We start from the raw sequence: 288358 nt of genomic DNA, 5'->3' as shown, positions 1-288358 counted from the left end.
GAAAATTTTACCCAAGAGGTCCCCATCATCATTTAACCATACAGGAAAGCTGCATGCCCTCGGGAAAAATTACGGCTGTAGTTTTCCCTTGCTTTCTGCCGTTCGCAGTACCAGCACAGCAATGCCGTTTTTGTTAGTGTTACAAGGCCAGATCAGTTAATCATCCAGACTGTTGCCGCTGCAACTACTGAAAAGGCTGCTGCCGCTCTTCAGGAACCACACGTTTGTCTGGCCTCTCAACAGATACCCCTCAGTTGTGGTTGCACCTACGGTACGGCCATCTGAATCGCAGAGGCACCCAAGCCTCCCCACCAACGGCAAGGTCCATGGTTCATGGTGGGGGGGGGGGGGGGGGGGAGGGCACAGCACTCCACTCCCGTCAGAGTATCGCTTTCGTGTCGTATTCTCTCGAATCTTCCAGTCTTCGATATATAGCATTTGAATCCACCTGTTTTCGACTAGTAATGCATGTCCCCCACCAAGTCACAGATCCTTGCTAATTCTATCGATATCTCATCACGTTCGGACAGCACTGTTCCATTAGTTAGAAGGCTGTCGAATCCTCCACCCCTCACTGACTAGGTAGCGAGCTATCATATCAAGATAAATAGCACACTAATGTACTGGAGGGAATTCACAACCTTGCATAATACACACGGGCAGCACAAAGAAATTCAGAAGCATAACGCCTAACAATTCATCGACATCGAATGACTACCTATAAATATCCCCCCCTGTACATATCCAAACCTCCGTTATTGTATTGCTATGGTTACTACCTTAGAAATACGACAGTGCAATGGCGCCAGTGTGTTCGTTGACAGCAAAGCGTCTCTTTCTCTCTCTCTCTCTGTCTCTTCGTTATTTTTATGACATCCAACGGAGCAAAACTACAAACTATAAAGACTTCGCTAACGTCACCTGATAGAGAACTCAATCAGAAATTACCACGTCTCTCTCTTCCGATATATCGAAAACAAATACTGTCTGCGTGTTGACATCGTGCATGTCTGGTGATCCCATTAAACTACCATACATTTTGTTATTCTGCCACCACTTGACGTATGTGTCAGGCGCTAAGAATAAATTAACGGATTTTGATCCATCGGCTCTCACAGAAAGCTGGACACCGCGTAATATAAGGTAAGCTGCTCCCATGACACACAGGATTGTTGAAATAAAAGACAGAGGCGGTGTTTCTTATTGACAAAAATGTGGAAGACGTCGCAACATATGGAACCTGGAAGAGCATGCAGTACTGTGGAGCGTTGCCAAAGAGCTATACGGAGGTGATGACCTCTACATTTAAACTCATGTTTCACTGTGAAGGGGTAGCAGATGTCTCGGTGTTCCGTTTTCTGAGACCAAGAGCATTGATCCACATATCGGCGGTGCTTATTGCACCCAGATGTATCATCATTGTTTCGGCGTCCGCGGTGTTAGTCATCATGACCTCCAAGTCTTTACGCAATGCGTCTTTCGTATCTTTTGGCTCACAGTGCATAACCGCTTGTGCAACAAGCAGGTATTCTGTATGACTTAAACCTATAGAGCACGAATAATATGCACCATCAGTTGTCAGTCGTACCGGTGGAAGAATGGAATCATTTTCATATAACCAGGCGAGCATGTAAGTACACTCATTGATCCACATTTTTGCCGTATATACCTCAGTTTTACGCGTTTTCCATCAACTTTCGTAATTTCACAAAGTTTTCCGTAATGTAAACGCATTTTACCCGCATACTACAGTTCCAATTTACCACTCTCGACGACTTGTCACGTCAACAGAACGTCTAATTGCGTCGATCTCGTGATGCTCTCGTCCAACGACATTGCAGCATTGCCGATACATACGGAAAAATAGCACAGTTCCGCTAGGTATTGACAGCTTTACTATATTTACGAGCAATTTTAGAATACGTGGCTGGAAGTGAGGTCATGGTCTCATTGGCAGAATTGACAAAAAATCGACAAAATTACAAACGTTGACGGAACATTCTTATAAATTGAGGGAAAATACGACAAAATGGCCGGCCGCGGTGGTCTAGTGGTTCTAGGCGCGCAGTCCGGAACCGCGGGACTGCTACGGTCGCAGGTTCGAATCCTGCCTCGGGCATGGATGGGTGTGATGTCCTTAGGTTAGTTAGGTTTAAGTAGTTCTAAGTTCTAGGGGACTGATGACCACAGAAGTTAAGTCCCTAAGTGCTCAGAGCCATTTGAACCATTTTTGAACGACAAAATGCAGGAAAATTGAGGGAGTACACAGATGTATGCTTGGTGCAGGAAAATTCTTGTACGTGGAACCGAGTGTGTGACAGCAAGAGGAATACGAGTAAAAGTCGACATAGAAGGACTGGGAACCAAAGAATCAGCATTTTTTCGTGGACAGTAATAAGGAGGCCGGAATAGATCGTTTAACGCGGATGACCACCAAACGTAGAGTATTAAATTTGTATATGTCGGTCAGAAGCTCAGGTGTGATGCCAAAGTTATCGGCAACTACCTTACAGATTTTTGTATAATGGTGAGACACGGAACTGTGATAAACTTTGTGTCCTCCTTTGCTGAAGAGCACTGTATTTCCAGCCTGAGGCTGCAATATACAGCTACCGAATATGTCACATGTTTGACGCTGTGGAAGACTGTTCACGTGTTTTAAACTCTAACAAACGGTATTTACAATATGGTGCTCTGTACTCTCTACCAATCACAACCATGCGGAGTTAGCTAGCAAATACCTTACACAGCAATTTGAGCATGGTCTTTAACAACATTCTACAGTAAGTCTACTGAGGTAATAGGAATACATGCAAATTGACTGAGATCTTATATACTTTCCGGGAAAAGAGAACCATCTGCCTCTAAATTGACATGGATCTGCATTAAAGGATGGTAGAAGGTAGATGGAGTAATCGCTTGAGAGGGGTTGTAGCGGGGTATGATTTAATGATAGATTGATGATGCATTCTAGAGAGAGAGGGAGATGTTGTAGTAGGTTATTTATCGTACATTTAACCATTTTTTCCTTTGTTCTTTCGGGCTGTAACAGTTGTGCGGTATAACCTGCGTTCGACTCGTACATAACTGCCTATTGTGTGTGCGACTTAGAGTCTGTCTATCGTAATCGTTAACAGAAAACCTCCCTATGCAACAGTCACCAGAGAACATCCAACGCATGAAAGATGAATCGTGTTCATCAGACCGATGGAAAATCTATTTCTGCACCCTTCTCTAGACGAACGAAAATGTATGCGAAGCATTCCATTTCCCTGCCTCATCTTGGACATAAATCGAGTCTTCAGTTTCATAACTGCAGTGACTGTAAGTCAGCGACAGGTGTCCGTGAAGTACTTCAATCCATGTGTGTACAATTGCTTGGCAGATGTTGTATGTGGAAGAGACTGTATTCTGTTGATAGAATTAGTGCACCATGGCGTGTAATTTCACTTGTCAAATACGCTGCTATGCATTTGTCTATTTTCTCATAAGATGTCGTTGTTTCACATATGATTCCATTGCTGACGAACATTTCATACGACTGATGTGAGCATAGCATAGTTTCCAGACTATAATCGGCTGTGAACAAAAATGGTTCAAATGGCTCTGAGCACTATGAGACGTAATTTCTGAGGTCTTCAGTCCCCTAGAACTTAGAACTACTTAAACCTAACTAACCTAATGACATCACACACATCCATGCCCGAGGCAGGATTCGAACCTGCGACCGTAGTGGTCGCGCAGCTTCAGACTGTAGTGGCTAGAACCGCTCGGCCACTCCGGTCGGCGGATGTGAACAGTGAGTGCTATACACCCCAGGAAAACTGTATAATGCATGTATCACAAAGAATCTATATTTTTTTCCTTTGGTGTAGAAGGTAGTAGTTTATCATCTTAAAGTTTCTCGCCAGAGTGAGTGCGATAGGAAACTTGCAGGGTGAATCTATGTTTGATGTTGGAAATATGTTTCCTCCATTGGAGTATTAACAGAATTGCATTGCAAGCAACTAATATTTTGGAGCCCACACTGCTTGAACATTATAGCGTGCTTAAATACGTGTAGCCTTTAGGGGATGTGTTAATACTCCATGATCATTTCTCTCTTTCCAGTACGTTCTTGGTATGGAATCCAAACACTACAGCAATACTGTAGAATTGATAGACGTGACTTACGCAAAATGTTTCAAACTCCTTCTGTCTGGAGCCCTATCAATCATAAACCATACGTTTTTTCTTCTTCTTAAATGTCAGTTATATCAGCACAATACTCTCAAATATATTAGGCTCATATCTGCTATACACCAATAAGGAGTCCTAGCCTCCTCAGCATGCACGCATGTAGAGATATCGTGTGTAGCTGGATGGGTGACGTAAGGATGGTGGTTCAAACCCACGTCTGGTCATCCTGATTTAGACTTCCCGTGATATCCCTATATTGCTTCAGAAGGCAAATGTTGGGATGGTTCCTTTCAAAGGGCACAGCCAGTTTCCTTCCCCATCCTTTCCCCCTAATCCGATGGGACGTATGACACACTGTTTAGTCCCCCCCCCCCCCCCCCCAAATTAACCAACCAACATGAGTAAGACTGGTACCGAACAGTCTTCACAGAATGGCTATTACGGAATTTGAATGAGAATACCGGTCTATACCGCTTGTATCAGTTGGTTGTGTCGGTGTGGAACAAGTGTTATATTCTTTCCGAAAGCAAAATATCGATTAGATTGATTGCATGAAACTCAGTTCATTCTGTACCTTCACGAGATGTCGAATGTAGTGTGTAAAGTGCTCTACCACTTCTGGTCGGTTCCAATGAAATCGGAGACAATGTTGCTGGCGAGGTTGGTTAAGGACAAAGGAACAGTTGCAAGATGCATAGAGAGACCATCTACTGTTTTGCTCAGGATCCACACATGCGAGAATACTTTGTGACTGCCATCCACATAGGGAGAGATGGGTAATCGTAACAAAGTCCTATCGAATTTATGAAGTGTTTCGGCTAAGAACATAGTTTTTGCACCTCGTCTCTGTTGATGGCTGTTTCCTACACTACGAAACAGCATTTCTGTTATGTGTTGTAGGCAGTGTAACAAGGTTTGCGGTATGTCCACATGTATATAGCACTCACAAAGTAATGGGTGGGGTGATTTAGCAATGATACATAAATTGAGAATGATGCTGCAGTGTCATTAGCCGATAGCATAACAAGATGAACGCCGTGAGACGTTTTGTTGACGTGACAAGTCATTGAGAATGGTGGTTTGGAACTAGAGTAATTGGGCAAAATGCGTTTAAATTGCAGAAAACCTGGTGATATTACGAAAATTGATGGGAAATATTTAAAATTGAGGTAAATATGTAAAAAATGTGGATCAATTAGGGTATTTACATGCTCGCCTGGGTGTATGAAAATCATTCCCTTCCTCCACCAGTAAGAGTGACAACTGACGGCCCGTAATATCTGTGCTCTATGGGTTTAAGTCATGCAGAATACTCACTTGTTCTACACGCAGTTATGTATTGTACACCCTATGATATGGAAGCGTGCTAACTACCACCAAGATCACCAAAACAGTGATGATATACATGGGTGCAATATTCAATGGGAATCAGTGCTCTTGATACCTTTGAAAACTGAACACTGAATCATTTACTACGCCGTCAACGTGGAACATGAGTTTAAACGTAGAGGTCATCACCTTCAGAGAGCTGTTTGGAAACGCTCCACAATGCTGTAAACTCTTCCAGTTGCCATATGTTGCAATCTCTTACACATTTTTGTCAATAAGAAACACCATCTCTGTCTTTTATTTCAACCATCTTGTGTGTTGTGGGAGCAGTTTACCTTACACCAAGTGACGTCCAGCTTTCTGTGAGAGCTGCTGGATCAAAACGTGTCAATGTCGGCTTAGCACCTGACACAGACCTCAAAGTCATGTTAGGAATCGAAATGTATGGTGGCGTACAAAGCTGTAATCATATACTGCTTTGATATGTTACAGAAAAAAAACTGCTTATGAAAGAAATACACAGGAACCCCTCTCTCTTGTGATTGCAATATGTGGAATATGGTTTTCCTACAGTATAGGGGAGAAAATTTTATGGACCAGTACGTGTATATTTAATGGGATCACCACGTATGCATGATAACAACACACTGACAGTATTTGTTTTCAAAATATCTGAAGAGAGAGATGTGGTAAAATCTTATTGAGTTCTCTACCAGGTGGCATTAGTGAAGTTTTCATTATTTGTAATCCTACTCCGTTGGATGTTATTAAAAATAACGATGAGAGAGAGAGAGAAAGAGAGAGAGAGAGAGAGAGAGAGAGAGAAACTGTGCTGTCAATGAAGGCTCTGAGTCCATTACACTGTCGTATTTTTAGAATGGTAAACACATTAATACGATAAAGGATATAAGAACATATACATTAGGATATTTGTGGACAGTCTTTCTATATTAATGAACTGTATGTGTAATGCTTCTGATTTCTTTATGCAGTCCTTGTATACTCTGCATGGTTATGAATTTCTTCCTGTGCGTTAGTGTCATATTTTTCTTGATGTGACAGCTCCCTGCCTAGTCAGTGACGGGTAACGAAGTAGACAGCCTTCTTTCTACCTAATGGAACAGTGTTGTCCGAACGTGATGGGATTTCGAGAGAATTAGCAGGGATCTGTGACTTGGCGAGGTAGATTTATTATGCATGGAAATCAGGTGGATTCAAATCTTATACATCGAAGACTGGAAGTCTCGTGAGGATACGGCAGGGAAGCGGTACTCTGACGAGAAGGTATTTGAGAGGTAAGCTCTATACAGTTTCTTCTATGAGCTGTGGGTGAACATATTACAACCTCTCACATACATCTCGCGAAATGACTGTGATGAGAATATTAGTGGATAATATGAAGAATTTTACCGAGATACAATCAGCAGTAGAAGTTCTGTCTTCTGTATTCTCGATAAATAAGAGACAGCATTCTTCTGTAAGTTTTGTGTACCAATAAATGGATGGATTGATATCTTAATAGGTAAACTACACTTAGAAGGTACCCTGTACCACTCCTAGTCATTTCCTTTCCTTTTCCTCTCGAAAATAGAGCGAGGGAAAAAGATTTTTTATTTGCCTAAATACGTGCGCTAATTTCTCGTATATTGTCTTCGTGACGCTTAAGCGAAATGTATGTTGGTGGCAAGAGAAACCATCTGCAGTCAGCTTCATGTAACGGTTCTCTAAATTTTATCAACAGTATTCCTCGAAAGGAACGTAGCCTTCCCTCCAGGGATTAACATTTGAGCTACCGACTGCAGGAAAAAAATTACTTGCCGTGCAACGTCACTCTCATGATAAATATAATTAAATAGTCACTCAAATGGATAGCGATAATGTACCGCCAGGCAGGTGAAAGCAATGGCTAGAATACCAAAGATGATTCGCTGACAGGAGCGGTAATCGGGTGCTTTTCCGTTGGAGTGAGATCTTTTTATGAAATTTTAAGAGATTTAGCATGTGACGAAGCATTTGGTTACTTTAAAAGAATTCGAAAGTGAGGAAGCATCCTGTGACAGGGGCAAGCATTCCTTTAGCAAATCATCATGATCCAAGGATGAGATTAATATTCTAGTCCTGTGATGCAGGACGTAGCAGATATTAAGCTGATAAGAACAGATATATTTTTACTTAATGAGAGCATACTTAGAGGAAATATACCCTACGCCATACTGTTGTACATGATTTTCAGAACAAATAGCGATACTTCAGTGATGTGAAAACGCGTTTATCCTCTGATTGCGTCCGTCTTCGAAAATAGCTCGTATAAGAGGGAGGAATCTAAATTTCGTGTGAGAAATTCTAGGTGTTTGTGTAACAACATCCCTGTCTCGGAATGGGTGAAGTAGATTTTTTAAACTGGGTAGACTCGATGCTGAGGGTGGAATTGCAGTTAGAAATATACATCCAAGCTGCAACTGCTTGTCTCTCAATGTCTGGCGACACTCGAGGCGCCCTCCAGTTGGGTGAATAGCGAACTACTACTCAATATGTGTTTGGTTGTTTCTGTGAGCATGTGGATTGTGGGCAATGCATGGGGGTGGTTGCTTGTGTTATCACACATCTCTGCATACAATATCCCCAATATATGGTGAGTGTTTTTGAAGTTTACTTCATAGACTTTCTTTCGTCTGTCTATACATGTGGGGATGGACTACATCACTCTTTGTGATGTGATCACCAATCAGTAGTTCCCAGCAGTGGCGCTTGGGGCGCTGGGGTTACTTGCTAGTTGTTCATGGACCTGGGCACAAGACTACCAGAAACTGTGGGAAGCGGACGTGTTGTCCCAGCAAAGAGCACTGAGGTAGTTATTTTCCTAGCACCATGCATCTGCTCGGAGCTGTTAGTGATTGCATGTTTTATAGAGTCTACTTGTGATATATTGTTAGGCGGAGCATTTCGCGATCTTTGTGGAATGTTGTGGTCTATATTAGCGAAGTATTTTTGTGGTATGTTATTCCCACTGCCAATCTGTAGCACTATAACCAGAGTTGGACACCACAGCTGTCGTCTGTGTCAGCAGAAATCCAGGGCTTGCTACCACCACTTACCTGTCAGCACAACTGAGCAAAGCGTCACCGTCACTTGGCGCTTTATTCGGGGAGTAGCACGACTTTCGGTCTGCATGTCACATGAGCCAGCCCTGTGTGCGGGCCTCTCTCCCAGCCTGTGTGTACAGGCTTACGAGAAGCGGTTGGAGTGGTTGTGGTTCCTGGTACTTCTGCCCTGTGGTCAGTGCAAAGACATAAATGGAAGGTTCTTTTCACTGGTTATGGGTTGGTGGAGGAGTGTGCTTCTGTTCTCAATTGTCAGTGCATACAAGATCTCAGTTGTGGTGGAAATTTCATTATTTCATTTGCAGAATGTTTGTGTGTCATTCCTGGAAACTGTAAAACCATTAATTTGGTAGGGTAGTCCAGATGGACTATTTCCTGCCATTTTTGAAATCGCAGTTCTGCAGCTCTCTCTTTGTTGCCAGCATTAGCCAACAGAAACACAGTATTTTGAGGAGGAATGGAAACATCTGCCTGAATGTTTGAGGATGTTGGTTCACAAGCGAACAGGAAGCAGCCACTTTAGAGGGAGAGAGAGAGAGAGAGAGAGAGAGAGAGAGAGAGAGAGAGACAGAGACAGAGAGAGAGAGAGAGAGAGAGAGAGAGAGAGAGAGACAGGATGTGAGTCTAGAATTTCCCACTCGACAGAATGCCGCCACATGGTACTTTTTCCAGTGCCACGAGATCAAAGGAATCTGACAGACCATCTGTGTTAGGTGGTATTTAGTATCATAATCTGTAATTATAAAATTTGGTGCTTTTTGACCTTTACAGCGGCGAGTGGATGACAGACATAAGCGTAGGCGAACCAAACCAGTGGCTAATTTACTCCACTTCATTCTGTTCCTCAGTGCTTATAGTTAACATGTCATGGAAAGTGGGGGTGGACGTGAGCTCTAGCCAGGTGGGGGGGGGGGCTGTCTACTGCAAACTGGTTAAATAAAAAATCTGCATCAATAGATTATTATTAATGACACTGATTTGAATTTTGTGTAATGGGATCTTTCCTCTCCAGCAAAGACAGCATTTTTCCTGCTGATTTCGAGATGGGTGAAGGGAGGGCAGAGTGGGAGAGGAAGAGGGTAGAGCTAGGGGATTTCCCAGATGGGGTTAATTAATCGATCAATTTAATTAATCTGTGAATTAATTTGATATCAAAATTGTGTTGTATCAGTGAATTGGAGGGAGTCTGGGGATATCTCAGAGAGGTGGGGTATGAGGAAGGGGAGGAGAAGGGGTCAGGGTTTCTCAGAAGGACAAGTTATTCTCAGAGTGTTATAAATGAACCTCCAGAGCGTCATAAATTAGTTAATAGAACAATAGGTTTGTCCCTGATTGTACGCTTACCCCTGCATGTATGCAAGCCACACAAACACAATACACCAGGACCTTCTTGGCCCTACTACTCTGAAGTGGTGTTCAAGCAGTGTCTTCTCCTGATGCTGTCTACTCGATGTGTAGCCAAAGCAAGTAGCAGGAGGCAGCCAAAATCAGTCATAAGAAATTTATGTGCCACTTCAAAGCTACAAGACTCAGGCATGCACGTAGCTGTCTGAGTGCAGAGGGAATACCCTCAATGTGACCCCTGTTTATGTTTCATGACTTTGCTTTGTGTTGTTTTTACTTCATGTTCAGATCTCATGTCAAATGAAATACAAACAGATTCCTGTGATGGGTAGCTATCACCTTCCATATAGCCATGGAAGACTAAAATAATATGTTCTACGTTTGTGTTCTGATTTTATTTTATTTCTACTTTATTTGCAGATCGAGAATCCTGCAGAACATTGAGTTAATTTTTGTCAGTTTGCTGCATAAACTTGATTTTTATTAATCAACTAAAAGGAACTGTTCTTTTCTGTTGAGAGAACGTATTTATCTCAAATAAAGTGTTCTATTGCAAAAATTGACACAATGTCCTTGGAGAAAATTTGTAATCATCAAATGCAAAGAAAAAAACATTCCATACAAGTACTATTGGCTAGATGTTTAGTTTCAACTGTTCACTGAATTTCAAGTGTACATTTTCATTTTCTTCTATGTATGGCAGTAACAGAGCATGTATTATGATTCCTTTTTACGACATAAAGTAAGATCTGTTAATGCTACGTGTAATGACATAAGTAAACGCTCGCTTGAAGGTGACTAAAAGGCGAATTTCGTCATTAGTGCAGAATAAAATACTTTATTTATTTCAAATATGTTGATAGGTGTACCAGAAGAAATGGTTTCTTTTACAAATCTGTCTTCCCAAAGATGATATTTTTCGAACACAAGACATATTTTGACACCTGTCTTATACCTTCTCTAGGTTTAGCATTATTTCTTAAGTTGTGTTGGTTACATATTAAAGTTAGATAATTTCATTCAATGGTAATTTATAGACTGGAAGCATACCATGTCTTATCAATGTAATTCACTTAATATTTTGTGAAAAATTATGCATACCCTTATGAACCTCACTTTTATCTTGGTTTTGGTAATACACAACAATAAAAGATTGAAAAACTTTAGATCACACATTGTAAAAGTTATTTCGATACTGTTGTTGCTCTGCATAATTGGCTGATATTACTTAGGAATGTTGAAAATTTGATGAGGTAGCAGATTACTGTCAACATTACAACAGTGTTATGGCACGAAAATATACATATCTGTTACACTCAGCTTAATTGAGCTACCCAGAGATGTGGCTGGTCTCAATGTTTGGCTACATTTTTCGTAAACTCAATTTTTAAAGCTGAAATAAAATATAAAGAAAACAATTCAGGTAGGTATTGCGGTGAAATTTAAAAAATATTTATAATTTGAACAAGTAGTTTATTTCTATCTTTCCACGAATAGTCTTCAGTATATTCAGCAAACACTTAAAATTCAGTCTGAGGGGCTCTAAAGTAAGGGCAGCCGTTAATAACTGATGCTACAACACTTCACTATAAAATTCATATTTCGCGAATACAGCGCTCGAAAGTCTGTTCACAATACAGAAAATATGCTCTTGTCTGCTGTCCTAAACCACTATACTACGCTCCACTTGATAGCTTTCGAACGTCGCTACATATATACTCGTCCCCGAATGTGGCTACCTACACAGTATTACCCCCAGATGGGCGGCACGTCCGTCTCTTAGCGTCGCTCAAACCCCACTCCCCTCTCATCAAAGATGGTCGCCCTATCCACCCTCGAAACGAATGCGTAACTCAAAACAATGTTTGACAAAAATTATGAATATTCTAAAATTAAACATAAAAACATATATGATATATTGTAAAATATGGAAATTGCCCGACAGTAACAATTTAAAGTCCAGTTTTTGTATGTGCCACCGTTTTTACACAAATACTGTTCTTGTGGCATGATTTGACTTTTCCCAGATTTTTGATACTAAACAAAAATAAACAAATAAAAATACATACTTAATTACTCATCTACCTCTTTAAACTTTATAATGCTGCCGCTAGTTTCGTCTCTTTAAATTTATTTATTACCATAAACACAGTTTCTCTCTGCCGAATCCCATTTTGCGACCTCTCATTCAAAAATAGTGGCTATGCTAAATCAGCTATGATTGCTCGCTGCAGCTCTACTAGCCGCATCAGTGGACACTTTGTTCATATTAATTGGTCAAAGCATAGCCACGATATTAGCTTTTGAACTTCCATAATTTTACAAGTTTTAAGACAATAATAACTTTTAAACTATTATATATTTTTGTGGCGCGTCTAGATAATTTAGCCTTACATATTTTTCTGTGCCTGAGTGCCAACTCGCACCTCCGTGTCACTCTTAGTTTTGTTTTTATCAACTTTTCTCTGGCTTATAAATTTCTCCAAGAGCACAGATTCGGCCATACCTGCCCCTGCCAAGAGCTCAGGTTTTTCCAAGGCCGCGTAGACACTAGCCGCTCGCCACATGGCTCGCCACGGCCCCTTAGCAACCGCAAGCCACGTGTTCTGCGGCGGGAAACGGCCGCACTAATCTCCCCCCACCCCCCACCCCAAAATCTTGTATTGTCACAATTACCCCCAGTTGCTACTCTATAAACGCAGTGCATGGTGTCGCAAGTAGCACCAAATCCAATCTACTCCCTAAGAAACGAAATAATACACAAAAATAAACTCTACATACGATAGCAGAAAAATCTCAATGAACGAGTCCTTATATTATCTTATGCGGTAGCACTTCCTACCCTAAGTTAACTAAACTTACGCTAAATACATTTATTCATCAGCATTTCTGTAAAGCTGACATGCCTGTCCAACGGTTATGAGTTACAAAACGAACGAATCAAAGATGAACCAGCAATTTTTCTTAAAGTCCTCTAAATATTGTCCTTTTTCTTTTTCTTCAATCTTTTTGTTTCAATGCACTCTATTTCTTAGTAGAAATTACACAGCACGTACAGTAAGCACTACACCTTTTGTTGTCTTCTGTGGTGCGCCTCTGACCTGCATCAGTCCTGCAGTTCGGACCTCAGGCGAAGTTCCTCACGTTCTCCTGCCAGTCAGCTAACCCGATTCTACCAGGAACAAACAAAATTCACCCAATCAATTTCGTATCAGCAAAGGTGTCTGGGTAACAAGAACCGGTCGTATATAAACCCATCCCCTCTGCTATCCAGACCTGACATAGTTAAAGCCAAATTTCAGGGCGAAACCTGACACAAACATACAGAGATGGTATTGTTATCAATAAGTACATGTTGGCTACAGAATTTTCTTTGATCGCAACAATTTGTTCCATTCAAGAACAGAAACGCCCCAAATCGTTGCAACTGTACAACATTGAGACAAAGTTTCTCTAACCAAAGTGAAACTAAGAAAATATGTTACCAGAATAGTACCCGAGAATTTGTTATATGCTGGGTTCCGTGATAGGTTCCAGCAACAACCGTGTCTCTAGTTTTAACCCAAGCAATAATGTAACTGCTGCTCAGTCACCAATGAAAATTACAGCACTGCAAACTGAATAAAATCAAATACATAAAATAACCCATGGCACAACATAATCCACAGATCAGCCTATATACCCCTGAAACTAAGTAATCGCCGGCCGCGGTGGTCTAGCGGTTCTAGGCGCGCAGTCCGGAACCGCGCGACTGCTACGGCCGCCGGTTCGAATCCTGCCTCGGGCATGGATGTGTGTGATGTCCTTAGGTTAGTTAGGTTTAAGTAGTTCTAAGTTCTAGGGGACTGATGACCACAGTAGTTAAGTCCCATAGTGCTCAGAGCCATTTTGAACTAAGTAATCCTAAACCTATAAACAAAAATAAAAACAAATTATATATCCCCTAAAATCTAAATATTTCTTCAATGAATACAAGAACATACTACATGTACACCATTCAATTCATATTCTCATCAGTCAATCCCATGCTGAACTGTCTCCACCCCCACACACAAAAAAAAAAAAATGGTGTGTGACCAAATGACAATCACCACTCGTGAAAAATTTAATCAATATTCATATCATTATAAACAATAAAAACATGCCACTCAATGTCCCTCTCTCACATTCACATCCTATCATGTACATATAAGTGCCGTACAGTGACTGCAACTGTTGTAGCCTGTATCACTAGTCATTGAGAGAATTAGCTGTGTCAACCAACTGTTCCATAACTTCAAGTACCACTATACTTTTACCAAGATAAACATGAAAACCACTAAGCTGTCCAGAAAATTCTGAAAACAAAACACATATGTAAATAGTATAAAAAAAGGAGTCCCTTGCAAAAAAACATTAGCTAACATACACATGATAAATTATCCTCTAACTGCCTCCTTCTCAGCCAGTGCTATAGGGTATTGCCTGACCTTAATGGGTTCATCTGGATTCACTTTGAGTGAATACTCAAAATCAGTCACCTTCACTGGATTTTCAGAAAACATATTTGTTTCTACTCAATAATTGATATAATTCTGCCTTCTCATCCTCACAAATCCCCTTTGTACCATTTACTTTCCTTCTTATCTGTTTCTCAACTTCCATCTCATCCATTAAGCACTGTCCTACATGCAAACTAGCCACCAATTCTTCATCATTGAGTGCATTTTTTAATTTAACCCTTTTTCTTCCCTCAAAAGTATTCAGTTCTACCATCTGGCCCTTATAATCTTCATATGACTCATATTTACTCAGGAAATCAGTCCCCAATACCAGGTTCATACTTAAATTTGGGACCACCAATAATGAGTGACTAAATACTTCGTCTCCAATGTTTACGTCTAGAACTACCATCTTTCTCACTGGTTTACTGAAAGTTCCTGTAGCACTTTTAATTCTCACCCCTGTGACTGGAAATTTCACTGTTTTCCTGTTCTTAATATGATCATAAAAGTGCTCTGCCTCCCCAGACACAGAACTTCCAGTATGCACCAAAGCAGTTTCACAGACCCCTGCCACACTAACAGCTATTATCTGTTACACCTTTTCAATAAAATCATGCTTAAATTCTGTTTCAGACAACAAGTCCTCCTCTATCTCATGTATGCAATCTTTAGTCATGGTGCACACCCGCTCTTCACTAAAAGATTCGATATCCTTATCCTCTGAAAATATTAAATCAAAGGACTTTAATTCCAGAGTTTCCTACACTCAACCCCCCTAGCTTCCTAGCAACTCTATATTTTTCTTCCTCCCAGGTCTTTGGTATCAACTGCTGGTGCAACTTTGCAAAATTGACTCACTCATCATCATCAAATCACACTCCTCTTTCCCCATCCATTCATTAGTTAGCTCCTCATGCATGGCTATCCGTTGTTCATCATTTTACGCTATGAAATTTTGTATTTCATCAAGATCCTCACCTTCCTCACTAATTTTATCATTATTCACAATACTATTATCACCTATACCATCTTTTTCCATCGTAAATACACATTCTTCATCCAATGATTCAACATCTTTATGCCCATTAACTATTTCCTTGTAAGCATGTTTGAACACCTCACTTTCCCTACACAAATCCCTGATTTGCCCGGCATAATCATGCTTGCTAATCTTCCAATTATCAGGTGGCCACTTCTGAAACCATTTTGCCCTGGCTACCCGATCATCAAAATCAAAATCACTCTCTGCCTTATCCTCCCATGCTCCTTGGAAAAATGTGTCTGCCCAGCTTCTTCAGTAATATCATTAGCAACAGACATAAACTTACTTGAATCAACAGAATTCCCACAGTTTCAACCACAATATTAACACCTGCAGCTCCCTTCTGCACATTAAAAACTTCACCAACAACTACTGCTCATTCATCGGTTACAGAAACTATAGCTTGTTCACTGGTACATTACATATCATTACTAGAGTGAGTGCCTCCACATTCATTAACAACACATTCTGCAGCCTTGTGCTGCATATCAACATCATTACCCACGATAACATCTGGTACTGTTTAACGTCACACTGCTGCAGCGTATACCTCCTTGTATATCTCTATTTGCAACAACATTAGAATCGGGCACTGTGGCCTCCACATAATTTATACTTCTTACGACCGGTGAAAGTTCCATTGCATTCAACACATTGCTATTTCTGCTGCCATTCTCATACACACTCTCAACATCACAGCACACATTTCCCACAGGTTGCACAGCTGATTCATGCTCATTATTCAACATAATTGCCAAGCCAATACTATTTGCTTCATTATGCCCCCACATTTTGATCCCTTTTATTTCCTATTATTTTTATTTCTAAAGGTCCTCCTCTTATCATGATGGTTAAACCAGCGCCGGCCGCGGTGGTCTCGCGGTTCTAGGCACGCAGTCCGGACCCGCGCGACTGGTACAGTCGCAGGTTCGAATCCTGTCTCGGGCATGGATGTGTGTGATGTCCTTCGGTTAGTTAGGCTTAAGTAGTTTTGGAAGTTCTAGGGGGCTGATGACCACAGTTTTTAAGTCCCATAGTGCTCAGAACCATTTGAACCATTTTTTTTAAACCAGCCTCCAAACATCTCATCATTACCCATAATGGCCTCCATTCCACAACTCCTTTCTTCCCTCATTTGTTTATTTTTATCATGATTAACAAACACCTGTTAGTTTGCCTGTAATTCTTATTCCATACTTTCTCTTCCCTTGTTCCACTGCTTTTGCTTTCATTAAAATAAATCCCATTATTTTGCCTAAATCTACTAGAACATCTACTATTATTTCTCCCACAATTCTTTTCCCATTTCATGATCCTATTTCCTGCATGATTTATTGTCCGAAATTGGGCCCTGTTTGGAACAAATTTCAGTTTAAAGAATTTTGTCCCTGTGGTCCCCTTGCATTAATTTCTCCTCTCCCATCTCTCTGTTCTTGCATTGGCATTTGATCACTCCTGTTTCCTTTTCCCCATGCACCTCCCTGGTACCTGACATCATCATTAAATCTTTGCCTGTTATCCCTCCAAGTTTTATTTTGAATTCTATCTCTCTTTTCTCTCCTATTATCATTCTGATTCTTTGATCACAGTATTTCTTCTGTGTCCACTATTTCTCTGATTATTCCCTGAATTATTACTCTCTGAGTTTGGCTTGTAGCACATTACTTGGTCCATCCTCTCAGTAAAATCCAAGAAATTTTCTACAGAATCGGTTGGACACTGTATCAGTTCTCACTGTACATTTTTGGGTAACATTCTCCTGAGACTAGAAATTTGTCAAAATTCCCAATGGCTCATCCGAATCTACCAACTTTCTTAATTTCTCCTGACAAAATTCTCTCATAGTTTGCCTACCTCCTCTGTAAACTGGCCCATTCACAAAATCATTCTGTAATCTACATTGTTTTACTTGACTCCAATACCTATTTAGAAACATATGTTCAAATAGACTATATGATTTAAATTGTTCACTACATTGATTTGCCCATGTCTGAGCAGAACCCTCCAACAATCTTTTTACCAGTTTAATTTTGCTGTTGTCATTAATACCATCAATAAAACAATCCTTGCCTGCTGCCAGAAAATCTATGGCATGGTACTTGCTTTCCCCTGAAAAAGTCTTACCACTGGGTACTTGTACCAAAAGCCATCCCATACTTCCATACTTCCATTAGCTCCACATAATTCTACATTACTTAATCTACTGTTAACTTTGTCAATTTCTACATTACTCTTTACAGTAACAGTAGCCACATTTTCAATTTCCTTTCTTAGGTCACTAGCTGTGCCTGCCAGTTGACATAGCAATAAAGTTCTGGTTTTATCACAACTGGCAATAATCTTCTGATCCACATCAATCAGAGCTTGCCTTGACTCATCATTCCTCGTGTCACACAACTGCCTGCCTGAATCAATTCTACCCTTTAATTCAACAGCAACTGCATCAATCTTAGCATTCAAATTTCGTTCTACCTCCTCAAATTTTCCTGATAAATTCCCCAATTTATCATTTAATTCTTTGGTTTCTGCCCACACACAACTTTTCATATCCCCCATATCATTTTTAATTCAGTCCTGAAATCCCCTATATCAGTTTTTAATTCAATATTGAATGCCCCCTCATCAGTTTTTAACTCAGTTCTAAATTCCCCCATTTGGCTCATTAATGATCTAAGCATAGCGACTACATTAGCTTTTGCTTCTTTTCCCTGTCCATGTGGGCTCTGAGGCTCACCCCAACTCCCTGTAGACTCAACATCACTAGCTGACTTCTTTATCATCATCTCGCTAAATTCTGACTTCATAGCTAAACTGACTGTAAAATAGAGAACTGAGAAATTGATGCGCCTGCTGCCAACACTTAGTTTTGTTGAGACTGCTGCTGTGTGACGATTGCTGCCTGATGCTGTAGGCTGTCGTGTGGTGTGACTTGGAACAGCTTGCAAGTTGGCTATGGAAATGGCCCTAGCTCCGAAGTGTAGCTTGGAATGGCTTGCAAGTTGGCTATGGAAACGGCCCCAGCTCCGAAGTGCGGCGGCAAAGTCGGCGCGACGATGTTTGGGGGCCAGCGGCGATTCAGCTCCCGCTTTGGTGGTCGACATCGGACACAGCGTACTGCTTGGCGATCGGGAACGTGTTTCTCCCAGTGTTCTTCACTTTCAACCGCAATCCTGCACTGCCTACCGAGCCTGTTCCGTTAAGATGATCCCGGACGGTAAACCATATATTGTAGTTGAATAGTTTGGCTCGAGCCCCCACGTGATATGGTACGAAAATATACATATCTGTTACACTCAGCTTAATTGAGTGGCCCAGAGATGTGGCTGGTCTCGATGTTTGGCTACGTTTTTCGTCGTAGGGTGCCAGCCTACACCTGTTGTAAACTCAGTTTTTAAAGCAGAAATAAAATACAAAAAAAAAAAAACAATGCAGGCAGGTATTAAGATGAAACTTAAAAAATATAGAGTCACTCATGTTGATTTATAATTTGAGCAAGCAGTTTATTTCTATCGGCAAGCCGATTTCCATGATTTATCGATGCAGCTCTACTAGCCACATCCGTAGACACTTTGTTCTATTAATCGGCCAAAGCATTGCCAAGATATTAGCTTCTGAACTTACATAAATTTACAATTTTTAAGACAGCAATAACTTTTAAACTATTATATATTTTTGTGGCGGGTTTAGATAATTTAGCTTTACATATTTTTCGGTGCATGAGTGCCAACTCGTGCCCCGTGTCACTGTTAGTTTGGTTTTATCAACTTTTCTCTGGAATATAAATTTCTCCAAGCGCACAGACCCGGCCATACGCGCCACTGCGCCAAGTGCTTGGGTTTTTCTAAGGCTGTCTAGAGACTAGCCGCTCGTCACGTCCCCGTTGCAACCGCCAGCCACGTGCTCTGCTGCGGGAAACTGCCACTCTAATCTCCCCCCACAGCTTGTACAGTCAAACTTTAAACTATGTAGAACCACTTTTCCTAAAATGTGGCATCTAACAAGTAAGTCTACCCAAGGGATGGACTTCGCTTTTGATCGAATTTGAATATGTTGTAGTGTAGAATAAAATAAGAGACACTTACGTTTTATACATTCCCACACCGCTGTTAAGCGAGTGAAACACCCTTTTGAAAAAAAACTGAGTTTCATATTTCTGAGTGATACTGCACAAACGGTAACAGATATAAAAAATCTTCAAATAGAAGTTGTATGCTTACACTATAATGGTGATAAATTATAATGCTGTACTCACAACTGACAAAAAAGTTGTTTTTTTTCGAAATCCCCTCCCTCACTATTTCCTTTTTTTCGTTCTGACATTTGACTAACAGCAAAAAATATAGCATTGTTAATACCAAATCCAATCACATATGATGAATTGGTATTCCAAAGACACATTTTTTAGAAGTAAGCTAGAAAAATCTTTATACTGCTTATGTGTGTCTGATGTGTGTCTGCATCAGTGCCAGTTGGAGGAGCTTATGGGCACTCAATGCCACGGTTATCAGCGATGATGCCGGTTGTCATGTTGGGTTGTTTTAATAAGTCTTATCCAGATAAATATATCGTAAATGTATATTCCACATATATATTAGGTATTTCCAAATATATGTATTAGATAAACTTCAAATTGCCATGGACAAATCAGTACTGATACATGTTGTGGATGTAAAGATGTGTGCTTTACAAGTGAGGGGTGATAGTAATTCATCACAACATTTGTGCCAGACTTCTGCCAAATGGATTCATAATGTTAAAGTAAGACACCAGGTTGTTTCAAGGACTATCAATAAATTCATAACACAAGTGCAAACTGTGAATAAAGAGGAATTGAGTGGAAAAGCTTACCAATTCACAGAGACTCTGAAATCAAAAACTGTACTGACTAGAGAGGCTAATGTGTATAATTCTGACTAGTCAAGCTTAAATTTGGAAATGCATGCAGGATGAACAAAGCATTCAGAGGAACATCAAAAGCTGAAATTCTAGTAAAATCCATGAATTCCTTAATACAGAGTTATATGATACAGTCCATTATATCTGTAAGTGGAAATTTAATGTCCCCTTTGCTCATAGTTTTGGAAGAAAAAATGGCACATTTCGAACAAAAGTTGAAACATTTTTGTGCCTTGCACATAATATCTTTGTGTTCACTTCTGTGTCTGGTGAACTGAGACCAGAGCTCGTAAGGATATGGTTTGAACAAGTTTATATGCCTAATATGAATGAAAAATATGTCTTGTGTTTAGTTTCATGGACCAAGGAAAAGGTAAAAATCTTTAGCGCCATTCATATACATGGGAAAGAGTTGATTAATTTAATGATTCCTGCTTGAACGACCAGAATGATTTAGGCATTAGACAGTTATATATTTCGGTTGCGGAAAAATTTCTTGAAATATTTTTCAGATGTAATTATGTTATATAATTACGATGTTAACTTGCATTTAAGAAATAATATTCTAAAAATTCGGTCCCTCATTCCCAATCAGTTCCCCTCTCCCAGATTCGTCAGCCTCCTTAAGTATGCATGGTACAAGAATGGTTACACTAACACCTAAACGTGGGACACTTGCTCGCTTCTACTTTAAAAATTGTGATCCTGTTTGTGACTCCTGTCATTAAAATGAAATTGTGTGATGTGTGCACAAAGACAAAATGCATTCGACATTTTTTTCACCTGAATAATTCTGCGCTTCCTCATTATTGTAAAGCCTTACAATAACGATACTACAGTAATGTACAAACGATTTAAAATGTAACATAATTAAATTGGAAAAGGTTACAGCTTGAAAACAAAAAGAGAAAAATATATTAAATGTAAAAAGAGAAAATAATATAAAGATATGTTATATGTGTTAAAATTAAAAAAGAAAAAATATGTAGAACTGTACAATATGTAGAATATACATTTATACACACATCAAAAAAAGTTTTGCATCATCTAGGGCTCTAGGTACTGAGAGTTCCGGAACCTGTACAGAAAATTTGAAGAGAGATCAACATAAGCATTATTTCCACTCTTTTTATTGCTCATGAAAACCACACATTGCATGTTGTACCACCATACAGCGAGGCCTTCAGACATGATGGTCCAGATTGCTGTACACACCAGTACCACTAATACGCAGTAGCACGTCCTCTGGCATTGATGCATGCCTGTGTTCGTCACGGGATACTATCCACAAGTTCATCCGGATTGTGCCACTCCTCAACGACGATAAGACGTACATTCCTCAGAGTGGTTAGTGGGTCACGTCGTCCATAAACAGCCCTTTCAATCTATGTGAGGCATGTTCGATAGGGTTTGTATCTGGAGAACATGCTGGCCACTCTAGTCAAGCGATTTCGTTATGCTGAAGGACGTCATTCACAAGATGTGCACGATGAGGGCGCGAATTGTCGTCCATGAAGACGAATGCCTCGCCAATATGCTGCCAATATGGTTTCACTATTAGTCGGAGGATGGCGTTCATGTATTGTACAGCCATTGCGGTTCCTTTTATGACCACCAGCTGTGTTCGTCGGCCCCACATAACTGCACCCCAAAGCAGCAGCGAACTTCCAGCTTGCTGCACTCACTGGACAGTGTGTCTAAGGCGTTCACACGCCTCTCACGATTGTCTGGTTGAAGGCATATGCGACACTCATCGGTGAAGAGAACGTGATGCCAATCCTGAGCGGTCCATTCATGTTGTTGGGTCCATTTGTACCGCACTGCACAGTGTCGTGGTTGCAAAGGTGGACCTTGCCATGGATGTCAGGAGTGAAGTTGCGGATCATGCATCCTATTGCACACAGTTTAAGTAGTAACACGACGTCCTGTGGCTGCAAGAAAAGTATTATTCAACATGCTGGTGTTGGTATCAGGCTTCCTTGGAGACATTATCCATATGTCGCGGTCATCCACTGCAGTAGTAGGCCTTGGGTGGCCTGAGCGAGGCATGTCATCGACAGTTCCTGTCTCTCTGTATCTCCCCCATGTCCAAACAACAGCGCTTTGGCTCACTCCGAGACGCCTGGACACTTTCCTTGTTGAGAGCCCTTATTGGCACAAAGTAACAATGGGGACACGATAGAACCGCAGTGTTGACCGCTTAGGCATGGTTGAACTACAGACAACACGAGCTGTGTACCTCGTTCCTGGTGGAATGACCGGAATTGATCGGCTGTCGCACCCCCTACGACTAATAGGCGCTGCTCATGCATGTTTGTTTAGACCTTTGGACAGCTTTAGTGACATCTCTGAACAGTCAAAGGGTCTGTGTCTGTTATACAATATCCACAATCAACGTCTAACTTCAGGAGTTCTGGGAACCGAGGTGATGCAAAACTTTTTTTGATCTGTGTAATATATTTACTTTGGAAAGATCTTCTTAACAATCCAGCATGACAAGTGGGATTGAAGCTAATACATATCAGGAATGCATGCAGTGATATAAAGAGAGTGCTAGCCTATTTCTGAGAAATGCTTCTTCAGAATACCACTTCAGCATACGTGATTGAATTTGGTATTAAGAATGCTCTACATTTTTCCATTAGTCAGTAGATAAAAAGTACCAGCTCTGACCCACTTGGCTCAGCCCTGGATCATGCCAGGACCGACTCAAGTTAGGACCGGTACTTTTTATCTACTACACTCCCAATTTTATGTCAAAATTCATTTATTTTCATTTTAAAAACGCCTATTTTACTATAAATTACTTAGAAAATTTATGAAAATGAATGTTTCTTTCTTATCAAGTTCACCTCTTATAAAATTAATAATTTTTTCATAAAAAAGGCGAACATAACAAAATAAATTTATTATTCTTTTATAAAAGGTGCAAGTATGAAAAAAATTTAATTCTTTCTCACAAAGAATAATTCATATTAACAATTTCAGCATCTTTTATTAGTTAACCAGGCAGTCAGAATTAATTTAAATAAAAAATTCGTTCTCAAAATGTCCATAAACCTCTTTTGCTATGTGAAGGAACCTGGAGCTTTTTTTCTTGGTGTGTTACTCTCTTTACTTCTTTCCACCCTTTGGGTTTTTTTGAAGTTCGTGTAGAAGTCCAGGTAGCTGTCCTTTTTTGTATCTGGTCCCGTTATCTTTAATTGAGCGGACAGAGCTCGAACAGCAGTGACTTTATGATTGATGATTCCCATTGCTAAGCCATTCCCATGGCCAGCCCACACCTGGCCTTGGGCACTCCAAGAGCAAATGTTTTTGATCACCGTTTGTATATATAGTTGGAATCCGAATGACAAAGTACATTTTAAAAATGTTATTTTCATCTGTTTATTTTGGGAGTAAGTAAATTATTTTCTTCACATTGTCGTATTTAATTCGAAGGGATGAAATTCAAATAACATGCAATGTTCCTTTACAATACTCAAAATAACATTTTAAAAGAAAGTTGTATGTTAAAAACGAAATATATTCCCGTACCATTGTAAATGGCAATTGCTTCAGCGCCATCTCTGAACGAAGTTATGAACTGCTTAGTGAACGACGCAGAATGTGTAAGCAAGACAGAACAAACAGGGAAAGCCAGCACATGGCCTTATCTCATTTTTCCTGATGCCAGCACTGTCGGCAATGTTGTGCTGGATCAGTATTATATTATCTAGAGGCGATATGCTGCCGGATAAATACAAACTGTAAATTCCCAGAGCTGTCAGTTGCCTGAGAAGACTCACACAGGCAAGACCTACACTGTTTTTTATGGATGCATGGGGAACAAACGTCGATCTCATGCAAATATTACCTGATTTCGAAAATTCAAAATGCTAACGTTATCTACATAACAACAGCTGTTTATAAAAATTATATTCTAATTGACATATCAAATTGTTTCCGTTTGTATTTCGTCTATCTTTCTGAAAATACTTCAAAAGGAAATGTAAACATGAAGTTAACACTTCTATAACTTTTTCAAATTTTTTATTTATGTATATAGTTAAAAATTTTCAGTAAGTGTTCTGTGCTGTGCATCGTAAGTTAAATTTTTCTTACCATACATTATTACATATGCTACAGTATCTGAAAGAATTTTTTCATTAAAAGCTGTTTTCTGTGAAGTTACGACATTCTTTCTATGAGTCATGTTAACCATATAGATCGGATAATTTGAACTGAAATAATATGGAGTTATGTCAGTGTCCGATCAGAGGAGCGTAATTCGTTTAAAACAGAGAAATGCATCATATGCTTTGAGAAATTTATTTGGACGATTAATATTCCACATATCCTGTGGGAATATTTCGTTTCTTCCATTTTCCAAGTATGTATTCTGCAGATTAATGTGGTGAAATAAAGGAGAGTCAAGTAACTATTTTTACGATTTGTCAGAAAAGTAACAAATACGAAATATGGTATATCAAATTCTGCAGAGTTATAGTAATTTGTGGTATCAAAATCAACATTTTTGGATGTTTGGATTTTTTCAGAAAATTTTCTCGTTGTTCTAACTCGTAATTTGGTTCATATTTAACAATTGGTACACGAATTTTCGTCGATTCTATTACAGTTTTTCCTTCTTTAAGAAATGGATCTTTAATTTCAACTCCAGCATCATTATAATCAGGTCATCTATGAATAGCATCTCCGGTACTGGAAGACCTAGTAAAAACTGCAGTTAAATCTCATTCCCACTAAATTTCTTTATAATCTTTAAAAAAAAATCCGCCACGTTCTCCAAGTGGATGAAGTGCCTAGTTTTCCTTACTCCTTATTTTTCCATTATTAAGAATATGTCCTACCAAGCTTATTTTAAAAGTTACAGATGAAGTCAAATACACACACCAAAAATTTTTTTGCAACAGCCTGGTTCTCAGAACTCCTGAAGACAGACGTTGACTGTGGATATTGTATCACAGACACAGCCCCTTTGACTGTTCAGAGATGTCACTAAACCCGCCCAAAAATGTAAATAACCATGCATGGGCAGCGCCTATTAGATAGAGGGGGTCCGACAGCCGACCAGTTCCAGTCATTCCGCCAGGAAGGAGGTACACAGCTTGTGTTGTCTGTTGTTCATCTACATCTACATCTACATGATTACTCTGCAATTCACATTTAAGTGCTTGGCAGAGGGTTCATCGAATCACAATCATACTACACTCCTGGAAATGGAAAAAAGAACACATTGACAACGGTGTGTCAGACCCACCATACTTGCTCCGGACACTGCGAGAGGGCTGTACAAGCAATGATCACACGCACGGCACAGCGGACACACCAGGAACCGCGGTGTTGGCCGTCGAATGGCGCTAGCTGCGCAGCATTTGTGCACCGCCGCCGTCAGTGTCAGCCAGTTTGCCGTGGCATACGGAGCTCCATCGCAGTCTTTAACACTGGTAGCATGCTGCGACAGCGTGGACGTGAACCGTATGTGCAGTTGACGGACTTTGAGCGAGGGCATATAGTGGGCATGCGGGAGGCCAGGTGGACATACCGCCGAATTGCTCAACACGTGGGGCGTGAGGTCTCCACAGTACATCGATGTTGTCGCCAGTGGTCGGCGGAAGGTGCACGTGCCCGTCAACCTGGGACCGGACCGCAGCGACGCACGGGTGCACGCCAAGACCGTAGGATCCTACGCAGTGCCGTAGGGGACCGCACCGCAACTTCCCAGCAAATTAGGGACACTGTTGCTCCTGGGGTATCGGCGAGGACCATTCGCAACCGTCTCCATGAAGCTGGGCTACGGTCCCGCACACCGTTAGGCCGTCTTCCGCTCACGCCCCAACATCGTGCAGCCCGCCTACAGTGGTGTCGCGACAGGCGTGAATGGAGGGACGAATGGAGACGTGTCGTCTTCGGCGATGAGAGTCGCTTCTGCCTTGGTGCCAATGATGGTCGTATGCCTGTTTGGCGCCGTGCAGGTGAGCGCCACAATCAGGACTGCATACGACCGAGGCACACAGGGCCAACACCCGGCATCATGGTGTGGGGAGCGATCTCCTACACTGGCCGTACACCACTGGTGATCGTCGAGGGGACACTGAATAGTGCACGGTACATCCAAACCGTCATCGAACCCATCGTTCTACCATTCCTAGACCGGCAAGGGAACTTGCTGTTCCAACAGGACAATGCACGTCCGCATGTATCCCGTGCCACCCAACGTGCTCTAGAAGGTGTAAGTCAACTACCCTGGCCAGCAAGATCTCCGGATCTGTCCCCCATTGAGCATGTTTGGGACTGGATGAAGCGTCCTCTCACGCGGTCTGCACGTCCAGCACGAACGCTGGTCCAACTGAGGCGCCAGGTGGAAATGGCATGGCAAGTCGTTCCACAGGACTACATCCAGCATCTCTACGATCGTCTCCATGGGAGAATAGCAGCCTGCATTGCTGCGAAAGGTGGATATACACTGTACTAGTGCCGACATTGTGCATGCTCTGTTGCCTGTGTCTATGTGCCTGTGGTTCTGTGAGTGTGATCATGTGATGTATCTGACCCCAGGAATGTGTCAATAAAGTTTCCCCTTCCTGGGAGAATGAATTCACGGTGTTCTTATTTCAATTTCCAGGAGTGTATCTCCCTACCATTCCACTCCCGAACAGCACCCGGGAAAAACGAACACTTAAACATTTCTGTTCGAGCTCTCATTTCTCTTAGTTTATTTGATGATCATTCCTACCTATGTAGGTTGAACGCAACAAAATATTTTCGCATTCGGAAGAGAAAGTTGGTGACTGAAGTTTCGTAAATAGATCTCGCCGTGACGAAAAACGTCTTCGCTTTAATCACTTCCATCCCAACTCGCGTATCATATCTGCCACACTCTCTCCCCTATTACGTGATAATACAAAACGAGCTGCCCCTTTTTGCACCCTTTCGATGTCCTCCGTCAATCCCACCTGGTAAGGATCCCACACCGCGCAGCAATATTCTACAGAGGACTAACGAGTGTAGTGTAAGCTGTCTCTTTAGTGGACTTGTTGCATCTTCTAAGTGTCCTGCCAATGAAACGCAACCTTTGGCTGGCCTTCCCCACAATATTATCTATGTGGTCTTTCCAACTGAAGTTGTTCGTAATTTTAACACCCAAGTACTTCGTTGAATTGACAGCCTTGAGAATTGTACTATTTATCGAGTAATCGAATTCCAACGGATTTCTTTTGGAACTCATGTGGATCAACTCATACTTTTCATTATTTAGCGTCAACTTCCACCTGCCACACCATACAGCAATCTTTTCTAAATCGCTTTGCAACTGATACTGGTCTTCAGAAACCTTACTGGACGGTAAATTACAGCATCATCTGCGAACAACCTAAGAGAACTGCTCAGATTGTCACCCAGGTCATTTATATAGATCAGGAACAGCAGAGGTCCCAGGACGCTTCCCTGGGGAACACCTGATATCACTTCAGTTTTACTCGATGATTTGCCGCCTATTACTACGAACTGCGACCTTCCTGACAGGAAATCACGAATCCAGTCGCACAACTGAGACGATACCCCATAGGGTATATAGACCATTAGAAGTTGCTTGTGAGGAACGGTGTCAAAATCTTTCCGGAAATCTAGAAATACGGAATCAACTTGAGATCACCTGTCGATAGCGGCCATTACTTCGTGCGAATAGAGAGCTCTAGCTGCGTTGCACAAGAACGATGTTTTCTGAAACCATGCTGATTACGTATCAATAGATCGTTCCCTTCGAGGTGATTCATAATGTTTTATTACAGTATATGCTCCAAAACCCTACTGCAAACCGACGTCAATGATATAGGTCTGTAGTTCGATGGATTACTCCTACTACCCTTCTTAAACACTGGTGCGACCTGCGCAATTTTCCAATCTGTAGGTACAGATCTATCGGTGAGCGAGCGGTTGTATATGGTTGCTAAGTAGGGAGCTATTGTATCAGCGTAATCTGAAGGGAACCTAATCGGTATACAATCTGGACCTGAAGACTTGCCCGTATCAAGCGATTTGAGTTACTTCTTAACCCCTGAGGTATCTACTTCTAAGAAATTCATGCTAGCAGCTGTTCATGTTTCAAATTCTGGAATATTCCATTCGTCTTCCCTGGAGAAGGAATTTCGGAAAACTGCGTTCAATAACTCCGCTTTGGCGACACAGTCGTCGGTAACAGTACCATCAGCACTGCGCAGCGAAGGTATTGACTGCGTCTTGCCGCTTGTGTACTTTACATACGACCAGAATTTCTTCGGATTTTCTACCAAATTTCGAGACAATGTTTCGTTGTGGAACCTATTAAAGGCACGCATTGAAGTCCGTGCCAAATTTCGCCCGTCTGTAAATTTTAGCCAATCTTCGGGATTTCGCGTTCTTCTGAACTTCGCATGCTTTTTCCGTTGCCTCTGCAACAGCGTTCGGACCTGTTTTGTGTACCATGGGGGATCGGTTCCATCTCTTACCAATTTATGAGGTATGAATCTCTCAATTGCTGTTGCTACTATATCTTTGAATTTGAGCCACATCTCGTCTACATTTGCACAGTCAGTTCGGAAGGAATGGAGATTGTCTCTTGGGAAGGCTTCTAGTGACACTTTATCCGCTTTTTTAAATAAAATTATTTTGTGTTTGTTTCTGGTGGATTTGGAAGAAACGGTATTGAACCTAGCTACAGCGACCTTGTGATCACTAATCCCTGTATCAGTCATGATGCTCTCTATTAGCTCTGAATTCTTTGTGGCTAAGAGGTCAAGTGTGTTTTCGCAACCCTCTACAATTCGCGTGGGTTCGTGGACTAACTGCTCGAAATAATTTTCGGAGAAAGCATTTAGGATAATCTCGGAAGATGTTTTCTGCCTATCACCGGTTCTGAACAAGTATTTTTGCCAACGTATCGAGGGAAGGTTGAAGTCCCCACCAACTATAACCGTATGAGTGGGGTATTTATTTGTTACGAGACTCAAATTTTCTCTGAACTGTTTAGCAACTATATCATCGGAGTCTGGGGGTCGGTAGAAGGAGCCAATTATTAACTTAGTTCGGCTGTTAAGTATAACCTCCACCCATACCAATTCGCAAGGAGTATCTACTTCGACTTCACTACAAGATAAACCACTACTGACAGACACAAACACTCCACCACCAATTCTCCCTAATCTATCTTTCCTGAACACCGTCTGAGATGGTTGATGGTGATGGTTTGTGTTTAACGTCCCGTCGACAACGAGGTCATTAGAGACGGAGCGCAAGCTCGGGTTAGGGAAGGATTAGGAAGGAAATCGGCCGTGCCCTTTCAAAGGAACCATCCCGGCATTTGCCTGAAACGATTTAGGGAAATCACGGAAAACCTAAATCAGGATGGCTGGAGACGGGATTGAACCGTCGTCCTCCCGAATGCGAGTCCAGTGTGCTAACCACTGCGCCACCTCGCTCGGTCCACCGTCTGAGACTTCGTAAAAATTTCTGCAGAACTTATTTCAGGCTTTAGCCAGCTTTCTGTACCTATAACGATTTCAGCTTCTGTGCTTTCTATTAACGCTTGAAGCTCAGGGACTTTCCCAGCACAACTACAACAATTTACAACTACAGTTCCGACTGTTCCTTGATCCAAGCACGTCCTGTATTTGCCATGCACCCTTTGAGATTGCAGCCCACCCCGTACTTTCCCGAGGCCTTCTAACCTAAAAAAAACCGCCCAGTCCACGCCACACAGCCTCCGCCACCCGTGTAGCCGCCAGCTGACCTAGACAGTCAACACCGTGTTTCGATTGTGTCTGCATTGTTGCTTTGTACCAGGAAGAAATCTCAGCAAGGGAAGTGTCCATGCATCTCAGAGTGAACCAAAGCAGTGTTGTTCAGACATGGAGGCGATACAGAGAGACAGGAACTGTCGATGGCATGCCTCACGCAGGCTGCCCAAGGGCAGCTACTACAGTGGATAACTGCTATCTACGAATTATGGCCCAGAGGAACCCCGACAGCAACACCACCATGTTGAATAATGTTTTTCGTGCAGCTACAGGACGTAGTGTTACGACTCAAACTGTGTGCATTGGCTGCATGATTCGCAACTTCACTCCCGACGTCTATGGCGAGGTCCATCCATCCTTGCAACCACGACACCATGCAGCGCGGTACAGATAGGCCCAACAACACGCCGAATGGACTGCTCAGAACTGGCATCATGTTCTCTTCACAGATGAGTTTCGCAGATGCCTTCAAAACAGACAATTGTTGGAGACTTGTCTGGAGGCAACCCTTAGACACACTGCCCACCGAGTGCAGCAAGGTGGAGGTTCCCTGCTGTTTTGCAGTGGCATTATGTGGAGCCGACATACGCTGCAGGTACTCACTGAGGGTGCCGTAATGGGTGTACAATATGTGAATACCATCCTCCAACTGATAGTGCAACCATTTCGGCAGCATAATGGTGAGGCATTCGTCTTCATGGACGACAATTCGCGTCCCCATCGTGCAAATCTTGTGAATGACTTCCTTCAGGGTAACGACATCGCTCGACTAGAGTGGCCAGCTTCTTCTCCAGACATGAACCCTATCGAACATGCCTGATACAGATTGAAAAGGGTTGTTTATGGACGACGTGACGAAGCAACCACTCTGAGGGATCTATGCCTAATCGTCGTTGAGGAGTGGGACAATCTGGACCAACAGTGCCTTGATGAACTTGTCGATAATATGCCATGACGAACACAGGCATTTATCAATGTAAGGGGATGTGCTGCTGGGTATTATAGGTACTGGTGTGTACAACCATCACCTCTGAAGGTCTCACTGTATGGTGGTACAACATGCAATGTGTGGTTTTAATGAGCAATAAAAAGAGCAGAAATGATGTTTATGTTGATCTCTGTTCCAATTTTTTGTACAGGTTCCGAAACTCTCGGAACTGGGGTGACGCAATACTTTCTTGATGTGTGTATAAAACAGCTGTTGATGGAATGAAAGGATAAGGCTGTTCCATTCTAGATAGAATATTAATTCCTTTCTTTATGGCCACAAAATCAGGCAGTTTTGCCACATAGTTACCGATTAATTTGTTACTGAATTTCCTGTGATATGTTGTATAAATTGTATCTAATCCATCATGATTAGCTATAACAATTCTAAACCTCATGTATAATTGTGTGTGATTTGGATGAAACCATGCATCACCAATATTTATTTCAGTCTCTGTATCCTTGTGTGGGTGCATTTAAATCATTTTTCCTTTTATCATTCACAGGAAATGACTAGAACTGTTAACCCTTAATTTTGTTTGTGATTTATTAAGGATGAAATTTATTAAGGCATTTTTAAAACAACTATTACATAAGCACCATTAAATTAAATCAGGCTGTCAATTTCATTGGTTATAGTAATTTGTAAAACTTGAAGAGGATCGAAAATAGAAATATCTAGTGAATAATATGGTCCAAGAATTATTGCTCCACCAAATTCTGCATTTGGTTTAAATGAAACAACAGTATTAGTTCCTCTATGAAAATGATCAGAAAGCTTACAAACATTGTATAAGATAGATTAAAACGTATATTAATTAATTCAAATCGAATAATTTTAGAAACATCTTTACCAGCAGAATGAGATTTTCACTCTGCAGCGGAGTGTGCACTGATATGAAACTTCCTGCCAGGAAGTTCCATCTTTACCAGCAGTCTTTTTATTGGCTTTAGCAGTTTGTCTACTAAATCCAAGCATACAATTTTATATCAGTTTCAATAATAATTCTATTTAAAATTTCATCTACTGTGATGTGATATTCGGATTTTTGGAATGAATAAATTTTCCTAAACTTTTTATACTATATTCACACACTGGTGGTGGTGGTGGTGGTTAGTGTTTAACGTCCCGTCAACAATGAGGTCATTAGAGACAGAGCTCATGCTCGGGTTAGGGAAGGATGGGGAAGGAAATCGGCTGTGCCCTTTCAAAGGAACCATCCCGGCATTTGCCTGAAGCGATTTAGGGAAATCACCAAAAACCTAAATCAGGATGGCTGGAGACGGGATTGAACCGTCGTCCTCCCGAATGCGAGTCCAGTGAGTCACACACTGGAATTTCTGTCATTTCTTCATTGCAGTAAGTCTTATTATATTTCAATGAATATTTTGAGTTAAAAAGTTGTATGAAAACCAAATAATGTAACATTCTTAAAAGTTCTCTTATTGGGATAGTTAATATTTTTTAAGAACAGATAATGTATCATTCAACTGAAATAGACAAGCCATTTATACTAATAAAAATTTATTTAAATAGATGGCAGATTTGGAGAATGCCAGAAAAGAAATCAAAAAATACCCATGGTAAACTTTTTCCAAATTCTGTTCGATATTTAACAACTGGACCAAGTGGTTGTGGAAACACTACACTAATGATTCATAATTATATTCTACCTCCAAGATGTTTGAATTCGAATAGAATTAAACATTTGTATGTTTAGTCCAAAAGTTTAGACAACCAAAATAATCAGAAATTATAAAAAGTTGTAAAAAACTAAAAATAAACATAGCAAAAAATTGCTACATTTATTGAAAAGAATGATGATAATATTCCATTAGATCAAAGTACAGGTAATTCAGTAGTAGTATTTAATGACTTCATTCACTAAAATCAGGATATTGTCAGAGAATATTTTACTATAGGAAAACATAAATGAATAGATTGCTTATATTTAGCTAAAACTTACTCAAAAATACAGAAACAATTAGAGAAAATTAATTAATTTTTAAAATATTTTCAGACAAGATGACACAAATTTAAACCACATATATCATGAGTTTGTTGGAGGTTTTTTTTATAGAAGTAGCTGATACCAGGATTAACCCAGAATCTTGTATAGGTGAACATTCTCAGCTGTTTCACTGAAAGAATTTCATTTGATTTTGTATATGATGTATTATATTTCACGCTAAAATGTATAAAATGAAATTAAGTTGTCACAATCGATACAGCTAAAATTATTCGTCCCGTATAAATATTTGAAATTATGAAATACCTGCCATATTCAAAATTCATGTTATTTGCACAATCTAATGCTAATTTTTAAATTTATTTCTGGAATCATTTATGAAATAATGTTATATATAGTTGATGATTCTTCTTTTGTCAAGAATGTTTGTAAACTCTTTTGCTTTGTACACTATTTGAAATATTGTTAGTACCGCAGAATGTAAGCTGTAGGGCCTCTGATGGAGGCAGATATATTTTTTTATGATAGACACTAACAACGTAATTTTAAATATGAATTAAAAATTATAAAGATGGTGTGATATTGAAAAATGTAACAAAGAATAAAATTCTAGAATAATAAAGGCAAATCTTCATCAGTTATTTAGTCATCAGGAACCCACAACATTAAGTCAAAGATGTACCTCTAGATGCAACAACTGCATCCAACAATGGAGATAAGTAAAAAGTTGTTCTTTTATATATCTTACTCCTCTCAATACTTTTAAAATTTGTGCAAACACTTATAATTCTAACAGTCATACGTGGGAGGATAAGATTACATCCTGATCAAAAATTTGATAATTTTAAAGAAATGTGTAGTACATGTTGCAATAATCAATTTCATAACAAGATAAATATCAAACATAAACATTAAACTTAACATAAACACTAAACAAGAATGTTAAATATCAACATTAGATGTCAAAATGTTTAATTACAGGTTTTTTATCACTAGTACATGTTTGCAAAATACGACTCAGAAGTTGTTAAAAAAGCTAAACGAAATAGACAGAAAGAGAAGAATTGAAAGAACAATTCAAGCTTTGGAAAAAAAAACAACCAAGAACAGAATATGATGGCTCTGAGCACCATGGGACTTAACATCTTAGGTCATCAGTCCCCTAGAACTTAGAACTACCCAAACCCAACCAACCCAAGGATAACACACACACCCATGCCTGAGGCAGGACTCGAAGCTGCAACTGCAGCAGTCCTGTGGTTCTGGACTGCAGTGCTCAGAACAGAATATGAAAAATATAAAAAAAGATCAACTAGTTATTGATGCTATTGATCAAGTAAAACACGGAATCAAAGGATTAGGTGATAATGTGTTAAAAGTTATTGAAGAAAACAGAGAAGTTGAAAAACAAATGATTCCCTATCGTCATTATACAGAAGATTTTGGAGATATACCAGAAAATAAATCTTATTAAAGTACGCAATGTGATTATACATTAAGAAGCATCAGATCTACGAGATGTATTGGAGAAGTATGAAGAAGAGACTAAAAGTGAAAACAAGTCAGGCACTGTCAAAAATGGATAGTAATGCTAAAACACTAAATTTAGTGAAAGAATGTTACAGCATATTAATCATAGTAAAGATTAAGTTTTGGATTGACACCTATTTTTTAAAATATGTTGGTAAATTACTAGTTGAATTCACTGGAGATAAATTAGTTATTGGTGAAAGGATGTAGTAAGGACCAGATGGGTTAATGAATCTTTTAACTGAAAAACAGACTATTATGGATGATATGGGTCAAATATTTAGTGGTGTTGAGTTATCTAAGTATGCAAATATATTTTATCAATTAGCAGCTTTATACTTTGAGAGTAACCCAATAACACAAATCGAGTAGTGGTAATAAATACAATATATGTGGCAAAAATTTGTTAATTATTTCCCAAACGTAAAACGAACTATACATTCTTCAGATTATTCACAAATAAATTCACCCAAGAGAAAAGCTAAAAGTTTAATAAAGAAATATTCAGAAAAACATCTAATATGTTTCAATGAATGATGTTTGTCAGTTAATTGACAGATTAACAGTTATCAGTGGTGAAGGTATAGCTGGAAATAAAAATCATATTGAAATAGTTGGAATAACAAAAATGGCTCTGAGCACTATGGGACTTAACTTCTGAGGTCATCAGTCCCCTACAACTTAGAACTACCTAAACCTAAATAACCTAAGGACATTACACACATCCTTGCCCTAGGCAGGATTCGAACCTGCGACCGTAGCCGTCTCACAGTTACAGACTGCAGTGCCTAGAACCACTCAGCTGTCCGGCAGAGTGGAATAACACTAATGTTCACAGATACATTCTGTGTCTACATGATCAACAATCCAAATGGTACACCTTATTTCATAAGGTTTTTGGAAAATTCACCACATACGTTTTTGGAAATCAGCAAGATGTAACTGACAGATTAACAGTTATTTATGAAGCACAAATTGCTGACATAAAAAATTATTTCAGTGAAAAAGGAAGAATAACAAAAATTGTGACAAATAAATTCAAGAACTTCATTATCAACAAACCAACAGGCACACAATATTTTATTAGAATTTCAAATAATCTTGAAAAAGTGAAAAATATGGAAAAGGAATAGTATGTGTACCCCAAAACTATCCTGCCACGCAAACATTTGGGGTTTCACTCGTGTGGTATGAGATAATCCCAAGGGGGTGGGGGTCCACTGGTAGCCGGACCACACAATAAGCCTGGGTTCAGTGTGGGGGAGTGGGTGGGTGCACTGCTGTGACCTGTTGTGGTGTTGTGAGCTACTGAGGGCTACAGCGGCACAAAGCCTCTCCGTTTTTTGGAGGTCCCTGGTTTAATACACAATACACAATGCAATACAAAAATGTTCAACATTAATGCTTGAGGTAGTTAATGTATTGAAAGGTACATCAGAAAAATAAAAAAATGTTACTTTTTCACAAATCTAACAAATTTTTTCTATATAAATGGAGGAGGTTCAACAACAACCAAAGCACTCTCGTGCCAAATCCAAATTTTGTAAATACTGTAAGACTGAGAAATCAACTGACAATATTACTTCACAGAAATATACAGAAGATAAACGAATATCTTGTAAAAAATTACAACTGTAAACGAATTCCTTGTGTATGTGGAAAAAATATTTCTAAATATTATAAAAACCATTTACGAATTTAGAGTGAAGAGTATTCTAAAATATTATTCTCGATGAACAATGATGAATACCAGAAATTGATTCATCTACAAAGACATGTGACGGTTGTCAAGAGAGTACTGCCTCACATAAAGATAAGGATAATAATAAACGTAAAAAAGTGAAAAATAAGAAAAACTCATATAATAGTTAATATTTAAATATCGATTAAATAATGATTTTATTTAGTTGACATTTTGAAGTAGTTTTTTTCAGCTCTATTAAATTTTATTTCCTATAAAGGCCAAATAGAGTATTTTACGGTTGTTCAAGATCATGATTATTGTAAAAGAAAGAATTTATGAGGTTATACTAAATTACATAAAGCTGATCTCATTATATTTATTAATAGATGTTATCTAACTCGAGGTGGATGTGTATGGAAACAATTACAGTATTATAAAATTGGGAGTGATTGTGAAATTTCTCTAAATAAAGAAACTAAACCACTGAAAGAAATATTTTTATTCTCTACTGATGTGTTTGTGAAACAAAAAACTAGAACTAATGATGAATTATTATTTACTTTTTATACTGATCTTATAAATCAAGAGACAGAAGAACAGTTCATGTTTGTCTAGTTGATAATGCATTTTCTACCAGATTACAAACTATAAATTTTGAAAATAATATAAACTGAGTTGAACCTAATAATTTCTTGACTTCAAACTAACAATTATGAAAATTGTAAAAGATAATCTAAGAATACATCATGGATTGAAAGTAACTTTTAACCTTTTTTGTGAGTACAAAATTCAGACAAATAGAAATGTTATGGAATTACATTTCCAGACAGAAAACTACAGGATCAAAAATGAAAGAGATGTAACTAAAAATTAATATTGGTAAAGAAAATATTTTATCAAGAATTTGTGATTTTCAATCATGTGGATCACATGGACATTAAACAGAATTACTGGATTACTGCTAGCAATTAATAGATATGTTCCACTGAAAGGATCCTCTTACACTGAATTACAGGATAAAATAATAAATAAAATGTATGTATTTATGAAACAAACGAAGCTCAAATATGTTTTCTGTGGGCTATAAAATCTGCATTTTATCCTGTAGTTAAGAAGTTAGAAAGAGTTACAAAATATAAAAACATTGGTCTTGATCTTGACCAGATACTTGAAAAATTTCAATTTCCTGTAGAAGTTGATCATATTCCAAAAACTGATAGTAGAATTGATGCATCTACCAATGTCCATTCTTTTGATGAAATATATCAAATGCATGCGCTAAAAATTACAAAATGTTTCAGAGAGAAGCATATAAATCTTCTTTATTTCGAGGACGGAAGAATTCACATTATTGCCATATAAAAATTTATATAAGCATGTTTGGAGTCAAATTACTAAACACCAAAATGAAAAATTTTTTTCTAATTTATGTTTACTCCATTTCACCAGTAGAGAAAAAATAGATAATTAACAAACTATTAAAAGTAGAAATTCCAAACAAATGTTCATATGTTCGTTTTAAACATATCTATGTACACAAAATGTTCCATTTGTCATTTATGCCAATTTTGAAAGTTAGCTACTGGAGATGGACAACTGTTATGCAAATCCAGAAAAGTCATATACAATGAAATATCAAAGACATGAAACAAGTGGATTATGTTGTTATATTAAATATGTAAATGGTCACTATAAGGATCCTGTAGCTTACAGAGGACCAAATTGTCATAAGAAATTTATTAAATATATTAAAAAAGAGGTTGAAGATATTTGAATAATTTATTTTGAAATTGAAGGAATGAAACCATTAATTCCTGAAAAATCAAGACATAATAAATCTTAAGTTTGTACAATGCGCTGACAGTCAACACCATGATCATATAACTGGAAAATTTATCCATCCACTTTGTAGTAAATGTAATTTATGTATGAAACAAGTTTTGTACCAATTTATATACATAATTTATCAGTATATAATTCACATCTAGTACTGAAAGAACTTGTGTATGATGAAAAAGAAATGGACTTCATGCCAAATAATGAAGACAGATATATTAGTTTTGGTAAGAGAACAGAAGTCTGTAAATGAGATTTACTGACATTTAAATTTACTGATTCTTCACTTGCAAAATTTTTATCAGATCTGAAGAGAGATCAAATAAAAAAGATTAGAATTTTTTTCTCAGAAGAGTTATTTAATTTAGTGATCAGAAAAGGTGCATATACATATGATTACATGAATTACTGGAAGAAATTTGAAGAGAAACAATTGCCAGCAAAAGAAGAATTTTATTATAAACTGAATGACTGTGAAATAAATGATGGAAATTATAAATATGCAAAAATAATTTGGAAAAGTTAACAAAAAATATAATGTATTCCAAAACTGTCTGATGAATTTCAAAATTTTAGAAAAACTTGTATAAAAGTATATGATCTTGATTCATCTTGATATTTTACTACATCAAAATTATCTTGGAATGCAATGTTGATAGTGACTAAACAACCACTTGATTTATTACATGGTTGTGATACGATTTTAAAGGTTGAAAGGGGGTTAAAAGGACGGATTTGACAGTGTTGTTGAAGATATTTTAAAGCAAACAGTAAGTATACGACAGATTATGTTAGTAAAAAGATATAAAATTATCTAGCATACTTAGATGTGAAAAATTTATATGGTCATGCTATGAGTCAATGTTTACCATATGCTTTATTTTAATGGGATGAATCAAACAGTTTTGAATGTAAAACAATAAGTGAAATATCAGATACTGTTAAAATTGGATATTTTTTTGAAATAGATTTAGAATACCCAAAAGATTATGTGATTTACACAAAGATTTGCCATTAGCTTCTGAAAATAAAATTGTATCAGGAACTAAAGTATGCAAGTTGTTTACTACTCTGAATGACAGTCATAATTATGTAGCTCACAACAGAAACTTTCAACAGTGTCCGTCTCTTGGAATGAAAATAACAAAAATACTTAGAGTTTTCAAATTTAAACTATCGGATTGGCTGAAGAAGTAAACACATTTTAGTAAAGAAATGAGAACTAAAGGCAAAACTTATTTTGATACAGATTTGTATAAATTGATGAATAACACAGGCCAACGAAAAATTTTTTCAAAAAACTTTTTTTACTCTTTTTGCTCATCTTCATTGATTTTTATGAGCTTAATCTAAATCTAGCCTTAGTTTTTTTGTATCACCTGTAGTTTTCGAGCATTATGCTTTTTATTATATAGTATAAAAATCCTATGCTATACATTAAATAGGGAAATTAATGAAATGCTTTGTTACAACATAAGCATGGTCTGTATTTACAGTAAGCTACTTAAAACAATGATATGTGTTAATGGAGGTTTCACTTGTCAGCTGGAATTGGTTTGTATTTTCTCTCTCTTTTTTCTTTGAAGCTTCTTGTGTAGCTTTTTCTATGATGAGTCGCTTGATGAACTTCTCGGTGAAGAGACCAACAGTAGCCCCCCCCCTCCCCATCATGTTGGTGTTCCAGCGGCCTTGGTATCGTTTTTCCATCACTTTAATGTCCTGGTGAAAACGCTCTCCTTGTTCCTCACTAACATCTCCCATATAGTCTGAGAATTAATCAGGGTAACTGTTCAAAAAGTGAACTTTCAGGCTCATTAAACATCCAAAAGTTTTAAACTTCTTTAAAGTTGTAGGTATAATAGGACATATTTTGTATATTTTTAATGTCCTAAGAACTTTGTATCGACTTGCTTGAATGATACCCATGCTTCTTTCTCATTTAAGGTCACTGTGGATTCAAAGTTAACAAACATCAATTTTCTAATGTCAGGTCCGACAAACACGGCTTCTTTTAGTTTAGCTTCTGAAACTTTTAGCAGAGATACTTAAAACATTGTCAATCCTTAGGCAAAGCCTTTGCAAACTGTTCCATTAGGCCTAACTTTATTTGTGGAGGTGGTAGGAGTAGGTTTTTTGGATCTACAAGTTTTTTGCATAGAATGTTCTTCTCACCAGGTTTTAAAGACTCCCTAACAGGCCAGTTCTTTATGCATTAGTGTTGATCCCTAGCTCTACTGACCCATTCACACAATAAACATGGAAATTTGGTAAAGCCACCTTGTTGACCAAGGAGCATGCATGTTACTTTTAGATTGCCACATATCATCCAACCATGAGCAGAATAGGCTATTTTATAAGCACTATTTATAGGTTTTCATAGCTTCCTTTCATAAGTACAGGATGTCCAAAGATATGGATCCACACATGTTACCATTGTGTAATAAAACAGCCTTTAAACTTGTTTTGGATGAATCAATAAATAGCCTCCAATCTTCCTTATCATATTCAATACAAAAGTCATTCATCAGAATGGGAATGTCTGAGCAGTACACTAAATCACCTCCTTATTGAAAAAACTTGGTAAATTGCTGCTCTCTCTTTCTATACATGTAAACAGGATGTTACAAAAAGATACAGCCAAACTTTCAGAAAACATTCCTCACACACAAATAAAGAAAAGATGTTATGTGGACATGTGTGCGGAAAAGCTTCATTTATATGCTAGAGCTCATTTTAGTTTCGTCAGCATGTACTTTACTTCCTCGATTCACCGCCAGTTGGCCCAATTGAAGGAAGGTAATGTTGACTTCGGTGCTTGTGTTGACATGCGACTCATTGCTCTAAGTACTAGCATCAGGCACATCAGTACGTAGCATAAACAGTTTAGTGTTCATCAGGAACGTGGTTTTGCAGACAGTGCAATGTTTACAAATGCGGAGTTGGCAGATACCCACTTGATGTATGGATTACCACGGGGCAATAGCCGTGGCGCGGTACACTTGTACCGAGACAGATTTCCAGAACGAAGGTGTCCCGACAGGAAGACGTTCGAAGCAATTGATCGGCGTTTTAGGGACCACGGAACATTCCAGCCTATGACTCGCGACTGTGGAAGACCTAGAACGACGAGGACACCTGCAATGGACGAGGCAATTCTTCGTGCAGTTGACGATAACCCTAATGTCAGCGTCCGAGAAGTTGCTGCTGTACAAGGTAACGTCGACCACGTCACTGTATGGAGAGTGCTACGGGAGAACCAGCTGTTTCCGTACCATGTCCAGCGTGCGCAGGCACTACCAGCAGCTGATTGGCCTCCACGGGTACATTTCTGCGAATGGTTCATCCAACAATGTGTCAATCCTCATTTCAGTGCAAATGTTTCTTTACGGATGAGGCTTCATTCCAACGTGATCCAATTGTAAATTTTCACAATCAACATGTGTGGGCTGACGAGAATCCGCACGCAATTGTGCAATCACGTCATCAACACAGATTTTCTGTAAACGTTTGGGCAGGCATTATTGGTGATGTCTTGATTGGGCCCCATGTTCTTCCACCTACGCTCAATGGAGCACATTATCATGATTTCATACGGAATACTCTACCTGTGCTGCTACAACATGTGCCTTTACAAGTACGACACAACATGTGGTTCATGCACGATGGAGCTCCTGCACATTTCAGTCGAAGTGTTCGTATGCTTCTCAACAACAGATTCGGTGACCGATGGATTGGTAGAGGCGGACCAATTCCACGGCCTCCACGCTCTCCTGCCCTCAACCCTCTTGACTTTCATTTATGGGGGAATTTGAAAGCTCTTGTCTACACAACCCCGGCACCAAATGCAGAGACTCTTCGTGCTCGTATTGTGGGCGGCTGTGATACAATACGCCATTCTCCAGGGCTGCATCAGCGCATCAGGGATTCCATGCGACAGAGGATGGATGCATGTATCTTCGCTAACGGAGGACATTTTGAACATTTCCTGTAACAAAGTGTTTGAAGTCACGCTGGTACGTTCTGATGCTGTGTGTTTCCATTCCATGATTAACGTGATTTGAAGAGAAGTAATAAAATGAGCTCTAACATGGAAAGTAAGCGATTCCGGACACATGTCCACATAACATATTTTCTGTCTTTGTGTGTGAGGTATGTTTCCTGAAAGTTTGGCCGTACCTTTTTGTAACACCCTGTATAGTGGTTCCAACTGTCAGTAAGTTCTTTTAATTTCATTTAATCTAGAGCCAAGCAATTCTGTTTTTTCTTTTGTTGAGCCTAGATCCCTAACCAAATCGTTAAGCTCGGTCTGAGTAAACAATTTGGGATCCAGACTTTCTGTATTATAGTGGAATTCATCATCGTCTGGTATATCTAAATCATATTGTATATCAGAAAATACTTCTGTTGGAATAGAATTTAAATCATCTGGTGGTTCAGAAACTGGCAAATCTACACCATTCCCTACTGGTTGGATGGCGGATGGAAGGTTAGGGTAGCTTATTGCTTTCTGTGTTTCGAATTATGACCAGTAATATCAACACTACAAAAGTAGCAATCACTGGAATGATTTCTTGGCTCCCTCCCTACCATAGGAACAGCAAATCTAAAGACTTTTTTCTCCTTTTTGGACCATTTTCTCAGATGTTCAACACTCATATAACATACCTTAGGTGGCTCCCAAGATTTATCTTTATCACCAAGTTTGTATCCAAAGTGTGATAGATAAACCTTTTTCACAAAGTCTTTACTGTTTCTTTGGTGTTTTTTAATCACAAATTCACCACAAAAACTGCCAGCAGGATTTACACAACCATGATTAGACACTGCACTGGGCACATGTACAGGAAATGGGAAAGTTGGACCCTTTTTGCCAGCAAATGTTTTTCAGCAGTACTACCAACGTCATCTGTATTCATTACACCTCCTTCTTAAATAATTTTAACTATAAAAAAACTTTCAAATTCTTTAAAAAATCGCTTAATTTAGTAAATTTAACTGTAAAATGTGAAGAAATGGTGGGTGATATAGTTTTTTAAGTATCATTTTTGGATTTCCCGCCCTAAAAAACGTAAGAATAACGTATTTTCAGCAAAAAAGTTTTTCCTTCGTTAGCCTGTGTAATTCAGTGTTTGGAAAAAAGATTGAAAATATAAGAAACAGGTAGATATAAAATTAGTGTGAGATGGAGATAAATGTGATATAAACTTGTAGCTAAACCAAACTTTAAAGGAAGAACTATATTTAATGAAAATCTTTTTTGCTATTCATAAGAATAAAAAAAACTTGTGTTCCATAAACCTATCTATGTTGGTATGAGTATACTTAATTTAAATAAATAACTGATGTATGATTTTCACTTAATGTAACCGAAATATGGAGAAAACGTCGAGTTGTGTTATCAAGACATGGTCATTTACGTGTAGAATATAAAAACTGAAATTTTTATGAAGACATGGAAACCATGATTGATAAATTGGATACTAACGATTATCCTGAAAATAATATGTATGGCGCTCCACAAGTAAACAAAAATGTTCAGGAAAATGAAAGATGAATGTGATAGAAAAGTAACAGTAGAATTTTGTGCTTTGAGAGCAAACTTTTTTGCTTATAAAGTTGTTGATAAAATATAGAAAAAGTTGAAAGGAGTTAAGAAATGTATTGTTAAAAGTAAATAAAAGCTTAGGCGATTATAAAGGTTGTTTGTTTAACAATAGGGAACAGTACAGAAAAATTAATATGATTTTAAGCAAAAACATGAAATACAAATAGTTGAAATACATATGAAAGAGTTTAGTCCTCATGATGATGAAAGATATGTTTTGGAAAATAAAGCGGATACATTACCATACAGTCATTATCAATGACACACAGCGAGAAAAGTTTTGCATCACCCCGGTTCCCAGAACTCCTGAAGATAGACGTTCACTGTGGATATTGTACTTCGGACACAGTCCCTTTGACTGTTCAGAGATGTCACTAAACCTGCCCAAAGATGTAAGCAACCATGCATGAGCAGCGACTATTAGGTGGAGAAGGTCTGACAGTCGGTCAATACTAGTCATTCCACCAGGAAGGAGGTACACGGCTCGTGTTGCCTGTAGTTCAACCATGCCTAGATAGTAAATACCATGGTTCGACCTCATCCGCATTGCTACTTTGTGCCAGGAATGCCTATGAACAAGGGAAGTGTCCAGGTGTCTCGGAGTGAACCAAAGCTATGTTGTTCGGATATGGAGGAGATACAGAAAGATAGGAACTGTTGATGACATGCCTCGCTCAGGCCGCCCAAGGACTAATTGCAGTGGATGACCGTTACCTATGGATTATGGCTCGAAAGAACCCCGACAGCAACACCAACATATTGAATCATGCTTTTCATGCAGCCACAGGACGTCCTGTAAAGACGCAAACTGCGCGCAATATGCTGCATGATGCACGACTTCACGCCCAACGTCCATGGCTAGGTCCACCTTTGCAACCACGACGCCATGCAGCGCGGTACCGATGGGCCCAACAACATGCCAAATGGACTGCTCAGGATTGTCATCACGTTCTCTTCACCAACGAGTGTCGCATATATTTTCAACCAGAGAATTGTCGGAGATGTGTCTGGATGCTACCCGGTCAGGCTGAACTTCTTAGACACACTGTTCAGCGAGTGCAGCAAGGTGGAGGTTCCTTGCTGTTTTGGAGTGGCATTATGTGGAGCCGGCATACACTGCTGGTGGTCATTGAAGGTGCCATAATGGCTGTACAATACGTGAATACCATCCTCCAACTGACAAGGCAACCATTTTGGCAACATAATGGAGAGGCATTCGTCTTCATGGACGACAATTCACGCCTCCATTGTGCACATCTTGTGAATGACTTCATTCAGACAAGCGACATTGCTCGACTAGAGTGGCCAGCATGTTCTCCAGACATGAACGCTGTCTAACATGCCTGGTATAGATTGAAAAGGGCTGTTTACAGATGAGGTGACCCACCAACCACTTTGAGGGATCTATGCTGAATTTCCTTTGAGAAGTGGAACAATCTGGACCAATAGTGCGTTGATGATCTAGTGGACAGTAGGGCACGATAAATGAATATATGCATCAATGCAATAGGACGTGCTACTGAGTATTAGAGGTACCGGAGTATACAGCAATCTGGACCACTATCTCTGAACGTCTCGCTGTATGGTCGTACAACATGCAATGTGTGGTTTTCATGAGCAATAAGAAGAGTGGAACTAATATTTATGTTGATCTCTATTTCAGTTTTTCTGGAACTCTCAGAACTGAGGTGATTCAAAACTTGTTTTGATGTGTGTGTAAAAAAATCAAATAAAATTTTTGCTATGTAAATTGAGAGACTTATCAGGAAGCTCAACAACGCAAGTGTCGCGAAAGTGATTAAAAAATAAACCACATTAGAGAGAAATATTTTATGTATTATTAGTGGATGTGAATATTTAAATACTAGATATGGAGAAAAAATTTGTATGAAACTTAATAATGAGTTTAAGGTTATTTTACTAGACAGATATAATTTCATTACAAACTGGGATTTCCAATTAGTTGAGAAAGAACACATGAAACTGAAACTTACAGGAATGAAAAAACTTGGAAATAATAAATTTCATGATATGGAATTCACTGTGTCAAAATTTTTTTAAAATTTTATTTTTCCTATAAAATTTTATAATCTTTGAATGGACAATACCAAACAACTGAAGCAGTGTGGTGACTGTCTACAGAAAAAGAATATTAATGAATTGTATGAAGCTAAATATAGATGGATACTGTTGGATTTGTAAGGAATGTGTATCCTAGTACCAGAAAATTACAGTTACATATAAATGTGATAGAATTGTGGGTAAAAAAAGACCACTAAAAACGGATGTATAATCGACAGTTCGTAAAAATCTTATGGCTGATCAAGAAGGAAGAATTAGAAAAATTTTGGGTCAGGAAAAGGACAGTTTTTATTTATTTACTTAAATTTACCTTTTAACTGAAATGGAGAGCCATTTATTTTTTTTATATGAATTTTTATTTATGGGAATGATTTAAATATTTTATTATGTGCACTTTTATTAAAAAATATTAAATTTATTTTTTTACATTCATCTTTCATAAGAAAAAAATAATTATTTTATAATACGTGATGTGATAAAGTAAAAATTATTTTTTGTTCATTTTCCAAGTAATTTATACTAAAACAGAATTTCTTATATTAAAATAACTGAATTTGGAGCTAAAATGGGACTATACCACATAAAAAGTACCAGTCCTCATTAACTTGGGTCAGTCCTGGTTTGAGCCAAGTAAGCCAGTACCAGTGGTTTTTTTCTACTTTAATCAAATGTAGAAATGAAAAACAATATAATGGGGGTGGGGGGAATTTCGAAAAATATGACTTTTTCGACAAATCTAAATGCACCATTATAACATTAAAATCCATAGGATTTTTATATGAAGTGTTTTTCAATATCTCCTACTGATTTTATAGCATTCCTGATAACAATTAACCTCTTGTTTTTAATGGCTGTTTCAACCTCTTAACGGTCTTATGGGCATATATAAGAAAAGGTATCTTCTGTTGCTGTACACTACGACATGTTCAAAGCTGATCAAAATCCAAGTGTATCCCTTGGGTAGGTTTACTTTTACAAACAAGTATTAAGAGTAATTTAGTGCACACCACCAGATGAGACCGGAGACTGACGCTACAGTGTGTCTGATCTACTAGCGTCACACATGTTGTATTTGCTGTCTCGATCTGGCTTAGAGACTGTTCTCACTGAGAAAAGAGGAATTAACAGTATAAACCCTACAGATACGTCTAGAAGAACTCTGTTCCAGTATTCACATATTTCACATCTTAACAGTGCCTATATACTAAGCTCATGTGAGTGTTTAAAGTAACAACATGCTCATAGTACAAGAGATAAAATGAATCATGTTCGTACAACAGAAATCTTGTTTCCATAGAAATAGTTTTTTCCTCAAAGAATTCAAATATAAAACTTTCCAACATAAAATACAAAGTCCATTTTAACTGAGAATCTTAAGGGCATAATGCTTGATAACTGTTTCTACATTGTTTCTTTTTTTTACACATTATATCAAAAAATACACTACTGGCCATTAATATTGCTACAACACGAAGATGACGTGCTACAGACGCGAAATTTACACGACAGAAAGAAGATGCTGTGACATGCAAATGATTAGCTTTTCAGAGCATTCTCACAAGGTTGGCGCCGGTGGCGACACCTACAACGTGCTGACATGAGGAATGTTTCCAACCGATTTCTCATACACAAACAGCAGTTGACCGGCGTTGCCTGGTGAAACGTTGTCGTGTTGCCTCGTGTAAGGAGGAGAAATGCGTACCATCATGTTTCCGACTTTGATAAAGTCGGTTTGTAGCCTATCGCGATTGCGGTTTATCGTATTGCGACATTGCTGCTCGCGTTGGTCGAAATCCAATAACTGATAGCAGAACATGGAATCGGTGGGTCCAGGAGGGTAATAGGAACGTAGTGCTGGATCCCAACGGCCTCGTATCACTAGCAGTCGAGATGACAGACATCTTATCTGCGTGGCTGTAACGGATTGTGCAGCCACGTCTCGATCCCTGAGTCAACAGATGGGGACGTGTGCAAGACAACCATCTGCACGAACAGTTCGACGACGTTTGCAGCAGCATGGACTATCAGCTCAGAGACCATGGCTGCGGTTACCCTTGACACTGCATCACAGACAGGAGCGCTACTTCGGAAATGCTGTGCGCCGACTGTAACACCACGTTCTAACTCAATCTTTATAACTTGCCATTGTTGCAGCAGTAACCGATCTAGAAACTGCACCAGACACTTGTCTTATATAGGCGGGTGACGACCGCAGCGCCGTTCAGAAAAGTAAGAGAAATAACAATAGGCAACATTGTTCTGACCTGCTATACGGTTCATTTGTGAAAAGGTGTCATGACTGATCAGAACCACGCTAAAACATCTTTACTGCAGGTGCACAGCTCCATGTTTATTGTGATCGTCTGACACCTTTTCGTAGCACATATTCTGTGTTTCTTGGTTTCGCCACCTGTAGCACTAGTTGGAAACAGAAAGCTTCCTTCGAAGCCATAATCGTTTTCAAAATTTCGAAGCTGAAGTGCTGCATTTAGTAGTTAACGTATTATAATTTGGTACTAAGAAAATATCATGCTTGTGTACTGAGTATAGTGTATTGAACCAGGGGCCTAGAAACGAAGGAGAGGCTTCGTCTCGCCGTAGCCTTCAGTGGTTCACAACCCCACAACAGGCCACAGCAGTCCACCCACCCCACCGCCGCCGCCCCATACCGACCCCAGGGTTTTAAGAAAGTATCACGCTAAATGACACTGACACTTAAAATGTCTATCAAAATCACATCTTTTTGGTGTGTCATAATTTAGCAGAAGTTGGAAATACTGCTTCAGTGTATAAACATACTACATAAAACTTATCTCCGTTTGCTGTTCCAAATAGTGCTACATTTTAAGTCTTGAGGCCTACTGCCATGAATAATAGTTATGAAATACCTACAGAAATCGAGTACAACAGTTTGAACAGGTCAGAAGAATGTTCGAAAATTCATTTTACTCCTATTGTTATTTCTCTCTTCGTGCTTTGCTTTGCTGAATCGTTTTCTGAAAAGGTATGCAGATCTTAATGTACACAATAGGTGTATTAAGATATGACAGATGTCATGGTAGATAGCAATTGTTCAGTGTGATGATAAATTCATATACACATGGAGCAAACAAGATTTCACATAATTATGTAAAAGGCAACAAACTGTTATATCCATTTCACATTCCCCCTCTCTGAATAGCAAATAAAAACATTGACAGAGGTTGTATTTCCAAAAGAAATTTATTCACAAAGATTTTTCGTGATTCATTATCCCTTTTAGTCTTGTATGTGAATAAATTTACCTTTTAAAAGCAATTATCAAGCAAAACCGCTTTCAGATTTTCGTTAAACAAGAAAAAGACAATGTATCTAATTTTTGTTGACAAGTTGTACATTTGTTTCCTTGCTGAAAAGGACTATCTTCATAAAGGAATAACTTTCTCTTATATTAAGACAGATTCATTTTATGCTTTTTACTTTACTATGGGAATTCAATTTACTGCTCTTATTCCGAACAGGCATGTTCTCAATATGTAGACACTGCCAAGATTGGAAATATGCGAATACTGGAGAACTCTTCTACATATGTTTGTTGGCTTTGTAGTGATCTTTGCTCTCTTTTTTCTTTTCTAAGTGAGGTGGTGGTGATGATAGAACACTGTATGCTGAAAATCCGTAATTTACCAAAGAATGATGATCTGTACATTTAAGACGTAATCGATTCAAATTAAGAAACAACTTAAGGTATAAAGAAGGTATCACACAGGTGTCGAAATATGTCTTGTAGGTACTCTACTGTCTAATTTCGGTTACTGAGTCGCTTTCAAGTAAACATGTCTGTGTGTTCGTACATATAGCACTAACAGATCATACATTGTACTCGTATGATACAAAAACAAAGAAACGAAGCAGAGCCGGCCGGTGTGGCCGAGCGGTTCTAGGCGCTACAGTCTGGAACCGCGCAACCGCTATGGTCACAGGTTCGAATCCTGCCTCGGGCATGGATGTGTGTGATGTCCTTAGGTTAGTTAGACTTAAGTAGTTCTAAGTTCTAGGGGACTGATGACCTCAGAAGTTAAATCCCATAGTGTTCTGAACCATTTGAACCATAACCAAGCAGAATAAACATCTGCACAGCACGGATGAGAAACAGAAATTTCACAATATATATGTGGACAGGCCAAAATATATGAAGTAACGATTACATATGCACCAGCAAGAGAACGTGGTATGTAGACACCAGTACGACATTACTGCACATAAAAAAAACAAAGTATGTACTGGAACAATTTTTAAATATTTCCAGCAACGATACATGAACGTTTATTCCTGAAAACATTTTAAGAATAGGAAAGCAAGACGAGGGCTATATGTACAACACAGATGAAGTAACGCATAAAAAATAAGCTGAAAACTGCTAAAGAAGAGGATGATGCTACATCAGGTAAGTGAATATGACAGTGTACAACAGCAGAAATTCTGGTGGCAATAATGGAAATAAATGTTCTCTTGAGATGATGTACAGATTGTGTCAACATAAGCATATCGCTACTCATTAATATGAATTGAAACGGCGAAGTGGTTTGTGCTGTAATGATTTATGATACACTGATAGGCTAGGAATTGTCCTGCCAAAGAGGTTTTGCTAAATGGAGAGTTACGGTTATTAGGCGACAGAAAAGTCAGCAAATTGTCTACATAGAAAGAGAAAGGTGAAGTATACTTATCAGGCGACAGAAAAGAACTGCATGGTGAGGAAAAGCGTCAAGTGTAAAGAACGTTTCATCGAATTGCAAGGACGGCAATACGCCAATAGTATTTGTATAGCAGTATGACTTCTTATGACAAATAATTGGTCAATTTTGAATAACGACGATGGGACAAAAGTGAATAAGAATGTAAGTTCTTTAATGGACGGCAATGCGCCGATAGGAGCTTAAGAGCGGTATAAAATTTCTGATTGACAAACTCGGCTGGGAGATAACGGAGTGCTGTAGAGCATTCTTGCAGAGATGACATGTCGTTTGTTAAAAAAATACTGTCAGCATAAAGGTGCAGAATAACGCTACCTTGAAAATCTTTACTATTTAAAGAATAAAGATATATGGTTATACACGAATTTACTGAGGGTAACAATCAGTTTTTTCTAATCACTAAATAAGAAAGTCTATGATCAGATAAAAATGGCTCTGAGCACTATGGGACTTAACAGCTATGGTCATCAGTCCCCTAGAACTTAGAACTACTTAAACCTAACTAACCTAAGGGCAGCACACAACACCCAGCCATCACGTATGATCAGATAAATTAATAAGCTGCGAATGAAAAAAAATATAAAACAAATTCAACTTTTGGAGAACAATAAGAAATTATAAGTACATTGGAATTGTATGGCTCTTGAGAGATGATACAGTAAATTTTATAAAAAATTGGGTAAAACTTACTTCCAAAATTGATAGTTGTCTGCAAGGACATCCCAATTTTTGGAAATCTCAGAAGGAGGGGGATGTGTAATATTTCTGGCTTTACAGCCATCGAGGCACTTCGGAGATCGGATAGCGCCTAACTCGAATGGCGCGCCAAGTGATTCGGCTGTTAAGATCAAACCTGGTTCGGCAGTCTCAGAGGACATAGTGTGTGGCGCGGTCGATATCACTTAAGGAATCAATTGTCAATCTCTAGTTATTTGTATGTGTAATTGAAAACAATTTATAGTAACTACGCAAATACACCGCTCATAGCTTTGTTTTTATGAAAGTGTGAAGATTATTAATTATATGGGATTCATAAAGTTGAATATAATGGTGCAGTTTCTCGTATTCTGCTAATAAAAAGTGAGTGGCATCCTGTATAAATAAGCTAGCTGAAGATTTAACTATGTATTTATGCAATATCAGCTCCTCGCTAAAAGGCAAAAAGGTGCAATCTTAGTACAAATGGAAACGGTGACCATTTGTGGTAACAAAGAGGTGATATGAAGGAGAGAGGTATGTATCTCCCTCTATCCCTTTTTCAACTCTTCTGAAATTCCAATTGTAGTTTACTGAGGATATTTTTATTGCTCAGGTGCGATATTATTCTAGAATACATTGCCCTCTGAAAATTTTTGGAAAATGTCTGCAGTGAAACAGGTGGGTAATTATTGACATCTCTCCTATCATCTTCCTTGAAGAGTGGCTTAACAACATATTTGTATCTTTTGAAAAATGCTTTGAGTTAGTTCTGCATTACAAATTATACGCAAGATAGGGCTTATTGTACGGGAACAAATATTTAGTACCCTATTGAGAACACCATCAAAAGCAGATGAGATTTTATTTTTGACAGAGTATACGATTTTCTTAATTTCAGAAGGAAAAGTTACTGATACATGCACATGACAATTTTATGAGAGTTTGTTTTCGACGTACTGCTATGACTTTTCTCTGTTTCTCTCTATACTTCCTACCACACTGCGTAACAAATCAATGGCACAGTTTTTTGAAACCTCGTAATTGTCTTCCATTGTGACGCATAAGATTGAGGCTCAGAGGTGCCTGCAACATTCCTCTGTAATGGTGCAAAAGCAAGGCGCCCTGCGACGTCGTCCTTGGGTTCGGTGACACTTCAGACAGCAAGGTGTCGATACACATAAAAAAAAGACGAGATCATTCTAGTTCATATGAATTGTAAGGTGGGTTAATAGCGTCATATTGGAACCAAATTTCACTCAGCTCTGCCCAACGCCGTTTTGGCGGTTTCACACGACGAAAATGTCATCACGCCCCCTCTTAGCCACATTTCACCCCTTCATTTGACGCCTTGCTATGGAAGTCAGAACCAAGACGCTTTCTTATGGGCGGTCGAAGAAAACATTTCAGACAACTCTGCCACTCACAATCGACACGAAAATGCATCAGGAAGTACACTACTGGCCATTAAAATTGCTACACCACGAAGATGACGTGCTACAGTCGCGAAATTTAACCGACAGAGGGACGATGCTGTGATATGCAAATGATTAGCTTTTCAGAGCATTCACCCAAGGTTGGCGCCAGTGACGAACCCTACAACGTGCTGACATGAGGAAAGTTTCCAACCGATTTCTCATACACAAACAGCAGTTGACCGGCGTTGCCTGGTGAAACGTTGTTGTGATGCCTCGTGTAAGGAGGAGAAATGCGTGCCATCACGTTTCCGACTTTGATAAAGGTCGGATTGTAGTCTATCGAGATTGCGGTTTATCGTATCGCGACGCTCGCGTTAGTCGAGATCCAATGACTGTTAGTAGAATATGGAATCGGTGGGTTCAGGAGGGTAATACAGAACGCAGTGCTGGATCCCAGCGGCCTCGTATCACTAGCAGTCGAATGTCAGGCATCTTATCCGCATGGCTACAACGGAACGTGCAGCCACGTGTCGATCCCTGAGTCAACAGATGGGGCCGTTTGCAAAACAAGAACCATCTGTACGAACAATTCGACGACGTTCGCAGCAGCATGGACTATCAGCTCAGAGACCATGGCTGCGGTTACCCTTGATGCTGCATCACAGACAGGAGCGCCTGCGATGGTGTACTCTACGACAAAACTGGGTGCACGAAAGGCAAAACGTCATTTTTTCGGATGAATCCAGGTTCTGTTTACAGCATGATGATGGTCGCATCCGTGTTTGGCGACATCGCGGTGAACGCACATTGGAAGTGTGTATTCGTCATCGCCATGCTGGCGTATCACCCAGCTTGATGGTATAGGGTGCCACTGGTTACACGTCTCGGACACCTCTTGTTCGCATTGACGGCACTTTGAACAGTGGACGTTACATTTCGAATGTGTTACGAGCCGTGGCTCTACCCTTCATTCGATCCCTGCGAAACCCTACATTTCAGCAGGATAATGCACGTTCGCATGTTGCAGGTCGTGTACGGGCCTTTCTGGATACAGAAAATGTTCGACTGCTGCCCTGGCCAGCACGTTCTCCAGATCCCTCACCAACTGAAAACGTCTGGTCAATGGTGGCCGAGCAACTGGCTCGTCACAATACTCTTGATGAACTGTGGTATCGTGTTGAAGCTACATGGGCAGGTGTACCTGTAAACGCCATCCAAGCTCTGTTGGACTCAATGCCCAGGCGTATCAAGGCCGTTATTACGGCCAGTGGTGGTTGTTCTGGGTACTGATTTCTCAGGATCTATGCTCCCAAATTACGTGAAAATGTAATTAGATGTCAGTTCTAGTATAATATATTTGTCCAATGAATACCCGTTTATCATCTTCATTTCTTATTTGTGTAGCAATTTTGGCTGGCTCTGGGCACTATGAGACTTAACAGCTAAGGTCATCAGTCCCCCAGAACTTAGAACTACTTAAACCTAACAAACCTAAGGACATCACAAACATCTATGCCCGAGGCAGGATTCGAACCTGCGACCGTAGCGGCCGCGCGGTTTCAGACTGAAGCGCCTAGAACCGCTTGGCCACACCGGCCGGCGTGTAGCAATTTTAATGGCCAGTAATCTAGCATAAAAGGTGTCAATGACACCACTCCTCCTCTAGAAGCGTTCATCTTGACACAGTTCACGCTAGGAAACGATAATTTGCAATACGATGTACAACAGGAAGACGTTCTTGACAAATTTTGCTACTGATGGCAACACACGGACGATTCAACCATTTTCTAAAGAGATCGTGTGGCTGCAACTCCACTGAACATGATCTGTGGGTGGGGATCACTAAGTATATTTGTACCGGGACATTTTTAAAGTACCAACAAAGGTGCTCGAGTGGCACCAAGGGTATTAACGAACTGGGGTAGAGGGGGGGGGGGGCGTCTTTGAGGTACTCTGCTATTTCATTCACATGTGTGTCAATGTTGCACCCTCTATGCACACGCACAAGAGGGCGCGACAAAAGAGGAATGAAAATGCATACACCCCCTTTGATTTCAATCATGTTCTAATTTCGTCGATGGATTTTGAACAGTACCTAGTGGTTCCACCCTATATATCAAAGCAATACTTGTCACACTGCATTCCAAAGGGGAGCGAGCTTACGTTCAGTGTGGTTGCAGTCCCGTGATTTCCTTAGAAAATAGTTTAATAGTCCGGGGAGGTATTGGAGGGAGATTCCAGCAGTGGCAAAATTTTTCAAGAACGTTGTTCTGTTGTACTTTGCACTGCAAACTTTCGTTTTCGAGAGCAAAATGTGTGAAAACTAATGTCCCTAGTGATGGGGTGGTTCCATTGACACCTTTTATGCCACATCTTGAGGCCTTCTCGTGTCCGTTCTGAGCGGCGGTGCGTTCAAAATGTTTTCCTCTGTCACCCATCACAAACTCGCGCTATTTAAACGCTATGCGTCGCGGTTCTGACTCCCATCGCAGAGGCGTCAAGCGAAGGGTTGAAGTGTGGAGAAGAGGGAGTGTGACTTTCCCATCGTGTGGCACATCCACAGTGGCGTTGGGCGAAACTGTGGTGACATAAACTAATCTTACAGTTCACATGCACATCTGAACTCCGGCCTTTCAAATACATGTATGGACACGTTGTCTGATGCTTCGCTGATGCCGAAGGTGACGTGCAGGGCGCCACGCTTTTACACCATTACAAAGGAAGGTTGTAGGCACCTTTCACCCAAATTTCAAACTTCTGCGTCGTAATGGAAGACAGTTATGGGATTTAAAAACAGTGATCCTTTAATTGTTATATGCAGAAAATATTTAAGAAATGATTATTAAATACATTTCATTTGCTGCCTGTGACTCATTTATAATCCTTCCATACAGTTCAGTAGTGACGATATCCTGTTCTGTAGCATGTTGTCATGTCTCTCGTTTTACTACACTCCATATAGCCTTAAGTCTGTCGTTGGAGTTGCTGATTTCTGACATGTGCACATTCCTTGATATTTAATAACTTTTGTTAGTAGGTTCGAACAGTTTTTTGAAGTGCGGAACTACTGCAGGGTCGAAATTACAATGAAATGAACACCCTTAGCTGCTTACAGGCGTTGACATACGTCAAAAGGGACAGATGAAAATGTGTGCCCCGACCGGGACTCGAACCCGGGATCTCCTGCTTACATGGCAGACGCTCTATCCATCTGAGCCACCGAGAACACAGAGGATAGCGCGACTGCAGGGATTTATCTCTGGCACGCCTCCCGCGAAACCCACATTCTCAAAGTATTGTCCCGCACTACATTCGTAGACATGTCCGAAAGAACAGATACCATCTTAGTATACTGCAGGGTCTTTACTTGATCTTGCCAACTGATACAATTGCTTTTTACCTTCACAAGATACTTTAATCCCTCTAGTGATCCATGTTTCTTCTTTTTACACGACTGTTTAATGACCTTTCTGATTAGCTTATGTAGAGCCGTTCGTTTTCAGATGAAGTTATGAATTTATCATGGAATAAATCGAATTTTATGTCATCATTTGGTTCATTATAAATCTCATCCCAGGTCATCTCTAAAACTATTCTTAAAACGTTTATCCTGGAATCAATTATTCTAACTGATTTCCACTCAGGAGTATCCTTACTGTAATGCACTCTGTCATTTATCCTAACTAACTGTGCATCATGATTAGAGAGAGCATTCGATATTGGGTAAAGTTATTTTCTTGCTTTGAACTTCATTAAAGGAAACATCGGTTAGGTCCTTACTACTGTTTTATCCACCCATGGTGGAACGTAATTTCTGAGATCAAATCCTGCGATCCAAATAAGGTTTCCAGACCTTACTTCTGTCAGAATACCTTAGAATAGAAAACATACATTCATGTCACCACAGACTTAACTGATTGCTGCTGCCTGACATAGCATGGTAAGAAATCCAGACTCCTCGTAAACAGTTCAAAATTTCTAAGTGGAGATCTGTATACAGTTATATTTGGAAGAACTATTTTTTAGTATCAATTCTTAAGCATACACATAGACATGCTGATCACTACAAAACCTACTTGTCTTGTGTTCTGTCTTAATTTACCTTTCCCCATATTAGTTCTGCACTAGTAAGATGCTGGCCTGTATCTTTTATACATATATAGCTTACCCAACTATATGTTTATGTCGTGCTCAGATAGCTACAAGACTTCCGTCTTTTCAGAGCTCTCTAAATTTGTCAAAACTCTTCTACCTTGTTACTCAATTCTCTAATTTTCTGGTGAAATAAACTAACCTTATTTTTCTGTGCATTCTTAGCACACCACAATTAGGGTTCCAGGAGTGTTACTCGAATCAACATGCCATTTGCGCATTCACCCACGTACTATTAAAAGCTGCAAATAATAAAATATCGCCAGTTGGTTTTCTTGTAAGCTTTCGAAGGCATTTTATTGCTTAGGTCACATTACTATCTGCGAAAAACTGAGGTTTTGTGAAAATGATTGCTTTACACACAGCAGGTTTGAATTAGAATTAACAAACAGAACGCTGAAAGCGTTTTTGAATAATTAATCATTGTTTGAATGAGGCAGAAACGGCAAAACGAATCTCACAGGGTTCAATTTTGGGTCCTTTCCACTCCTACTCCCTATGTATGCGAATTACGTTCCAATTAACAGTCAAGAAGCAGAAATGTTACTTTCTGCAGACGATACTAGTGTTATAATAAATCTCATTAGAGAGAAAGCAACATAATGAGTTGTTCTCTGAAAGTTGACTATCCGTAATGTTTGAGGAAACACACTAATTCTCTTCAATAGTCATAGCAACAATTGATATAGGACATGAATGTTGCTCAATGGATAGGGTAGAATGCTTCAAATTTTTGTGTGTACATATTGATGAAAACCTGAAGTGGAGAAAGCGTATTACTGAGCTTCTCAAACAAATAGGTTCAGCTACTTTTGTTGATCATATAATTGCTGTTCTTTGAAACAAATGAATCGACATTCTGTCGTATTCTGCATATTTCCACTCGGTAATTTCTCATGAAGTAGCTTTCAGGGATAACTCATCACCTAGAAAGATTATGCAATCAGTACAATGTACTGATTGCAAAAAAAGAGACTGTGTCCACCCACAGCCATATGGATACCTCTTCAAGGAGGTATTTTAACTGCACCATCGCAATACGTATATTCGCTAACGAAATTCGTCGTAAGTAATCTATCACAATTTGAGAAGAATAGTGCTATCCATATTTATAACAATAGAGGAAAAATTACAGTTATTGCCCGTTATTAATGCTTCTAGTGGTTCAGAAAGAAGTTCAATATGCAGCAACAAAAAAAATTAGATTATTTGCCAAATACCATAAAATTTTTGACTGGTAGCAAAGCAAGTTTTAAATCTAACCTGAAATTATTTCTGTTGGTAAATTCTTATTCCACTGACAAATTTCTTTTTAACAATTGGTATTCTGTAATAAAACTAACTATTAAGCATAATAGCACGTGTAGGACTAGAAAATGCTGTCTTAATTAGTGTTAACAATGATGTATCACGTCATTATATATAGCTATAAACTCTTGTTCCACATCATTTCGGTAAGAGAATCGTTCAAATGATCCATGGGACATGTAAATATCTAACACAAACGTTTGTGGTACTGGTACTACTACTACTACTACTACTACTACTACTACTACTGACAGCACGACGGTTGTTTGCAGCTATGTTACCTTGTTAAATTTGTTGCGTTCCACACACCCTACGTTGTTAAATACTGTTTGAAGGCACTTTCCAGTGCCACAAAAGAAAGTATGTAGTTTTATTTTAAAATAATAAAGGCGTCGTAACTCGGCACTTGTAAGGATTGAAAATAGATCATGTGCATCACAAAATTTGCCACATTGCCCGCCATACCTTAGCTAAAACCGCACCTTCTTGTATTTACGTGTTCTGGATCCTGATTTTCACCCAGTTTTGGCAAAATTCCTCTAGATCTGAAGAATTTACTCAGTAATTTCACGTTTATTAGTTATATGGTCGATGAACTGCTGCAATGCTTCAGTGCCACGTGACTCAGTGTCTCGTCAAAACGACCGAAGAAGGGAAACTGTGTAAGAGAAGCTGAGTTCCACACGCGCTTAACACGTTACAAGAGAAATCTTCCATGACTGCAGCCGCAATGTAGCCATGGAAATACAGCCAGACATTTAGAATCGTTCAAGTCATAATTACTCAGAGCCGCAGCTAATAGTGCTGACATACGTAAGTGTAGTGGCACTTAAGCCAATGGTGGTCGGTCAGAATACTGTCAGTGCAAGTAAATTAATAGTAAGTTTTTAAACTGAAGCAGGAGAAGTGTTTTTGCAGTAGCTGTTGTTGTTGTTGTTGTTGTTGGTCGTCACTTCCGGATTCTCACACTTTATGTTAATTTCCAGCAATAAATTCCACAAGGCACCGCAGTATCTCATGAAGTTTGAACATGTGCCAATGTTGATAGTCACCTGTCAAATGGTGACATTAACCTTAGTTGTCGTCTATCCGCTGCTTACCTAGGTCACCAGCGCTAGATTCCCCCATTGTACCTAGTGCTGGAATGTAGAGGTTGGTGGTCTTCTTCTACCACCACCACCGCCGCCGCCGCCGCAAAAACAAATTTCGTTGAAAGCTCAATATTTTTGTCAAATTTGAGGGTATATTATACAAGAATATGTTAACTGAGTATTTAATTCCGATTTCACAGCTTTTATTACTTTTTTGACTGTACAGTAACCGCCACAACCTTTCTGAAGCACTGTAACAACATGCGTAAGAATATAAAATCGTAATTAATTATCTTGTTTAAAAGTTGACAAAACAACAAATTAAGTATTTAGTGACACACAATCTATATATGTTTTGTTTATGCTTCAGTGAGAGACTGATTATACCTAGTAGTATCAGCGAGCTGTTATTATCTAATCATTTGCACAGTGTCACATTCGTCAGCGTCAGCAGCAATTCCAGCTCGTTTTCGTACCACTACCATGGCAGCAACTGCATTATGCAGGGACCACCGATGTCCAAGCACAAAATGTGCCACACCACCAGTTGGGTAGAAAGCGCCAGCAGTGACTGAGGCCAGTATGAGTTTCCTCTTCGATTTCCAGGACTGGTCGTCTGTAGCCTCAACGCTGCTCCATAATGTTCCGTTTTTATTGCTGTGATGCTCCCCACTGTATCATCTATATGCATCAGCAGCTTTGTGTGCATCAGTTGTGCAACATGTATCATTGTAATCCTAGGAATTGTGGATGTCTGTACCACGCCTAGAGAGTCGTCACTGTCTAGGTCAACAACTCTGATTTTTATGATGTGCACTAACAGACTGAGCACGATGGAGGTTGCAGTACGGATAGTCACTGTGAAAGTCATGTTGTCAACTGTTAAGTCGACCAAGGTGGTGGTGATCACACCTGTTGTTAGCAAGTCTACAGTTGTGGTCGCCGTCAGTCACGCAGCCTCTGTCGCCATAATCTTAGTTGTAGTCACTGTTACTGTACACTGTCAACGTAATCACAGCTGACGCAGCGGTACATAAGGTCGCAGTCATGCACACGTTTTTTGCTGTCGGGATGAGGTCGCAGTAGTCTTTGCACTGTCCACAGAGGTGTTGTAAATAATAGCAGTCACCGTGACAAACGCAGACACACACACTGTTTGCTGTGAGGTCACCCCAACTATGGTCAAGTTCAAAGTCCACTTGAGTGTGCCAGTGATCCTTATCAGTCAGTCTATGGAGTCTGCAGAGGGCTGGGCACAGATGTGTTCAAAGCAGCAGTCTCTTTCATTTGAGACACAGATACATTCAGCATTTGATCAAAACACTGGCTGACCACTGTCACGTTCACACTAACAGTTACTAACACCCAACTGGCTGTCAGGTTGACCACTGCCGTACGTGCAGTCGCTATCGAGCTTGAGCTGTCCCAGTTGGCTGCCGGACTGGCCGTGCTCGCATTCCCAGGCACAGTTGCGATCGTGGTCACGGCTGCGCTCGCTCTGTCGGCAATCTGGCTACCACCGCGGGGCTCACAGCCGTATCTAACTGTCTAGGTCAACTACTCTGATTTTGATGACATGCAGTAACAGACTGACCGCGATGGAGGTTGCAGTACGGATAGTTACTTTCAGAGTCATGCTGTTCAGTGTTAAGTCGAGCAGGGTGGTGGTGACCACACCTGTTGTGTCTCATCAGCTGGCTATCTTGATAATGGTCACTGTCCGTCAGCCGGTTGTCAGGCTGATCACAGTTCTGTTGGCTGCTGATGCGGCCAGTGTTGCGTAGCACAAGGCCCCCCTTTTGGACCTGCAGAGTATGGTCACCGACGCTCAGTGGGCAGTTGGCAGTTCACTGTTGCGTTCGTGGTCACGTTCGCTTTGACGAACCAACGTCGAAGTTGTGGTAATGGTCCTGTTGGCACATTAACTTAGCTTGGCCACATGACTGACCTCCCTCTCGATGGTCAGTGGCTATCCAGCTGCGCTGCTGTGACCGACCGTGTTGCTTGCTTGGGTGCTGGAAACTGTGACAACAGACTGCTACTGGACTGGGCCTATGTTGGATGAAACACAGTCTGATGTCTGCAGTCAGCCGGAAGTTACTGACCGCTGTCGGGTACACAACCGTCGTGTCGATTGTTGTCATCAAATAGTTTATTTGATAACCATCGAGAAAGGGTGCTAATTCCAGACGCCAGGATTACCGAATTATACACTGCGGAAAAGAACAACATATTCAGTACCAATGTGAATCACTGAAACCTTAACTGCTAAAATAATAAAATTTGTCGACTGTATTTCACTGCTTTGATAAACTTTACAATTTATTTTATATAGCACGGTAAGCACTGTTTGAATTTGTATTTAATGTGTTATGGGTTTCGGGCAAAGACCATTGTTCAGCACAGCTTTGGTTAATAGCAGGAGTTACATATAAATGCCGAACGACCAAAATGTCTGAAACGTAAAAATTTGGTCGCACATTAAAGACAAATTTAAACAGTTTACAGTCTTGTATAGCGTCATTTCTAATAACAAAATAATGTAACCCTCACTGTTACAGTTAACATTCTTCTTTGTATGAAACCTCTTATTTTAATCTTAAATACAATTAACTGAAGTTTGAAATCTGGAAAATTAGGAGTTCAATGAGCGAAATTAAGAAATTTTAGCCTCGTACAAATATGTCATTTGTGCAGCTACTTTCCAATTTGTCAGTAATGAAATATTTCTTTGCTTCCTCTTCTAACTGAATTGCATCTACATGATCTGGATTGCCACGATGTTGTACCGTATGGCTATGATTAAACTTTCGCTACTTGAGAGGGCTCGTATGAAAACAAGTGATCACACGACAATAAAACTTTGTGGAAACATTTGTAAGGACATGCCAAAGATAAATACCGAATAAATCATCAAAGAAAACATTTTAATTCCCACAGAAGAGGGCAACATTTGTTAACTGCGTGCCATGTTTACGTTTCAGGTTATAAGCATTGCTCAACGTGACGACCATCTGCATCCACGACAGCCTGGAACCGCACTAGAGATTCCTTTTGACAATCGTTAGCAGGACTTTTCCAGCGGAGGACCATGAAAAGATCAGCTGTCGTGACACAGCTCGTGCACTGCTTGGAGATCGCACATTGCGTCCAGCGTTGCCAACTATGGCAAAAGAAACTTCAACAATATTTGTGGCTCAATTGGCCGTCGGACTCTCCCAGTAGCAATTTCATGATCACCAATTAATTCGAACTTCCGAATCGTGTTCTTCAGCCCTTGCAGGAAGCGGACATCTCCGTATTCCTTTAATGCGTCAATACTTGCCCTGCTCACCCATGTTGACTGTCTGCGACTGTAATAGCTCACTGATGCTCGAGTTTCAACCCTACGTCGCCACACCAGTATCTGCGCGTAACGGCAATTCATGACACTAACACTACTAACAACGCAAAGCCTGCTGTACACAGTCTGATCATCATTCCCATAAATTTGGTTAGCCATCGGTAAATAGTTTTCCTCTTACAATGTCTCAAACAGCGAAAATTTATAGACACCCTGTGAATTTCAATATTATGTTGATCTTTCCTTTCATGATGGAGCACAGACTTAACTGTAGCAAATGTATGCCTCTGCGTAAATGCTATGTGATAACCACTGTATCATGTGTCATAGCAGCAATGAGTTATCACGTTAAAACATTGTCTATTAAACTAAGCTGTGAAAGAAAACTATAACCTCCAATTTTTTTTTTTCAAAAATTGTGGCATAATTAGTTCGAGAAAGTACATATTTATCCTGTGCGCTGTAGTGCTGTCCTGGTGATTGTAAGAGCACAGCGGATTGGTCTGATGAAGTTTATCGACATTCGTGAATAAAGGGAACTAGGTATTCGCTCATACACAATTCTGTTGCGAGATGACGATTGAGTAATCAATGCATTCAGAAAAAAAATTCTGAAAATATTGCAGAGAGAAAATATGAGACTGTTACCACGGACATCTTCAGTACCTTAATTTCAACATTGTAAGCACTAATTGCTTTACAGCCACAGAAACAGCCCAGCTGCAAAAAAATTATTTTATTCAGATTTCTGTACCGTTCTTCTTAAGAGGAAACACTTACCAATTCCACAAATAGCTAAATTGAACCTGGAAGTGCTGTACTCGCGTCCGAAAGTGATTACCAGACCTAACTGATACATTATAATGTAGGTTTGCATCAGATACCAGAAGGGCACCAACCTCACGTTTTCCTGAAAAAAATAAAAATCTTTCAATTACATCAGTGGTTACAGTTTTCTTTAGTAGCTTATGAATCAATCACCACAAAGGGTGTCACAAACGTGAAGTACCGAAATGATGCAGTTGCCTGTGAACCCTAAACTTTAAACTTTGAGATGAAGAGCTAAGGGCCGTAAATGATTATCCAATTTGTTACTTATATAATTTACGCGTTACAGGAACCGTTACCCGCAACGGCCGCCCGTGTGAATGTTTACATTACAACGACGCATAAAATTTTGCTGCTCTCTGTTAAATATTCCTGTCGTCAACTGTACTGTGAGACAGCCAGCTCGTATCCTACGAACCAATTCGTCTTAGTTTCAAAGATTCTCCCGCAAGACCCAACACAATTTCATTAACTTCTGCTGTGCGAACGGTTCTTTGTTGAGAACCATGATCAGCTCTCTGAGGCTTTTGCGACCCTATTTCTCACGAGTTTTAATCCTCCGCGATAAATTTATTCAAATTTTGATGCTAACTGCAATACTTGGCTCTCGACCTGACGCTGCACCATATATTGTGCTATACAGGGTGTTACAAAAAGGTACGGCCAAACTTTCAGGAAACATTCCTCACACACAAATAAAGAAAAGATGTTATGTGGACATGTGTCCGGGAACGCTTAATTTCCATGTTAGAGCTCATTTTAGTTTCGTCAGTATGTACCGTACTTCCTCGATTCACCGCCAGTTGGCCCAATTGAAGGAAGGTAATGTTGACTTCGGTGCTTGTGTTGACATGCGACTCATTGCTCTACAGTACTAGCATCAAGCACATCAGTACGTAGCATCAACAGGTTAGTGTTCATCACGAACGTGGTTTTGCAGTCAGTGCAATGTTTACAAATGCGGAGTTGGCAGATGCCCATTTGATGTATGGATTACCACGGGGCAATTGCCGTGGCGCGGTACGTTTGTATCGAGACAGATTTCCAGAACGAAGGTGTCCCCGACAGGAAGACGTTCGAAGCAATTGATCGGCGTCTTAGGGAGCACGGAACATTCCAGCCTTCTGACTCGCGACTGGGGAAGGCCTAGAACGACGAGGACACCTGCAATGGACGAGGCAATTCTGCGTGCAGTTGACGATAACCCTAATGTCAGCGTCCGAGAAGTTGCTGCTGTACAAGGTAACGTCGACCACGTCACTGTATGGAGTGCTACGGGAGAACCAGTTGTTTCCGTACCATGTACAGCGTGTGCAGGCACTATCAGCAGCTGATTGACCTCCACGGGTACACTTCTGAGAATGGTTCATCCAACAATGTGTCAATCCTCATTTCAGTGCAAATGTTTTCTTTACGGATGAGCCTTCATTCCAACGTGATCAAATTGTAAATTTTCACAATCAACATGTGTGGGCTGACGAGAATCCGCACGCAATTGTGCAATCACGTCATCAACACAGATTTTCTGTAAACGTTTGGGCAGGCACTGTTGGTGATGTCATGATTGTGCCCCATGTCCTTCCACCTACGCTCAATGGAGCATGTTATCATGATTTCATACGGGATACTCTACCTGTGCTGCTAGAACATGTGCCTTTACAAGTACGACACAACATGTGGTTCATGCACGATGGAGCTCCTGCTCATTTCAGTCGAAGTGTTCGTACGCTTCTCAACAACAGATTCGGTGACCGATGGATTGGTAGAGGCGGACCAATTCCATGGCCTCCACGCTCTCCTGACCTCAACCCTCTTGACTTTCATTTATGGGGGCATTTGAAAGCTCTTGTCTCCGCAACCCCGGTACCAAATGTAGAGACTCTTCGTGCTCGTATTGTGGACGGCTGTGATACAATACGCCATTCTCCGGGGCTGCATCAGTGCATCAGGGATTCCATGCGACGGAGGGTGGATGCATGTATCCTCGCTAACGGAGGACATTTTGAACATTTTCTGTAACAAAGTGTTCGAAGTCACGCTGGTACGTTCTGTTGCTGTGTGTTTCCATTCCATGATTAACGTGATTTGAAGAGAAGTAATAAAATGAGCGCTAACATGGAAAGTAAGCGTTTCCGGACACATGTCCACATAACATATTTTCTTTCTTTGTGTGTGAAGAATGTTTCCTGAAAGTATGGCCGTACCTTTTTGTAACACCCTGTATACAACTACGTACAAGACTGAAGATACTAATGAAAGTTTTTGTGAAAGCCGGGATTCGAATCTGGGTCTCCGCATCATTAGCCAGATGCGCTAAGTGCTACGCCACCCTGGTACAGTGGCTTGGCACGACTGCACAGACTACCCTAGAATGCCTCCCTTTTCAGTCCAAATTTTCATTTATGCTTCGGCCCACTTGGTATTTCCCAAGTTTTATTTCATTAAATGTGTGTCTGCAAGTTCCTGTAAAGATTCATGCTCCATCTTCGACAGTCAGTCATGACCCATAAACGGTGGCGAACGCGACTGTGGACACACAAAAAATGACTTAGTGTTGTCACTTCAAGAGAGAGAAAGTAGTGTCGACGTGACAAGCAGTTGTTTGCTTTGAAACAGACACTTTTTGACCACGTGCCTCACGCGCTACGCGCATTCTGCATCTAGACAAATACTCCGAAAGTCACTGTATAGTGCGTGGCGGAGGGTTTATCATACTGAAATTATCACTATGAGTGAGGAAAAAATGATTAGACATGCACGTGTGCGCACCCCAATCTCTTCTAATGATACGTGGGATACATGTTTGTGGTAGCATAGCGTTTGCTCAGTTGGCTTCGATTACAGGTTCGCTAAAATCACACAACAGGGTTTCACGAGACTTACATTTCTTCCTTTCAAAGATTCCCACTTAAGTTCCCACGAGCATTTCTATAACACCTTCGTGTGGCCTAAACCTGTCTGTTATGATACTATCAGTGCGTCTCTGAATCTGTTCGATGTCTTGTCAAGCTTACTTGTTAACAATTCTAAACGTTGGAACAATATTTGTGTATAATTGGACGCATTAGCAACTTGTACATCACACTGACGGAAAACAACTAAAGATAACTAATGTAGAGTAATGAAGTTTCGGAAATACATTTGTCTCGGTAACATAGTTAGGTGATTAACATTGCAAGAACACAGGGTAATGTAAGAAAGAGATAAGCCATTGCCCATGCGAAATGCTGGTACATTAATAACCGGTGTAGCCGCCAGAATGTTGAAACCAAGAACGCAAACGTGCATGCATTGTGTTAGGTGCCGGATGTCAGTTTGTGGGATGGAGTTACATGCCTGTTGCACTTGATCAGTTAATACAGGGACGGTTAATGCTAGTTGTTGATGACGTTGCAGATGCCGTCCGATGATGTCCCACATGTGTTTCATTGGAGACAAGAAAATGGCTCTGAGCGCTATGGGACTTAACTGCTGAGGTCATCAGTCCCCTAGAACTTAGAGCTACTTAAACCTAACTAACCTAGGGACATCACACACATCCATGCCCGAGGCAGGATTCGAACCTGCGACCGTAGCGGTCGCGCGGTTCCAACTGTAGCGCCTAGAACCGCTCGGCACCCCGGCAGGCAGATTGGAGACTGATATGGTGATTGGGCAGACCAGGGCGTCATGTCGACACTCTGTAGAGCATGTTGGGTTACAACACTAGTAAGTGGGCGAGTGCTATCGTGTTGGAAACACCCCCTGGAATGCTGTTCATTAATAGCAGCGCATTTCGAATCACCAGACTGACGTAGAAATTTGCCGTCAGGGTGCATAAGATAACCACGAGAGTGGTTCCGCTATCTGACGAAACCACACCACATATCACAATTCCGGTGTGTGTGGTTGCAGAACCTCAACTGGCCACCCCCTAACCAACATACGGCCATCACAGGCACCAAGACAGAACCAGCTTTCATCATAAAACACAACAGCCCTGCAACCTCCATTCGCAAATGGCGTTGTTTGGGGTCAGGAACGAACGCAACAAGGCGACAGGCTCGGGGCTGCCATTGAAGTAACCGATTTGTAACAGTTCTTTGTGTTGCTGTAGTGGTAACTACCGTTCGAATTGCTGCTGCTGATACAATACTATGGGCCAGAGCCATACTTCGACCCAGATGGTCTTCGCTCTCAGTGGCCACGTGGCCGTCTGGATCCCGGCCTTCTTGCGACCGTTCAATCCCGTAATCACAGCTGCCAACAATCATATACAGTGGCTTCATCCCTGCCAAGTCTTTCTACAGTATCGCAGAAGATACATCTAGCTTCTCGTAGCCCTATTAGAACGACCTTATTCAAGTTCAGTGACGTGTAGATAATGGCTTCTTTGTCGCCTTAAAGGCTTTCCCGACTACCAACTCACCACGTCTTATCTCTAAGGTAACTGACGCTCACGACCGTTACAGCGTGTATTTCAAGAAAACCTGATTTGCATCCTCATAGTGGCGCGACTGGCGCGGAATTTTAATAGTCATCATCGTTCCGATACAGAAACAGGCCTACCACCTTTGGTTTATATCTCACAACTCCTCCTTGGTGTTGACTTTTTTCCCTTCTCTTCGTCAGCGTATTTCCTTTAAGACGGACCACTCATTACCAGAACCCTATCAACAAATTTAAGTCCTCCATTCGCCTTTCCTAATACTGATTTAACGTGATCACCCCATTTCATAACGCTTCTTAGCATTACCCCTAAATACACACAACAACAAAAGTTTTGCATCACCTCAGCTCCAAGAGTTCCGGAACCTGTACAGAAAATTGGAATAGAGATAAACATAAACATCATTTCCGCTCTTTTTATTGGTCATGAAAACCACACTTTGCATGTTGTACCACCATACAGTGAGACTTACAGAAGTGGTGGTCCAGATTGCTGTACACACCAGTACCTCTAATACCCAGCAGCACGTCCTCTTGCATTGATGCACGCCTTTATTCGTCGTGACATATTGTCCACAAGTTCATCAAGGCACTGTTCGTCCAGATTATCCAACTCCTCAACAGCAATTCGGCGTAGATCCCTCAGAGTGGTCGGTGGGTCACGACGTCCATAAACAGCCCTTTTCAGTCTATTCCAGGCATGTTCGATACGGTTCATGTCTGGAGAACATGCTGGCCACTCTAGTCGAGCGATGTAGTTATCCTGAATGAGGTCATTCGCAAGATGTGCACGACTGGGGGCGCAAATTGTCGTCCATGAAGACGAATGCCCGCCAATATGCTGCCGATGTGGTTGCACTATCGTTTTTTTTTTTTTTTTTTTTTTTTGTGGTTTTAGGGCGCACAACTTCAATGGTCATTAGCGCCCTGACTACTCTAAGAATACACCGCGAGGCACAAGTTGACCACAACAACTAAAAGGGAAAACACGATAAAAGACAGACTGACAGGCATAGGATTAAAAAACAGCATCATCAAATGTCCTTAGCGAGGTTTGTCAAATTGATAAAACGAAGAACACGAGCAGCTGCTCGTGGGTCATCCGCTAAAATGGCATCGAAAGTATTTGGCAGGTTAAGATCGAGGCGCAGTGTGTTAAGATCTGGACAGGACATTAAAATGTGTCTAACCGTCAGCAAGTGCCCACATGGGCAGAACGGCGCCGGCGCAGCCGTCAGCAGATGGCGATGGCTGAACCGGCAGTGTCCAATTCTTAACCGGGCTAAAACGACCTCCTCCCGCCGAGAAGGAGGACGTCCAAGCCACGGGAAGAGGTTTTAAGGCCCGAAGCTTGTTGTCGGTAAGTGCAGCCCAATCGGCATGCCACAGAGATAAGATGCGCCGACAAATCACCCTGCTAAAATCGGACGAAGGGACGCAACAAAAAGCTGTCCGAGGCTGGAGGACCGCAGCCTTGGCCGCGGCATCTGCAGCTTCGTTCCCAGGGATACCGACATGGCCAGGAACCCACATAAAGCTAACTGGAGAACCGACGTCCACCAGCTGCTGAAGAGAGCGTTGGATCCGGTGTACGAAAGGGTGAACCGGGTACGGATCACTGAGGCTCTGGATGGCGCTCAGGGAATCTGAGCAGATGACATAAGCAGAATGTCGGTGGCGGCAGATGTAAAGAACAGCCTGGTAGAGGGCAAAGAGCTCAGCTGTGAAGACAGAACAATGGCCATGGAGCCGGTATTTGAAACTTTGTGCCTCGACAATAAAGGAACACCCGACCCCGTCATTGGTCTTAGAGCCATCTGTATAAATGAAAGTCATGTCGATGAACTTCGAACGAAGTTCCAAAAAACGGGAGTGGTAGACCGAACCGGGGGTGACCTCTTTTGGGAGCGAGCTGAGGTCAAGGTGAACGCGGACCTGAGCCTGGAGCCAAGGTGGCGTGCGGCTCTCGCCCACTCGAAAGGTTGCAGGGAGTGAAAAATTAAGGTGTTGAAGGAGGCGACGAAAGCGATCTCCAGGGGGTAGCAGGGCAGAGACATACAACCCGTATTGACGGTCAAGAGAGTCGTCAAAAAAGGAACGATAAGACGGATGGTCGGGCATTGACAGTAGCCGACAGGCATACCGACAAAGCAGTATATCGCGCCGGTAGGTGAGTGGCAATTCGCCAGCGTCAGCATGAAGACTCTCTACGGGACTGGTATAAAATGCTCCGATCGCAAGTCGTAAACCCCGATGTTGTATGGAGTTGAGGCGGCGTAAGATGGATGGCCGTGCAGAGGAGTATACGAAGCTCCCATAATCCAGCTTGGAGCGGACGATCGACCGATAGAGACGAAGTAGGACGGTTCGATCCGCTCCCCACGACAGACCACTGAGAACACGGAGGACATTTAAAGAACGGGTACAACGGGCGGCCAAATATGACACATGTGGAGACCAGCAAAGTTTCCTGTCAAATGTAAGGCCTAAAAATTTGGTTGTCTCCACGATTGGGAGAGCAACGGGACCGAGTCGTAAGGACGGTGGGAGAAACTCTTTGTAGCGCCAGAAGTTAATACAGACCGTCTTCTCGGCAGAAAAACGGAAGCCATTGGCGACACTCCAGGAGTAAAGACGGTCAAGAGAACGCTGAAGACAGCGCTCCAGGACATGTGTACACTGCGCGCTGCAATAGATGGTAAAATCGTCCACGAAAAGGGAGCCTGATACATCAGCTGGGAGGCAATCCATTATTGGATTGATCGCGATGGCGAAGAGAGCGACGCTCAAGACTGAGCCCTGTGGCACCCCATTCTCCTGGCGAAAGGTGACGGACAGGACAGAACCCACACGTACCCTGAACTGTCGATCCATTAAAAAGGAACGAATAAAAAGAGGGAGGCGACCGTGAAGGCCCCATGTATGCATGGTGCGGAGAATGCCCGCCCTCCAACAGGTGTCGTAAGCCTTCTCCAAATCAAAGAACACAGCCGCGGTCGGGCGCTTCCGCAAGAAGTTATTCATAATGAAGGTCGACAAGGTAACCAGATGGTCAACAGCAGAGCGGCGCCTACGAAATCCACATTGTACATTGGTAAGTAGGCGTCGAGACTCGAGCAGCCAAACCAATCGAGAGTTAACCATTCGCTCCATCACTTTACAGACACAGCTGGTAAGCGAGATGGGTCGATAACTGGAAGGCAAGTGCTTGTCCTTCCCCGGCTTAGGAATCGGGACAACAATAGACTCGCGCCAGCATGCGGGAACATGTCCCTCAATCCAGATGCGATTGTAAGTACGAAGAAGGAAACCTTTACCCGCAGGAGAAAGGTTCTTCAGCATCTGAATATGAATAGAATCAGGCCCTGGAGCGGAGGACCGTGATCGGCCAAGTGCGTTTTCGAGTTCCCGCATGGTGAATGGGGCATTATAACTTTCACGATTCGAGGAGCGGAAGTCAGGTGGCCTAGCCTCCTCTGCCTGTTTGCGGGGGAGGAAGGCAGGGTGGTAATGAGCGGAGCTCGAAACCTCTGCGAAAAAGCGGCCGAAGGCATTGGAGACAGCCTCAGGGGCTACAAGGACGTCATTCGCGACCTTCAAGCCAGAAACCGGTGAGTGGACCTTAGTGCCAGATAGCCGGCGCAGGCTACCCCAGACAACAGAAGAAGGAGTAAAATTGTTGAAGGTGCTTGTGAAAGCAGCCCAGCTGGCTTTCTTGCTTTCTTTAATAATACGACGACACTGTGCACGTAATCGTTTATAATTGATACAATTCGCCACTGTAGGGTGGCGTTTAAAGGTGCGTAAAGCACGTCGACGAGCACGTAAAGCGTCTCTACATGCCACGGTCCACCAGGGGACCGGTACGCGACGTGGAGAAGAAGGAGGGTGAGGGATGGAATATTCAGCAGCAGCGAGAATGACTTCCGTGAGGTGTGCGACCTGACGATCGCAGCTTGTAAAGGGTTGATCCTGAAAGGTCGCCCTGGAAGAGAAGAGCCCCCAGTCTGCCTTGGAGATGGTCCAATTAGAGAAGCACGGAGAGGGGGTATGCTGCAGGAGATGGATAACACACGGGAAGTGGTCGCTCGAATATGTATCAGAAAGTGCATACCACTCAAACCGGCGTGCAAGTTGGGGAGTACATATAGAGAGGTCTAAATGGGAATAGGTGTGAGATGTGTCCGAAAGAAAAGTAGGGGCGCCAGTATTGAGGCAGACAAGATCGAGCTGGTTGAAAAGGTCTGCTAACAATGAGCCCCTCGGGCAGGATGCTGGAGAGCCCCAAAGGGGATGGTGGGCATTGAAGTCTCCAGTTAACAAAAATGGTGCAGGTAGCTGAGCAATAAGTTGCATCACGTCTGCCCTGGTAACGGCAGATGACGATGGAGTGTAAACGGTACAAAAGGAAAACGTAAAAGTGGGGAGAGTAATGCGGATGGCAACTGCCTGCAGGCCGGTGTGCAACGTGATGGGATCGTAGTAAATATCATCCCGGACCAGCAACATAACCCCTCCATGAGCTGGGATACCTACCACAGGGGGTAGGTCAAAACGCACAGAGGTGTAGTGTGCCAAGGCAATTTGATCGCATGGGCGTAGCTTCGTTTCCTGGAGCGCTACGACGAGCGGACGGTGCAAGCGGAGCAGCAACTTCAAGTCCTCTCGGTTGGAGCGAATGCTGCGAATATTCCAGTGAATAAGTGCCATCGTAAGAAAAGGAAGATGAGAGAAGTGGTCACCTCGAAGGCCGCTTAGGGCCTGGCTTCGAGCGAGCACTGCCGCCGCTATCAGTAGGCGGACAGTCATCGTCCATGTGGTCTATAGGGTCATCGGCCATCTCGGGAGGATGGCCGGGAGGGGGAGTTTCCTCCGCCAGTGAACGGCCAGATGTACGGCTACCAGCGGTGCGGCCAGGCGAAACAGATGACGGCCTGGGGCGGCAACCGCTGGGTGGCGCAGGAGAAGGAATGCGCCGTGGCGGAGAAGGAGAACTGTGCTTCCTATGCGCCTTTTTGGAAGGACGTGTAGTGGAAGTACCGGTCGAAGGCTGGGAGGTCGAGGTACGGAGGAAGTCTGCACGGGATGGTTCCTTCTTGAAGGCCCGTGCATCTGACTTCGATGTCTTCGTCTTAGCAGAAGCTGAGGAAGGTGCTCGTGTCTGTGGGGTGATGGGAGGAAGAGGAGACGTCGACCGCGCGATCTTAGCACTGGCCGAACGGACGACCGTGGTGCTGAAGGTCAGATCGCATGTCTGGGTTGCTACCTCCCGGGTAGTCCGAGGAGAGGCGAGGACAGTACTGTATTTCCCCGCTGGGAGCAGCGTGGGCTTCCTACTAGCCAATAGCTTGCGAGCAGCCGAGGTGGACACTTTCTCTTTGACCCGAATTTCTTGGATACAGCGTTCTTCCTTATAGACAGGACAGTCGCGGGAGGATGCGGCATGGTCACCCTGACAGTTCACACAACGAGGAGACGGAGGTGGACAGTCACCCTCGTGGGCATCCCTGCCACAAGTGACACATTTAGCCGCATTGGAACAAGACTGTCTAGTGTGATTGAAACGCTGACACTGGTAGCAGCGCGTAGGTGTCGGGACATAGGGGCGAACGGAAATAACCTCGTAGCCCGCCTTGATGCGCGATGGCAGCTTAACACTATCGAAGGTCAAGAAAATTGTCCGGGTCGGTACAAGGTCATTGTTGTCCTTTTTCATGACCCTATGGACAGCCGTCACGCCCTGCTCAGCGAGGAATGATTGAAGCTCCTCATCAGTCAATCCGTCGAGGGAGCTAGTATAGACTACACCACGAGACGAGTTCAAAGTTCGGTGGGCCTCCACCCGGACAGGGAACGTGTACAGGAGGGTGGCCCGAAGCAGTTTTTGTGCCTTAAAGGCACTCTCAGTTTCTAGTAATAAGGTGCCGTTTCGCAACCTGGTACAAGATTTGACAGATCCGGCTATGGCATCTACGCCCTTCTGAATAACGAAAGGGTTGACAGAGGAAAAATCCTTTCCGTCCTCAGATCGAGAAACTACGAGGAACTGTGGGGCAGGCGGTAGTACTTTTGTCACTGTTGGCTGGTCACGTTTCCGTTTTTGAGTCGAAGTCGAAAGAGATGGAGTAGAATCCATTGCGGAGGAATCCCCCATGATTGCCAGCGTCTCCGATGGCGCGCTCCTTCCTTGTGGGGACCCTCTCAGAGGGCACTCCCGCCTTAGGTGAATGTTTACACCTCAGGTCACACCTCCCGAGAAACAGACGGAGGGACCAATCGACATGGTCAGAAGGTATCAGCTCAGGCAATCACCCCTCCCCGGGCCTGGCCTTTACCAGGGGGTACGCGCGTGCCTTACATGTCTACCCAGGGCGGGGAATTACGCGTTACCCCGTCACCGGCTACGCGTGCGAACGCGTGGGTTGGCCTTCAGGCACGCACAGGGAGGAAGGAAGAAGAGGAAAAAGAAGAGAGAGAGGGAGAAAGAGGACAGACTGTCTCAAACGCCGAGGCGGAGACCAGAGAAGGCAAGGAGAAGAAGGTAATGAGAAGGCAAGGAGAAGAAGGCAAGGAGAAGGCAAGGAAAAAAGGCTAGGAGAAGGCAAGGAGAAAAAGGCAATGAGAAGGCAAGGAGAAAAAGGCAATGAGAAGGCAAGGAGAAAAAGGCAATGAGAAGGCAAGGAGAAAAAGGCAATGAGAAGGCAAGGAGAAAAAGGCAATGAGAAGGCAAGGAGAAAAAGGCAATGAGAAGGCAAGGAGAAAAAGGCAATGAGAAGGCAAGGAGAAGTCAAGGGAAAGAGTAAGGAAGACAGTGAGGTCGAGAAGAGCAAGGAAAGGAACCAACAAAGGGAAGGAAGAAACGAGAAGTGAAAAACCAAAAAGACCACGATTATAGGTCGTGGAACCGTCCGTCTCCGGACGCAGGCGCTAACTACCCCCGTGAGGGGGATGGACTCCTTTTAGTCGCCTCTTACGACAGGCAGGAATACCGCGGGCCTATTCTAATCCCCGGACCCGCAGGGGGGGTTGCACTATCGGTCGGAGGATGGCATTTACGTATCGTACAGCCATTACGGCGCCTTCCATGACCACTAGAAGCGTACATCGACCCCACATAAAGCCACCGCAAAACAGCAGGGAACCTCCACCTTGCTGCACTCGCTGGACAGTGTGTCTAAGGAGTTCAGCCTGACCAGGTTGCATCCAGACAAGTCTCCGACGATTGTCTGGTTAAAGGCATTTGCGACACTCAGCGGTGAAGAGAACGTGATACCAATCCTGAGCGGTCCATTCGGCATGTTGTTGGGTCCATCTGTACCGCGCTGCATCGTGTCGTGGTTGCAAAGCTGGACCTCGCCATGGGCGTCGGGAGTGAAGTTGAGCATCGTGCAGCCTATTGCGCACAGTGAGTCGTAACACGACGTCCTGTGGCTGCACGAAAAGAATTATTCAATATGGTGGCGTTGCTGTTAGGTTTCCCCCGAGCCATAATCCGTAGGCGGCGGTCATCCACGGCAGTAGTAGCCGTTTGGCGGCCTGAGCGAGGCATGTCATCGACAGTTCCTGACTCTCTGTCTCTCCTCCATGTCCGAACAACGTCACTTTGGTTCACTCCGAAACGCCGGGACACTTCCCTTGTTGAGAGCCCTTCCGGGCACAAAGTAACAATGCGGACACGATCAAACTTCGGTGTTGACCGTCTAGGCACGGTTGAACTACAGACAACACGAGCCGTGTACCTAATTCCTGGTGAAATGACTGGGACTGATCGGCAGTCTGACCCCCTCCGTCTAATAGGCGCTGCTCGTGCATGGTTGTTTACATCTTTGGGCGGGTTTAGTGACGTCTCTGAACATTCGAAGGGACTGTGTCTGAGATACAATATCCACAGTCAACGTCTATCCTCCGGTGTTCTGGGAACCGGGACGATGCAAAACTTTTCATGATGTGTATATTTATCTGATGTGATGTGCTGAAGATGTTCGCCACTGTTATCTGTGTTACTTATATTACCTTGCATTTATCCGCATAAGACCTCGTATCACCTAAAACATTCACTTCCGACATTCGGCTCCTCATTCTCGAAATACTCAAATTAGTGCGCTCTCTGGTCAATATACGAGTGGGTGTAGTTACCCACGCCGTCCCACGCTTAAGTCCGCGCGACAAGATTGACCGTATCAGAGGACGATAGTTGTTATAGGTTTCCTGCGGTACGGATAACAGATGTGTCACAGTGTGGGAGTGAGATGGCGTGACAATTGGCAAAGTACTCCAAAGTTTGAGTATGAGCGGCAGTGTATCTGTGGGCAAAATGTATAAATTGCACACATTAAACGTGCAGTTCTGGTAGTGTATGCACCAGATGCCATGTCGTGTCGTGTCCAGTCGCAGGGAAATGGTGATAACATTTGACCGAAACCGCACATACGTGGTTAACGCTGATCAGGAAGGAAGGCCATCGACATCGTCCACAGACTACCGTCCCCAGGCAATCGGTGAAGTGATTCGCAGCAACTGCAGATTTTTCCGAGATGGGGACATACATAAAAATCCGCTGATGGGCCAGGGAGTCATTCGAGAACCGCTTTATAGATTGTTAAAACGTTCTGACCATTATTTACAAAGACACTTCCACTATGCTGAAAAACAGTGTCATCCCACTCTGTCAGTTTGAAACGTAGTGCAGATTTCAATAAAATTTACTGGGTCTATATAATGTTTAACTTACTTTTTGAAGTCCACTCGTAAATTTAAATGTAAAAGCTTGGGAAAACCAGTACAACAGCCTCATTCTTACGCAATTCTTAGCTTTCGTAACTGTGCAAAATTATTACCTGGAATCGCGCCTCTTGCAGGTAAAAACACGCAATAATGTAAAACACGCAGTGTATCTGGGTCATCACAGCGGTAAGGTATCCTGAAACATGAACAATCGGAAAAATGTTAAGCATGGCATCAAATGATACACAGCAATATGACACTTAAAAATTTAAGAACAGAACTTTCCACAAAAGTCTTTGTCTCTTAGGGCAATGAACAGCAGTCAACGTGTCATTAAAAATTCTTAATTGCCGAGCAGTCCCCGGCCGTCGTCACAGTTGTACTTACATACAATCGGCCTTTCAGCCGTGAAGTTATTTGTGATTAGACTACGGAAGGAAATGCTTTCATTCTGCGTCCGCTTCAATTTGGCCACTGCCGACGCCCGTACCATATTTAGCCGCGAGCCATCATCTATACGGAGGACGTTACTTAGTATTTTAATTTTTATGAAATATTTAAGACTGTGTCTCAGAATCCTCTAGTCCCTCTGACGACCGCGGTTGAATGTTGCTGTCGTTTTTAGTCCCAAGACTGGTTTGATGCAGCTCTCCATGCTAACCCATAATTACAACAACCTACATTCAATTGAATCAACTTCTGCATTCGAGCCATGGACTTCCTCTGCAATTTTTATCCTCCAGCTTTACCAGATTTAGGACACCTTGATGCCTCAGGATGTGTCTGATCAATCGATACCTTCTTTTAATCAAGTTGTGCCATAAATTTCCTTTTTCCCAGTTCCATTAAGTATATCAGTAGTTATTTAATCGACCTGTCTAACATTCAGCATTGTTCTGTAGCACCACTTTCCAGAAGCTTCCACTCTCGCCCTGTTTGAACTGTTTATCATATACGTATCACTCGTGTACGAGGGTGTACTCCAGACAAAAAGCTTCAGAAAAGACATTTTAGTGTTTAACGTTTTATCCAATGTTAAAAAACTACTCTCTTTCAGAAATGCTTTTCTGCTATTGTCAGTCTACAATTTATATACTATCTACTTCTACCATCATTAGTTATTTTGCTGCTCAAGTAGCAGAACTCGTCTATTTTTAGTGTCATTTCCTAATCTAATTTCTTCGCCGTCGCCTGATAACGATAATCCATTACCTTTTACTTTTGTTGGTTTTCGTCTTATAACCTCCTTTCCAGACCTTGTCCAGTCCGTTTGACTGCTCTTCCAGTTTCTTTTCCGTCTCTGGCAGAATTACAATGGCATCAGCGAACCTAAAAGTCTCTTCTCCTTGACGTGAATGCCCTTCCCAAATTTTCTCCTGGGCTTCCTTCACGGTATCTAAAGGGTATTCATCGATGTCTGACTTCGGAACTTCTGTTTTACTTCCACCTCTGCTCTACGTGGGGCCAAAGATTTTTGAAATTAATCTTTATCACTCCAAGACTACATGTTACCACAAAAGCTGATTAGTTCAAATCTCTCACTGGATTATATATGAGAATTTATGTGACCTCTTTCTACGGCAGCCCACATCAATATTCTTCCACCATATTGCATTAATCGGTATTTAAGATTATTATTATTATTATTATTATTATTTTTTTTTTTTTTTTTTTACACGAGTGACCTTTCTGGTCAAAATAACTCGTGGATTGGTTTCTTGCTTGATTTGTGGGAGGGGACCGAACAAGGTGGTCGTCAGTCCTATGATCTAGGACGGAAAATTCTAGGGAGAAACAACAAATAGCACAGTCCAGTTGTAGTGAAGGGATAACGTGCAAACAAAAAAGGAAAAGGGACGCCAGGGCAGGAGGAAGAGGAAAGAATAGGAGGGGGTTGATGATGTTTGGTTTGTGGGGCGGCCAGCTGGGTGGTCATCAGCGCCTATACAAAGCCTCAGTTTTTTTTCACAGTCCAATTTTTTACACCCAAGCTAGTCACTGTCACAAATGATGATGATGATGATGATGATGATGATGATGACGATGACAATACAGATACCCAGTCCCCAGGCGGAGAATATCCCAACTCAGGCGGGAATCGCACCCAGGACCCCATGATCCAGAGGCAGCAACGCTAGGCACTATAGGAAGGGTGGGTGGAAATTGGGAGAGCAGGGGTGTCCAAGAAACGCTACATGTGGTGGGGCACCAGCATCGTCACGGGTCCGTCTCGACATCCACAACAGCCATTACCATGATACAATGGAGACAACACCAGGGAGGAAGACATCTGTGGTCATCAGTCCCCCAGAACTTAGAACTACTTAAACCTAACTAACCTAAGGACATCACACACATCCATGCCCGAGGCAGGATTCGAACCTGCGACCGTAGCGGTCACGCGGTTCCAAACTGAAGCGCTTAGAACCGCACGGCCACACCGGCCGGCGCAACGAGGATGTTAAAACACACACAGTAGACAGTATAAAAGGGTAGTCCAAATCTAAAAACTTGGAAAACAGGGATAAAAGAGCGGTCTTGGCAAGGGGAAGTGGTTATGGGTCCCAGGCTGAGAAAACGAAGAGAGGCGCCAACCACAACCACCCTGCCCCTGCTCCAGGAGTAAAGCAAACCCTTTTATCTGAAAATAAAAACCACTTTCAAGGAGAAAACTGAAGACCAATCCTACCGTTCGTGAATCATCTGCCAATATTAAATTTAAAAAATCTGGAAGACGATACTTAGAACGAAGGGTAAAAGAAGGGGACATTCCACTAATATATGGGATATCGTCAATCTGGATCTACAACCACATTGTTGGGGGTGGTTCGTTATGCAAGAGGAAACAATGAGCGAGCCTGGTATGACCAATGCACAGACGGCATAAGACTGTGAACCCCTTCCTTTAGGAGCAGAAAGAAGGGCGCTAAACTGCAGTAGCCTTCATGAGTGTGCCGAGCTTATTACTGAGAGCAGTAGTGAACTAGAGGTCAAATGGTTCAAATGGCTCTGAGCACTATGCGACTTAACTTCTGAGGTCATCAGTCGCCTAGAACTTAGAACTAATTAAACCTAACTAACCTAAGGACATCACACACATCCATGCCCGAAGCAGGATTCGAACCTGCGACCATAGCGGTCGCTCGGTTCCAGACTGTAGAGCCTAGAACCGTACGGCCTCTCCGGCCGGCGAACTAGAGATCATTTCACTTTTGGGCAAAGAAAGATTTGATGGCGATCTGCATATCTATAGCTGTAATCCCAAAAGGCAATGGGAGATAAGTATCCGCCTCTCTAGCCAGACGGTCAGCCAGTGGATTCCCTGAGATTTCCATTTGACTTGTGACCCAGATATAAGCAAATTAGCAGACGACACGGCCAAGGGCAGAGAGAAGGTCATGGATAGAAGAGATCAAGTGGAGACGACAATAGCATTGGTCGATAGCCTGCAGGTTGCTCATTGAGTTGGTAAAAATTAAAACACAGTGGAGGGAGGCCTGATAAAACAAAAATGGAGGGCTCTGTGAATGGCTAGGAGATCTGCTGTGAACACACTAGAAGATCCTGGCAATAAATGGTGTTTTAAGCCAGTAGGAGAAGTGAAAGCATATCCTGCCTTATCTACAGTCTTAGAACCAACAGTGTACAAGACGGTGGCAGCCTGGAATTGTGCAAGGATGTCACCTACAATATGCCAGATAAACCATAGGGGTGACAGAGACCATAGGACCCTGGAATGAGTCAGTCCGAATCTGTGGTCTAGGCACCATCCATGGCGGGGTGTGGGAGGAAATACACGGGGTACATTCCAGGGAGTGGAGATGGAGATCTGGACACAAGGAAGTGAGATGCGTTCCAACTGACAATCCCACCCATGGGCAGTTACCAGGAGGGAGACATGTCTCATTTGCAAAGAGAACAGGGTACTGGGGATGGCCAGGGAATTTGGCGAACGGCGATTGCGTAGGAAACCAGGAGTTCGCTCCATCGTATTTGCAGATGGGGAATCCTCGCTTCTGCAAGGAGACTGTCAACAGGACTAGTGCAAAAGGCACTGACAGCCACAATGGTGAACAGTGTCATGTATTTGCGGAGTGGAAGGAGCCACTGAGCTCTAAAACTGATTACCATAATCTAGTTTGGACAAGACCACAACACCGTAAAGATGGAGAAGAGTGATACGTTCTGCACTCCAAGATGTGTGGCCAGCAGGCAGAGAGTTTTAAGCTTCTGGATACATGTAGTGTTTAGGTGGCGAATATGGGGCATCTACGTCAGCTTTTTATCAACAATAAGGCCCAAGAAATGGAACTGCACTACAACACCGAGGAGCTGGTGGCTTAAATAAAGTTCCTGATTGGAGTATACTGTGGGTCGATGAAAAAACTGAAGAGCCCGCGTTTTGGAGGGAGAAAACTGGAAGCCATTGGAGATGACTCATGCAGAGGCCCATCAGATGGCGCCTTGGAGCCGGTACTCAGCAGATGATACTGAGTGGGAGCTGCACCAGATGCAAAAATTTGTCGACATACATCATCAAGGTAAACACAGTCCCAATAGAGGTTTACAAGCCCATTGATGGCTATGAGGAAGAGTGTGACACTTAAGGCTTCCAGCCTGAGAGACGCTGGGGAGAGGGGTTCAAGGGAAGAGGGGTGGGGGAACCCCATCACCGGTGGGTGCAAAAGAAGGCAGCACTACAGCTGGTGAGGGGGAGTGGCTCATGGAGGGGACGTCGTGGGAGTTAAAGGGGAGGTGGAAGGGAGAGGGGGATGGGAGTAGGGTAAGAAAGAGATAGGATGGGGAAAGGATGTAACAGAGGCAGAAGTTGAAGGAAGTGACACTTTGATTCTCTCATACTTTTTGCAAGCCTCAGCATAAGACAGGCGATCTAGGGACTTTTACTCATGGACCCTCTTTTATCTCCTGTAAGCTGAGCAAACTGGCGAATGATGGGAGTGGCAGTCATGACACCTGACACCCAGGTGGCAGAACACAGGGGCTTTGCTCATGGAGTGGGTGTCCACAATCACCACCCAGAGGGTTTACTGTACAGCAGGAAGATGTGCCCAAAACACAAGCACTAAAAACACCTCAAGGGTGGTGGGATGTACAGCTTCACATCACATATGTAGCACATAACCTTGACCTTCTCTGGCAGGGTATCCCCTTCAAAAGCGAGAATGAAGACGTTGGTATCGTTGCAGTTGTCTTTGTAACCCTTCTGCATGCATCAAACAAATGAACCCCATGTTGGTTCAGATTAGCCCAGGGTTCCTCATCAGTTTCCTGGACCATATTCAGAGATTGGTGAGAGGTAATAGACACTGGGACATTGCTAAGACGATCAGAAGAATAAAGAGCTGCAGATTGGGTGGCAGAAGCAGTTTTCATCAAAAGGGAGCCCAACCGCATATTGCTGAGAGACTCCACCAAACTTGTCCTCTATATTCGCCACAAAAAAAACTATGTATTTGTGGCAGTGAATGTGTCCCTATCCATCCTATTACAGACGAGGTAGTGAGGAAAGTGTTTCAGTCCAAGATGGCGAGCCTCACCCTCCTCCCATGGTGTAGCCAGAGAAGGGAAGGCTGCTGGGTCATACAAAGCAGCATTCAATGATACCTCACCATTCAAATAGACAGCCATTTTAGAATGGCTCGATTTTTGCAGCTTTATATGGTTTTCATGCGAAGCATCCGCCCTGATACCACCCAATCCGATGAGGCCCACCCCCCATGGGCACCACCCAACCACAGCAAGGAACACCTAGCACAGTGGCCATTGCTGTGAGTTTCGATGCTCCAGGAAGGCAAGCAACCACTCCTTTGTATACGTGGGGAGGGAACAGCTCCGGCATCAGGAGTGTGATCCCCAAGTTATCAGGGGGCTCAGCAAGATGGGTACATAACAGCCCTACCACAAGGGCTGGCTACATATGGTGGTGACACAACAGGGTGCAGGGGGAGTACGGCAGGGGAGAGGGGAAGGAAGGGGGGGGGGGGGAAAGCAAGGAGGAGAGGATCCACGACGTAGAGCCAGGTAGGGAATTCTTCCCCAATCGGCTGACACTAAAAACAGAAAATTTAGAAGTGGATGTAAAACCTCTAGCGAGGAGGTAAATGCCAAAAACAGTGAATGTGACCAGGCAGAAGGAACAAAACTGCAAGCAATATAGGGAATCAGGTGGACATCCAGGTCGATATAAATTATGAAACCAAGAGAGGGGAAGGAGGAGGCAATGGGGAAGGAGCAAGGATAGGGAGGGAGGGGTAGGGTTTAGGAAATGCAGCCAGGGAAGGAGGAATTGGCTGCAACAGCTTGGTTACTCATGTGCGGCATGCATGAACTCACAAAAGAACCTGATCGCCCTGGGTGGCAAAATATGGATCACTGTGATAGGAGCCCTGCAACTACGAACCAGGAGGTGGCGGCTCATTGAGGAGTAAAAAACCATGGGTTAGTCTAATATGACCAATACAAAGATAACATCAGATGGCAGATTCCTACCGGCAAAGACAGAGGGAGGAACGCCACATGGTGGGAGTCTCCTTGATGGCACGTAGTTTATTAGACAGGGGGTAGACTCCCAAGAATCAGCCCATGATTGAGCAAAAAGAGATTTGGAAAACATGGGCTAAGTAAACGCCGCCTCCCCCAGCGTGATGATCAGCAAGTTCATTACCAGGGATAATTACATGGCCAGGAATCCAAAGGAATCAATCGAACAAGCAGCATCAATAAGGTCAGTGAGAAGGTCGTGGATGGTAGAGACCAAATAGTGGCGATAAAACTCCGAGCGATAGCCTGAAGGCCACTCATTGAGTCGGTACATAACAAAACTCAAATGGGTGAGGACTGTTTAATGAAGCAAAGGGCCACCAATTTCGTAGTAAACACCCCACAGATGGCATGCAAGAGATGGTGTTCCATTCCAACTCAAGACATGAAGGCATCATGATCGGCGGATTTTGAGCTGTCGGTGTAAAAAGCAATGGCATCCTGAAACTCCTGTAAGAGCATTCCAAACAATGGAACAACATTGGAGCAATGGAGGCTTTTCGACGCCAATAGGAACCCATCCAAAGTCGTAGCCAAGGACCTAACCAAAGGGGGGGGGGGGGATTCCAGAGAGAATGTGGGGAGGAAGACAATGAGTGAAATGGAAGTCCTGGCAGAAAGAAGTATGGTGAAGCCCGACTGATAAACCCATCCAATGGTGGGCAGCGGGTGGGAGACAGCCTGAAGCTGTGAAAAGAATGAAATAGGAGCGGTGAGCAAGGGAAGAGCGGATAGTAATGACATGGATGTGCCAAATCGAAAGGGGAGGGATCCCAGCAACAACCAGAAGACTTTCGACAGGGTTAGGCAAAAGGCACTAGTGGCCAAGTGGATACCACGATGGTGGACTGGGTCCAAGAGCAGCAGCATAGGAGGGGCAGCTAATCCATAAACTTGACAACCATAGTCCAGACGAGACAACTAATGCCCAGTAAAGACAGAGAAGGATCAAATGATCCACTCCAAGAGGTGTGGGCAAGGAAGCGAAGAACATTGAGTTTATGAGAACAGCCATATGATGGATATGGGGCAATCAAGTAAGCTTGTTGTCAGAAATAAGACCCAAGAAACAGAACTGGGGGACCACAGTCGGACGTTAGACGTCGAGGTAGAGCTCTGGATGAGGATGGACCATAGTATGGAAACAGAAATGGACCATCCTCGGCTTAAGGGGAGAGAATTGAGAACCATGCTAGAGTGTCCATATGAAAGCACCTAGAATGGCACCCTAGAGCTGCCGTTCCGCAGCAGCCACCAAGTAGGAACTAATCCGAATACAGAAATCATTTACGTACAGAGCAGAGGTTATCAGCAGTATGGCCGAGCCTCCAAGTTCATTAATAGCGATGAGAGAAAGAAGGACATTTAATATGGAGTCCTGTCAAATGCTATTCTCTAGGGTCTGCAGAGAGCTGAGAACAGTGCCAATCGAGATTCTAACTGACCAGTGGGACAGGAACAGGCGAATAAAATTTGGGAGGGGGGCCCCAAAGATCCCACTCACGAAGTGGAAGGAGGATGTGATAGCACCAAGTTGTGTCATAGACCTTAGGAATATCAAAGAAACTGCGACAAGATGGTGGCGCTGATAAAAGGACTGCCAAACAGCTGTTTCCAATCGAACAGATGATTGATCAGAGACCATCTCTCCAAAAAGCTGCACTGGTAAGTCGATAAATGGTCCTGAGATTCAAGGACCCAAATGAACTGACAAGCCACCAAACATTCCAGTAACTTGCAGGGAACATTGGTCAGGCTGACTGGCCAGTAATTATCAAGGGATGATAACAGATCCTTGGCATGCTTAAGAGCAGGAACCACAATACTGTCTCTTCATTGAGAGGTGAAAATGCCATTGAAACAAATAATGTTAAACAGCTGGAGGAGATATTAGATTTGTGGAGGATTGATGTGTTGAAGCAATTGGTTATGGATGGAATCAGGGCCAGGAGCTGAATCGTGAGAGCAGAGGGCCAGAAGAAGCTCCCACTCAGTGAAAGGTGCATTGTAGGATTACACTTGACAACAGGTAAAACAAGTGGGAAGCTTCAGCCTGCTGTTTCTGGAAGAGGAAGGCAGCTGGATACGATGCTGATGCTATCACAAAATGGGTCATGGCGTGTTTTGCGAAAATTGATGCATCTGTACAAAGGCCACTTGGAAGGACAACGCCCAAAATGGAAGACTGCCCCTGACAGTCTGTGAATGTATTGAGTGTAGCCCACACCCATGACGAAAGGGACAGAAGAACCTAGAGGAGACAAAGCTTTGGTTGGTTCTTGGGGGTTAAAGGGACCAGACTGCTATGGTCATCGGTCCCTTTTTCCAAAAAACTAAAATCACCCACAGAGAATAAAAAAAACGAACAACAGAAAAGACGGCAGACGACACAGGACAAGACAGACTCAGACAGAGATCAGACAAAATAAATTAAAACCACACAGTGTGTGACAGTGGTTGGCTGACCACAGAGAAAAAAAGGAAAAGCCAACCACCGAGAAACATATTAAAAACTCAGTCTAAAATCGTAGGCCAAAGGCCAGAATAAAAAAAAATAAAAAAAAAATAAAAACTCAGATTAAGTGATAAAAACCTCCTGCCCGAATAAAACACAAAACTAAGTCCACAATGGCAGAGTCATCTGTTAAAAGGGCAGGGAGCGTATCAGGCAGCACAAATGTCTGCCTGAGCACAGTTAAAAGTGGACAGGACAACAAAATGTGGACCACCATCAAGACCGCCCCACAACGACAAAGAGGCAGGTCCTCACAACGCAGTAAATGACTATGCGTCAGCCGGGTGTGGCCAATGCGAGGCCAACAAAGGACAACTGAGTCTCTGTGAGTGGCTCGCATGGAAGACCACCACACAGTCGTCGTCTCCTTGATAGCTCCGAGTTTATTGGGCGTGGTCAGATCGCGCCATTCAGTGTCCCAAAGGTCGAATACTTTGCAGCGTAAGAGTGCCCGCAAATCAGTCGCCGGGAGGCCAATGGCCAGAGATGGTTTACTGGTGGCCTCTTTCGCCAGGCGGTCTACGTGTTCATTGCTGGGTATCCCAACATGACCTGGGGTCCACATAAAGACCACAGATCGGCCGCAATGGGCAAGAGTATGCAGGGACTCCTGGATAGCCATCACTAGACGAGAACAAGGGAAACACTGGTCGATAGCTAGTAAACCGCGCAGGGAGTCGCTACAGATAACGAAGGACTCACCTGAGCAGGAGCAGGTGTACTCTAGGGCACGAAAGATGGCGACCAGCTCAGCAGTGTAAACGCTTCAGCCAGCCGGCAATGAATGTTGTTCGTAGTGGTCCCCTAGAATCAGAGCATAACCGACATGATCAGCAACCATCGACCCGCAGTGTAAAACACGCCAGAGCCCTGATACGTGGCTAGGATGGAATAAAAGCGGCGGCGGAAGGCCTCCGGAGGGACTGAGTCCTTTGGGCTCTGTGCCAATTCGAGCCGAAGGCAAGGGCGAGCCGCACACAACGGGGGTGTATGCAGAGGGGCCCAGAAAGGAGGTGGAACAGGGAAAATCCCAAGCCCAGAGAGAAGCTCTCCGACACGGACAGCGATCGTACAACCCGACCGGGGCCGACGTTCTGGGAGATGGACGACTGTGTGCGGGAACAGGAGACAATAATTGGGATGCCTGGGCAAGCTACAAACATGCGCAACATAAGCGGCCAGTAAATGTTGGCGCTGTAACCGCAGTGGAGGGACACCTGCCTCCACAAGTATGCTGTCCACAGGGCTGAAGGCACCAGTGGCAAGTCGTATCCCGCCATGTAGGATTGGGTGCAGCACCCGCAACGCAGATGGTGATGCTGAGCCATAAGCCAGGCTCCCATAATCCAGACGGGACTGGATTACCGCCTGGTAGAGCCGTAAGAGGGTAGATCGGTCGGCGCCCCAGCTGGTGTGGCTCAAGCATCGCAGAGCATTTTGATGCCGCCAACACATCTGTTTAAGCTGCCAAATATGAGGCAGCCGAGTCAACTGGGCATCAAAAACCACACCCAAAAACGTATGTGACTTCACCACAGCAAGAAGATCGCCGTCAAGGTAAAGCCGCAGCTCCGGATGAACTGTGCGTCGCCGGCAGAAATGCATAACGCTGGTCTTGGCAGCCGAAAACTGGAAGCCATGCGCTACAGCCCAAGACTGCACCCTGCAGCTGACTTTCAGCAGCTGCAATGCCAGTGGAGCTATAGTAAAGGTAGAAGTCGTCAGCATATAAGGAAGCCGAGACAGTCGTTCCTACCGCCGCAGCGAGTCCATTAATTGCAATTAAAACAGGCAGAAACTTAAAACAGATCCCTGTGGCACCCCGTTCTCCTGAACTCGGGACGAACTATGGGAGGCTGCAACTTGCACGCAGAAGGTACGATGCGACAGAAAATTTCGGATGAAAATCGGCAGTGGACCCCGAAGACCCCAACCATGAAGCGTAGAGAGGATGTGATGACGCCATGTATTATCGTATGCCTTCCGCATGTCGAAAAAGACAGCGATGAGGTGCTGACGGAGGGGCAAAGGCCGTTCGGACGGCTGACTCCAGGCTCACCAGATTGTCGGCGGCAGAGCGGCCTTTACAGAACCCACCCTGACGGAGCCAGGAGGCCCTGAGACTCGAGTACCTAACTCAATCGCCGGCTCACCATCCGTTCGAGCAACTTGCAAAGAATGTTGGTGAGGCTAATGGGGCGGTAGCTGTCCAGGGTTCTTGCCAGGTTTCAAAACGGGGATGACAATGCTTATCCACCATTGCGACGGAAACTCACACTCGACCCAGAGACGATTGTAAAGGTTGAGGAGGTGTCGCTTACAGTCCATTGAAAGGTGTTTCAGCATCTGACAGTGGATGCGATCTGGCCCAGGAGCGGTATCAGGACAAGAGGCTAGGGCACTGAAATTCCCACTCACTGAAGGGAACATTCTAGGATTCAGGATGGTGGGTGCGAAATGAAAGGCTCCGACGTTCCATCCGCTCTTTAGTGGAGCAGAAGGCCAGTGGGTAATTGGAAGAAGCGGAACTCAGAGCAAAATGCTCTGCCAAGTGGTTTGCAATTACGTCGGAGTCAGTAGAAACTGCTCCATTCAGTGAGAGCGCAGGGATGCTGACAGGGGTCCGATAGCCATAGAGGCATCTAATCTTGGCCCAGACCTGCGATGGGGAGATTTGGAGGCCGATGGTGGAGACATACTGCTCCCAGCACTCCTGCTTGCATTGGCAGATAAGGCGGCGGGCCCTCGCATGTAGCCGTTTGAAGGTGATGAGGTGTTCTATGGAGGGATGTCGCTTGTGTCGCTGGAGCGCCCTCCAGCGATCTTTAATCGCCTCAGCGATCTCAGGCGACCACCAGGGCACAGTCCTGCACTGAGGGGACCCAGAAGAACAGGGAATGGCAGATTCTGCGGCAGTAACGATGCCGGTGGTGACAGAGTGCACCACCGCATCAATGTCATCATTAGAGAGAGGCTCAATAGCGGCAGTGGAGGAGAACAAGTCCCAGTCAGTCTTATTCATAGCCCACCTGCAAGGGCGCCCAGAACACTGACGCTGTGGCAGTTACAGAAAGATCGGAAAGTGGTCACTACCACACAGGTCGTCATGCACTCTCCATTGGACAGACGGTAAGAGGCTAGGGCTGCAGATCGAAAGGTCGATGGTGGAGTACGTGCCATGCGCCACACTGAAATGTGTGAAGGCACCATCATTTAAAATGGAAAGATCGAGCTGTGCCAATACATGCTCAATGGTGGCGCCTCGACCTGTTGCCACTGACCCACCGCACAGAGGGTTATGGGCGTTGAAGTCGCCCAGTAACAGGAAAGGCGGCGGCAATTACGCTATCAGCGCAGCCAGGACATGCTGCGGGACATCACCATCCGGTGGAAGGTAAAGACTGCAGACGGTAACAGCCTGTGGCGTCCACACCCGAACAGCGACAGCCTCTGAAGGTGTTTGTAGAGGGACAGACTCGCTGTGAAGAGAGTGAAGGACATAGATGCAGACGCCACCAGACACCCTTTCATAAGCTGCCCGGTTCTTATAGTAACCCCCACAGCCACAGAGGGCGGGGGTTCGCATAGCTGGAAACCAAGTTTCCTGAAGAGCAATGTAGAAGAAAGGGTCAAGGATGATAAGCTGTCGGAGCTCAGCTAGATGGTGGAAGAAATCGCTACAGTTCCACTGGAGGATGACATTGTCCATGGCTGAGAAAGGCGTGAAGGGACTGGGGAGGCAGATTACGCCGCTGGGTCACCTGCTGCCACCGATTGAGCACCTGTGCTAATGCTATCCATGGTGTCTGAGGGCTGGCGAGATCAAGGCCCTCAGCAGACGCCAGGATCTCGACCTCATCCTCAGACGCAGAGCTCGAAGGGTGCGGTGGGGTTGGTGGCACTGCAAGTTCTTTGGCCTTATAGGTCTTTCTCTTGGACTTCTCTCGCTGAACCTTGGGTTTCACCAGCCAGGAGGGCTTCACCGATTCAGTCTCCGGGACGGAGGAGGATCGCGAAGCCCTACGACCAGCTGATTGTGGCCACTTACGCCACTGTCGGTCGTCAGCATTCCCACTTGTGGAAACCTGGGAAGGGAGGGACCCAAGGGACCCCTTGCAAGCGTGAGAAGCCGAAGAAGTTGGACACTTCTCTGGCTTAGAAGCGGGGATGGATGTCCCCAATGTGTGTGGTGGTTGGGGCGAGGGGGGGGGGGGGGCCGGTTGCTCCCGAGGTAGGTGGCGCAGGAGCAACAAGGGGGATAGTGCCCCCCATGGGCAAGGGGGCACGTGGAGTTGTACGGCTCTGTGATGTGGCTGGAAGATGCTGAACTGATGGGGCTAACACTGTTGTCGTTGCAGCAGCATAGGAGGAAGTCATTCCTACCACATGTAGTCGTTCATATTTCCGCTTGGCCTCAGTATAGGTCAGTCAAAAAAGGGTTCAAATGGCTCTGAGCACTATGGGACTCAACATCTCAGGTCATAAGTCCCCTAGAACTTAGAACTACTTAAAACTAGCTAACCTAAGGACATCACACACACCCATGCCCGAGGCAGGATTCGAACCTGCGACCGTAGCAGCCTCGCGGTTCCTGACTGCAGCGCCAGAACTGCACGGCCACCGCGGACGGCATAGGTCAGTCAGTCCAGGGTCTAACATTCCATGATTTTGGGCTCTTTCTGTAAGATCCTGCAGTCTGGTAAGCAAGGTGAATGGTGTTCTCCGCAGTTGACACAGATAGGAGGTGGAGCACATGGAGTATCGGGATGTGATGGGCGTCCGCAATCTCGACATGTGAGGCTGGAAGTGCAGCGGGAAGACATGTGGCTGAACTTCCAGCACTTAAAGCACCGCATCGGGGGAGGGATATAGGGTTTGACGCCACATCGGTATACCATCACCTTGACCTTCTCTGGTAATGTATCACCTTCGAAGGCCAAGATGAGGGCACTGGTAGTTACCTGATTGTCCCTCGGACCCCGATGAACGCGCCGGACAAAATGGCGCGCAGCTCGTCATAAAACTGCAAAAGCAGGTCCCTATGGAAAATAATACCCTGTAGCATATTTAAACTCTTATGTGGTGTGATGGTAACGTTAACATCCCTTGTCACAAGCAAGTAACCTGCGTGACTGGGCAGAGGATGCCGTTTTTATCAAAACTGATCCAGAGCATATTTTGGACAAGCCCTCCACCTCCACAAACTTGTCCTCTAAATGCTCTACAAAGAACTGAGGCTTCACGGATACAAAGGATTCCCCATCAGCTCTGGTACAGACAAGATACCAGGGCGAATACGTCTCACTGTCATTCAGTGCCTTTTGTTCCTCCTATGGTGTGGCCATGGATGGGAACGATTTGGGGTCATAAACGTTAGCTTTAAAATGAGCCCTTGAATGCTTAGAGACTGCTGGTAGCTGGCCACGAGCAAGAGAAGATGTGCCACGCTTCACTGCATGTCATCCACCCTGATGCCACTTACTCTGACCAAGGGCCCTCCCCATGGGCGCCACCCAGCCACAGCAAGGGCCACCTGGCAGGATGGCCATTGCCGGGATTCCTGATGCCCCAGGGTGATGGGCATCTACTCCTTGGGGAGTAAACGGCGCAGGCATCAGCAGTGCGATCCCTGTGTTGTCAGGGGGCTACAACCAACAGGGTACATGGTGGCCCCTCCACAATGGACTGGTTACCGTGCTGGATTTTAGGTGCAATGAAGTCCATGGTCGTCGCCTGCACAAAAAGCAACACTGCGCAGTGCACAATGGAAATTGCACCCAGGAATGCATCCTCACTCAAGAGATGGAGAATGAGTGGGATGGCAATGCGACGACGGTAAAGCTAGCTAGAGGTCTCAATGCACGATGGACAAAATGCACCGTCGAAGGCGCCCTTCCCCAATCGGCTTGCTCTTCGGAAGAGTTTTCAGATGGAGGCCAAACCCAACAGGGGACCATCACATAAGGCTGAAACGTTTGAGACTCCTTTTAGTCGCCTCGTACGACAGGCAGGAATACTGCGGGCCTATTCTAACCCCCGAACCCGCAGGGGGTAGACAAAGCTTTCCAACACACCCATTTGCTTTGATCAAGTAACCAGCTTTGACACGAAGATGTTTCAAGGTAACAACGCTGGCAGATGTTGAAAATGTTCAAATGTGTGTGAATTTCTAAGGGACCAAACTGCCACCTCTGGCAAGCATGAGGGGCCATGCAATCCATGACATTGCACCTCAAATGGTGCAGTCACTCCATCATGCAGCAACACTGGCAGAGGACGGGTGCCACTTGCAAAGCACGATGACAATCACGGATAATGGTGCAATGACCATGCTACTCCACAGAACTGACCGATGGAGAATGGAGCTGGTCAAGTGGGGGATGGCAATGCCAGCAGTGTTGATTAACTTATCAATCAGATAATGGACGACTTCAATACAATATGACAAAGAAGGTGGTACATGAATTGAGGGGTTTATAGAATCCAACGAGCACTACTGAAAGCCCAATGGGGTAACCTGGTCATCAGAAGGTTGGAAGAGAACAACAGAATCAACGGAAAGTGGTCACTATCACAGAGGTCAGCGAATGGCGACCAGTGTAAGGAACGAAGGAGGGGAGGGGAAGAGAGCGAAAGATCAGTGGAAGAGAATGTGCCATGTGACACTACAATGAGTAGCAGAACCATCATTAAGAAGGAACAGTTCGTGGTCCACAGCAATCTGACCAATGATGAGCCCGCAATTAGACGATGAACCATTGCCCCACAAACGATGATGGGCATTAAAATCCACAAGAAGGATGAGAGGAGTGAATTACTGAAGGAGGGCAGTTATGGTGGTACATGTAGGTGGCCTGTCAGGTGAAAGGCAGAGATTGCAAATCGTGACCACAGAATCCAAATGGACCTGAACTTCAAGTGCTTCCAGTGGAGGTATGAAGTGGGATCCATATAATAACATCCATATGTATCAACCTTGTAGGTGCCCCGGTGGTTCCGGTCGCTTATGGTGGACTGGAAGCCGAGCGCTGACCTCTCCAATTGTCAGGAGAGTACAATGTGGCCCACGTAACACAGGCTGACCGAGCTTGGTGATATGAACAACCTTCCCTGAGTCCTCGCTGACTCGGAGCAATGACACCAGCTCCGGGCCACACCAGTCTTGCTAGCGCAGTGCCACGTGCTGTGACGTAGCGGTGGAATGCCCTTTACTTTGGCCGCGCGTGGCTGGCGGCGCCCGGCTGGCCGGCCTGCTCGGCGGCGGACAGCAGGCCGCTGCACGTAGGAGGCTCCGGGTTGGAGTGCCGACGCTGTCGGCATGAGAAGCGTTCTCGTAGTGCAGAGTGTATTCTATCCCACCCCGTATTCTTCCCTGCTCCTCCTGGTGGCTCGTCCGCGGTGGACGGGCGGAACGGGCTGCAGTCCCCAAGCGTCGTCGCCTCACCCAGTTGTGACAGCGGATGCACAGGGCCTAGGCCCCACACGATCTTGATGACGGCTCACTGATGTGGTCAGCATTGGCGGCGAGCGAGTCTGCCACGATGTCTGCTAATCCTGGGTTGAAGATTGACAGCAGCAGCAGAGAGGACCAGAGCTGGTACTGTCCCCTCACGTCTGCTGCTGGATGGGCCGCCCTTACTGCAACATCTCCTTAATAAAGATTAACATGTCGATCACCGAGCTGAGCGCTATGCAGCGTCCCAGTACACATCTAACTGCAAGTCTAACTGCGAGTGCCTTGTTGCTATCAAAGCTGGCATATTTAAAGGAAGCACGAGTGACATCATGCTCATTTGTAATGAACGCATTTGTTCCACTTATACTGCTGATTTATCTGCCCCTTAGGTGTTCTTGTGACACAGTTACGTGTTGTTACGGCAGACTTACGCGAAGTTATGAAATGCAGTACAGGTGACGCTATACCTGTTTTACACTCTACGAAAGTCTCCGTCTAACACAAACCCTCTTGCTAAGCAATTCTCTCTCGCCTGTTGTGTGTAACCAGGCCACTGCCCCTGTGTAACGACACATTCCGATACATGTGCAATCCTCTTACCTCTTGGCTAACCTACTGCTTCTGGCTCTCGGGATAGGCAACGAAACTTTGACAATATTCCACGTTTCCAACTCTCTATTATTCCGCGACACTACAACCTGCAGACGCCACTGGAAGCTCTAAAAGGGCCGAGCCGGTTGCGACAAAGCACAGAACCACAAAGGTCAGGTGAATGAGGACCAGTAAAATGGGATTCCTGGAGAAAGACAAGTGGCCAAGTAAAAGACAATAAGGGATTTCTACTCCAGGTGTTGACAGTAGCAGCCATTGCAGTTCCACTGAATAAAAATGTAGTGGGTATCCAATGGGAGGCAAACTGGCTGGAGCCAATCTCACCGGCGGGGCACCATCCATCACCAATGAGGGTGGGGTGACCTCCACAAGTAAGATGTCAGACTCAGGTTGCAAGGGGGCAGATAGCGCCTCCAGAGGCCTTGCCCTGTGATTCATGTTCCTCTCCCTCTCACTATCCCTCAGGGTGAGGAGGGCAGGGCACAGTGGGAGAGCAGGTTTCTGCAAGATCCAGAACAAACGAGAGCAGGTGACCTCAGGGCACACGAAGTGTATGTCCCATCTGGTAGCAGACCTCCAGCCTGAGAGATTCTTGGGGGAGGGGTCCCAGAAGGGAGGCCCATTAGCGGTGGACACAGAAGATGGGGGGCACTTCTTCAGCTAGGGAGGTGGAGCAGCACCCAGAGATTGTGGAAACTGCACGGGAATGGGAGAGGAGAGGGGTTATGGTACTGGGATAAGGAAGAGGGAGAAGAGAAAAAGGACATAACAGAGGCAAAAGAAGTCATTTATACAGGATGAAGTGGGTCATATGTTTGATGAGCCTCAGTGTAAGATAACTGATCGAGGGACTTACACTCCTGCATCTTCTTTTCTTTCTTATAAGCTGGGAAATCTGGTGAGCATAGAGAATAACTGTCATGACATCATATATGGGTTGCAGAATGCAGGGGTTCCTCTCATGGAATAGGCATCCACAGGGCACCACATAGAGGATCTGCCATTCATCAGGAAGACGTGCCTGAAACACTAACACCAAAAGCAGCTTATCAGTAGTGGGACATGTTGCTTCATGGAACACTGATAACATACAATTTTACCTTCTCTTGGAGGGTATCTTCCTCGAAAGCCAGAATAAAGGCGTCAGTATCAGTGCAGTTGTCCTTACCTTCCTGCACTTGTCAAATGAAATGAGACTTCGTCATTCCAGATTGGCCTGGAGTTCTCCATCAGTTTGAAGGATGATGTCCCTATGAAAAATGACTCCCTGGACCATATCCAAGGATTGGTGAGGTGTAGTGGACACCGCGACGTCACCAAGACAATAACAAGCATAAAGAGCTCCAGAAGGAGCACTGATCAACAGGGAACGCATCTTACAGAGGGACTCCACTTCAGCAGACTGGTCTTCGATATTTTCCACAAAAAATAACTGCTTTGTGGCGGTGAATGTGTCTCCATCTGTCCTAGTACAGACAAGGTAGTGGGAGAAGTGTTTCATCCCAAACCAGCGAGCCTAGCCTTCTTCCCAGGGAATAGCCAGAGAAGGAAAGGCCACAGGGTCATAAGATGCCACATTCAATGATTCGTTGCCACTCAAAGAGACGGCCATAGAAGAACGACCAGATTTTTAGGGCTTGATATACTTCGTGTACAAGGCGTCTGCCCCGATACCACCCACTACGATCAGAGGTTCTCCCCATGGACGCCACCCAGCCACAGCAAGAACTGTCTATCAAGGCAGATGTTAGCATGAGTTCCGATGCTGACACAGCAGCCGTTGCTGGGAGATTCAATGCTCCAGGAAGACAAGCAACCACTCATAGGCATACATGGCGAGGCAACAGCTCAGGTATCAGAAGTGTGATACTGTGTTGTCAGGGGTCAGTCAGATGGGCTCATAACAGCCCCACCACATGGACTGGCTACACATTCTGGTGACCTAGCGGGGCAGAGGAGGTTACAGTGGGGGAGGAAGTGGGGGGAGTAATCCACGTCATAGACGCTAGGGAGAGCGTTCTCTCTCAAACACCTCACACTACAGACAGAAAATTTTAAAGTGAGGGTGAGTCTCCAAAGAGGGGGCGTGGGGGGGGGGGGGGGGCGCAAAAGGATGAAAGAGAAAAAGTAAGGAGAACAAGACCACAAGAAATACAGGAAATCAGGTGGATAGGCAGGTCGACTTAAGTAGGAACACAGAGAGGGGAAGGAGCAGCAGTGGGGAACGAACAAGGATGGGGAGGGAGGGGCATAGGGAAGGAAATGCAGCCTGGGAAGGAACAATGGGCTGCAATAGCTTGGAGCACAGTATGCGTCAGGCAGGAACTCATGAAAGAACCGTGCCCCCCTGGGAGATATATCCTCATGGAGGGTGCGCATCATGCGCCTGTGTGTCAGTCAGTCGCCAATTACATCACGACTGGGCCAGCAATGTCAATAACCAACAGACTGTGGTGAGTGAAGAATTATGAAGTCCGAAGTATACTGTGCACGCGCAGAAATGGAGGACGTTGGTGTCGTCTGCTAACATCGGCCGTTAACCAATTCTTGTCCCCTTTCACTCATTTTATAATAATAGTGACTTCTTAATCGTTATTTTATTTCAAAATAGTTTTTGTTGATTGTGTTCCACACCTCTGAAAAATTGTAACCGGTCGTACAATCAAAGATACATTATACAGTAGCTTCCCATGTTACAATATGTGGTTTCTACACTTTATGTTATAGTTTATTCTGTTTTTGTGTCATAATGTGAATTGTTCCAGAGAACTTTTGTATATCTTGGGGACAACACTCACAGGAAATATTCACACATCTGAAAGCAAAATAACATTTAAGTTCTACGATACCTGGGCAAAGGAAAATCCAGCACTGTGCAATATACAGTAACAGGTAAGAACATTTTAAGGAAAATTTAGCAGCGAAAAAGTCAGCTCTACTGAACGAGAAAAATTGTTTTAGATGCTATTTGGCACGTAGTAGAAATGAGCTAGTAATGCCTATTAAACACTGTTTTATGTATTTTGTATAATAATAATAAATTCCATCTATTGCCTTCATGTCATTTTTAATGTTCCCTTGTACGTTTCGAAGACACAGCATCATCAGCGCTTTTCTTTTTTCATGTAAGAACCTCCACTGCGATAGTAACACGTCAGAAACGCGTATCTTCATTCTGTTGCTACAGAGACGGCAGACGGTATTTACTTTTGTTTTCTATTTAACTGTCCAGATATGCAGGAAGCAGCCATGGTGGCTACCATGAAAACTGTTTTCATGTATTTATTTCCTCAAGCAAATAAATGTCTTGTAATATTTAGACATTTTGCCAATTCTTCGAATCGTCAGAAATGTGGAGGATTTACTACACACTCTAACAACCCTACCACAACAAAGGTCAGAATTTAATAACGATTGTGGTGTTGCTCACGCTGCTAAATACTGCATTTTCGGGCAACAACAGACACATTATGTGGCAGGTGTCATTAGAGCACAGTTAATAAAGTCATTTCATGTAATAATCAAAAAACTAGGCACTCATCTTTGTGTGTTTCCCACGCTGGTCTCGTCGTAAAATCATGGCTCAGTAGTTGAAAATCTAGGTGGTTATGATTCCAAGCTCGGATGCAAAGAGGCCTAGGTTTTATTCTGCTATATTCAAAAGTTTTGTAGATGCGCTTCACAAACCATTCTTGAAGGTTACAGTTCTATTGAAAACACCTTCCTCACATTTTATAAGCCAACTACAAAATGCATCTTCCCAATATGACGTCTAAGACTTGACCTTTTCAAGGTCCGACTCTCTAACAACTCAACAACTAACTAACCAATAATCGCTTACGCACCCAAAAATCAGAGTTACAAGTACGTCAAAGATCATAGTGATAAAAGAAAGAATACACATAAGAATAATATCATTGCAATATAAACATATCGATGTATCACAAATGAAATCAAATCTGAATGTTGTCTCAGAAACATGTCAACTATTTTGCAGAAACACAGTAGAAAATTACTGGTATCGAGAGGTTCAGGTGAGCTGCCGTAATGGTTACGTAATTCAAGTACCATTACAACACCTACGTGAAGAACTTTCACTTCATATTTTATTTTGGTTACTAGTAAATTGTAGTAGCATGAATACTTCCGTAGTGATGTTACTTTACTGGAACTATTGAAAGAACAACAGTCCCTCATAACCTCATTTTCACAACTCGCAAGAGACAGCCATGGCAGTAATCCACATCATAGACGCTGACATGCCGCATTGTCATCCATAAAAATTCCATAGTTGTTTGAGAACATGAAGTCCATGAATGGCAGCAGATGGTCTCCAAGAAGTCGATAATAACCATTTCCAGTCAATGATCGGTTCATTCGGTCTAGAAGACCCAGCCCACACGATTATGGAGCCACCACCAACTTGAACAGTGCCTTGTTGACAACTTGGATCTATGGCTTCGTTCTATCTGTGCCACACTCAAACCCTACCATCAGGTCTTACCAACAGAAATCAGGACTCATGTGACCAGGCCACGGTTTTCCAGTCATCTAGTATCCAACCGATATGGTCATGAGCCCAGGAGAGGTGCTGCAGGCCATGCTGTGCTGTTAGCTAAGGAATTCGCGTCAGTCTTCTGATGCCATAGCCCATTAACACAACATTTCACCGCAGTGTCCTAACGGATACATTCGTTGTACGTCCCGCACAAATTTCTGTGGTTATTTCGCACAGTGCTGCTTGTTTGTTAGCACTGACAACTCTAGGCTAACGCCGCTGGCCTCGGTTGTTGAGTGAAAGCCGTAGGCCACGGCGTTGTCCGTGGTGAGAGTTAATGCCTGAAATCTGGTATTCTTAGCACTTTGACACTGTGGATCTCGGAATATCGAATTCCCTAACGATTTTCGAAATGGCATGACCCACACGTCTAGCTACAAATACCATTCAGCATTCAGAGTCGGTTAAGTCCCGTCGTGCGGCCATAGTCGCGTCGGAAACCTTTTCACATGAATCATCTGAGTACAATTGACAGCTCCGCCAGTGCACTGCCCTTTTGTACTGTGTGTACGCGATACCACCGCCATCTGCATAGGTGCATATCGCTATCCCATAACTTTTGTTACATCAGTGTGTACTTCTATGGCGGTACATCCCTTAAGAGTATAATCAGTGAGCACTATACAGTGACAGTCCCGAATAAAACACAGCGTTACCCTGCCCGGTAATGATTGTTTTCGCCTTATACGGTGATGGTGAATCCATTTTTCCTCTACTGTTTCTGCTCCTTTCTCAGGATCATAGACATACATCCAACACCGACGATTGGTTTGAAGACCATTCTAGACGATTCCTGCAAATGATTTGGCCACCCAGATCGCCCTACGTGAATCTCATGGAACGCAATCGAGAAGTGAGTTCGCGCACAAAATCCTGCACCGGCAACACTTTCGCAATCATGGACGGCCACAGAGGCAGCATGGCTCATTATTTCTGCAGGGCTCTTCTAGCGACTTGAGTCTCTGCCATAGAGTCGCTACACTACGCCGGGCAGGAGGTGGTCCGACACGATATTAGAAGGTATCCAATGACTTTTGTCCCCTAAGTGCACTATCGAATGCTCTTGAGTTAATGGGAGGTTTTCAAGACGAAGCGTTGTGGGTAGCTGTCGTAGGTCAAAATTGCAAGACATGGTCACACATGCTGCATTCGGCTGTCAAATTTGGGTTCACCTGGTATTCTACTGACATGGCACCTAGTGATTTCGTCATACATTACGACTGAGAGCTTCAAAGAAGTGATTCACTCGAGCGTTGCTAGCCGGTAACCTTGGCGAAAGTGGCATATTTCCGACCACATCTAGCAGATAGAGACGAACAGCACCCACTTGCAATTTCTTCGGATTAAGAAACAATTGCTTTGTAGGGATTTCCAGAATGACGAAGAAGTAAATATTCCTTAACTGGAACCAAGAACTACACTCCTGGAAATTGAAATAAGAACACCGTGAATTCATTGTCCCAGGAAGGGGAAACTTTATTGACACATTCCTGGGGTCAGATACATCACATGATCACACTGACAGAACCACAGGCACATAGACACAGGCAAAAGAGCATACACAATGTCGGCACTAGTACAGTGTATATCCACCTTTCGCAGCAATGCAGGCTGCTATTCTCCCATGGAGACGATCGTAGAGATGCTGGATGTAGTCCTGTGGAACGGCTTGCCATGCCATTTCCACCTGGCGCCTCAGTTGCACCAGCGTTCGTGCTGGACGTGCAGGCCGCGTGAGACGACGCATCCAGTCCCAAACATGCTCAATGGGGGACAGATCCGGAGATCTTGCTGGCCAGGGTAGTTGACTTACACTTTCTAGAGCACGTTGGGTGGCACGGGATACATGCGGACGTGCATTGTCCTGTTGGAACAGCAAGTTCCCTTGCCGGTCTAGGAATGGTAGAACGATGGGTTCGATGACGGTTTGGATGTACCGTGCACTATTCAGTGTACCCTCGACGATCACCAGTGGTGTACGGCCAGTGTAGGAGATCGCTCCCCACACCATGATGCCGGGTGTTGGCCCTGTGTGCCTCGGTCGTATGTAGTCCTGATTGTGGCGCTCACCTGCACGGCGCCAAACACGCATACGACCATCATTGGCACCAAGGCAGAAGCGACTCTCATCGCTGAAGACGACACGTCTCCATTCGTCCCTCCATTCACGCCTGTCGCGACACCACTGGAGGCGGGCTGCACGATGTTGGGGCGTGAGCGGAAGACGGCCTAACGGTGTGCGGGACCGTAGCCCAGCTTCATGGAGACGGTTGCGAATGGTCCTCGCCGATACCCCAGGAGCAACAGTGTCCCTAATTTGCTGGGAAGTGGCGGTGCGATCCCCTACGGCACTGCGTAGGATCCTACGGTCTTGGCGTGCATCCGTGCGTCGCTGCGGTCCGGTCCCAGGTCGACGGGCACGTGCACCTTCCGCCGACCACTGGCGACAACATCGATGTACTGTGGAGACCTCACGCCCCACGTGTTGAGCAATTCGGCGGTACGTCCACCCGGCCTCCCGCATGCCCACTATACGCCCTCGCTCAAAGTCCGTAAACTGCACTTACGGTTCACGTCCACGCTGTCGCGGCATGCTACCAGTGTTAAAGACTGCGATGGAGCTCCGTAGGCCACGGCAAACTGGCTGACACTGACGGCGGCGGTGCACAAATGCTGCGCAGCTAGCGCCATTCGACGGCCAACACCGCGGTTCCTGGTGTGTCCGCTGTGCCGTGCGTGTGATCATTGCTTGTACAGCCCTCTCGCAGTGTCAGGAGCAAGTATGGTGGGTCTGACACACCGGTGTCAATGTGTTCCTTTTTCCATTTCCAGGAGTGTATTAATATGAGTCACTTGGAGTTGGAACGCCCTATCCCGTTAACGTTAAATTTATTGTCTTGGCTTCCCTGTGTTTCAGGAACCACTGTAGCCATTGACATGAAACTTTTACAGGACATTGAACTGTATGTTCTGAGTCTACTGAACTACAATAATTGCATTTCAGCCACTACTTTCGGAAATAATTTTTTTTAATACATGGTTAAAATTGTGTACTTTTTGTACGTTATCCTAAATAATTTTAATTATACATAACATTATGTTGTTCTTTTAGTTCAGTAGACTCAGGATATGTATGTTATTACTGCCTGAAAATCTGAATACTTGACTAAGTGGTTTATGAGGTTTAGGGAAAAATGAGAAAGAAAATGTAAATTTTCGGGAACGGCTTCTAAAGTTTCAAAAGACTGTAACTCAGTATATGCGTAAGTTTTTATTTTTAGTCACTCAGAAGTACCCAGCACCATACTGTATACCATCCCCTTGATCTTTTCCCAAGTTTTTTCTTCTTTCTTGATTCCTGAGTGGCCAACTGTGGTGCGTTCCCTGCTTTATCAATGCGAACCTTGTCCATCCGTTCAAGTTCTCTGACGCAGTTTGCTCCATGATTCATTCCCATATGCTGTAGCACTTTCACCCTATCAATGTTATCATTAAAAGCAATAACAGCATCACTGACCCCCCCCCCCCCCAATTTAGTGTCTTCATTCCAACAAAAACATTGTGTGAGCGAGTCCATATAAGATTATTGAACGACTCATTGGGATTTTGAGTCTGACCATGCAGGCACTTCTTCAGTAATGCAGGATTTGCCAGGTCTCCGTAACTACGTTTTATGATATCCATGACTGCTGCTGGGATGGAATGTTTACGGCTGTATGAACTGTTTGAGTACTGGGCATTGAGGTAATTGTACCATGCATCAGGTCCAGGAGGGCAATGGTGGTGTATTGGTCTTTCATCAGTTGGCATTCAGTGGGAGAAGGTAGCCCATACTGCCTGCTTCATTTTCAACAAATCCTCAGTATTATGTCTAATGGCCATCCCATAATATTGCTGTAGTTCAATCATTTTGTCTGTCAGCCTGCCTCTTATGGTTTTACCATCAGAAAGTTTCTTGTGTCTCAAACTTTGTTTCAACTTCCTCAACCTGGTGCCCACCCTCTTCTGGACATGACCAATACAAACACGTAATTTAACCTTTGTAACAAATCCACAGCCTTCTATACAAAAATTGCCTATTTTATTAGATCTTGAAGTAATGCACTTAGAATTTTAACATTTTCAACTAGTGTAGATTATATTTTAAAAAATAAAATACTACCCATGTGAGTTTATAAGTGATATATACATCATTTTATTCGTAAAATTGCAAATTTTATAATGAGAAAAATTCCGAAAATGTGAAAAAAAATTTCCCGTTCTAACTCCCCTTAGATCACTTAACAAAGGCAAGGCCTCGTGTCCAGGCTGCACGAGTCAACTTCCTTTCAGCTGATACAACAACTCCATATTTGCAATCATGTACAATGACGCGCTCGTCGAATGATCCACAACTGACGACTGGAAAGCTGTACAAGTCACAACAGTACCAAAGAAAGGAAACAGAAGTAATTCGATGAATTACAGACCCATATCACTAACGTCGATTTGCAGTAATATTTTGGAACAAATACTGTGTTTGAACATTATGAATTACTGCGAAGAAAACCATTTATTGTCAAAGGGTTAGCACAGATTCAGAAAATATCGTTGTTGGGAAACACAACTATCTCTTTTTCTCACCAAATCACGGGTGCTATGGACAGGGGACGTCAAATTGATACCATGTTTTTAAATTTTCAGAAGGCTTTTGACACCGTTTCTCTCAAGCGAATTGTAATCAAATTGCGTGTCTGTTGAGCATCGCCTGAGTTGTGCTACTGGATTCACGAGTTCATGTCAGCAAGGTCACAGTTCATACTAATTGATGGATTATCAACGTGTAAAATAGACATAATAACTGGCTTTCTCCAAGGAAGCGTTGTAAGCCTCTGGTGTTCCTGATCTATATAAACTATTTAGGAGACAGACTGAGCAGCCTTCTTAGATTGTTTGCAAACGATGCTGTCATTTACTGACATGTCGTAAGATGTGTAAGGCGGCAGCTTGAATGAAAATTTCGCACCTTACATGAGATTTTATACATGTTAACAAGTTGATGGATATGTCACATGACATACTTTGGTGATAGCAAATGCGCCTTCCAAAATGCACAATAGATAATGCCAAAAAGGATGACTCTCAATTCGACAGTATTAACACACTGAACCCAAATCCTACATGTCAATGAGCAAAAGGTGAAAACCGCTGCGCAGTAACGGCCCGCATACAACGAAAGGCTTCTAACAAGGGTCGGTGAACTGCAGTGAGAGGGACAACGAACGTGCCATACGATGCATCGAGGGGAGCAGGTACCGGCCCAGAGTTGCCTGTTACGGGGAAGTTCTTTAGAAAACTGTGTTGGGGAATTTCAAAATGTTCAAATGTGTGTGAAATCTTATGGAACTTAACTGCTATCAGTCCCTAAGCTTACACACTACTTAACGTAAATTATCCTAAGGACAAACACACACACACACCGAGCGAGGTGGCGCAGTTGTAGCACACTGGACTCGCATTCGGGAGGACGACGGTTCAATCCCGTCTCCAGCCATCCTGATTTAGGTTTTCCGTGATTTCCCTAAATCGTTTCAGGCAAATGCCGGGATGGTTCCTTTGAAAGGGCACGGCCGATTTCCTTGCCAATCCTTCCCTAATCCGAGCTTGCGCTCCGTCTCTAATGACCTCGTTGACGGGACGTTAAAACACTAACCTAACCTAATAACCTAACACACACACACACACACACACACACACACACACACATGCCCGAGAGAGGACTCTAACCTCCGCCGGGACCAGCCGCACTGGGGAATTTCCAGGTGGAGGCAAACAGACCAGAAACCCAGTTACTGATCACGTAAAAGGTCTGTGGCGTTCTCATGATGTACTTGTGTAATTTGCAGGCGCCAGGAGCTGACACAAAATGTCCTATTGGCTGAAATAAACTCGGAAGGTGTAGAAGTGGCGATATTTCGAAGCATTTTAAAGGTAAGCCCTTTGCGATTGGTAGGGGTAGTTTCCACGAGATGAAAGGAACGCTCCCATTGGTCTGAAAAAGGGCGAAAGAACACAGGTGGGGGACAGTTTGCTACGAACGACAGAATACCGAAAACTTTGGGGACTCTCCTCTGAACCAGCGTCAAGTGTAGAACAGAGCGCATCACGCTCTTTACGACGCCAAAAGAGGAATTTTGTGTGAACACTGCTCTGTCATAGAATACGGGTCCACTCCTAACCCCAGTAACTTATTCTAATGACACTAACACACTAACAGGGTGTTTTTGCTGATGTCTGACGAATGTGAAAAGGAGTGGAGTGTCAGAGATTATGAAAATTAATTGCAAAATGTTTAAGACAAGATGTCTGTATGGTGCAAAAAGTGGCAATTAACTCTAAATCACGAAAACTGTCTAGTCTCCACATTAGTACTAAAAGAAATCCGCTAAATTTCGACCACACGACAAATCACTTAAATCTACACACTAAATATTTAGTTGAATTTACAGCTTGTAAAGTTACGAATGACTTCAGTTGCAACAGACACATAGATAATGTTGTGTGTAAAGCAAACCAAAGACTGCGATTTACTGGTTGAACACTCAGAAAGTGCAACAGGTCGACTCAAGAGTGCTTACACCACGCTTGTCTGCCCACATTTGGAGCATTGCTGTGTCGTGTGGCAGCCGCATCAGATGGGACTGGCGGAAGATATTGTAAAAGTTCAAAGAAGGGCAGCTCGTTTTGTGTTATCGATAAATCCGAGAGTGTCACGGACATGATGCGTGAATTGGGGCAGCAATCATTGAAACGAAAGCGTTTTTCCTCGCCAAGGATCTTCTCGTGAAATTTCAATCACCAAATTTCTTCTCCGATTGCGAAAATATTTTGTTGGCACCCACCTACATTGGGAGAAATTAACATCATAATAAAATAAGAGAAATTAGAGCTCGCACACGAAGATTTAAGTGCTTGTTTTTCTCAGGTGCCCTCCGACATTGGAACAGTAGATACCTTGGTGTCAGTTCGATGAATCATCTACCAGGCACTTAAATGTGGACTGTATACTAATGATGTAGATGTATATGTAGAGGTGATTTTTAATGTGAAACATTTCCTGGACAGCAAAAGTGCACAGTTCTACAACCAGGGTCTCTACAGTAAACGCCGGCTGTGCGTTTCTAGGCGCTACAGTCTGGAACCGAGGGACCGCTACGGTCGCAGGTTCGAATCCTGCCTCGGGTATGGATGTGTGTGATGTCCTTAGGTTAGTTAGGTTTAATTAGTTCTAAGTTCTAGGCGACTGATGACTTCAGAAGTTAAGTCGCATAGTGCTCAGAGCCATTTGAACCATTTTGGATCTACAGTAAACCATCGTTCGGAAATATGTCGCATTGGAGGGTGAATATATAGAGAATGACTAACAACGTGATCAGCAAATTTCGTGGCCGCAGATTGATTCAGTTGAGGAGGTGTTTAAAAAAATTGTGACTACCCCTCGTATTTTTGATTCCCTTACGCCTATGCCTCTTCAAATGCTGAAGCGGCCTCGAAACAAATTAGCCCAGCGGTCCGGCACATCATAGTAGCGATCCTGGGATGTAGCCCAGTCCATATGTAAACCGAAGTTATTCTGGTGGGATTGAGAGAACACTATGGAGATATCATTTGGACGAGGAAATTAGAGGATTACATGCTAACCGGTAACCGTGGCGAAAAAGGCATGTCAGCGACCACATTTAAAAAATAAAGGAAGAACACCCACACCTGACTGCCAGTGAGTTCCCTTTTGGGAATTGGGAACCCCAACCAGATGTATTCGTTCTCTCTGTAGAGGTCCTCAGACAGGGAGAGTATGAAGATCGCAGCGGTGTGAAGTACACATTCATCATATTCAACATTTTTCCGAAGCATATTAATTTGTGTACCCTCAGGACCATGACGTCCATACTTCTAGTGACTAGCCACGGACCGTACCTTAGCTGTTTGTACAGAAAAGGAGGATGGACGGAAGATTCACATATGGTGCAGATAGGACACCAGAGAACATAAATTTCAAGAGCAACGATTTGGACAATTTCATAGACGATGAAAAACTTCACTCGAGAGATATTAGTGTATTGTACAACTATCATGTGGAATGGAATTTTATTTGGTTCTAGTTTTGGTGGTAGGGGAGTTCTCCGAAATGGAACTCTACCTGTACTAACGAAACAGACCCGTGGGTAGCTACGACGGTCGGCGTTGGCGGACACCAGCAAAGACAAAAGCTCCGTCTCAGTCGTGTATCCAGATGAACAGGAGTTACATTTGCATTATTTAGCTGATGTTTATATTTTGTATAATGTGGGAAATTATAGGCTATGATATCATTATGAGCTATATTTTCATTGACGACATGGGGTTAGTATAATTCCAACTACACCCAACTAGTGGAACCCAACCCTGTCCCGTGGTACTAAATGTAATTAAAATTTAGTAGCCCCCAAAATCTGAAAAAAGGATGTTTACGCGTAATCTGTCAACTGAAGGTCTTAGGGGCATCGGAATGGTAACTCCAGGGTGTGCTGCTCAACTAGTTGCCTAGAAACATCACCCGTTACCGTATACGGTGATCTGACTCATTCTTACCGCAGATTAATTTTAAGACAGATAATACTGGTGGCGGGATTACATCAGGGGCAGATTTTGTTTTGTTGTTAGCTTTGTTGTGTTTCTCAGTAGTTATCTACTTTTTACAAAAATGAAAAGTGAAAATCTCAGTCTGGAAATATCCCTTAAGCTGTCGCTAAGCCATGTCTCCGCAATATCCGTTCTTCCAGGAGTGCTAGTTCTGCAAGATTCGCAGAAGAGCTTCTGTGAATTTGGAAAGGTAGGAGACGAGGTACTGGCAGAATTGAAGCTGTGAGGACGGGTCGTGAGTCGTCCTTGGGTAGTTCGGATGGTAGAGCACATGCTCGCGAAAGGCAAAGGTCTCGAGTTTGATTCTCAGTCCGGCACACAGTTTTAATCTGCCAGGAAGTTTCGTATCAGCACACACTCCGCTGCAAAGTGAAAATCTCATTCTGGAGGTTTCCACACACCACATGCGTTAGCCTCTAGATGGTCGGTCAATGCATACCGAACTACATCTACATACCTACTCCGCAATCCACCATACGGTGCGTGGCGGAGGGCACCTCGTACCACAACTAGAATCTTCTCTCCCTGTTCCAAACAGAGCGAAGAAAAAATGACTGCCTATATGCCTCTGTACGAGCACTAATCTCTCTTATCTTTGTGGTCTTTCCGCGAAATATAAGTTGGCGGCAGTAAAATTGTACTGCAGTCAGCCTTAAATGCTGACTCTCTACATTTCCTCAGTAGCGATTCACGAAAAGAACGCCTCCTCTCCTCCAGACACACCCACCCGAGTTCCTGAAGCATTTCCGTAACACTCGCGTGATGATCAAACCTACCAGTAACAAACCTAGCAGCCCACCTCTGAATTGATTCTATGTCCTCCCTCAATCCGACCTGATAGGGATCCCAAACGCTCGAGCAGTACTCAAGAATAGGTCGTATTAGTGTTTTATAAGCCGTCTCCTTTACAGATGAACCACATCTTCCCAACATTGTACCAATGAACCGAAGACGACTATCCGCCTTCCCCCCCAACTGCCATTACATGCTTGACCCACTTCATATCGCTCTGCAATGCTACGCCCAGATATTTAATCGACGTGACTGTGTCAAGCGCTACACTACTAATGGAGTATTCAAACATTATGGGATTCTTTTTCCTATTCATCTGCATTAATTTACATTTATCTATATTTAGAGTTAGCTACCATTCTTTACACCAATCACAAATCCTGTCCAAGTCATCTTGTATCCTCCTACAGTCACTCAACGACGACATTTTCCCGTACACCAAAGCGTCATCAGCAAACAGCCGCACATTGCTATCCACCCCAGCCAAAAGATCATTTATGTAGATAGAAAACAACAGCGGACCTACCACACTTCCCTGGGGCACTCCAGATGATACCCTCACCTCCGATGAACACTCACCATCGAGGACAACGTACTGGGTTCTATTACTTAAGAAGTCTTCAAGCCACTCACGTATTTTGGAACCAATCCCATATGCTCGTACCTTAGTTAGGAGTCTGCAGTGGGGAACCGAGTCAAACGCTTTCCGGAAGTCAAGGAATATGGTATCCGTCTGATACCCTTCATCCATGGTTCGCAAGATATCACGTGAAAAAAGGGCGAGTTGCGTTTCGCAGGAGCGATGCTTTCTAAAGCCGTGCTGATGCATGGGCAGCAACTTCTCTATCTCAGGGAAATTCATTATATTCGAACTGACAATATGTTCGAGAATCCTGCAACAAACCGATGTTAAGGATATTGGTCTGTAATTTTGAGGATACGTCCTCCTACCCTTCTTATATATAGGCGTCACCTGCGCTTTTTTCCAGTCGCTCAGGACTTTACGTTGGGCAAGAGATTCGCGATAAGTGTAAGCTAAGTAAGGAGCCAAGGCAGTAGAGTACTCTCTCTAAAAACGAATTGGAATCCCATCAGGACCTGGCGATTTATTTATTTTCAACCCATTCAGCTGCTTCACAACCCCAGGGATGTCTGTCACTATGTCCTCCACACGGTAATCTGCACGAGACTCGAACGGCGGTATGTTTGTACGATCTTCCTGCGCGAAAGATTTCTCAAATGCTAAATTTAGATTTTCAGCTTTCGTTTTGCTGTCTTCCGTTGCCAGGCCGGACTGATCGATGGAAGCCTTCGACCGGCTTACCGATTTTACGTAAGACCAGAATTCCCTTGGGTTTTCAGCAAGATCTTTTGCTAAGGTACGACGGTGGCAGTGGTTGTATACTTAGCTCATCACTCTTTTTACAGCAGCACGAATCTCTACAAACTTTTGCCTGTCCTCATTCTCCCGATCTTCCTTGTACCGCGAGTGCAACTGTCTTTGCTTCCTGAGCATTCTCCGAATTGCGCTGTTAAACCACGGTGTGTCTTTTCCGTCCGTAACCCAATTTTTTGGCGCATACTTGTCCAATGCGTGATTTACAGTGTGTTTAAAATTTGCCCACAATTCTTCCACGTCCATCGTACCGGAAGTAAATGAAGTCGATTCATTTACTGAGTGGGATGCTAACAACTGCTTATCTGCTCTTTCTAGTAAGAATACTTTCCTAGCCGTCTTGACCGACTTTTTAACTTTCGTAACCATAGTCGTAATGACAACATCATGATCACTAATCCCTGTCTCAACACTGACACCGTCGATGAGGTCTGGTCTGTTCGTGGCTACCAGATCTAAAATATTTCCATAACGCGTTAGCTGTCGATTTAGCTGCTCGAGACAGTTTTCGGATAATGTGTTCAAAAGTAATTCACTCGACGGCTTGTCTGTACCACCTGTAATGAATCCATAGACATCCCAGTCTATACTAGGTACGTTTCAGTCGCCTCCGACTAATATAGCATGGTCCGGGTGTAGACTCCCTTTGAATGATTCTAGAACTGTCACGGTGGAACCTGGTGGCCGGTAATAACACCCAACAATTAACTTTATTTCTCCTACTAAATAAATAAATGAATAAATAAATAAATAATTAACCTGTCCCAAGTAGGAACAATAGGCTTTTATGTCCAAGGGATCGGTAGTCACCGAGAGACTACACAATGGGCCACAGTTTATTTCTCAAAGATGAGTGTTCAACATGGGTAGCGTGCACAGCACAGTGCTGCACACTGAAAAAGTATATCAATCGACCATGAGCCCCTTCACAAGCATCTAGGATCTATCACATCCATAAACACAGTGAAGATTGTTTGGAAACGTCTTGCACTGTTTACAATACCTGTTTACGGGATGTCCATCCAACGAGATGATAAACGCCGAACACTTAATGCCACCAGGAAGAAGCTACAAATTTATCACTACTCCAAGTAGTCTTGCAGAGAATTTGAAGTAAGTAGAGTAAGCAGAAATAATTACATGACCGCCAGGCAAAAATATGAGCCTATAAATTGGAGATTTGTGGTAGTGCGCTGTCATAATGATTGGACATCATCTCAAAGAATAGCGCAACATTTTTCTTCCTGTACAGTGGACGTCCTGAAAGTTGACTTCTGTATTACCACGTCATTAGGAATAAATATTATATTATTACTTTCCACCCATTAGTTATGTTTTAATAATGCATCGTCGTAATTTGATTTACAACTGGGAGAAATTCTTCCGATTAGGAGTTCAAAGAAATGTTTAGTTGTTGTGAGAGACAAGATCTCTAAGCATGAAATTGGGTGCAAACATATACGAATGTTGCTTGTAATCTTTACTAGGGACTATGGCACCTTTAACTTTGGTGCAGTGTTCCTTAGAACTTAAATCTTCAAGAACTTATTTCTAGCTAATTGAGTGACATGAGATTTTGGCACTGTTTATTCTACATCTACATCGATACTCCGCAAGCCACCCAACGGTGTGTGGCGGAGGGCACTTTACGTGCCACTGTCATTACCTCCCTTTCCTGTTCCAGTCGCGTATGGTTCGCGGGAAGAACGACTGTCTGAAAGCCTCCGTGCGCGCTCTAATCTCTCTAATTTTACATTCATGATCTCCTCGGGAGGTATAAGTAGGGGGAAGCAATATATTCGATACCTCATCCAGAAACGCACCCTCTCGAAACCTGGCGAGCAAGCTACACCGCGATGCAGAGCGCCTCTCTTGCAGAGTCTGCCACTTGAGTTTATTAAACATCTCCGTAACGCTATCACGGTTACCAAATAACCCGGTGACGAAACGCGCCGCTCTTCTTTGGATCTTCTCTATCTCCTCCGTCAACCCGACCTGGTACGGATCCCACACTGATGAGCAATACTCAAGTATAGGTCAAACGAGTGTTTTGTAAGCCACCTCCTTTGTTGATGGACTACATTTTCTAAGCACTCTCCCAATGAATATCAACCTGGTACCCGCCTTACCAACAATTAATTTTATATGATCATTCCACTTCAAATCGTTCCGTACGCACACTCCCAGATATTTTACAGAAGTAACTGCTACCAGTGTTTGTCCCGCTATCATATAATCATACAATAAAGGATCCTTCTTTCTATGTATTCGCAATACATTACATTTGTCTATGTTAAGGGTCAGTTGCCACTCCCTGCACCAAGTGCCTATCCGCTGCAGATCTTCCTGTATTTCGCTACAATTTTCTAGTGCTGCAACTTCTCTGTATACTACAGCATCATCCGCGAAAAGCCGCATGGAACTTCTGACACTATCTACTAGGTCATTTATATATATTGTGAAAAGCAATGGTCCCATAACACTCCCCTGTGGCACGCCAGAGGTTACTTTAACGTCTGTAGACGTCTCTCCATTGATAACAACATGCTGTGTTCTGTTTGCTAAAAACTCTTCAATCCAGCCACACAGCTGGTCTGATATTCCGTAGGCTCTTACTTTGTTTATCAGGCGACAGTGCGGAACTGTATCGAACGCCTTCCGGAAGTCAAGAAAAATAGCATCTACCTGGGAGCCTGTATCTAATATTTTCTGGGTCTCATGAACAAATAAGGCGAGTTGGGTCTCACACGATCGCTGTTTCCGGAATCCATGTTGATTCCTACATAGTAGATTCTGGGTTTCCAGAAATGACATGATACGCGAGCAAAAAACATGTTCTAAAATTCTACAAGAGATCGACGTAAGAGATATAGGTCTATAGTTTTGCGCATCTGCTCGACGACCCTTCTTGAAGACTGGGACTATCTGTGCTCTTTTCCAATCATTTGGAACCCTCCGTTCCTCTAGAGACTTGCGGTACACGGCTGTTAGAAGGGGGGCAAGTTCTTTCGCGTACTCCGTGTAGAATCGAATTGGTATCCCGTCAGGTCCAGTGGACTTTCCTCTATTGAGTGATTCCAGTTGCTTTTCTATTCCTTGGACACTTATTTCGATGTCAGCCATTTTTTCGTTTGTGCGAGGATTTAGAGAAGGAACTGCAGTGACGTCTTCCTCTGTGAAACAGCTTTGGAAAAAGGTGTTTAGTATTTCAGCTTTACGCGTGTCATCATCTGTTTCAATGCCATCATCATCCCGTAGTGCCTGGATATGCTGTTTCGAGCCACTTACTGATTTAACGTAAGACCAGAACTTCCTAGGATTTTCTGTCAAGTCGGTACATAGAATTTTACTTTCGAATTCAATGAACGCTTCACGCATAGCCCTCCTTACGCTAACTTTGACATCGTTTAGCTTCTGTTTGTCTGAGAGGTTTTGGCTGCGTTTAAACTTGGAGTGGAGCTCTCTTTGCTTTCGCAGTAGTTTCCTAACTTTGTTGTTGTACCACGGTGGATTTTTCCCGTCCCTCACAGTTTTACTCGGCACGTACCTGTCTAAAACGCATTTTACGATTGCCTTGAACTTTTTCCATAAACACTCAACATTGTCAGTGTCGGAACAGAAATTTTCGTTTTGATCTGTTAGGTAGTCTGAAATCTGCCTTCTATTACTCTTGCTAAACAGATAAACCTTCCTCCCTTTTTTTATATTCCTATTAACTTCCATATTCAGGGATGCTGCAACGGCCTTATGATCACTGATTCCCTGTTCTGTACATACAGAGTCGAAAAGTTCGGGTCTGTTTGTTATCAGTAGGTCCAAGATGTTATCTCCACGAGTCGGTTCTCTGTTTAATTGCTCGAGGTAATTTTCGGATAGTGCACTCAGTATAATGTCACTCGATGCTCTGTCCCTACCACCCGTCCTAAACATCTGAGTGTCCCAGTCTATATCTGGTAAATTGAAATCTCCACCTAAGACTATAATATGCTGAGAAAATTTATGTGAAATGTATTCCAAATTTTCTCTCAGTTGTTCTGCCACTAATGCTGCTGAGTCGGGAGGTCGGTAAAAGGAGCCAATTATTAACCTAGTTCGGTTGTTTAGTGTAACCTCCACCCATAATAATTCACAGGAACTATCCGCTTCTACTTCACTACAGGATAAACTACTACTAACAGCGACGAACACTCCACCACCGGTTGCATGCAATCTATCCTTTCTAAACACCGTCTGTACCTTTGTAAAAATTTCGGCAGAATTTATCTCTGGCTTCAGCCAGCTTTCTGTACCTATAACGATTTCAGCTTCGGTGCTTTCTATCAGCGCTTGAAGTTCTGGTACTTTGCCAACGCAGCTTCGACAGTTGACAATTACAATACCGATTGCTGCTTGGTCCCCGCATGTCCTGACTTTGCCCCGCACCCGTTGAGGCTGTTGCCCTTTCTGTACTTGCCCAAGGCCATCTAACCTAAAAAACCGCCCAGCCCACGCCACACAACCCCTGCTACCCGTGTAGCCGCTTGTTGCGTGTAGTGGACTCCTGACCTATCCAGCGGAACGCGAAACCCCACCACCCTATGGCGCAAGTCGAGGAATCTGCAGCCCACACGGTCGCAGAACCGTCTCAGCCTCTGATTCAGACCCTCCACTCGGCTCTGTACCAAAGGTCCGCAGTCAGTCCTGTCGACGATGCTGCAGATGGTGAGCTCTGCTTTCATCCCGCTAGCGAGACTGGCAGTCTTCACCAAATCAGATAGCCGCCGGAAGCCAGAGAGGATTTCCTCCGATCCATAGCGACACACATCATTGGTGCCGACATGAGCGACCACCTGCAGATGGGTGCACCCTGTACCCTTCATGGCATCCGGAAGGACCCTTTCCACACCTGGAATGACTCCCCCCGGTATGCACACGGAGTGCACATTGGTTTTCTTCCCCTCTCTTGCTGCCATTTCCCTAAGGGGCCCCATTACGCGCCTGACGTTGGAGCTCCCAACTACCAGTAAGCCCACCCTCTGCGACTGCCCGGATCTTGCAGACTGAGGGGCAATCTCTGGAACAGGACAAGCAGCCATGTCAGGTCGAAGATCAGTATCAGCCTGAGACAGAGCCTGAAACCGGTTCGTCAGACAAACTGGAGAGGCTTTCCGTTCAGCCCTCCGGAATGTCTTTCGCCCCCTGCCACACCTTGAAACGACCTCCCACTCTACCACAGGTGAGGGATCAGCCTCAATGCGGGCAGTATCCCGGGCAACCACAGTCGTAGTCCGGTCAGGGGATGCGTGGGACGAGCTGGCCGTCCCCGACAAACCCCCATCCGGACCCCCACAGTGATGCCCATTGGCAACAGCCTCAAGCTGTGTGACCGAAGCCAACACTGCCTGAAGCTGTCTCTGTGGCAAAAGGCGAGGACCAGCTGCAGTTTTCATAAAACCCTGATGGTACGTTATATTTCGGATGATGAGCCGTGTAAAAGTGGAGATGACTATTTCGAGTGAGAAACTGAGAACATACAGTCGCACTCTTTACTAAGTAATTAAAATCTGAGGTTGGTCACTACATGAAAAATTTAAAGATCTGTGGTTCTGTTAAATAAAAGGGAGAACATGTTTCCCAATAAACTGGCCTATGCCCCAATGTCTCAAGATATAAAACGCTATCTTCTAAAATGTGGCGCACTTAAAAATGGACACCATGACCAGAACATGTTTGAGGATTCTCTCGCCAGCACATTGTCACAGGTCTTTTGCTATTCGGAGTCAAATGTGGACGACTCTCTCCGAGTTGCTGAAAGATAATTTGATCTGGCCAAGTAACTGAGTTAACGAGGCGCAGCCTATTACAGAATGTTATCAAAAGTATCCAAACACCTGGCTGAAAATGAGTTACAAGTTCGTGGTGTCCTCCCTAGGTAATGCTGGAACTCAATAAGGTGTTGGCACACACTTAGCCTTGATGACAGCTTCCACTCTCGCAGGCATACGTTCAATCAGGTGCTGGAAGTTTTCTTGTGGAATGGCAACCCATTCGTCACAGAGTGCTGCACTAAGGAGTAGTATCAATGAACGTCGGTGTGACCTGGCACGGAGTCTGCGTCCAAAAACATCCCAAAGTTGTTCTATAAGATTGAGGTCGTGACTCTGTGCAAGACAGTCCATTACAGGGATGTTATTGTCGTGTAATCACTCCGCCACAGGCCGTGCTTTAGGAAAATGTGCTCAACATTGTTGAAAGATACAATCGAAATCCCCAAATTGCCATTCAACAGTCAGAAGTACGAAGGTGCTTAAAACATCAATGTAGGCCTGTGCTGTGACAGTGCCACGCAAAACAAAAAGGGGTGCAAGCTCTCTCCATGAAAAACATGACCGCAACATAACACCATCGCCTCCGAATTTTTTGTTGGCACTACACACGCTGGCAGATGACGTTCACGGGGCATTCACCATATCCACACCCTGCCATCGAATCGCCACATTGTGTACCGTGATTCGTCACTCCACACAACGGTTTTCTACTGTTCATTCATCCAATGTGTATGTGCCTTACACCAAACGAGGCGTCGTGTAGCATTTACCGGCGTGATGTATGACTTATGAGGAGCCGTTCGACTATGAAATCCAAGTTTTCTCACTTCCCGCCTTACTACATCGACACGGTTCGTGGTGATATATTGCCGGGTTGGGGATCTGTTTCACGCTCTAATATTAAAGCTCCTGTCCTCAGTAAGAGAGTACTGTAATTGAGGAAGAGTCTTTCCATATTTTACGATATGTGGGGCACGTTCCAGGATTTAATTATCGGTGCAATATGGTGATCTGCACAAAATACAATCATAATGCTCTATTCACAAGACATCAATTGTGCCAGAATGTAGGAGCATCTACAAACTGATTCGAACAAGATGGAGACAATGTGTGTATGGAAAGTTATGAGAAAGCAGGTGTTCAAAGACAAGTTGAAGCATAACATCCATCTCTGGCAGGGATGCCGTCACTCATCCGCTGCTGTGGCATTAACACATCTCCAGTCCTGTAGCTGAAGGATACCGAAAATTCCGGGCATTTCTTCTCTTCTGTAAGACAGTGCTTCGAATTCTGTTTGCGTAATTGTTCTGATTTCCCCGTCTGTGTTTAGAGAGTGCTCTCTTTCCAAACAACAAGAATGCGTTTATGATTAATGGCGTTTTCGCGAGCATGCAGAGGCTTTTAGCTGCGAGAATGTTTGCGTATGTTGAAAGCAGGAAGGGTAACACGTGATGGACGGGCTGCCACGTTATTCTGCGCTATTTCCGTAAATATGTACTGTTAGGGCAAGAGCTTCCGTGCATACAAGCCGAGACATCACGAAAATTCCTACAAAAGTGCATGTTAAGAATTTCTGGGACACTATGCAACTTGCGAGATTTCGCTATAGATACCGAGATTCGTTCCAGAACCACAGCCATCAAGAGTAGACATTACTTGTACATCGATCGGTGTCGGACTGTAGCAGCAATCTTAATATTTAATTGTAGTTACAATGGTAAATATGTTCCTGGCTTTGAATATTCTTGTGAGTCTTATATGTATTTGATGATCTGTAGATCACTTTTGCAGTGTTTAACTGTCAGTGCAATTTAGCGATCTGTGCAAAATAATTTTAACGCTGAAAGTCTCGTCTGGGGAAAACAATGGCGAAAGGATCGCTAGGAACAATGCACCCTGTGCTATTCTGGAAACCATTGGAACATCTCACTCGGTGCTGGACCATACCACAGCTCCACAGCTATGCGTCATTGCATATAGGACCAGCGTGAGGGCGGCTTGGAGCTCTGTGCTGTCAGTATAACACTTGAAGAATTCTAACTGTATAGACGAAAACAGAACCTACTTTCACCTGCAGCAGTGTGATAGTGATAGCTCGTGCTGGCGGCTGGGGCGGCGGCGATGGGCGTCGAGTGGCGGGATGTGTTTTTTATTAGCAATCTTTTGTTTAAACTATATTCCATCGATTTCACCAACCAATAAGATGCTGCGAATTAAGAATGTGAAGAATACGGATTTAATTAATTTGCATAACTTTTTTATATCAGTGTGGCTCTAGCAGTACAGCAGTTAATGCGGGAGGGGGAGGGAGTGCATGAGTGGGTGACATTGAGCAGAACAGCAGGTTATGTGCAGAACACTACATTAATTTGCATAATTTTCATGTAAATCGCAGTACAATAATTTAAGGGGGTGGGTGACAGGAGAATGCGTCACAAATGGCATTGAAAAGCATGTGAAATTAGAAACGTTTACCAGAAAATGGTGAGAGGACATAACTGATTACCTAATTTGGTATCAAAGGCAGTACGATAGCTTAAGGAAATGGGGGTGACGGAGAACCAGTTAATGGGACAGTATGTGCATCATTAACTGATGTCACAGCCGCCATTTTGGATGAAGTCGTGAACGTTAGGACACACTAGCACACCAGCATGGGTTGGTAAGGCGACGTTTTGGTCAGTTGAGGATCGTGGTGGAGACTTTACCTATTTGATTTCAAGTGCAGGTGGGCATGGCAGTTGTGAAAATCACAAAATTTGAATTTCCCACCTGGGAGGGGGGCGTGGCAGTGGGGGGGAGGGGGGTCGTGGCACTTTCCCACCAGACAGGTTAATTAATTGATCAATTTAATTAAGTAGTCAATCAAATTGATAAGAGTGAGAAGGGCCTATTCCAATAACTCAGACCTGAAAGTGTACCTGTAGCAGCGAGGGAGGAGGGGGTTGGGGGATGGAGAGGGGTAGGGGGAACAATAGATTAAGTGTCTATCAGTCAAAACAAAATGGGGGTGACATGGAAAAGTACTTAACAGAACAATAGGTTAAGTACTTGTCAATCAAAGTAGAACAATGGGATTGCCTGTGAGTGCATGCCTGCTCCTGATTTAGGCAACCCACACTAACAAAATGGCCTGACACCCCTGTTCCTCTACTACTTCTGTAGACTGAGATGTACAGCAAGTCAGCTAGTCACCGAGAGGGTATCTGAGGAGGGAATTTATTTATGCAGTTCAGCGGATCATACCCTGTAGGTCTGCATCTTATGAATCAAAATGTCCACTGTGACAAAGGATTTAATGAAGATGGACAACGGTAGCTGTTCATACGGGATAATCCAATCCTTTACGACCTGTATCATACACATGCCATTAGTGTATGATGAAATGAATACTTGAGGATAAGGGACTAATGGTAGCAAATGAATATTAATTTTGCCACTGACAAAAAACTTACTCCAGATAGCAACAACTTAATTGGTAATTGCAGGGTAATCATATAGATGCAGAAACTCATGGTAGTTGTTCAATGTGACTACCGCTAGACTTAATGCAGCAAAAGAACTGAAATGCATGTTCAAAACCCTTTGCACCCAATGCTTTCACGTGTTGGTTGTAACAGGGATGTAACGGCTGATCCACCATTATTTTCTTCACTGTATTCTTCATAGTGGGTATTTCGCGAGCAGCCTAACGGGTTCTTTTGATGAACCTTTTTCCACATGATCCAAACAATCTTATCAAAATTACTGTGTGAACAAGAAACAACGCAGTTTCTCGAAAATTTCTATCCTTGGCGATAAACGTTTGCCATCTGGGATGACTCGTATTCCGAAACTTTTCTCTGTGTATTCGTTAGGCTTTCTGGACGTGTCCCATAATCGACAATCACTCACTAAATGTAAACACTAGCAATTCCATCGTGGGCACATCTCAGATGATTGTGCATGGTTCATAAAGATAGCATACCAACACTAATGCGGCAGGCAGTTATTTCTTATACAATAAACAGTTTACAAACACGCACCTCTCACGTAGTGTTCATTTAACACCTTTTACCACCTGAATTTTTCATCCTGACCATTATGTTCCTTATTTCCAAATACTGAGTTAAGTGTCCTTTATCCTCTGTGTAATTTTGACTTTAGGGATTTGGGAAACCCTCTAGAACTACATCTCTTTGTAAATTAATCTCTTCGTTACTTTTTAAGTCACATCATAACACTTAATGAAGAATTCTGGGAGCGAAAATGGGACATTCTCGTGTGCTGTCACGCAATATTTGCCGCAAACTGCCTTTCCGTTACAGGCAAGGAAGCCGGTCACTCGCGCGTGACCCCACAACGGGTCAGCTACGTATAGCCACGCCAGCATTAACGTACTCATGCAAAAATACAAGTTGTCATAAAGGCGGCAGGCTCCATTGCGGTTCGCATATGTTCCATCTTCATCCGATTCTTTTTGCGGTTTATTTTAGTGTAATTTTCGTAACAGCCGTCCATAGCCCTCTGTAATAAAAGACTAAGTTCTTATCGAAGAAATATGAGACGTCATTCGATATCCACAAAGAACTGCAGAGGGAAAATGACAAGCGACCAGACAGAAAGAAAAAAAAATATGGTTAGGGACTTTGTATTGTAATTATTTCATATCATCATCATCATCATCATCATCATCATCTAGAAGTGCAAGTGGCCGAAGTGGCATCAATAGACTTGCACCAATGGGCCAAACAACTCCAGACTGGTATCCCGGCTGATTATACCATACGACCATTTCATTTCAGTTAATGATAGCCTGATAATGGACGTCTTGTCTTATAGGAAGTACGATTTTCAAATTGAACTGGGTATTCCCTCAACTTTTAGAATTTAAGAAGCCATCCTGCTTGTTTAACCGGTCGTCTCTCAAGCAGCACTTCATTTCTAAATCATTCTGCAGGATGTAAGTTTGTAGTGACAGATTCTAAAGTTTCCAGAATGAAATTTTGTCACTGCAGCGGAGTGTATGCTGATATCAAACTTCCTGGCAGATTAAAAAGTGCGTGCTGGATCGAGACTCGAACTCAGAACCTTTGAAAGGCAAAGGTCCCGAGTTCGAGTTTCGATCCGGCACACAGTTTTAATCTGCCAGGAATTTTCAGATTCTAAAGTGTTCTGAATACAGGCAAGTCACCTATCACTTTTAATCCCAATAATATTTGTTGATACAGATGTTTCATGTTTGCTGGTTTTGACATTTTCAATTTTTTTCTGTAGAGGAATAGCCTATCGAGCAATATTAGGTGTTAATTGTCCTCGTAACTTCGATGATTTTCGGTTGCAAGCAGTGATGCGTATTCAGTAGACGCAAAGGTAATCACTGCATAAACTGGAAAAAACTGAAAAGCTAAATGGAAGGAAGTTTCATAGCATTTCTAACATGGGGTGCAAAATACGATATTGCACAATATTTTCGGATTAGTGCCACCGATTGTTATGATTCTCGGCGAAATTATTAAGTTCGCCCTCACTGCGCGTTACGTTTCAAGCAATTATAGATGTACTCTAAACGGGCTGTATAAGCGGCCACGGGAAGCTTGGGTACCTACTACGCCTCGCGATCAGCATCAGGTCCAGCAGTGATGCAACTGACGACCTTGGAGTGACGTTAACAGAACTAAAAGGCGAAATTTATTACCTGGTGCTACGGAAAATGTACTCATGGTTAATGCGAATGACTGATTCCACACGTAGCACATAGTTTCATGTTACCTCAACGCCATAAACAGCTTCAAAAGCTTATTACAACTCTTTCATACGATACCACTGTTGGTGGAAAGGTAAGCATCCAAGCTCGTTGCGTATCGTACCCTAGAACGGCGAAATGTGGAAATCAAGCAGAGCGGCATCAGAGTAAATGTGGGAGTTTGCTACACAACTTTGATACAAGCAATTTCGAACAGGAAAACAACATAATATAACTAGATAGATCTAAAATAGAATCATGTAACTAGAAATCTTGCATACGGCATTTTTATAGACAACTTTACCACAGTAAACTCTTACGTCATCCTATTGACTATGACGAAAAGATGAGTAATCGTTAGAACATTCTTCCGTGTCCATAGGAGTGAAAGACTAATACAAAAAGGCTCCACTGATTTTGTTTCCAACATGCACATAAATAAAATAATACAGGGGAAATGAGAATCGAATTTTGTGTCAGTTATGTTGGATTAAACAACTTTGTGATCTTATTTACTCCCAAGTCTACTCGCTTCACTATTTACAGTTGTTGGTGAAGTCCAAGAGAGGTTTCTAAAATTCATCAACGAGCTGTGAGTTGCGATGGAGCTGCAGTTATGGCTGTACATTTGAGTAGATTGCAATCAAGAGTGACAAACGTTTTCTACTGAAGCATTCGGTTACTGTTTTGCCCATCGGCTGAACTGAGAGCTATTGCAAGCAGTGTCGAAGATGACAATACTTTCCTCACTTGGACCGTCCTGCTACAGTTTTTTGAGTAAAACAAAAAAACGTTGACTGTAGACGAGGAGTCAAAGAAATGAGCTGTAGAGCTCTGTACCTCGTTTGGGGAGAACCCATTGCAGTAACTTTTATCACTGTTCAAGAAGATGGTAGATTTAAGTGAGAAGTTGGGCAACGAAGCCTACACTGCTGCACTTGCATTTGGAACAACCATGCAAGATGTTGGTTTCAATTTCGTTCTACATACTTTTGCATATATCTTCTCACTAACGTCTTATTTGTATATTGTAAGCTGGAGCTTAGGATATTGGCTAATGTGTAACAATAATTAATGGTTTCGAAAAAAATGTTGAAGAAACAAGTATCATTTGTGAATGTATGCTTTGCCGGCGTATACAGCTGGCGAAGAGTTCTCGGGCTTCCAGCCGGGTGGCGATGTCTTCAAACTGCGACGTTTCGACGAGTGACATACTCATCATCTTCGCCAGAAGATACTCATCATCTTCGCCAGAAGATACTCATCATCTTCGCCAGAAGATGATGAGTATGTCACTCGTCGAAACGTCGCAGTTTGAAGACATCGCCACCCGGCTGGAAGCCCGAGAACTCTTCGCCAAGTATCATTTGTTTGAAAGAATATGAACTAGTAATTAAACGTCCTAGGCATGATGGTGCAGTCAGTTTGGAAACAAAATTTAGAAGAATCTGCTGTAAAATGTTGGATAAAGTTACGGGCAGCTGAAGGTTCAGTTTTACATCCTGGTTACAACGAATTCGACAATATGGAGTATGACACCTCATTACATATATGAATTTCGTACATAAAAATGACATTTTATTCGTTCGTAACTGCTTATCGTAACGATCATGTTAGTCACGCCACTGTCTCCAAGACTCTTTACATTAACTATTTCCATCATACGAGGTCGATCCCGACAGAGTCGTGCTTTTCCTGCACAAGTACAAATTATATGATGTGTGAAAATGAGAAGAAACTCCTATTAGGTCACATTGGTCAGTACAAGACGTGTGGAGGGTGCAGACGATGTGGTATGGTAAGGATGAATCGGAAAACACGTCAGTGGCCTATTGTTGGTAGTACGATTATAAACTGCAGTGCACGAGAACTCTGCGAAGGGTGGGAAAAGATGAAACACCTTTACACGTCACAGGCTGGTCAGAAACGGACTTGCCGTTTTTGACACACAAATAAACCCCTTCCACATTCCGCCAAGACAACGAAGCTCTTGTCTTAACGGGACCACAAACCTGCTCTACACCTGAACTATCCAAGCGCGCGAATTCTCTGAGAATTAGCGTCCTCTCTTATAGGAGTCTGAATGACCGCCACAGTAATAGTCCGGACAGTGGCCAGAATATGCTATCTTGAATAAGAGCAAGGGAACGTTCATAGCGTCATAAGCTCACTCACTTCGCGAAGAAGTAGCCAAGGAGGCAGAAGTTTGCTTTTGGTCAGGTGTGGTGATTGGGAAGATATGGGTCAGGTCGCTACATGATATAATTGAGTACTAGCCTACTCTCTATAGCGAGTGCAACGATTATAATCCCTGAGGCTGGCAGAATGAACCCACAGTTACAAGCATGCCTGTGTAGTGTACTCATTTCTTGGGTTGGTTCAGTTGATACTAAGTTCAGACCGAGTCTGGCAGGAACCATTTAGAGTTGCCTGACTGTAACGTGTTTCGTTTCTAGGAACTTTCTTCTGGCTCAGTCCGTTGCTTTACCGAAGCCAAAACAAAGCAAGATCTACGAAGTGGAGCAGTGGCTAACGAAACAAAATGTGTCCAGCTACCCAGTAGGCCCCCATTATGTTAACGACTCTTCAGCCTGAACAGACATTCACCGCATCGGCAAATAGCACAGTTCGAGATTAAGTTTTTAATAAAAGTTCAAATCACACTCCAAATCTTGGTGATTAAGTCAAGATCCCTGTTCACACGACGATCAACCACGATGGTCACTGAAGTGAGGACAATTACAGAAGCCTGCCAGCTCTTAACAGTCCCCAACTCAAGAAACGTTGGTTCGCCAAACCTAAACTCAGCCAATGCACACTGACCTCCGTGAAGTCCTTTACATCTGGGATGTCACACGGGGCAAGTCTCTCTTATTGCTCGCCAATGACGACGCAGCGGTCGTTACCCTTAGAATTTGAGGCGGAAGCGTATCGACAGATGATGGAAATACTTTACCCCATGGGCGGCTCCACACTTCCCCCACTGCCACAGCGGCTGAGTGGTAGGATGAACAACTACGAACACATTGTACTTAGATGGCATGCAGTCACTTCACTTCATACAACTTTCATATTTCCCAACAACACAGATCACAAAGGGGACAAATTTTCAGTATTAGTTAATTATTTTTGGCGCACTGGAGACAATTTTCATCTGGTACAAATTGTCGACATATGGACAGACGCAGACAATTTCACAGATTTTCTCACTCAGGCTGCCATGTAATCACAACTTATTTAATTTCATAATCGGAAAAAGGACTTCCACACATGTATTAATCGAAATATTGCACCATGTTTGCAGCCTCGTTATAAAGATATGGAAACTGCACCTGACGAAAACAATGTAGATGTCCTTGACAGTTTTAAGGTAAAAGGATTTGTCTTTAAACAGGAGTTACTTTGCAGATCAATCAGTTACATCTGTATGTGCACAGGGTGCTTTCAATTGAAACAGCAAACCGTCTCGAAAACAGCTCGAATACAGATGTAAAATTGACAATATCATCAAAACGTTTAAAAAATCTATTCTTGATATTCTTTCAAGGCCACAATCAGTTCTTTAGCTCTCGAATTTTAATTCCATTCAATGAACTTGTGGAACTAGGCTGCTTTTGTTTGAATTTGTCAATTCCACAATGTGATTTTCTTTTTAAATGCATATCAATCAAATCACAAAGAAGTTGTTTCTCACCTTAGTAAGTCTTACTGTGCGCAGTGGGAAGTCATGTTCGCTTAAAATGCGAGGTTTGCAATGTATTTCAGACATTCTAATTTTAGATCCTACACTATTTTTTCTTCATAAATTCAGCGATAGCAGCGTTTAAATCGTTGGGGGCGCCGAGACGAAATAAGTGCTGGATCATTGTAAGAGCTACTAAGGCAAGCGAGTGTGACAGGGCTTACCCCAGATCGCTGCTACCGGCGCCACATCGTCATAACACGAATGTATTTAACACACACTATGTGACCGAAAGTATCTGGACACCTGGCTGAAAATGATTTACAAGTACGTGACGTTCTTCATCGGAAATGCTGGAATTATATATGATGTTGGGCCACCCTCAGCCTTCATGACAGCTTCCACTCTCGCAGGCGTATGTTCAATCAGGTGCTGGAATGTACCTTCGGGAATGGCAGCCCATTCTTCACGGAGTGCCGCACTGAGGAGAGGTATCGATATCGGTCGGTTATGCCTGGCACGAAGTCGGCGTTCCAGAACATTCCAAAGACGTTCTACAGAATTCAGGTCAGGACTCTGTGCAAGCCGATCCATTACAGGGATGATATTGTCGTGTAACTACTCCGCCACATGCCGTGCATTATGAAAAGGTGCTCGGTCGTGTTGAAAAATGCAATCGCAATCGCCATCGCCATCGCCCAATTCCTCTTCAACAGTGGGAAGCAAGAAGGTGCTTAAAACATCAATCTAGGCCTGTGCTGTGGTAGTGCCACGCAAAATGACAAGGGGTGCAAGCCCCCTCCATGAAAAACACGACCACAACATAACACCACCGCCTCCGAATTTTTTGTTGGCACTACACACGCTGGTAGATGACGTTCACCGGGCATTCGCCGTACCCATACCCTGCCATCGGATCTCCACATTGTGTACAATGATTCGTCACTCCACAGAACGTTTTTCCACTCTTCAATAAGCCAATGTTTACACTCCTTACACCAAGCGAGGTATCGTTTGGCATTCACCAGTGTGATGGGTGGCTTACGAACAGCCGCTCGACCATGAGATCCAAGTTTTCTCATCTCCGGCCTAACTGTCATAGTACTTGCAGTGGATCCTGATGCTGTTTGGAATTCCTGTGTGATGGTCTGGATACATGTCTGCCTATTAAGGAAGCAGCACAATGTACCTAATATGAAAAATTTATGTTTTTAGAGGTGTCCGGGTACTTTTGATCACATAATGCACAAAGGATTGCCCCATAATCTAAAACTGAAATTAAAAATTAAAATAACTTTTCCAAACTTCTTCAGTGTATGCTTCAGTATATTTTGAAGTCCCAGAATGATCAAATGAATATGTGAGGCACAATACACAATCTTAAGAAAAAAATAAGTGGCATTAAATAATAAAACCAGAAAGCCATAAACTGGTCAGAATAAGTAAAAGTATGTCGCAATTAAAAGTTACCAGTCTCAACTTGATCAAAGAGATATATTGATCAAGATCGGCGAATAACTGAAGGCGCTAAATATTAGACTCAGAAAGATGAAAATTCGTATGTAACTGCAGTTACATGTAAAATCCTTTTATCTATGACACCAATAAGTTACCTCTATTAGCTTTCAAGTTCTTTACTAAAAACTAAATTTGGAACAAGAACTTATTTATGATAGAGTAAGTATCATTTGTATTTGCAACAGGTAGTTCTAATTACAGCAATAGATTACAACAATGCAGCTGTACCAAGTTTCAAAACCGTATTGTAAGTAAGAATGAATACAAGGAATCAGAGAGGCAGCTCTAGGCGCTCCAGTCCGGAGCCGCGCTGCTGCTACGGTCGCAGGTTCGAATCCTGCTTCGGGCATGGGTGAGTGTGATGTCCTTAGGTTAGTTAGGTTTAAGTAGTTCTAAGTTCTAGGGGACTGATGACCACAGCAGTTGAGTCCCATAGTGCTCAGAGCCATTTGAACCATTTTTAGAGGCAGCTCAGATGTCATGTTGTTCTGTCGGTTCCTTTCTAAAAATTCTAGCCGGCAAGGTTCAAATGCAGTCAGTCAATGCAGACGCAAGTACTAGCGGCCACGAGCGGATACTACGAAAGGCTCTACAGGCAGGCAATCGAAATCGCTAAACACCCAAATAATTTCAACCGAAAGGAGGAGGGCGTCAAATTAAACGGTATATGGATGCCGGTGTTAAAGATGTGTACCACCCGTCCACTACTGGGTGATGGCAACGGCGATCGACGGCGACGGACAGCGGCCAATTGCACTGACGTTTTCAAAACACGTGACGTCACGCCGCGGCGCGGGGGCGCGCGGACACTGAATTTAACGGCAGTCAGTAGCGAGCCAGTGTGTGTGTTGGACCTTCCATCAAGCTACGGACCCCCTTGAAGCTGTCTTCCGCAGTCGGAGACGAAACGTTGGGAATCACCACAGAATTCATCAACCGACCACGGCATAACAGCCCGGATAATTATAATGGACATGGTTATGAAATTGCAGTGGTGTAGCCGATGTATTTATATGAGTGATTGCTTTGTGTATTTTGCTAGTTTCTGCTCGTTCTATAAAGAATTTTCTTAAATTTTCTACCTGTCCATAATGTAGGTTTTTTATGTCGATAAATCCCCTTCCTCCTTCCTTTCTGTTTAATGTGAATCTTTCAGTTGCTGAATGTATGTGATGTATTCTGTATTTGTGGCATTGTGATCTTGTAAGTGTATTGAGTGCCTCTAGGTCTGCGTTACTCCATTTCACTACTCCAAATGAGTAGGTCAATATTATTATAGCATAAGTATTTATAGCTTTTGTCTTGTTTCTTGCTGTCAATTCTGTTTTCAATATTTTTGTTAGTCTTTGTCTATATTTTTCTTTTAGTTCTTCTTTAATATTTGTATTATCTATTCCTATTTTTTGTCTGTATCCTAGATATTTATAGGCATCTGTTTTTTCCATCGCTTCTATGCAGTCGCTGTGGTTATCCAATATGTAATCTTCTTGTTTAGTGTGTTTTCCCTTGACTATGCTATTTTTATTACATTTGTCTGTTCCAAAAGCCATATTTATATCATTGCTGAATACTTCTGTTATCTTTAGTAATTGGTTGAGTTGTTGATTTGTTGCTGCCAGTAGTTTTAGATCATCCATGTATAGCAAATGTGTGATTTTGTGTGGGTATGTTCCAGTAATATTGTATCCATAATTTGTATTATTTAGCAGGTTGGATAGTGGGTTCAGAGCAAGACAGAACCAGAAAGGACTTAGTGAGTCTCCTTGGTGTATTCCACGCTTAATCTGCATTGGCTGTGATGTGATATTAATTGAATTGGTTTGGATGTTAAGTGTGGTTTTCCAATTTTTCATTACTATGTTTAGGAACTGTATCAATTTAGGATATACTTTGTATATTTCCAATATTTGTGGTAACCATGAGTGGGGTAAAATATCAAAAGCTTTTTGGTAATCAATGTATGCATAGTGTAGCGACCTTTGTTTAGTTTTAGCTTGATATGTCACCTCTGCATCTATTATCAGTTGCTCTTTACATCCTCGTGCTCCTTTGCAACAGCCTTTTTGTTCTTCAATTATAATTTTGTTCTGTGTTGTATGTGTCATTAATTTCTGTGTAATGACTGAAGTTAGTATTTTGTATATTGTTGGTAGCCATGTTATGGGCGATATTTAGCTGGGTTTGCTGTGTCTGCTTGATCTTTAGGTTTCAGATAAGTTATTCCATGTGTAAGTGTATCAGGGAATGCGTATGGGTCTGCAATGTAACTGTTAAATAATTTAGTTAGATGTGAATGTGTTGAGGTGAACTTCTTTAGCCAAAAATTTGCTATTTTATCTTTTCCAGGGGCTTTCCAGTTGTGAGTAGAATTAATTGCTTGGGTGACTTCACGTTGCAAAATTATCACTTCAGGCATTTGTGGTATCATCTTGCATGTATCTGTTTCTGCTTGTATCCACCGTGCATGCCTGTTATGTTGTACCGGGTTTGACCATATGTTGCTCCAGAAGTGTCCCATGTCTGTTATGTTTGGTGGGTTGTCTATTTTAATGTGTGTGTTATCTATTGTCTGGTAAAATTTCTTTTGGTTTGTGTCGAATGTTTGGTTTTGTTTCCTTCTATTTTCACTTTTTTTGTATCTTCTAAGTCTTTTGGGCAATGCTTGTAATTTCTGCTTCTTTTCATCTAATTGCTCAATCACATCTTGTTGTGAGATTTTACCTAACCTTTTTCGTTTTTTTTCTGACATTTCATTTCTTATAAATTGTGTTAGCTGTCCGATGTCTTTTCTCAGTTTTTCTATTCTGATCTGTAGCCTGTGTTGCCATGCTGGTTTTGTGGGTTTCTTCTGTGTGTTGGTTGGTTCTGATCTCTGCCTAGTGTGTATATTTAGTGTAGTGAGTGCTCCTATATAAAAAACTAGTTTTAACTCTTCCATAGTTGTGTTTTCATTTATTTTGTTGTGTATGATTGTGTTGATAGTTTTTATTGCTGTTTCGGCTTGTGGGTTATTTGGCAGTCTATGCAAGAATGGTGTAATGTCTGTATTTGTGTCTTTGTATTCTATATATGTCAGCTGAAATTTTTCTTCTGCTGACATATATAGAATACAATATACATAGAATACAATAATTATTTCTTCTTTTTCTTCTGCTGACATATATAGAATATAATATATATAGAATACAATAATAATAATAATTATTATTATACTTGTGTCATGTTTTATGAATGTGTGACAAAGTTGAGATAAAAAAATAAAACAGACATGAAAACTAACTTGTGGGATTATTTATTGGAAACCATGTTGGATGGCCCAGGATCCCAACTGGGGACCAGACACTGTCCGTGTCAACTCCCAGCTTCACACTTGTCTCCAGCAATACCAGACCAGATCCAAGCTGAAACAGTCGTAATTCGAGATTAGCCATGAAAAGTATGAATAACCCCTTCTTGGTAGAACACCAATATGTAACATCGTTCTGTTACATCTTTTTGATGCAGTACAGGATATAAAATCAGAAATTAATCGTTCAGAAATATTGCGGTAGTCTATGTTCATTTTAAGTATTTCGCCCGATCTTCGACATACTGATGCTTTACATGAATGGTTTGCTCAAGTTAAAATGAAGTATAAGGCGGAAAGATTTTGCCACCATGCATTTAATATTCGGTAAATTCTTTTCGATTTATATTTACATTCGATCACTACTTACGATGCACAGTCCGATTATTAATCATTTCATTGGCTGATACTGGCTAGCACCACGTACTAAATTTCTGTAGTAGGGCATGTCAGAGAGTTGAGAACTGAGAGAAAAGGTGACGTGGACAATGCGTTCCTCAGAAGCCGATATCGGCTAAAGAGCGGCTGGAAAATAGTTGTGTGCTGCAGGGGAGGATGTAAACTGCCCTGAGATAGAGGGGAGCGGGGAGGTGGCGGTTTACAACGTCGCAGAAGCCCTGTAACGCGGACAGTGCGGGTGGCATGTTGCACTCTGGCGGATCGAAAAAAATTTCAAAGATAGCTTACTTGGGGGAAGAGCGTAGGGGGCAGGTCAAGGCGAAGAGAAACCCTTTTCAGTGCGAAGGTATCCTCGGGGTCACAAACGATTGTTGCGAGCTGACCTCCGAAGAATCTTATCACGAGGAGCGCCAGGGCGTGTTTCCCACAAACATTTATTAGAGAAAACAAATTTAAAAACTATGACATTTCAACATCGACGGTACAGTTTTCCATTGCAGAACCACAAAATCACTTCAGAATGGCGTATAAGGCTGAAACTAGCAACATCGATAAACCGCCTCTGACGCCACTTAAGCTATCTACACTATGTGATCAAAAGTATCCGGACACCTGCCTGAAAATGACTTACAAGTACGTGGAGCCCTCCATCGGTAATGCTGAAATTCAATACGGTGTTGGCCCACCCTTAACCTTGATGACAGCTTCTACTCTCGTAGGCATACGTTCAATCAGGTGCTGGAGGGTTTCTTCGGGAGTGACAGCCCATTTTTCACAGAGTGCTGCACTGAGGAGAGGTATCGATGTCACTCGGTGAGGCCTGGCACGAAGGCGTTCCAAAACGTCCCAAAGGCGTTCTGTAGGATTCAGGTCAGGATTATGTGCAGGCCAGTCCATTACAGGGATGTTATTGTCGAGTAATCACTCCGCCACAGGCGGTGTATTAGAACAGGTGCTCTATCGTGTTGAAAGATGCAGTCGCCATCCCCGAATTGCTGTTCAACAGTGGGAAGCAAGAAGGTGCTTAAGACATCAATGTAGGCCTGAGCTGTGATAATGCCACGCAAAACGACAAGGGGTGCAAGACCCCTCCATGAAAAACAAGACCACAACATAACACCTTCGCCTCCGAATTTTACTGTTGGCACTACACACGCTGGCAGATGACATTCACCGGGCATTCGCCATACCCACACCCCGCCATTGGATCGCCACATTGTGTACCGTGATTCGTCACTCCACACAACGTTTTTTCCACTCTTCAATGGTCCAATGTTTACGCTCCTTACACCAAGCGAGGCATCGTTTGGCATTTACCGACATGATGTGTGTCTTACGAGCAGCCGCTCGACCACGAAATCCTAGTTTTCTCACCTCCCGCCTAACTGTCTTAGTACTTGCAGTGGATCCTGATGCAATTTCGAATTCCTGTTTGATGGTCTGGATAGATGGCTGCCTATTACACATTACGACCCTCTTCAACTGTCGGCAGTCTCTGTTAGTCAACAGACTGGGTCGGCCTGTACACTTTTGTGCTGTACGTGTTCCTTCACGTTTCCACCTCACTATCACATCGTAAACAGTGGACCTAGGGATGTTTAGGAATGTGGAAATCTCACGTACAGACGTATGACAAGTGGCACCCAATCACCTGGCCTCGTTCGAAGTCCACGAGTTCCGAGGAGCGCTCGATTCTGCTTTCTCACGATGTCTAATGACTACTGAGGTCGCTGATATGGAGTACCTGGCAATAGGTTTCAGCACAATGCACCTAATATGAAAAACTTATGTTTTTAGAGGTGTCCGGATACTTTTGATCACATAACGTACACCCTCCGAATACAGAGTCCATACAGCTCCAGCCACCGCTTTCTTTGTACGGCGTCTTTCCAATTGTTAATAACTCAACTAACTGAAACGAATGGTTTGTGGTTGTTTTGTTTTGTTTTGTTTTAGGGCGCAAAAACAACGAGGGTCATACGCGCCTACGTCGGAACTGTAGAAGACGAAGAGATGAGTGACTCGCCATCAACGGAAGAGATGACCGCAAAAAACAGGGACGTGAGGAATGATCTATAAAATACGTCATAGAAAACGGAGGTCATGAACTAAAAATTAAATAGCCTTCGCCATATTGCTACGACGGATAACAAGTAAAACGCGGTCTACAGCACGCGCGTCGTTCGTTAAAACGGCCGGTAACTCAGACGGCCAACACAAACAAGAACGTAAGTGGTTAAAAAAACGGCATTCCGTTAGGAAATGGAGGACCATCAAAGGTTCAGCGCAATGAGTACAAACTGTGGGGGGTCGCAACTTAACAAATGGCGATGGCTAAAAAGACAGTGCCCTATGCGCAACCTAGCTGAAATGATCTCACGGCGAGAAGGCTGACAGGAGGTCGTTCAGGCCGATGGGAGAGGCTTAACAAACCGGAGTTTGTTCCCATGAAGGGAGGGCCAGAGGCGATGCCGAAGTGACACCATCTGCTGACAGACGGCAACGCAGGTATCATCGGACGGAATATAAGAACTAGCGGACTGAGATACGAGGACTGCAGCCTTGGCAGCAGCGTCAGTGGACCCGTTTCCTGTCGGACCAGCATGCCCAGGAACCCACATGAACATCACAGTCGATCCATCAAGAGTGAGATACTGACAGCTTTCCTGGACACGTTGCACGGAGACATGGACGGTGTACAGCATACAGAGGCTTTGAAGGACACAGAGTGTAAGCAGTTGATGCAACGGGAAAGCCTGTGATACGGGACGAAGAGCTCTGCTGTAAATACTGAGGCGTTTCCCGGAAGCCGATACCTATAAACTTCGGTGCCAATGACGAAGGCACACCGGACTCCACGGTCACCCAGAGAGCCATCAGTGTACACAGAAGAAATGAATGGAACCAATGAACATGAACCTGGAATGTAACGAGTATATTAACATTTCATCAGCTGTGATTCCGTTCATTTTATTTCATGCGTCTCTATGGCAGGATAAGTCATGGTCCTCCACTAGATCTGTTCTCCCAGCTGTGGCATCCCATCTAACCTGTGGGAGGACTCTTATTGTAGTGTTGCAAACAGGTAGAACCATAAGTGAAAATGAAAATTTGTGTCTAGTATAAAGGCGCACTTAGAATTCCTAATGGTTAAGACGACTACTTCTGATAAGAATGAGATCTTTTTCTAAACCCGGTCTGGCACAAATTTTCACGCTATTGTTAAGAGTAGCTTCGATATGCCACACACAACAACAAGCGCTTGTAAATATGCACAGAAGGTACAACCAAGTCACTGACACTACGTTGATGTATGTGGCTTTTCCCTTAGCCGTAGATGTTTATACGAGGAGGTTAAAAATCTAAGCCAACAGGCTTCGCGTTACTTATTACTGCAGCAGGTATGCAGCAGAGGTCATGACGACGAACCTTTAGCTGTTTTAATATTTAGGTTCTAACAGAACACAATTCCTCGAAATATTTGCATCAACGCTTCAACGCCAGCGACAGCCGCAGTGTATGGCCTTCCGTGATCCGGAACCGTCCACGCCCGCGCGAGGTCCGCTGTACACGGTAGTAACGTGACAGCGAACGGCCGCACTACACGAGACTAGATGCGAAGCTATACAAAGAAAACATTTTCTGTCCTCCCGAATCCGGACGTTTCATTGGTACTTCGTTTTAAATGATAAATTACTACTTTTCACATGAAGTATAGAATTACTTTAACCGAACAAGACGGCTGTACATGGTTACATCTCCATTTTGGAGAGGGACATCCTGCAATGCTCAATAACAAAAGCTACTCATCTATATCTGAGGGCTGACAGTTTTTTGCTACGTAATTGGTTTTCAGTTATGTCTCTCATATGCGTCACTACGTTATTGCTCGTCCTATTGTAGCTGTGACTTTATTTTGCATATTATTATTTCATTTTATTAACAGTAAGTCCAGAAACAAAACAAAAATTGACATAAATAGGAAGGGAATGATTGAATAATTTATTTTTCACCTATTACATTATTCAAAATCCATGATCAGAAAATGAGTAACCAAATGAATGAAATGTAACTTTGATTGGCTCCGTTGCATTGTGTAACTTCACGTCGATACTACTGAACAGCCTCAAACTTTTGTTTTGTCTCGCGGAGAAAACACTTTCGTTAGTTGTCCACATGAAACGTCTCGTTCTTGAATGATTAACAATCATTGTAACTTGGAAACTCTTTTGTTGGTCTTTCTTTGCGTAAAAAAAACAGTATGGGATGTTGGGTCTTCCTTAACGGAGAACACTTGTGTTTAATTTCTTCTCCAAATTAGTTTCAACAAAAATATCGCCATCATCAGTATGTACTCTACTTTCTAGAACGTTACAAAACATCACATGTGTACTATTTGATTCTATTGTGTGAATAGTTTTATAATACCTCTTTTGCTTTTGGGCTGAGTCACTTTTGTTGCCGTTTTTTGGCACACGGCATGTCATCTGGAGCAGTATGAGGGACTTATGAGGATATATGAACTTACGTCAGTGTTACGCTGCAGTTGTGTTGTAGATAAAAGTTCTGGGGGGGCATTGGGTTGTGAGCTAACCTGAAAGCTAATGTGCACTCGGTATGTGTGCCGAGGGGGAGGGGGAGAGTGGGTGGATGGATGGATGGATGGATGGATGGATGGATGGATGGATGGATGGATGGATGGGGAAATGGGGGCTCATCCGAGATGAGGAGGCGGCCTTGACTGCGGCTATCGAGCGTATAGGGTGCAGTAGCCTGCAAGCTGTGGCTCACGTCGTCACCAACGATACCTGTTGCATAAGTTCTGAGGCCATCCTCAGTTCTTACAGCCGACTATCGGAGGTGTGAAGAGTGCTGGTCTCGCGCGCGGGGTGCTAGCAGAGCTCGCAATTTGCAGCATCGTTCACAAAGTTGATCGGGAACCTTTCGTTTGGAGCCGAGTGGAGGGACTCACCCAGAGTCTCTGTTGTCTCTGTGACGGTATTGGCTGCAGATTTCTGGACCTGCGTTATCAGGTGGGAGTTTGTAGGACTCCTTGATAGGTCAGCGGTGCACTACACAAAGGAAGCAGCTACTATGGTGTACTTGTGGAGTACACATGTTTTTTTTTTAGGTTAAGTGTGAGTTTGAGGTATTCTCATAAAAACTCGCCACTCGATACGCATATAAGAAAATCAGACTTCGTTCAGAGTAAAGACAGTTCGACTGTAAGAATTCTATCAGTAAATTGTAGAAGTATTCGTAACTAAGTTCTCGAATTTACTGCCCTCCGGGAAAGTTCTCAGTCTCAAATTATTCTTGGGACAGGGCTGGCTATAACCAGAAGTAGAAAGCTCTGAGATATCTAGTGGGTCTTGGAATGTTTATCGAAAAGACATATTAGACGCTGTAGGAGGAGGAGTGTTCATTGCAGTCGACAAAAATAGTTTCTCTACTGAGATTGAAATTGAGTGTGCTACTGAAGTTATCTGGTTGTGCATAACAGGTCTGCGTGAAGCCAGGTTAATTGTTGGATGTTTTTACCGACCATACCTGGCGCTATGGACGAGCGGTTTTAGGCGCTTCAGTCCGGAACCGCGCTGCTGCCACGGCCGCAGGTTCGAATCCTGCCTCGGGCATGGATGTGTGCGATATCCTTGGGTTAGTTATGTTTAAGTAGTTCTAAGTTCTAGGGGACTGATGACCTCAGATGTTAAGTCCCATAGTGCTCAGCGCCATTTGAACCATTACCGACCACCCGACTCCGCTGTGACAGAGTCATTCAAAAGAAGTCTATGGTCAGTTGTGCATAAATACCCAGATCATCCAATACTAATTGGTGGTGACTAACCTACCGAGCATACACTGGGACGTGTATGGATTCATTGCAGCGTGTACATACAAACAATCTTTTGAAGTACATCTGAACACGTTTTCCGAAAATAGTCTTGGGCAACTAGTTCGGCAGACCACATGCAATGGACGTATCCTGGGTCTTGTAGCTACAAACAGGTCGGACCTTATCGATGATGTCAGTATAGGCCTAGAGACGGGGATTAGTGATCACGATATCATAGCGGCTATGGTTACAAAAGTTAATAAGTCAGTCAATAGTGATAGGCTAGTATTTCTGCTAGAAAGAGCAGATAAGCACTTGTTAGAATCTCACTTAGACAATGAACTGCAATGATCCAGTTCCAGAATGGTGGACATAGATAAATTATGGGCAAAGTTTAATCATATTGTAAATCCTACTCTGGACAAGTATATGCCTAGTATGTGGATTAAGGATGGAAAAGACCAACCGTGGTTTAATAACGAAGTTCGGAAAATGATGAGGAACTAAAAGTTGTTGCACTCTCGGTTCAAAATAGCACCCGAAAACGACGACGGTCGAGGATTAGCAAAAATTCGTGCGTCTGTGGAAAGATCTATGCGTGAAGCATAAAACAGCTACCAATATCATACCACGGCTATAGATCTAGAGGAGAAACCGAAAAAATTCTTGTCCTATGTAAAATCGCTAAGCGGGTCTAAGGCTTCCATCCAGTCACTCGTTTATCAGTGTGGTTTGGCAGCAGAAGATATCAAAATGAAAATCGAAGTTTTAATTTCCACGTTGATTTTTTTTTTTTTTTTTTTTTTGTGGGGTTTAAGGGCGCTCAACTACTGAGGTCATTAGCGCCCAGTCACAGTTATTAGAGCACATGGAATCTAGTAAAACTCAAGGGGAGGGGGGGACACCAGAAAGGCTTGACAAAGATGCAGATAAAATAAGTAAAAAAGTTAGATGTCTTCGGACAAGCCAGTCAAAGTTATAAAACGCAGAACACGAGCAGCTGCTCGAGCGTCATCAGCTAAAATATCCGGTAAAGTAGATGGCAGGGACAGGACAACACGAGATTGACTAAAGCGGGGACACGACAATAAAACATGGCGCACTGTTAATGCCTGACCACAAGGGCACTGCGGGGCTGGGTCACCGGAGAGCAGGTAGCCGTGGCTAAACTGGCAATGCCCAATCCGCAACCTGGTCAGAAGGACCTCCTCTCGCCGAGATGGTCGGGAGGAGTTCGTCCAAGCAGTTGGGAACGGTTTTACTGCCCGGAGCTTGTTTCCTTGGAGGGATGATCATCCCACCACAACGACACAAGCCTCTTATAAACATCCCCACGAACGTCAGATGACGGGACACAATGGGAGGCTGGCCGAGGCAGGAGGACTGCAGCCTTGGCTGCAGCATCTGCAGCCTCATTCCCAGGCACTCCTACATGTCCAGGAACCCACAGAAAGCTGACAGGAGAACCATTATCAGCGAAAGACTGGAGGGACTGCTGTATCCGTTGAATCAAGGGATCGACCAGATAGGGAGCTCCAAGGCTCTGAAGAGCACTGAGTGAGTCAGAACAGAGTACATACGATGAATGGCGGTGGTGGCGGGCATACTGAACGGCCTGATGGAGAGCAAAAAGCTCGGCCGTAAAGCTGGAACATTGGTCGAGGAGCCGGTATTTAAAGGTGGAGGCCCCGACGACAAAGGCACAGCCGACACCATCGTCAGTTTTGGAGCCATCGGTGTAAATAAAGGTGTGACCGGCAAGTCGAGCACGAAGTTCGACAAACCGTGAGCAATACACTGCAGCCGGAGTACCCTCCTTCGGGAGTGAGCTGAGGTCGAGATAAATATGAACCAGAGCCTGGAGCCAAGGTGGTGTCGGGCTCTCACCCTCTCTGAAGGTGGTAGGGAGGGCAAAATCCAATTGTCGAAGCAGGCGACGGAAGCGGACTCCGGGGGGCAGCAGGGCAGACACATACAACCTGTACTGACGGTCGAGAGAATCGGCGAAGAAGGACTGGTAAGAGGGGTGGTCGGGCATAGACAACAGCCAGCAGGCATACCAACACAGCAGTACGTCGCGCCGGTAGGTCAATGGTAATTCGGCAGCTTCAGCATAAAGACTCTACAGGACTAGTGTAGAAGGCTCCGGTCGCAAGACTTAACCCCCGATGGTGGATGGACTTGAGACGGCATAAGAGGGATGGCCGAGCAGACGAGTAGACGAAGCTCCCATAATCCAGCTTCGATCGGACTATGGACCGATACAAGCGAAGCAGGACAGTGCGATCCACTCCCCAAGATGAACCACTAAGAACTCTGAGGACATTAAGGGAATGTGTACAACGGGCCGCCAAATAAGAGACATGCGGAGACCAACATAGTTTCCTGTCCAACGTGAGCCCTAGAAACTTATTTGTTTCCACAAATGGGAGAACAATGGGACCGAGATGTAAGGATGGCGGAAGGGACGCTTTATATCGCCAAAAGTTGATACAAACCGTCTTCTCTTCAGAGAACCGGAAGCCATTTGCCACACTCCATGAGTATAGGCTGTCTAGACAACGCTGAAGGCAGCGCTCCAGGAGGCATATTCTCTGGGCACTGCAGTAGATCGCGAAGTCATCGACAAAGAGAGAGCCTGAGACATTAGGTGGAATGCAATCCATAATTGGATTGATCGCATGGCAAAAAGGGCTACGCTCAAGACGGAGCCCTGAGACACTCCGCTCTCCTGGAGGAAGACGTCGGACAATACGGAACCCACACGTACTCTAAACGTTTGATCCGTTAAAAAGGAATCAATAAAAAGGGGCAGGCGACCGCGTAGGCCCCACCTGTGCATAGTGCGGAGGATACCTCCTCTCCAACAGGTATCATAAGCCTTCTCCAAATCGAAGAACACAGCTACCGTTTGGCGCCTTCGCAAAAAGTTGTTCATGATGAATGTCCACAAGGTCACAAGGTGGTCAACAGCGGAGCGGCGGCGACGAAAGCCGCATTGGACATTGGTAAGTAGCCGTCGAGATTCAAGAATCCAAACTAACCGAGCATGAACCATGCGCTCCATCACCTTACAGACACAGCTTGTAAGAGAAATGGGGTGGTAACTAGAAGGAAGGTGTCTATCCTTCCCGGGTTTGGGTATAGGAAAAACGACAGCGTCACGCAAACGCATGGGGACCTGACCTTCGGTCCAGACACGATTGTAGGTACGAAGACAGAAGCTTTTGCCCGCCAGAGAAAGGTGTGCCAGCATCTGAACGTGAATGGCATCTGGCCCCGGAGCAGAGGACCGGGACAGAGCAAGCGCATGTTCGAGTTCCCGCATAGTAAAGGGGGCATTATAAGTTTCCAGGTTCAGCGAGTGGAAGGAAGGTCGCCGAGCCTCTTCTGCCTCTTTCCTGGGAATTTTTGGTTGGGTTTAAGGGCGCTCAACTGCTGAGGTCATTAGCGCCCAGTCACTGTTGTTAGAGCACATGGAATCTGTTAAAACTCAAGGGGATGGGGGGACACCAGAAGGACCTGACAAAGATGCAGATAAAATAAGTAAAAAGGTTAAATGTCTTTGGACAAGCCAGTTAAAGTTATAAAACGCAGAATACGAGCAGCTGCTCGAGCGTCATCAGCTAAAACATCCGGTAAAGTAGATGGCAGGGACAGAACAACACGAAATTGACTAAAACGGGGACACGACAATAAAACATGGCGCACTGTTAATGCCTGACCACAAGGGCACTGCGGGGCGGGGTCACCGGAGAGCAGGTAGCCGTGGCTAAACCGGCAATGCCCAATCCGCAACCTGGTCAGAAGGACCTCCTCGCGCCGAGATGGTCGGGAGGATGTTGTCCAAGCAGTTGGGAGTGGTTTTACAGCCCGGAGCTTGTTTCCTTGGAGGGATGACCAAGCATCCCACCACAACGACACAAGCCTCTTACGTACATCCCCACGAACGTCAGATGACGGGACACAGTGGGAAGCTGGCCAAGGCTGGAGGACTGCAGCCTTGGCTGCAGCATCCGCAGCCTCATTCCCAAGCACTCCTACATGTCCGGGAACCCACAGAAAGCTGACAGAACCACCATTATCAGCGAAAGAATGGAGGGACTGCTGCATCCGTTGAATCAAGGGATGGACCGGATAGGGAGCTCCAAGGCTCTGAAGAGCACTGAGTGAGTCAGAGCAGAGTACGTACGATGAATGGCGGTGGCGGCGGGCATACTGAACGGCCTGATGGAGAGCAAAAAGCTCGGCCGTAAAGCTCGAACATTGGTCGAGGAGCCGGTATTTAAAGGTGGCGGCCCCGACGACAAAGGCACAGCCGACACCATCGTCAGTTTTGGAGCCATCGGTGTAAATAAAGCTGTGACCGGCAAGGCGAGCACGAAGTTCGACAAACCGTGAGCAATACACTGCAGCCGGAGTACCCTCCTTCAGGAGTGAGCTGAGGTCGAGGGAGGGCAAAATCCAATTGTCGAAGCAGGCGACGGAAGCGGACTCCGGGGGGCAGCAGGGCAGACACATACAACCTGTACTGACGGTCGAGAGAATTGGCGAAGAAGGACTTGTAAGAGGGGTGGTCGGGCATAGACGACAGCCGGCAGGCATACCGACACAGCAGTACGTCGCGCCAGTAGGTCAATGGTAACTCTGCAGCTTCAGCATAAAGACTCTCGACAGGACTAGTGTAGAAGGCTCCGGTCGCAAGACGTATCCCCCGATGGTGGATGGAGTTGAGCCGGCGTAAGAGGGATGGCCGAGCTGACGAGTAGACGAAGCTCCCATAATCCAGCTTCGACCGGACTATGGACCGATACAAGCGAAGCAGGACAGTGCGATCCGCTCCCCAAGATGTACCGCTAAGAACTCTGAGAACATTAAGGGAACGTGTACAATGGGCCGCCAAATAAGAGACTTGTGGAGACCAACACAGTTTCCTGTCCAACGTGAGCCCTAGAAACGTAGTTGTGTCCACAAGTGGGAGAACAACAGGACCGAGATGTAAGGATGGCGGAAGGTACGCTTTATATCGCCAAAAGTTGATACAAACTGTCTTCTCTTCAGAGAACTGGAAGCCATTTGCCACTCTCCATGAGTAGAGGATGTCTAGACAATGCTGAAGGCAGCGCTCCAGGAGGCATGTTCGCTGGGCACTGCAGTAGATCGCGAAGTCATCGACAAAGAGAGAGCCTGAGACATTAGGTGGAATGCAATCCATAATTGGATTGATCGCATGGCAAAAAGGGCTACGCTCAAGACGGAGCCCTGAGGCACTCCGTTCTCCTGGAGGAAGACGTCGGACAATACAGAACCCACACGTACCCTAAACTTTCGATCCGTTAAAAAGGAATCAATAAAAAGGGGCAGGCGACCGCGTAGGCCCCACCTGTGCATAGTGTGGAGGATACCCCCTCTCCAACAGGTATCATAAGCCTTCTCCAAGTCGAAGAACACGGCTACCGTTTGGCGCCTTCGCAAAAAGTTGTTCATGATGAATGTCGACAAGGTCACAAGGTGGTCAACAGCGGAGCGGCGGCGACGAAAGCCGCATTGGACATTAGTAAGTAGTCGTCGAGATTCAAGAATCCAGACTAACCGAGCATTAACCATGCGCTCCATCACCTTACAGACACAGCTTTTAAGAGAAATGGGGCGGTAACTAGAAGGAAGGTGTCTATCCTTCGCGGGTTTGGGTATAGGAACAACAACGGCGTCACGCCAACGCCTGGGGACTTGACCTTCGGTCCAGACACGATTGTAGGTACGAAGACGGAAGCTTTTGCCCGCCGGAGAAAGGTGTGCCAGCATCTGAACGTGAATGGCATCTGGCCCCGGAGCAGAGGACCGGGACAGTGCAAGCGCACGTTCGAGTTCCCGCATAGTAAAGGGGGCATTATAAGTTTCCAGATTCAGCGATTGGAAGGAAGGTCCTCGAGCCTCTTCTGCCTCTTTCCTGGGAAGGAAGGCAGGGTGGTAATGAGTGGAGCTTGAAATCGTCGCGAAAAACCGGCCGAAGGCGTTGGAGACAGCCACAGGATCAACAAGGACCTCATTACCTGAGGTCCGGCCAGGTACCGACGAGTCGGCCTTAATGCCCGACAGCCGGCGCAGGCCACCCCATACGACAGAAGAGGTAGTAAAACTGTTAAAGGAGCTGGTGAGAGAAGCCCAACAAGCTTTTTTGCTGTCTTTGATGACTCTACGGCATTGCGCTCGGAGTCGTTTGTATCCAATACAATTCGCCAACGTAGGATGGCGGCGAAAGGTGCGTAAAGCACGTCGTCGAGCACGGATAGCGTCTCTACAAGCCTCGTTCCACCAGGGGACGGAAACGCGACGTGAAGAAGAGGTAGTATGAGGAATGGAACGTTCGGCAGCATTGACAACAGCCGTGAGGTATTCGACCTGACCGTCACAACTGAGAAAATCGTGGTCCGGAAAGGTCGCCAGGGAGGAGTAAAGTCCCCAGTCAGCTTTCGGTATGTTCCAGCTCGAAGGACGTGGGGATGGGGTGTGGTGCAGGAGACGAACGACACAGGGGAAGTGGTCGCTCGAATAGGTGTCAGAAAGGACATACCACTCGAACCGACGGGCAAGAGTGGTAGAACAGATCGAGAGGTCCAAATGGGAGTAGGTATGAGTAGAGTCCGACAGGAAAGTCGGGGCGCCAGTATTGAGGCAGACAAGATAGAGATGGTTGAAGACATCCGCCAAGAGTGAGCATCTTTGACAGGATGCAGGAGAGCCCCAAAGGGGATGATGGGCATTGAAGTCGCCAAACAATAAAAACGGCGGGGGAAGCTGAAGAATCAGGTGCATCATGTCAGCCCGACTAACTTCAGATGACGATGGAGTGTAGATGGTACAAACTGAAAAAGTAAAAGCAGAAAGAGTAATACGGACAGCTATTGCTTGGAGTGGGGTGGTCAATGGGATGGGTTGGTAATAGACATCGTCCCGAACGAGCAACATGACCCCACCATGAGCTGGGATACCATCCACAGGTTTTTTTTTTTTTGTGGTTTTAGGGCGCACAACTTCAACGGTCATTAGCGCCCAGACTACATTAGGAATGCACCGCAAGGCACAAGTGTAAAACAGCAACTAAAAGGGAAAACACGATAAAAGATCGACAGGCAGAGGATTAAAAAACTGCATAATTAAATGTCCTTAGACAGGTTGGTCAATTTGATAAAATGAAGAACGCGAGCAGCTGCTCCTGGGTCATCCGCTAAAATGGCATCGAGAGTACATGGCAGGCCAAGATCAATACTTGAGTATTGCTCATCAGTGTGGGATCCGTACCAGGTCGGGTTGACGGAGGAGATAGAGAAGATCCAAAGAAGAGCGGCGCGTTCCGTCACAGGGTTATTTGGTAAGCGTGATAGCGTTATGGAGATGTTTAACAAACTCAAGTGGCAGACTCTGCAAGAGAGGCGCTCTGCATCGCGGTGTAGCTTACTGTCCAGGTTTCGAGAGGGTGCGTTTCTGGATGAGCTATCGAATATATTGCTTCCCCCTACTTATACCTCCCGAGGAGATCGCGAATGTAAAATTAGAGAGATTCGAGCGCGCACGGAGGCTTTCCGGCAGTCGCTCTTCCCGCAAACCATACGCGACTGGAACAGCAAAGGGAAGTAATGACAGTGGCACTTAACGTGCCCTTCGCCACACACCATTGGGTGGCTTGCGGAGTATAAATGCAGATGTAGTAGTGGAGTAAAATCCGGACAGGACATTAAAATGTGGTGGACCGTCAGCAAGTGCCCACATGGGCAGAACGGCGCCGGCGCAGCCGTCAGCAGATGGCGATGGCTGAACCGGCAGTGTCCAATTCGTAACCGGGTCAAAACTACATCATCCCGCCGAGAGGGGCGTGAGGAGGACGTCCAAGCCGCGGGAAGAGGTTTCAAGTCCCGAAGCTTGTTGTCCGTAAGTGCAGCCCAATCGGCATGCCACAGCGATAAAATGCGCCGACAAATGACCCTGCTACAATCTGATGAAGGGACACAACAAGAAGCTGTCTGAGGCTGAAGGACCGCAGCCTTGGCCGCGGCATCTGTAGCTTCGTTCCCAGGGATACCGACATGGCCAGTGTGGTGTCACCGCCAGACACCACACTTGCTAGGTGGTAGCTTTAAATCGGCCGCGGTCCATTTAGTACATGTCGGACCCGCGTGTCGCCACTGTCAGGGATCGCAGACTGAGCGCCACCACAAGGCAGGTCTCGAGATACGGAATAGCACTCGCCCCAGTTGTATGACGACTTTGCTAGCGACTACACTGACGAAGCCTTTCTCTCATTTGCCGAGAGACAGTTAGAATAGCCTTCAGCTAAGTCAATGGCTACGACCTAGCAAGGCGCCATTAACCATTTTAAGATAGAGTCTCACTTGTATCATCAAGGCATGCTGTATACAAATGATGGATTAAAAGTTAAGTATTATAGCAGCTACGTACTTTTCTTGCTACCATTCATTACATATCCTATTTCAGACCTCTCCCTAGCCTACGTGAGATTAACGCGTGCCTTTTGGCTACTTCAGTGTGGCGTAGCTGTCTTGTTATGCCACAACAGCCAGGAACCCACATAAAGCTAACCGGAGAACCGTCGTCCACCAGCTGCTGAAGACAGCGTTGGATCCGGTGCACAAAAGGGTGAACCGGATACGGATCACTGAGGCTCTGGATGGCGCTCAGGGAATCAGAGCAGATGACATAAGCAGAATGTCGGTGGCGGCAGATGTGAAGAACAGCCTGGTAGAGGGCAAAGAGCTCAGCTGTGAAGACCGAACAATGGCCATGGAGCCGGTATTTGAAACCTTATGCCCCGACAATAAAAGAACAGCCGACCCCGTCATTGGTCTTAGAGCCATCTGTATAAATGAAGGTCATATTAATGAACTTGGAACGAAGTTCGACAAAACGGGAGCGGTATACCGAACCAGGGGTAACCTCCTTTGGGAGCGAGCTGAGGTCAAGGTGAACGCGAACCTGAGCCTGGAGCCAAGGTGGCGTGTGGCTCTGGCCAACTCTAAAGGTTGCAGGGAGTGAAAAATCAAGGTGTTGGAGGCGACGAAAGCGAACTCAAGGGGGAAGTAGGGCAGAGACATACAACCCGTATTGACCATCGAGGGAGTCGTCAAAAAAGGAACGATAAGACGGGTGGTCGGGCATTGACAGTAGCCGACAGGCATACCGACAAAGCAGGAGTATACGAAGCTCCCATAATCCAGCTTGGAACGGACGATCGACCGATATGGGCGAAGTAGGACGGTTCGATCCGCTCCCCACGACATACCACTGAGAACACGGAGGACATTTAGAGAACGGGTACAACGGGCAGCCAAATAAGACACATGTGGAGACCAGCTAAGTTTCCTGTCAAATGTAAGACCTAAAAATTTTGTTGTCTCCATGAATGGGAGAGCAATGGGACCGAGTCGTAAGGACGGTGGGAGAAACTCTTGGTAGCGCCAGAAGTTAATACAGACCGTCTTCTCGGCAGAAAAACGGAAGCCATTGGCGACACTCCAGGAGTAAAGATGGTCAAGAGAACGCTGAAGACAGCGCTCCAGGAAACATGTACACTGCGCGCTGCAATAGCGAAAAGGGAGCCTGATACATCAGCTGGGGGGCAATCCATTATTGGATTGATCGCTATGGCGAAGAGAGCGACGCTCAAAACTGAGCCCTGTGGCACCCCATTCTCCTGGCGAAAGGTGTCAGACAGGACAGAACCGACACATGCCCTGAACTGTCGATCCATTAAAAAGGAACGAATAAAAAGAGGGAGGCGGCCGCGAAGGCCCCATGTATGCATGGTGCGGAGAATGCCCGCCCTCCAACAGGTGTTGTAAGTCTTCTCCAAATCAAAGAACACAGCCACGGTTGGGCGCTTCCGCAAGACGTTATTCATAATGAAGGTTGATAAGGTAACCAGATGGTCAACAGCAGAGCGGCGCCTACGAAATCCACATTGTACATTGGTAACTAGGCGCCGAGATTCGAGCAGCCAAACCAAACGAGATTGAACCATGCGCTCCATCACCTTACAGACACAGCTGGTAAGCGAGATGGGTCGATAACTGGAAGGCAAGTGCTTGTCCTTCCCCGGCTTAGGAATCGGGACAACAATAGACTCGCGCCAGCATGCGGGAACGTGTCCCTCAATCCAGATGCGATTATAAGTACGAAAAAGGAAACCTTTACCCGCAGCATCTGAATATGAATAGAATCAGGCCCAGGAGCGGAGGACCGTGACTGGGCAAGTGCATTTTCGAGTTCCCGCATGGTGAAAGGGGCATTATAACTTTCACGATTCGAGGAGCGGAAGTTAGGTGGCCTAGCCTCCTCTGCCCGTTTTCGGGGGAGGAAGGCAGGGTGGTAATGAGCGGAGCTCGAAACCTCTGCGAAAAAGCGGCCGAAGGCATTGGAGATATCCTCAGGGGCCACAAGGACGTCATTCGCGACCTTCAAGCCAGAAACTGGTGAGTGGACCTTAGTGCCAGACAGACGGCGCAGGCTACCCCAGATAACAGAAGAAGGAGTAAAACTGTTGAAGGTGCTTGTGAAAGCAGCCCAGCTGGCTTTCTTGCTTTCTTTAATAATACGACGGCACTGCGCACGTAATCGTTTATAATTGATACAATTCGCTACTGTACGGTGGCGTTTAAAGGTGCGTAAAGCACGTCGACAAGCACGTAAAGCGTCTCTACATGCTGCGGTCCACCAGGGGACCGGTACGCGACGTGGAGAAGAAGTGGTGTGAGGGATGGAATATTCAGCAGCAGTGAGAATGACTTCCGTGAGGTGTGCGACCTGACTATCGCAGCTTGTGAAGGTTTGATGCTGAAAGGTCGCCCTGGAAGAGAAGAGCCCCCATTCGGCTTTGGAGATGTTCCAACTAGCTGAGCACGGAGAGGGGGTATGATGCAGGAGAGGGATGACACACGGGAAGCGGTCGCTCGAATATGTATCAGAAAGGGCATACCACTCAAACCGGCGTGCAAGTTGGGTAGTACATATAGAGAGGTCTAAATGGGAATAGGTGAGAGATGTGTCCGAAAGAAAAGTAGGGGCGCCAGTATTGAGGCAGACAAGATTGAGCTGGTTGAAAAGGTCTGCTAACAGGGAGTCCCTCGGGCAGGATGCTGGAGAGCCCCAAAGGGGATGGTGGGCATTGAAGTCTCCAGTTAACAAAAATGGTGCAGGTAGCTGAGCAATAAGTTGAATCATGTCTGCCCTGGTAACGGCAGACGACGATGGAGTGTAAACAGTACAAATAGAAAATGTAAAAGTGGGGAGAGTAATTCTGACGGCAACTGCCTGCAGTCCAGTGTGCAATGTGATGAGATCGTAGTAAATATCATCCCGGACCAGCAACATAACCCCTCCATGAGCCGGAATACCTACCACAGGGGGTAGGTCAAAATGCACAGAGGTGTAGTGTGCCAAGGCAATGTGATCGCATGGGCGGAGCTTCGTTTCCTGGAGGGCTACGACGAGCGGACAGTGCAAGCGGAGCAGCAACTTCAAGTCCTCTCAGTTGGAGCGAATGCTGCGAATATTCCAGTGAATTAGTGCCATCGTGAGAAGAAAAGGAAGAGGAATGAAGGGGTCACCTCGAAGGCCGCTTAGGGCCTGGCTTCGAGCGAGTACTGCCGCCGCTATCAGTAGGCGGACAGTCATCGTCCATCGGTTCTATAGGTTCATCGGCCATCTCGTCAAGATGGCCGGGAGGAGGAGCTTCCTCCGCCGGTGAACGGCCAGATGTTCGGCTACCAGCGGTGCGGCTAGGCGAAACGGATGACGGCCTGGGGCGGCAACCGCTGGATCGCGCAGGAGAAGGAGAACTGTGCTTCCTATGAGCCTTCTTGGAAGGTCTTTTAGTGGAAGTACTGGTCGACGGCTGGGAGTGCGAGGTACGTAAGAAGTCTGCACGGGACGGTTCCTTCTTGAACGCCCATGTATCTGACTTCTGGGTCTTCATCTTAGCAGAAGCTGATGAAGAGGCTGGTGTCTGTGAGGTGATGGGAGGAAGAGGAGACGTCGACCGCGCGATCTTAGCACTGGCCGAATGGACGACCGTGGTGCCGAAGGTCAGATCGCATGTCTGCGTCGCCACCTCCCTGGTAATCCGAGGAGAGGCGAGGACAGTACTGTACTTTCCCGCTGGGAGCAGCGCGGGCTTCCTACTAGCAAATAGTTTGCGAGCAGCCGAGGTGGACACTTTCTCTTTACCCGAATTTCTTGGATACAGCCTTCTTCCTTGCAGATGGGACAGTCGCGGGAGGACGCTGCATGGTCACCCCGACAGTTCACACAATGAGGAGACGGAGTTGGACAGTCACCCTCATGGGCATCCCTGCCACAAGTTACACATTTAGCTGCATTGGAACAAGACTGGCGAGTGTCATTAAAACGCTGACACTGGTAGCAGCGCGTAGGTGTCGGGACATAGGGGCGAACAGAAATAACCTCGTAGCCCGCTTTGATACGCGACGGCAGCTGAACACTGTCAAAGGTCAAGAAAAGTGTCCGGGTCGGTACAAGGTCTTTGTTGACCTTTTTCATGACCCTATGGACAGCCGTCACGCCCTGCTCAGCGAGGAAAGACTGAATCTCCTCGTCAGTCAATCCGTCAAGTGATCGAGTATAGACCACACCACGAGACGAATTCAAAGTGTGGTGAGCCTCCACCCGGACAGGGAACGTGTGCAGGAGTGTGGCCCGAAGCAGTTTTTGTGCCTGAAAGGCGCTCTCAGTTTCTAGTAATAAGGTACCGTTACGCAACCTGGTACAAGATTTGACAGATCCGGCTATGGCATCTACGCCCTTCTGGATAACGAAAGGGTTGACAGAGGAAAAATCCTTTCCGTCCTCAGATCGAGAAACGACGAGGAACTGTGGGGCAGGCGGTAGTACTTTTGTCACTGGTGGATGGTCAAGTTTCCGTTTTTGGGCAGAAGTCGAGAGAGATGGAGAGAAATCCATTGCGGAGGAATCCCCCATGATTGCCAGCGTCTCTGATGGCGCACTCCTTCCTTGTGGGGACCCTCTCAGAGGGCACTCCCGCCTTAGGTGAATGTTTACACCTCAGGTCACACCTCCCGAGAAACAGACGGAGGGACCAATCGGCATGGTCAGAAGGTATCAGCTCAGGCAATCACCCCTCCCTGGGCCTGGCCTTTACCAGGGGGTACGTGCGTGCCTTACATGTCTACCCAGGGCGGGGAATTACGCGTTACCCCGTCACCGGCTACACGTGCGAACGCGTGGGTCGGCCTTCAGGCGCGCACAGGGAGGAAGGAAGAAGAGAGAGAGGGAGAGAGAGAGAGAGGACAGACTGTGTCAAACGCCGAGGCGGAGACCAGAGAAGGCAAGGAGAAGAAGACAATGAGAAGGCAAGGAGAAGAAGACAAGGGAAAGAGTAAGGAAGACAGTGAGATGGAGAAGAGCAAAGAAAGGAACCAACCAAAGGAAGGAAGAAACGAGAAGTGAAAAAGCAAAATGACCACAAATAGAGGTCATGGAACCGTCCGTCTCCAGATGCAGGCGCTAACTACCCCCTTGAGGGGGAGGGACTCCTTTTAGTCACCTCTTACGACAGGCAGGAATACCTAGGGCCTATTCTAATCCCCGGACCCGCAGGGGGGGGGGGTCCACAGGGGTGAGGTCATACCACTCCGAGGTATAGTGGGTAAAGGCAATATGGTCAGTCGGGCGCAACTTGGTTTCCTGGAGACCAAGGACGAGCGGACAGTGCAGGCGGAGGAGCAGTTGTAATTCCTCCCGATTAGATCGAATACCTCTTATGTTCCAATGTAACAAGGCCATCGCTAGTCAAAAAAGAGGGGGAACGAGACGGGGGAAGAGCTGGTCACCTCGACGGCCGCGGAGGGCCAGGTTTCGAGGGAACAACGCGACAACCGACAGGAGGCGGATCCTGTTCCATCGAGTCGTCGCCAGCTGCGGCCGCTGTCACTGTTCGTGTAGGAGGGGCAGCATCATTTGCCGACGAGAGGCCAGCTGAGCGCCTGGTAGCAGAGCGTCCCGGCAAAACTGAGGACGGCCGGGAGCAGCGACTCACGGATGGAGCGTCAGACGAAACGCGCCGGGGTGGAGAGGGGGATAGAGACTACTTCTTGGAAGCCTTCTTGGAAGCCTTCTTGGAAGCCTTCTTGGAAGCCTTCTTGGAAGCCTTCTTGGAAGCCTTCTTGGAAGCCTTCTTGGAAGCCTTCTTGGAAGCCTTCTTGGAAGCCTTCTTGGAAGTCCGAGGAGGCACAGAGATGGTGGGCTGGACCCGAAGAATGTCCTCACGCGTGGGGTCCGTTTTGGAACGCTGGACCTCGGAAGCTGGGGTCCGGAACGTTTCCCCGATGGACGCCTGAGAAGAGGATTGCTTCTCAGGCGGCGGGAGGGGGAGGAGGAGGAGGAGGAGGAGGAAGGGTGGCCCCTGGGGCAGAGGGGGCGGTGGCCACGGGGGAGGAGGATTTGGAAGGGAGGGATTTGGGAGGCGGAGGCAGAGACCCTGGATGGGGGGAGGAGGCGGTGGGGGGACAGGATAGGGGTGAGGATACCGGGGAAGGAGTGGACACAACTGAGGCAAACGAAGCGGTCAACGGCACGGGATGGAGGCGGTCATACTTCTTCCTGGCCTCAGAATAAGAGAGACGATCCAAAGTTTTGAGTTCTTGTATCTTCTTCTCCTTCTGATATGCAGGGCAGTCTGAGGATCTAGGCGAGTGGATGCCAGGACAATTAATGCACCGAGGTGGTTGGGTGCATGTATGTTCCTCACCAAGAGGATGTCCACAATCGCCACAAAGGGGCTCAGCCTCACACCGTGACGACATGTGCCCAAAGCGCAAACACCGAAAACAGCGCATAGGAGGCGGGACGTAAGGTCGCACGTCGCACCGGTAGCACATCACCTTTACCTTCTCTGGGAGAACGTCCCCCTTGAAGGCGAGGTTAAAGGCCCCGGTGTCCATGCGACGGTCTTTGGGGCCACGCTGGACTCGCCGGACGAAATGCATGCCTCGGCGCTCCCAGGTTGGCCCTGAGCTCCTCATCAGATTGCAGCAGGAGGTCCTGATGAAAAATAACGCCCTGCGTCCTATTTAGTGCCAGATGCGGGACAATGGACACTGGGATGTCCCCTAGGTGGTCGCATGCCTGGAGCGCCGCCGACTGTGTGGCGGAGGTGGTCTTTATAAGAACGGACCCCAAACGCTGAGAGCCTTGATTTCCCCGAAGATGTCCTCAATGTGCTGAACAAAGAACATGGGTTTGGAGGTGGCGAACGTCCCCCCATCGGTTCGAGAACAGACCAAATAGCGGGGGAAGTGCTTCGCCCCAAGCCGGCAGGCCTGTCCCTCCTCCCAGGGAGTGGCCAAGGGGGAAAGGGCAGGAGAACCAGAACCAGAGACAGAGACAGTACCTTTCCTTTTGAAAGACTCGGCCGCAGAGCGACCTGATACGTGTTGACGTTTCATCTGCGAAACGTCTGCCCCGATACCACCCACTCCGACCAGGGGCATCTACTCCTTGGCCGACGTGGGGAGGGTGCAGCTCAGGTATCGGCAGTATGATCCCTGTGTTTTCAGGGGGCTACAACCTAGAGGGTACATGACGACCCCACCACAACGGGCTGGCTACCGTGCTGGATTTCTGGTGTCATGGAAAGTCCATCATGATCGTAGGTGCAGATGGGGATGCACGAAGGGCGTAACTTGTACAACCCATCAGGCGTTTAGGTCCAATTTGAGGAATAGTGGGTATGGTTACAACGCCGGTACAATGCTGAGTGCCAAGGTCTTAGTGCACTGAGGACCAGTGGTACACCACGTAAGGCGTCCTTCCCCAAAAGGCTCGTATTTCTGTAGAATTTTGAAAAATGGAGGTCAAACCCCAAGGGGGACCATCACATGGAAGGCCGAAACGGTTGAAACTCCTTTTAGTCGCCTCTTACGACAGGCAGGAATACTTTGGCCCTGTTCTTACCCCGGACCCGCAGGGGGGACGTTGAAATCGTTCACGCACGAGAATCGTACAAACGCACCGTCGTGTGACCATCGGACAGACTCCCATTTTGATGACACAGCAATAAGCATCCCTGGCGTAGAGAAGCAACAGAGGATTGAAAACAAATAAGTCACTAGGTCTGGATGGAATCCCAGTTCCGTTTTACAGAGAGTACTCTACGTGATTGGCCCCTTAGTTAGCATTGATACGCAAAATGCTAAGCGACTGGAAGAGAGCGCAAGTGGCTCCAGCATTTAAGAAGGGCAAAAGAACGGACCCGCAAGATTTCAGACCAATACCCTTAACATCGGTTTGCTGCAGAATTCTAGAGTATATTTTGAGTTCGAATATAATAAATTTCCTAGAGACCTGAAAGCTCATGTCCACAAATCAGCATAGTTTTAGAAAGCCTCACTCAAAGGAAACTCGGCTTGCCGTTTTCTTACATGATACATTGCAAACTATGGATGAAGGGCAACAGGCAGATTCCATACTTCTAGATTTCCGGAAATCATTCGACACGACCCCACTGCAGACTTAACGAAGGAACGTGTGTACGTAATAGACTCCCACGTATGTGACTGGCTGGAAGACTTCTCAAAGTAGTACAGCCCAGGATTATCTCGACGGCGAGTGTTCATTGGAGACAGGGGTAACCTCAAGAGTGCCTCAGGGAAGAGTGATAGGACCGTTGCTATTTTCTATATACGTAAGTGCTCTGGCAGAGAGGGTGGGCAGCAATCTGCGGTTGTTCGCCGATGATACTGTAGTGTACAGGAAGGTCTGTAAGATCAGTGACTGTAGGTTGATACAAGATGGCCTAGACGAAATTTGTGGTTGGTGTGATGAATGACAACTGGCTCTTAATATAAGAAAAAATATAAGTTAATGCGGATGAGTAGGAAAAATAACACCGTACTGTTCGCATATAGCATTAGTAGTGTCCTGCTTGACGCAGTCACATCGTTTAAATATCTGAGCGTAAAGCTGGGAAGCGACGTGAAACGGGACGAGCATGGAGGACTGGTAGGAAAGGCGAATGGTCGACTTAGGTTATCTGGGAGAATCTGTAAAGCAGACCGCATATAAGATGCTAGTGTGACCTATTCTCGAGTACTGCTCGGTTGTTTGTGAGCCGCGCTAGATCGGATAGAAGGAAGACGTCCAAGATGTTCAGAGGCGAATTGCTAGATTTGTGACCGGTAGGTTCGATGAGCATCCAAGTGCTACGGATATGCTTCGGGAGCTCAAGTGGGAATCCCTGGAGAGAAGAAATTTCACAGAACACTACTGAGAAAGCTGAGAGAACTGTCATTTGAAGCTGACTACAGAACGATCCTACTGCCGCCAACATACGTTTTGCGTAGGGACCACGAAGATTGGATAGGAGAAATTAGGGCTCCTACGGAGGCATATAGATAGTCGTTTTCCCCGCTCCCTATCTGCTAGTGGAACAGGAAAGGAAATGACTAGTTATGGTACAGGGTATCTTCCGACATGCACCGTACGGTGGCTTGAGCAGTATATACTTGTATGCAGGTGTCCGCTGGAGCGAGTTCCACTGTACAAGGAATTATTGTGACAGCGAAAGGACGCACTTCAGAAGACAAAACGCGACGAAATGTAAAGTACGTATTTTGCATCATTCTGAATCTGAACTTTTGACCTATATTTCGTTGTAATTTATAAATTACTAGTTTTCACATGAAATATGGAATTATTTTGTTCAGCAGGTTGATTGTATGTGGTTACATCTCCATTTGTAGAGGACTATCCAGCTAAGCTCAATAATAAAAATTGCTCTTCCATATGCAGAGGGGTGACTGGATGTTAAGTTACGTTTTTCTGTGGTTCAGACCAACTAAAAGCCGACAAACTAATATGAGTACATGACATTACGTTACAAGCTAATGCCCACTAAAAATTGTGTCCACAACAGTATCGCAACCTCCAGTAGTATAACACTGACGTGTTTAAGTTCACATTTTCATATTTGCTAACAGCAGCTCATGCCGTTGTAGATGAAATGCTGTATGCCGGAAAATGGCAACAAACATACAAATCACATAGTGACTCAAAAGTAAAAGAGGTATTATAAAACTAACCACACAATACAGCATCTGGAACCAAACAGTACACATGTAATGATGTTTTTGTAATGCTCCGTAATGATGCTAATTTTGCATTTTTTAGAATAAAGCGTATCCACAGATGATAGTGATATTTTTGCTGAAACTACTTTAGAGAAGAAATTGTTTTGCATCAAGGCGGCCCACACTCATATTATTGAAGCATTAAGCTAGTCAACTATACACTGGACTGTTTCTACCACTGAAAGCGGTCGAGCTTTATCTCGTAAATAGAAACACTTCTGTTTACAAAAGGACTAAAAAACTATGCTCTGATCTGGCCTAGATATCGGGCATTCTGAGTGTGTACTGGCGTGGTGCTCATAGCGGAAAACAAATGTGTCGCTGACAACAGCTCCAGGTGACAAATGGTCACATGGCGCCAAAAAGTTCCTGTATGAATGTGCTTTGATTCCGAATGATTTCCAAGACAGAACTTGACGTATCACGTTAGGGTTGTGCTGTTCCTATCTGCAAGATCAGATTGTTTGCTGAATACCAACACAGCAACAGATTCGTCATGCTCAATGTAGCGTAAACTTATCTTTTATTCATGCACCTGTCGTCCGCGATTTTTCCTCTTAAGAAAGGATTATGTTAATACGTCTACTAGATTATCACAGTGACCGAAACTAGTTCGTAGATCTTATCCATATAGCAGCTATCTCGCAGTACACAACGCCTTTTTAAATACACGAGAAGTGAACTACTTACTGTATTTTTTAAGGACGATATTTTATTTACCTTCAAGATGTTTCAATGTTCATCTTCCCCATGTTCAACATTTTTCGTATATACATTCAATTTGCAACAACCATCGTGAAGAAGGACTCCATTTACAAACGGGATGAAACAATGCTCGAAACAGTTCCAGTATGCGGATAATAAACACTGTATTACGTTAAATGCAGTTTAAAATGTCATGGAAATAATAAACCTACTGATACCACCTCTTTGCTATGACTCATGAAGTATAATCATGACTTATGAAGTATAATCCACACCATAACAAAAATTATGGTAATTTTTATGCTTTCACTTACGTTGGCTTCGCCACATCATAACGAAACCATCACCTAGTATAAGCTAGACCTCGAGCTTTTACTACAGGTCACTGTCATCACAAACTGCAATCCAAAAAAATTAACAGAAGCAAAATACGCGTATATATGTCAACGTTTTGTTAAACCTCTGTTTCCGCATGCATTGCCTCACACGCCACGTAATCATTGTGTCACGGGCCAAACCTGACGTCCGCTAGCGGCAGGTTCAGTCTATCGGTATTATGAACTATTTTAAACTTGGTGATAAGCACTTGGTTGTAAATTTCTTACTTGAACAAGTATTAACACTTAAAAACTCTTTAATAATGACGATAAAAGTGTTCAAGAGTTTATTCTCGGCAACGTCTGAACTACAGCAATAACAATTTTGGTTCAGGTCATTTCTCTGAATAATTACTGTTCTTTCTAATGGGAACAGCATAAATGCCACACGATGTTTAAAATCAGCTATGACTGCGCCGCGTGGATATGGCCGGAAGGAAATCAGTTTACGCTATAAATGCTAATTTTAAAATAATTTGACTTGTTCTAATGTATTAATGGGAAATGTGACTATCAGAAAACGGTACTCACATAGCCAATGAAAGCGAACACGTGTGGACTTTGCTGCAGCCATAACCTGTAGAAGCTCATCTGGACGACTGCACAGCGTCAACGTAGCTCTGAGGTCATGTGACACCCAAACTGCAACAACAAACACGGAAGTATTTCTATTACGCTGGACGGCACAAGACGACATTACGCGGAAAACAAACACTGACTGTAAGACATTGCTATTTCCGACGTCTCGGTTCTTCGGAACTATGCCTTACAGCCAATGAATAGGTCTCGAATGACGATCTTCGCAAACACCATGAAACTGCAGTAATGTGATACGCCATTCGAGACATACCTTTCGGCTTCAATGTTTCTCTGTAGCGAACATTTATTTAACGTAAATTAACAAGAAAATATGATAAAAAGCTTTCGATGCTACTGAGCCACAGTCATGCAGTATTAAGAATAAACCGCCATTTGACTGTATATTACTGTATTTTTCTTCTGTACTATCTAAGAGTTCGGCTTTTACGCCATTATCGAGTACAATGCTAAAAGTTCCTAGACTTTTAACACGTCACATCTGGTACCGTCTTAAAATCTTAAAGACATACGCCACTCTTGTTTACCTGCTTTGGGCTGAGTTTACCAGAGATGACGTGTAAATGGCCTAAGAACTTTTAGCACAGTACTCGATAATGGCGTAGAAGCCTAAATCTAGTCAGTCCAGAAGAAGATACAGTAATACGGCCATTTGGGGATTTATTCTTTTTTTAAAAAAAAGATGAGATTCTCATAATCTGTAGCGTTTATTTCCTATGTTAATCTGAAAAAGAAAATAAAAGAAGTCATCCACTGTATCATCTAAACCTGCACCAACGTTTATGAAAATTGTGATATAAAAAATAATACATGTAACTGCTATTAACTTTATATCACAGATGAGGTATGTAATGACACAGTGAAGGCACGAATTCAGGGAACGGTTCTGGGAGAGAGGGAGGTGGGTCACAGTTTGTTACTGGTCCTCCTCCCCGTCTATGTGACACCCAAACTGCAACAACAAACACGGAAGTATTTCTATTACGCTGGACGGCACAAGACGACATTACGCGGAAAACAAACACTGACTGTAAGACATTGCTATTTCCGACGTCTCGGTTCTTCGGAACTATGCCTTACAGCCAATGAATAGGTCTCGAATGACGATCTTCGCAAACACCATGAAACTGCAGTAATGTGATACGCCATTCGAGACATACCTTTCGGCTTCAATGTTTCTCTGTAGCGAACATTTATTTAACGTAAATTAACAAGAAAATATGATAAAAAGCTTTCGATGCTACTGAGCCACAGTCATGCAGTATTAAGAATAAACCGCCATTTGACTGTATATTACTGTATTTTTCTTCTGTACTATCTAAGAGTTCGGCTTTTACGCCATTATCGAGTACAATGCTAAAAGTTCCTAGACTTTTAACACGTCACATCTGGTACCGTCTTAAAATCTTAAAGACATACGCCACTCTTGTTTACCTGCTTTGGGCTGAGTTTACCAGAGATGACGTGTAAATGGCCTAAGAACTTTTAGCACAGTACTCGATAATGGCGTAGAAGCCTAAATCTAGTCAGTCCAGAAGAAGATACAGTAATACGGCCATTTGGGGATTTATTCTTTTTTTAAAAAAAAGATGAGATTCTCATAATCTGTAGCGTTTATTTCCTATGTTAATCTGAAAAAGAAAATAAAAGAAGTCATCCACTGTATCATCTAAACCTGCACCAACGTTTATGAAAATTGTGATATAAAAAATAATACATGTAACTGCTATTAACTTTATATCACAGATGAGGTATGTAATGACACAGTGAAGGCACGAATTCAGGGAACGGTTCTGGGAGAGAGGGAGGTGGGTCACAGTTTGTTACTGGTCCTCCTCCCCGTCTATGTGACACCCAAACTGCAACAACAAACACGGAAGTATTTCTATTACGCTGGACGGCACAAGACGACATTACGCGGAAAACAAACACTGACTGTAAGACATTGCTATTTCCGACGTCTCGGTTCTTCGGAACTATGCCTTACAGCCAATGAATAGGTCTCGAATGACGATCTTCGCAAACACCATGAAACTGCAGTAATGTGATACGCCATTCGAGACATACCTTTCGGCTTCAATGTTTCTCTGTAGCGAACATTTATTTAACGTAAATTAACAAGAAAATATGATTAAAAGCTTTCGATGCTACTGAGCCACAGTCATGCAGTATTAAGAATAAACCGCCATTTGACTGTATATTACTGTATTTTTCTTCTGTACTATCTAAGAGTTCGGCTTTTACGCCATTATCGAGTACAATGCTAAAAGTTCCTAGACTTTTAACACGTCACATCTGGTACCGTCTTAAAATCTTAAAGACATACGCCACTCTTGTTTACCTGCTTTGGGCTGAGTTTACCAGAGATGTCGACATCAACACTTCACAGATGCCTGGGATTTATATGATTAACGATAACAATTCTAGCATAATAATAATTTTGTTTACGTCAGCTCCTAACACATCACTTTAACATAACCCCCAAAAACTGCAGTTCAGAGTTACACAGAACTTGAAGAGCACTCGTCCGAAGACATAAGATTTAAGCGTGACATACAATTGATTTAATAATTATAATAGCAACAAACTCCCAAAGTTTGACGACGTCTTAATTTTTTAATGTGCAAAAAATCAGAGTGGGCATTCACCGCTAGGGTTGTGAACAACATGTTTTTCAAATGGTTCAAATGGCTCTGAGCACTATGGGACTTAACTTCTGAGGTCATCAGTCCCCTAGAACTTAGAACTACTTAAACCTAACTAACCTAAGGACATCACACACATCCATGCCCGAGGCAAGATTCGAACCTGCGACCGTAGCGGTCACGCGGTTCCAAACTGAAGCGCCCAGAACCGCACGGCCACACCGGCCGGCCATGTTTTTCAGACCAGGGCTACATAAACGTATAAATGGAGAGAATGCTGCTACTTACAGACACTTCCGTCTCCTTTTGGTGAAGACTATCTATTTTTTTTCTTTCTTTTTTTTACTTTGTGGAAGGTCTTTTCCCACCTGTTTTGCCTCACTCAACTTACTGTCATTTGGCAGTTATATCAGTGGACTCACGAACCGAGTCGAATTTATTGTTGACCAGGGGCATGATTAGCTTGTCTGTGGGGACCTTTATTCGGCTGGAACGTTATCTGCAGCCGGTCAGACCGCAAGGTCATCCACGTGGGGTCATAACTGGAAAGTATCCAGTCTTCAACACAGCTTGTAATTTTCTAGAATCTTTGCCATTTTAGAGACTCGAAGTTTTGATGCTACTTTACTTTTAGCGGGTTAGCTGAGATATGTGCAAATGGATATATGGAAAATATAAATGCTTTTAGTATAATATTCAGGGGGGTGGTGATCAGCGCCATGACACCACCCTACCTCATCCCCCCCCCCCCCCCCCCTTTGGATCAGGGATCTGTGCCTGACACACAAATCACAGCTTTAACGATCTGTATATGATCTCATGTTTAGAGTACTCCATATGATAGGAGATCCGCTTCCATAGCTCAGTGATCAGCGTATCTGGCTGCTGTGGAGGATCCAGGTTTGATTTCTAGTACTGCCAGGAATTTTTCTTTGGTGAGAGGACTGGAACGAGGTACACTTAGCCTCATGCGTGTGTGTTTTGTGTGTTTTTAGAGCTTGTGGGTGCTCGACGGCGAAGTCATCAGCGCCCTTACACTTATTAAAGCAAACAAATGCGGCTAAAACCTCGAAAATGTTTCCACACTCATGCACTCCACACGCCTAAGAACAGTGTTCCAACAGAATGACTATTCTGATAGACAGATACGCCATACATTCAGTTCCAAGCAAGTTCAACGCAGCGATGCAAATGAAGCTGTGAAAGGTACCCATTGCAATGGTTTCTTTGCCGTATTTTGCGGGCATGTCTTCGAGAACAGGGAGAATCCTCAAGAGACACGACATCAAGAGTGTTTTTCGGCCACCAGCAAAATGAAGAATTTGTTGTGTTCGGTCAAAGGCGATCTTGGCACCAGCGAACGTGGCGTATATAAGATCCCATGCCAACAAGGCAAATCTTATTATATTAGGCAGACATGCCCATCCGCGCAAGAACGTTGTGTTTAAAACCATCGCCATACACGCCTGCGCTAACCTGATAAATTAGCAGTAGCGGAACATTGCCTACACACAGGGCGTCGCATGTTTTACAAGAAGACTGAAGTTTTATCCTCAGCGTCATCTTTCTGGTACTGTGTGCTTAAGGAGGCGATACATGTCCGTACGGCGGACGATCTTATCAACAGGGATGCAGGTTTGCAAATAAGCGCTGGAATCCAGCACTGGCTGTCATTAAGTTAATACCGGAGGAACAAGAACTTCCGATTCATGACCCGACGCAGGGCATGCTGAGATTTAATTCAGCTTTTAACCACAGGAGCTTCTGGCAGCACAATCACTGCCCACGGAGCACGCGCGGAAGACCTTTCTGCGGCTCCCACAACAGCTCCCACCACACAGAGTGGATAAGGACACGCAACCTGGAGATAAAGAGAACATTAAACCGGATGCGGCGCCATATCAAGGCGGCTGTAGATGCCCACAGGCAATAAGAGTGGGCGGATAAAATAGCACGACTAAACGTCGAAGACGGCACCGCTTGGAAGGTAATCAAAAGCTACCTGCACCGATCGATGAAAATACCACCCTTACAGGTCGGTGCTGACTACTTTAGCCATCCGAATGCGAAGGAAAACGCTTTGGCAGACGCTTTCGCCGCTAATTTTATGCCGACCGAAGGCCCTGTGGACGCCGACCACAGACAGCTCGTCAGGGAGCGCCTCCCCATCTTCCTGGCAGGGAGAGCTGATGACCAAGCGATCACACCAATCAGTTCAGCCGAAGTCGCTGCCCAACTTCGCACACTCAACAGCAGAAGGCAGGAAGCCCCGACTCAGTAACAAACACCCTGCTGTACCGGCCACGGTAGCGGATGTTCTAGCCAATACATTCAACATCATACTGCAGTCTGGAACATTCCCATCCTGCTGGAAGCACGCAGCACTGGTAGCTCTTCCCAAGCCAGAGAAAAACATCCACTTGACTAAGAACTACCCCCCTATAAGCCTACTGCCAGCGCTGCCAAAGGTGTCTGAAAGATTACTCATTCAGCGCCTCCACCGCCATATTGAAGACGAGGACATCAAACGCAAGCAACAGTTCGGCTTTCGACAGGGGCGCTCGACGGTCCACCAACTACTACGTTTAATGGAAGAGGCGTTCTAAGCCATTGACCGACGCGAGTATTTCGGCGCTCTTCTGCTCGACGTGTCTCTTGCCTTTGACTCCGTCTGGTACGATGGTCTCCTTTACAAACTTCTTGTACTGGGGATACCGACGCCGCATGTGAGGCTCCTGCAGAGCTATCTGCAGGACTGGACGTTGCACATTCGAGCTGGTAGTGGAATTTCCACGGAGCGTCGAATACTCGCGGATGTACTACAAGGCTCGGTCATTGGCCCGACCCTATATTAGTTTTACACAGTGGACCTGCCGCGCAAAGAGCCAATCAAACCGCAGTTTACATCCTGGAAAGGCGACGACAGATGGCCACAGACAACCTGACGGAGTGGGCCATCAAATGGCGTCTATCATACAAAGTAGGAAAGTCAAAGGCCATCATTATCACAGGAAGACACATTTCAACGGGGGTACCACCGATCTCTGTGCGTGGACGTCCAGTAGAGTAGAGCGCCAGTTCAAATACCTTGGCGTCACGATAAACGATCGTCTGACGTGGCGCCAACATATAGCAGAAGCGAGGGCGAAAGCACAAGGTCGGCTACGGCTACTGTACGCTGCGCTAAACCCTACAACAACGCTGCCTGCCCACTTAGGTCTCACGCTGTACAAAGCAGCAATACGACCCCTATTGGAATGTGCAGCGGTAGGATGGGGAAACACAGCTGAGACCAACCTACGCAGCCTTCAGACCATCCAGAACATGGCTCTGAAACTGGCACTCCACCTCCCACGAGATTTCCCCCGGAGGACCTACACGTCTTTCGCCTACATACTACCACTCAGGAGCCGGTTTAAGGAAACTCAAAAATTTCTACAAAAACACAAGGCAAGCGAGAAATCCACTCATCCGCGAGCTCGGCCAAAGGCCACACTGGTTACATACAACAAGATGGTCAGACCTGTTACGGTTTGAGTAAGTAAGTCGTAACTCACGAATCACCTCAAAGCTCCAGTGGAGAGCAGCAAAGCCAACCAAAAAAATTTCTCTAAGAAGAACACACCAACTATAGAAGGAATAGTAGCGAAAGGCTATTAAGACTTCTACGGAACCAGGAGGCGCGTGGTAACAAAACCGCTGAACATCAAAACTGATGCTTATCTCCGGTAGGGGGTACTAAAAGCGCCGCTTTCCTCCGCAAACCTGTTAAGAGTATTTGCTGTCTTACGTTATTCTCTTGATCCGTAAGCGAGGTATCCTATTGTGGTAGCATAATGCTTGCACAGTTTTCTTCAGATATAGGTTCTTTAAATTTATCCAACAGCGTTTCAGGAGAACTACGGGGTCTTTCATCCAACGATTCCCAGTGGAGTTCAAGTCGTCTGGTACCTCATTCTCCAGGAATTCCACATCAAGAAAAATTATTCGATAGTCATTCAGGAATAGTTTCAATACTTGCAAAGGTTGGGTAGTTTACCGTATTGTTCGTAGAGACAAATTTATGGTAAATAAAACAATATGAACCATAAAGTAAGATGGCTTACGTTCGGGCTTCCCACCAGAATTGCATTCCGTTGCCACTAAATTCCATAACCTGTAAACCGCATCACACAGGCTTGGATTTGGAGTTCGGTTCTTAATAACAACATATGATCATTATTATTTTACTAACGCATTTTATAAATTTGTTTAGGGTAGTGTATAGTACATCGCTTCCTCATAACTTCCAAAGAACTGCATTTCATAGCATCTGTCAAAAAATTTGAAAGTAACTGTGTCATGCAATTGCTTTACGAACTATAACAGCAACAAAGCTTCACAAGTTTGACAACTTCACAATTTATACGGTATAAAATCGAAGAATGCACTCATATCTATCAGTATTTCACTTAGCTCTAAGACTGCGAACGTAAATCTGCTGGCTATGGCCGTGCGAACATATGGGCAGAACGCTGTATGTTTATACCCTTTTCACCTACGTATGATAAAGTTTTTGTGTTATTTTTCTTAGTGCAGCATCTTTCTCCTTCTGTCCTGCCTTCCCTCAAATTCCTGTGATTTGTCTGTTACACTTGTGGACTCACGAAGGTAATCGTACGCTGACGGAAAAAAATCGCAACAACAAAAGATAATAAATCTAAAGTAACGAAATTTTGGGAAAACATTTGTCTAGGTAACGTATTTAAGTGATTAACATTACAAGACCAAAGGTTAAAGAATGCGCGAGATAAGCCATTGCAAATGTGAAGTACTGGCACATTAATTGCCAGTGTACCCTCTAAAATGTTGAATGCAAGCATGCATGGAAACGTGCATGCATTGTGTTGTGCAGGTGCCGGATGTCAGTTTGTAGGATGGAGTGCCATGTCTGTTGTACTTGGTCGATCACTACAGGAACGGTTAATACTGGCTGTATATAACGCTGAGTTGTCGTCCAATGATATCCCATATGAGCTCGATTGGAGACAGATATGGTGACTGAGCAGGCCAAGGCAACATGTCGACATTCTGTAGAGCATGTTAGGTTACAACAGCGGTATGTGGGCGAGCGTTATCCTGTTGGAAAGCACCCCCTGGAATGCAGTTAATGAATGGCAGCACAAAATTTCGAACCACCAGACTGACGTACAAATTTGCAGCCAGGGTACGTGGGATAACCACGAGAGTGGTCCTACTGTCATACGAAAATGCACCCCTGACCATAACTCCAGGAGAAGGTCCAATGTGCTTAACACGCAGACAGGTTTTGTTGCAGGCTCTCAACTGGTCTCCTTCTAACCAACACACGGCCATTACTGGCACCAAGGCAGAACCAGCTTTCATCAGAAAACACGAAAGACCTCCACACTGCCCTCCAATGAGCTCTCGCTTGACACCAGTCAAGTGGCAAATTGCGGTGGTTTGGGGCCAATGGAATGCACGCTACAGGGCGTCGGGTCCAGAAATGTCCTTGAATTAGCCGATCTGACACAGTTCGTTGTGTCACTGTGGTGCCAACTGCCGCTCAAATTGTTGCGGCAGATGCAACACGATGCACCAGAGCCATACTCCAAACACGAAGGTCTTCGCTCTCGGTAGTGCTACGTGGCCGTCGATAGCCCGGTCTTCTTGCGACCTCACATTCTAATGACCACCGTTGCCAACGATCATGTACAATGGCTGCTGCCTCGTCTTTCTGCAGTATCACGGAAGGAACATCCATCTTCCCGTAGCAGTGTTACATGACATCGTTCACACTCAGTGAGGTGTTGATAATGGCGTCTGACAACTTTCGTTTACATGAAATATACCTGTAATTGCGAATATGGACTACCATCAGCTGTGTGATAGAATGACGACAGCAAAAATTTGTGCCCGGTTTGGACTCGAATCCGGATTTACCGCTTATCGCGAGCAGTCGCCTAACCATTTATTTTTATCTTTTCGCGAGTGGTCGCCTTACTATTTTTTTTTTTTTGGAGACAGGTGCTCTACCGCCTTTGTTTACATTTAAACAGGAACAATAGAAAACAAAAAAACTACCTTTTGTTGGTATTACAAAATGAGATTAACAATACGTAAACTGAAAGAGTAACTATAAACCAGACTGACGTAAAATTAACGTTGTAATAATCAGTAAACTTTGGAAAGGTAAACATACGTCAGAAATGAAAAACATAAGAAATTTACGTTAAAAAAAATACTTCTCCATCCATGCTTCAAACTTCAATGAATATCTTTTAAAAATTAAAGCAAATCCTGGATCACAAATAATATTTAAGTGAAGGTAAATTTCGGGAACAACTACTGCATTGTCATACCACAAATAATATTTCGTTATTGCTTGAAAGCTAGTAAACCGAACATTATTCTCGCTTACATAAAGAAGGAAATCCACATCACAATGGAGAATCGTATTTCCAGTCCTCCCCTCTGCTGTTCTGTCATCCGAGTACGTTTTCTCGCAAGTATAAGGTACCCACCGATTCTTCTCTTCTGTTCATTCTTTCTTCGCATTGATAATTTAGCTTCTCCTACCCTGGACGTTCCAGCTACGCGGGGGCTCTTGAATAACACTCCATAGGAAGTTAGAGAAATACTGTCGGTATTTCGGATTGTTCACGATCTTTAGATGTTCCTGTAAAAAAGGTCCAAAAGTCCATTACATTCTTTGGGCCATCTCTGAACAAATAGAGCACCGTCTGACCTCGAAGCCACGTTACGGCATTCGTTTTGGTGCGTGGGTTGTACGTCCCGTCCGTGAAGAATATAATCCCTGGTTCAGTGTTGTGTTGTCCCATTCTAAGAAAGAAAGCGATCATTTGTGTCGACAAACGCCACACTTCTGCCGAGGAGCCGCATATGAGGCGGTATTCATCGTTGTCCAGAGTTTGGCACTGAGGGCACAATGGAGAATCTGTCTTATGAATCACATGGAGTCTGAATCTTGTGACATTTTTATCATTAACTGTTAGTTACCACGTTGCACGTGTCTCTGTGTCTAAGGAAACATGGTGTATCATTTGCAGGCCGGCCGGGGTGGCCGAGCGGTTCTAGGCGCTACAGTCTGGAACTGCGCGACCGCTACGGTCGCAGGTTCCAATCCTGCTTTGGGCATGGATGCGTGTGATGTCCTTAGGTTAGCTAGGTTTAAGTAGTTCTAAGTTCTAGGGGACTGATGACCTTAGAAGTTAAGTCCCATAGTGTTCAGAGCCATTTTTTGTATCGATTGCCATACTACTTGCCAATTCATCAATTCATATGTGCATGTTTCCTCTCAATAGGATTACTGTGTCGTCCGGTCGTTAGTATCCGATAGATGTCACGCGCCGTTGCAGGTGTGGTTTCCGTCAGAGCCGTCTGAACGTAGCTGTACTCTTATAAATAAAGTGCGTATATGCTGGAGTGACTGGGAAATGCGCTGGACCGCCACTGGCGCCAGTCGAGAAACTGGTGCTAGTTCTTCTATTAAGATTTCTGTCAGACAAGTCTGATGCCGCCTCCATAGTTTTAACATTGTGCTGATGCATAGTGGCCGGTCAGAGTGGCCGAGTGGTTCTAGGCGCTACAGTTTGGAACCACCCGACCGCTACGGTCGCAGGTTCGAATCCTGCCTCGGGCATGGATGTGTGTGATGTCCTTAGGTTTAAGTAGTTCTAAGTTCTAGGGGACTGATGACCTCAGAAGTTAAGTCCCATAGTGCTCAGAGCCATTTGATGCATAGTGCCACGACTCGATCACGAGACTGCGCAAGACCAAGTCCACCCCTACTAAGAGGGTGGGGGAGGGGGGTAACAGTGTCGTATCTTACTTTAAGCAGTAGATCTGCACTCACAAAAAAACCGAACGCGGCCAGTATTCGTCGTGCTGTTATCGCCGACATTGGGAGTACTTGAGCAAAGCGCGTAATTCGTGACGCCAGGTATGTGTTAAGAATATGTGACCCGCTGGACCATGTCTAATGCCCGTATGATGTTCCCCTAACGCCCGTCCGGACTGACTGTAGTAGTATCTTACAGTCGTATGCTGGTGCGCGACATATGTTGTTGGTCAAAATAATACCTAGACATTTCAAGTTATCCATGAGCCGTAAAGGTGCTACACATTCTTCCGGTAGTCCAACAATATTCATCGCTACACACTTGTCCATATTTATACGGCTGCCAGTGGTCGCTCCATATTTGCGTGCCCAGTCTAAAGCCACACTCATACCGTTTTCATTGCGTTCTATCAGCACCAGGTCATCCACATATGACTTGCCCATAAATGTGTATCCTCGCAAAGTCAGTCCTGTCAAGTGGTGTCGTAGGCAGCAAACCAACGGGTCGAGAGCCAGTGCATATAATGCCGTTGACAAGGGACATCCTTGTCTGACCGATCTCACTACGACTAGAGATGTTGTCGTACGTCCTTTGACGAGCAACTTGGAGGAGGCATTGGTGAGTAGCCGCATCACGACAGCGATAAATGGTCGTGGTAATCGCATGTGTGTCAGGACTTCTGCAAGATAGTTATGGCTTACTCTATCAAAGGCTTGATCAAAATCTATTGACGCTAGTGCTGCACGGAGGTGGCACGTCTTTGCTAGGGTGATCAAATAGCGATGTTCTACAAGCGCCATCTGAATGCTGTTATCTCCACCGAGCGAAGTTTGATGGAGTGAGAGCATTTGACGCAAGGCTCTTCGGAGGCGTGCTGCTAATAATCTGGTGAATATTTTAAAGTCGCAGTTAAGGAGCGTCAGTGGTCGATAGTCCCGTATCCGTGTACCACGCAAAGATTTGTGTATCGGGATAATCAGTCACTCCACAAAAGCCAGCGGTAAGGCCACGTTAGGAAACATTAATTCGCGGCAGATAGTGGTCCATCGTAGTGCGATCACATAGCTAGAGGTCCTGTAGAATTCCAGAGGGAGGCCATCTGGTCCCAGTGATTTGTTCCCTGCCCCCTACCAATGGCCTCAGTCACTTCCTCCTCTGTAATCTCCTCCATCAGTTGTGCTTCCGCCTCTGGATCAATGGCGCCGAAAATCATATGTGTAACCTCGTTAATGGCCGCCAATCGGTATCCACTGCGGTGTAAAGTTGAGTGTAATGTTCTACAAAGGTATTGCCTATTTCTTGTTGCGATGTTAGGTGTCTGCCATCATCCGTGTCCACGGCATGTACTACTGCTCTTCGTAGTCTCGTTTTCGTTGATGATGTGTTGCATGCATGGGCGTTCTCCTGCAACCCGATCTAGTGTCTGCACATTGACCACTGTACCTTCGAGGTGGCGTCGCATGATGGATATAATTTTGGCTTTTGCTCGTTGTACCGCCTCTTGCCGCTCCGGAGAAGGCATTTGTTCGGCGCATTCCCGTAGCACCGTGAAACAGAAGTTCATCGTCTGACGTCGCCACACTTCCTGCTCACGATCATACAGTATGTCATCAATGCACGGCACAATGCCGGCTTGGCGTAACCCATACACCAACTTAGGGTCGTGGGATACTACCGAAGGCGTCGTTCGCAAGATCTCCAAACATCTTCAGTGACGTCTCCACAAGCTGAGTCCCGCTGGTGGACGACGTTCATTTTCCAAGGACCGCGGCTACGCCACACTTGCTGCCGCCGGAGGAGATTGTACATATTAATGCTATATGGTCGGTACTGTCTGTAGGCCACAGCTCCGCTTCCAGGACGTCTGTGTTAAGATTGCGTCTAACATATATTCGGTCGAGACGGCTAGTGAAATGACTCGTTGTATGGGTGCATCCAGGATGGAGGCTATGGACATGCTCCCAGATGTCAACCAGATGCATACTCTGCACCAACATTCGTGATTCCGGGCACGGGGTATATCGAGGAAATTGATCTTTCGGTGCAAGTACAGAATTAAAATCCCCGCCTAAGACTAATCGGTCCTGTCGACATTGGAAGAGCGAGGCAATTTCGTTTGCAAACAAGCGGGAACGCTTTTGCCTTCTGTCTGTACCGGACGGTGCATAAATGTTGATGGGTCGTACGTCAAGTACAGGCAATGCTAATCCCTGTACCGACGGTAGGCACAGCACATCCTCTGCCGTGATGCCTTGTTTAAGAAGTATTGCTATGCCGCTGCCAGTTTCGGAGTCGTGTGATATGTATACCCGCACATGACAGGAAATTCATCGACGTATACTTCCTGTAGGAGGACGATGCCGGTGTCCGCTGCTTGGAGCATGTCTTTGAGTAAGGACACCTTAATCTGCGACCAGCTCTTGACGAATGTTGCCGCCGAGACGGTGGTGTTCTGGATGAGGAATCTCGGGACCTTCTGTAAGGTGGCCGTCTGCCTCTGTCGTTTCTTGATCGTCGCCCTCCATACGTATTAAAGAGTCGTCCGACGGGGTTGGACGTCGATTCTTGCGCCGTTTCGGTGACCATTGCTTACGCGTGTGCGTTTCCGTATCCAAATGTGGGCGAGTATCTCTGCCACCACTGCAGTCGGACACGAAGGCAGCCGTTGCCACTATTCGACTATCGATGACCATTCGCTCATCCGATCTCTCTACTGGTGGTATCGATCGGTGCTGCTCGGTGTGGGGGGGGGGGGGCATCGCCACCGTCACCATGCTCGTGTCGTCATCCGTTCATCCGTTATCGTCGGCTTTTCAACTGGCCTGTCCAGCTATTGGGCGCGGTCACTGTTCGGTTGCACTCGGAACAAATTTGCATATCTGAGAGGGAGAAACGTCGCCACAGGTGTTGCTACAGGTTCACCTGTCGATATTTGTGCAATTCTTCGTCGGAGACACGCTGAGCGAACGTTGCCTTCCTGATCACAACCTGAGCTAGTTTTCCGCTGAACATCGTAAATGACTATCGTTCTGCAGCCTCCAAATGTGAGATAAGACGGCACATGTTTTGATAGTTCGATCCGTATTTGTCGCACACCATGAAGTACCGGGTACATGGTAAAGGTTGTCCATTTTTCTGCTGAAATACTCTGACAGTTCTCAATCGAAGTCCTATATGATCAATAACTACCATTCCGACATGGACGTCTGAATGTTTAAATTTAAATCCATCTTTATGATCGCGTACGATATTGTCACACACCGTGTGGTTGATCCGTTTGACGTAGACCACACTGCTTCTGATAGAAAAATGGATGCCAATCATATCTTGTGGGTCAATTTCAATTTCTTGGTGTATAAATCGTTCTACTTCATATGCCTTCGGTCTTGCAAATTCATTATTAAAGCCGGCCGCGATGGTCTAGCGGTTCTAGGCGCTCAGTCCGGAGCCGCGCGACTGCTACGGTCGCAGGTTCGAATCCTGCCTCGGGCATGGATGTGTGTGATGTCCTTAGGTTAGTTAGGTTTAAGTAGTTCTAAGTTCTAGGGGACTGATGACCATAGATGTTAAGTCCCGTAGTGCTCAGAGCCATTAGAACCATTTTTTTCATTATTAAAGCTGATCTTGATAGTAGATTGTCGGTACGAATGAGCCATTCTAGTTCGAAAGTGCAAGCACAAGCGAAGGCTAACACGAAGTAAACAACCACGTGCTCGCGAAGGTCCGCGGCAGGGACGTAAACATGCGTCCGAGCCGCACTACTGCGGAAAGCAGGCTGCACTTACATACTACTTAATCTAACTTCCCAAACCAGCACTGTTTGTGAAGGAGCTTTGCATCGTAATTCGGAGTAATAACAGGTGCTGCAATATCGTATTTATCCGAGTACACTGAGCAAGTGACTTTCAAGTAATAGCCTCCCCTCTGCAGAAATATACATAATGGATGTACAAGTACAGGTTGTAGACGACATATGGAAGTTTGGGTTTGGCTATGAATCGTTTTCGGAATAATCTAATGGCAAGGCGACCGCTCGCGATAAGCGGGAAATCTGGGTTCGAGTCCAATTCCAGCACAAATTTTCGTTGTCCTGGTTCCATTATACAGCTGATGGTAGCCCATAGACGCAACTGCGAATACTTTACACGTATTTCATGACGGCTGCAGTCGCCACGGTGTCTGTTCCTTCGGACATGCATGTGCGAAGGAACATTGTGTCGTAATTCGGAATAATACAGGCATTGCAATATCGTACCGTAACTTTCGTTTATGTCGCACAACTCCTTCTTTATGTTGCGATATTTTTTCCGTCAGTGTACTTGTTGTTGGCGGCAGGTATGGTCAGTCCATCGAGTGTGCGCCTCTATTTGGCTGGAGTGTTTTCTACAGTCAGGCGGAAAACCACTCCACGTGGACTAACCTTCAGGGCCGCAACGGAAGACTATCCTGTATTAAGCTAAACTTGTAACTTTTTTAGAATTTCTTGCCATTTTTGAGACTCCTAGTTATTACGATACTGCATTCTCCGAAAGTTAGCTGCAAAATTTATATATTTATATGTGTAAAAATATAAATATTTTTTGTAAAACGATGCTTGTGGTAGGGTGTCATGACCCCGAGACTACCTCCCACCCACCCCCACCTCCCTTGGATATGCGTCTGTTCGTCGATATAATAAGGCATGCCACCATACATCTGTGCCATATCCTCAATGCTTGTACGACAGACGTTAAATTAAGGACCTCAGAAGAACTCAGTTTGCCCATTTTAAGCTGAATATTCTTCTTTCCGCGCGGGATTATCCGAGCGGTCTCAGGCGCTGCAGTCATGGACTGTGCGACCGATCCCGGCGGAGGTTCGAGTCCTCCCTCGGGCATGGGTGTGTGTGTTTGTCCTTAGGATAATTTAGGTTAAGTAGTGTATAAGCTTAGGGACTGATGACCTTAGCAGTTAAGTCCCATAAGATTTCACACACATTTGAACTTTTTTTTTAGTACTCTTCTTATTATTTACTGATCTACATCGTTTCTGATTGTATATGTCAGTAAAAAGTAAATAAGGGTATGTTCATTAACTGTAAGACATCTCACTGTCCACCACCCTATAGACGTTCCGATTTGTTACGCGTATGTCAATATTTCAGAATGTACCAGCTGAGTTGTTTTGTATGGTGGGAATTAGAGATTTGTTGATAAGTTGTAAATCTTGTTCCTGTACTAAAATTTGCAGCTCTAAGCCTGTATCATCTGTTTCTTTGCTGAAGCAAAGTGATGATTTTGGATTAGTGTCTGTTATTATAATAAGATTAGTGCTTGTACCTGTGAGTTATTCGCCACGTCTTGGCTGCACGGCTCGCTTCTTTTCATCGCGTGTGATGGCCCGTACCGCGCTGTGTGCCAACCGTCATGCTGCAGCGCTGCTCAGTCGCTGCTGGAGTATTGTTTACTCTCCGTGTTTTTTCTGTCCTTGTTATCGTGTTTCTTTAAACCGAACAATGGACTAGACTAAATTGGGACCATTCTTTCGAACAGGCATATAAAGCTCCGATTTAAAAAGAGCTTTGTTAGTAGTGGGAAAGAAACCAATGTCGTTCGCTTAGACTGGACATATCATGAGATGCATGACGACTTCGTTTATACATTGCCAAAACGAATTTGCAAATTGCACCGAAACACAAGAGGAAATAAGCCTCATGAGTCTTACAGGAGACAGGGCGAGTCGCATTTTATTTCGTTAAGGTTGTAGATATCGATACGAGGTTTTTGACAAATAATAGAACGCTGCGGAGCACGTAGTTTTGGCATAAGTTTAATCGTCGTAACTCTTGTATCAACCGAGGCATTGTAGGAAACAGGGTTCTTTTATTGAAAAGACCTATTATTTTTAACGGCACTCGAAAGTTCTTGAAAAGCGGAGTACATTGATTTAACCCTTTTTAATGTTGACGCTTTAACTTTTACACAGAAACATTCGAGGAATTTGCTGAATTTGAATAACTAGGTGGCTGGAATCAGCTGTTCCGGTGGAAACACCGCCAAGTGGGACTTCATGCCAAGCTTAACCGTTGTATCAAGCCTTTCTACTTAGTTTTTGTTTTCACAAAACCAGTTTGCTTAAGCATGAGTACGTACACAAATTTAGGATAGTTTTCTCAAACCCCAGCTGATACACTATCGACTACCATATGGTTACATTTATAACAATTGTTTGCCTATGAAGTAGGGCAAGCGTAAATGCTGTTAATCTTTGTAGCGTAGGCCGTCTTCTCGCTGCGTGTGACAAAGGAGCCTGGCAACAAAGCTCCACGTGGCGGATTTTACACCGCAATAGCTAATTCCGACTATACTGCCTTTCAGTTCTAGCACTTCTCTCGAATATTTTTTCAAAAAATTTTCGATGCCAATATCAACAAGTCTGGAAGGTAGGAGACGAGATACTGGGAGAAGTAAAGCTGTGAGGAGGGGGTGTGAGTTGTGCTTGGGTAGCTCAGTTGGTAGATCACTTGCCCGCGAAAGGCAAAGGTCCCGAGTTCGAGTCTCGGTCCGGCATACAGTTTTAATCTGCCAGGAAGTTTCATATCAGCGCACACTCCGCTTCAGAGTGAAAATCTCATGCTGGAAATATCAACAAGTGTTATATAACCGTACTCGTTTTTTCAAGGTCTGTCAAAGGCCATTACAAAGTAATTCATTCCAATAAAAAAAACAATATTTCTTAAGTCAGAGATGCTACTTAGAGGCCAAGAAAGAATAGTGCTGAAGTAAAAGCATTTATCACAAGTCTCCTAACGGCCCCTGCACTGACAGCAAGCTCGGAATTTTGCTGCAACCCAGGGAACAGGTGGGTGCCGCAAATCAATACATTGAGTTCGTCTGCCTCTGCGTACTATCATTTGCCGAAAACTTCGTTTCGAGATCCTGGACCACTCAGGAAATAAAGATGTGTTACGCCTCATGCGACTCACTCTGTATATGTCAGCTTGCAAACTTCCTACTTTCAATTGTTATCATGACTAATAAAAAAGGCAAAGGTAATGCTAATCAGAACACTGGGAGAAGTTGATGTCTAAATAACAATAGATTTATTCATTCTTAACCTCAGAAGACAAAAAAAAGGGTAAAGAAACGTCGCACGAACCTTTTTATTTGACAAACGCTTTCACTAATATACGGTCTATGGTGAACAAAGTGATCAGCCGGGAATCAATACACGACACTAACCAGAACTAATCGCTTTACCTGACTTCATACATATGAATCCGTGGTATGGCGCAAAAACTACGCTACTATCAAGCCCCTATACTTACTATTCCATAAAGAAAAATATGGTTCCAAAGAACAGGGTGCTGAGAAGCATATATTGGTGCCCTACGCCGTAGAAGCGAATACTTTACCCTCCTGCTGGTCAGGGCGGGACACCGCGATGCGCTCGGCGACTGGAGTCATGGACGACAGCAATCTGTTATTAATGGCGCACGCCCGAAAAATGCAAGTGAACGGTCTCGCGTTCAACTAATTCGGAATGCAGGTACTTCCATATGGGCCTCTGAAACACTGGTGGAGTCCAGTGTGCAGGAGAAACCCATTTGCTGGTCTGCCAAACCAATTTGACCCCGTGCCACGACTATATGTGACGAAATATGTCAAATGTTTAGACGGCTGACTCAAAACAAATAAGTACACCCACGCATCACTCGTTGTGTGCGTGGTGCTAGAAGCAGTACCTCTAACGGTTCAGATGGTGACTGGCACAGGCTCTGAGTGGCACACTAGCAAAAGACACAAGTCTCACCGTATAGGTAAAGACATGTACAGGGTGTTTCAAAAATGACCGGTATATTTGAAACGGCAATAAAAACTAAACGAGCAGCGATAGAAATACACCGTTTGTTGCAATATGCTTGGGACAACAGTACATTTTCAGGCAGACAAATTTTCGAAATTACAGTAGTTACAATTTTCAACAACAGATGGCGCTGCGGTCTGGGAAACTCTATAGTACGATATTTTCCACATATCCACCATGCGTAGCAATAATATGGCGTAGTCTCTGAATGAAATTACCCGAAACCTTTGACAACGTGTCTGGTGGAATGGCCTCACATGCAGATGAGATGTACTGCTTCAGCTGTTCAATTGTTTCTGGATTCTGGCGGTACACCTAGTCTTTCAAGTGTCCCCACAGAAAGAAGTCACAGGGGTTCATGTCTGGCGAATAGGGAGGCCAATCCACGCCGCCTCCTGTATGTTTCGGATAGCCCAAAGCAATCACACGATCATCGAAATATTCATTCAGGAAATTAAAGACGTCGGCCGTGCGATGTGGCCGGGCACCATCTTGCATAAACCATGAGGTGTTCGCAGTGTCGTCTAAGGCAGTTTGTACCGCCACAAATTCACGAAGAATGTCCAGATAGCGTGATGCAGTAATCGTTTCGGATCTGAAAAATGGGCCAATGATTCCTTTGGAAGAAATGGCGGCCCAGACCAGTACTTTTTGAGGATGCAGGGACGATGGGACTGCAACATGGGGCTTTTCGGTTCCCCATATGCGCCAGTTCTGTTTATTGACGAAGCCTTCCAGGTAAAAATAAGCTTCGTCAGTAAACCAAATGCTGCCCACATGCATATCGCCGTCATCAATCCTGTGCACTATATCGTTAGCGAATGTCTCTTGTGCAGCAATGGTAGCGGCGCTGAGGGGTTGCCGCGTTCGAATTTTGTATGGATAGAGGTGTAAACTCTGGCGCATGAGACGATACGTGGACGTTGGCGTCATTTGGACCGCAGCTGCAACACGGCGAACGGAAACCCGAGGCCGCTGTTGGATCACCTGCTGCACTAGCTGCGCGTTGCCCTCTGTGGTTGCCGTACGCGGTCGCCCTACCTTTCCAGCACGTTCATCCGTCACGTTCCCAGTCCGTTGAAATTTTTCAAACAGATCCTTTATTGTATCGCTTTTCGGTCCTTTGGTTACATTAAACCTCCGTTGAAAACTTCGTCTTGTTGCAACAACACTGTGTTCTAGGCGGTGGAATTCCAACACCAGAAAAATCCTCTGTTCTAAGGAATAAACCATGTTGTCTACAGCACACTTGCACGTTGTGAACAGCACACGCTTACAGCAGAAAGACGACGTACAGAATGGCGCACCCACAGACTGCGTTGTCTTCTATATCTTTCACATCACTTGCAGCGCCATCTGTTGTTGAAAATTGTAACTACTGTAATTTCGAAAGTTTGTCCGCCTGAAAATGTACTGTTGTCCCAAGCATATTGCAACAAACGGTGTATTTCTATCGCTGCTCGTTTAGTTTTTATTGCCGTTTCAAATATACCGGTCATTTTTGAAACACCCTGTAGTTCTTTACTAGCGAAGCGCCAGTACCAGAGTGAGCTCTCTTCTCTTTCTGTCCGCTTCCTCCTAAGCTTGGTAGCAAAGCACATTTACATCTTACACTACTCCCACATTAGCCCAAGCCAATGAAGAGCTGGAGCGTGGCACTCGAAGCTGGGAGACCGCCCCTTGTTCTGTATACACAAATTTGACAAATCAGCGACTTGAAAAATTAATTGGGAGAAAAGGAAAAAAATTCAGCTTCGCAGTCTTTTTCCCACTTGTTTACACAGTGTCTTTTGCTAATAGAATGACCTGGATGGAACCACAGCCCTCCATAAAAGATTGTTATCTCCCTGTTGCGTCCATTTCTAACTTTCCAAAGAACGGCCACAAACTTCGTAAGCCTCGTGCCTTCACAAATATGTTTTGTACCAGAGTCAGGGCGCCACTGACCTGTCTCACAGAAACCTGTCACAGAAACACACAGTCGTCTCATCGGCTTCCTACCTAACAAAGGTCCATCTTCTGCTTTATGCCGGTCATCAATGCTCTGCCCATAGCAGTGGCAACTCCTTGGCGATAGTCGGCCTACCTGGACGTGGCCACCAACCGACCGGCACTGTCCAGCGTGTCTGCACAATGATACCGAGGAACTCGGCAGTCCACAAGATTTTCACCTTGGTTTCGCAGAAAAAACACTCCCCTCGGTCCTCAGTCGCCACACATTTTTGCTGAAGTTGTTTAAATTGGCACCCTCTTCCTCTGAATGCTTGTTAAGCTTACTGCTATTCCTTCACTAGAGCACACAAGCAAGAGCGTTAACTACTGCCAACCATTTCAGTATATGAATGAAGTCAGGCCGTATCCAGTATAGCAACCAAGTAATGAAGATCAACTTCCCTAAGAACATTAGGAAGTATAACATTGTATCAGAAGTGAGAGTGCCCTGCAATCTCTCAAGCTTAAACCCTTAGTCGTTACTCATAATGTGGTCAGTACGAAATAAACATCGCTAATGCTTGATAAAATCTTGTGGTAAAGCCCCAAACAAATGTCGTACGTCGGTACTTTTTGACGAGAACATTAGCAATAATTCACAACGGTGACCCACATACTGTAGAGTATTTATAAATCTGCAGTCCGTTTAACTCAGAGACGCTGTTTTGAGGACCAGAGTGGATCGCGCCTGATGAGAAACGCCATAGTGGATGCCGTTTTCGGTAGTCTGTTAACTGCCCCCATACTGGCAGCAAGCCTGGACGTTAGCTGTGTTCCAGGAAACAGATGGGTGGTGCAAATCAATATAGCGAGGATGTGCGCAATGTATGGGCTCGCCAGTGCTGTCATGTTAACAGTAGTAGGGTAAAGCAGGCATGGCCATGTTGCATTGTTGCCAAATTTATTTAAGATGGTGGATCCAAGATGGCGGCCACAGATGCGGCAATGTCGCAGTGATGTCATTGTGGGGAGTTCACATTCTGGCGAGAAAATACATCAATTGTGCTACCTCCATTACTCTAACACCAACCCCTCCCCTCCCCCCCTCCCCAACCCACTTCTCCTCTCTGCATCTGCTAATTGGTGGGAAAAGATAGTCAGTCTCTGTTGGGTTGAAAGATAGGATGGATGTAAGTCTTTATTTTGTATGCGTTACTACCCTCCATCTGGAAACTGGTGGGAAAAGGACTCAATCTGTGCTGGGCTGAAAGATAGGATGGGCATAAATCTTTATTTTGTATGCATTATTTATTTGAAGAATTTGAGTTTTCATAGACACTATCTCCATCCAGTGTGTTCATCACGACGTCCAGAGTCCAACTCACCTAGCTCACAACACCAGCACAAGAGAGCACTGTGGGACCTCCCCCCTCCTATCCTGTGACATAATCAAAGATGGAGGTCTGGGAAAAAATGGTGGGAAAAGGACTCAGTTTGCGTCTAGCTGTTGGACTGGGAGAATGGATGTAGCTGTTTACTGTGTTCAATGGATGAGATGTCTGTGCTGGAGAAGGAGGAGTTTAATGGGTATATCGGCTGTAACCATGCATCTGAGGACTGTGTCGATAGCAATGATATTTGGTGACGAATACGCTTCCTCAAATAATGAAGATGCTGAAGGATGGGGCTAAGTTACACTTTGAAACTCATGCTGGTAAATGCGTGTGCTGTATCTGTAGATTATTCGGTAAAAGATCAGTCAGTCTTCCACAGCACAAAAGGCAAGATGTTCACTCTGGTGCATGCACTCCCTGTCCCCAGAGGCCACATGCCGGCTTACGGCACGGCCACACGGTAGCCGCAGGAGCAGCCAAGTACTTCCTGTCACTTTGGAAATATCCACGCCCTTCCTCCTTCTCATATTCGGAATACAGATATCCTTTGTCGTTGAATACAAACTGCTTCAGGTGTTATTACATCTGATGTCTAAGTAATGTGCGTGAATATTGCCACATACATAACTTGAAGATGTCACAGGAACTAAATGTACCAATGCGCGAAGAGAGAGAGAGGGAGCTTTGCAGATGATGCAAAATTATTTAGACACTTACATGTTTCATTCTGAGAAATACCATCACTGCCACACTTGAATATGGACTCTAAAAGATCGCTGCACACTTGTGAAACCTCCCTGAGACATTTCTCACACTTTTATGGGAAACAGATCCCAAAACCGATATCAGCAGCTGTATCTGATTTTAAAAGCCAAAACGATGATATTTGGAAGTAGAAATAAATATCTCTGTAACTCTAAGCTGGACGATGACCACTTTTCGAGTTTTAGCTGACTGTTTGAAGGCGATGCCAGAGAGAGAAAATTTTCTCAGTCCTACAGTTGCTGTGGTGTTCATCACTTTTCGGAAACGGTGAGTGGGCTTAGTTTATATTTTCTGCTGGAGTCAGGAACGTTGTTATCCTCACTTTTCGAAGCACACACTGGTGTCCAAGCACAGACGGGAAAATCGGAACAATTACACAAACAGAATTCGAAGCACTGTCCTACAGATGAGAAGAATGGCTGGAATTTTCGATGAATTTTCGATGTCCTACAGCTTCTGGTCTGGAGATGCTCTAAAGCCACAATTTCAGGTGAGGGAGTGCATCCAGCATGTCTAAACCAGAGGAAGATGGTCTGCCTGAACTTGTCTCTGAATACTCGAGCAAAAAAGACATCACATGACTCTCAGACGCCACAGAACTTTCCATGGGTAATTTGCCCCCGTCTTATTCAAACCAATCTCTAGAGGCTCCTATGTCCTGCACAAAGGATGTCTTGTGAACCTCTCACGTAATTGAACTTCCTGTAAATGGAGCATTCTGACTGGTTCTTACTGAATTTAGCTGCCAAACTGCTGCTGCTGCCGGTATTGGAGCACTGTCCGCTATTTTCTGCAGACGGGCAAATTACGAGACTTTCAGTGGCAAAACTATTTTATACAGACCGAAAGAAAGAAAAAATACAGCAGTAATAGTGTACTGGCAGTTAAACCATGCAGAAGTAGTCTCCATATCATGAAATACGGATGCTACCGCCAAAGACACTTCCTCAATTACATTGTTCTGCTACAGTCAAGGAAATCTCGAATTATTTCAGTGTTAAACCGATATTAAACCTGGCTGTATCACCACATACCACACCGATATAGTAAACACAATTCGTATTCTGCATCATACAAAATCATCACTTTTGCCTCCTCATATAGCTGTCGGCCACCAGACATTCGTAGCTATACCGTGAAGACAGACAGATCCCCTAAAAACATAGGCACATGCACTGTATATAGTCCTCACAGCACAAGATATTTCCCGTGAGGTCGTTCGGTCATCCATTGTGGCCACTCCCTACCCTGATAGGTGATCAGAGCGCCCTCAGCGCACTGCAGTCACTCTCTGAGCTAGTGTACGAAGGCCGGACTGGTTTCCCCTCACGATACAAAGGCGTTACTGTTTCCGGCCAAGACCTGCTTGCTTGCTTTCTGCCAAGGTTTCTACAGCCATCTTCAGGCTCCGGGATTATAAGAACATATGTATATTCACATGGTTTGGCAGAATAACATACCATTTACGCAACGGTTCTCGATGTCAAGCACATAGCAGTATGCAACCGATAGGCTGCACAGTAAAATTCCGAAGATAAAGACTGAAAATTATATCTCTAGAAACCCAAAACTTTAGCAAGGTGCAGTGAGGTGAAACATGTTGCAGATCGCTGAGTAACAAGACACCTGTCTCACCTGAGGTCGTTCGAAAAAGTGAAAAGTGAAAAGTCGAAAAAGGAGACATAACTAAATGTTCCATGCGTATTTTTTTAACGAATACCGATGTCAGTGATATAACAGATTTCAAATCATCCTTCTACTTCGCTAGGTGTTTCTCATGTCTAAAGAAGTCCGCCCCCGCTAGCTGAATGGTCAGCGTGACTGATTGTCAATCCTCTCCCTGGTTCGATTTCCGGCTGGGTCGAGGAATTTTCTCCGCCCAGGGACAGGGTGTTGTGATTGAAAGACCAGCACCCATCGAACGGTCTGGCCGACAGGGGGCCCTAGCCATGTCTAGAGAAGCAGCAAATGGGTCCTCCACCCGTGTTTCACTATCTAGATGCATACAGCACACACCACAAGCGATGTTCTCTCAACCAAATAAAGACGGGAAGCAGTCAACCAGACAATTTACATGTGAGGGAATAATTGTCCGGTGAAAACTGAGTTCCAGTACAGCACTCGTGGCTGCCGCATGGCGGTAGCGAAGTGGGGCCGAGGCAGTTCCAGATAAGTTTTATAGTCTGACGATAACTTATGGATTTGTAGGTTTAGCTTGACGATGTCCACTATGGACAAACGGTAGTTACTGTTATTCTGAAGAAGGTTGGGTTATCCCGACTGAAACCTAGGTAAGTTGTAGGTAAACGGTGCAACTGAGGCTGTTGATTATTAAAATTAAAATTAATATTTCTACAGTTGCTGACAGGGCCGCGAAATGTTGAAAATATCTAACTTCTAAAGATATAATTTCCAGTCTTTATCTTCGGAATTATAATGTGCAAGCGATCGCTAGCATGACATCGAGAACTATCACGTAAATGGCAAACCATGTAAAATACGTATGTTCTTATAATCCCAGAGTCTGAAGGTGGCTCTAGAAAGCTTGGCAGCAAGCAAGCAGGTCAGGACCGGAAATAGCAACGCCTTTGTGCGGGTGGGTGAGGAGGGGGTGGGTTACATTCCAGCCTTTGTACACCAGCTCGGAGAGTGGCCGCAGTTCACTGAGTGCACCCTGGTCGCAGATCAGGGCAGCACGTGCGGGGGCAGTTGACTCTTGACCGGTGGCGATGATGGATGGCCGACCGACCTCGTGGGAAATATCTAGTGCTGTGAAGACTATATACAGTGCATGTGCCAATGTTTTTCGCGGATCTGTCTGTCTTCGCGGTGTATGTTCGGGTGCCTGGTGGTCGACAGCTCTATGCAGGATGCAGAAGTGATGATATCGCGTGATGCAGGATACGAATTTTGTTTACTGCATCAATATGGTGTGTGGTGATACAGCACGGTTGCAGATCAGTTTAACACTGAGAAATTCGTGCTTTTTCTCGACAGTGGCAGATTACTGTAATTGGGGAAGTGTCTTTGGCGGTAGTTTCCGTATTTCATGATCTGTAGACCACTTTTGCAGGGTTTAACTGCCAGTGCTATATGGCTGCTTATATTTTCTTTCTTTTTTCGATCTGTACAAAACAGTTCAGCCGTTGAACGGCCTTGATACGCCTGGGCATTGAGTCAAACAGAGCTTGGATGGTGTGTACAGGAACAGCTGCCCATGCAGCTTCAACACGATACCACAGTTCATAACAGTAGTGACTGGCGTATTGTGACGACCCTTGTAATTTATCTATCTGCAGAAAAATGCGGACAGTGCTCCAATACCGGCAGCAGCAGCAGTTTGGCAGGTAAATTCAGTAAGAACCAATCAGAATGCTCTACTCACAAAAAGTTCCTTGACGTCAGAGTGTCACAAGACATCCTTTGTGAGCGGCATAGGAGGTTCTACAGACTAGTTTGAACAAGACGGGGGCAAGGTATCTACGGAAAGTTTGGTGACGTCTGAGATTCACATGATGCCTTCTTTGCTTTAGTGTTTAGAAATCCGGCCGCTGCGGTGGAGCGGTTCTAGGCGCTTCAGTCCGGAACCGTGCTACTGCTACGGTCGCAGGTTCGAATCCTGCCCCGGGCATGGATGTGTGTGATGTCCTTAGGTTAGTTAGGTTTAAGTAGTTCTAAGTCTCGGGACTGATGACCTCAGATGTTAAGTCCCATAGTGCTTAGAGCCATTTGAACCATTTGAGTGTTGAGAAACAAGTCGAGGCACACCATTCTGCTCTGGTTTTGACAGGCGGGATGCCGTTTCTTATCCGCCATTATGGCCGAAGTGCATCTTCAGACCAGCAGCTGTAGAACATCCAAAATTCACCGAAATTTACAGCCATTCTTCTCGTCTATAGTACAGTGCTTCGAATTATGTTTGTGTAATTGTTCTGATTTTCCCGTCTGTGCTTAGACACCACTGTGTGCTTTGAGAAGTGAGGAAAATAACGTCCCTGACTTCAACAGAAAATACACTAATGGCCATTAAAATTGCTACACCAAGAAGAAATGCAGATGATAAACGAGTATTCATTGAACAAATATATTATACTAAAACTGACATGTGATTACATTTTCACGCAATTAAGGTGCATAGATCCTGAGAAATCAGTACCCAGAAAAACCACCTCTGGACGTGGCTCTGAGCACTATGGGACTTAACTGCTGAGGTCGTCAGTCCCCCAGAACTTAGAACTACTTAAACCTAACTAACCTAAGGACATTACACACATCCATGCCCGAGGCAGGATTCGAACCTGCGACCGTAGCGACCGTAGCGCCTAGAACCTCTGGCCGTAATAACGGCCTTGATACGCCCGGGCATTGAGTCAAACAGAGCTTGGATGGCGTGTACAGGTACAGCTGCCCATGCAGCTTCAAGACGATACCACAGTTCATAAGAGTAGTGACTGGCGTATTGTGACGAGTCAGTTGCTCGGCCACCATTGACCAGACGTTTTCAATTGGTGAGAGATCTGGAGAATGTGCTGGCCAGGGCAGCATTCGAACATTTTCTTTACCCAGAAAGGCCCGTACAGGACCCGCAACATGCGGTCGTGCATTATGCTGCTGAAATGTAGAGTTTCGCAGGGTTAGAATGAAGGGTAGAGCCACGGGTCGTAACACGTCGGAAATGTAACGTCCACTGTTCAAAGTGCCGTCAATGCGAACAAGAGGTGACCGAGACGTGTAACCAATGGCACCCCATACCATCACGCCAGGTGATACGCCAGTATGGCGATGACGAATACACGCTTCAATGTGCGTTCACCGCGATGTCGCCAAACACGGTTGCGACCATCATGATGCTGTAAACAGAACCAGGATTCATCCGAAAAAATGACGTTTTACCATTCGTGCACCCAGGTTCGTCGTTGAGTACACCGTCGCAGGCGCTTCCGTCTGTGATGCAGCGTCAAAGACAACCGCAGCCATGGTCTCCGAGCTGATAGTCCATGCTGCTGCAAACGTCGTCGAACTGTTCGTGCAGATGGTTGTTGTCTTGCTAACGTCCCCATCTGTTGACTCAGGGATCGAGACGTGGCTGCACGTTCCGTTACAGCCATGCTGATAAGAGGCCTGTCATCTCGACTGCTAGTGATACGAGGCCGTTGGGATCCAGCACGTCGTTCCGTATTACCCTCTTGAACCCACCGATTCCATATTCTGCTAACAGTCATTGGATCTCTACCAACGCGAGCAGCAACGTCCCGATACGATAAACTGCAATCGCGTTAGGCTACAATCCGACCTTTATCAAAGTTGGAAATGTTGTGGGTTGGCAGGAGAGCCAACACCGGATATGAGAGGGAGCCGAAAGGCACGCGTCTTAGCTCACGCAGGCTGGCGTGAGGTCTGGAACAGGACAAGGAAATTAGACTTTAGAAAAACGGACGTAACAGGTGGAATACTTAACTTTAATCCATTAATGATGAGCGTCGCTCTTGACGGTACATGATTACAGTATCAATAGTAACTGGTAATGGCGCCTTGCTAGGTCGTAGCAAATGACGTAGCTGAAGGCTATGCTAACTATCGTCTCGGCAAATGAGAGCGTATTTTGTCAGTGAACCATCGCTAACAAAGTCGGTTGTACAACTGGGGCGAGTGCTAGGAAGTCTCTCTAGACCTGCCGTGTGGCGGCGCTCGGTCTGCAATCACTGATAGTGGTGACACGCGGGTCCGACGTATACTAACGGACCGCGGCCGATTTAAAGGCTACCACCCAGCAAGTGTGGTGTCTAGCGGTGACACCACAGGAAACGTGATGGTACGCATTACTCCTCCTTACACGAGGCATTACAACAACGTTTCACCAGGCAACGCCGGTCAACTGCTGTTTGTGTATGAGAAATCGGTAGGAAACGTTCCTCATGTCAGCAGGTTGTAGGTGTCGCCACCGGCGTCAGCCTTGTGTGAATGCTCTGAAAGGCTAATCATTTGCATATCACAGCATCTTCTTCCTGTCAGTTAAATTTCGCGTCTGTAGCACGTCATTTTCGTGGTGTAGCAATATTAATGGCCAGTAGTGTATAAACTAAGCCCACTCACCGTTTCTGAAAAGTGATGAACACCACAGCAGCTATAGGAGTAAGAAAATTTTCTCTCTCTGGCAGCGTCTTCAAACAAGCAGCTAATACTCAAAAAGTGGTAATCGTCCAGCTTAGAGTTACAGAGATATTTATTTCGACTTCCAAATATCATCGTTTTGGCGTTTAAAATCAGATACTGCAGCTGAAATCGGTTTCGGGATCTGTTTCCCACAAAAGTGTGTGAAGTGTCTCAGGGAGGTTTCAAAAGTGTGCAGCGATCTTTTTAGAGTTTATATTCGAGTGTGGCAGTAGACATCGTAAAACTGATGCAAACTAATGTGCACCGATCGTTTTTTGAAAGTGTATTTAGAGATATATTCAGTTGGATTCAGAGAAGTTTTACAAGTGTGCAGTGATCTTTTTGGAGTCTGTGTTCCAGTGTGGCGGTATACACAGTAAAATTGAGGCAAACTATTGTGCAGCGGTCTGTTTTGCAAATATGGTTAGAGACATGGTCAGTTGGATTTAGTATCTCCTGAAGTAGTTCGTGCTCAAGGACAAGGACTAGGCATGGCACTGGCGTAAGTCGGCGCATGGCCTCTGGCGGCAGGGAGTGTGCACACCGGAGGGAACGTCTTGCCTCTTGTGCTTCGGAAGACTGACTGGACTTTTACAGAATGATGTACAATTACAGCACATGTATTTATCAGCATGAGTTGCAATGTGTAATTTAACACCCTGCTGCCAAATCTTCATTATTTAATGAAGTGCATTTGTCTTTACCAAATATGATTGCTATCAACAAAGTCCTCAGATGCATGGTTATAGCTAATATATCCATTAAACTACTCTCCCCGAGCACAGACATCTCATTCATTGAGCACAGTAAACAATTACGTCTGTCCTCCCAGTCCAGCAGCTAGACACAGGCTGAGTCCTTTTCCCACCATTTCTCCCAAGACTGCTATCTTGAATTATGTCAAAGGAGGATAGTGTGGTAGGGCAAACAGGACCCTCTGGTAGCGGTGTTGTGAATTACGTCAGTTGGACTTCGGCCCTCATGGTGAGCATAGTGGATGGAGTTACTGTCTATGGCAACTCAAATTGTTTAAATTAACAATGCAAACAAAATAAAGACTTATGTCCATTCTTTCCGGCAGTCCAGTACAGACTGAGTCCTTTTCCCGCTAATTTCCAGATGGGGGAGGCGAAGAGAGGGGGAGTAATGTATACAAAATAAAGACTTAAATCCGTCATAATTGGCAGCGCAGCACAGACTGAGTCCTTTTCCCACCAATTTTCAGATTGTGGGGAGGGGAAGGGGGGAGGGGGCACGGGAGGGGGTTGGTGTTAGGTTAGTGGAGGTAGTCCAATTGACTTATTTTCCCGCCAAAATGTGAACTTCCCGCCATGATGTCACTGCAGTGTTGAGACATCTTGGATCAGTCGTATTGAATAAATCTGGCAACAATGCAATGTGGGGTCATGCCCACTTTTCCCTAACAGTTCAAACGCACCTGATGGAGAAGTCGTTTCCGTAGGAGTGTCGGCATTATGAGATATTGACTCAGTCCTGTTGCACAGGAGAATTATTTTATTGTGCATGCGTAACATTTTTTTTTTAAGTTCCACCAGGCGAGTGCAGAACGCTTGATGAGAGGCGCTGAAGTAAAGCAGTTGTCATTCTACTATCCGCCCCCCCGCTGGCAGCAAGCCCAGACGTTTGCTGCCTTCTGGCCAACAGGTGGGCAACGCAGATCAGCACAACGATTTCGTGCGCCTCCGCGTATTATCATTATCCGAGAGCTTCGTTTCGAGGTCCTGGACCATTCACGAAATAAAACATTTGTTACGTCTCATGCGGCTCACTCTGTATATGTGAGCTTAAACCCTTAGTCGTTACTTATGACGTGGTCAAAACGAAATAAACATCGCTCACGCATTATAAAATCCTGTCTTGAACCAAAAAACAGACATCGTACATACGGTACTGTTTAGACGAGAACATTAGGAATAATTAACAACGGTGACCTATATACTGCATAATGTTTAGAAATCTACAGTGCGTTTTAACTCAGAGACGTTGTTTTGAGGCCCAAGCGAGTCACGCCTAATGAAAAGTGCTGAAGTAAAAGGAGCTTTCGGAAGTCTATTAACCGACCCCGCGCCGTCAGCGAGCCCGGGCGTCGGCTGCGTCCCGGGAAACAGGTGTACAAATCAATACAGTGAGCTCGTGCGCAGTTTATGGGCTCACCCGTGCTGGCATACGAGTAACAGGTCAAAGGTACCATCTGGACACACAGCTTTTCCGTAGGAATGTTGACATTATAACTCATTGGTCCAGTACTGCCGCACAGCAAAATAATTTTGCTGTGCAGGCTTAAATTTGTTATTAAAGTTCCATCAGGTGAGCTCGGAACGGAGAAGGTTGGAACTGAAGTAATGTGCTAATCGTTATGTCAACATGACGTACCGCCAATGCAACATGTACATCTACATGATTACTCTGTAATTCAGGCGTAAGATTCGTCCAACTATCTTCAGACTTTTTCTCTGCCATTCCACTCTCGAACAGCGCGCAGGAAAAACGAAAACTTAAATCTTTCAATATTTCCTTGAGAGCTCTGATTTACCTTCTTTTATTACGATGACCGTTCCTCCCTATGTAGGCTGACGTCAAAAACATATTTTCACATTCGGAGGAGAAAGCCGACTGAAATTTCATGAAAAGGTCTCGTTGCAACGAAAACGCCTTTGTTTTAATGACTGCCTTCCCGTTTCGCGTATCATATCTCTGGCATTCTGCCCCCTATTTCGCGAAACTTCAAAAAGAGCTGCCCTTCTTTGAACTGTTTCAATGTCCTCTGTCAGTCCTATCTGGTGCGGATCCACAAATTGCGCAGCAATACTCCAAGGAGGACGACAAGGGTAGTGTATACGGTCTCTTTAGTAGACCAGCTGCATTTTCTAAGTGTTCTATCCATAAATTGCAGTCTTTGGCTCGCTTTCCACTCAACATTATCCAGACCATTAGCTGTTTACAGGCGCTGGTAAATATCAACGGGGACAGTTGAAATGTGTGCCCCGACCGGGACTCGAACCCGGGATCTCCTGCTTGAATGGCAGACGCTCTATCCGACTTTTTTTATTTCGTTACCATTTTTTTTTTTTTTTTTTTTTTTTATTTTTAGAACCGGTGGGGGCTCAGGGGGCAAAATGGGCAGGGATCGAAACCCGAGGCCTGGCCACAGTGCCCCCTCACCACCACCGAGCCTGTGGAGCACAGGGAAGTGGGAGACACAGGAATCAACAGAAGTGGAAGGCGTCTGCTGCTGCTGTTGACTCTCAGCTGCATCAATTACCCACTGGATATATGCTGAAACAATAAGACATGTATTCAATACAAAATTCTTAGTGGGGAAAAAAAAAGCTATCGTTATTGATTTTGATCTCTCTGGAAACCATCTACGGATTCGCTGGTCACACCAGTAGTGTAAAGATGGTATATGTACTTACAATGCTGCCGCTGCTGCTGCTGATGGAGCAGCTGGTGCCACTGTGTCTGCCGTTGCACAACAGGGTTCGTATCACCCACGCTTTGATGTTGGTAGATATGCGCTGAAACAATAAGAAGAAGAAATGTATTCAATACTATGAACTTCTTAGTGGAAGAGGAAAGTTAGAGTCACCGATTTGAATCTATACTCACCAGGTAATTCCTCATCATGCTCTAAAGGTCTCTGCTGTTTGCTGTCACTGGCACTACCGACGGTGCTTGACACCGCTGCTGAATGTTTCATTTTTGTACCTAAACTGGTAACACGTACACAAGAATGGAGCAAACTGACGCACAGGAGCAGGAACAAGCCGATCGACTTCACACTACGGCGGTTGACGAAAGAATGAGGACAGCTGTGGACAGAATGGTCTTTATGTACCCTCTGCCCCATCAACCCACCACCTCCTTCAGGGAGCCAATAGAAACGCAGCATTCTACCCCACCAGTAGGTGAAAGCTTGTCTGAGCGCGCTGGACAGGTCTATGCCTGTCTGACCATGCTGGACATGTCGGTGCCGGTCTGCGACCACTTTCTGCGTCCAGCTGGTTGTGGAATTTTTCCTATAGCTGCAGCTACGTATTTGTCTGCTGGTGTCAGACGCTAACAATTATTTTAGAATTGCTGTTAGCGTGAAAGTATAGTGCACCGATTTCTAAGACATGATTTTTGTAAGGTTATTACTGTACATTTGCTAATTTCACTGCTGTTAATATCTGCCTTTGTTTGAATGAATTCGAAACAAAGTAAATGTCCAGTTCTTTAAGTACTTTACGTCAGCTAAATAATACTTAATATCTGCTATTCCCCCATCCACATTCTGCTTCATAGTCACGCCTCCCTCGTTTTATGAAAAAAATTTAAACAGAGAATGACGTTGCTGTAAAGCTTAAACTAAAGCTATACAGGGGTCGCTGAATGGTGGCCCATCATTGTGGCATCACGCATTCGAGTCACAGTGCTTAAAGCGTGGCTCATACTTTGATATACGTCAGGTGGTAAGTAAAATATATATATCACGTAATAATGGTACAAGTTGTGTAGGGAACATGTAATAATCAAAAGCGTTAACGTGGCGACGACTCTTTATCAGTTTTGATATAAATATCCAAGAGCACATTAAACGCATTTCATGATTTCACCAGCTCAAACACGCTGTAATTAGTAATATTCTATTTTCCCTTGAATCCGTAGTCTCAAGGTTAATCGTCGTAACATATTAAGGAAGTAAGAGCTATGGAATATTTCTTCTAATGTGAGGCTACAGCTCTGTTGTTGAACAAGTGGAGTAGTGCAGTCACAACCCCCTTTAATAGCGACAACTAAAGCATGACCATACTTTGCACACTACACTCACTGCCGCTCCTCAGAACTAAGGCATACCTTATTCAAAGACATCTAGGACACACTTGAAGTTGAATAATTGAATTACGATGGAATCATGGTGATTATTCAGTTAGATACATCTAGTGTGTTGAAAGAGTCTATTGCACGCTTGTAATAAAGCAGTCTTTGCATTCAAGCCTGTAGGAGGTTTCTATATAAAATGATATTCCTTCTATTTTTTTTTTAATTGAGCTCCTACACACACGTTATACGATCTAAACAGGGCTGTATCACCATTTCTCGCACGTGTAATAAACAAAATTTTTGTATGACTCTCTAACAGGCTCTTTTGTTTTTCGTAATAAACTCTATTTTGCCAGTTGAAACAACATATCCGTCCCGCGTGTAACATCATAGAACTTGCGACAGCAATCGCACAACTTGCGTACGGGCCGCTAGACGCCGCCGCGAGCGGTAAGAGTGCATTGCAATCGCAGGCGCTCGTGTTGCGTACGGGCCGCGAGGTGCCGCCACGAGCGCAACAGAATGAAAGTGCCGACGGAGTTCGGCCAGCTCTCATTTTGTTGGCATCTCATTTTCGCCTATTCTCTTATTTGCTTAGTTGCTTAGCTCTTATTCGTTTACGGCACATGTTATTGTGCTCTCTTTTAGCCATTCTGATTGGTTTGATTTACTCCCAATTGAGAAGTGTTCATTATGGCATTTCACTTTTGCATATTTCTCATTTTGCTAATAATATGCTCCTTAGCTTTTTACAGTTGAGTTGATTAACATAGTCTCATGTACTGTTTGTTCACTTCAGCCTGTTCATATTTTGATGTTCTTTAAATACTGTAATAATTATCGGGAGCATTTCTTCCCTTAAACTTGTGTAAAGTATTCTCCATGTAGGGTTTGATCTGTGACACAGGTGTAAGGTTTTGAATATAAATTATATACGAAACAGTGCTTTAAAAGGAATTTATTTTTTTCAGTTTGTACTACATCAGACGACAATTTTGTGATATGAGGGAGAAATTTGTGGGTCGAACCCCTATACGTCACACGCGCTAATCCTACTCCTACTCCAAAATGTTAAACAGGTACGGCGCTTAGCACCATGAACTTAAAAATACGCTTAGACTAAAACAGTTTTGCGGTTTCTCCACACACCTGCTCCGCCCGTGAAATTAACTCCGAATGAACGTACTCTAGTAACTTTCGCACTCACGATGATTTCTTAGTCAGGGGGAAAATTGTGTGTGTGGTGGAAGCTATGCATGGAATGCACTGACACAAACCTCCACTTGGCTGGGTTTCGTGGAAGTGGTGAAATCGATAAACCGAAAATACTCCAAGGTGGGCTTTTTTAAATTGTAATTACATCCTTTATTCATTGACAAAAACGTAATGGCGGGAGGCTTTTTTTCTGTGCAAAAACGACACCCGGCTGCTGCAAGTGTGGACGTATCATAATTTTTTTTATACACATATAACTGATGGTCGGAAATATTATGCTGCTGCTTGAACGTGAAGGTACCGTGGCTTTTGTTCCGAGATACGTCTGTCGGTAGTACTCAAACTACTACTCACGTAAAAAACAAAAACAAAAAAAAGATTGCGTATGTCTAGTCGTTTTGGAAGGATAGATTGGACATTGTGAATTGTGATTTCAACGCACTGAGAAGTATATCCGAACGTTAGTGGTGATAGATTGATTACGTAAACAGCTGCACAATATAGCAATGTAAGTGTTCAACTGGACATGCTATAGTGTACAAACAGTACTCTGCTAGGCACCAAGTGGTGTGTGGTGCGGGGCACTATTCGCACCAAAGTTATATTTCCATCCTTCTGTTCCACTCGCGGTTCGCAAGAGGGAAAAACGACTGTATGAACATCGCAGTACAAGCTCTAATTTCCGTTCGTGGTCACTGCACGGCATGAAAGTTGGTGGTAACATTATATGCTCTACATCCTCAGCGATGATAGGAGTTGGAATTTAGTGAGCAGCCCCTTCGGTTTAGCGCGTCATCTATCTGCAAGTGTGTCCCACTTCAAACTTTCAGTGAGATTTGTAACGCTCTCGCGATGGTTAAATGCACCGAAGAATATCGATTTAATTAATTTGCATAATTTTTTATATCAATGTAGTATTAGTGGTACAATAGTTCAGGAGAGGCTGTGTGTGAGAGGGTGACATGGAGGAGAACAGCAGGTTAAGTGTAGAACACTAAGTTAATTTGAATAATTTTTACGTGAAATGCAGTACAATAGTTTAAGGGGGTGGGGGTGACATGGAAAACCACTTAACAGAACAATAGTTTAAGTGCCGACAAAGGATCAAACATCAGGTTAAGACACCCAGAGTACAGTGCCGAATATTAGGTTATGCAACATGTTTGCCCCATGTAATTGCTTCTTGCATGAACCAGATGTTTCCAAACAGCAGAGAATGATGAGCAAGAGAAATCCAACCCCCACAAACTGAATTTTTTATAAATAAACAATATACCCTTTCCATATATTTCATACATTGTCTAAATTGTTTAAACAATATTCCATACAGAGCAATCGAATACCCTCCAAATGATCTACCAACTGAGTCTTTTCCCTGCCAATTCCTAGAAAGAGGTGGCGGTCAGATGACTTAGGGTAGTGGAGGTGCATTTTCACCCCATTTTCTTAGGTTAGTAGAGATTGCATTGTCCTGATGGAATTCGGACTTCCCACCATGGGGGCATGGCACTTTCCCACCACAGAGGTTAATAAATTAATCAGTTTAATTAAGTAGTCAATCAAATTGATAAGAGTGCCTGTCAATCAAAAGGAAATGGTGGTGATATGGAAAAGCACTTAACAGAACAATAGGTTAACTCAGACCTGAAAGTGTACCTGTAGCAGTGAGGGGGGAGGGGGTTGGGGCAAGGGGATGGGGTGGGATGAGGGAACAATAGGTTAAGTGCAGAAAAATGGAAAAGCACTTAGTAGAACAATGGGCTGACATGGAAAAGCACTTAACAGGTTTGCCTGTGAGTGTATACCTGCCCCTGATGTAGGCAACCTGCACTAACAAAATGCGCCAGAACTGCCCTCGTCCCAATACATGCACTTAGTATACACTACGCATTAAAGTCACTTGATAAATAGTAGTATTTAAGTGTAAATGTTTTATGTCTATGAATTTTTGTATTCATGTTCAGACAAATCTCTCTGTTTCCTCATTACGACAACGACTCTACCGTTTTTTTTTCTTGCCTCCCTCCGCTGACACGCTTTATATATCCTCCACTCCTGGTGTTGCCACCTGGCGAGCGATTATTGCACACTGACGTCGAATACAGGCAGTGGTTACATTAATGTGACTGGACAGTCTAAAAAGCTGGCGCTACTATCGCCTAACAAAAATCCTGAGTTCAGGGAAAACGTTCTTTGAAAATATGTCAGAAAAAAACCTGTTTAAATAAATATAGCTTTTCACTTCGAAAATAATACCCTTGTTCTACAGCCAAGTGTGCGTAGCATGAATTTACATTAAGTCCTATATCACTGCGTGTCTTTGGAATAATTTTCCTTTACTGCCCTCTATGTTGATTTTATACTCAATTAGGTGTACGAAAACACTGCATAACTTCTATATTTTATCTTGTATTCCATATAAGCTACTTCCGTTGAAGAAAAACTTATATATACACAACATACTCCCAGTAGCTCGCAATACTGTCGATATCGTTACTTTTGTTTCGCTGTTATTGAGGCATCGATGTAATTTTATGTATTATTATAGTGTACTGAATATGTTACTGCAGCGGCGCTATTCGCGCTCGTGGAAGAGGGATATGTTCATTTGCCAGATACTTCTGCAACTGTACATGTTTTGTGGTAGGAGCTTAACCGAAATCTGAATCACGCAATTATCTGAGTAGCCAACCGACCACATTTCTCCGTCTTTTACGCTATTTGACAAGATTTTAGGTACATAGAGCGAATCATAATTAATAATGAAAACACACACGTGAGAAAGTACACGACAAAGTAAGCAAAAACGCTCCAGTAAACATCAGTCTATAAGCGAGCCATTTGCGAGATAATGCCGAATGTACTGTTACAAGCTGCCAGTGGCTTCACTATGGTAAACTGTCCTAGTTAGTTCAAATGTATTTCAAATGTCATTTCATTTCCAAACCTATGTCCATCGGCTTCACCTGAGTTAATTCGACTACATTCCATTAACCTTGTTTTATTCTTTTCGAGGCACTATCTATTCCATTCAACTGCTCTTTTAAGTCCTTTGCCGTCTCTAATAGTATTACAAAGTTGTCGACACACCTCAAAGTTTTTATTTCTTCTCCTTGAACTATATTCCTTTTCCAAAAATGTCATTGATTTCCTCTACTGCTTCCTCGATGTACACAATGAATAACGCTGGTAACAGGTCTCATTCCACTCCAAACTACGTCCATTTCATGTCCTTCGACTATTCCAGCTGCGGTGTAGTTTCTGTAAAAGTTATGAATTAATTTTTGCCCCCTGTATTTTATGACCTTCATAATTTAAAGGAGTATAGTTCATTCGATGTCAAAAGCTTCCTCTAATTCTACAAAAGTTGTAAAGTTAGGTTTTACATTTATTCAACCTATCTTCTAGGCTAAGCTTCAGGATCAGCATTTCCTTGCGTGTTCCTAAATTTCTCCACAACACAAACCGATTTTCCCCAAGGTCAGCCTCTTCTTTTTTTATTCAACTGCGAATAATTCGTGTTAGTATTTTGCAACAATGAATTATTAACCTGATGGTTCGGTAGTACTCACACCTGTAAGCACATGCTTTCTTTGGAACTGAAACTCGCCTGTCCCATACACCCTGCACACCACGTGGAATAATTTTGCCTTGGCTGGCTCTCTGAAGGATCTCAACAGTACTGAGAAAATGCCGTCTACTCCAGGGGCCTTATTTTTACTAAATCTTTCAGTGATCTTTCGAATTCTTCTCTCAGTATAATGTCCCATTTTCATCTACTTTGACTTTCCTTTCTACGAGGGGGTGCTAAAAAATAATGACTTCGAATTTTTATATGAAAACTTCTAAAGCCTTGTAAATAAAACAAACGTTATTAACATTATACATCTTTATTCTTCATGTTTAGATATTTGCACCACTGTCGCTAGAGATCTCCGAACTGTAGCGGCTAACATGGCGGTGTGCAACGTAACAACTTAAGTGAGAGAGAACGAGCGTGCTGTAATCGAATTTTTAATTCGAGGAGTCCGTCCACGCATGGAGCTGCCAGCTCCTTCAATATGACAACACCAGGCCACACACGAGCGCTGCGACATCTGCAACAATCCGATGTCTTGGGTTAAATGTCATGAAATTTAACCGACAGGAAGAAGGTGTGTGATATGCAAATGATTAGCTTATCAGAGCATTCACACAAGGTTGACGCCGGTGGCAACACCTACAATACGCTGACATGAGGAAAGTTTCCAACCGATTTCTCATACACAAACAGCAGTTGACCGGCGTTGCCTGGTGAAACGTTGTGATGCCTCGTGTAAGGAGGAGAAATGTGTACCATCACGTATCCGACTTTGATAAAGGTCGGATTGAAGCCTGTCGTGATTGCGGTTTATCGTATCGCGACATTGCTGCTCACGTTGGTCGAGATCCAATGACTGTTAGCAGAATATGGAATCGGTGGGTTCAGGAGGGTAATACGGAACGCCGTGTTGGATCCCAACGCCCGCATCTCGTGGTCGTGCGGTAGCGGTCTCGCTTCCCACGCCCGGGTTCCCGGGTTCGATTCCCGGCGGGGTCAGTGATTTTCTCTGCCTCGTGATGGCTGGGTGTTGTGTGCTGTCCTTAGATTAGTTAGGCTTAAGTAGTTCTAAGTTCTAGGGGACTGATGACCATAGATGTTGAGTCCCATAGTGCTCAGAGCCATTTTTTTTTTGGATCCCAACGGCCTCGTATCACTAGCAGTCGAGATGACGGGCATCTTATCCGCATGGCTGTAACGGATCGTGCAGCCACGTCTCGATCCCTCAGTCAACAGATGGGGTCGAAAGCTTGGAGTTTTATTCTGAATTGACGCGGCATGTACACCGAGAGGTTTTATTCAAGAAATACGTCGCGAAAGACTTCGTAGCCATAACAGATGGGGACGTTTGCAAGACAATAACCGTGTGCACGAACAGTTCGACGACGTTTGCAGCAGCATGGACTGATGCTCGGAGATCATGGTTGCGGTTACCCTTGACGCTGCACCACAGAGAGGAGCGCATGCGATGGTGTACTCAACGACGAACCTGGGTATCGCGGTGGTGCACTGTTGTGTTTTGGGGCTTTTCTGCTGCGAGGGCATGTATAGGTTCTTGTTACTGGCCACTGAAATTGAGATGTGTTTATGGCGTGACGGAGGAAATGTGTGATGCTCGCCGCTGTTGCATGTGAAAACGCTTCGTTTGCCTTGCGTCTGTGCAGGAAATTATGTGAAGTAAATAGCTGGTACCATGGCGACGTCTTGCTCTCACGCGTTGTTGAATACATTTCGGAATTACTGAATGGTGAAGATATCCCACCTGTAAAGCAAATGACGCCATTTGCGCCATACTAAGGTACTGTTTTACTCTGCTTAAATCTGTGTCAGTTATATGTGCATTTATATGCCCTTATTTAGTTGCAGAAGTTATAGAAGTGTGTAAACAGAGAGCTATGTGGAAAGAGATGTAAAGTTGAAACCCTTTCAATAAGTGAATACACTCGATCTCTGTATTTCTAAAGGTGCCTTTCCATACCAGCACCTACCTTGGGTAATAAATATTATTCGGAGGTTGTCATGGTACTGTAAGTAATTATTATACACAAAACTGTTTGCCTCGGGCATGGATGTGTGTGATGTCTTTAGATTAGTTAGATTTAAGTAGTTCTAAGTTCTAGGGGACTGATGACCTCAGATGTTAAGTCCCATAGTGCTCAGAGCCATTTGAACCACAAAACTGTTTATTCTGATTACACTAAGTTGGAGATATAAGGTCGGTTGTATGCCGCTATAAATTACTATTGTCTCCTCTGTGTGGCAGCCTAGCATTGTCAGTGGCTTCAATCATTATTCCTTTCGTATTTCGAGTTATGTATTCGCGTATTTGCTTAAGCTGACACTGTTGAGTCGTAAGACCTATAAACAGGCAAGTCAAACTGAGTATTCGATGAGCTCAAGACGATATTCTATTACGTGGTACCTTAGTTTGTTATAGGTTAGAAGTATTTTACGTGTTATTAATATTCTGCTGTTTGCTTTGTCTAAAGAGGAGCTAGTTCCGTGAAGTAGTCGTTTATATTTTATTAGTATGTTACGCGTTGTGCCTTTTCATGTTAACTGTTTTTAAGAAGCTACAAATGACTTTGCGAATGTTGCAGGTAGCTGAAACTGACGTGTTCAGGGGGGTCGCTTCCTGACGGGGTTGACAGTCGCCCTTTTTACTACGGCACATCCGGCTATCCTCCTTCAGTACATTTGTCTCGCTTATATCGTTACTACGTTTGTCGAGTGGAATTAGGGCTTACTGTAATCACCTTACGTGTTGAAGTTAAGTTATTCTCCTCTTGTTGAAACAAATTTAAGTGATTTTATTCCTTTTTTAAGTAACTTTTAGATGCGTACATTTTGCCTCCATGTTTGGTGTTTTTATGGCTTCCACGTTAATTAAAATTACAATAAAGGTAAATTTGGCAACGGAAGGTATCGTGTATTTATTAGTTGCTAAGTGGATCCAAAGTTAAGTGCAGGAACCCTACCAGTTGCTAAACTCTCTTCTCCCACCCCCACCCTTACCACCACCACCGCCCTCACACATACACACTGTACATGTCCAGGCTTCCCAGAATTACAAGAAGTTTCTGCTCACAACGATTCATCTAGTGAATTTTGTTACTCAGAGTTTTACAGAGCTTACGCGTCTTTGTTAATTTGGTTGGCACAGCGTCGCTCCATTACTGGCTTTGTCAAGACAGCTTTTCTCGAAATATTTGGGACAGGTTCAGATGTGCACAGTTTTCTTTTCAGTGCCTGTATCCATAGCTGCCCTTCATCTTCAAGGACCATACACAAATAAAAAAACGTATGTTGTCTAATTTGCCAACAAATACGCCACATTGGAATGTGCATCAAACACTTCACTTTTAACCAATGATCTACATGACAGCGATTTTCTGCTTATAAAAATGATATAAACAACAGTTTAGCAATTTTCAAGAAACGTGATGCATTAAAGTATGAATATTTACAAATTTAGGATTACTTCTCTCGGCAAAACACGCTGACATTCATAAGCACAGCACTACACCACGACTGTTTTCCCAGTAGTCACGTGGTAATAGCTATAGAGATTTTAACGCTCAAAAACGTAACGTCCTGCCCGACCTATGAGCATCTATGGTCGAAGATTTACATATCAGTAATCGCCTGATAAATCAAAAAGTGTACTCACATCGCTGCTCAAACTCCGTGAGGTGGCGAGCGTTGTCTGCAGCTGGCGAGGCCAGGCGAGTGCTGTCGCAAGCGGAACTGGACTAACGGCTCCTTGTTTTTGTGGAGACACTCTCACTGCTAAGGCAGACAGCTCATAACGTGACAGACACCAAATTACCGTATGGCATCGAAACTTGGTAGATATGCTAAGGCGGTACCAGAAATAATTAGTTCCAGTTTTGATCCCAGGTGCAAATCTAGCGCTGTATAACATCTCGTCTACAACTACATCTACATGGTTACTTTGCAATTCACACTTAAGTGCTTGGCAGAGGGTTCAATGAACGATTTTCATACTGCTTCTCTACCATACCACTTTCGAATGGCGCCTGGGAAAAAGGAACACCTAAATCTTTTCATTCGAGCTCTGATTTCTCTTATTTTATTATGCTGATCATTTCTCCCTACGTAGGTGGGTGTCAACAAACTATTTTCGCATTCGGAAGAGAAAGTTGGTGATTGAAATTTCGTAAATAGATCTTGCCGCAAGGAAAACCGCCTTTGTTTCAGTGACTGCCACCCCAACTCTCATATCACATCAGTGACACACTCACCCCCATTGCGCGATAACACGAAACGAGCTGCCCTCCTTTACACTCTTTCGATGTCCTCCGTCAATCCCACTTGGTAAGGATCACACACCGCGCAGCAATATTCCAGCAGAGTACGGACAAGTGTAATGTAGGCTGTCTCTCTAGTGGGTTTGACGCATCTTCTAAGTGTTATGCCAACAAAGCGCAGTCTTTGTTTCCTCTTCCCCACAATATTATCTACGTGGTCTTTCCAATTTAAGTTGCTCGTAATTGTAATTCGTAGGTATTTAGTCGAATTGACAGCCCTTAGATTTGTGCGATTTATCGTATACCCAAAATTTATCGGATTTCTTTTCGTGCCCATGTGGATGACCTCGCACTTTTCTTTGTTTAGTGCCAATTGCCACTTTTCGCACCATACAGAAACTCTCTCTAGATCATTTTGTAATTGGAATTTATCGTCTGATGATTTTACTAGACGGTAAATTACAGCGTCATCTGCAAACAATCTAAGGGGGCTGCTCAGATGATCACCTAGATCATTTATGTAAATCAGGAACAGCAGAAGTCCTATGACACTATCTTGTGGAACGCCAGATATCACTTCTGTTCTACTCGATGATTTATCGTCTACCACTACGATCAGTGACCTCTCTGAGAGGAAATCACGGATCCAGTCTCACAACTGAGACGATACTCCATATGCACGCAATTTGATTAATAGTCGCTTGTGAGGAACGGTATCAAAACCCTTCCGGAAATCTAGGAATATGGAATCGATCTCAGATCCCTTGTCGACAGCACTCATTACTTCGTGGGAATAAAGAGCTAGCTGTGTTGCACAAGAATGGTATTTTCTGAATCCGTGTTGGTTATGTATCAGTAAGTCATTTTCTTCAAGGTGATTCTTAATGTTCGAGTACAGTATATGCTCCAAAATCCTACTGCAAATTGAGGTCAGTGATGTGGGTCTGTAATTCAATGGGTTACTCCTATTTCCTTTCTTGAATGTTGGTGTGACCTGTGCTACTTGCCACCCTTTAGGAACAGACCTTTCGTCAAGTGAGCGGTTGTATATGATTGCTAAGAAAGGCGCTATTGTGTCTGCATACTCTGAAAGGAACCTGATTGGTGTACCATCTGGACCGGAAGACTTACCTTTCTTAAGTGGTTTGAGTTGTTTCGCAACACCTAAGACATCTATTTTATGTCACTCATGCTAACAGCTGTTCTGGTTTCGAATTCTGGAATACTTACTTCGTCTTCTTTCGTGAAGGAATTACGGAAAACTGTATTTAGTAACTCCGCTTTAGTGGCACCATCATCGGTAACATTTCCATCGCTACCGCGCAGTGACGGTATTGACTGTTTTTTGCCACTAGTGTACTTTACATACGACCAGAATCTCTCTGGGTTTTCTACCTAATTTTGAGACAATGTTTCCTTGTGGAAACTATTAAAAGCATTTCGCATTGACGTCCGCACTAAATTTCGAGCTTCCGTGAAACTTAGCCTGTCTTGGTGATTTTGCGTTCTTCTGAATTTGGCATGCTTTTTTCGTTGCTTCTGCCAGGTGTTCTGACGTGTTTTGTGTACCACGGTGGATCAGTCCCGTCTCCTATTAACTTACGCGGTATGAATCTATCTATCGCTGTCGATACTGTATCTTTGAATTTGAGCCGTATCTGGTCTACACTTACATAATTAGCTTGGAAGGACTGGAGACTCTCTCTTAGGAAGATATCAAGCGAATTTGTATCTGCTGTTTTAATTAGATATTTTTGCGTTATTTTTAGTGGTTTTGGTTGATATGGTTTTGAGCCTCGCTACAATGACCTTGTATTCACTAATCCCTGTATCCGTCATGACGCTCTCTATTAGATCAGGATTATTTGTAGCTAAGAGGTCAAGTGTGTTTTCGCAACCATTTACAATTCGTGTGGGCTCATGAACTAACTGTTCAAAGTAATTCTCAGAGAAAGCATTTAATACAATTTCGAAAGATGTTTTCTGTCTACCACCGATGTTTCCATTGCTCATATTGAACAAACGTGGTAAGCGGAGGTTAATAATAAATCGGCATTATGTCTTTGTCACTTGTTTGACCTTTTCTGCCCATGTCCCATTCCTATCCCATGACACATGGAAAAATTTCTATATGTATTTCTTGCATTCACAGCCCCAGTTTGCATCTGGTGGCAAAAAATGGAACTAATTTCCAATGTAAATCGATCCCGCAATAACGCATTTGCATATCTACCGAGTTTCGCTGCCCTACGGTAATTACAGCCCGCACTGGATCTCTGTGAGTAGCTGCACTTTAATTACAACCACCCTGTACAAGCAATTGTAACTTACATACAGGACGACCCGCCTGGAATAGAAAAATTAAATTTACAAACTCAGTGTCAGTACTTACGTTCAAATTTTCAGACTATTGGAATGAGGTGACAAGAGAGTATGAAATAAATTCAGCCGGACAGTTCTGCGTCACATCAGGAAATAAGTGCACCGTAGCAATTCCTTTCATGTTACAAACTCACAATCGCAGCAACAAGGAAAGCGTACACCCAACGGGTCAGCGATTTTGTCCATCTTTCGCACGAATGTAGTACACACTTACATGTAACAAATGCTGATATAGTATGGTGTGCTTCTCAGATGTTTTTTGAGAAATATGGGTTCTAACTTATACGAGGCTGTTGAAACTAGATGTCTGCCAGTACTGTGTTGAAGGCACGTTTTTTTGCTAATCTTCCACCAGACAGTTGCGTCGCTACAAAGAATGGGACAATAATAATGGTTACAATCGTCGTTGTACGGTCTTGGCATGGCACAATCGGGATATAGTAAGGAATAGTTATGAAACGAACAATTTTATCAATAAATTGAAGCGCACACTGCAGTGAAGTCATATCGGGCAATACCTGCTTTGAAAAAGGCACCCTATATTTGCAATACACGCATGAATGTATCTACACTCCTGGAAATTGAAATAAGAACACCGTGAATTCATTGTCCCAGGAAGGGGAAACTTTATTGACACATTCCTGGGGTCAGATACATCACATGATCACACTGACAGAACCACAGGCACATAGACACAGGCAACAGAGCATGCACAATGTCGGCACTAGTACAGTGTATATCCACCTTTCGCAGTAATGCAGGCTGCTATTCTCCCATGGAGACGATCGAAGAGATGCTGGATGTAGTCCTGTGGAACGGCTTGCCATGCCATTTCCACCTGGCGCCTCAGTTGGACCAGCGTTCGTGCTGGACGTGCAGACCGCGTGAGACGACGCTTCATCCAGTCCCAAACATGCTCAATGGGGGACAGATCCGGAGATCTTGCTGGCCAGGGTAGTTGACTTATACCATCTAGAGCACGTTGGGTGGCACGGGATACATGCGGACGTGCATTGTCCTGTTGGAACAGCAAGTTCCCTTGCCGGTCTAGGAATGGTAGAACGATGGGTTCGATGACGGTTTGGATGTACCGTGCACTATTCAGTGTCCCCTCGACGATCACCAGTGGTGTACGGCCAGTGTAGGAGATCGCTCCCCACACCATGATGCCGGGTGTTGGCCCTGTGTGCCTCGGTCGTATGCAGTCCTGATTGTGGCGCTCACCCGCACGGCGCCAAACACGCATACGACCATCATTGGCACCAAGGCAGAAGCGACTCTCATCGCTGAAGACGACACGTCTCCATTCGTCCCTCCATTCACGCCTGTCGCGACACCACTGGAGGCGGGCTGCACGATGTTGGGGCGTGAGCGGAAGACGGCCTAACGGTGTGCGGGACCGTAGCCCAGCTTCATGGAGACGGTTGCGAATGGTCCTCGCCGATACCCCAGGAGCAACAGTGTCCCTAATTTGCTGGGAAGTGGCGGTGCGGTCCCGTACGGCACTGCGTAGGATCCTACGGTCTTGGCGTGCATCCGTGCGTCGCTGCGGTCCGGTCCCAGGTCGACGGGCACGTGCACCTTCCGCCGACCACTGGCGACAACATCGATGTACTGTGGAGACCTCACGCCCCACGTGTTGAGCAATTCGGCGGTACGTCCACCCGGCCTCCCGCATGCCCACTATACGCTCTCGCTCAAAGTCCGTCAACTGCACATACGGTTCACGTCCACGCTGTCGCGGCATGCTACCAGTGTTAAAGACTGCTATGGAGCTCCGTATGCCACGGCAAACTGGCTGACACTGACGGCGGCGGTGCACAAATGCTGCGCAGCTAGCGCCATTCGACGGCCAACACCGCGGTTCCTGGTGTGTCCGCTGTGCCGTGCGTGTGATCATTGCTTGTACAGCCCTCTCGCAGTGTCCGGAGCAAGTATGGTGGGTCTGACACACCGGTGTCAATGTGTTCTTTTTTCCATTTCCAGGAGTGTATATATGAGTGCTCATTTGATCACTGTTTTTTATTACACTTCGCCACGAATGTACCACTATCGTTACCATTATCATTACATCTTTCTGAAGAAATATGATTCGTTGTTGTGACACTTGTTTGGTGGGAATTAAAAAAAAAAAAGATGAGACTCGAAGCTGTACAGTCTGTCGTCTTAGCAGATTCTCCTACAGACAGGAAAAAATTCTTAGAAGAAACAAAATCCATATTTAAAACGGGCCCGCGACGGAAGCTGATAGTACATTTAGTCCTGAAAATAAATCCAACAGTCAGAGCACAGTTAGTAAAACAGAAAAAATATACAATGGATTTTGATCAGTCCTTCTGAAGAACTAACTTGCTGTCACCAAATGCTGCAACGACCGTGACTACGGCCATATTACAAATACTGTATGGAAAACAAACTGATATGCCCCCACTGTGGAGAATCTGACCATCTGAAAAAATACCGTAAAAATGACAAACGACACAATGCAGTGAAGAAAAGGAACTAATCATACAGCGAATGAAGTAAAGATTGTGCGACATACCGAATGTTCTCGGGGCGATAAATTTAAGGAATGGAACATGAATTCTGAAGCACAGAGTAATCTGCCAGTGAGCCTAAAAAAAAATCGTAGACTAACTACAAACGAAACAAATGTCAGGTCGACAGTCGAAACACATGAAACGTTGTCCAGGAAGAAAACTGTTAAACGCGAGCCCTTCGATCAAACGGATTATAAAATTACCATTTATCTTTGTAAGAAACAAAAACCTCCGTCGAAAAGAAAGCAGGATGCAGAAAAAGCCAAAATAGTCTGGTCAAACTTTCCTGTAAACAGAGAGGAACTACAGACCCTACGTAACGTCTTTGTAAGACGGGGCAGAAGACACATCTCTATATCGACCATCTGTACAAGCAGTTAGTGATGACACGGCCGAATTGTACATGAGCACATATTCCAATAGCCTATATAGCTATGCGTTCACCGTGTTCCCGTAGTATTCACATTCAATCGACACGCAACATTACGGCAAAGGAACATAGACAAATGATTAAAATCGGCCAGATAAGTACCATGCGCAGCGCTACTTTGGTGGAAGAACTCGGGACATTGTTAGAAGAATTGCACCTATGTTACTACGTATACCGGGTCCATATTCTAGAAATGGGACATTATCTCAGATGCCAGATATTGCTCAGATAATAATATCAGGCTATTAATGCTGGTCTGTTGAAGTAACTGGGTGACTGATGCGGTATAGTATTCTTCTGCCTATCGCCTTTCCCTCTAAGAGAGGAAGTTACACTCACCTAATGATCTGCGGTCTCCGGATCGTAAATGCGTCAGACTGCTTCTCTCTGTATGTGTTTCGTCGCCTTGTTCGTAGCTTCTTTAAAGACAAAGAGACAGTGAGAAAGTTACAGAACATGATACGCAGTAAATATGATTAAAAAACTCATGTATATTGCAGTAAAAGACACGAATGTGAGGTAAACCTGTCACAAGTTTTATAACATGCACTCACAAATCTGAGTAACTTGGTACGAAGCCATCTTCCTGTAAGACTGGGAATTAAAACAAGAAAATTCATCAAAACACATTGAAGTGAAATGAGATTACGTCCAGTGCCTAGAGAGCGAGGAATGGTTGAACGAGAGAATAATAAAATGCTAGCCATGAGCTCCGTATAACGAGAACAGGGGCTGGCGCCGAACGACGAAGCTCACCTCATTACGATTTGTGAGGCCGCGATACCGGGTGCTCGCTGTACAGGTAATGTAATTGCCTGGTAGCAACCAACGTGACTGCTGCAAGCTTCCGAACGCGAATCATGCTAATTTACACGGGTGGAGGGCTCTAACAGATGGCCACTCTCAAGACAACACTTCAGTAACGAAATAACGGTACGTGTCGCTTAACTGCTGTCCGCGAAGTGAAGGCGTGCGAGACCAGCTACCGGATGGGGTGGAGTGTGGTTCTCGGTGCTGTTCGTGAACTCGGGGGCCGCAGTGTGCGTCCACAGTTGACAAGTAGGTCCCAGCAGCCAACATACCAGCGGGAGGGAGAGAACCGTTGGTGCAGCGTCACCCCGGAGGGCAGCTCGGTCTCTTTGCCTCTCAGGCTGGGTCGCTTGTTTCGGCGCGAATTCTCCGAACGAGGGAAAACTGGTATGCCTTCGCCAACGTGTAGCTTCACCTTACATTCAAACGTAACGGCCATGAGCTGTTACGGAAATTCGTCATATTTTCATTTTCTACATTAACCAAATGGAGAATTTGAAAATTACTCTGCCCTCTCCACTTGATGGTACTCCATGCAAGCAATCATTCGATGATACTTGTTGACTGAGGACAGTTATTCTAACTGCATAAAATGACCGATTTAATTTTATGACTTGTTAATTAATGATCCGTCCGGTCTCAGGTTATTATTAATGAGTTCGAAAATTTGCAGGCTACTCGAATCTATGGTTGGAATTATGAAACTAATTTTATTTGGCCATCTTTCTTTGTGATTGGAACTGGCAAGTACAGCCGCTGTGGTCGTGCCCTAGCCGTTGTATGTCCTCAAAAGGTTTGTGCGTTACTACTACCCCCTCCAGGATACCGATTTGTGGAAACAGCTGCCCGCTCTGGGCACAGAATCCTTCCCTGATGACCACACACAAGCAACATCCCAACAGACTCAAAATTTTAAATACACAAGGCACAAAAATTAACAACACAATGAATGTTTCCAGGACAACCTCTGTATATTCCTACCTAATTACAAAGTTAGAACCAAGTTCCACTAGTAACTGGTTTCACTTTCAGCCAAAATGGGTTCTCTTTAGGTTGGAATAAGTGTTTGTAAGGTTCACCCTGACTCTCAGTTAATAATGTGGTAACGACAGTGTCTCTTAATCACGGACTCTTAAAAAAAATCGTGTAACTACACTGACACTACTGTATTGTCACGAGGCAATGAAAAAGGATTGCTATTTGAGACTTTTTATGCTCCATACTCCTCGTTATGCCATGCTAGAGCGTGTTCGCGTGGTCCAAGGTTTTCAGATTCACTTTCTCCTTCTCTACCTGAACACACCGGGCGGGGTGGACTCGCATTCGGGAGGACGACGGTTCAAGTCCGCGTCCGGCCATCCTAATTTAGGTTTTCCGTGATTTCCCTAAATCGCTTCAGGCAAATGCCGGGATGGTTCCTTTGAAAGGGAACGACCGATTTCCTTCCCCATCCTTCCCTAATCCGATCGGACCGATGACCTCGCAGTTTGGTCCCCTCCCCCGAATCATCTATCTACCGGAACACACGCACTCACTAGACACGCGCAGGTAACCCCATTGCGTGGCTGCGTTGGGCGACCAGCTGTCGTCTCAGCGCTGGCGGGGAGGAAACTTGCCGACGACCGAATGGGTCGGTAACCAGTTCCTGCTGGTGGGCCCTAGCTCTCGTGGCCAGGGGCTGTAACCGTTTCTCGGCGATGGTCCCTGTCACACACACCTTGGTACCTCGGTGGCATGTTTACTCCCGGGCTGCGCCTTGACGAGCGTCCATTTTTAACTATACGGTCCTTGCCAGCTGTCTCAGTCCTTGCAGATGACTTCATTGTTAGCACTCTCTGAAGGAGTTGCAGGCCACACACAACTATGGTACTTATTTGCGAAGGAACACATCTAAGGTTCCATGTTTTATATTTTCTCACATAATATAGTCTAACACAAGCAATATACCTTTATGAACAATAACACAAGCAATATACTATTTATAAACAAAAAACTTTATTTACCTTACTACTAGTTTTCTTGTGGTCACCTTTCTTCCCCAGTGGTGCAATCTTAGTTGCCGAGTGCACAGCACTTGTGCAGTTACATCAAGATACTTTTCATTAACACAACTAAAAAAAATTCCTCTCTCAACTTAAATTTAGTACTAATTATCAGTAATTAGTATATATTTTTCTTTCCTTTTTTATTTTCAATGAATGCTTCGCAACCTTCTCCATAATCTCTCTCTGTCTGTTTGGTTTCCTCTTATTGTAGGTTATCATCACTCAACTAGTGTTGCCTGTCAAAGGCCTTCTGATTACAGGGTGCCTCTTCCCTTTTTAATATTGTTCCACTTTCCTCAATTTCTGAGAGTCGCTGGACGAATTGGAAGTTGAGCGTTACACTATCGTTTTGTGGCCTCCAGTGTTTATTTCTTAAAACTAGCAAGTAATGATACCCAATTTCACTACTTTTGCGAGCTATTTAGATTGTACAGTACTCGATGTTGTTCTTTAGTTATCCCTTTTTTCATTATTCCTTACGCGATTTGCTGGCCGGCGTGGCCAAGCGGTTAAAGGCGCTACAGTCTAGAACCGCGCGACCGCTACGGTCGCAGGTTCGAATCCTGCCTCGGGCATGGATGTGTGTGATGTCCTTAGGTTAGTTAGGTTTAAGTAGTTCTAAGTTCTAGGGGACTGCAGACCTTAGAGGTTAAGTCCCATAGTGCTCAGAGCCATTTGAACCTTACGCGATTTCAGTGTGTTCTCTTTTACAATTTATTCTATGTTCTAAACACCTTCCTCCTTCTACTAGGGCACCTCTACATACTCAAACTTTGTCCTCCATCCTTTCTTACGAATGTGTTTACTTATTCCCTCATGAATCTTGTTTTACTCAAACTGGTTGGCCCCAATGAGTGTTTGTGTTTGACGGTGTGTTTCTATTGTCTATTTGCAGAGTTACCCAATGACACTATCACACTGTGTTGGGAGGACTTCAGCGAAGTAGACCGCTCCTCAGACTCGATCTACCCTCGGCAGGTATTCGTATGTCAAAAGGGGCCTTAGTATAGCGCCGCTTCCAGCCCGTCACGCTCGACAGTGATATGCCAGGTGCCTCCTGCTTCAAAGGGAACAGCCCACATGCTCTTGCCACCTTCGTCACCAGCCCATTTCATGCAGAGACACGCGTCAAGTACTTCCGATTTCCTCTTCTCGTCTCTGAACTACGTCTCTCCTCGACAGTTGCGGCATCTATTTCTTCCCTTTCGTTCCCCTCCTGGAACGTTTAGTAGCAAAACAGTTTCAAATTACAACTAAAATCTTGGTAAAGGAAACACAGTGCCCTCGGCAAGCACATAATAAAACAAATAAACACAGTTTCACTCTTTTATTTATCACACAATGAAAATTTAACAGTCGAAGCAGATAGCACAATAAATACACTCGTAAACAACGATTTAGATGATGGGTTACTAATCAATAAACGGAGGAGGGTTTAGCTGACGGAGAGCTTAATGTAGTCGATGTTTATGGATTCCTTTCTCTGCACCAGTATCAGGGTCGACAACAACATAAGAATGGTCGCCCAGAACATTCCCTACTCGGGCATAATTTTGTTTTGTTTTGTTTTGTTTTCGATATTGCCAGACTTTTAACGGTTTCTGGCAAGGACGAGATCTCCTTTCCTAAGCGAGGGCGCTTGGCGGTGCTGTTGACTCGCGCTTTCCTTAAGCGTCTTTTCGCCTAATTCTTCTTAAAGCAATTGACGATACTGACTGCAAATGTTCTTCAGGGGAAGGGCCTAATAGCGCCCCTGCTATCACTGGAGAGATTAGAGCTCTCTCCAGCATCAGTTCGGTCGGTGAGTAACCCGTGGAGTCGTATATTAAGACTACTTATAATCACGTCCAACTGCTGGATGCATTCGACCCATGTAGTGTGTTTCGTATAGCAGTGAATCCTCACTAGGTTTCGGACTGCTCAGAAACAACGCTCAGTTGTACTGGCCGCTGCATGGTACATATTAGTTCTGCGGAATGTTAAATGGAGTCACATAGTTAATACTTTTATATGAAGCTGAGGCCACATACGAATTTTCATATTTCTGTGCCGAATATTTGGCGCCTTCAATTTTTCGTAAAAGCGCCGATTTTGACCAAAATATTGCTCCCATCAAGTTGAGACTTGTAACAGTTGATTGTTACATACATTTGTACATTCTGAACAATTTATTGCTTTCTAGCTGTATTACTTAGCGCCACTTACTTTTTTTCTTTATACAATATATCAAATGAAACATATTCATCTGATCATTTTCAGACTTAACAATTTTAACATTAATATATTGAAGCATATATTGACAAATGTAGAAAAAAATGGCTCAAATGGCTCTGAGCACTATGGGACTTAACTTCTAAGGTCATCAGTCCCCTAGAACATAGAACTACTTAAACCTAACTAACCTAAGGACATCACACACATCCATGCCTGAGGCAGGATTCGAACCTGCGACCGTAGCGGTCACGCGGTTCCAGACTGTAGCGCCTTTAACCGCTTGGCCACACCGGCCGGCGACAAATGTAGAGGAGTTACTTTAATTTTTCATTTCATCCTTAGATTAAGGAACAATACTTTGTATGCTATGTGCAGGCGCGTTATGATGAGGTGGCTCTAGTAGCAGTGAAATGGAGTAAGTCCCGACACACCTGTTAGCCTCTGTATCTCTCAAATGATACAGCGCTTGTTTCGCCACATCACCCCCTACTTATTTTGTGAAAACTTATTTTTCAACAAAATTAAATATTAGAAACAAGTGATGTTGCTATAGCTAACTTCTTTTAAATGAAATTGATTTCAGCAAAATTTTCCTTAATACTGAACTTACAAAAATAACCGTATACATATGTAAGTACACATAGAAAACCATGACATAATCGATTTTTACAAATCATGTACGTAAATAACATAGAAACATGAAACAAAATTTTCGATTATTACAAAATTACTTTTGTGATTTAGATTTTTCATTCTTCACCTGACAGAGAAACACGCAAAACATTTTGCTTTGCAGTACTTACTCATTTAATTACAATTGCATGGACCACTGTGAGTGTCCGTATGAACCACTTTCACTAAAACATTTCAGGTAGAGGGTGGAAGTCACTTTATGGCGTTCTCCATTATATCTTGTTACAAAAAGGAAAGTGGAAGATCCATTGAAGATTATGCTCTTCTAGCTTCTTCTCCATCACAGCTTGCAGGCTGCTTTTCCTGAAGTCTCCATGTCGCTGAGAAGCAGGTAACATAGCCTAAGCTTCCGTTCTCAACTTACATCTAAGGAAGGACAAAACACAATCTATATTCTACTTCCCTTCTATAATTTATACAATTAATTGAGAAATTACCAGAAAGAATTTCGTTTCCCTTTTTTTTTAATTTGTAAGTTGGAAAATTACTATCAATTTTTTGAAAATGATTATTGGCAAAACATTACTTCACAAAACAGTGACATCTTACTTAATTATTAAGCTTGAATCACAAACTTTACAATTATCTTATTTTTTAACAATAGCTATTTTGCACTGAAAGTCAAAGTAGATTTTTAAATAGTCACATACTGGGTAGTTTTCAATTTATTTCATTACATTAGGTGTTGCTTTACTTAACAAAACGAGTAACCTTTGTAAGTTCTATCTCCATATGGCTCAATTATCGTATGGATTGGCATGCTAGGGAAGTAATTTGCTGGACAGCAGTTACTTTGCTTTATTACAAACGTAATCAGAAGGCTATACTATACCAATACTCTATCTACAATCTGCATTTCCTAACACATTCGTTTACCTCTATTGTTGTCTGTGTTTATCTGGTAAAGCTTCCATACAGACGAGCAATACTCAAAGACTGGATGAACTAACGTATTGTAAGCAATTTCCTTTGTTGAAGCACTGCATCGCTTCAGGATTCTACCAATAAACCGCAATCTAGAGTTCGCCTTGCCCGTTACTTGTGTAATCTGATCGTTCCATTTGAGATCATTTCGAATAGTCACACCCAGATACTTGACGGATGTTACCGCTTCCAAAGACTGGGCATTTATTTTGTACTCGTACATTAATGGGGATTTCCGCCTTGTTATACGCAGTAGGTTACACTTACTAATATTGAGAGATAATTGCCAGTCATTACACCACGCATTTATTTTCTGCAAATCCTCACAACTTTCGTGTGATACTACTTTCCTGTAGGCTAAAGCATCATCGGCAAACAGTCTAATGCCGGTGTCAATACCATCAACCAGATAATTTATGTAAATCGTAAAAAGCAGCGGACCTATTACGCTGCCCTGGGGCACACCTGAAGTTACGCTTGTTTCTGTTGAAGTCACCCCGTTCAGGACGACATACTGCTTTTTGTCTGTTAGAAAACTTTCTATCCAACCGCATATGCCATCGGAAAGACCGTAAGTGCGCACTTTTTGGAGCAAGCGACAGTGCGGAACTGAGTCGAACGCCTTTCGAAAGTCGAGAAATAATGGCATTAACCTGGGAGCCGGTATCTAGAGCCTGTTGTATATCATGCACAAAGAGGGCCAGCTGTGTCTTGCATGACCGCTGTTTCCTAAAACCGTTCTGGTTTCTGCAGATTAGCTTCTCAGAGTCTAGAAAGTTCATTATGTCTGAACACAAAATATGTTACATGATTCTACAACAAATCGATGTCAGTGAAATTGGCAGGTAATTATGTGCATCCGATTTTCTACCCTTTTTATAGATTACTATGACCTGGGCCTTCTTCCAGTCCCGTGGAACTTTCCGCTGTTCCAATGATCTCTGATAGATGATGGATAAGAATGGTGCAATATTTGTAGCATAGTCAACATATAATCTTACGGGGATACCGTCTGGGCCAAATGCCTTCCTGTCGTCTAAGGATCTTAACTGTTTTACCTTCCCAGATACACTAAACACTATGTCAGCCATCCTTGCGTTTGTTCGATAATTGAAAGGGGGAATGGTGCTGCAGTCCTCTACCGTAAACGAGTTTTGAAAGCTAGGTTTAGAAGTTATATTATCAGTACTGTCAGCAAGAGAAGGTATTGAATTATTTGTAGCGTTCTTAGATTTTACGTACGACCAAAATTTTTTGGGGTTATTTTTAGAATCTGCAGATAAAATATTGCTTTAAAATTCGTTAAAAGAATCTCTCATTGAACTTTCTAAAAAAGAAACTGCTCGCCAAAAAAAGCTCAGTGGTTGAATACTGCAACATGCCGCGTGGATACTATGAAGGCCAATATTTCACAGGCGAATATCTGTCCAACAGATTTAGTCAAAATCTCTGAAATTTTGCCAAGCAGTCCTCAACAACAACTGCTATCGACTTAGCACATCAATAACTCAAACACTAAGTAATTCCTCATTTTAGACATTATTTTGACTGGCACTACTAACATGATCGTCTGCGTTCAAAGCTAGCAAGCGACTCCCTTCTTCCAGACTTACTCGCAGTGTAACTATCAGGTAACGAGAAGGAACCGTCCCAATTCTGATTAGCTGACCATACTCGCTGCCAATCAGAATGCTCGCTCATGATCATACTCGCGCCAAAACTGGCCAGCGCCAATCCTTACAATCTGACATACAAATATTAAAGTAATGTTTAATAAACGAAAACGAAAAGAGAATAATTCTGGAACTATTCTTCAGATACAGATTTTACTCCAGCTGACTTTCTGGTTGCTCTGTTACAATAGCAATCGCACCTAGACTTACGTCATCAGCAAAGTGAGTAAATCCCCTAGGACCATTTTCCCACGACAAGCTTGTGTAACTCTTGCGGGTTACTTAGACGGTATATAATGCAACATTAAAATTTGACGAGTGACCCACGTACACACTCTCCTTTACTCACATTTACTCCCGCAACAATATCACACGCAAATAATAATGTTGTTTGATATTTATATTATGAAAAAGAAAAATAATTAAAGTTTTAATATGAAAATCTCAATTAATTAATTCTGCACACTGAGAGTTCTGTTTATGTTTTTTAAATGATACCAAAAGGTAAATTATTATAGTTATAACTGAATTTAATTCCCTAGGTGTCGGTTTTTGACTTTTTAAGTAATTTTCTCTATCTCCGAAACTATGATAGTTACAATGTTGAAATTTTTATGCAATCTTCTCCTGAATAACAAAAGGCAGTGTACCGATTTTGAAAATGATTGAATAATATTTAATATCGTTTATTTAGGTTCTTATAGGTGGTGAATGTACGCGTTCACTAAGGGACATGGAATAGCTTCCCACGGCAGGCAGTGCCAGGTGCACGTGTCTCCCGGGTAGGCCGCTAGATGTCAGCACCCGAAGTAACATGCAGCAAGCTATCCTAAAACAAACGTTTGCTTGGAACAACTTGGGATGCAACACATCAGCTAAGAACCTAAAATTTCTTTTAATTACATTTTATGGTTCTTACTGCGTCCAAAGTTAAATCTTTAACTACCACGACGCTGCTTATCAAAATTTGTTTTCCTCAATTAACCAAATATCTAAACTACATGACAGTATTATATACAAATATATTGAATATCAAAAGCTAGGACTGAATAGAATACAATCAAATTGTTGTTGTTGTGGTCTTCAGTCCTGAGACTGGTTTGATGCAGCTCTCCATGCTACTCTATCCTGTGCAAGCTTCTTCATCTCCCAGTACCTACTGCAACCTACATCCTTCTGAATCTGCTTAGTGTATTCATCTCTTGGTCTCCCTCTACGATTTTTACCCTCCACGCTGCCTTCCAATGCTAAATTTGTGATCCCTTGATGCCTCAAAACATGTCCTACCAACCGATCGCTTCTTCTAGTCAAGTTGTGCCACAAACTTCTCTTCTCCCCAATCCTATTCAATACCTCCTCATTAGTTATGTGATCTACCCACCTTATCTTCAGCATTCTTCTGTAGCACCACATTTCGAAAGCTTCTATTCTCTTCTTGTCCATACTAGTTATCGTCCATGTTTCACTTCCATACATGGCTACACTCCATACAAATACTTTCAGAAACGACTTCCTGACACTTAAATCTATACTCGATGTTAACAAATTTCTCTTCTTCAGAAACGATTTCCTTAAATTAATTTACAAAATTTTCCATCCTTCTCCAAAATCACATTTTTCTCACAAAATTATACTCTTGAATATTTTTCCCCAAAACTGAATTAGCAAAATATTTACATTGAACTCTTCTTGAAATTACAATTTTCTCGGAACAAAAAGCTCTCTGTCTTTCACATTGACTTTAAGCAAAAATAGTAATTTTATACGTCGCTTTATCAGCATTCAGAAATTTACTACAATACAATTTAGGCACTGTCTACTGTGTCCGTTCCTGAACCTTCACAGAATATAGACTTCGATATGGGGCTCATCTGCAATCTCTGGCATAATGAATGACGTACACGCCGCGGTACATCTGGTGTAACGTCGCCGCAGGCTGCCACAATACGTTGTTTCATATCCTCTGGGGTTGTAGGCACATCACGGTACACACGGTACATGATGGCCACCACATTTAACATCTATTGGCCTGACATGTCTGGACACACTCTATTCCACTCCGTAATTGAAAATGGAAACCACGTGTGTACGTGTACCTCACCCCTCATGGTAATGTACATGTGCGTCAGTGAAAAAGACCAATAAAAAGGTGTTAGCATGTGGACGTAATGTGCTGTTCCAGTCTCTTCTGTATCTAAGGTCCATCACCGTTCCCTTTGGATCCCCACGTAATTCGGTGCTCTCCGATACACACGATCGAACAGCGGAGGAGTGGTACTCTCAAGCGTCAACTTTAGGTTACAACATCTCCAGATGTAATTAACATTTTACAATGTAACAAACGGCACTGATTACGTATTTGTTTATATGTTCAGATGTGCTAACAAAACTAACGTGGTCCCATTTAAAAAAACGTAGGTTTGTGTTAAAAGACATACTTCCGTGCATTTTTGTATGGTTTGTATTAACCAATTACACTAGCCCCTCTCCTCACGTTCGGTCTGTGTAATCGGTTCGTCAGTATTTGATGTGGTTTACGTAATATATCCAGCGGTAACGTTAGGTGACTCACCCTATATATATATATATATATATATATATATATATATATATATATATATATATATATATATATATATAAAGGTTCTTGCAGGTAAACATTCAGCATGACTTACACCAACTCGTGTGGCTCTCCAACACATCTCATTCACTATATTCAAGAAAACATACATTACTCAATTTTAAATACACTTAAGTCCACCTCTTTGTGGCTTTCAAGTCATCTCATTTATTTTTATGTTAGGATTGGTCAGTATCTCAGTTCACTATTAGAATTAATGTGTCAATGTAAGTTTGTGCTGTATGGTTGAATAACCGCTCTGCTAATCACCTACAAGAAGGATAGGATGGAAGAGCATTGCTGCCGCAGTGTTCACATCACTCAACAGCTCTGTAACTTGTTGGTAGTGCTGAGTGGCACTACAAGGAATTGCAATGGATGGATAGAGAAGTGTTTGTTCCCCACTTCCAAAGGTGGGCAGCAAGGACGCATAGATTAAAGAGACAGATAGGAGACCGGTTTATGAAAACGAAAATTGAGGGAATAAACCGATCAGCTGGGCACTCTGCGGGCTCTAAACGCAACGTGCAAGACACACGGCCCTGGAGGAATTCCTCCCTCTCACCATATTCACTATAGCCTTCGATAAATGTATCCGCCCTACATTATCGTATCTGAATGTCACTTTGTTCTTCGTTTACACTGTCATTTTCCAGTGAATGGAATAACTATAGGTTTTCCACTTATTCTTATACTTACATAATTGGCCCCAAAATTCACCCATCCTTCATATTTATGGAAGAAGTCGGCACCCACCAACATTTCCACACTGAGTCCATTTATAACTAGAAAATTCTGTTTTATGGCTACCCCACTTACAGATAGGGTAATAGGACTTCCTGTTTAACCACTTTCTTAGTTTTTCCAGTAGCTACAATAATGTTTAAACCACTCACTGGCATGATAACTACTTCTTTATTCTTTGGGAGAGCATTTACCAAGTTCTGTGATACAACACACACTTCCGAACCGGTATCAATTAGACAAGGAACTTTTTCTTCAAACATCATTACTTCAATAATCGGTTGTCCTACATACCCTCTCCTGATTACATTCTCAGGCTCCTCTAACAAATCCTGCACCACTTCTCGTCTGTCGAATCCTACCTCCCTTGTGGAAATCATACTTACATTTACTGGGTCCTCCTTTTGCTTATTATTAGTAGTGTCAGCTTCCACAAGTCTGTCCACTATTGACAACTTAAAATACTCCTCCAACTTCTCACCATAATTTTCCTCTGATTCTGCTACCTTTTCCAAGGTATTGTCAGAAATTTCAACACCACTTTCTTCTTCCCCCTCTTCCGATTCTCCATTCTCACTTTCAGAAATTACTTCAATTAATTTACTCAAAACTTCCTCGACCCTTACTCCCGCATTAATTCCACAATTCATTGGTAGCGTCACATCTGTTTCGCAGTGCTGCTTCACCCCCATTTCCTGATCCGAATCTTCACTTAAATTTACTTGTTCCTTATGATTATGGTCCTTATGATCTTTATTTGCACTGTCTCTATCATATAATGCTATGTTATTTACCGGATATACCTTTAGTTTCTCCGTGTCACTCTCCTCTGCTCTCTTAGTGGCTAAATTATTATTACCAATGTGTTGTTTTGTAGGCACCTTCCTTACAAAGGGTGTCGCTAGCGGGTTTAACCTGTAATGTTTTCGTCTGCGAACGCCAGCTTCATCGCAGACCGCGAACAGTCTTCCTGCCTGGTGTTATTATGTCTAAGATGCCTGTCATCGGGTGGGCACCGCCTCTCTGTTACGTCATCAGCCGACAGCTGATGGCAGTAGTAATACCGAACCCGTTCGTTGAACCTATTCCCATTAGTACCACCTCGTCCTGTGGTTTCAGGGGGCTCAGCCCCACTACACGGACTGGCTACCGTGCTGGTGAACTAGCAGGAGGGGGGCCAGGGTGCAAATGGGGAGGGGAGGGCGAGAGGAACCTGCACCATGGAAGCTAAGTAGGGAGTTCATCCCCAAATGGCTCACACTGATCGGAAAATTTTGGGAATGGAGGTCAAACCCCAAGGGGACCAGAAACGCCGAAAAGGAGATGGCAGCAGCAAACTAAACAATAGCACAGACCAAAACAAAACCAGGAGGATAGCCAGGTCGACATAAAGAAGTCCACTCTAAGAGGGGGCAGGGATGTTGCCGTTTGTTCCACGATCATTGGACCTAAACCTGATTGAGAATATGTGGGCAAAGGTAACGAGGTCATTGCCATGTGGACCTACAAATGCAAGCAACCTATGGACGAATACAGAAAAGTATGGTGGGAAGTAAACCATCACACTACACTATGGAGGACCTTAGTGGAATCAAGGACCTTAGTGGAATCAATGCCCCGACGCCTTCGAGAAATCTCACGTAATGATGGTGGGTGGGTTGATTACTAAAAGTGTACTCGCCCACAAAGCCGATGTGGACAATCAATAATTAATCAAGCTTTGCTTTGTCGCAACTCTTTAGCATACAAGTCCATTTACTTTCAGTCTCCTCCTTACAATTCCTGCAATCCAATGTAGCTGATAAATCTCATTCACTAGACACCAACTGAGGAATTGACTGGCGTATGTGTTGTTCAACAGACAGCAGTCGTCACTCTCGCTGGAATCAATTACTGTGTGTTACGGTATGGAAAAAATGCAGCAAAGACGAGTTCCCCTAGAGCAGTGAGGATATTTGCACATGTCTGTATTCAGCAATGACTGCCAGCTGCCACAACACTTTACAGAATTCGTGCGGCAGGCAACACAATTGTGAGTGCGACTTCATTCAGTAAGTCGTCAGGAGATGGACGGAAACGTCAAATTAACGTCACTTTTCGAGTCATATTCAATCCAAAATGAGGTGTTATTAAGGTAGTTCAGTGTTCTAGCAATTAGAGTTTGATAATTTGAGTATTCCGATAGCCAAAAGAACCCATTAGTGTGAAACCATCGGAAACTACATTAATATCAAACTCGAGAGAATACGTGGGCTCTTCCCTTCGATGTGTAACCTCTTACTGTTATTTAGGATCCTTTCTGTGCTAGGCATAATGCAAATGGAACTTCACGTTCATGATGCTCATTCCGCTAATCTTGACAAAGATCAGCAACTTTTAATTACTGCGAATAACAACTGTGTGATGATAATGGCACAGGTTGTCAGTGGATGTGGTGGTGTTATGCTGTCAAACTGCTTACAGCAACGTTAATGGTGGCGCACATAATCTAGCGCTGACTTCCTAAGTGAAGATAGTGTGGTGGCGTCGTCGCTACTCTTTATTTGGTATCGGCTTGAGTAATCTGATTTATCGAACATAGTACTCCATTCACGAGCTGCTAATGATATAGTGTGACTACAGAGCTATCGTGTAGGTATTACATTAATCCTGCCGGATATTGATCGAAAAATGTTACCATCAGCTACGCAGCTGAAATGACTCACTATACAGGAACTCTATGTTGCACTTGGTTAAGTGATCAACTCGCTGCAATCCTGATTCTACTGTTCGTAAATACTTGTATACTGACCATTCGTTATTTGAATAAGTATGTGCTGCAATCTGATTTGCATGTATCTGGCATGGGTTAGCACCATCACAAAGCAATGACTAAGGAATGGGTGCCGTTGAAGCCCTGTTACACTGATCGCAAGACAAATCTTCACAGATCACCTGTATTGTCTCAAAAAACAATTGCATCTTAACTATCGAAGGACAGACGTCCACACTGTCACAGGGCATAGAAATACAGAAACGGCGGCAGATGAAAACTTGTGCCCTACCGGGTTCCAAACCTGGACCTCCTGCTAACTAGGCAGTCGCGCTGACCATTGCTCTATCAGGACACAATGGCCAACCTGCCTGCAGGACCCATCAACACACGCTCCTCGTTAGACATAAATTCTGATCTTTGCCGCATACCACATACACGGTAACCCCCTCCCCCATTATTCAACTCACTCGCAGCCACACTGTATTACTGCGAGAGTCCGGATGACGACGTGCGTCTAGCACTGAAAACTTTCGATGGCCCGTCGAGACCCGAATAATATACAGGATGTTTCAGGAGGAATAGTAAATATTGTAGGAGGTGGTAGTACAGACAAATTACAGAAAAATGCCGTATAACGTGTCCAATTTTAATTGAGTACACGCAACTGGGTTCAATGCATTTTCGTTTTATTTGTTGGCCCTTACAGGACCCCGTTGTCTATACTTCCTTGAAAATGAGCTTCCAGCATTATTGGAAGTGGTTCCTTTGGCTACAAGAATGCGTATGTCCCTCCGGCATGACGGGGCTCCTGCACATTCTAGTTGTCAGATTCCACATCATCCAAACCTAATATTTCCTGGAAGATGGATCAGTAGATATTGGCACTTTTCTTGGCCACCAAGGTCGCCCGACTTTATCCCTTTGCATTTTTGCCTGTGGGGATGGTTGAAAGGTGAAGTTTACAAAGAAAAAGTAAACCCAAGAGCCGATTTGATCCTTCAGATTATGAATAGTGCAGTCCTTATAAAAGAATGTAAAGACGACGTCAGAAGAGCTACACGTCGTGTTTTCAAGAAAAGTCAAAAGAGCATTGAAGTTTGTGGGGGAATTTTTGAAAATCAACCTTGAAGGTCCTCATTTGCCTTTGCATTGAGTTCCTTAGGGTTACGTACTAACAGCTGTATCTCTGTACTCAATAAAAAATGGAGCCGCACGGTTAGAGGCGCCATGTCATTGACTGCGCGGCCACTCCCGTCGGAGGTTCGTGTCATCCTCCGGACATGGGTGTGTGTGTTGTTCTTAGCATAATTTAGTTTAAGTAGTGTGTAAGTCTAGGGACCGATGACCTCAGCAGTTTGGTCCCTTAGAAATTCACACACACTTTTTTTTTTTTTAATGGACACATTTAAAAGGAATTTTTATGCAAGTCGTGTATACTAACTCCTGCTAAAAAATCTACTATTCCTTGTGAAACACCCTGTATATGTATATATGAATGGTGTCTGTTCTTTTGGACATATCCGAAAGGAAAGACACCACGAATCCTGGTTCGAACCTCGTCAGGCACAAATTTTCAACTGCCGCCATAGCTGTGTTTTAACGCCCTGTGACAGCTTAGGCATCTGTCCTTCGATATTTAACTAATTAACAAGGCTGTCTGTTTCGATTCGTAGTGTCCGAAAGAACAGACAGCACACACACACACACACACACACACACACACACACAATATACAGGGTGGTCCACTGATCGTGACCGGGCCAAATGTCTCACGAAATAAGCGTCAAACGAAAAAGCTACAAAGAACGAAACTTGTCTGGCTTGAAGAGGGAAACCAGATGGCGCTATGGTTGGCCCGCTAGATGGCGCTGCTATAGGTCAAACGGTTATCAACTGCATTTTTTTAAAAAATAGGAACCCCCATTCTTTATTACATATTCGTGTAGTACGTAAAGAAATATGAATGTTTTAGTTGGACCACTTTTTTCGCTTTGTGACAGATGGCGCTGTAATAGTCACAAACATATGGCTCACAATTTTAGACGAACAGCTGGTAACAGGTAGGTCTTTTAAATTAAAATACAGAACGTAGGTACGTTTGCACATTTTGTTTCGGTTGTTCCACTGTGATACATGTACCTTTGTGAACTTATCATTTCTGAGAACACATGCTGTTACAACGTGACTACCTGTAAATACCACAATGATACGATAAATGCTCTAAATGATGTCCGTCAACCTCAATGCATTTGGCAATACGAGTAACGACATTCCTGTCAACAGCGAGTAGTTCGCCTTCCGTAATGTTCGCACATGCATTGACAATGCGCTGACGCATGTTGTCAGGCGTTGTCGGTGGATCACGATAGCAAATATCCTTCAACTTTCCCCACAGAAAGCAATCTGGGGACGTCAGATCCGATGAACGCGCGGGCCATGGTATGGTGCTTGACGACCAATCAACCTGTCATGAAATATGCTATTCAATATCGCTTCAACCCCACGCGAGCTATGTGCTGGACATCCATCATGTTGGAAGTACATTGCCATTCTGTCATGCAGTGAAACATCTTGTAGTAACATCGGTAGAACGTTACGTAGGAAATCAGCATACATTGCACCATTTAGATTTCCATCGATAAAATGGGGGCCAATTATCCTTCAAAAAATGGCTCTGAGCACTATGGGACTTAACATCTATGGTCATCAGTCCCGTAGAACTTAGAACTACTTAAACCTAACTAACCTAAGGACAGCACACAACACCCAGCCATCACGAGGCAGAGAAAATCCCTGACCCCGCCGGGAATCGAACCCGGGAACCCGGGCGTGGGAAGCGAGAACGCTACCGCACGACCACGAGATGCGGGCAATTATCCTTCCTCCCATAATGCCGCAACATACATTAGCCCGCCAAGGTCACTGATGTTCCACTTGTCGCAGCCATCGTGGATTTTCCGTTGCGCAATAGTGCATATTATGTCGGTTTACATTACCACTGTTGGTGAAGACGCTACGTCGCTAAATAGAACGCGAGCAAAAAATCTGTCATCGCCCCGTAATTTCTCTTGCGCCCAGTGGCAGAACTGTACACAACTTTCAGAGTCGTCGCCATGCAGTTCATGGTGCATAGAAATATGGTACGGGTGCAATCGATGTTGATGCAGCATTCTCAACACCGACGTATTTGAGATTCCCGATCCTCGCGCAATTTGTCTGCTACTAATGTGCCGATTAGCCGCGAAAGCAGCTTAAACACCTACTTGGGCATCATCATTTGTTCCAGGTCGTGGTTGACGTTTCACATGTGGCTGAACACTTCCTGTTTCCTTAAATAACGTAACTATCCGGCGAATGGTCCGGACATTTCGATGATGTCGTCCAGGATACCGAGCAGCATACATAGCACACTCCCGTGTGGCATTTTGATCACAACAGCCATACATCAACACGATATCGACCTTTTCCGCAATTGGTAAACGGCCCATTTTAACACGGGTAATGTATCACGAAGCAAATACCGTCCGCACTGGCGGAATGTTACGTGATACCACGTACTTACACGTTTGTGACTATTACAGCGCCATCTATCACAAAGCGAAAAAAGTGGTCCAACTAAAACATTCATATTTCTTTACGTACTACACGAACATGTAATAAAAAATGGTGGTTCCTATTTAAAAAAACGCAGTTGATATCCGTTTGACTTATGGCAGAGCCATCTAGCGGGCCAACCATAGCGCCATCTGGTTTCTCCCTTCAAGCTAGACGAGTTTCGTTCTTTGTAGTTTTTTCGTTTGCTGCTTATTTCGTGAGATATTTGGCCCGGTCACTACCAATGGACCACCCTGTACATACTAACTGCTGTTCCGAAAATGTTTGGCAACTGAATGATAGTGACGGACTGGAGCTGCATCAACGTACTCATTTCACTAGATATTGTTGTAACTTTCTGAACAACTCATGTTTAATAAGTGACTGTGATTTGGAAAATTTAAGTTGGCGAGATGGTTACTTTATGCGTTAATTACAGTGTCACTCACCGTTTACTTTGTGGGAAACCTGCTTCTTTCTGCCCTAGCCTATACTACAGCAATGAGTGAATGCTCGCGTTCTTGACACCTCATTGAAACCAATCACAACGAATTAAGTATAGAAATCCTACAAAACCCTTGAGCTCATACTGCGGTGCTGTGCAGATGAAAGAACTAGTTTTTCACAATTATCAGATGACAGACGGAATTTGTCAGATTCCACTACTTATGACTGCATTATTTATTGTTGGTTCACAGGCGATTTTCTGCACCTATTGTACCTATTTTTGAATATTAGAGCTGAAAGAAGAGAAGCATCAGATTTTCGCCATATAGAATATTTGAATTCACCTTAAGTCTTCACGTTTCGAGCATATGCAGAATATTGATCAGAAAAGCTGACAAGAAGCCAGGTCATGCCTGTTTCCTGGCGGGTGTGCTAGTAACAGTGATCACAGTAACAATATTGGATAGCAAAGATATGTTGCCAACTCAACCATTGGAGAAGCTCTAAAAATTGTGAATTGTGTCTGGTTAATATGCTTTCAAGGTTTTGGTAACAGTGAAATACAGTAAAATACAAATAATTGTCGCAGTTATTAATTTATGACGTTTCGTTTGCACTCAGTGCATCAATGCATTACAAGTAATTACACTCTAGCCCCTAGACCTAGTTACAGGAATGCAAATAAAACTCATTGACATGTTGTTGTTGTTCTGGTCTTCAGTCCTGAGACTGGTTTGATGCAGCTCTCCATGCTACTCTATCCTGTGCAAGCTCCTTCATCTCCCAGTACCTACTGGAACCTACATTCTTCTGAATCTGCTTAGTGTATTCATCTCTTGGTCTCCCTCTACGATTTTTACCCTCCACGCTGCCCTCCAATACTAAATTGGTGATCCCTTGATGCCTCAGAACATGTCCTACCAACCGACCCTTCTTCTAGTCAAGTTGTGCCACAAACTCCTCTTCTCCCCAATCCTATTCAATACCTCCTCATTAATTATGTGATCTACCCATCTAATCTTAAGCATTCTTCTGTAGCACCACATTTCGAAAGCTTCTATTCTCTTCTTGTCCAAACTATTTATCGTCCACGTTTCACTTCCATACATGGCTACACTCCATACAAATACTTTCAGAAACGACTTCCTATACTCAATGTTAACAAATTCCTCTTCTTCAGAAACGCTTTCCTTGCCATTGCCAGTCTACATTTTATATCCTCTCTACTTCGACCATCATCAGTTATTTTGCTCCCCAAACAGCAAAACTCCTTTACTACTTTAAATGTCTCATTTCCTAATCCAATTCCCTCAGCATCACCCGACTTAATTCGACTACATTCCATTTTCCTCGTTTTGCTTATGTTGTTCATCTTATATCCTCCTTTGAAGACACTATCCATTCCGTTCAACTGCTCTTCCAAGTCCTTTGCTGTCTCTGACAGAAGTACAATGTCATCGGCGGACCTCAAAGTTTTTACTTCTTCTCCATGGATTTTAATACCTACACCGAATTTTTCTTTTGTTTCCTTTACTGCTTGCTCAATATACAGATTGAATAACATCGGGGGGAGGCTGCAACCCTGTCTCACTCCCTTCCCAACCACTGCTTCCCTTTCATGCCTCTCGATTCTTATAACTGCCATCTGGTTTCTGTACAAATTGTAAATAGCCTTTCGCTCCCTGTATTTTACCCCTCTCACCTCCAGAATTTGAAAGAGAGTATTCCAGTCCGCATTCTCAAAAGCTTTCTCTAAGTCTACAAATGCTAGGAACGTAGGTTTGCCTTTCCTTAATCTTCTAAGGTGAGTCGTAATATCAGTATTGCCTCACGTGTTCCAACATTTCTACGGAATCCAAACTGATCTTCCCCGAGGTCGGCTTCTACCAGTTTTTCCATTCGTCTGTAAAGAATTCGCGTTAGTATTTTGCAACTGTGACTTATTAAACTGGTAGTTCGGTAATTTTCACATCTGTCAACACCTGCTTTCTTTGGGATTGGAATTATTATATTCTTCTTGAAGTCTGAGGGTATTTCGCCCGTCTCATACATCTTGCTCACCAGTTGGTAGAGTTTTGTCAGGACTGGCTCCCCCAACGCTGTCAGTAGTTCTAATGGAATGTTGTCTACTCCCGGGGCCTTGTTTCGACTCATGTCTGTCAGTGCTCTGTCAAACTCTTCACGCAGTATCATATCTCCCATTTCATCTTCATCTACATCCTCTCCCATTTCCATAATACTGTTCTCAAGTACATCACCCTTGTATAGACCCTCTATATACTCCTTCCTCCTTTCTGCTTTCCCTTCTTTGCTTAGAAGTGGGTTTCCATCTGAGCTCTTGATATTCATACAAGTGGTTCTCTTTTCTCCAATTAATTTTCCTGTAGGCAGTATCTATCTTACCCCTAGTGAGATAAGTCTCTACATCCTTACATTTGTCCTCTAGCCATCCCTGCTTAGCCATTTTGCACTTCCTATCGATCCCATTTTCGAAACGTTTGTATTCCTTTTTGCCTGCTTCATTTACTGTGTTTTTATATTTCCTCCTTTCATCAATTAAATTCAATATTTCTTCTGTTACCTAAGGATTTCTACCAGCCCTCTTCTTTTTACCTACTTGACCCTCTGCTACCTTCACTACTTCATCCCTCAAAGCTACCCATTCTTCTTCTACTGTATTTCTTTCCCCCATTCCTGTCAATTTTTCCATTATACTCTCCCTGAAACATTGTACAACCTCTGGTTCTGTCAGTTTATCCTGGTCCCATCTCCTGAAATTCCCATCTTTTTGCAGTTTCTTCCATTTTAATCTACGGTTAATAACCAATAGATTGTGGTTAGAGTCCACATCTGCCCCTGGAAATATCTTACAATTTAAAACCTGGTTCCTAAATCTCTGTCTGACCATTATATAATCTATCTGAAACCTGTCAGTATCTCCAGGCTTCATCCATGTATACAACCTTCTTTTGTGATACTTGAACCAGGTGTTAGCTATGATTAAGTTATGCTCTGTGCAGAATTCTACAAGACGGCTTCCTCTTTCATTTCTTCCCCCCAATCCATAATCACCTACTACGTTTCCTCCTCTTCCTTTTCCTACTACCGAATTCCAGTCACCCATGACTATTAAATTTTCGTCTCCCTTCACTATTTGAATAAATTCTTTTATCTCCTCATACATTTCTTCAATTTCTTCGTCATCTGCAAAGCTAGTTGGCATACAAACGTGTACTGCTGTAGTAGGCTTGGGCTTCGTGTCTATCTTGGCCACAATAATGCGTTCGCTATGCTGTTTGTAGTAGCTTACCCGCACTCCTATTTTTTATTCACTCCTGCAATACCCCTATTTGATTTTGTATTTATAACCCTGTATTCACCTGACCAGGAGTCTTGTTCCTCCTGCCAGCGAACTTCACTAATTACCACTATATCTAACTTTAACCTATCCATTTCCCTTTTTAAATTTTCTAACCTACCTGCCCGATTAAGGGATCTGACATTCCATACTCCGATCCGTAGAACGCCAGTTTTCTTTCTCCTGATAACGACGTCCTCTTGAGTAGTCCCCGCCCGGTGATCCGAATGGGGGACTATTTTACCTCCGGAATATTTTACCCAAGAGGACGCCATCATCATTTAATTATACAGTAAAGCTGCATGCCCTCGGGAAAAATTACGGTTGTAGTTTCCCCTTGCTTTCAGCCGTTCGCAGTACCAGCACAGCGAGGCCGTTTTGGTTAGTGTTACAAGGCCAGATCAGTCAATCATCCAGACTGTTGCCTCTGCAACTACTGAAAAGGCTGCTGCCCCTCTTCAGGAATCACGTTTGTCTGGCCTCTCAACAGATACCCATCCGTTGTGGTTGCACCTACGGTACGGCCATCTGTATCGCTGAGGCACGCAAGCCTCCCCACCAACGGCAAGGTCCATGGTTCATGGGGGGAGGACTCATTGACATATAATGAGGATATTCCAGCCTTTGCCACCCACAACTTTGAGACGAAACTATAGTCACTTCCGAGGTCACTCACAGAACAGATCAACTGGTATCCTTCCTGATAGTATAACTGTAACCTGGCAACAACGGAGAATATGTTTGGCAACTCTGTGACTGACGAGTTACTTCCTTGTTGGCACAGAACTATCCTGCTAAATTCACTTGACACTATCATGTCAATTCAATTGAATAATGTGATTTTCTCTTGAGATGTGATAAAGGATATCAGTTCATACTTTTGAGTCCCCGAAAGTCGATCCACACGGGAAATACAACTACGCTCATCTCTTACGTTACGATTTATCTGTCATAGCGGCTACTAGGCCAATAAGTAAGACACATACGCCCCACCTCTTCCGTAGCTCTGTGGTACCGTGCTTGTGTACCAGGTGCAAGCTGCTTTCGAGACTTGCTGAAAGCCAGATTTTTAATTCTTTTGGAGCTGAGCTACCAGCAAGTAGATAGAAACTCAAGAAGAGAATCGTAAGACAACACTCGGGCAAAATTCTTCTTGCTACTTTAATACCCCCTACAGCCAGAGCGAAAACTTTATGCTACTGCGAAATTCATAATGTCACTCTAGTTTCCTACTGACATAATTTTTATTGTTGTGAATACATAATTTTATCTATGAACTGCTACATTTTCATAATTCTTGAGTATGATACAGGATATGGAGTAAATACAGACCTTTTCGAAATCAAAAGTCGGTAACATGCTACTAATTCGTGTAAAAATAGGAACAATCGTCTTACACACACTTTATGCTTTATTAAGATAAGACTGCCTTCGTGATGTTTCTGTAGTAAGTTGAATTTAACTTGTATTAATACTATGGATATTTGAATTGCATTATCTATTAGTTTATTGAACACAGCAGTAAACATGAAAGAGAAATTCTCTTTACTCCGATGAAAGTTTCGAAATAATGCGGACATTTTGCAGTGTTTGGTGTTTTTGCAACAAAATCATGCAAGTTTTTTTATTTCGATTTTACCCATGGTGAACATGTACATTAGATGTGAGATGGTTTAATACATGTCAGACGTATAGCACCGACCTCTGCAGTTTGGTTATCTGTAACTGGCGGCAGTAATGTAGATTTTTTTCACACCATTGGATGTTGCAAAAAATAAGGGTGGTAGGTGGGGGAAGATATGAAAATTTTATCCTGCAGCCAAACGTAAGACAGTGAGTGTATAGATGCCATTCTTTATTGATAATTCATCGATCTGAAAAGAATATAATGCCCTCCTGCGTGACGATTTTTAATTTCAACACAGTGAATGCTATCAAACTATACCAATTTTGATCATAAATCTAAAAGAAAATGAACTGTGCTTATTTTCGCGGGAACAGGAGATTCATTATTGTTGTGGTTGTGTTTTCTTTTTTTAATAGATGCTCACTTACAAGAGGTGCGTTGACGTTAATTACAATTGTTGCAGTGAAGTGTTTTCCATCGAAGAGCTGTGGGCACTTTCGGGGGCTGCCTGCTGGCAGTTTGGGGGACAGTGCGGCGCAGCTGCAGTTTCGACAAACAGCTCGTAGACGGGGTAGCCATCGTCATTTATCTCGCTTCGTTCTGTTGCCACCGGTGTCCGAACCTTTTGTGTATGTCAGCATTGTTAGCGCTGACCGACCGCCTCGCCAGCCGGCTGTGGCCTGCCACTCCTACCTGCTGGGGTGGGTGCTGGCAGTTCGCAGAACCAGTCGCAACTGTCGATTTGAAAAAGCTATCTGGAGAGTTCCCCTGAATTCAGATGTTGTTCCAGTCTTTCTGAAAAATACGTTTATAAGATTCTAGGAGGCGTCCATCTGCGACTGTGTCCTGAAGACCGCAGACAGTATATCACAAGATAGAACAGGCCTGTTTTCCTATTTACAGTGGAGAGAGGGAAGGATGAGGAGTTCTGGAGGGAGGTAAGAGTGGCTCTAAGTTGGAGAACAACTGCCGCCCCCTCTACTGGTACAATCTTACGGCATAACAATTTTTCCCAATTCTCAGTACATGTGTTCCATTATGACACACTGATTACGACAGCTGTTTTTTTTCCATGACAATTTTGATGTGTATTGGAGCAATGAGGCATTTTCCGTCATTTGTTGTAGTGTTTAATGATTTTATTACCTGCACTGCAGGATGATTGTCGAGCAGGCGTCTGTAGCAAAGTCTAACTCAAAAAGCAATAGACAGTCCTCAGCTGTATGGTTACAGGTAATACACTTATTAAACTCCTCTCTGTCCAACATTGCTATCGCGTCAGTTGAACACAATTCCCACAAAAAAAAAAAAAAAAAAAAAAAGGTACTACCTTCCACTCCAGCCTTTTTCTCATCATCATACGTAGAGTCTGTTTATATCTACCACTATTTTCATGTGGTACTGTGATATTTTTTCCCAGCAGGTAACACCAGTTGTATGACATCGGCAATTTTTGATATGTATTGCGGTTTTAGGTGCTCCTTGTGCAGCGCTGTGCATATAGATGTGTAATTGGCACCGATCTTCCCTTCAATATCCCAACCAAAATAAGCAAGTGCACTGATCCAACCTTCCTCTGCTGCATTCGGACCGTTTCCATGTGTTGGGTGGGTACACTTGGGCCTTCTGTACAGGAGGACTGGGGTTCGAGTCCCAGAAAGGGCACTGCTATTTTTAATTTCCTGCCAATTCCATGGTGGGGTGGGACAACAGTGTAATTCTCCTGACTTCAGTAGAGTTCAACCCATAAATACTCCATGGGAGTTAACGTCTGGCAGCTAAGGTGGTGTCTTAATAATTTTGGGATAGTACAACGATGCAATTCCTCTACAAACCGTCGGGTCATTACCTTGAGAAAATTTGAATGCATATCTAATTTCCAGCTTTTCCTCATTGTTGTGTAGATTTTGCTTCAGGATGTTGAGTTATGCTTCCTAGTTTAACGTGCTGTCAATGAAAGTAATGTTCCACGCAAGATGACGAAATACAGTCCTGCCCCAAAATATTAATCCCTTCGTCTTTTACAATAGGTCGCAAGTGTTTAGCCTGTAAATCTTCACAGGTAGTTTCTTCCACGTACGTGTTTTTTCTGTCTGTGCAAAAGTCGATGAATTTGCTCAAATCAACAAATATGTCATTCCACCAATCTTACCCTTTTTTAACAAGGCTTTGTGTTCTATAACCTTTTACCCATTTCACTTTTATGAAGGTTGGCTTTTTCCTTGTCACACTTTCGTTCTCTGATAACTGTTTGGACATTTTTTGTGCACTGTCTGGGTTTCAATTTTCGGTACAGTTAACCTACGATTACGCTTGCTATTTATTATTTATCACCTCATTTTGTTGCTTGCCAGCCTTGTTAGAGGTACAAATTCTACGTGGTTCTTTTCGTCGAATATTTTGTAATACCCACAATACTTCTGGGGATAGTCAACTAACTGGCAGTCTCTCTGTCCACTCCACACGATGACGATGAAACACAACAAGTTGCTTTTCTAACTTTGCGTCACATTTCGACCTTTCTGACAACGTGGCGGGACGTATCATTAAATGAGTGGACAGAGATAAGCGGCCGTTATGCTACACACACTGAGCATTTAGACAAGATAAGTATATTCATGCTTTTATGCGACCGTACATTAAACATTAATTAGAAAAATATTTTTATCAATACTTTACAGTGCTTCAACTACAATTTGTCGTCCTACAGCTACCTGAGATCTGGACAGAGATTTTTGTGTACATTTGATACGTAATCCTTTGTCCGACATGAAAAACTGTTAAAAACCAGCGGCTGATTTAATATTAGTGACAGCCTCTAGGTACTTACAAGTTTGTTGTCCGTTTGTTTGTTGTATCTTACAGGCTTTTCCCTACTATGAAGATTTTTCACACGAACAAGTGTAACTGGGGGGTAATAAACCGAGGAAGTTAGAGACAACGGGTCCCTAAATACCAGAATATATCACCCTACAGGCTCTGAAACCTCGTTGGTGTGGGTTCGGGTACACCCTATACACGAGCAGAACGACTGCACTACTTCGACGAGAAATATACCAAGTGGAACACTGCGTACTGAAGTCTGATTACAAGCCATTTACTTCAATTTTGATGAAGACCTTCCCTTTGCAGAATGAAAACTTACAAACCAGAGGTGTCTTGCTCGAACATCAAGATTTAATATTAAATCAGTGACATGTATATGCAATCATTAACAGTACTTGTTATGAAATGGGAAGAGAGTGTGGAGATGGTGCTAGTCGCCGATTTCCTCGAGCTCTGTCTCCGGTTCTGGCTGTGGCTGTGGCTGTGGCTTTGCCATCACATGGCTGCGCATCCTCGTCATCGCTCTCACCACATACGACTGCGACCCGCCCCCAATGCTCGGTTTGTCAAAGTCGTAGTCGTAGTCTTCAAAGTCGCTGCCGTGCCAGCTCTCTTTCTTCTCTGGGTGATGATGCCACCGTCTCATCGTGAAGCACAGAGACACCAGTGTAAGAACATTTACCACTGCGAAAATAAAATGTTCTCGTGGTACCAATAGTGGCGAAAATGGGCAAGAACAGACAAAAGAATGGAAAACTTAATTTATTACCATTGAATTATAAACTTGACTAGAAATAGAGATGAATTCAAGGAAAATTTTAGATCCAATAATGAGAAAAGAAGTCTTGAAGTAAAGAAATATTTCAAAACAGAAAAAGTAAACAAGGGACCACAGGACACTTTTGGACATTTGTACAGCATGGATCATAATACTCTTACAGAACAAATCAAGTAACCTCTGAGAAAATAAAACAAGTTGAGCTCAAGAAGTTAAAGATTTAGAGACATGCAACATAAAAAAGCAGCAGCAGAAATAAATTTTTTGTTAAATGAAGGGTTCCAAAGTAAAATATGTAAGAACACGTGTGAAGTAAGGAAAAGATGGAAGCATATTAGAGGAAAAGGAAGATCTGAAGGAAAAAAATGGTCAACTTGATTCTCAACAGCATGAATTTTTCGCCAACGAACATTTGAAGCACTGTACCTTCAGGACATTAGGAGGATATCTAAGGACCTTCATTGTGATATGGTAATCAACAAGAATGCACATCCGCAGATTTTTCAGATTGCTGTTGCGTATAAAATTGCTGTAAAATATCTTCGACATGTTATTTACGCGCTTATGAATGAGGTCCTGAAATAGCCAACTGATGTCCCGAAGATTCAGCTGTGCTATAGAGCAGTGTAGATGGTTTGAAACAGGTATCACGCAGTCTTGTGAAGTTCCACCATCACTGGCTGAACGATGTCAATGAAGTGTGTGTGTGTGTGTGTGTGTGTGTGTGTGTGTGTGTGTGTGTGTTTGTGTGTTTTTTTTTCCCATTTTTGTGACTAGTATTGAACGTATGGATTAATTGTTTCAGATACTTACAAATACACAAATCAAAGAAAGTTTTCCATCACCCCAGTCCCCAGAACTCTGGAAGATAGACGTTGACTGCGGGTATTTTATCATCGACACAGTCCTTCTGACTGTTCAGAGATGTCACTAAACCCGCCCAAGGATGCGAACAACCATGCATGAGCAGCGCCTATTAGACGGACGGGGTCCGACAGCTGATCAATTCCAGTTATTTGAAGAGGACGCAGGTACACGGCTCGTGTTTGTAGCTTAACCATGCCTAGACGGTCAATACCACGGTTCGATCGCGTCCGCATTGTTACTTTGTGCAAGGAAGGGCTCTGAACAAGGGAAGTGTCCAGGCCTCTCTGAGTGAACCAAAGCGATGTTATTCAGACATGCAGGAGATACAGAGAGACAGGAACTGTGGTTGACATGCCTCGCTCAGGCCGCCCAAGGGTTACTACTGCAGTGGATTACCTCTACCTAGGACTTATGGCTCGGAGGAACCCTGACAGCAACGCCACTATGTTGAATAATGCTTCTCGTGCAGCCACAGGACGTCTTGTTACTACTAAAACTGTGCGCAATAGGCTGCATGATGCGCAACTTCACTCCCGACGTCCATGGCGAGGTCCAGCTTTGCAACCACAACACCATGCAGCGCGGTACAGATGGGCCTAACAACATGCCGAATGGACCTATCAAGATTGGCATCACGTTCTCTATACCGATGAGTGTCACATATGCCTTCAACGAGACAATCGTCAGAGAAGTATTTTGAGGCAACCCGGTCAGGCTCAACGCCTTAGTCACACTGTCCAGCGAGTGCAGCAAGGTGGACGTTCCCTGCTGTTTTGGGACCGACGTACGCCGCTGGTGGTCATGGAAGGCGCCGTCACGGCCCTACGATACGTGATTGCAATCCTCCGACCGATAGTGCAACGATATCGGCAGCATACTGGCAAGGCATTCGTCTTCATGGACGACAATTCGCGCCCCATCGTGCACAACTTGTGAATGACTTGCTTTAGGATTACGTCATCACTCGACTAGAGAGGCCAGCATGTTCTCGAGACATGAACCCTATCGAACATGCCTGCGATAGGTTGAAAAGGGCTGTTTATGGACGACGTGACCCACCAACCACTCTGAGGGATCTACGCCTAACCGCCGTTGAGTGGGACAATCTGGACCAATAGTTCCTTGATGAACTTGTGGATAGTGTGCCACGACGAATACAGACATGCATCAATGCAAGAGGATTTGCTACTGGGTATTAGAGGTACTGGTGTGTACAGCAATCTGGACCACCACCTCTGAAGGTCTCGCCGTATGGTGGTATAACATGCAATGTGTGGTTTTCATGAGAAATAAAAAGGGCGGAAATGATCTATACTCCAATTTTCTGTAGAGGTTTCGGATCCGAGGTGAGGCAAAACTTTTGATTTGTGTATTTTTTTAAAAATTAAAAATTCTACAAGAAAATCTGCTACTAGAGCTATTCTCTACCACTACGAAACTACAGTTTAAAAAGTTCTTAACCAATTACCTAAGTATTAATACTATTTTAGTGCTATAGATTATGTTCTAATTATGTTCATTTCTTCGCGAGCGTGTAACTTTATATTTCTTTCCGCTGCTGGATTCTCGCTCATGAGGCCCCAGTGAATAGCACTGTTTGCTGGAGTCGTTGGTATTAGGGCACCGTCCACGTGTTTCCACTTTACAAGCGATTCCATTTTTCAGTGTGAGAAGTCACACTTTCGTGATCACTTGCACCAACGCAATGTAGATCCTTGGAAAGCCATTTCATTCATTCTTCTTTGTTGATCTATTATGGACCGTGGGACAACGGCTGGCATGTATTTCTTGATGCAATAATTGACCAACAGCCATATGTATTGCAGAAATTTATTTTATGAACTTATGTGCTACCAGTTTCGGCATTACATTGATGCAGTTTCAGGCCCCACACGTCGTAGTCGTAAAATCGCTATACACGGAAGGAGCTATGTAACTGGATCCGTGAATCAAATCGTTATGCAGCAGCTCATGGTGGCCAGGCGACACAGACTGAGGCGGTTTGCAAACATCGATATGTGGTTAGAAACCTGTAATGGCGAAACTGATAGCACATAAGAAGTTCATAAAATAAATTTCTCCAATACATACGGCTGTTGGTAAACTATTGCATCAAGAAAATTTTATTCATTGGTTGCCAATATCAGTTGTCTTCTCTCCATCCGTAGATTATCTCGCTTAGCCGGGATGGTAGCATACTAACGTGCGGTTGAATGCACTATGAAATCTTGTTTGCCCTTCCTGGATACCGCGGCTGCAGTATCGTCCAAGATACGCTAGGCTGAATAGTTCCTCAGTGTTGCTGTGGGATCCACAGTCTTTAATACCTGACGACCATAACCCGCTGCGACTTCATGAAGTGCACAGTCGCACAATGTATTCTCCGCAGTGTTCACATTGCCGCAGGCGTAACTATCATTAATCTGCCTTTTGATTTTGTGCAGGTTCGTAGCATATAGGCCATCACTAGTCGGGTAACGTATCAGTCTACTGGACAACTAAGGAAATTTCATTTGCAGTCTCTCCCTGATGTGAGGGAGAAATTCTTATGTCCTCCTCCGGGTGCCTGAAGAGTTGCATTCATTTTACCAGAGTTTTTGTATGCGATCTTCTATTTACTTTTCTGTACTGGCCTCAGTTCAAAGTATACTTTGTACGTCCATTTGGTTGCCTTTCTTGAATTGATTTTCCTAATCTCCAAATCCAGTGGGCATGTTCCTCGAGTTGCTAACAATGCATCATTCGGTGTAGTGCAGTAATCTCCTGTTATAGTATGAAAGCTTTCACGACCGGATGACATATCTTCTGGTAAACCTTCCGGGATGTAAGGTCGTGGTCCATGAAACTCTTCAGCTCCTAACGTTTCGTCCAGAGCTGCGCTGGACATCTTCAGAGGGGTGGTTCTCCTCCGGTCGGCAAGACCCACCGGAGGAGAAACACCCCTCTGAAGATGTCCAGCGCAGCTCTGGACGAAACGTTAGGAGCTGAAGAGTTTCATGGACCACGACCTTACATCCCGGAAGGTTTACCAGAAGAAATCTCCTGTTAATCTTAATAGCACTTCTCCTCGAACTCTTCTGACTAGTGAAGCTGGCTTCACATGCCCACACACTCGCGCCACATCCTACGACTGATGCTAATATAGATTGTTGGTATGCTCCGACTGTGTTCAAGAGAAGTCGACATTGTCTATTTGTTATTACTACCATTTTGTTCATCGTGTTAGTACGTTTTCTGCCTGCCTCCTCTATATGATGTGCAAAGTTACGACGTACGTCCATGAATACCTCCTGATATCTCTTTACTGCGCTGCTTCTAATAGATCGTTGATTTCATCTTCTGATTTCTTGCTGTGTTCCCTTTCAGTAAGAGATGCGTGATTTTGCAAAGCACCGATGACAATTGGCAATTTGACACTTCTACACCATCCTTGGAGCTCATGGAGCGCTGCACTACATTTATCTTCCGTATTTTTAAAGTTACCACTTACAACAAACGGCACGTCATCTGAAAATGCTACCAATCCGCTTACGTTACAGGTGTCACCTAACTTATGTAGTATGGGTTTCAATGTTATATCCAAAATTCTGGGCTACGCAGTGATCCCCGTGGACAGCCTTTTGTTATGGTCTTCGTTATTTCCTGTTCTGGGCATAATCTCTCTGGCTGTTGTACCGGCTCTCTGGACACAATCCCTAAGGCGACCAAAGAAAGATGGCCACCAAAGGTTATCGAAAGCTCCAATAATATCGATCGTCATCGCTAGAGCATACGTAAAATCAATATCAGTCACTAGCGGAATCGGCTTATTAATGGCGATTTCAGTCGATTTTCCTCTTCTAAACATGTACTGATGAGGGCTCACCCCCCCCCCCCCCCTTTTAGTAATCTGGGATCTTGTAATATTTTGCATAGCAGTTTTTCAGAGGTCTTCCCAAAAACATTCAGAAGACAAATTAGTCTGTAGGCTTTTGGTATCATCGGATCCTTGTCTTCCTTCTTATTGTTAATCAACGCTGATTGTCTCCAAGGAAAGGTCTACCACTCGCCGTCATGTAACATAGCGTAGACAATGTAATAAGAATATTCTAACCGGCAGGGACCACAGACGAGTGTTACGTTACGTCACGTCAACGACAATCTGAAACCTGACAGGAATTGCTGCCGTCTCTGAACCTGGGAGGCATAACGAAGCAGTCATTACTTAAACTGGTTGCAGCTAGATGCGTAGCTTTCCTTCGCGAAACGATTACGTATCTATGAGCTGATCTTTAATTTGCTACCCATCTGATAGCTACGGATGACGTGGTCCACATCGAACGAAAAAATTTCCTTCATCACAAGCGGTTGCAAGATTTCAGCTCATCGCAAACTATCTTGGCAGTAGAAGACACCAAAACGAGTCAAATGATAAGAAACGTTGTCCATAACTATCACTGAAGCCATGCTCAAGTTTCCCAAAGCGAGTCCTTAAACTACAGCTAACATGTCTCTCCGTTCATTTCTTTGTTGTTATCAGTGGTTTTCTTCGATCTAAGCAACATACAATTTTCCATAACACTGCTGATGTACCCGCATAGATAAGAATCGGTCTGCTACCTTTACCGATGAGTTTGTGGCATGGTGCCAGTTACAATCATCTGTCTAGCCTGTACTCATTGAATGGCTTCCATTTACCCATGTTTCCTCGCGCCAAACGATATCGTTAACTATACAAAGTAGGCTTTCACGGCTGGCGTCTTCTTCGGTTAAAACTTCCGGGCAGAGGGGCTGTGGTCGTCACATGAAACTGCTTCCTAACATTCCGTCTCCAACTGCGCGAGAAATCTTCTGAGGTAAACCTCCTTTCCTGAACACTTGATAAAATCTGGAAATTAGCCGTCCAACATGGAACAGGACGTGCAAATTATTGGAGTGAATAACTACAACAAAAAAAAACTCCTGATAATAGAAAAATAAGGAAGAGAAATGTGACACACACCACAATGCAAAAGATAAACAGATGGCGACAGTTGGCAACACTACACACTGTAAACACACACATGTTGAACACACAGTGAAAAGTACAAGTGAAGTGTTGTAATAGATGTGGTGGATAATCGCCGGAAATCGGCCATCTGGAGTCTGGGGACCGAATTAACAACTGCATTACCACACACATGGACTAGCAACATTGGACATCTTAAAACCAAAGGATAATTTAACCTCACGAAACTAGAGCTACAAAAGTTGTTTCTAACCCGAAAGACAAGAGAAAAACTTGAGGTAACGTAACTTAGCAACATATTAGTAGCTGCTATACAACGCATTTATTATATATATATATATATATATATATATATATATATATATATATATATTTATTTATTTATTTATTTATTTATTTATTTATTTTACAGGCCACTGAAGATGCTTCATAAATGAAAAGCGAAACGCGCATGGCAAAAAAAATTGCCTTTCATTTAATTGCAAAGGCGCAATACATCTCCGTAATTTTTTTTATATATTTGAATCCTAATCCATGCGCTACGGTATTCCGTAGCGATTTGCTGCCTCTGAAAAGTTCCGCTTCTTCTAAGGAAACCTTCAGTTTCTCAAATCGTAATTATACATAGGACGTCGAATTGCATCTCCCTGAAAATCGTCTATATTTGTCACACGTCTCTCGTACCAACCTTTTTGCTGGAGTGCTTCAGTGATATGGTCCAGCTTCACATTCTCCTTCTGCTCCGTACTTTTCCTTCTGTATTACCACAACTGTGTTTTATGAATTTTTAGTGCGCCCCCCGTTCTATCACTTTAGCGAGAGACAGCAAGAGCGCACCGTTGTCTTTCTCCCGTTCGAGGTATTCCCTAACATTATCGCAGTATTCACAAGTCTGCCCACTCAGTGCAATGACCTGACTACATATACACTCCTGGAAATGGAAAAAAGAACACATTGACACCGGTGTGTCAGACCCACCATACTTGCTCCGGACACTGCGAGAGGGCTGTACAAGCAATGATCACACGCACGGCACAGTGGACACACCAGGAACCGCGGTGTTGGCCGTCGAATGGCGCTAGCTGCGCAGCATTTGTGCACCGCCGCCGTCAGTGTCAGCCAGTTTGCCGTGGCATACGGAGCTCCATCGCAGTCTTTAACACTGGTAGCATGCCGCGACGGGGTGGACGTGAACCGTATGTGCAGTTGACGGACTTTGAGCGAGGGCGTATAGTGGGCATGCGGGAGGCCGGGTGGACGTACCGCCGAATTGCTCAACACGTGGGGGCGTGAGGTCTCCACAGTATATCGATGTTGTCGCCAGTGGTCGGCGGAAGGTGCACGTGCCCGTCGACCTGGGACCGGACTGCAGCGACGCACGGATGCACGCCAAGACCGTAGGATCCTACGCAGTGCCGTAGGGGACCGCACCGCCACTTCCCAGCAAATTAGGGACACTGTTGCTCCTGGGGTATCGGCGAGGACCATTCGCAACCTTCTCCATGAAGCTGGGCTACGGTCCCGCACACCGTTAGGCCGTCTTCCGCTCACGCCCCAACATCGTGCAGCCCGCCTCCAGTGGTGTCGCGACAGGCGTGAATGGAGGGACGAATGGAGACGTGTCGTCTTCAGCGATGAGAGTCGCTTCTGCCTTGGTGCCAATGATGGTCGTATGCGTGTTTGGCGCCGTGCAGGTGAGCGCCACAATCAGGACTGCATACGACCGAGGCACACAGGGCCAACACCCGGCATCATGGTGTGGGGAGCGATCTCCTACACTGGCCGTACACCACTGGTGATCGTCGAGGGGACACTGAATAGTGCACGGTACATCCAAACCGTCATCGAACCCATCGTTCTACCATTCCTAGACCGGCAAGGGAACTTGCTGTTCCAACAGGACAATGCACGTCCGCATGTATCCCGTGCCACCCAACGTGCTCTAGAAGGTGTAAGTCAACTACCCTGGCCAGCAAGATCTCCGGATCTGTCCCCCATTAAGCATGTTTGGGACTGGATGAAGCGTCGTCTCACGCGGTCTGCACGTCCAGCACGGACGCTGGTCCAACTGAGGCGCCAGGTGGAAATGGCATGGCAAGCCGTTCCACAGGACTACATCCAGCATCTCTACGATCGTCTCCATGGGAGAATAGCAGCCTGCATTGCTGCGAAAGGTGGATATACACTGTACTAGTGCCGACATTGTGCATGCTCTGTTTCCTGTGTCTATGTGCCTGTGGTTCTGTCAGTGTGATCATGTGATGTATCTGACCCCAGGAATGTGTCAAAGTTTCCCCTTCCTGGGACAATGAATTCACGGTGTTCTTATTTCAATTTCCAGGAGTGTATATGTCTCGCACAGCACGCATCCTTTAACGTCCTCTCGCTCTCCTTCTTGCTAACATTGAAATATTGCGAATATGAAGAAATGTTCACAAAATTCTCACACACCTCAGTTCGCAGCACCGCACAATAGAACTGTTATATGACGACTAAGTTTCTAGTGTAGAGCGAAGGTGAGTTGGCAGCTAGAAGCGTTTTTTCTGTCCCCATGTTGCATGGTTTCGAAGGTGAATATATCACACAAAGTGCAGTTTCCATGAGGATTTCCGTGTCCCTTCCTTGGAAACCCGTAGATACTGACCATATATCAGGAAGCATCAGTTCTCGTGGTGAAGCTGTGAACACAGTGGTGTGTGTGTGTGTGTGTGTGTGTGTGTGTGTGTGTGTGTGTGTGTGTGTGTGTGTCACGGGAAACCTGGAACTCTGGATAATAATGTCGGAGTTGACACTGTTTTGCAGCATTAAATACGCAGACCACAACTTGCAGAACTATCACGCTCCCAGTCAGTTTCAGTCCCTGCTCTGCATTCTGTAACTGCCGTTGCCGTTGCTAACGACGATATTCCATAAGCACGCAATTTCACTACGAGCCGCTTGTGTGGTACAGTGTCAAAAGCCTTCCGGAAATCCAGAAATGCGGAATCGATCTGAAATCCCTTGTCAGTAGCACTCAGCACTTCATGTGATTAAAGAGCAAGTTGTGTTTCACAGGAACGATGTTTTCTAAACCCATGTGTGTCAATAGACCGTTTTCTTCGAGGTAATTCATAATGTTCGAACACAATATATGATCTAAAATCTTGCTGCATATCGACGTTAACGGTATGGGCCTGTAATTTAGTGGATTACTCTTACTACCATTCTTGAATATTGGTGTGATCTGTGCAACTTTCCAGTCTTTGGGTACGGATCTTTCGTCGAGCGAACGGTTGTATATGGTAAGTTTGGAGCTAATGCATCAGCATACTCCGAAAGGAACCTAATTGGTATACGGTCTGGAACAAAAGACTTGCTTTTATTAAGTTGCTTCACTACTCCGAGGATATTTACTTCTCGTTACTCATGTTGGCAGCTGTTCTCGATTCGATTTCTGGAATATTTACTTCGTCTTTTGTGAAGACATTTCGGAAGGCTGTGTTTAGTAACTCTCCTTTGGCAGCGCTGTCTTCGATAATATCTCCATTGTTATCGCGCAGAGAAGGCATTGATTGTTTCCTGCCGCTGAAATACGTCACATACGACCAGAATCGCTTTGGATTTTCTGCCAGGTTTCGAGACAAAGTTTCGTTGTGGATACTGTTATAGGCGTCTCGCATTGAACTCCGCGCTAAATTTCGAGCTTCTGTACAGGACCGCCAATCTTGGGGATTTTGTGTCTTTGAATGTGGCATGTTTGTTTCGTTGTTTCTGCAACAGTGTTCTAACCAGTTTTGTGTACCAAGAAGGATCAGCTCCTTTTGTTAATTTATTTGGTATAAATCTCTCAACTGCTGCCGACACTATTTCTTTGAATTTAAGCCACATCTGGTCTACACTTATATTATTAATTTGGAATGAGTGGCGATTGTCTCTCAGGAAGGCGTCAAGTGAATTTTTATCTGCTTTTTTTAATAGGTATATTTTCGTTTATTTTTCGAGGATTTGGGGATTACAATATTCAGTCTCGCTACGACAACTCTGTATTAACTAATCCCTATATCGGTTTTGATGCTGGTTATTAACTAAGGATTATTTGTTGCTAAGAGGTCAAGTTTGTTTTCACGACCTTTTACTATTCGCGTGGGCTCATGAACTAGCTGCTCGAAATAATTTTCAGAGAATGCGTTTAGCACAATTTCGAATGATATTTTATGCGTACCTCCGGAATTAAACATGTGTTTTCGCCAACATATCGAGGGTAAATTAAAGTCACCACCAACTATTATCGTATGAGCCGGGTACGTGTTTGAAATCAAACTCAAGTTTTCTTTGAACCTTTCAGCAACTGTATCATCTGAACTGGGAGGTCGGTAAAAGGATTGAATTATTCTTTTATTCCGGTTGCCTACAATGACCTCTTCCCATACTAACTCTCGGAAGTATCTACTTCAATTTCGCGACAAGCTGGACTACTTCCGACAGCAACAAACACGTCACCGCCAACCGTGTTTAGCCTATCTTTTCGGAACACCGTTAGGTTCCTAGCAAAAATTTCGGGTGGGCTCATATCCGGCTCTAGCCAGCTTTCACTGCCTATACCGATTTGAGCATTAGTGCTTTCTATTAGCGCTTGGAGCTCTGGTACTTTCCCAACACAGCTACGACAATTTACAACTGTTATACCAATTGTTCCTGTATCTATATTCTTCCTGTGTTCAGTCTGCACCCCTTGTGACTGAAGCCCTTCTTGTGTTTTCCCGGCTAGAAAACCGCCCAGTCCACGCCACACAGCCCCTGCCAACCGTGTAGCCGCCTCCTGCTTATAGTAGACACCTGACCTATTCAGCGGAGCCTGAAACCCAACCACGCTTTGGCCCAAGTCGAGGAATCTGCAGCCTGCACGGTCTAAGCGTCTGATTCAGACCCTCCACTCAGCTCTGTATCAGAGGTCCGCAATCTGTCCTGCCGACTATGCTGCAAATAGTCAGCTCTGCTTTCATCTTGCAAACAAGACTGGCAGCCTTTACCACTACTGTTAGCCGCTGGAAACCAGAAAGAAACTCTTCTGATCCAAAGCGACACACATCATTGGTAACGACGTGAGCCACCACCTGCAGCTGGCTGCACCCTGTGCTCTTCATGGCATCTGTGAGGAACCTTTCCACATCTGGAATGACTCTACCCAGTATGCACACGGAGTGAACATTGGTTTTCTTGCCCTTCTTGTCAGCCAAGTCCGTAAGGGGGTCCGTAACGCGCCAAACGTTGGAGCTCCCTACTACCAATAATCCCACCCTCTGCGATTGCCCGGATATTGCAGGCTGAATGGCTTCCTCTGAAACAGGACAGGCAACAGCATCTGCCTCAGCGACAGTGTCAGCCACAGACAGCACCTGGAACCTGTTTGTCAGACAAACCGGGGATGCCTTAAGTGCGGCTACCTGGGAAGTCTTTCGCCGCCTGCTTCGCCCTCGGGGCGACCTCCCACTCGACCACAGGTGAGGGGTCAGCCTCAGTGCGAGCAGTAACTGGGTTGGCCACCAGTGAGGACCAATCAGAGGACTCTGACGTGCTGGACGCACATTGGATCCCCACGGCCAGCCCACAACAGTGCGCTCATCCACTGCAGCCTCAAACTGTGTAACCGAAGCCATCACAGCCTGAAGCTGATAGCGAAGTGTCACCAACTCGGCTCGCATACGCACACAACAATCGCAGTCCTTGTCCATACTAAAGACCGTGGAAAACTAAACTATGCAGATAAACGGACTATCGACTCGCGCTATGGAAATCTACTGCAGATCCTGACGAAAGTGCATGAACTGTGTCTAGTAATACACAGATATTCAAGAACCTAACTACCGAAGCACTTAGGTGAAACTAAATAACTTGCCCCTGATCAGGAACTTGTAATGTGTCACAAAATCGGTTTACTTTCTGACGCAAATGAAAACTCGAGGACTAGCTATTAGATTTTAAATTTACACACAGAAACTCAAGAAACTGAACTATTAAAGCACATAGATGATATAAAATTTGTTCCTGGTTAGGAACTCGTAAATGTCACAAAAGCGGTTTACTTGTCTGTTGCTCTGTCTGTTGTGGTCGGCTACTACTGCCCGACTGACTAACACCAATGAAATACTGCAGTGACAAAAAGGTTGATTGAGAGTGTGATTCCTTTAATTATTTAATTAAATTATATGAAAATAAGCATTAACAGTCTAAATTGTATTTTATTTTAATGTCGGCACTGACCGGTTTTTGTTGTAACTGTCATCTGACCCAGATTAACTTACCCAGCGCTGCTGTAGACTATCGAAAGATAGGCATCACCTCTAATAGAAACGAAAATTGTGAATTAGACACACTTATATAAACCATAACTCGCTTAAGTTTATAAATGTCCAGATTTCTCAAGAAATGTCATATTTTTTTGTTTCTGCGATGCAAACTGCCTGCTATAAAAACGCATGTCGGTACGACCGCTTAAATGTAAGCAAACGCGTTTTATAAACAAACCACTCTTAGGAAACTCCAACTTTTGCAGATATGCTATGTTCAGTATCCCTAAATTTGCTTTTCTTTTTGCACAAATCTAAAGTCTTAAGTCCCAGTCTGAGGCTCTTGTCAGTGCATGATATTTGGTTCACACGATATGTGCATTGGTGAACGTGTCATGGTTCTGAAAGCAATAAAATCCGTACTACATCCGTCCAGTCATTTCCTAAAATAGAAATATAGTCCACAGCCAATTATACAGTTGCCTTCCTGTCAGAATATGAAGTATAGTCAATTTAAATGTGGATTTATGGTCTGCGGCACGTTCGAAGCTCAGCACAATGGTAGGTCCCTTTACTGGAGGGGAAACCGTTAGGGGGACTACAATCTAAGTCATGTCTCCATTACTTCATTCTGTCTCTAACATGAAGGAGTTGGGCCACAGCTGAATGACTGGCTTCGTAGACGCCGCCTCTTGTCTGGCTGTTCCAACCACTGTTCCTTCAAACGTCGCACAATCCTTTGCCTTAACAGCAGTCTCACTGCGTATTTATAGACTTACTGTAGACACTGTACAGGCCTCTTTGGCTAGCCTATCCGCCAGTTCAGTACCATAATTGCCACACGCCCATGTACTCCTCGGAATACGAACACATTCCCTAGATGTTTTAGGCAGAGGAGGGTTTCCTGGATTACTTTCTCTGCTGGGTTCGTGAAGTGGATTGTACGCAATGCACTCAGAGAGGGAGAGTTTCATAGCTCTATCATGACTAAGACAGACGGTATCACCGCATCACACATTTGTTAAGCTGACCTTACAGACATGGCGAGGGCAAATCACATATCCACATCTTCTCCCTGAGTAGACCCCATCAGCGTATATGGTGATTTACAGTCTGAATGTTGAAACACAGGGTAATAGTGAAAATATGAAAACCAATATACGTGTTCTCGAACTCACTCTCTTACATCCTTGGACTCAGTGGTGCACTGTGGTGTCACTAAATTGCACATGTTTCATATTACAATCTTCTCTGATGCTTTTAAATTTGTTGTGGTGTGCCTACCACTTTATGACGCTCTTCAGTCATACCTAGTTTTACTAATTATAACGGTCGTTACCTGTGTTAACTTACGGTTACGCTGCTGGGTATGTGATTTGTTTAGTTCTTTTGATTGTGAATGAAGCATTGCCACTGACGGCTCGTCCATGTTAGAGGAACTCTTTGAGAAATTAAAAGTTTTGGGTCATGTTTTACTACGGTGATATGTCTATCTGGGTTCGCTTTTGGAATCTGCTGTATAGTGAAATGTCATGTAATACTAATGGAAATAAAATGAGACTCCATTTAATAACACAACGTGGGAAAAATGTTATGTCTTCAATAAACGTCAGCTGTTCCCCACTCGCTGTTTCTTCAGAATTTTTAAGTCCATTTCACTACGTTATCAGTGGGTATACGAGCCAAGATAATGATCTTATCTCAAGGTCACTGATAAGAACATTGGTGCCGTGTTACACTCTAGGGCAACTTATATTCAAGGTCACCCCCACTCTCCTCCCCCTAAGCAATTGACCAAAGTCATCCAGGAGAACTCCTGCCCACCCAAACACCTTAGGCAAGTGGGCAAAGTCATGACTTGACTTGATACTGATCGCATGGTACAAAATTTGCGGGGAAACCCCTGGACCAATAAGACAGGCTTTGTGAACTGCACTAAAATCCTAGCCATCTCCACAGCTTTTAGTTCTTCATTGAAGATGGCAGCTCACTTTATTGGCATGGCGATTTAATCTCTTGCACCGTAACGCACATCCCACCAGTAAACTAAATGAATTCCGCGATATTCTCTAACATGTTCAATTGTTTTCCCAGGAACTGAATTATTCATTAACATACAAAAATCTTTTCTGAAGTCAAACATCAAGAGAGTCCTCTCTTCGGTGTTTACATCAATGTACCACTTCATCCAGCAATGATGCTTTAAGGAGATGCCATGGGTTATTACTAAAGTTCTGTCCCCAATATGAGACACTGCTGGAGGTTTCTGTAATGCAGAATATATTGCTGCTTATTTCCCAGTGTTGTCAACAAGTTTAGGATGGAACTATTTTGCGTGACTACTCGCAACAAGCACAGTGACAAGTTGCACTGCTTGCCATGGAAATAGGTGGGATATGCGAGTTCTGCCTCCAGGACGTATCCCTCATTAGCATCCTCAGCCATGTAACGGATCTCACCCATCAGTCTGACTATTTCCTTTTCAGGCAGCCCCTAGAGCCCTCCAAATGGCAGACTTTGTTGGGTGACATACCCAAGGAGGTTCTTTACAACCAGGTAAATGATGTAGTTAAGATCGTCAGATGGCCTGTCTCCTCACTAATTTGCGAATTATTCGTCTTTGTGTACCTGAGCACACAACGGCGAAGCCCCCTGTGAATCGTACATTTGAAGAAGTAAACTTGTCAACATCAGTTAATAGTTCGACGCTGACATGTTCTTCACATTGCGTCCCATGAAAGCCGTGTCACGGTGAAACAGGTGTTTTCATGTACACAGTCCTGAACTATTCGGAAATGTTCACGTGCACGTATACATTGGTGTTCATGTATTATCTAGCATATTCTCCTGAATCAGGGATGCTGAACTCTCATATATTCACCATGTGCTTATACTATGCATCCATATGTCAGTGTGGCAGTTTATTGGAGAATGCGGTGATGTCGGGCAGTGTGATTTCATGGAGTCTCCCACTGAACTCAGGTATTCGTATGGAATCACCCCTTCTTTATAACAAGCTGAAACTTTGTATCGTCAAGATATGCATGATTCCTGATGCTTTTCCTCAGCAAGTTTCTGAAAAGAAGCGTGGATAGAGTGAAGTAAATCCAGGGAGCAGAGTGCTATTCTTCGTGTCATATGCCTGGAAAAAAAGATGTACTTTTCGATAGTATCAGGGATGACACTGACCTTAACATTCAAACCGAAATCACTTAAGTACTGAATGAGAAAGTGGGCATCATACCCACTCAAATGGTGGAAAAAGAAGGGAATGTGCCATGGCAGTTGGTACTTCAAGTTGCATGCATTGTGAGCTGCACTGTAGAACTTCCCCCTCTGATGACAATGACCTCTCTGTGGAGTTTCTGCTCCACTCTCCATCAGTAGCCCACAATTATAACACTCAACTGCCTTCTCATGTAAGGCATCATTCTCCTTCAGGTTGGTCATGGGAAAGTTTTTTTGATATATCCTATCAACTTCCTGCTCATGTTTTTCGAGCTCTGTTTAGCGGCAATACCTTTCAGAAGGGGGATGAAATCAGACCCTCCATTATGACGATGAAAGACATGCGAGTATATATCAAAATGAAGTACACTGCCGAACACCCTCTTTCCTGCACTTCAATAAAAATGGCGCAGTATGACATACTTGGGAAATCTTCGGAACTACTCTGTGAATGGCTCACCCTGTGATATCACACTTTCTCCCCGAAATCTGGACAATGTTCTTCTCGTCAGTATTGTCGTTACCCTGTTTTGGCGGCTGTGGGAGTTCATAGAGCGGAACTACTTCGCATTTAATGGTGGGATACTATGGGTCACTGATGTATCCAGAAGCTCCCTTTCCAGAACTGCTGAAGTGTTCAGGGAAGTTGCAGGATCTAGGTAGCTCACATTCCAGTTATCAGTTTGGGCAAGTGAGACCCTGTCCGCAAATGCGTCAGCAATCACACATTAGTCCAATGAGGCTGCAGGACTGACTTTGTGATCCCTAACAGCGCTGTTGTTTGTGCCTGTGCTGCTAGATCCCATGTGGCGTTGCAGTGATCTCTGATGGTGATGTTCACAGGACAGACCAGAGCATAGAGTGTGTAGCCCAGACCATTACAAACAGGCCGGATTGCGATACCATTCCACAGACAGCCTGGGGCATCGATGGCCTAGGCTGCATCGCAGACGGCAAACTGGGCTGCTGCAAGTCCAGCCACGGATCCACCGCCACCCAGTCAGTTGTTGCTGCTGCTGCGGCAGGTGCAAGTCTCCTTCCAATTATTTTCTCAGTATCATCTGCAAAGGAATAAAAAATATTAGATAATGTTTAATTAAAATTAAGATATACGCAGGAGTCTCTAGTAGTTCTACTCACACTCAGAAATTTCCACATCTGGGACTCTTGGCCACTATCTGCAGCACTGTGCAGTCGATTTCTGCCTGCTGCTCGACACACCATTCGGTTACGTCAAGTGCAACTAGAAGCAAACTAACACCTACCTGGCATTAGTATGGGTGCTAGTATTGTATAAGAAGAGGAAAACACGCACACACACACACACACACACACACACACACACACACACACACACACACACACACACACACACACACACAGAGTCTTTGACCAGTCTATTTGCTAGCAGAAGGAAGGGAAGTGACATGCCAGTGATTGGAATCAAATGGTCCTCTGCTCGATGTTTCTCGTTTTGTATACCAGAGTCGCATTCTGTTGCTTATTTCATCAAATAGGAAACAAGTATGTTAATTACTGCATTGACCTTTGACAAGTTGGTTCCTGGAGGCATAGGGACAAGCAAATCAGAGCCTGCCCACTATCATGTCGCTGAAATTCAGCAGCATCCTGGGACTAAAAACTATTTTCTATCATCACTTTGCAGCAGCACTATCACGTTAGTGTTTTGTGTTTCAGTGCAAGTGCTCGTTTTATTACATTATGGATCGTACATGGGCTGCAGTGATCCACTGAACATTCTTCCAGCGGTTTGCAGAACTTCCATTTTAATGGTGGAAGTGCTACCAACCCTTGCTGGCAAGGCTGCTATCTGCAGATCTCTGCCCACACAGTTCCTGCTGGGGCCATATCACCAACACCCTATGCAGATATATCCACTACCGCCGCTGCTGTTGCTCCTCCTCCTCTGTGCTGGCAGCACTCTGTCTTAGCTCGGAACTGAATGCTGGCCATGATTCAGTGTATATATCTGCATATAAGAAAGGGCTGTGATATAGACATCAAAGTGATGATGAATGTACAGTTGCCAGAAGACGAGTGTACCTTACTTCATATATCAAATGGTTGACCACTTACTGTGAAGCCAGAGGCCCATGTGGGCCCTTGGATATAGGTGGCTGTGGACAGGTGGCACTTCCACAAAAATACTGAGGAAGTTACTAGAATTTTAACCCCAATACTCAGTGAACCCCACAGGCAGCATATAATGAATACTTACATGGAAAGTGTAACAGAAGGAGAGGGAAGATCTGATTAAATGAAAAGAAATATTTTCTTTAAAAAAAGGGACTTGCTCACTGATAATCCACCTTAAAAGTACAGGGTGTCCCACTCAAACCTCCCTGATTTCAAGGACCCAGGAGAGAAAAACCACAGTAGATACGACAATGAAATATGCACCACATTTTAGAGCATCTCAAAGAATTTATATTAACGAGCCCGAAGTGCCAAGTATCGTCGCCAGATTGCAGCATGGTCGCATGAAGTGAAAATGGCGATTCCACAGCAGTGCGCGCAAGCAGTAGTGTGGTTTGCAGAAACAAAATCGCCGATTGCTGTGCAAAGATATTATCGTCATGCGTATAAATGTGATCCACCTGGTGTGAAAACAATTAAGGAATGGTACAGGAAGTTTCTGGCAACAGGAAATGTTCTGAAACATTCTGGCGGTGCACGTTATGGAGTTTCAGAAGAGACAGTGGAGGACATCAGACAAACGTTTCTCAGAAGCCAACGTAAGTCAATTCGTCAAGCATCTAGGACACTTGATGCACCTCGATCAACATTGCATCGTGTAGTTCACCTGCGTCTTCGTACGTGTGCTTACAAAGTGCTAATTCTGCAACATCTGATGCCGAATAACAAATCACGCCGACAACAATTTGATGCGATATGCTGCAGCGTATTGATACGGATGCCAGCTTCCTGAAAAGATGTTTATTCTCAGATGAGGCAACCTTTCATCAGGAAGGGGTAATAGGCATAATGTTCGAATTTGGGGTTTGCAAGATCCGCACGTTGTCACTAAACATGTTCGTGATAGCCCTAAACTAAAGTCTGGTGCGGGTAATGCACTACAGGATTGTTGGACCGTTCTTCTTTGCGAAACAAATAGTGAATGGGTCAGTGTATCTGGACATGTTGGAGCAGTTTGTGTACCCTCAGATACAAGACTTCAAACCCAACATCAGTTTTCAACAAGCTGGAGCTCCGCCTCATTAGTCAACGGCTGTTCGCAAGTTCCTGGATAGGAAATTTTCCAATCGTTGAATCGGACGCGGATGACCCATTTCCTGGCCACCACGTTCACCCGACATTACGCCGCTTGATTTCTTCATGTGGGGATTCGTGAAGGACCGCGTGTATGCCTCCAAAGTGGACCATATTGCTACGTTGTGACATTGTATCACCAATGATTGCAACAATAACAGAGGAAATGTTACAAACTGTGGTGTCACCGCCAGACACCACACTTGCTAGGTGGTAGCTTAAATCGGCCGCGGTCCATGTAGTACATGTCGGACCCGCGTGTCGCCACTGTAATCGCAGACCTAGCGCCACCACCAAGGCAGGTCTCGTGATACGAGAGAGCACTCGCCCCAGTTGTACGAGAACCTAGCTACCGACCAGATGTACGAAGCCTTTCTCTCTCATTAGCCGAGAGACTGAATAGCCATCAGCTAAGTTAATGGCTACGAACTAGCAAGGCGCCATTTGTATCAGTGCCTATAGCTTACGAGTATTCAAGAGAGATGTATTCCAAGGACTAATAAAAAGATAAGTAATAAGCATCTACATACTTTCCTTCTTATTCATTTATAAGTTCTCATGTTCCAGACTTCACGCCCGTCTGCTTTAGCCGTGCGTGCCCTATCAGCTACAGCGTTAGTGTAGCTTGCATTTTCAGCCATATCAACTTCACGGTGTCAGCCCAGCTACCGACACAACATTGGCGACGAGCAAAAGAGTTTGTATTAATTCGTTTGTGACATTGGCGACGATTTAAAGTGTTCTGATTGCTTACATTTAATTGTGTCATGGCTTCGCCACATTCTCCAGATGTACTGTCCGAATTTTATCGCTTGCAGAATCAGCAGACGCAGGCGTTACTGGATGCCCTTGGACAGCTCGTCCAGGGTCAACGTACCATTCAAACCGATGCGGCCGCCGCCGCTTCTTCGCTACCGCTGCCACTAAACGCTGTTGCACCTCCCTTTCGACCATACGTGGCAGCCGATGAGACCTGGCACGAGTGGTCTCGCCAGTTCAACTTTCACCTCGCTGCCTACAGAATACAAGGTAATGAGCGGCAGCCGTTTTTGCTTTCTTGTGTCGGTGTGTCCACATACCGTGTGATAGTGAAATTGTTTCCCCGACGCGACGTAGCAACTCTGTCCTACGAGGAAATTTTGTCTGCATTAGATGCCTATTTCAAAGAAACAGTTAATGTGGTTGCCAAACGGTATACGTTTTTTCGTACAAAACGTACGGCCGGTCAAACTAATAGGGAGTGGGTAGCAACATTGCAAGGACTTACTAGGGACTGTGCCTTTGAATGTGACTGTGGTCTTTCTTATTCGGATACAATGGTGCGTGATGCAATTGCACAGAACGTTTCTGATGTTCGATAGACATATTGGATAGACAGGACACACTTGACTGTGCTCAGGAATCTTTTGAAACTTCGCCAGCCGTGTGTAACATTAACCGGCCCGCTGGACGCGCTGCGCGGCCCGGTAACCGGGCCTCGCGCACGTCCGCACAACTGCCATCGCACAAACAAACGCAGCTGCCGCTGCGCGCTAAGCCAAGTGTGCCGCGCCAGCACACAAATGCAGTGAAATCATGCCCGCGGTGTGCTACTAGACATTCGCGTGAACATTGCCCGTCACGCCATGCTATTTGCTTTTTCTGCAATAAGAAAGGACATGTTCAAAGTGTTTGCCAGAAAAAGCTCAGATCAGACAATCACAATCATTCCAGGCCCTTTGCTTTGCGCCAGAATCGAACCAAGGACACTCAGGCTCGTGAACCTTCGCCTATGGACATTCATGTCGTTAATTCCGCTTCGTCCGGTGACACTTTCTCTAACAGTGACTGCGTTCGTCCCACAAAAACTGTGCGTCGACGTCGCCGGAAATCACGTCAATTAGCAAGTGATTCTGTACCAGTGTCTGTTCCAATTGCACAAAACAGTCGCTCTTGTCGTCAGCAGAACAATAAACTTTTTGTGGACTTAGACTTTGAAGGCAAAGTGATACCATTCCAGCTCGATACCGGAGCTGCCGTTTCATTGCTCAATCATGACACGTACAAACAACTGGGCAAACCTCCGTTGCGTTCCGCAAATGTTAAGCTAACTACATATTCCGGACAGACAATTCCTGTGTTAGGACAGTGCAGCCTTCTTGCAATATACAAGGGACAAACAAAACTTGTGTCATTTTACGTTCTTCGTTCTTCTTCTGCTGTGAACTTGTTTGGGCTAGATTTGTTTCAGTTGTTTAACATGTCTATTGTAAATCAGGTCCTCTCAGTGAATCAAACTGTGCCTACAGACAGTGTTTCTCGGCTGTGTGAAGAATTTGCAGACATTTTTGCACCGGGCTTAGGTTGCGCTAAAAACTATGCAGCACATTTGGAACTGGAAGGAAACGCGCAACCGAAATTTTTCAGAGCGCGCAATGTTCCCCACGCATTGCGTCAGGAGGTCGCAAGAACATTGAACAATGTAGAATCACAAGGTGTGAGTGAATGTGCGCAATGCCTCTTTCATTTCAGCTCCGCTTCATCGCTTACGCCGTACAGGTGTTCCGTTTCTCTGGACGACGGAATGCGAACGCGCCTTTCGCCAGTTGAAATCGGCGTTGCTTTCTAATACTTGCCTTACGCCATTCGATCCCCAGAAACCCCTTTTGTTGATGGTCGATGCATCGAATTTCGGGATCGGTGCTGTGCTTGCGCACAAAGTTGGCTCGCATGATCGCCCTATTGCCTTTGCGTCCAAATTGCTGTCGTCTGCGCAAAGAAATTATTCACAGATAGAGAAAGAAGCTTTGGCTCTCGTGTTTGGTGTTACTAAGTTCCATGATTTCTTGTATGGTCGTCACTTTACCATCATCACAGACCACAAACCTTTGACATCGCTTTTTCATCCGACCAAGCCTGTACCTCCGCGTACAGCGCAGAAATTCATTCGCTGGTCTATTTTCCTCTCGCAGTACCGCTACGATATCTTGTATCGGTCCACTGCTAAGCACGGAAACGCCGATGCGTTGTCCCGTTTGCCTGTTGCTGAGGATAAAGCATTCGATTCTTCCGAACTTGCTTGCATGTTCATTGATTCGGAAACCGATGAAGTGGTCGAATCGTTTCCGATTGATTTTCGTCGTGTCGCTACAGCCACAGCTGCTGACCCTGTCCTTGCTACTGTTTTACGTTTTGTTGCTACGCAATGGCCTTTGTCAAAGTCTCGGATCGAGGATCCGTTGGTTCGCCGATTTTTTGCTCACAAGGAGAGACTTTTTGTTCGACGTGGTGTTTTGTTGTTGCGTTCTGATAATGATCAGTCCAGAGTCGTGGTCCCACGTTCGTTACAGTCCTCTGTTTTACGGCTTCTTCACCAAGGACATTGGGGTATAGTGCGAACGAAACAACTTGCTCGTCAGCACTGTACTTGGTGCGGAATCGATGCTGCGATTACGAATATGTGTTCTTCGTGCCCGGCGTGTGCCGAACAACTGTCCGCACCGCCGCGGAAAGTCTTTGCGTGGCCAAAAGCCACTTCCCCTTGGCAACGCTTGCACATTGATTTTGCTGGTCCATTCTGGAATGCTCGATGGTTGGTTCTGGTCGATGCCTTCAGTAATTTTCCTTTTGTTGTCCGGATGTCTTCCACAACGTCCTCCGCCACCATCCGAGCGTTGTCTGCTATCTTTTGCATTGAAGGTCTTCCGCAGACTCTTGTTTCCGACAATGGCCCACAATTGATGTCCGCAGAATTTCAGTCATTCTGCCAGGCCAATGGTATTCAACATCTGACATCCGCGCCGTTTTCGCCTCAGTCCAACGGTGCCGCAGAAAGATTGGTCCGGACTTTCAAGTCACAGATGTTGAAATTGAAAGAGTTGCATTCTCGGGAGGACGCATTGTTGCTCTTTTTGTCTTCGTATCGCTCTCAGCCCCGAGATGGTCGCTCGCCGGCTGAGTTGCTCCACGGTTGTCCTCATCGCACCTTGATGTCTTTGCTGCATCCGCCGCATCAGGTTCCTGTGCAGCGGCAGACTCCTGCTTTTGCTCCAGGCGACGTTGTATTTTATCGCAACTATCGAGGTTCACGGCGTTGGCTCGCAGGGCGCGTTCTTCGCTGCCTCGGCCGCGCGATGTATTTGGTTTTGGGGGCCTCTGGTGAGGTGCGTCGGCATCTCAATCAGCTGCGCCTCTGTCGTCGCTCGGGTTCTGCCGCTCCCCGTCTGCTTTCAGCGACGGTGCCGTCCGGTCAGCGCCCTGGGGACCCATCTACTGGCTCGCCTCATCCCCAGGTGTTACCGACGATGCCTTCCATTTTGCCCCATGGCGACGCGCCGCCGCAGCCGCAGCAGCAGCAGCCGCCGCTGCCGCCGCCGCTTGTTCTCCCGCCGGCGCCGCCCGCATTCGACGCTTCGTTGCAGCCGCCAAGCGCCTCCCAGGGTCACGCGCCGCCGATCGCTTCCCGTGACCAGCTGTCCTCCGCCATGGAACTCCCGCCCGCTCCGGACCACATGACGTCATCGCGCGTCGGCTACCCCGACGCTATGGAGGTTGACCCTTCGGTCACTCCTGTCTCTTTACGGGCGCATACACCGCATGTTGACGTGCACCCTGGACTAGTTTTTCAGGCGTTTCCTAGCTCCCCTCGGACCGAATGGCCGGGTGCGGGTGGCACAGCCTCGCCTGTTGTTCGGCTCCCCACCTCATCGCATACGTCAACATGTGGTCCTCCCCACGGCGGGCGGAAGCCTTATCACACGACCGTTCGCCGATTTGCGGGGGAGGAATGTGGTGTCACCGCCAGACACCACACTTGCTAGGTGGTAGCTTAAATCGGCCGCGGTCCATGTAGTACATGTCGGACCCGCGTGTCGCCACTGTAATCGCAGACCTAGCGCCACCACCAAGGCAGGTCTCGTGATACGAGAGAGCACTCGCCCCAGTTGTACGAGAACCTAGCTACCGACCAGATGTACGAAGCCTTTCTCTCTCATTAGCCGAGAGACAGAATAGCCATCAGCTAAGTTAATGGCTACGAACTAGCAAGGCGCCATTTGTATCAGTGCCTATAGCTTACGAGTATTCAAGAGAGATGTATTCCAAGGACTAATAAAAAGATAAGTAATAAGCATCTACATACTTTCCTTCTTATTCATTTATAAGTTCTCATGTTCCAGACTTCACGCCCGTCTGCTTTAGCCGTGCGTGCCCTATCGGCTACAGCGTTAGTGTAGCTTGCATTTTCAGCCATATCAACTTCACGGTGTCGGCCCAGCTACCGACACAACACAAACAACTTGGCAAGAAATTGAGTATAAACTCGATATTCTTCATGCTACAAATGGTTCACATGTAGAGGTGTATTGATGATAAATAAGTTCTTTGAGATGCTCTACAATGTGGTAAATTTTTCATTGTCGTATCTACTGTGTTTTTTTGTGTGTCTTTGAAATCGGGGAGGTTTGAGTGGGATACCCTGTATTTGTACATTTCCTGAAGCACATACAGAATCACTTGTGTCCACGACACATTTCCCTGAGTCTCCGAATAGCTGGACGGTTACAGCCTTCAAGGTTCCTTATTAATGAACTTTTGGAAATGTCACAAAGCTGCAATACTTTTTCACAGCCTGCGATGTACACAATGCTGTCGTTATGACAAATTTGTAGCTCTATCAGCAATTCTTCATATTGCAGTCCATCACTGCACTGCTTTCCGTAGTAATTGTGGGTCAACGAGGTAACAGTCTATCGGGTCTCCGCAGTCTGAACTGTTCTAAACTGTTTGGGTAAAGCAACAATGGATGAGACTATTGTCAATACCCACACAGTGTTGTCACTGCAAGGAATGTAATATCTTTCAAAACGAATTTTCCACACTCTCTTTGTAAAAGCACTGTGTTGTTGTTGTCTTCAGTCCTGAGACTGGTTTGATGCAGCTCTCCATGCTACTCTATCCTGTGCAAGCTGCTTCATCTCCCAGTACCTACTGCAACCTACATCCTTCTGAATCTGCTTAGTGTATTCATCTCTTGGTCTCCCTCTACGATTTTTACCCTCCACGCTGCCCTCCAATGCTAAATTTGTGATCCCTTGATGCTTCAAAACATGTCCTACCAACCGATCCCTTCTTCTTGTCAAGTTGTGCCACAAACTTCTCTTCTCCCCAATCCTACTCAATACCTCCTCATTAGTTACGTGATCTACCCACCTTATCAAAGCCCTGTACATCCGTGAATATATTCACACTTTCAGGTGCCAACATGGAATGCATCTAGCGTGAGGCAACACCACCACATTTATACTAATATTGCTCTACAATTCTTGTGAGAGATTAGTAATTAATAACATAATGATACAACAATTATGTAGTGTTTGGAGGGAAACTGATGATTCATATTCAATATGAATGCCTGTGGGACCAGTCTTTATACTCATTTTGCCTCAAGCAATCGATCATGACAAATGGTGCCAATTCTTTAAACTTCTGTGAGCATCCATATTCGTCGCCCTTATAGAAAGAAGAGTGACACCTCCTAATACATATCGTACAGTAGACAGATACTGTCATTGTTTCAGTTAAGTTTTTGATTATGTTATGCCTACTATACTGAATTCAGAATACTTCTGCACTGGTTAGGTTTTTACTGTGTCAGATTTGACGTACATTAAAAGAAGTTGTTCGCCTCCATATATGTGTTATGTCACATGAGTTATAGAGAACAAATACGAAGGGTTCTAATGTAATCATGTTTTAATTGTTGTCTAAGGATTTTTGCATGTATGTTGTAGATACTCAGATGACAAACAGCTACAAAACCCATCAACCTCTTAGCAAAGCAAAGATTGAGCAGCGGGGACGGCCGAGTCTAGAGAGAGTCCACCATCGCAGATATCTGGCCTCTATACGACTTCGCGAAAACTATTTTCTACAACGTGAACATTATTGTGAAATCAAAAAATTGTTGCATTTTGTCTGTGATGTCATTCCTGAGTAACGTGACATTGAGAGACCGTCAATTGAACCCCCGTTGTCATAGGACACAGCAGACCGTCCGACGAGAGAATATTGGTAACAGTTTGCCTCGATCGGTAAGTCTAATTGCTGCTAGTGGTCGCGGTTAGCTCATTCCGAAATTTTTACGGTTTAGTAAATTTAGTAGTCTTCCTAACCGTGAGGTTCCGCATGTCAGAATTTGATTAATTAAGCTGTGAATGTAGTTACCTAGATTAGAGAGATCGCCTATTTCAGTTAGTAGCTAGTGCAGTTAGCTGCATATTTGTGAGGCTACATAATTTCATTTGAAGTTGTTTTATTTAGATTTTAGGGGTCCTACGGTTCCGTGAACGGCTGTCAGCGTATCTTCTGGCCGAGTCTGGGGTGGTAGACTTCGTGCTTATCTGATGGCTGTTGAATGTAGGATGATTCTGGTTTCCGAGCGGAGGTTTCGACGTAATTCATATTTTGTTTGGCAGCAGCTAGCGATTCATAGACTGGTAACTGTGTCTTATTTTGCCACTGCACACAACGTGTTGTGTGAAGTTTGCGATCTGCCCTAACGTGTAAAGGAAAGGAACTGAAGGTCAGAAAGATTGGAGCCATATTATGAGGCATTCTGTAACCATTTTAAGACTATTTAAGAGATCTGTGACGAGTGACTTTCGTAATTTGTTTGAAGTAGTGGGATTGCGTATTATCAACGTCTGAAGCGGTTGAGTTTTGAATTACCATTCAATTGCAGTATTTAAAGTAGCAATGACACGTAGAAGTTTTTGTTAATTTGATTCCGTTTGAGGGGACATAGTTCTCTCTTCACCAGATCAGACGTGTATACAAAGTGTGTAAATGATAACTGAGCTTTTATGAATAAACAGAAAAAAGGTAGCTGAGATTGGCAAAAGAAGTAAAACTTAAAAACTCTTCTTCTAATCCCGTAGTGTGTACTGTGAGAAGCTACAAATTTTAAATGGTGTATTTGTCGTGATATTTCGAAAGTTCTTTATTGATTAAATACGAGGGTTGGAACTTAAATAGTGGCAACTATTTATTCGTAACCGATACAAAAGAGTTACATGTTTCCACCTGTTACTGTCCTATGTAGTTACCAGCGTTGTGTAGAACCCGTTGCCAGCTACGTGGAAGGCATAGTGTACCGTTAGTTCCTTCATCTTCGGAATCAAATCTAAGTCACAAGGACTGAAGTCCGGGTAGTATGGTGGATGGTACAGTATTTCCCAGTCCCATCGACTGAACAGAGCAGCCACAGCTTGCGCTGTATGCGCCCGCGCACTGTCGTGCAAAATGATGGGTGGGTTGCGCAGAAAGCGTCGCCGCTTCTTTCGCAAAGCTGGTCGCAGGTGATGCTCCATAAACGAACAGTACTACTGTGCATTGACGGTATGCCATGGAGGAACGTAATGCATTAGACTAACACTGTCACAGTCGTACAGGAGAATCACCATAACTTTCACCATACTGGGGCTCTAACACACTTTCGACTTTCGCGGCGACCCCATAATTACGCCATTCGTTGGATTGGCGTTTCAGTTTTGGCTTCGTGGCATTCGCTTCAGAACTGTTCCAGGCAGTAGACCGCTCCATTCGCACCATCAGCTGAACAGGCTCTGCTAACGGTATACTACGCCTTTCACATCGCTGGCAACGGGTTCGTCACAACGCTGATGTCTACTTTCAAGGTCAGTAACAGGTGCAAACATGTAACTCTTGTATCGGTTGTGAATAAATGGTGGCAACTATTTAAGTTCTAACCCTCGTATATAGGAAGACGACTAAATTCCAAGGACAGTTACTAGTTATTTGAAATATATTTACATATGAGAAACTGTTTGCGAATACGCGTGACGTATAACAGTATTTTGAACCATGGTTATTTATTATTTTTTGTGTTACATCAAACGAACTGGCGTTAATTAGAGAGAAAAAACTTTTAAGTTATTAGAGGGGTCATATTTACTTGGAAGTAGCTCGAAAGCGGAGATAAAGGAATAAAGTCAAATGAAATTATCGATAATATTTTAGTAATAAGAACTCTGGATCAGAAATGTGATTTTCGTAATAGTAGCATCTGTGTGAGAAATTTTATCATATTTGAGTCAACAAAAGGAAAGATTTTTACGCTAAATAACAAGACTCGGGAAATAATTACATACCAAAGGTATTAAAGCAGTTTAATCTGAGTTGTTTAAACTCCGATGATCCCTTAACATTTTGCGGGATTAATTAAAGTGAATTACTCCGTATTATCGTAGTGTAAAGGTACAACTTTGCTTCAGTTACAGTGGTTTTCTATTGAGAAAAGCTTTGCTATAGTAATTAATAGGGTTTTTGAGAGCCTTTGCAAATAACAGAATTGCCATTAAAGCAGCAGTTTCGATAACACGTTACGTAATTGAAGCTGTTACGTATACACTGTGTGTACGTTTGAAAGTGGTAACACTGGTACCTTGTGTTTACACTTAAACCGTGGATTTCACGTGGTGTTATTGACTCAAGTCATTGTCAGTCGCTAGAGTCTAACCGAGTTTAGGAATAATAGACAAGTATACACCGTTATCAGAAGCTTAACTTTAAGATCTGTTACGGCGATTGCAAAATGGTGATGAATCTGACATGGCCTGCGTCTCCGATGAGGAAGAAGATAACGAAAACCATTCTGAAACATTAAGGTCTGTTGCTGCTACTGCTGATAATGATGATACAGTTATTGGAACTTTCCCAGACGAAATAAAATTAATTTCTAATGACGAAATCTCTCAACTAAGTGATCATGAGAAACATGTACCTTTGTGTGAGAAGTCAAAAGTAAAAAGGCTTTCAGAACCCACATAATATTTGGCTTGGAACACCAGACTAGGAGTTGGGAAAAATGTATGTACACCATATGAATATTCTAGAAGGTATATTCCAGAGGATCTTTACGAAACTACTGCTTTTCGCAAACAACTACATTGTTAGAAACATGGGAAATAGCATTTCAACAAATCCCACAGAAATTTTGAAGCTCATTGCAATGCACACTGTAATGGGTGTTCTAAAATGATACGGTTTTGAAACCCGTTTACAAGCAGTCCATTGGATGCTGACCTCATGCAACGCAACGGATTTGAAAAACTATGAAAGTCTACATTTAGCAACTGACAAACAAGCAGTAACAATAATAGGCTGTGGAAGGTTAGACCTATAACAGACAATGATGTTAAGTCAAGATGCCATGGTCTCCATGTTTAAAGGAATGTGTGAATTATTCTCTTCAGAGCAATATGTAACAGCAAGACATATCCTTGCTGGGTGAAATGTTAACTTCTGTGCGCTGATAATTGATTTCCGATTTAATTTTCTATTAATGGAAAGCAACACCACTCAAACCTGAACTGATTGAAGCTTTTTGTGTGGATGGAGCTGTAGTGTTACGTATTACTGCTATGCCGAGCATACAGGTGATATTGAATATGACAATGCACGAGGAGGAGGAGGAGGATGATATTGGTGTTTAACGTCCCGTCGACAACGAGGTCATGAGAGACGGAGCACAAGCTCGGATTAGGGAAGGATTGGGAAGGATTGGGAAGGATTGGGAAGGATTGGGAAGGATTGGGAAGGATTGGGAAGGATTGGGAAGGATTGGGAAGGATTGGGAAGGATTGGGAAGGATTGGGAAGGATTGGGAAGGATTGGGAAGGATTGGGAAGGATTGGGAAGGATTGGGAAGGATTGGGAAGGATTGGGAAGGATTGGGAAGGATTGGGAAGGATTGGGAAGGATTGGGAAGGATTGGGAAGGATTGGGAAGGATTGGGAAGGATTGGGAAGGAAGTCGGCCGTGCCCTTTCAAAGGAACCATCCCGGCATTTGCCTGGAGTGATCTAGGGAAATCACGGAAAACCTAAATCAGGATGGCCGGACGCGGGATTGAACCGTCGTGCGAGTCCAGTGTGCTATGACAATGCAGGACACAAGGCAAAAAACAGTGGACAATCAAGGAAGATACAAGAAAGAAATGTATGCCTTGAAGTAAATATCAAGGTTAAAAAATAAGTGTGATTTACACTTATGTTTGACGAACCATGACACTAAGTTCTTCCACAATCGCTAGATACAGTACTTTCAATAGCAATGACATTTTTGACTAAGTAAATAATTACCATATTTCTTCATGGTTAGTGATAATGATATTTGAAGGAAGACTTGTGTGGAAACTGTTGTATGGAAAACAAGATAATAACGCAATAAGTGTGTGTGTGTGTAACTACTTACTCCACAAAAAATCTGATGTACTATTTATGGTACACTCTGTAATTTGCAAACTATGAGTGTAAAAATATATTTTTGTACCTTGTCGTGTAAATATATGCTTTCTAATTAAGGGTACAGGTTTTAAATTTTTTGTGAGAACTAGAAAAAAATCCGGACTCAACAAGGTTACTGTTGTCTTATGTTCACTTTATTGGTAATAAGGTAATTTAAGAGCTTTCAATTTTATATCATATCACACAAATATTTACTTTTACTTATTAGCTTCATTTTACACAACCTCATTTCGAGATTAATCACAAGGATGGTGTTAAGAAACTATTTTTCATGCTCCATGTAGCTCTTATTCTGAAGAATTTGAGAACCTATTTAATAATTTCCAATCACATTATTCTTCCCACACAAGGCGTTGAAGACAATTTGCCTGTTACAACTATCTAACTGAATTTATGTTATTTGAGATCCATATTTACACAAATACTCCGTATGCCACAGTACGGTGCATGGTAGAGGGTACCTTGTACACTACAAGTCATTTCCCTTCCTATTAAACTCACAAATAGAGCGATTTCCCTCTATAAGCCTCAGTATGAGTCCTAATTTCTCTAATCTTATCTTAAATTCTGCAACTTATAGTGAAGCTGTGCGAGTTTGACAAAGACGAAAATTTAACGTTGCTTTGAACCAACAACGGATTGAAATACGGCCAGGGCATAATAAAATCGAAGTTGGTCCCGCTTATGCACTTTTAAATCAGTGTTTTAACAGCATTTAAATATGCAGTAGAACAACAAACTAAGATTGTACTGCGTGAACTGCATATTTTATAGGCGTATTCTTTTAGGAGGTTTAAATTGATGACCTCGAGGAAGGAAAGTACAATACTGTTTCTTTATTCCATTATAGCCTATTACCTATAATTTTAACACCCGTTGTATTGATTCATATGCAAATTACGGAATAGAAATTAATTCTTAATTTTGTCCTAAGTCAATACTAGCTTCCATCACCAAAACGTAATAGTAATAATAAAATTCTATTTCCACTATGAATAAAAACTACAGCTACTACTACCGTAACTTCAGTTCTTGTCTGTCACATTCCACAATACACTCCGTAGTCCACAGGGATGCCATTTAGTTTCTTGGGCACTGGGAGAGCATTGTAGTTCCATCTACCCCTTCTGTTTGTTGGCTCCCTGCTGCAGGGAACGATTTCTCCATTGCAAGGGAGCATCGTTGCCGATAAGAAGCGCAGCCACAGGTCAATTTACATCATCCCGTTTCTAGTTCCTAGGATGGTGAGACATGGCCCACAGCTGCGCTACTTTCTGGTGTTTGTAGAAATTCAGCTGTTGACCTCAGCTGCCTTTGCTGCGTTGTTTCTCGATCTACTATCGTAATGTCACTGGGTGCAATAGACAGGGCTAAATTGTCAAGCTAATGCGCTACCCAAGCCATTATTGAAATAGTATCAGCAATGTTTACCAAGATATACCATTCTGCCTCACAAAACAGTCTCCTTGACATCGAGCCTTCCATGCTGATTCACTTGCTGCCGATCAGTTTCGGCAACATCGGCATTCACTTGCTGCCGATCAGTTTCAGCAACATCGGCATACAACAGACATCCCTATATAGTATGTTGTGGCGTATCTTCCTCACCACAGGCGCGGTCAATTTGTCTTCTACCAATTCAATGCCAGTAGGTGGCGTATGGCCCATGACCAGTCTTGAGGAATTCAGGTGCTTCATTCTCAGTCTTAGTTTTAAATTTGGCAGAAAAATCCTACGTGCTCCCTGCCGTTTGGGCGTCGTCCCATTGTTTCTGCCATACGTGTAGGATCTGATTTTCAATTTGCTTCTTGCTTGTAGCCAGTACTCCCACTGAATTCAGCATTTCATCATATTGTTCATTCTTCAGTCAATACATCGACTTTTTTTTTTTACATATCTGGAGATCAAGTAGATATATTCGAAGTATGTCCTGCACCGCCTCAACTGACAATATGAAAAGCTCCCGTCAACCCAAGAAGTATTCCACAATGCCTCCTGTGGACCCAAGAACTCCCACATCCCATCACAGCAGTTAGGATATCATAAAGCTATATTCTTATTGTTCGCGTTAACAGGCTTATAATCCGAACGAGCGAGACAATTTTGTTCATTTTCCTGGCTCTCTTGCTCATTTCTTCAATACGTGCACTGCAATTTTATCATTCGTCCAGGACGGTGCCGAAGTATCTGACGACGGACTTTATTAATCTGTCGCTTAATTTCATGGTTTGTCTCTTAACAGATTATCTTTTAACAGTGTATATGTGGTCTCTTGAGGCGAAATAGATTATCTGACTCATTGGCACCGCTGATTTACTGTTTAAGGACTACGTTACATCTATCTTAGAGGTTGCTTCTGGAGCTTCCCTTCAGAAGGGCCATCGTGGTCGGCAAATGCCACTGCTCCTACGACGTCTTCATTAACCAGCAACTATCGTAATACCGGGTCGAATCCAGATCCCAGGAAACTGCCATTTACGGATGCATCCCTGCGGACAGCCTTTGAAATGTCTTGTTACGGTCTCTCCGGGGCACGAAAGTGATGCTTCTCTATTTTCGTAATAATTCTTATGACAGTTGTGTAATGCTTGTGGGCAGTCCAAGCTCTTAGGCGGTCAATAAGTGCTACCCACCATAACTGATCGAACGCTCCGGCGATATTCTCCGTTATGGCTATTACATATTTATGCTGATCATTTTTCATACGTCTTATGGCCTCATTTACGGTGTATTGTGTTTATTTTCCGCTTCTGAAAACATACTGTTGCGAGTTCGTTCCATGAAGAAGTCTATTCTCCTGTAGCCTACCAAATATCAACTTCTCCAGATCCTTCCCGGAAAAATCTAAGACAAATCGGTCTGTAGGACGTTGAAGCTAGATAATGGCATTTCTTTTCTTCCTTGTATCTGTTATTCTTCCCTGCACTAAACATGAATTGTAGAGTTGGCATAAATATAAAGCTATGTGCTTACGACGGGTTTGTAGAAATTCAGCAGATACACCGTCACAGCCAGGTGATTTATTCCTCTTCAGTTTCGGGATTTCTTTTCTTGCTTCCTCTTCCGAAAATTAACTATCCCATCTCCACAGTATGCTTGCCTAATTTTGTTTCGAAATTTTGTGTGTTCATCAAATTCTTCTTCTTCAGTATCGCCTGTAAAGAGTACAGTAACTGTTAGAATTGGCGCCAGTTTTCTGTCATGTTGCCATCTGCTCGTTTTAGAGTTGATAACATCCTTGGAGATTTTATCTTTTGACAGATGATTTTATACGGCGTGTTCCATGGATAAAAATGGAAGTTTGCGTCACGAATTGGTTACAGCTCTGTACTTTCCTGCCGCAAGCGGTCTTTAAATTGCTGCTTAAGGTGTGTGTACCTGCCCAGTCCGCGAGCTCTTTTTTTCTGCAGTGTTGCCCTTTTGGTAGTATCTTCTCGTCCTTCTGACTTCTCAATCTTTGGATATTCTTGTCCCGCGACACTTGGGAACTACAGGCCGTTTGTCTTAGAACTGGTCATGACCTTTTTTTTCAGTGACGAGTTCCTGTGCTACATTATCACGTGCTATGCACCTCGACATCGCAGCCCGTTCCAGTTCTCTCTCGACTCACTGAACAATTTATCGACCACTGTTTATCTACATTTTTGCAGCAATGTATGCAAGTTCTTTAAAAATATGAAAATCACAGCATAAAACACAAACACGCTGGCCTCTACTGCCAGTTCATCAACAGAACGAACAAGGTTATTATTTGTGGAGCGATGGTCTCAAGTCAGCGTAAGTGAGGGCAGCGAGTGTGTACTGCGAGCGAGGTCTGCTGATGCGTCGCCTATTACATCGCTATTTAGGGAGACAAGGGACTGTATTAAAATACTACTTAACCCATACGTTCTGAATATTTCTGAATACATGAAGACAATTCAGCTGGAGGACTATGGTTTCTGAAATAACAATGACCTATTTACTACTGCCTATCATGTTCGAGTGGCTGAAATCAAGATATATTTGTTAAGTGCTTTTGAAATTTTATATAACAGCTACTGAACGATATCGTCGTTTCAGTATTGTAGACTTCCTTGTTTCTTACACAGCTCATACTTTCGCTTGTGATCGTTCATACAAATTTAGCATACTGCCTCAACCGTTTAAAAATAATGTGTTTCTCTCTATGTATGAGCCCTGCTCTGAACATTATGATATGAATACTCCATGCCAGATTGATGGTCCTAACTGCACTGTGTTGGTTGTAAAGAGGAAAATAATGATTTTTTTCTACCCAGTGTATTTTTTTTAAGTTTATGTACAGGCACGGCGGGTTAACTAGTATGTAAGATGCTACGGACTAAGTCATTTCTTTTCACGAACTAACTCACTATTTCATACTTCCATGAGACACTTCAGTCTTGTTGCATTCGTTACGAGCATATGAGCCGCCCCCCCCCCCCCACCCCCCTCCCACCCTCTGGGGTGGGCGCCGAAGACCGTTTGTCGGGCCCCAGTAGGCCAAAATCCTTCGGCCGTTTCTAATCGTATCAGGCAGCCATTCACAACTGTTCGATGTGGTGGCATCGACGGAGGCAGTGGCAGCTGCATGGTTGAGGTGGAGGCAGGCGTCGGTGGCCCCTGAGCGCCCTGACTCGCAGTAAGAAGCTATAAATTTTTCTATATGTAAGTAGTTTGATAGGATATGGGGGGGGGGGGGTGTACTACACGTGAAATTAAGAATTGTTTTGGAAGCATTACCCACATGAGAATTCCTTCAGTTAACTCAGCCTCTACAGACTTGACTGGTTGTACACTTACACAGTTTGATACGTGGGGTGTACAGGCATAGATACACTGTTCTAACTGGTACATAGCATCACTATTTTCACTCAAATAGTCGAAAGTCTCATGATAAGCCGTTCTTCCATTCGGCTGACAGAGGTACAATCTTCTGCTAGAGATCGATAATGCACAGAACAGATGTTCTAAATTTACTACACTTAAATATTTTAAGTAAAAATTCTGGCCCCATGAAGTTCATTCTAACATGGCCTCACCATACTTAACTACTGAAACTTAAGGGACAAACATACGAACATGTATTGGAGTGCGGAATGGATCATACTTGATTGCCATCTTATTCGTTATACACCCCATCATACTACACAGATATTCCCATTCATACCATGAATACTGAACTTTGGCAGTGACGCATTGTGCATGTACAGCGTCACCACAGCTAAGTCACTATCTAGTGACAGTTTGACGCGAATGCACTTAGATCAACTCGTAGTCACACTAAGTGCTATTGAAGAGTAGTACTGTGGAGGGCCTTACCTCAGCTCGTCGAGATGCAGGCAATTCTGCTACTATCAAATGACGGGCGCGTTGCGCTGCTGGAAAAAAAAACAAAAAAAAACGTGCAATCGAATATATTTATTAATAACATTATTAATAAGAATATTAATAATTGTCTTATTACTTTTATTATTATTATTATTTCTTTACTTTCTCAGACGTTAAGTCTGGTTAAAAATGGGACGTGACACGGACCTTGATCAAGCGTCACTTACTTTTAACTGTAAGGTATATGTTATATTGCATTTAGGAACTTTCGGGTAATAGAACATGTATCAATAATTACGGATTTCTGTAATTGTATATATAAGTTTGGATGTAGCTGTATTGTATTTATGTCCTGGTGGATATTGTGTGGTATGACTCCTGTAGTTGATAGTATAATTGGTATAATGTCAACTTTATTCTGATGCCACATGTCCTTGACTTCCTCAGCCAGTTGGATGTATTTTTCAATTTTTTCTCTTGTTTTCTTTTGTATATTTGTTGTATTGGGTATGGATATTTCGATTAGTTGTGTTAATTTCTTCTTTTTATTGGTGAGTATGATGTCAGGTTTGTTATGTGGTGGTGTTTTATCTGTTGTAATTGTTCTGTTCCAGTATAATTTGTATTCATCATTCTCCAGTACATTTTGTGATGCATACTTGTATGTGGGAACGTGTTGCTTTATAAGTTTATGTTGTAAGGCAAGCTGTTGATGTATTATTTTTGCTACATTGTCATGTCTTCTGGGGTATTCTGTATTTGCTCGTATTGTACATCCACTTGTGATGTGATCTACTGTTTCTATTTGTTGTTTGCAAAGTCTGCATTTATCTGTTGTGGTATTGGGATATTTAATAATATGCTTGCTGTAATATCTGGTGTTTATTGTTTGATCCTGTATTGCAATCATGAATCCTTCCGTCTCACTGTATATATTGCCTTTTCTTAGCCATGTGTTGGATGCGTCTTGATCAATGTGTGGCTGTGTTAGATGATACGGGTGCTTGCCATGTAGTGTTTTCTTTTTCCAATTTACTTTCTTCGTATCTGTTGATGTTAGGTGATCTAAAGGGTTGTAAAGGTGGTTATGAAATTGCAGTGGTGTAGCCGATGTATTTATATGAGTGATTGCTTTGTGTATTTTGCTAGTTTCTGCTCGTACTAGAAAGAATTTTCTTAAATTGTCTACCTGTCCGTAATGTAGGTTTTTTATGTCGATGAATCCCCTTCCTCCTTCCTTTCTGCTTAATGTGAATCTTTCTGTTGCTGAATGTATGTGATGTATTATATATTTGTGGCATTGTGAACGTGTAAGTGTATTGAGTGCTTCTAGGTCTGTGTTACTCCATTTCACTACTCCAAATGAGTAGGTCAATATAGGTATAGCATAAGTATTTATAGCTTTTGTCTTGTTTCTTGCTGTCAATTCTGTTTTCAGTATTTTTGTTAGCCTTTGTCTATATTTTTCTTTTAGTTCTTTAATATTTGTATTATCTATTCCTATTTTTTGTCTGTATCCTAGATATTTATAGGCATCTGTTTTTTCCATCGCTTCTATGCAGTCGCTGTGGTTATCCAATATGTAATCTTCTTGTTTAGTGTGTTTTCCCTTGACTATGCTATTTTTCTTACATTTGTCTGTTCCAAAAGCCATATTTATATCATTGCTAAATACTTCAGTTATCTTTAGTAATTGGTTGAGTTGTTGATTTGTTGCTGCCAGTAGTTTTAGATCATCCATGTATAGCAAATGTGTGATTTTGTGTGGGTATGTTCCAGTAATATTGTAACCATAATTTGTATTATTTAGCATGTTGGATAGTGGGTTCAGAGCAAGGCAGAACCAGAAAGGACTTAATGAATCTCCTTGGTATATTCCACGCTTAATCTGTATTGGCTGTGATGTGATATTATTTGAATTTGTTTGGATATTAAGTGTGGTTTTCCAGTTTTTCATTACTATGTTTAGGAAGTGTATCAATTTAGGATCTACTTTATATATTTCCAATATTTGTAGTAACCATGAGTGGGGTACACTATCAAAAGCTTTTTGGTAATCGATGTATGCGTAGTGTAGCGACCTTTGTTTAGTTTTAGCTTGATATGTCACCTCTGCATCTATTATCAGTTGCTCTTTACATCCTCGTGCTCCTTTGCAACAGCCTTTTTGTTCTTCATTTATAATTTTGTTCTGTGTTGTATGTGTCACTAGTTTCTGTTTAATGACTGAAGTTAATATTTTGTATATTGTTGGTAGGCATGTTATGGGGCGATATTTAGCTGGGTTCGCTGTGTCTGCTTGATCTTTAGGTTTCAGATACGTTATTCCATGTGTAAGTGTATCAGGGAATGTGTATGGGTCTGCAATGTAACTGTTAAATAATTTAGTTAGATGTGAATGTGTTGAGGTGAACTACTTTTAACCAGAAATTTGCTATTTTATCATTTCCAGGGGCTTTCCAATTGTGAGTAGAATTAATTGCTTGGGTGACTTCATGTTGCAAAATTGTCACTTCAGGCATTTGTGGTATCATCTTGTATGTGTCTGTTTCTGCTTGTATCCACCGTGCATGCCTGTTATGTTGTACCGGGTTTGACCATATGTTGATCCAGAAGTGTTCCATGTTTGTTATGTTTGGTGGATTGTTTATTTCAATGTGTGTGTTATCTATTGTCTGGTAAAATTTCTTTTGGTTTGTGTTGAATGTTTGGTTTTGTTTCCTTCTATTTTCACTTTTTTTTGTATCTTCTGAGTCGTTTGGCGAATGCTTGTAATTTCTGCTTCTTTTCGTCTAATTGCTCTCTCGCTTCTTGTGAGATTTTACCTAACCTTTTTCGTTTTTTTTCCGAGATTTCATTTCTTATAAATTGTGTTAGCTGTCCGACGTCTTTTCTCAGTTTTTCTATTTTGATCTGTAGCCTGTGTTGCCATGCTGGTTTTGTGGGTTTCTTCTGTGTGTTGGTTGGTTCTGATCTCTGCCTAGTGTGTATATTTAGTGTAGTGAGTGCTCCTATATATACCAGTAGTTGTAACTCTTCCATAGTTGTGTTTTCATTTATTTTGTTGTGTATGATTGTGTTGATAGTTTTTATTGTTGTTTCGACTTGTGGGTTATTTGGTGGTCTATGCAAGAATGGTCTAATGTCTGTATTTGAGTCTTTGTATTCTATATATGTTAGCTGAAATTTTTCTTCTATATCTAATATCTGTGTCACTTCGTGTTCTATTTGTGCTTGTTCTGGTGGCTGTCTTAAGATTTCGTTTTCCTCTGTTTAATTGGTGCATGTTGTTCTTTGTTTGTTTGCTCTGGGATGTTTGAGTCCATTACTGTATTTTCTTCTTCTTCTTCTTCTTCTTCTTCTGATTGCACATTATTTTGTTCCAGTATTTGTTGTACTTGTTGTTTGATGTTTTCTAATTCTGACTGGGGTATCCTGTTATTTTTTATTATTACACGGATCTGATCAGCTAATCGTTGTTCTGTTAAAAATTTTAATTCTGGGTAGCTGGTAATAAATGTTGTGTATACTTGTGATCTGTATCCAGTTGTGTTGGTTCCTAGGTTTGTTGCTTGGTAATAACAGAACATGAGGTGTCGATTAACTTCATCTGACCATCTCATCCTCTGTCTTTGTTTTCCTTCTAGGGTGGTTGCAGGAAGCATATCCTGCAAAACACCTCTATTTGGATGTAAATCATTTTCCAGTTGGCTAGCAGTGTCGTTACCATTGTGGGCGGGCATAGGGTTCAAGCGTCGTCCCCGACCATGACGGCGCTTGTCCGAGGCTTCTTTAGTTCTGTCCTGAACCAAGTAATCACACTAAAAGGGGGGTTAGCCCTATTAGTGGTTTGTTCTTTTCGTCGCCTTTTACGACTGGCAGAACATACCGGAGGCCTATTCTTTTCCCGGTCCTCCACGGGGTTTATTATTATTATTATTATTATTTCTTTACTTTCTCAGACGTTAAGTCTGGTTAAAAATGGAAAGTGACGCGGACCTTGATCAAGCGTCACTTCCTTTTAACTGTATGGTATGTGTTATATTGCATTTAGGAACTTTCGGGTAATTGAACACGTATCAATATTACTATTACTATTACTATATTACTATTACTATTTTACTATTACTATTTTACTATTACTATTTTACTATCTATATTTATATTACTATTACTATATTACTATTACTATACTCACTTTCAGATCTACCAGTCTTGTTCATCATATGCCTGAGGGCTCACGCTGATTCCTGTTGGTACTGCATCCTTTCACTATGAAGATCAAACCAGAAATTGGGGGAGGTGGGTTGGGGAACTGGATTCATAATATAATGAAGAGAAGGGCAGTGGATATCTTGATTCCTATTGGTCCAGGCTGAGGAGAGGGTTCCCCTGGATGACCTGTAACAATTGCCAGTGGTTCCTTGCGTGGAAGAGAGACCGGGGGTCACCCTGATTGTAAGTCGCCCAACTACGTAACCTGACACCGGCAGTTTGCATCAGTGACGTTGAGATAAGACCATTAACATGAACTGTGTGCCCACTGAAAACCTACTACTTACTTCGACCAAAATAATTTTTAATCTATAAGTGTATCAGAAGCTAGTATAAAAGCAGTGTCTTTGTTAAATATAAGAATACAAAAGTAGACTAGGAGCAGCTAAATACCAGTCTTTTATGTCACATTAAGACCAAGCTTTCTAGACACTTCTGCATTCTGAGAGCAATTAACTACAAAGATTGCTGCGAAGCCAAAGACATGCTAAATGTTATCTAGTAGAAACGCATGCTTACCAAAAAAACAAATAGCTACAACGATATCTGCCATTCCATAGAGTTCTATGTTGAGGACCAACAGTATAAATTGGTATAACGCAATTATGCTGTGCATGACGTACCATGGAACCGCCAGAGCTATACTTCTCTGAAAGAACATGTCTAAAATGAATTGAAGCTTTAATGTTAAGAGTGCATTTGACGTATTGTTAATGAAGTACAGCAGTCTGTCAAGCTGTGTGTTTACTGTTACAAGTATGCAATGCCATCTTACTCCCTTTTGCGCTTTTAGCAGCTTGCCGCAAGCTAAGAAGTAAATGAAGCCGTATATCATCATATGTACAGCCACCAGTCTCCCTGCAACAAGACGTCAGAAATCAATCTCAGTTTCTTCGGTGAACGGAGATTCAGTTCTTAAATTACCTGTTTATTTTACTGCAATATATGTCTAGGTTATACAAAAGCATATGTAGATTTTCTTAGACATTGTGATCTTATAAATATAGCTGCCAAGTTTCCTTTCTCGTATTAGTATTATCCACTTCCAGCTATGTGAGGTACCGGCTGTTTTATTAGTTAAAGCTTAGTAGCATTCAACACTTTTAGAACAGCGTTACGCTAACGTTTCTGTTAAAAGCGTTTTATGCAGTTAACCGAATTTTCCTACGTTGCGAAGACTTAATTTGGTGGATGTTTAACGGATTTTGTATGTTAAACAGATGATGTATGCGTGAATAACTCTAAGAAAATATTGCAAAACTTTTCGCACATACGGTGGGTATCAGTGATTGTTGTTGCGTTGTACGTTCATTACTGAGCGAATAATTCAATAATAAAACATGCCAGACCTGTGAGTGTACTTTTTCAAACAAATATTCTTACGAAAGGCATGTAGTAGCAGTGAAAGCAGCGCAATAATATTGCATCTTACGTACTTAGCACGCTTGGAGGGACATTTGTATGGGAAGAATGAACATTTTTTAGTTGTTAAGCGGAGTTCGCTGGTCCCTGCTGCCCTTTACTCCTTCAATCTACACACAGTTCAGCCATCAAGTTCGTGGTTCTACTGTTATTACGTTTGCTAACAATACTACTGATGCTTGTAAATGGCAGAAGTAATTTGACATCTGACTCTTTCCTATATTAATTCGATGATGATGATTATTATGATGATGATGGATGATGATGAGGGGGCGCTCGACATCATGGTCATCAGCACCCTGACGAAAAGTCAACCTGCTAATCTCATGGGTGGGGACGAAGGCTGTCCTCACACGCGAAGCAGTTTATAACGTATTAAAGTCTGCCGCCATTCCCCGCCAGTTTAGGGATGAGGCCTGACAGTTCAAAAAATTTCACCAGTCTTGTAACACTGGTATCGGTATCGGCGATGACGGTGGGCAGATCTCCAGCGAGACAGAGGGCTGCCCTAATATCAGTATACAGGACACACGTAGCCTCAATAAGCTGAACTGAAAGCGGCACGCCACAAACTTCACAGAATGGTCGATCCTCCCGCCGGAGGAGGAAGCCATGTGTGAAAGAGCTTGCCCGATGCACAGTCTGGTAAACAAAACCTCCTTCCAGCGGCGAGGCTGACGAAGTCCGCCAAGCCTTTGTGGTCGATTCGAGCGACCACAGTTTGTTGTCTCTCACCCGCAACCATTCAGTCTCCCACTGACGCATGATGCATCTCTCAGAAAATGAGATAATGGCGTTCTACGGGATGGGACCGCTGTAAGGAGTCATGGATGGCTGAATCAGCGGTCTACCGGATACATTTGGTAAAGCGCCTCCATTGCACTAAGAGAGTCGGAACAGACAAGGAAACTCGTACGGTAATATCTGTGAACCCTCTCCAGTGCCATCAGAATGCCATATAACTCTGCATCATAATTTGTAAATTCTTCTGGAAGATGCACTTCAAAAACCCTATAAGGGAAAACCGCAAAACAACCGAGAGCATTTCCCTGCTGGGATCCATCTGTATTAATAACGATAAAACTATGGTACATTCTTAAAATAGACGAAATCAAAGTTGTAAGAACCAAATCTGGAGTAAAACTTTTCGTGTACTGTGTCAAGCTTAAAATGAATTTGATCCTCTGAAGACACCAAGGCGGCAGTGCTTTCCATCCCTGAGAGTGTATTTTCATGTCCGAGAGATCCTTGAGACAGTGTGTAGCACGTATAGCAAATGGCTGGGTCGCTTGGGACAGATTCCTGAACAGTCGTTCGAAGGTGGATTGGATCACTGAACTATATGCCAATGACTGGTGAGACGCTGAGATTTTCAGCTCCTGTCGAGCCAAAAGGATACGTCGCCGAATCCAGAGTGGTTGTGCACCAGACTCTGTACACAGACTCTGAACTGGGCTGGTCCGAAAGGCCCCTGTCGATATCCGAATGCCCTCATGGTGAACAGCATCTTAACATCTGGAGGTAGGAAGGACGGCTCGATCCGTAGACCACGCTGCCATAGTCTAAGTGTGATCGAACAAATGCTCTATAAAACTGCAAGAGGCATTTCAAAATGTTCAACAACTGGAAGCCCTTTGTTCGTAGGTATTTTAGGCGTGGGAGCCATGTTAATTTTGAGACAAATAATAAACCCAAAAAACAGTCTTGAAAACTTAAAATACGGTCCCCCATTGTAGCCTCCGGTTGGTAAAAACTCCGATGAGCGCGATTAAAATTGACACACAGTCTTCTCAGGTGAGAACCGAAAACCAGTTTCTGGGCCCATGTTTCCAGCCTCCTAATGGTCAGCTGTAGCTGCGTCGTCGTCGTTATAAGATCAAAGGAAGAGTAGAAGATTGCAAAGTCATCCACAAACAAAGAGCATTTGACAGGGCACCTGACTGCAGAGGAAATGCCACTGATAGCGATGGCAAACAATGTGACACTGAGGACAATGCCCAGGGGCACACCATTCTCCTGAAAGTAGCAATCAGACACGACATCGCCAATGCGATAACGAAAACGCCAGTTCTCGAGAAAGGATTGGATCATAAGTGGCAGGCGTCCACATAGTTCCCACTCATGAAGTTGGCGAAGGATGTTGCACCTCCAAGTAGTGTCATATGCTTTTTCGAGGTCATAAAACCACACAAACTAAATGGTTTTGGCGTAAGGACGACTCCTGTGCCGCAGTCTCTAGCAGAATTAAGTTGTGAAGAGTGGGACTGTAGCGCCTGAAACCGCACTGGAAGCGGTTCAGGTGACCTCTCGACTCTAGCAGCCACACGATGCGGCGGTTGACCATGCGTTCAAGAGTCTTTCCCATACAACTGGTAAGAGCGACACTCTGATAACTGTTAGCGCTACGGTCCTTGCCTGGTTTCCAGAATGGAATTAATAGTGCCTCCTTCCAAGTCATGAGATACTGTCCATCAAACCAGATCTGACAAGAGGAGCTGACCCTTCGCTTCAGTGCACAGATGACGAAGCATCGTATCTCATCAAGTCCTGGAGCAGTGTGGCTGGCAGCAGATAAAGTTGATTCCAGTTCCCACATGGAGAAGGGAAGATTGTCGACTTCCTCATTATGCTAGAAGAAATTAAGCTTCCTCATCTCTGCAGTCCGACAGAATACCTGAACAGCAGGAGCTAGTCTGGATAACTTTGTAACAGTAAAAAAGTGTTCAGCTACAACGTGAGCCATGTCTTCTGGCGTGTCCACGACGATCCCATTATTTGACAAGACTGTAAGGGGATGTAGATTACCCTTGCCTGAAATCCGTCTTATTCATTCCCAAACGTGCACAGCGGCAGTGGACCTATTAATGGAAGTCGTGAATTCCCTCCAGGAAGCCTTCTTCCGTTCTTTGATCACTGGCCTTGCATGTGCTCTCGTAGACCTGAAGGAATGAAGATTGTAGCTGGACACTTTTCAGCCAATTGACAGTCGTCATTCCAACAATGTACAGGCCGTTGTCTGAGGTGGTTACTAGACCTGGGGATGGCCTCTGCAGCAGCCCTTTGGACATCATGAGTGATATGGGCCACCGCCTCCTGTGCACAATCCTTTTGTTCAAAAATAGCCCGTCAACTGTACTGTAACCAATTTGCCCTTTGTATCATCCACCTGCGTGGTCTCCTCTTGGCCACCATCCTAGTTGGCAGGCGGATTCACACTAGGAAGTGGTCACTAGAATGTAAATCTGGAGCCACTTCCCACTGAATTCAGTCTGCAATAGCTGGGGAACAAAAAGGCCAATGGCTGAAAAAGGCCCTGTAGCTGTGGGAAAGTGAGCTATCTGACCTGCGTTCAGAAGGCAGATATTCTCAGAATGGACGAGTCGCTCGATCATCCGACCCCTGGAGCAAGTAGTAGCCGAGCACCACAGCACATTGTGGGCATTGAAGTCCCCCACAAGGGCGAATAGGCGCGGAAGTGCCTGGAAGAGGCTTGCCAGTAAGTCTGCATCTAAAGCGTCACTGGGGCGCAGGTACAGAGAACACACAGTGCTAGTAAAGGGTGCGAGAACTTTCACAGCAATTGCTTGCGTAGTCGTGGTAAGAGGGACAAGGGAGAAGATGCATCTGTCATCAAGGAAAATAGCCACTTCACCTTTAGCCCAATCTTCAGAAGTACATGTGGTAGCCCCGTAACGCAGGGCTGTCTGACCAAAATGCGTTTCTTGTAAGCATATGCAGAAAGGTTTATCCTGGATCAGCAGCTGCAATTCTTCCAAATGTGAGCGATATCCATTAAAATTCCACTGCAACACTTAAGTTCCTGCGGAAGCCATTGGTTAGCGATGGTGGTTCTTTTCTTTCTCGCTTGGAGGCGGTGATTTACTGGGGACGTCAGGGGAACGTCAGCCGCTTCCGTTCTCTGGTTCCTCCGATTGGAAGTCCATATCCCCAAGAGCACATTCTCAATCAGAAAGCGAGAGCGCTCGTCGATCCGAACGTTTACCTACAGCTTTCTTGGATTTAGAACTACTTTTCGAAGAATGTTTTTCCTTTACTGACAGAAGGCGGCGGTTGCCTGGGTTGCGGGGATGGCTTAGTTGGGTTCTGATGTTGGAGAATGACATGCGGCTTAGGTGGTAAGCCTACTGATGACGGCTTCCGAACGACATCAGTTGCAAGCGGAGCGTTTTCCCCACAGGTACATCGACAAGTGCATGTGCTCGTACTGGAATTTGTGGTCTGAGTTTTTGTGGAGGCATCACACTTAGCGATTGGTGTCTTAAGGGCTGTTGCAAAATAAGAAGCAAAACCCGGTGGTTTCATGGCTTTGAAAGTCTTTAGCTTCGCCATAGGTTATGTGTCTCTACTTTCAACTCGAATTTTCCTTTCCTCGTTGTAACCCCCACACTTTTTGCTCCACACTGGGTGATCCCCAGAGCAGTTTACACATTTTGGAGATTGTGTACAAGAAGTCCCTGACTCTTAAGCGGAGCCTGCACAATTGCCACACGTAGCCTTACAGTTACATTCCATAGTGGTATGGCGGGTATGTTCCGGTAATTCTGAGTTTACTAAACGTTAGAATAAACGTTGCCGATTTTGCCATTGACTCTCCTCATAATTCTGCAACTACGTGACGCCCACATTCTTCCACTCTTCACGAAACTCCTCAGGGTCCACCTCCATTATATCAGAGCAGGTAACCACGCCCTTACTAAAGTTAAGGGTATTACGCAACTCATCCTCGACTGGGTAGTCACCTAAGGCCTTACATCCCAGAACCTTAGATATTTGGTTTCAACTAAAAGCGTTCCATTACAAAGTCATTTGACACGTTTCAGAGACCCAGCAATACCTTCCAATTCCTTTCGGATATAAAAATGGGATATCTTATCAAAGCTTCCACCGTTTCGCTTGATTACAATAAAAGTGTTATGGCACACTAATGCCCTGATAATATTACGATGAGGCTTCTTTTCAGGATGACTCACCAACCGAGCTCTCTGTAAGGCAGTGAGCCTTGAGCAGCCGCTGGTGAAGTATCAGTGCAGCAGCAGTGCACTAGCGAGTCGCATATTATCTTTCATATTCGTTTTGTCGTTTGATTCTTAATTTCTTTCCGAGTGTTTGTGCGCTTGCATATTTAATTACCGAAAATCTTTGCGTATTCTCGTATTTGAGATGAGTAATATTGCTTATTGGTAGCTGTAAAGTATAAATTCGCGGAGTCGTTAGTTGTTTGTTTTGGACAGCCAGTGCTTTCTGTTTATTTCGTAGAGTCAGTCAGCAGCAGACAGAGGCCAGTGCGGTTTCAACTGTGCTTGCAGAGTGACGTGTCCGAGCAGCAGTAGCAGAAACTAGTCGTATATTCAGTTTTTCGTATTAGTTCCGCAGGTTTAATTCAAACTACTTTGTGTGTTTGTGTGCTTGCGTGGTGAAATTTTTCGGATCTTCGCGTATTTTCGATTTAGAAAGGGTTAGTATCAAATTTTAATAACGGTAGGGTGTAACATCGCGTAGGCGGTTGTCATTTGTACTAAGACAGGGGTAGGATCGCATTGTAATATCTGTATAGTGGCGTAATCGTGGTTATTTGATTGCTTAGTTCGTAAGTAATTGTTCATATATCGCAGCTCAATCTGGCGCTGGTGACGCAACTGTGCAGTAGCATATTGCTGATTTATTTATCGCAACTCTGTACGTCCAGATATTAGCAGTAGGATGGATAGGGTGTGTGCGTGCCGTGTGCGTGCCGTTGGCCACGGTCAGCCGGCTTCAGGCTGCTGCCTCGAGGTGCAGCGACGGCGGAGGGTCTGGCGCGTTGCTTGAGACATCCCAAATGTCGCTTGCTGCGTCCGCTTACTCCGCCACCGAGGCACCTTCTAGTATACCCGGCGCATTGGGGCCGCCCTCACCTCAGGGTGAGTGGCGGACTGCAACGCGTTCGCGTTGCTCGAGGCGGAGGTTCAATGTGGATTTTTTTTTTTTTTGGTAGGGTTTAAGGGCGCTCAACTGCTGAGGTCATTAGCGCCCAGTCACTGGTGTTAGAGCAAATAGAATCTGCTAAAACTCAAGGGGATGGGGGGACACCAGAAGTACCTGACAAAGATGCAGATAAAATAAGTAAAAGGTTAAATGTCTTTGGACAAGCCAGTTAAAGTTATAAAACGCAGAATACGAGCAGCTGCTCGAGCGTCGTCAGCTAAAACATCCGGTAAAGTAGATGGCAGGGACAGGATAACACGAAATTGATTAAAACGGGGACACGACAATAAAACATGGCGCACCGTTAATGCCTGACCACAAGGGCACTGCGGGGCTGGATCACCGGAGAGCAGGTAGCGGTGGCTAAACCGGCAATGCCCAATCCGCAACCTGGTCAGAAGGACCTCCTCGCGTCGAGAGGGTCGGGAGGATGTTGTCCAAGCAGTTGGGAGCGGTTTTACTGCCCGGAGCTTGTTTCCTTGGAGGGATGACCAAGCATCCCACCACAACGACACAAGCCTCTTACATACATCCCCACGAACGTCAGATGACGGGACACAATGGGAGGCTGGCCGAGGCAGGAGGACTGCAGCCTTGGCTGCAGCATCCGCAGCCTCATTCCCAGGCACTCCTACATGTCCGGGAACCCACAGAAAGCTGACAGAACCACCATTATTAGCGAAAGAATGGAGGGACTGCTGTATCCGTTGAATCAAGGGATGGACCGGATAGGGAGCTCCAAGGCTCTGAAGAGCACTGAGCGAGTCGGAGCAGAGTACATACGATGAATGGCGGTGGCGGCGGGCATACTGAACGGCCTGATGGAGAGCAAAAAGCTCGGCCGTAAAGCTGGAACATTGGTCGAGGAGCCGGTATTTAAAGGTGGCGGCCCCGACGACAAAGGCACAGTCGACACCATCGTCAGTTTTGGAGCCATCGGTGTAAATAAAGGTGTGACCGGCAAGTCGAGCACGAATTTCGACAAACCGTGAGCAATACACTGCAGCCGGAGTACCCTCCTTCGGGAGTGAGCTGAGGTCGAGATAAATATGAACCGGAGCCTGGAGCCAAGGTGGTGTCGGGCTCTCACCCTCTCTGAAGGTGGTAGGGAGGGCAAAATCCAATTGTCGAAGCAGGCGACGGAAGCGGACTCCGGGTGGCAGCAGGGCAGACACATACAACCCGTACTGACGGTCGAGAGAATCGGCGAAGAAGGACTCGTAAGAGGGGTGGTCTGGCATAGACAACAACCGGCAGGCATACCAACACAGCAGTACGTCGCGCCGGTAAGTCAATGGTAACTCGGCAGCTTCAGCATAAAGACTCTCCACAGGACTAGTGTAGAAGGCTCCGGTCGCAAGACGTATCCCCCGATGGTGGATGGAGTTGAGCCGGCGTAAGAGGGACGGCCGAGCGGACGAGTAGACGAAGCTCCCATAATCCAGCTTCGATCGGACTATGGACCGATACAAGCGAAGCAGGACAGCGCGATCCGCTCCCCACGATGAACCACTAACAACTCTGAGGACATTAAGGGAACGTGTACAACGGGCCGCCAAATAAGAGACATGTGGAGACCAACACAGTTTCCTGTCCAACGTGAGCCCTAAAAACTTAGTTGTGTCCACGAATGGGAGAACAACGGGACCGAGATGTAAGGATGGCGGAAGGAACGCTTTATATCGCCAAAAGTTGATACAAACTGTCTTCTCTTCAGAGAACCGGAAGCCATTTGCCACGCTCCATGAGTAGAGGCTGTCTAGACAACGCTGAAGGCAGCGCTCCAGGAGGCATGTTCTCTGGGCACTGCAGTAGATCGCGAAGTCATCGACAAAGAGGGAGCCTGAGACATTAGGTGGAATGCAATCCATAATTGGATTGATCGCTACGGCGAAAAGGGCTACACTCAACACAGAGCCCTGAGGCACTCCGTTCTCCTGGTGGAAGACGTCGGATAATACGGAACCCACACGTACCCTAAACTTTCGATCCGTTAAAAAGGAATCAATAAAAAGGGGCAGGCGACCGCGTAGGCCCCACCTGTGCATAGTGCGGAGGATACCTCCTCTCCAACAGGTATCATAAGCCTTCTCCAAGTCGAAGAACACGGCTACCGTTTGGCGCCTTCGCAAAAAGTTGTTCATGATGAATGTCGACAGGGTCACAAGGTGGTCAACAGCGGAGCGGCGGCGACGAAAGCCGCATTGGACATTAGTAAGTAGTCGTCGAGATTCAAGAATCCAGACTAACCGAGCATTAACCATGCGCTCCTTCACCTTACAGACACAGCTTGTAAGAGAAATGGGGCGGTAACTAGAAGGAAGGTGTCTATCCTTCCCAGGTTTGGGTATAGGAACAACAACGGCGTCACGCCAACGCATGGGGACTTGACCTTCGGTCCAGACGCGATTGTAGGTACGAAGAAGGAAGCTTTTGCCCGCCGGAGAAAGGTGTGCCAGCATCTGAACGTGAATGGCATCTGGCCCTGGAGCAGAGGACCGGGACAGTGCAAGCGCACGTTCGAGTTCCCGCATAGTAAAGGGGGCATTATAAGTTTCCAGATTCAGCGAGTGGAAGGAAGGTCGCCGAGCCTCTTCTGCCTCTTCTGCCTCTTTCCTGGGAAGGAAGGCAGGATGGTAATGGGCGGAGCTTGAAACCTCCGCGAAAAAGCGGCCAAAGGCGTTGGAGACAGCCACAGGATCAACAAGGACCTCTTTACCTGAGGTCAGGCCAGGTACCGAGGAGTGGGCCTTAATGCCAGACAGCCGGCGCAGGCCACCCCATACGACAGAAGAGGTAGTAAAACTGTTAAAGGAGCTGGTGAAAGAGGCCCAACAAGCTTTTTTGCTGTCTTTGATGACTCTACGGCATTGCGCTCGGAGTCGTTTGTATTCTATACAATTCGCCAACGTAGGATGGCGGCGAAAGGTGCGCAAAGCACGTCGTCGAGCACGGATAGCGTCCCTACAAGCCTCGTTCCACCAGGGGACGGAAACGCGACGTGAAGAAGAAGTAGTAGTTCGAGGAATGGAACGTTCGGCAGCATTGATGATAACAGCCATGAGGTATTCGACCTGACTGTCACAACTGGGAAAATCGTGGTCCGGAAAGGTCGCCAGGGATGAGTACAGTCCCCAGTCAGCTTTCAGTATGTTCCAGCTCGAAGGACGTGGGGATGGGGTGTGGTGCAGGAGACGAACGACACAGGGGAAGTGGTCGCTCGAATAGGTTTCAGAAAGGACATACCACTCGAACTGACGGGCAAGAGTGGCAGAACAGATCGAGAGGTCCAAGTGGGAGTAGGTATGAGTAGAGTCCGAAAGGAAAGTCGGGGCGCCGGTATTGACGCAGACAAGATTGAGATGGTTGAAGACATCCGCCAAGAGTGAGCCTCTTGGACAGGACGCAGGAGAGCCCCAAAGGGGATGATGGGCATTGAAGTCGCCAAACAATAAAAATGGCGGGGGAAGCTGTACGATCAGGTGCATCATGTCAGCCCGACTAACAGCAGATGATGGTGGAGTGTAGATGGTACAAACTGAAAAAGTAAAAGCAGAAAGAGTAATGCGGACAGCTATTGCTTCTAGTGGGGTGGTCAATGGGATGGGATGGTAATAAACATCATCCCGAACGAGCAACATGACCCCACCATGAGCTGGGATACCGTCCACAGGGGTGAGGTCATACCGCTCCGAGGTATAGTGGGTAAAGGCAATACGGTCAGTCGGGCGCAACTTTGTCTCCTGGAGACCAAGGACGAGCGGACAGTGCAGGCGGAGGAGCAGTTGTAATTCCTCCCGATTAGATCAGATACCTTGTATGTTCCAATGAAACAACGCTATCGCTAGTCAAAAGGTTGGGGGAACGAGACGGGAGAAGAGCTGGTCACCTCGACGGCCGCGGAGGGCCAGGTTGCGAGGGAACTACGCTACAACCGACGGGAGGCGGATCCGGTTCCATCGACTCGTCGCCAGCTGCGGCCGCTGTCCCTGGTTGTGTAGGACGGGCCGCATCATTTGCTGATGAAAGGCCGGCGGAGCGCCTGGCAGCAGAGCGTCCCGGCGAAACTGAGGACGGCCGGGAGCAGCGACTCACGGATGGAGCGTCAGACGAAACGCGCCGGGGTGGAGAGGGGGATAGAGACTTCTTCTTGGAGGCCTTCTTGGAAGGCCGAGGAGGCACAGGGATGGTGGGCTGGACCCGAAGAAGGTCCTCACGCGCGGGGTCCGTTTTGGAACGCCGGACCTCGGAAGCTGGGGTCCGGAACGTTTCCCCGATGGACGCCTGAGAAGAGGATCGCTTCTCAGGTGGCGTGGGGGGAGGAGGAGGAGGAAGGGTGGCCCCTGGGGCAGAGGGGGTGGGGGCCACGGGGGAGGAGGATTTGGAAGGGAGGGATTTGGGAGGCGGAGGCAGAGCCCCCTGATGGGTGGAGGAGGTGGAGGGGGGACAGGATAGGGGTGAGGATACTGCGGAAGGAGTGGACACAACTGAGGCAAACGAGGTGGTCAATGGCATGGGATGGAGGCGGTCATACTTCTTCCGGGCCTCAGAATAAGAGAGCCGATCCAAAGTTTTGATTTCTTGTATCTTTTTCTCCTTCTGATATGCCGGGCAGTCTGAGAATCTAGGCGAGTGGACACCAGGACAATTAACGGACCGAGGTGGTGGGGTGCATGTATGGTCCTCACGAAGAGGACGTCCACAATCGCCACAAAGGGGCTCAGCCTCACACCGTGATGACATGTGCCCAAAGCGCAAACACCTAAAACAGCGCATAGGAGGCGGGACGTAAGGTCGCACGTCACACCGGTAGCACATCACCTTCACCTTCTCCGGGAGAACATCCCCCTCGAAGGCGAGGATAAAGGCCCCGGTGTCGATGCGACGGTCTTTGGGGCCGCGCTGGACTCGCCGGACGAAATGCACGCCTCAGCGCTCCAGGTTGGCCCTGAGCTCCTCATCAGATTGTAGCAGGAGGTCACGATGAAAAATAACCCCCTGCGTCCTATTTAGTGCCAGATGTGGGACAATGGATACTGGGATGTCCCCGAGGCGGTCGCACGCCTGGAGCGCCGCCGACTGTGTGGCGGAGGTGGTCTTGATAAGGACGGACCCTGATCGCATCTTGCTGAGAGCCTCGATTTCCCCGAAGACGTCCTCAATGTGCTGAACAAAGAACATGGGCTTGGAGGTGGCGAACGTCCCCCCATCGGTTCGAGAGCAGACCAAATAGCGGGGGAAGTACTTCGCCCCAAGCCGGCGGGCCTGTCCCTCCTCCCATGGAGTGGCCAAGGGGGAAAGGGCAGGAGAACCAGAACTAGAAACGGTACCTTTTCTTTTGAAAGACTCGGCCGCAGAGCGACCTGATACGTGTTGACGTTTCATCTGCGAAACGTCCGCCCCGATACCACCCACTCCGACCAGGGGCTCTCCCCACGGGCGCCACCCAGCCGCAGCAAGGGCCACCTGGCAGGATGACCATTGCCGGGAGTCCTGATGCCCCAAGGAGACGGGCATCTACTCCTTGGCCGACGTGGGGAGGGTGCAGCTCAGGTATCGGCAGTACAATCCCTGTGTTGTCAGGGGGCTACAACCTAGAGGGTACATGACGACCCCACCACAACGGGCTGGCTACCGTGCTGGATTTCTGGTGCCATGGAAAGTCCATCATGATCGCTGGTGCAGATGGAGATGCACTATGGGCGTAACTTGGACAACCCATCAGGCGTTGAGGCCCAATTTGAGGAATAGTGGGTAAGGTTACAACGCCAGTGCAATGCTAAGTGCTAAGGTCTTAGTGCACTTAGGACCAGTGGTACACCATGTAAGGTGTCCTTCCCCAAAAGGCTCGTACTTCTGTAGAATTTTGAAAAATGGAGGTCAAACCCCAAGGGGGACCATTACATGGAAGGCCGAAACGGTTGAAACTCCTTTTAGTCGCCTCTTACGACAGGCAGGAATACCGCGGGCCAATTCTAACCCCCAAACCCGCAGGGGGTGGTTCAATGTGGAGGCTGGCCGGCTGACCTCGCCCGTTCAGCCTGTCAGTGGGCAGGCGGCCGCTCCTTCAGCAGGGCCTGAGCAGGCACACAGAGGCAAAGGCTTGCTGGTTATTGGGAGCTCCAACGTTAGGCGGGTGATGGAGCCCGTTAGGGAAATAGCGTACAGGGCTGGAAAGAAGTCCAACGTGCACTCTGTCTGCCGGGAGGCCTCATCCAAGATGTGGAGGCGGCCTGGCCTGAGGCTATAGAGCGTACGGGGTGCAGTCGTCTGCAAGTAGTTGCTACAACGGCACCAATGATGCCTGTCGCTTGGGTTCTGAGGCGATCCTCAGTTCGTACAGGCGGCTGGCGGATTTGGTGAAGACCGCTGGCCTCGCACGTGGGGTGCAAGCAGGGCTCTCTATTTGCAGCATCGTTCCCAGAGTTTATCGGGGTCCTTTGGTTTGGAGCCGAGTGGAGGGTCTCAACCAGATGCTTCGTCGACTCTGTGACGGTCTTGGCTGCAGATTTCTAGACTTGCGCTATTGGGTGGGGAATTGTAGGACGCCCCCAAGATATGTCAGGGGTGCACTACACAAAGGAAGCAGCTACTCGGGTAGCAGAGTACTTGTGGCGTGCACATGCGGGTTTTTTAGGCTAGGCAGTAGTGCGAGGTGTCCTGATGAACACTCACCAGTCGACGTGCAGGCAGGGACATCAGGACGCGCTCAGTGTAAAGACACTTCAGCTGTCAAGATATTAGCAGTAAATTTTCAGAGTATTCGGAATAAAGTTCCTGAAGTTACTGCCCCCCAGGAAGCGTGTGGCGCGCAATTATTCTCGGTACTGAGACCTGGCTGAACCCTTGGATAGGAAGTTCTGAAATATTTAGTAAGGGTTGAAACGTATATCGGAAAGACAGATTAGACACCGTTGGAGGTGGTGTCTTCATTGCAGTTGACAAAAATATTGTGTCTGCTGAGATCGATGTAGAGTGTGATTGTGAAGTTATCTGGACACGTTTAACAGGGCTAGGAGAAATAATGTTAATTGTTGGGTGTTATTACCGGCCACCAGGTTGTCCGCCAAAGACTGTTTTACCTCAACAGCCATACACCACCTCAGCACGTAGCACACCTTGAGGTTGAGGATTTTTTTATAGAGGTGTAGACCTTCCACGCGGTCCAGGCGGTGAAGCCAAGACCCCAGTTCTCCGAATCACACAACATTCCACCGCTGCGCCGCACGGTGTTCGCTGAAGTATGACCAGAGCTTATGGTGACGGAGGACTGGTGGCGCTTGCCAGTACCCGGCTCAGGAACCCCGGGGTCGCCAAGCCCGTAATCAGCAAACGAATGCCGAGCCCCTGAGAGAATATTAATTCGATTTAATCCTGTACATGTTTTGTTACAAATCAGTTCTCTGAAATATGCGAACAAGCAGAAAACAACAGTATTCTTAAAATAATATTTAAAGGAAAGGGGGAGCTAGTAACGTACTACAGCAAATACGTATGACTGAAAAATTTATGGCCTAGAACAATTTCCAACGTGGAGGCTAATGCAAGAGGTACAACAGACCATAGGAGTCTCATTGTCATCTAAAAGACATTTGTTACCGCCTTAAAAGATGAAATACAATCCTACAAATGTTTCATTAGTACACTTAACGTAATTATCAGCGACTGGGTTTAAAATGAGGCGAACAATACAGCTGCTGAGATACTCTAACGAATACGATATCCGACTGATCTTAAGAGCCAATGAATGAAAACAGACCTCTCGCAGTGAAAAGTGGTAAACCAATCTGCCAGTCTCTCTTAATTCAGGTTTAATAAATAATTCTACCATACGTGAGTTGAGCTAGACAGGGTTCGATAAAGTAAATTTTAATGTGGGTTAATTTTATTACAGTGGCTGTAGGTGCTTATTTCATCTCCTCTTTTTGACATTCTGTAATTTAAACCTGTTGCTGGCTATCTCAGTTGCTTTCGGTGAGCTTCAGAATTGAGATACACTGAGGATACGGTACAGCGAAGTCGCAATAGTGGCACGCCAAAACCAACCCCCTGTTGGCCACCTCACGTTGTCTTGGGGCAAGTCGCCTTGGTTAATGTCATACTGGCGCCCACCCTACTCTGCAATTTATTTTGCATATTCGCTTTGGACAGCCAAGCTGCAAGCATTCATTACGGATGACAGAACTCTGCCCGGTGGGGGCTGGGAATCTTGGCTGTGCTAACAGAAGTACTTTCAGCTGATGAACTTCTCCTGGCAGTCCAAACAACAATGCAAGACAGTTTTGACATGTTATACGTTAAGAAGATACAGCAGAGTTGACGGAAAGCTCTGATGCAAGGCTAGCTGTGGTGTGACAGGACAAAGATAGATGAAATTGACGTCACATCAGGACGACGCAACACGTAGCGCGAAGTTTTTAGCGAAAGTGGGGAGGAAATCGAGACTATTCGTTTTTAACGTTTTGCCTCTGTTAACAGACTGACTATACATTAAAGACGTTATCTCCGAACATCGTGCTGTACTCTGCAGGCTTCACTCCCAACTGGGACAGCAGACGCTATTAGTAGTGTGTGGTCCGATTTTGGAATCCTTGGCAGAGCTGTTCTAGCACTGTACTTCATGGCAGCCAGACAACGATGTCAGCGATCGGCTCATATCGCACCAACAATAATGGTAAGCATTATTTGCAACTTTGGTATGTTAGGCCCATTGAAACTAGAGATTCAGAATCTTTCTCAGATTCATTTTTCCACATTTGTCAGCGAATTCTCAGGACTTCCTCGTTTCTCCAGTCAGAATGAGGTTAGTGTGTTATGTCCACAACGAGGTCATTAAAGATGGACCACATGCGCAGATTATGAAAGGATGGAAAAGGAAAGCAGCCGTGCCCTTTCGAAGGAATCATCCCGGCATTTCAAAAAATGTTCAAATGTGTGTGTATTCCTAAGGGAGCAAAGTGCTGAGGTCATCGGTCCCTGGACTTACAAACTACTTAAACTATCTTATGCTAAGACCACCCCCCCCCTACACCCTCCCCCCCACCCCCAAACCCCCCCCCCCCCCCACTTCCAGTCGCGTATGGTTCGCGGGAAGAACGACTGTCTGAAAGCCTCCATGCGCGCTCTAATCTCTCTAATTTTACATTCGTGATCTCCACGGGAGGTATAAGTAGGGGGAAGCAATATATTCGATACCTCATCCAGAAACGCACCCTCTCGAAACCTGGCGAGCAAACTACACCGCGATGCAGAGCGCCTCTCTTGCAGAGTCTGCCACTTGAGTTTGTTAAACATCTCCGTAACGCTATCACAGTTACCAAATAACCCTGTGACGAAACGCGCCGCTCTTCTTTGGATCTTCTCTATCTCCTCCGTCAACCCGATCTGGTATGGATCCCACACTGATGAGCAATACTCAAGTATAGGTCGAACGAGTGTTTTGTGAGCCACCTCCTTTGTTGATGGACTACATTTTCTAAGGACTCTCCCAATGAATCTCAACCTGATACCCGCCTTACCAACAATTAATTTTATATGATCATTCCACTTCGTGCGCGCACGCACACGCACAGAGATATATATATATATATATATGCTGTCAGCATTAATAGCATTCGTATCATATCTGCTGTGTGGAGGGTGATGCCAGTCTCTTCTGATCCATTAGGAGACCTTGGTATCGGTATCTGTCAGACGAAAGTACCAATCGCCGCTCTATAGTTTTAGAGTTTAAAATTTTACCGTCATACATACACTACTGGCCATTAAAATTACTACACCACGAAGATGACGTGCTACAGACGCGAAATTTAACCGACAGGAAGAAGGTGCTGTGATATGCATGTGATTAGCTTCTCAGAGCATTCACACATGGTTGACGCTGGTAGCGACACCTACAACGTGCTGACATGAGGAAAGTTTCCAGCCGATTTCTCATACACAAACAGCAGTTGACCGGCGTTGCCTAGTGGAACGTTGTTGTGATGCCTCGTGTAAGGAGGAGAAATGCGTACCGTCACGTTTCCAACTTTGATCAAGGTCGGATTTTTTTTTTTTTTTTTTTTTTGTGGTTTTAGGGCGCACAACTTCAATGGTCATTAGCGCCCTGACTACTCTAAGAATACACCGCGAGGCACAAGTTGACCACAACAACTAAAAGGGAAAACACGATAAAAGACAGACTGACAGGCATAGGATTAAAAAACAGCATCATCAAATGTCCTTAGCGAGGTTTGTCAAATTGATAAAACGAAGAACACGAGCAGCTGCTCGTGGGTCATCCGCTAAAATGGCATCGAAAGTATTTGGCAGGTTAAGATCGAGGCGCAGTGTGTTAAGATCTGGACAGGACATTAAAATGTGTCTAACCGTCAGCAAGTGCCCACATGGGCAGAACGGCGCCGGCGCAGCCGTCAGCAGATGGCGATGGCTGAACCGGCAGTGTCCAATTCTTAACCGGGCTAAAACGACCTCCTCCCGCCGAGAAGGGCGTGAGGAGGACGTCCAAGCCACGGGAAGAGGTTTTAAGGCCCGAAGCTTGTTGTCGGTAAGTGCAGCCCAATCGGCATGCCACAGAGATAAGATGCGCCGACAAATCACCCTGCTAAAATCGGACGAAGGGACGCAAAAAAAAGCTGTCCGAGGCTGGAGGACCGCAGCCTTGGCCGCGGCATCTGCAGCTTCGTTCCCAGGGATACCGACATGGCCAGGAACCCACATAAAGCTAACTGGAGAACCGACGTCCACCAGCTGCTGAAGAGAGCGTTGGATCCGGTGTACGAAAGGGTGAACCGGGTACGGATCACTGAGGCTCTGGATGGCGCTCAGGGAATCTGAGCAGATGACATAAGCAGAATGTCGGTGGTGGCAGATGTAAAGAACAGCCTGGTAGAGGGCAAAGAGCTCAGCTGTGAAGACAGAACAATGGCCATGGAGCCGGTATTTGAAACTTTGTGCCTCGACAATAAAGGAACACCCGACCCCGTCATTGGTCTTAGAGCCATCTGTATAAATGAAAGTCATGTCGATGAACTTCGAACGAAGTTCCAAAAAACGGGAGTGGTAGACCGAACCGGGGGTGACCTCTTTTGGGAGCGAGCTGAGGTCAAGGTGAACGCGGACCTGAGCCTGGAGCCAAGGTGGCGTGCGGCTCTCGCCCACTCGA

General features: G+C 44.1%; 1 protein-coding gene and 1 non-coding gene across 3 annotated transcripts; both read right to left on the bottom strand.

Annotated features, from left to right (window-relative positions):
* Positions 1-55844: 55844 nt before the first annotated feature.
* Trnat-ugu (transfer RNA threonine (anticodon UGU)) lies at positions 55845-55919 on the bottom strand. Its single transcript has one exon. It is a non-coding gene; the product is annotated as a tRNA-Thr (tRNA).
* Positions 55920-59549: 3630 nt separating this feature from the next.
* Positions 59550-197211, bottom strand: LOC126470464 (uncharacterized). Of its 2 annotated transcripts, XM_050098323.1 has the most exons (7): positions 197177-197211; positions 187322-187423; positions 155223-155333; positions 129130-129250; positions 76680-76762; positions 63367-63496; positions 59550-61456 (listed from the first exon to the last, which is right to left on the bottom strand). In XM_050098323.1, exons 3-7 carry the CDS (start codon positions 155280-155282, stop codon positions 61341-61343), a joined length of 510 nt encoding a protein of 169 aa, XP_049954280.1. In that variant the 5' UTR covers positions 155283-155333; positions 187322-187423; positions 197177-197211; the 3' UTR covers positions 59550-61340. The 2 variants fall into 2 exon arrangements, with proteins under 2 accessions (XP_049954280.1, XP_049954279.1); XM_050098322.1 differs by lacking the exon at positions 187322-187423 and having other exon boundaries at positions 197177-197208.
* Between the last annotated feature and the right edge of the window lie 91147 nt (positions 197212-288358).

This window comes from Schistocerca serialis, chromosome 3, assembly GCF_023864345.2.
Source record: "Schistocerca serialis cubense isolate TAMUIC-IGC-003099 chromosome 3, iqSchSeri2.2, whole genome shotgun sequence".
Lineage (NCBI taxonomy): Eukaryota > Metazoa > Arthropoda > Insecta > Orthoptera > Acrididae > Schistocerca > Schistocerca serialis.
Note: the sequence above shows the minus strand (reverse complement) of the source record. Positions and strands in the feature narration are given on the sequence as shown.

Excerpts from the sequence above, each read along its gene's own strand:
- LOC126470464 (XM_050098323.1), bottom strand. The coding sequence starts at position 155,282 with ATGAGCTTCTACAGGTTATGGCTGCAGCAAAGTCCACACGTGTTCGCT. Across the intron at positions 76,763-129,129 it reads TCCAATAAATAATCCCACAA|GATACCTTACCGCTGTGATG; the intron begins GTTAGTTTTCAT and ends TTCATGTTTCAG. Across the intron at positions 63,497-76,679 it reads TGCAAGAGGCGCGATTCCAG|GAAAACGTGAGGTTGGTGCC; the intron begins GTAATAATTTTG and ends TATTTTTTTCAG.